The sequence below is a fragment of the Marmota monax genome, unplaced genomic scaffold (assembly GCF_021218885.2).
Source record: "Marmota monax isolate L192 unplaced genomic scaffold, Marmota_monax_Labrador192_F-V1.1 WCK01_AAM20220418_F8-fsc00222, whole genome shotgun sequence".
Classification (NCBI taxonomy): Eukaryota; Metazoa; Chordata; class Mammalia; order Rodentia; family Sciuridae; genus Marmota; species Marmota monax.
Genome location: NW_026694968.1, coordinates 77,444 through 365,801, shown reverse-complemented (window position 1 = coordinate 365,801; position 288,358 = coordinate 77,444). Strand labels below are relative to the sequence as shown.

The window sequence follows — 288,358 nt, the reverse complement described above, 5'->3', positions numbered from 1 at the left end:
AATCTTCCTGCCTTAGCCTCCCAAGTAGCTGGGATTACAGGCATGTGCCACTGTGCCCAGTTGATAGCAAATGTTTCTTAATATAAGATTTCTAGTACTACTTGAGCTTTTTCCTGACTATATACATGTATTTTAAAAATTGTTAAGGAGAATACTGTAAAGGGTCATTTTTTCCCCCTATTTGGACTAGTGCAAAAAAATTATCAAAATTACAGCTACTATATAAGAACACATTTTTTTTAAAAAAATTTTAAAATGACATATACCAAGGTGTTCACAATGATTATCTCTACGGGGTGGAATTATGATTTTTTTCCTTCTTATGTGGCTGTGGTTTGAATACAGGATATATATATATATATATATATATATATATATATATATATATATATATATATATGGTTTGGTTCTTAGTGTGCTGATGTTGGGAAGTATTGTGCACATTTAAAAGCTGAGGCCTGAGCCGGAGGTCCTTAGGTCATTGCAGGTAGTGCCCTTAGAAGGAATTGAGATTGTTTTTTGCAAGCAAGTTGTTATAAGAGTTAGCCAGACTCCTGAATTGCTTCCTGGCCTTCTGTATCAAGATGTGTGATATCTCTCCCACACATGTTCCCACCATGATGCCCTCCACCATAAGATCCTTATTAGAGCCAAACATAATTTGGCCCATGCATTTAGACCTTCAGAACTATGAGTCAAATAAATCTCTTTACTATAAACTTAGCCTGCCTCAGGTATTTTGTTATAGTCACTGAAAATGAGCTAATAGATATGTATGTTTTATTTCTTTATTTAGTATTAGGGTGCTTAACCACACCCTTAGCCCTTTTTATTTTGAGATAGGGTCTTGGGAAATTGCTTAGGACATTGCTAAATAGCTGAGGTTGGCCTCAAACTTGCAATCCTCCTGCCTTAGCCTCCCAAGTCATTGGGATTATAGGTGTGTGTCATCATGCCTGGCTTATTTAATTGTATTTTTAAGAAATTATATATAACAAAGTACATACATTCATTCTGTAAAGAGAAAATAATAAAATTAATAAAACTTTTAAAATAAAAGGAAAAGGAAGAGAAAAAATTAAACTACAGTGACTCTGATTTCAGAAATCAGGCCCTGACACTTTCAGGTCTTTTGTTTTTCTAGGTACATTTCTACCCTTTTATGACTTTGGATTCTTCAATTGTAAAGTGAGAATCCTGCTATCCCTTCTCCTTCTTATGGGAGGTTATTGCAGTAGTTGTGCAAACCTGTCCAGATGTGAAGCATTGCTATTAAATAGACTAGATGGGGTAAGAGGCATGAGAACGTGCAAAACAAGGAGGCTTGAAATTCACACACCCTTGATGGCATCACTACCCTTCCTCCCTAGAGACATTTACTCACCAGAGGGGCTCATCTGCCTGCCTCAGGGAATTTCCTCTAAACCTTTCTATGTGACCTGGCTAGAGGTTGAGGTTCAAGGACACTTCAGCATGCCTCTTCTTGTTTCTGTACTTTCAGGGGTGGCCTTGCTGAATCAGACCTTTCTCGCCTTGTGCTTACCAGAGTACACTGATTTGCCCCTACTCCCAACTGGCCCATTCCAGTGGGATGCTGCCACTTCGGGATTTTACACAGGGCCTTGCAGAGAGTCTTAAAGTTGTGCTCCTCCTGAATCATCTACAAGGATAAAAGATCTTAGTCCTGAGTTCAATCCCCTTTGAAAAGTCCAGGATTTGGGCCCAGAATTCTGGAGAGACTTAAAAGTCTGCAGGCGGGGAAGGGAGTGTATTTAAGAATTAATCAACTTTCATTCAAAGCTTTGAAAGTCAGGCAGCAGCCCTCTAGCCAAATTGTAAAACCTGAGCCACCATCCATGCTCTGACTTGATCTTCACCATCAAAGCCATTTGCCCTTCACTTGAGAAAAAGAAGTGCTCTAAAGTAAAACCTGAACTGCAGTTGTTTGAGGACCCAGTTTCTGGTCCCGTCTCTAACTCTGACCAGCCACGTGATCCAGACAAGCTGTTTTGCCTCTCTGAAACCTCAGTTTCCTTATCTATAAAATGAGACGATACCCACACTGGTTTCATGCTACAGTAACAATCCCCTCGTGGTGTCTGCCATCTTTGGTTCTTCTGATGTTTTCTATTTTCTCCTCACTCTGTCATTTATTCTTGTTTTTTTTTTTTTTTGGATCCCTTTCCTATCTTTGTAGCTCTTGGTCCTTTTTTCCTATCTCTCTGCACAGGATCAACACGCCCCTGAGCAAGATGAGAGTGAACTGCCTCTGTCTCTCCAGTACCCCATACACAACAGCTCTGTTCTTCCTGCTCTGGCACCTACCTTATCTAGTCACCTACCTTATCTGGTCACCCTCCAGGAGTATGCTTTCTAGAAATACAAACCACCGCTAGTGTGGTATCACATGCCTATAATCTCAGCAATTCAGGAGGCTGAGGCAGGAGGATTATAAGTTTGAAGCCCACCTTTGTGAGACTCTATCACAAAATGAAAAAATACAAAGGGCTACGGGTAGAGCTCAGTGGTACAGCACCCCTGGGTTCAATCCCAAATGAAGGAGGAGCAGGAGGAGGAGGAGGAGGAGGAGGAGGAGGAGGAGAACAAGCTACTGACACACATAGTTACAAGATACCCAGAAGCTGTCCCGAAGTCCTTGATAGAGGAACAGATTTTTTTGATAGTCTCAGGACTCCTTTGTGCTCAGAAAAGATTATTCAGAGCCACTTTGATTTTTAAAACTTAATCTTCAATTTGTTTAAGTAATAAACTTAAAACTTTAGGTCATCGTTAGGCTTTTGATTTCAATTTTGACATATTATCACTCTTTCTAAATATAGCAAATATTAACAATTACTTTTAAGTGGGCTTTTAATTAATATCTGATGTCATTTATAAATTAGGTTTATGAAACCCATTAAAATGTTTTAAATCATGTTTATATAGTTAACATTTTATTTCTCTTGTCGATTGTCTAAAAACTTCTCAGAGCTTTAACAAATTAAACTTTAAAATATGAAAACCTTAAATTTTCTCAAGTATTCCACCACTGATTACAATTTTAGAATGTTTTTTAATTTAAAATCAGAAAACCAACTCAATTTCTTAATTACATATTTTAAATTGGTGTCAAAAGGATGATCATTACTCTAATGGGCCAATTTCCCTTAAATATTACAAATACTTAAAACACCAAATGTGTACAAATTAACAAAAACATGAGTTTGATCCAATTAAACATTTCTACATTTATTTCTAAATCTTCATAGGATTAAAACATGCTACTCTCTATGAAAACAAGATGTCATTTTACACAGTCTTAGGTTACTGTCTCAGGCAATCCGGGGTTCCAGGTCAGCTGGGTTGGGTGTGTTAACACTGATCCCTGACTCCAGCCTAATGTCACGCTGAGGCCTGTTTCTGAAGTGCCTTGTCCCACAGCCCACCTACCCTGGATTCAGGTAACTCCTTAGCGGACTTCTCTCCTACTTCACCACTAAAGTATCTGTTGCTCTCTTCTATTATGAACATTCCCCCCCATTCATCCTATTAGCACCACAGCTCTGAGATATTCCAGTGCCACCATGTGGAACGCCTCACAGTTCTAACTTTGTTTTCACAGTATCATGTTCGTGCCCCTGGTGGGTAGAAGAAAGTAGGGGGAGAAGATGGAGTAGGTAAAAAGCATTTAAATTTCTGGGTGGCTTTTCCCACAGCACCCTTTTTTTTTTTCTATAAGGATCAAGATTCTAAGCAGAGAGAGTACCGTCACCCTCTTCCTCTTTCTCCATAGTAGGGTCATCAGTGTCCCATCTCATCTGCCTGACTTCAGAATTCTCCTGGTAGAGTCCTAAAGAGTCTACCAGGTCCTAGGCATCCCAAGGGTCAGTTCACTACCCCAAAGCCATGGCTTTGCTCATGCTGTCTCTCTCGTACACATCCCTATATAACTAGTCCCCTGAGGCTCGGAACGTGTGTTCAAAATCATTCCCATCAACTACTGTGAGGCCAGACCCTTCCAAGTTGTGATCTCTAAGCTGGTTATACTGATTGTGTCATATCCTTCAGGCTTTGAAAATGGAGCTATCTAACCTATTTCCTTTTTCATTTTCTTTTACAATGCTCTTTCTTGAACATCAAACTTTTCTTTTTTTTCCTTACCAAGGCAGACAAATTGAATGATGAATTTAGAAAAGACAATTTTGGGAGTGAGGCAAGTCATTTAACAAAATAGAAGGCAAATTTCCCTCTTCTGCCCTGAGGCAGTTGTAGCGCAATGAAAGATCAACAGATACTGCATCTTGGTCCCAAACTCTGTGAGCATCAGTTCCTCCACTGGTGACATCTTTGACATGGACCTGGGAGCAACTAAAAACATCATTTCTAAGATTAGATTTCAAAAGCACATGAAACCTCCAAAGTCTTTTCTTCAGTAGACTCCAGAATCTGACATGTTCCTAGTTTTCCTCCTGCCTCACTGCCTGGTCTGAGTCTCTGTGGGTTTCTTCCTTTCTGCAACTTTTAAACACTGGGCTCAATCTTGGACTTCTACTTTCCATCTCTACTTGCTCCCTAGGTGATCTTTCCAGTTGTGTGGCTTTTTATACCATCAATAGGCTGATGGTTTCCACACTCATAGTCCCAGACTGGAATTCTCTAAATTGCAGACTTCTACCTGCCTACTCATTATCTCAGTCTGGGTGCAAATAGGCCCCTCCAACAATACATCCCAAATCTGCAGTCTTTCCTAGTTCAGATAATGGCAAGTCTAACCTTCTGGGTGGATTGCATCCAAAATGATGGAGTTACTCATCTCTTTCCCATCTCCCATGCATCCATTCCACCAGGCAACCCTTTAAATTCTGGTTTTCAAGACATAGCCTGAATTCAATTGCTTTTACAATACCAAACACTGTTACCATCCTGGGGCAAGTTGACAATAAATCTCACCTGGATCCTGGCTACAGTTTGCCAAGTGGCGTTCCTCACTCTGCTTTCAACACAGCAGTCACAGTGACCTTATTAAAATGCAAATGAGTGCATGCTATTCCTCTCCTCAAAACCCTCTAATTTCTACCTGTCCCATTCAGAGAAACTACTGCTCTATATCACTTACTATAAAATAGGGACCATAACAGTACCTAATTCACAGGGGCACTGCAAGGATTAGAAGGGTGCATAGGTGTAAAGCACTCAGAATGAAAATTCACACAGGATTACTCCCTAGCAAACACCGCCCCTCACACTTCACATATATTAATTTATTATGTATTAACTCCTTAAGAGTTAACTCATAAGAATTCTAAAGAATACATTAATATTATACCCATTTGCACTTTGGACTCCCTCCAAAGTTTCTGCTTTTACTAACCTGCCTCATAGTAAGCCTTCTGTGACATGCTCTGGATGCAGGCTGGTACCCCCATCACATGGAAGGACCATTAATTTACTTAATCAGTTTCTTACTCTGTCCTCTGATCATTCCAAAGGCTCTAACTTAGCTAATAAATTCATTTATTCAACAGATATTATCCACCAAGAATGTACTAGGCTTTGGAGACATAGCAGTAAACCACCCAAACATGAACGCCAAGTCCTGTCCTCATGGAGCTTACATTCTTTCATAATTGTTCTTTATCATGGAAGGGTCACTAGAGGCCTGACTTGCCAGCTGACTAATTTTTTTCTCCCCTGGGGTAGTCAGGCTCAACTTCATTCATTAATTCGTTGTTGGCACATTTCTTGAACAAGGCACTTGATTAACTTCTGTGGGAAGCACAAAAACGATTCAGACGTGGACCTTGCTCTGAGGAGGTTGTACATTAACATGCGCCTCGGTATCTCTGGGCAGCAATACCTGTCAAACGTGTTTCAGGATCTGTCCTGTGCCCTTTACATGTGCATACCTCTCATTAATCATCTGAGCTCCCTCGAGGGGAAGAACATTCATGTGGTTTCCTTTTTCTCTTCCCATAAAGCCTAGAAGAATGCTTTGAACACAGTGGTTTCACAGCTTGTACTTTATTGGGTACCAAGGTCTAGAAATGTTCCTCAAGAAACTATTTGGCTGCCAGGCATGGTGGCTCACACCTGTCATTCTAGCTACTTAGGAGCATGAGGCAGGAAGATTTGGCCAGCCTGGGCAACTGTCTCAAAATAAAATTTAAAGAAAGGGACTCGGTACATAGCTCAGTGGTAGAGCATTTACCTAGCACATGCAAGGTCCTAGGGTCCTCAGTTCAATACTCAGTACAAACAAAAGAAACTGTTGGGCCAAAACTTTTGTTCTCTGCTCTTCTGCCCTTGTTGTCATAGTGAGTCCATCAGCAGATAGAAGGAGATAACTAAGACTATATGAATTACCTTTTATAATTATTAATATTTTAGTTGCCCTTTCCCCTAGTTAGTTTTAATCATTTAGCTACTAGGATGAAGGAACCCTGGTAATCTACTGAGTGCTCACTTTAAAACACAAAAAACATTTTTTTTTTATCTCTCTCTGTCTCACATACACACATTTAAATCCCTCCCATGATTTCCATCATTCTTAGGAAAAGCAACAAAACACTCAGCCAGGTCTCCAAGGAACAAGGCCCTGAGTTGCCTGGCTGTCTCTTCCTCTCCCACAGGGCATCGTGGGGCTCCATGTGTCATGTTGCTTTCTGCCTGTGCCTGCTGTGGCCTGCTGTGGCCTGCTGTGGTTTTCCAAACAAGTCTATTCCATTTTGCTGCAGGGCTTTTGCATTTGTGATTCCCTCTTTCTAGAAAGCTTCTTCTTCCTCCATCCTGCAGACTCCACACCATCATTGCTTCCTTAGACAGCCTCCTCTGTCCCTGGACCCCATTCTCCAGCCAGCATCATACCTTCTTATAGCATCACAACTTCTCCTGCATGCCCCTGTTAACTGTTTATTCACCCTAGGTGTCATTTTACTTACATAGGTGAAAACATTTTATTAACATATATCTTGCTCCACTATATGCTTCATGAATACAAGGGACCATTTCTGGGTTTTCTCGTCTTTGTATTATCCAGAGCTGAAAATGGTGTTTGAAACTTTAAAATAACCAATGCTCATTCATATATATATATATCTCCCCATAACACTTCTCATTCCCTGAAATCATCTTGCTTATTTATTTATTGTCTCTTCTCCAAAACTAGAATATAAGTTTCAGGAAGGCAGGAACTTTGGATTGTTGGCTATTATATTCTCAGCACACAGAACAGGGCTGGACACAGAGAAGGTGCTCATTCCATATTGAAGAATGAGCATTGGGGGGCTGCATATATTTATGTTCAGTTGTAGATATACACAATACCTTTCTTTCTTTCTTTCTTTCTTCCTTCCTTCCTTCCTTCCTTCCTTCCTTCCTTCCTTTCTTTCTGTGGTGCTGAGAATCAGACTCCGTGCCTCAAATGTGCCAGGCAAGTGCTCTACCACTGAGCTACAACTGCAGTCCCCCAATGCTCATTCTTCAACATGGAATGAGCACCTTCTCTGTGCCCAGCCCTGTTCTATGTGCTGAGAATATAATAGCAAGCAATCCAAAGTTCCTGCCTTCCTGAAACTTATATTCTAGTTTTGGAGAAGAGACAATAAACAAATAAGCAAGATGATTTCAGGGAATGAGAAGTGCTATGGAGAATGTTTTCTCCATCAGTGAGGATATAGGATGTGACCACGGGGACCAGGGTACAATGGAATCTTAGATAATGATGAGGGAAAGTCAGGCAGCACACAAGCAGAAGCCTAAGTGATCTGAAGGGAGCAGTGGATTTTAAGTTCAAAAACTGGGACAGTCCCAGGCAAACCAGGACAGTTGATGACCAAGCACAGACACTGTTATGCCTGGATGCTTTTTTTTTTTTTCCTGAAATTAATATAGTCTAGAACTTAACAACTAGCTTGAAATGAAGAGGAGTCTTCCCAGGAAGCCACACCCACTCAGTGTAAGAATGGTCCTGGCATCAGGATTCCCAGTCACACCCAGCCCCTCCTGCTCTTGGAGACCCATATTTGGATTTCCATTTGGATGAAATCCACCCACCAGGAAAAGCTCATTTCCTCCCTCCCTCTGGTTTATAATCCCAGCCTGGAAGCTTCCTTTACAATATCCTTTGGCAGACTCCTCTTCTGTGCTCACTCCTGGCTGACTGTGCTTCCAGTGAGTTCCACCCAATAATAAACTACCTGTAATTAATGATAGAGTGGCAGATCCCTGCCCAGTGGCATTCCTGCTCCTTTGGGCACACACTCAAGAAGCAGACCCTGCCTAAACGATTGGCAGCTGCTCCCTTGGCACAGGCACTCCTACTAATTCTTCCCCATTCTTATTGCTCTAATCTCTGTCTTCATTTAATGGATTTAGAAACAGCTCACTGGCTAACATTTTCTTTTTCATCTCCAGTCAAATCTCTAAGTCACTATTAAAAGTTTCTTTTTCTCTTATCCTCTTCTCCCCTTCTTTTCTTCCTCACCTTCTCCCCTTGCCTCTTCACCTGCTTCTATTGATCTGAGTGTGCAGGGTCCAGAGCGAAACCTACAAGACACCTGCTCCAGCTGTCTCCTAATCAACAACGTGAGCCATGTTGGTACTTACCTCACCAGACACTAGGAAGGTCAAAAGAATTAATATACATGAAGCCCTGAGAATAGTCACTATTCACAGTAGGTGGTCACATGAATTTACTGAATAAATGAAATGCTGACTTTTATCATCCTTGAGACAGGAGACCCTTTTGTACCATGCTCAGATAGTAAGTGCGGGCCACCCATGATTTTATTTGAAGAGGCAAATTGTTCTTTGGCCCAAATGCCTCCCTACCCAGCTTAAAATCCAGCATCTGTATTTAAAAGTACACTTGAGAAGAAAGATAAACATTGCAACAATTATCCTGTTTGTTTGTTTTTCCCTCAAAAGTGTCTATTGCATTAAATGCAAATAGAATACGAAGGTTCATTCCTGGATAGGGAGCAAAGAGTTCTGAGCTTGTTTAAGAGAAGGTCAAGGGGGCCACTGGGAGGAAGGGAGGCATCCTTAAGACACTGGGCTTTTGGTGCAGTGGAGAAAGCTGAGACAGAAGCGAGGACAAGTGGAAAGGGTGTGGAGAGGAAAGACGCAAAGATCAAATTCATTTAAGTCAATGGACCCACGTCCTTTCTTAAACCAACTAAGAAAGGATTTAAAATGTGACAGGACACAAATTCTTTAGCCTAGGGGAAATGTGAGGCATGAGACCTCAATCATCTAGGTTATTCTGATCTATCATGGCAGATTTCTGCAGACTTCCTGATGCCATAGATAATAACCCCAGTAAAAGCCTCTTCCTGCTCATCACAATTTTTACCTGGAAAGTCTAACAAAAGTGACTAATAACCAATCAATATTCAGCTCTATTCTTGTTGACCAATGAGATTGTAACTGCCAGCTTGCTGTCTCCTCCTCCTCTACCCGGCTTTCTCCTCTTTTTCTAAGTGTATAGAAACCCAGACCCCTTCAGATAACCATTTCGGAAGCCCTTATTCTGGGAAGTTAGATATTTGTGTTTTCTCCCCAGGTGGTCATCCTTATTTGGACTCAAATAAACTCTTTGTTCTCACATTTAGTGGGATTTAACTTGCATTTTATGTAGACATTAGCAACCACCAAGGGACTCTGAATTGACTTTCTTTGCTTCCCCGGAAACTCTTTGGAGAGTTAGCCCACTGTGTTTCCTATTCCAAGCTTCTAGGTCTTTGGTTGAGACTACAATTTAGTCAAGCTATTTCCTGCCTTTTTGTGAGAATTAGAATTTCATTTCTATAGGACAGGGACTGCTTTCCGCTTTCCTTTGCAGAAGGTCAGGCAGGCAGTGGATGAGGGCAAGGTTGCTTACTGGTAAGGGTCCTCAGGTTTTTATTTTGGCTCATTTAGTACTAGTGCTTTATGAACTGTAGTTGCTTTCTTGCTTGGTGACTCAGATCTAGCCTTGATTGTAACCAGTCCTCTCTAGTCTGTCCCCCATCAAAACCACATGAGAGCAGGACTTGTTCCTCCCAGCTCAAAAGGGTGCTCTAGATGACTAGAGCCTTAGTGAACTGTTAGACACTGCTCTGGGGTATGTAGCCGTTTCATAGGGACCACCACCAGAAGAATTTTTATTTTTATTTATTTATTTTAGTTACACATGGGCACAGTCCTTATTTTGTTTATTTATTTATTTTTTATGTGGTGCTGAGGATCAAACATGGTTCCTCACATGCTCAAGGCATGTGCTCTGCCACTGAGCCACAATCCCTGCCCCCAGAAGACCATTTTAGGGAACTTCCAACTCACCCAGGAGGTTCACATAAAGGTAGGTCCCGTAGCACCTGAGCACCCCACTTGCCATAAAGTAATTGGGTTTACAAGACATGCAAAAAAGCAAAAATAACACAAGGGTGATACTTGAGGCATTCACAAGCTTACTTGACCTGACACAACCATACACATACACACACACACACACACACACACACACACAATCCCCCTGCGTACTCCCCACTACCACCCTGCAGCTTGGTCACCTCTTGGACTTTAAGTTATGGGAAATCGCTCATCAAAACCAGAGCCTTCTTTTAAGAAGCAGTGTTGTTTTAAAACTCCAGCTGGTTTTATGTACAGTATTTCAGGCGCCTCCTTGCCAGTACCTAGGAAAAGGGTCTAATCCAACAACAATCTTAAATTCAAATGACCAAAATGAGGAGCTTTTGAAATTCTAAAATTGGCATATTTGTGTGTTCAATGGGAAAAACCCAGTTTAAAAACCAACAAAGGAAAGGGAGGTTTGTTTTTGATGATTCTTTAAAAGCTTCTAAATGCAGCTTAGAAAAAAAGAAGATCATTTCTATCAAAACAGTAAATCAAAAATTAACACAAATTGTCTGTCAACTAAAACTCCTCTAAAGCTGCTCTGTTGGCCTAAGAGAAAAAAAACTACTTAAAATCAAGCAAAAGCTGGGCGTGGTAGCTCTCACCTGTAATCCCAGCAGCTCAGAAGGCTAATGCTGGAGGATTGCAAGTTCAAAGCTAGCCTCAGCAACTTAGTGAAACCCTGTCTCAAAATTAAAGAATAAATAAATAAATAAAACTAAAAAAGGGATAAAAAGGGCTGGGGATGTGGCTCTGTGGTTAAGTGCCTCTGGGTTCAATGCCTGGTGACCAAAAAAAAAAGCTAGAAAACAAATGACCCAATCAATAAATGGGCAAAGGAACCAAACGGGCACTTCACAGAAGAAGAAATAAGAATGATCAAAAAATATATGAAAAAATGTTCAACATCTCAAGCAATTAAAACTACACTGAGACTTCATCTCACTCCAGATGGAGTGGCAATTATCAAGAATCAAGTAACAATAAATATTGGTGAAGATGTGGGAGAAAACGTTCATTCATACATTACTGGTGGGACTACAAATTGGTGCAATCAATCTGGAAAGCAGAATGGAGATTCCTCAGAAAACTTGGAATGGAACCGCCACTTGACCCAGCTATCCCACTCCTTGGTATATACCCAAAGGACTTAAAATCGGCATACTACAGCAATGCAGCCACATTAATGTTTATAGCAACTCAATTCACAATAGCTAAGCTATGGAACCAATCTAGGTGCCCTTCAACAGGTGAATGGAATATTACTCAGTTATAAAGAAGAACAAAATTATGGCATTTGCAGGTAAATAGATGGAGCTGAAGAATATTATGCTAAGTGAAATAAGCCAGTGCCCCCAAACCAAAGACTGAATGTTCTGATATGTGGATGCTAACCCATAATAAGGGAGGGTAGGGAGGTGAATAATGGATTAGACACTGGAAGGAAGGTATTAGTTCACTGGATTAGACAAAGGGGAAGAAAGAGAAGGGAGGTGAGATGGGAATAGGAGAGACAGTAGAATGAATTGGACATAACTTTCCTATCCCTATATGTGAATATACAACCAGTATAACTCCACATCATGTACAACCACAAGAACAGGATCCTAATTAGAATAAGTTATATTCAACATATGTATGATATGTCAAGATATACTTTACTTTCATCTAAAAAGAACAAATAAAGGAAAAAAAAGAAGTGAAATCCATTAAACTGAAAAAATTTTAAAAAAGAACCTAAAGCAAAGCTATATGGTCTGTGTCTGTATTTTTATGTATGTCTGTGTAAATATGTGTAAGCATGTTATTTATGAATATATGCTTACATCTATATATGCATTTGCATAGTGTCTACATGCTACCAAATTAACATAGAAATAAATGACTACTCATTAAACCAAATGAACCCATGTGCTTTTCAAATTTTGTGACTTGGAAAAATCTTAGGATCATATCATCCTAATTTAATTTTCACTAGATGTCTAGGTCATTTCTAAATAACTAAAAATGCTAAAACATCAAATATTAAACATAAGTTTAAAGTTTATATACTTTAGCACTTTGTTTTGTTTGATTAAAAAAAGAATACATTTGGCAACTTGGGAGTCTGAGGCAGGATGATCACAGATTTGAGGGCAGCCTCAGCAACTTAGCAAGAACGTGTTTCAAAATTTTTTAAATAAATAAAAAGGACTAGGGATGCAGTGATGTGGCTCAGCAACAGATCACCCCTGAGTTCGATTCCCAGTGAATAGATAGAATAGTCAGATAGTAAGACATAAGTCAGGTAGTTAGGGCAACGGGCCCCAAAAATGCTTCGAATAGATGAAAATTGCAGACTGCTGCATAGAAATGGATTGCTCTGTAAAAACATTCCAACCACCAAACCCTTTGACCCAGCAAGGCAGGAAAAGGGATGGCAGGATGGAACTTAGTGGAAACTACAGAGAATTTCAAACTCAGTGGCTAAAAGGGAACAACCCAGTGGGAATGTCACAGGTCCGACCAATAAATATTTCACCTTCTGGATGTCTAGTTATCATAAAAGGTAGGACCAATAGGTTTAACATTCTTTTGCTACATTATTGGCGTAAATATTGAGCAACTCCCCTACTCAGCCGCCATATAAGCCCCTACACTTGAATGGCAACCCTCTCTCAGGACCCCACTGACTCCACAAGAGTTCTGTTTCTTTTTCTCTTGCTTAAATAAATCTTACTTTTTCACACTCACCCTCCCGTCGTTGTCTGTGGATTTCATTCTTCGGGTTTTCAAGACAAGCCCCTGAAAATGAATTGCTGATTGCTGCCGAACATGAACACTAATGAGCGTGGCCTGTTACAGAGATAAAAAGAGTTGTAACACAAACAGGCACTGCCCCCATGATCACAACAGCAAATAATCCAGTTTCACCAGGGTGTGTGTGTGTTTATTTGGGTTGTTCCACATTTAAGGATTGTGTTGTGAAAAAGTATATATTTCTAGAAATTTTAAATTTGTATTGATAACAGGGTTCTGGTTCACAATTACTAAGGATTAATATATGGTAACTGAAACCAAACATAAGAAGGGAAACAACTCTACATGTGAGGCAAATGAGATGTGTTTTTATAAAGTTGTAAATATCAGGATGTAATTCTGGTAAAGAAAGCTAAAAATAGCAAGAGAACAGGTTGTTTCCTGCCCTGAGTTATCCCATTTTGAGTGCAAGTTTTAAGGTAGAATGATTTGGTCTCCTTTTTTGTGCAAGTATTTAATCACAAGATGCTGGACACACAGAACTTATCAAAAGGAACTACCATCAGGCTGGGGTTGTGGCTCAGAGGTAGAGTGCTCGCCTAGCATATATGAGGCACTGGGTTAGATCCTCAGCACCACATAAAAATAAAGATATTGTGTACACCTATAATTAAAAAATAAATAATAAAAAAGGAACCACCATCAAGTTCATGGCACAATTATAAAGCACAGAGTGACAAATAATTTATTTATGCTAATAAAAAATTACCACTTGTGAATTTTGTTTTCTTTTGGCATGGGGAATTGAATCCAGGGGCACTTAACCACTGAGACTCATCCCCAGCCCCCCCCTTTTTTTTAAAATAGGGTCTCACTAAGTTGCTTAGGGTCTCGCTAAGTTGCAGATGCTCGCTTTGAACTTGCAATCCTCCTGCCTCAGCCTCCCAATCTGCTGGGACTACAGGCACACGCCATCATGCCTGGTTACCTCTTGTGAACTTTTCAAATTAAATCAGGGGCACATAAACTTAGGAATTTATTAGACAAACCTGGCAAAATGAGCTTATCAGAAACATAAGACCAATACATGGTGGAATCATCTGACCCATAAAAGGAGGGACACATGAGACTATGGCATGGCAAAAAATGACCCTTCACTTTATCACAGACCACCTGGTATAGGCATCGTGGCTCTGAACAGGAGATTGTCACAGTGATGAACTTCCAATTGTCCCCCAAATTTAGATTAACATGATTTTTTCCTGCTGCTTTGCCCACTGCTATCTGAACACTTTCACCTTAACAGCTCAGTGTTTCGATTTGTTAACCCCTTTTCTGATCACCAGCAATGATTCTTTGCATTTGTATGGACTCTTTGCCCTTGTTTTTCATACTGCCTCTTTAAATTCTGTGACTGATATAACCCATGAGATACATATGGATACCCCCGAGTTAGGCATCTCTTCCTTTCCTACATAAAAAGTCAAAGCCTGTGAGGAAACAGCTTTTGTTCCTTATTCTCCCCCACCCCTCTTCCTGCCTTGTGGTACACTACAATGTTATGACCATGATAATAAAAAATGCATGCTAAGAATAACAGAGCAATAGATAGAGGGAATTCAGCTCTTGATATCATCCTTTATCACATCTGATGCTTATCAATGGGCAGTCTGCCTACAGATTTATGATTAAAAAAGGAGAAATATCTACTTGTCACAGTTGAATATGCAGTTGGTCCTCCATATCTTGGGTTCCACATTGGCAGATACAATCAACTACAGGTGGAAAATAGGGGGAAAATACATCTAGACTGAATATGTTGATTTTTTCCTCACCATTATTCCCTAAACAATACAGTAAAATTATTTACATGGAATTTACATTGTATTTAGTATCATAAGTAATCAGAGATGATTTAAAGTGTATAGAATGTGCTAAGGTTATGTGCAAACACAACATCATTTTATTTAAGGGAAAGAAATAAGTACATTATTTGATTGCCCTAAACTTTTCTAAGCCTTTCTGTAACCTAATACCACCATTTAAAGTGTTATGTTTGATTTGAGTGTTACAGATATTAATAATTAAGGTTGGACTGGAATAAAGAACTTGGCAATTTCCATGGTCATGACTTCCAAGTTAAATTCTGAATGCTCAGTGAATTAAAGCTGATGAAACTGACACAGCTTGTGAATTTGTTTACGTTCAATAAATTCCACCATTGTGGAAAGACACATGTCAAACACTGTAAATGGCATAGTTCATTCATGACGGAATAATTTTTATTTATTGGAAAGAACATCTTGTGTGGTCAAATGATAAGGAAAAAGGATGGGACAAAATTGAAGGTTTGGGCAAGTCGTAGAAGATCTGAGCAAGTAAGTGTATAAGGTTTGTGGAAGGTGAATCTCACAGAAGCGATTTTATGTGATCCAACTGGCTAAAAAGGGATTTATAGATTAAGTTTTTATATTAAAGATACACTAATGCAAAACAAAAATACAGTCCTCTGTATTAAAATAAGGTTCTTAGAGTACTGATATTTTTGCAGGGGAGGGGTTATTGGGGACTGAACCCAGGGGCACTGAACTATATCTCTAGTTTCTTTTTTGCTTTTTGTTTTAAGAGTGGGTCTTGTTGCTGAGGTTGACCTCAAACTTGCAATTCTCCTATCTCAGACTCCTGGAGTCACTGGGATTAAAGACATGTACCACCACTCCCAGCCTGATTTGATATTAATAGGAAATAGTAAAAGGTTTTGGTTTCTTTTTAGATAACTAGCCTAGGAAACAAAGAGTCTGTGTTTTACGCTTGTGTGTTGTGCTGTTTTTATGAGATCCTGATTACTTACGAAAAGTGAGTCTTCTCAATCTTAAAAGAGATAAGTTTTTGTTAAAACTGAATAACTTTCTGTATTCGCCTCTATGTTCTTATTGTCACTTTGATTAAATAAAGAATCAAGATCATGCTAGGAACAGTGGTACATACCTGTAATACCAACAACTTGGGAGGCTGAGGCAGGAGGACTGAAAATTCTAAACCAACCGTAGCAACTTAGTGAGGCCACAAGGATTTAGTGGGACCCTATTTCAAAATAAAACATAAAAAAGGCTGAGGATGCATCTCAATGGTTAAGTGACCCTGGGTTCAATTCCCAGCACACACACACACAAAAATCAAGATTACGCTGGATTTACTGTCTTTTGACATTTTTAATAAACTTCTCAAAATCAAATTCTGAAGTTTTCTTGTTTTGGTTTTTCTTGATACTGGGGGCCTCACGCATACTAACCAAGCACTCTTATAACTGAGCTACACCTCCAACCCTGAAATTCTTTTTGATCTAGAATTAACTTTGGGATTTTCAGAGGGCCTGTGGAAGTTCCAAAGACATATATTTGACTTGTACTACTTATACTTGCACTCTATCCCTGAGCTATATCCCCAGATCCTGAAATATAATATTTAATATGGCATCTTCAGGAGTAGGGACATTCTTGAAATCAGTATTTCCAATTGTTCACTTGATGATTATCATTGGCTGCTTTTGTCCAGGTTAAATTACTTATCTTTTGTGTATCCCAGTGTTTCAAAACTGTAGGAAAAACTAAAACTATAATGGCCCAATAACTGGACATGACTTAGCAACTTATAGAGGTGCCATGCACTCATGAGACCCTGTAATTTATGATTTGCCCTAGCCTCATAATTATAACCTTTTTTTTTCCATTCTGCTTGGACATGACTATGTAAGAATGAGCCTTCTTAGCAACCTGGGACCTTCTGTTCTTAACTCTTGAGAACCATCAGTCAATCACAATGTTTTCCATGGAAAGATTTTGATAAAAAGAGAGAAATGAGAAAGTATTTTAAATGTTACAAGAATGAAGTCACAAAATTCTTTAGCCTAGGAAAAACATAAGGCATGAGAATTCAGTCATCTACATTATTCTTGTTGTATGATTGTGACAAAGTGAGAAGGGACACTTAAGGCTTTCAGCCAGGGGGCAGTGTTTATAAAGTGATGGCAATGACCCAGTGGATTTGCATCCAAAGGCTGAGCGCCGAGCGCAGCCGGGCATTGCCTTACATATCCTCTGTTAGTTTTCACTTTACAATTAGCCCTTTTGTTCCCCCCGTACAATGACATACATTCTGATTGGCTATTCTATTTTATAGAGTTGAGACAGAGTTGCTCATATACACATAGGTACTGAGTATGCCACTTCACCTTCACTTTGTTCTGGAAAATCTGTAACCACATTCTCCCCTTTGATGCTTGGATCCTTTCAGGGTCAACAAGCATCATCCTGATTCAATGATTCATATATCCATAACATCATAGCATGTGTTGCCATTTTCCTTTCAACCATAGTCTCCACGAGACTAAAGACAGACCTTATAATCGGGAGTAGCAGGTAGGGTAGAAGTAGGCAGGCCCCCAGAATTAAAACCACAACTATTATGAGATTTTTGAATCCCCCAAAAAGTTGAAAACCATCTTCCCAATAATTCTCTGGGGTCCAACTTTTTCAGGTCTGAACCAGGATGTGGTCAATTTTTCTCATATTATCTGTGATTTCTTCTATGACCTTGCTTTCATCATTAATTTGTAAGCAACAGTTGCTCAGGTTAAATTTCCCATATACCCCACTTTCAGAAGCAAGCAAGTAGTCTAAGACTAAATGGTTTTGATAGATAGCACTGTGCATTTTAGTGCTTTGGCCAGTAAATTGAGGTCTCTTGCAGTTTCACTAGTTATAGTTTGAACAACAGCCTATAGCCTGATAATACAGTTTAACAAGTAGATGGGAGTATAGTACTCATAGGACTTGTTCTCTGCCCAGGTGGCAGGGACATAATGTGGGTTATCTGTTCAGTAGGTCATTCATCATCGTTCCAGTTACCAATTGCCAGGGCTCACAGTTCCCTTTGGACCCCTCAGTCTTCATTTATGAGGACTTCCAATTGTTCCTCTCTGGCTAATGGAAGGAGGGAAAAGGAGGGGTGAATTGTCCCCAGTACATAAGATCTGAACCAGAATTGGGGTAGTTTAGCATATGTGGCCCTTCCACATATCCACTATAGTCCACCTGGGGCTGGCCATTCGATTTCTGTGACTGCATTGTCCCAGGCCTGTTTGAGATTAGAGAAATTTGACAGGGATTGGGGATTTGGTTCTGTGTGATTTGGTGATCCCCACCACTGGTTTTCCTGGGTAGTTATATTATAGAATTTTGGCCCAGACATATTAAAGTACTGACTGAGATGTTAAAAGTTTTTTTTTCTCTTGAACAAGACAATGTTTTCCAATAATTGAGATTTTGAGAAACTAAACACCAGTAGTTGAATGGGGAGATGTTGTTTGACTATAGGGCTCATGAGGGTCTAGCTCTTTAGCCTGCCATGGCCATGATCTCCCATTTTAGTTTCTCCACACACATAGCAAGAAGGGGCATTCAGAGATTGAACTATAGTTTCTGCCAAGGTTAGGAATAGGTTTCTAGTTGTGGTAGAGAGGGGGAATTCGGTCTTCTTCTCTTTTTGAAAGGAGTGAAAAACTTGGTGGGAGGAAAACTCAAGGGGAGTTGTGACCCTTTTGATGTGTATTGGAGTCCAGGAGTCTGCCCATTCATATATGCCAATTTTGTGACCATTTTTCAATCTAGAATCTTCTGGGTTAAAGATAGTAAAATTAATGGGAGTACAGGCCCCTAACCTACAGCTGGATGCAGCAACACCCTTTTGGAGGAGTGCCCTTTTATCTTTCCCTTGCCAGGTGGCCCATGGTACACAGCTCCAGGAGGGGTAGTAACCATTGTGATTGGTGAATCTGGGTTGAGTTGAGGGTTGCTCACATGTATTTATCATTACGTCTGTATTCCCATTCTGGGGATAGCTCTCCACAAGTCTCTGTAAACCACTAGGACCATTACTTATCTACAGCTTCACACATGTCCACATGTCAAAGAGGACTGACATTGGCTGCTTGGGGTCAATCGTTTGGATTTGGGTAATTATTTGACCCATATTTTTGCCTCTGTGGGCCTCTAACCATTCCTCAGTTGGGGAGTACTATGGGTCAAAATGTGTATTTGTTCTCTTGCTGGCAGATAGAATAGGTAGTCTGTTTATAAACCCCTAAAATTGTTTCTTGACAAGATAAATGGGTATGATAAAGTAGGGTAACGGCAATGCCTTTGCCTGATTGGGTCACTGAAGGGATGGGTCACAGGATAAGAGACTTAAGTCGATAAAAAGAGAGCCAAATCAGACACATCCTATCAAAAGGAGGTAAAAGACTGCTAATAGAAGCTTTTAAACCCAGTGCCAGTTGGCCAGAGCAGTCTTAGCTAATCCTACTGCAAAACTTAAACCTAAGACCACGCAGCAGAGATAGGTAAGGGGTAGCAGTGCCAACGCATTACAGGAAAGAGGCCAATATTGGAAATAAGAACAGTCCATTTATCCCAGCAGATGCCCAATTCCTCAAGCTTCCCCTATGCGTAGATTAGCTGCCAGGGTGACTATAGCAGGGCTATTGTCCTTGGGAATATCTTAGGGTACAGCTTGTTTCAGATGGTCAGGGAATGCACTTCCAATCATGAGAAGCTGGTTTTTCTCTGTTGTGATGAATCCAGGGTACCACCTCAGCCACCTTCACTGCAGTAGGGCTGGATAAAATGACAGTGAACAGAACCCTCCAAAGAGGCTTTAGGGGTTGGATATTTCATTCTTTTACCCATAAAGCATCTCTTGGCTTAAAAGGGTGGACATCTGTGGTCAGACTCACAGGTTCCCTAACCCAGTGGTATATAGTGGTCAGAGTTGATCCAAGAGCTGCATCTGCTGCCTCAGAATAATGTTGCCCAATTCTTTTAGATCTCCTTGTTAACCCCTTATAATGGGAGGAGGATGTCCATAAAGAATAGCATAAGGGGAGAACTTTGTCTGTCTAGTAGGACCAGACCTAATTCTCAACAAAGCAATTGGCAACTCCTGGCTCCGGTGTAGATGGGTTTCCTGTCCCAGTTTGCTTAGTTGTCATTTTAGAGTTCAGTTCATTTGTTCCACCTTTCTGGAGGTCTGGGGAGGGTATGTGGTGTGTAATTTCCAGGTGATCTTCAATTCCTTTGCCATAAATTGCACCACCTTAGCCACAAACTCTGGCCCATCATTTGATCCTATGGTGACTGGAATTCCAAACCGAGGAATGATTTCCTTTGGGAGAAATCAGGCCACTTCGTGGTGTCTTCTCTGTGCCAGTAGGAAAGGCCTCTACCTAGCCTGAGAAAGTACACACAAAGACTAGCAAATATTTATAGCCCTGGACCCTGGAGGAGCTCAATGAAGTTCATAACTATATTTTCAAATGGGGCCCCACCAACACTTTGCACTTCAGGGGAGACCTTAGGTCCCTGACGCAGGTTATTTCAGGCACTTGTTTTACACTGTTTGCACACCACTCAGGCTATACTGGAGAGCCAAGGAATATAGAAATGTCTGCTCGATATGACCTCAAGAGCCATCTGGTCAATGTGGGTTTCGTGGTAGAACTGCTTGACAAAGGCTTGGAACCTCAGGAATTGCTATTCGATTGTCTTCAATTCTCCATCATTCACCTGGAAGGTGGCTTCTATTTTCAGTTTGAAACCAGGTATTCTCATGTTGTGAGTAATTAGGGTTCCATTGTTTCTACCTGTGGACTTAGGGGAAAGGGCAGCAGTCAGAGCCATTGGTTCTGTTGTCCCCTTTGAGGCTGAGAGTTTTGTCTCTCTATCTGCTTTATCGAGGCTGAGAGTTTTGTCTCTCTGTCTGCTTTATGGTTTCCCTGAGTGACAGTGGCATTCCCCCTTTGATGTCCCTGACAATGCATAACTTCCACCTTTTTTAGTAGATCATACAGCATCTAAAAGTTCAAGGATTTCTTTGCCATACTTTGTGTCTTTTCCTCCTGAGTTGATTAGGCCCTTTTCTTTAAACAAATCTTCATGTACATTGAGGATGGTGAAGGCATATTTAGAGTCTGTGTATATATTGGCCTGTATCTCTGCTGCCATCTGAAGGGCTTGGGTCAGTACAATAAATTCTGATTTTTGTGCTGAGGTTCCTTTTTGCAGAGGTTTCACCTCAATTGTGGAATCTAGGGTCACTGAAGAGTCCCCAGTGAGGTGTTCTCCTTCTTTCACAAAATTTTTATGGGTGAAATACTCAGGATAAGAATCCTTGAGAGACTGGTCTGTTAAGTCCAGTTGGCTGAAAAATACTTCATCTTTGACTTCTATGCAGTCATGATCTGGTTGACCTGGCCTGACAGGCAGTAGGGTGATGGGATTTAAGTTTCATACAATTTCCAGGTGGATGCATATTTTTTTTAAGAGAGAGAGAAAGAATTTTATTTATTTTTTAGTTTTCGGCAGACATAACATCTTTGTTTGTCTGTCCTCATGATAGGTGAAAACTGAGGTATTTGTCTTTTTCTTGACAAACTTGAGTCTTTTTCTTTGAAACCTTGTAGCCAACTTCCCACAGAAGGGTGAGAAGTTGCTGTGTTCCTTCCATATAATCCTCCTGTGTCTGCCTGGCCAGCAGTAGGTCATCCACATACTGGAGCACTATACAGCTATGCTGGTCTACAAGGAAAGCTTTTAAATCAGAGGCTAATGTGGTGCTGAAAATGGCTGGAGAATTTTTAGATCCTTGAGGCAGTCTAGTCCATGTCAGAAGGCCTTTGTCTCCAGTTTCAGAATTTTCCCACTGGAAGATTGGCTGACTTCTGAGGAGCCAGGCAGATACAGAAAAAGGCATCTTTGGATCCAGACATGTAAAGAAGGCAGCTTCAAGGGGGATGAGACCTAGGAGAGTATAGAGGTTAGGGACAACTGGGTGTAGAGTTACAGTGGCCTGGTTTTCTGCTTATAAGTCCTGAACCAGCCAATAATCATCTTTTCCTGGCTTCTGAATTGGCAGGAGAGGTGTGTCCCAGGACAACTGGCAGGGTCGGAGGATTCCATACATATGATGACCCTAAACACTTTGCTAAACTCTATTCTCTGCCGAAGTCTGGCTGGGCACAAATCACGAGCCACTCAAGCAGGAACAAACTTTATTTCCAAACTCCACCAGCACACTCCCCGGGAACTCTCCCAAACGCCACCCACGCGGCTCCTCCAGGAACACACCACACACCAACGGGAACTCCCACCACCGAAACTTCACCAACCAACGCAAACTCTTCAGGAATCCCTGCAAGAGCTCAACCGGAACTCAACGGGAACTCCGCGAGAACTCAAAAGTCATCATCTTAATGGCTCGCTGGCGTCACCTCTCAACCACTACTTCTGGCAAAAATGCCATGCGTCATCCCAACTCGGCTGTGGCCCTCAACAATTCTCATATTCTATCTAGTGACCCTTTGGTGGGCCAACCTACTCTCAATGACATTAGAAGGGTCTCCACATGCTTCTGGATCCCAATTTGTGCCTTGCAAGGAAAGAAATGTTATTTTTGGTGGACAGGCTCAGCCCCTGGCTTTTAGTTCTACCACCAGTTCAGGAGGATTGTCTTTAGCCCACACCCAAGGCACCTGAAAAGGAAGCTCAGTTCCCTGTGGTGGCCTTTCTAAGAGACTTTAGAGGTACCACCCTTCTCCTTGGGGGACGGTGAGAGTCAGAATTTCCACTTCTGGTTTTCCTAGGGTCAGAGCAGCTTGGCCATGAGAGTTGAAAGTTATCTGGGCCTGCAGTTTTCCCAATAGGTCCTGATCCATTAAAGGCACAGGAAGTCAGAAAGGTATAGGAATTTGTGAATAACTTCATGGCCACCTAATTGCATCCATCGAGGCCCTAAGAAGGGCAATGAGATTGGCTGCCTGTGGATCCCACAATAATGTCTTGTTTCTGTAAGAGGGAGCCCACGGGTTAAGTCACCACAGAATGTTCTACCCCAGTATTGATAGTGAAATGCATGGGTCAGTCTCCCAGGATCATTCAGACCATAGTCTCCTGAGGCCCTAACAAAATGGAGCCTGGTCTATCCTAGTCTTTCTCATAGTTTCCCATGGCAGCAATCCAACACAGATGGCTGTCACATTGGTTGGTACCATCCTTGAATCAATCAGCCTCTCCCCCTTCATCTAGAGACTGGGTGATAATCCTCTGAAATGTTGAAGGCACTTTTCTTCCAGTGACCTTCTTGATATGAATGAGCCTACTGATTTCTTCCTAATATCATCTCTTGGAAGGTGATCCTTCTTGTCACCTCCTTCTTTGGCCTTAGCATCAGCCTGACAGGATACTTCTCAGGGATTGCCCTGACTGTTCCACTAGGGCTGCAGCAAGCAGATCTACCTTCTATTTCATTTTCCAGTTCCACACCAGGCCTCTTGGTCTTGGTTGACGAATACTTTCATGGCAATTTCCAGTAGTCGGCTGGCATTCATTCCAGTGAAGCCCTCTAACTTCAGTAGCCTATACCCTATGTCTCCCAGTGCCTGACTCACAAAGGCTGAGTTAACCATTAGCTGATTCTAGGTCAAAGGAATGTAAAGACGAAATGCTTCACATAGCTTCTCATAGAATTGACTTGGGCTCACTTCAGGTCCCCAGCTTGCTCATGTTGATGGCCTTCTTCCTTCCTTCATGCTGCCTGCCTCTTGATAATGCTCAAGCCTCTGAAATCCCTATTCAATGTTAGGGTCCCATTGGGGTTCTTCTTCAGGGAATTGGTTCTGGGTGTAAGCCTGGGCATTCACAGTTCCTGCCAGGGAATGTTCCTCCAACCACTTTAACGTGGCCTGGGTAATTCAGTGGTATTCTTCAGTGTTAAACAGTCAGAAACAGCTGGTGGCAATCAGTCCAAGTGGACTTGTGGGTCTGAATGATGGATTGCATTCAGTCAATCATAGCCTGAGGTTTCTCAGAGAAGGAGGGGGTATGGTTTTTCCAGTTCAGGATGTCAGTGGCAGTAAAAGGCTGATAAATGAAAGTGTGTTGTCCCCTTGCACCCGATTGTCTTAATCATAGTAGATGGGCCCCAAGGTTTCTCTCAGTGGCATCTGTAGGGCACCTCAGCCTCTACTGGGAGGGGGGCTGCCAGTAGGGTCCTCTTGATGCTTCTTGACTAGAGTATGCAGGGTTAAGACTGGTGGACCCAGGGTGGCTACTGCCAAGGGCATTTCAGATGGCCTTCTGGGAGGAATGGCCTTAGGGATGTGATCAGCTGCAGCAGGTACAGGGAGTACAGGTGACAGCCAAGAATACAGTGGTGCGTAAGGTTGGGGGAGCTCCTCTGGCTCCCCAGAGAGAATGGGCTTCTTAGGGTCCAGTCAGCATTTTGAGGGAGCCATCACCTGGGCCATGATAATTGTATAGTTCTCTTCCAGACAAGTGGCCAAGGGAGGACCATGTCTTGCCAGCAGTCAGGATGAATTGGTCAGGATAATCTGGGTCTCTTATGATGATCCTAAACACTTTGCTAACTAGTTTTTTTTTTTTTTTTTTTTTTATCTAGTGACCCTTTGGTGGGCCAACCTACTCTCAATGAAGACCAACCTATTTCATAGAAGGTCCAGAGTTTTCCAGGAGTCAACTCCATAGTCTCTGGAATATCTCTCTCTTCTTTTTTAAAAAATTTTTATCATACACTCTAGGGGGGGGTAAGTTTATTCTGTTTGCCACCCATTTTCTCCCCCCAAAAGATGATAATAACACATACGAGAAGGGACAGGAGAATGGGGTGAGCATCCATCTCCAGTTGCTCTCCTTGTGGAGTTATTTCAGGCACCTCTTAGCCTTGGCGGAACAGTATAAATCCCAGCATTAGGGCCCCTCTGAGGAGGGCCACCCTAAGCAGTGTAAGGATTGCCATGGACCCATGGATCAGGACTTCACACTCACTGCAGCCCTTCCTCGGGTCAGAACTATCCCGTGTCCATCTTACTCACTCACACAACATCTCCAGCCCTCCACACAGTACTGTAGAGTTGCAGTTTTGTCTAGTGTAATTGAGACTACGCAGCAACTCTGGGAGTGATCAGGCTCCCTTTCTGCCACTTAGGGGCAGATCTACCTCTTGAACCTGGTCTCTACCTGTCTGACAGGTAGTGCTCCCCACTCTGGTTCCTGGAACCCACAGTGTTCCTTTGTGTTCCTAGGGTCCTTGCTCTGGCATGCCAGGAGAGCTTGTACCTATAGATCAGTTGGTCCACTAGCACCAGGAGAAGTCACTTCTACCCACATCCCAGGGATTGCACCCTGGTAACAAAGGAAGTGAAGTTACTGTCTCCAAATCCCAGACACAAGCCCCCAGGAAACTTTGAAGGATTCTCACACAGAGAGAAAGGATACCAAGGCTTTCAGCCAGAAAGCAGCATTTATTAGTGCCAGCACTGACCCAGTGGATTCATCTCCAAAGACTAATCCTCAAGCACAGCAAAGCATTGCCTTATATATCCTCTGTTAATTTCTCCTTTACATTTTAGCCCTTTTGTCTTCCCTATATGGTGACATACATTCTGATTGGGTATCCTGTACTATAGAGTTGCAACAGAGTTGCAATAGAGTTGTGACAGAGTTGCACATGTGCATATTATTACTGAGTGTTCCACTTCACCTTCCCTTTTGTTCCAGGAGATCTGTTACCACATTATCATCCAGCACAGCTGATTTCTGAAGATTCTCTGATTGGGGTAAAGATGATAATAATAATCCTAGCCAAATCTTTTTCCTGCTTATCACAATTCTTTCCTAACATGTATAAAACAGAAGGGACTGACAACCAATCAACAGCCTGAGCTATTATTATTGACCAATGCAATTGTAACACCTGGTTTGCTGTAACCTCCTTGTTGTTGTTTTCCTGTATGAAAACTCAGACCCCTCAGGTGCCATTTCAGGAGTGCTTATTCTGGATAACTAGAATTTGTGTCTTCCTCCCAGGCGGCCATCCTCATTTTGACTGAAATAAACTCTGTTCTTACACTCTATGTGCTTCAAAAGATCTTTTAGGTCGACACAACACACCTTTCATCCTAAACTTTCAAGAGACAGTTTTTCTCCTGGTCAGGAGAGCCTGGATTTTCCAGCTAGCATAAATTCAGAACAAATCTCAGGCCTACCATTTACTGATTGATCAAGCTAGTTGATCTTTCTGAACCATAGACCCCCCCTCTTCTGTAAAAATAAAACAAAAGCAAATTTAAAAACTCTTAAAGAGCAGTTGTGGGAATTAATGAGATAAAGCATACAACAATATGCCAGTTTAGTGTCTAATTCCTAGAAGAGGCTCAAATCATTTACCTTCTCAATACACACTAAATCCATAGTCTCTCATACATTTTTGTTTAGTTTTTACATGAAGTTGATTACAGTCAATTCAGTTTGACAAAAAGTATATGGAATGCCTGGCACTAAACTCTAGAATACACCAGGATCAGTCCTACTTCCTTCCTCCACCACAAAACTTGTGGCCTACAGGCTACAAAGGCCAATGGCATTTCATCTAGGAAAATGCAGAAGCTGTCAGAACACAGATAGCTCTCATATTATAAATTAATACATATACGAGATTTACATCATTTATGCTCAAGTGTCAAGAATTAAGTACATCCACAATAAAAATCTATATAGACATCACAATGGAGTTGATATCAATTCCTGTTGGTGATAGTATTCAAAGTTGGCCTTTAACTGAAACCTACCTAAGCAATAACATTAAAAATAGAGCTTATACAGTTATACATATGTAAATATGCAATAGTTTACAGCAGTTTCATGTATTGTTATATATATGTAAATATTTAACAATGTACAACAATAGAGAATACTTAATAAGGAGTAAAGGTACAAATATAAACTTAGAGAGTCTATTATATGGAAGAGACCAAAAGTTGCATTGGGAAAAGTTCACAAAATCAATGTCTTTCATGTAAAAATTTCAGTGGAAGTGCATGTTTACTGCTGGCAAACAGATTCTAAAGGGCCAGGATAGAGCACAATGCTGAACACACTGGGCTTTTCTTTAAAGGTGACATAAAACCATAAGCTTCTGGAAATCCCCCTTTGGTTCCCTTTGTCATTAGATTCCTTTAAGATCCTATCAATCTTATGGAGTAGTAGAGAGAAACCTTACTAACCTTATACCCTTGGAAAAGTTGTAGAATTACAAAATTTTAAGGATTAAAAGAAATTTGAAGATCACTAGAGCTAGGTGTGGTGGCACATACCTACGGACCCAGCTACCTAGGAGACTAAGAGAGGAGGCTTGCTAGAGACCAGAGTTCAGGCCAGCCAGGGCAACAAAATAAGACCCCAAATTCAAAACTTAATAAGTAAGTAAAGATCACTAGCACAACCTCTCATCAGATGTTTTAATTCCTCCCAAGGGATCAAAAAGCCTTGACTTAAATAATTCCAATGGCTATAAATCATTCATTCCACCTCAGAACACCTTTAGCAATGAGTAATTTAAATACACGATTATTTCAAAAACTGAATGCATCAAAATAACATGTTGCATGAGGATTTTCTTGACACTGCTACACTGCTGAGGGTGTAGTTGGAGTGGGAGAGCACATGATTAGCATGCACAAGGACCCAGCACCAAAATAAATAAAAAATAAATAATTTACTCTGCAATAGTCTTAATGTATGAATAGGTCATACTGAGTGATAAGAAAATCACTAAGACCTCTATAGATACATAAGTCAAAATATAATAATCACAGTTATATTAAAAAATCCAATCCAAGAATGTAGCTCAGCAGAATGGGATGGTTTGACACCCAGCACTAGAAAAAAAAAAAAGAAAAGAAAGAAAAAAACTCCAATCCAGTTCATTAAATAGGCAAAAAATGATCCCTCATTTTAATTCATTAAATAACAAGGGTCATCAAGATGATCATTTGCAATATTGGCAAAGGAACACTAAGACACACTTATAAACTCGTGGTAGAACTGTAGATTGCTGGAAATTTATATATTTCATTTTGGCAATCCTCATTTGTCAAAGAATAAGGTCAAGATAACCAAAGGCATTAAAACAAATAATCACAACTCAGTCTACTAATTCACCAAGCAATGGTATACACACCAATGGAGAAACTACCAGGTACTTCCCAGAAAAAGGAAAGGTCAGGGTTTTGACTCCCCCCCCCCCCCCCAAGTTCTAGAAAGGGGAATGCCTATTGGTTATTCTAATTAAGCATTGTAAACTAGCTCTCTGGATAGGCAGTTATTTTTAACAAGACCCATTGTCATGGATCAGGAAGAAGTCTTCAGATAGGTCCTGTGGGGTCCCTGAAAGTTCAGGGTCCTTTATCAGTTTCAGCTGGTTACAGCCAGTTGGGATGAAATGTCATCTTTAGTTTTAATATTTCCTGGGCAAATCTCCCTACAAGGGAATATTATTCCTTCCATCCTTCACTCATTCAGCAATGCACATTAAGAAGCAGCTCTATGCTGTATACCTCTGAACTCATGGAAATTGCACATAGCAATGTGATCTTGTCATGAAGATGTTTATGTCATTTGACTGAAAATCCCATGCTAAGAATATCATCATTTAAATATTTACATAAAGTACTGATGAGAGTATTGCTTAGCCAAAAACACAGAACCAACCTAAACTTCCTATAAGGGAACTGTTGAAAAAAAATTATAATACATTCATAAAATGACTACAAAAGGTTTAAAAACATGGGAAAATGTGTATGCTATAATATTAAGTAAATACCATAGCAAAACTGAGTACAGTCTCAATTATGTTAAAATGAACTTTAAAAATACCTGAAAAGAAATATACTTGAAATACTAATATTCTGGGTGTGAGAGTGTGTGATTATTAGGGGTTTTTCTTTTTGTGTGTTTTAGTTTATTCTTTTTTATAAGGGCATATATCTTATAGTTTAGAAAATAGTTTGGAAAGTCCCCATCTCAAAAAAAGGAAAGAAAGAAAGAAATGAAACAGAAATCAGAACAAAAACACCCCAAGTCAGCAAAACTAAAAAGTGCTCTACAAATGTCTTATGTCTATGTACACAGTCAAGATCCTGTAACCTAGGACTCCTAGGATTCTGTCTAAAGGCAGAATTTCCACACGACTTTAACTCATTTTTGTTTCTACTGACTCCATAGAAACTTCCTTCTCCATGGCTTCCCCAACATGTGCAAACAGGAGTGTCACAGACTTTTCTGAAGTAGACAATGTCTTGCACTCCTCCCCCCCGCCCCCCCCCCAGGATCCTAGACCTACGGAAAGAATCTCATCTCTCATTTCTTTGAGCCTCAGTAGTTAAGAAAATTCCATTTTTGTGTGGAGCCTCACAGCAACCCTGAGAAGTAGTAAAGTCCAGATAGTGTGAAGCTCCGAGGTGTCACCCGCCCTAAGTGGAGTCAATTGCCAAGCAGGCTGCCTCAGGACTGTCATGCAAGCCTGTAAGCCCATGGCACCCAAGGACTCACTTGGCGGTTTTAGGACTGGTCAGTTACTTACTGAACACTGGTTTTACTATAAATGCAGCTGTGTCCATGTAAATCTAGCAGAAAGTACAGAGCTACGCAGACCCTGGGACAATTTCACACCTATCAATTCAAACTCTCCCCCTCCCCCTTTATCTTACACTGGAGAAGGGGACAAGATAATTTCAGTATGAAAACTGATTAAGCTCAGTTCTTAAAAGTTATGGCACAACCATCTCTTCATCATTGTCAACAGATGAAATACCTAAATTTAAGCTCTGACTTCCTGTCACATAGATAGAAAGATGCCCGCCCTTTCCCCATCCCAGGGTTGTTTAGGGATCAACTGAGGTAAAAACAGCAGTGACACGAAATGGCTCTTCACTTTGGTGACAAGCTATAAAATGCAAACCCAGAGGCTGGGCCTCAGGCCATCATGGACTCCCCCGGGGGCCCAGGAGATGCTAAAGCTAGAGCCAGTGCGCCTAGCTATCCGTGGCTCTCCTGTTCCTCCCTCGTAGAAATGGCCTCGTGCCACGGCTTCGAATCAAAGATCACAGCCCCACTGCAAGCAGAAAGCTGTAAAGACATCAAAATGGCCAGTAGAGCAGCCGGCGGGCGATTGAGCAGCCAGGCCCGGGGTAAAGTCCCGCCTGGGCGCGCCGCGGCTGGGCCCGATGCCAGGCGCGCGGCGGGAGGCGCTCCCGGGCTGCACAGCCTGGCCTGGCCCGCCCGGCTCGCGGCTCACGTAGCCAGAGCGTGAGTCAGCGCGTTCCTCCGCAACCCGGGCCGGCCAGCTCCTCCGGTCGCGCCGCGCGGCTCCGCCCAGCCAGCGATCGGCAGAGCCGCCTCCGAGGGACCACCTCGCTTATCCCGCTGCGTGTGCCCCCCGCCCTGCGGAATCACAGCGCCCCAAGGTGTCCCCCTCGAAAGCCACCTGGGCATGAGGCTCGCCCTTCCCAGGCTCTGACCCAGTCAGCGCTGGCTGCCCTGGAGGGGCGGGAAGGTGAGCAGCAGGATGAGGCCCCATAGTGGTCCTTCCTCCGCTGACCTTCTCCTTGACCCCTGTGTGTTTTCCTTCTTTGAGCCGCACACTAGCTCGGCAAAAGTGACTGCTTGGAGGCCCAGCTGCAAGGGGTTAAAGGGAGTCTGTGGAGGCCAATAAATGAAAGTGGGGGTGGGGAGTGGGGGTGGGGAGTGGGGGTGGGTCCCTCATCAACCGCATCTCACGTGGTGTGGGGACTGGGGTTTGCATTTCCTCGAATCTGCACCTGTTTCGTTACAACCACCAACTTTATAAAAGGAAGTTGCCTACGTGCCTGACGGCTGAAAGACAGAATTAGAAGTACTTTACTGAATGTGTGAACATAGCAGAACCTTCTGTTAAGTTGTAGGCCTACGGAGTTGCAAGTCTGGGCCTCCTAACGGCAGAAAACATCCCAAGTCCTCCCTTGCCCTTTGGTGAAATATTTTTCCCCCAAATTAGGCCACATTATAAAACTTCCCTGGTCATGCAAATGTCACTCTGTAAAAGCCTGTGGGAAGGGTTGGAATGTTATGGGAGGGAGACAGGAGAAGGGGGCTTACAAAGGGCAGTAAACATATGAGGATGGGAAAGAGGGAAAGTTGATTAGAAAAGAAACAAAGCAGTGAGGAAAGTGATCCACGGAACAACAGAGATCTCTTAATGGAGGCCAGACACTGCGGGGCACTGGTGCAGCAAAAAGAGGAGCTCCCCATGATTCCTGCTGTTGGCACAGCTGAGTGGGAGACGTTTACTAAGTGGAGAGTTAAACATAAGGGAGACTTGGTATAATGGTCCAGCACCCAGACACAGGGGCCAGACTGTCTAGGTTCTGATTCTGGGTTTGCAGGTTACAGACTGGCCTTAGCCAAGTAATCACCCCCAACCCCCTTAATTTTCCTCCTTTGAAAAATGAGAATGATGAAAATAGTACTTTTTAGAACTTTTCTAAGGTAAACAGATTAATACAAGGAAAACACTTGGAACAATGCCCTGCTTTCAGCAGGCATTCAATGAACATTGTTGAAAGAATGAATGGGGAAACCCAGGAAAGGCCACCAAGCACAGTAGAACATTTTGTGTGTGCACAACGCTGGAAGGCACATCCATACAGATATGAATCAAGCTTTCCAGAGCTGTGCAGGGTGCTAGTCCTGAGTTCAAGTGTACCTATTTTAGCATTGTTCACACTAGCAAAAAACTGGAAATTGAAATGTATTTATTATTAAAATGGAGTACAATTGGGCTGGGGTTGTGGCTCAGTGGTAGATCGCTTGCCTAGCACAGGCAAGGCCCTGGGTTCGATCCTCAGCACCTTATAAAAATAAATAAGTAAAATAAAGGCATTGTGTTCAACCATAAATATTTTTTAAAAATGAGTACCATTAGAAATATTAAAAGTGGTAAACTGCACCTATGTGCATCAAAATGTTTAAATCTCAAAAATATATTGAATAAAAATAGCAAGTTGCAAAATGATAGATGCAGCATGATGCCGTTTAAAGAAAACAAAAGTTCCATATTTTTATACATATATATTACTTTTATTTTATTAATAATAATATTTATTATTATTTTTAATGCTGGAAAAATACACGCCAAACTTAAAGCTATCCCTGAATGGAAGGGCAGGAATTCCGATTTTATGATGGCCGGAGGGATTTGGCTTATTTTACATTGTAATGATTGTATCAAAGAACAATGTACTTTTAAATCAGGTAGTTTGGGTGCCTCTGGAACACCTAGGCTGGCCAGAGGTTTTGGGCCAGGGCCCAAAGTGTTCCCAGGGCCTGTACTTTGCAGCTTCTTTCAGTCCTTGGCCTCCCTAAAAGAAGGTATGCTGGTTGGGGCCTGCTGAGGAGACCACTGGTGTCAATAGAGCCCCTGAGACAGGGCACCATTCTACAAGCATGTCATGCACAACATTGAAAAGTGAGTTATTTTAACATCACACAGAAAATAGTGAAAAAGGGAATTTGAAACCATGTTCAACTGATAGCTATGAACTCACCCCATGCAGAGGACACTTCAATGGGTGTTGCCCTCTTTGGGAGCAGTTCAAGGTAGTGTGAAGATTCCAGGCTTTGTGGTCATTCAGACCTAGAGACTCAAGATGCCAGTGACTAAGATTTGAATTAAGTTACTCAATTTCTCGGAGTCTCCGTTTCCTTTCTTGTGAAAGGTGATAACAGTGGTCTAGGAGGACAAAATGGGACAATATATACAAGCATGCAGAGCAGTGGTCCCCCAGGAACCCCTGGGTAAAGGGCACTAGCCATGGTGAAGCAGGAAGAAGTGTCTTCTGATAAGAAATAGAGCCCATTTTAAAGAGGAGGGAGCCAGGCGCACGGGCACACACCTGTAATCCCAGAGACCCAGGAGCCTGAGGCAGGAGGATCACAAGTTCGAGGCCCCTTAGCAATTAAGCAAGGCCCTAAGCAATTTGGTGAGACCCTGTCTCAAAAATAAATAAATAAATAAAAAGGAGTGGAGATGTGGCTCCGTGGTTAAACACCCCTTGGTTCAATCTTGGGTATAGGAAGGAAGGAAGAAAAGGGAATTTTTTGTTGTTGTTTATTTTTAATCTTTTGGCTATCCTTTATCCTGATAAAGGGTTAAGTAGCTATGTAGACAAAGTATGAAAGCCTGGACCTCAGTTAGGACTGAACTTGATATTGACATTCTACAAGAGTTTCAGGCTTAGGAACGGTTGTTTAAAGAACACCCATCCCCTTTAGAGAATCATTTGTGTTTTTGTTTCTTAATGGCCAAAACTATCCACTGAAAGTCTCAATCTCTGAACAGGATGCTATTATAGTAACAAAAACCATTCTGACATCAGGGCCTTCTGAAAGAAGCAGATGGAACTTTTGATTAAGTGAAACACACTAAGGAGTCCTTCTTTCTCCCTGTTTGCTTTCTGTCTCTGGCACCCATAAACAAAAATGTCTAAAGGATTTCTAACTCAGTCGTGCTGAAAATCCAAGACTTAAACCTGATTCCCTGATTCCCAGCTGCTCCTTTAGAACGTGTTGCACGAGATGTTGTTCAGTCCAAGTAGCCCTAGGGAGGGGTAAGCACGCACTGCTGGATGGTGGGACGTGCAGAACATCAGGGGAACAGAACCAAGCAGAGTTAAGCATGTGCAGTGACTAATAAAGGACGGCCTGGGGTGTGGCTGTCATGAAAGAAATCACCACCCCATGGGCCTGGTACCTGAGAGAGGCTGGGAAAACAAGGTCTGACTCCCAGGGAGTGTTTATGGAGCCAGGGGGAATGTGTCTTCAGTTATCACATTCATGCTTGTCCAAGCTGCCGCCCTGTGTTTGTTCAGAAACACTGCTGCAGAGAGCCTAAGCAGTCCCCCAAAGAAGCCCCACATCTAGGAAACCCGCAGCCCCTCCTACAGCAAGACAGAATGTTCCTCCACCCTCTGCCCTGGCCTAAGGAGAAATGCCCAGATATTTCTCCAGGCACCCCAGCTAGCCCTCCTCACTGTCTTTCCAACAGGGTTTGGCGGGGTGTGTAGGGAGATTCCTAGCACAAGACACCATGATTGGCATGAGTAACTTTTCCCATATGTTTTAGGACAGCACTGGCCCCTTCACTAGATGTAATTTGTTGTGTTTTTCAAAGAAAAACATTATTGGTGGTGGTCTATTGCTTTTTACTGGTATAGAAGTAATGTATGTAAGTTGCAAAAAGAAACTTAAATAAAATAGAAATGTAATGAAGAAGAAAATATCCCCACCCCTGTACGAGTTTCAATAGTGTTCTTCCAAAATGCATATCCTCTCAGAACCAGTGGACAGAAATAGGGCTGTTACAGATATAATCAAGTTAAGATGAGGTCAGACTACAGTAGAATGGGCCCTAAATCCAACCTAAGATCCTTATAAGAAAAGGGAAATTTGAATGCAAACACACAGGCAGAACACCATGAGATGATGGAGACATGACTGGGATGCTGCAGTTGCAAATCAAGGATCACCAAGGATTGTTGCTAGCCACTAGAGGCTAGGAAGAGGCAAGGAAGGCTCCACCTCCACAGTGTTCAGGAGGAACATGGTGCTGCCAACATCTCGATTTCAGACTTGTAGCCTCCAGTATCCTGGGACAATAAATTTCTGTTTTTCTAAGCTACCTAGTTTGTGGCACTTTATTACAACAGCCTGGGGAGACGAATACAACCTCTAAATTCACTACCCAGAGTGAAACACTGTTAACATTTTAATGTATGTCCTTCAATTCTTTCTAGAGCCAAATGCTTCTTTTGAAATGGATGTTTAGCTCTCTTCCTCTGGGAAAACTTCAGCGTCTATTCTAATAGACCTCAGACACGGCTTATACAAATGACTAAGTAACTTGGAGAACACTGAGGAATGCCTTTCAATTCCTTCCACCATATCTGCAAACTCAGAGCCCAAGGTTCTAGAAAGACCCTGCTGTCTCCTCCAGGTGACTGTAAAAGTTGTGCTAGGGGAATTCTCCCAGGTGATCTGAGTGGTAGACACAGTCATCAGGTATGTGCCAATCACACCCCTCTGTCCCTGTGATTCAGCTCAGCCAGAGCCAGTCAGAATCTCAGCCAGGACAACCTCACCCATGGAACTTTTTTTGCCCTAACCCTTCTCTTGCTCCAAAGGAGAACACTTATGGCAGATTAGATTTCTTTACCTGGACAGATCGCATCTCAGCTATATAGGCATATACTAGCTATGTGCCCAGTCACTGGTGTTAGAAATCTTGCCTCTCCTTGCTCTGACCAGTCTACCCAAATCCAAGTAAATGACAAATTCTGAAAACCTTCCCTTTGTAACGTTTCACAAATCCATCCTCCTTTCATGGTCACTCTAATTAAGGCTCAGGTCAAGATCAACATCAACAGTGATAAATAATGTTAACAGTATGTACCTTTAATATTATATGATTCACATGGCAGTTTACCTCTGCCCCCAAACCATAACCCTAGTCTAATCACAAGGAAAACATCAGGCAGATCCAAGTTGAGGGATATTCTATAAAATACCCAACTAGTACTCATATCTGCCAAAGTCATCAAAAACAATAAAGTTTGAGAAACTGCCACAACAAAAAATATAATGACTGAATATAATATGGAGTCCTAGATGGATATTGGAATAGAAAAAGGGACATTAGATAAACAATAGGAAAATCTGAATAAAGTATGAACTTTAATAATATTGTTTTGTGGTTGTTTTGTTTTGTTTTGCAGTACTAGCAATTGAACTAACCTAGGGGCATGCTACCACTGAGCTACATCCCCAAACCATTTTGTTTGTTTTTTATTTTGAGACAGGGTCTGGCTAATTGCTGAGGCTAGCCTCAAACTTGCAATCCTCCTGCCTCAACCTCCTATAGGAATGTACCACCCTGCCCAGTTCAATATTGTTTTATTAGGTGTACCATACCATTGTAAGATGGTAATTGCAGGGAAATCTTCGTACTGTCTTTGTAATTTTTCTGTAAATCAAAAACTATGCTTAAAATCAAGTTTATTCTTAAAAACTGTTAAAGCAAGGAGGCGCTTGTGACTAAGGGTGAGAATAGAGGTATCTGGGTATGTCAGGGTGGTACATTTCTTCTTGGCCTAAAAAATTGAATACCATCAATTCCACTCACTCCTGTCTCTCTCAACCACCAGTAAGGTGTCCAGAATTCAAAGAACTAATAGCTCTTCCAAAAAGAGAGGAGGACAAACTACATTTTCTTCCTTTTATTGATTGTGTTTTAGAGATAGAAAGCCAAACCCATAATACATAGAGTAAATCACTACAGTAATTTCTTTTATTTGTGTGTGTGGTGTTTAGGATTGAACTCAGGGCCTCACACAGAGCAGGAAACTGCTCTACCACTGAGCTACATTACCAGTTCTAAAATTTTAATGTATTACCCAAGCACAATATTATAATCCTGAATTTCCCTACCATTTTACCTATCACTACCTTCTTGGTCTAAATCCCATGTTTTAATCTAGAGCAGTGATTCTCAACCTCTCCTGAGCATCAAAATCACCTGGCAGTTTTGGTAAACAAAAATCGCCGAGTTTATTCCCAGAGTTTGTGATACACTAGGTCTTGAGTAGGGGGCCAAAAAATTGTGTATCTAATTCTTAGGTGATCTGAGAATGACTGGTCTAGAATTCTTTTTTATGTCCCGCCCCCACCCCCACCCCAGTCCTTATCTCCATGCATTTCCACACTTGAAGTCTTATCTGAAATGTAAGCAATATTTATTGGGTTCATACTATGTACCAGACAGACTACAGCACTAAGCAAAAGAAATAAGGTTCTTATTCTCATGGAACTTACATTTTAGTAGTCAGAAAATAATAAATAAGAGAATTACAGATTATGGCAAGAGCTCTGGAGGAAATAAACAGGATGATTCATAACAAGTAATTCAGGTAGGAGGTATACGAACATTTTTTGGGTGCCTGGTCACCATACATTCTTCACATTTCCCATTTTTACAGTACCATGAATTTCTCAGCAGTGTTGGTTGGGTGGGATTGACCCTGACTTAGTCCATTCAGGCTGCTTTAATGAAGTACCTTCTTAGACTGGGTAATCTACGAACAAAAGAAACTTGTTGCTCAAGTCTGGAGACTAGAAAGTCCAAGATCAAGTCACAAATAGATTCAGTGCCTCATAAAGGCTTCATTGATGTCGCATCCTCATGTGTCGGAAGGGGTAAGGAAGGGCACTAATCCCATTTATGAGGATGTAGCTTTCATAACAATCATTTTCAAAGGCTTCTACTTCTTAGTACTATTACTTTGGGAATTAGGTTCCAGCATATGAATTTTGGGGGGACACCAACATTCAGACCACAGTAAAACCCATAGTTCCAAAGGTGAACTCTGACTGGCTTAAGTCCATTAGAACAGCACTCTTTCTGGCCCCGGTGGTGGGCTAGGTGTCGTGTGTCTTTAAAAAAAAGTTCAGATGGCTGGGCACAGTGTCACACACCTGTAATTCCAGCTACTGGGGAGGCTGAGGCAGAAGCATCTCAAATTCAAGGCCAGCCTAAGCAACTTAGTGAGACCCTGTCTCAAAATAAAACTCAGTATGGGCTGGGCTGTAGTTCAGTGGTAGAGCACCCCTGGGTTCATTCGCCAGTACTGCAAAAAATAAAAATAAATAAATAAAAGATTGGATGCTCTTCACCGGGTACATCCCCTAGCTGCTCTGAGTTTTGACAGATAAGTCTCCCGGCTGCCCATTTTTGACAGAGAATTGCTCCTACAGATAGGAGCGCCTCACCTGAAAGCTGACCTCAGCATGTGACTGACTAATGTGGATGCCAATGGCTATGCTGCCTCAAAGAAGGACAACTCCACCTAGTCACTCATGCTCCTGCTGTAGTTTGGATGTTGAGTGTCCCCACTGGGCCATGTGTTAAAGGCTTGGCCCTTGGGGTGGTGCTATTGGAAGGCAGGCGCTTAGTGGAAGGACTTTAGGACTTTAGGTCATCCTCTAAGGAAACTGTGGGATCCTGGCCCCTTCCCCTTTCTCTTTTGTTTACTCATCGTGAAGTAGTTGGTGGTGCTCCACCATGATGTGTTGCCTCCTCTAGGTACAAAAGAGCAGGTCTGATCAATCATGGACTCGACCCTTCAAAACTTTGAACCAAAATATATCTTTTCTTTTTTTGTTTGTCTATCTTTTTGTCTTGAGACAGGTCTATGTTGCCCAGACTGATTTTATGTTATGTTGCCCAAACTGATTTTAACTTGTGGACTCATGTGATCCTCCCACTTCAGTCTCTGGAGTAGCTAGAATTATAGGCATGCACCACCACACCCAGCTAACCCTTTCTTTTATAAGTTTATTATCTCAGGTATTTTGTTATAGTGATGGCAAGCCAACACACTTCCTTTATGGGTCAGAACAAGGCTAGAGTTGACATGAGAGTTTGTATCTGCTCAGTGTCTTAGTCCATTGAGGCTGCTACAACAAAATGCCACAAACTGTATGTCTGACAAACAGCAGAAATTTATTCCTCACAGTTAGCAGGCTAGGAAGTCCAAGATCATGGCACCAGCAGATTCAGTATCTAGTGGGCACCTACTTCCTGGTTCATAGTAACCTCACATAGTGGTGAGGAATATCTGTGGCAGGTGTCTCTGAAGAAGTGACATTTAAAGCATGAGAAAAGAGCCAACTATGCAATGAGGCTGAGAAGGGAAGGAGAGAAGACCATGAAGTGGGAAAGAGCTTAGTAAGCCGGAGCAGTAGAGGCCAGGTGGAAAGAACAGACAAGGTTGAGAAGGTGAGCAGAGAGTGTAGGTGTGGCTTCTGGAAGAAAGGTGAGTCAAAGCCAAGTCAGCAACCCTCATTAGAAGAAGAATTTTGTCTTAGCGTCGGAAGAAGGATGAATCTTTCTACATTTAGATAGTTTAGGTCAAATATTATGTTTAAACTGCCTCATATTTTGTGATTCCCCATTTTAATAAAGTCTTCAAGTGAGCAACTGCCCATTGCAGTTCTCATCAGGTCAGAGAACCTATAGATATATTATAATCTATTTAATTTAGAGTTTGTTACCAGTCTTTCACAAAACTAACAGTGCTGTAATGAATAACTTTGTACAGTTATTTGAGTAGACCTGTAATTTTACAAAACTTCTGAATCAGAGGGAATTCACGTTTCCATTTTGAATAAATGTTGCCAGGTTATTCCTGAAAGTATTTACTAACTATACTCTACTTGCAGCAAATCTCACTGAGTACTTTATTAATCAAAAATACATCTTCCAGTCAACAGGGAGGAAAAAAAGTGCTGTCATTATGAAGAGGATTTTTATTTGCCTATTGGCCATTTATATATCTTCTTTTATGAATTTCTAACATGTCTTTTTTCTAATCCTTCTATAGAGGGATTTTTCTTTTCATTTGTAAGAGTTCTTTGGATATTATGGATCTGAGCCTTTTATCCATCTTATGTGAGCTAAATATGATCCCATTGACCTTAGATTTTAAGGTATGTTTTAGATTTTTTAGGTACAAAAATCACCTATTTAGAAAGGCTTCTAAGTTTTGTTTCATGTCTGGAAAAGCCCATATACTGAAGATTAGAATGCTTCTTGCCTGTTATTAAATAATTTGCATTTTCCCTATCAATTTTAAATGAGAATTCTATCAAATATTATGTTTATATACTTGGATCTATTCCTATGCTCACAATTCCATTTTATTAATATATCTGTCTTTATACCAGTTGCAAATTGTTTTAATTATTACAACAAAAAATGCTTTTTTTATACTGTCTTTCCTTGGCTATTCTCATTGCCAAGTTTTTGGTTGTTTGGTTTTGGGGACAGGGTCTCACTAAGTTGCTGATGTTGGCCTGGAACTCGCACTGCTCCTGCCTCAGCTTCCCAATTCTCTGGAATCGTAGGCATGCACCACAGCATCCAGCTTCTCAAATTTTAATGGTTATTTATTTGTTTTATTACCCAAGTGGTCTTGAGTTTCTTTACAGCAGGAACTGTTGCATAAGCATTTTTATAGCCTTTACAACTTGGCTGAGGATTTATTTTTCTTAGTAGCTTTCCATTCTGCTTCTCCACCCCACAATGCCTTGCACAAAGTAATCACTCATTTATTACGTTTTAAGTGTTAAAGATGAAAAATCAAAAGGGTGAGTATGTAAGAGGCTGAAACAGACAGCCTTGCTGGTAGTAGTGGAGAGCAATCAGGATGGTAAGTGGCCCCAAGTGAGACATCATCTAGAATAGCACTTGTGTTGTTGGTGTCATTGTACCAGCCATGGCACTGGTCACGTGCTCTGGTCTTCAGAACTTGATAGCTGAGGAATGATGGGTTGGTCATCTAACTCTAATAGTGGTGTTAACAAAAGACCACCATTGCCTCCCCCATTTCCAGAATAATGGCTGTCACTCTAAAGTTCTCTGACTGATTTGGCATACACACACCTTATCATTCTGAAGAGCTGGTCTCCCTTTCAAACTAGCCACCAGAGTGTTGATGGATTGCCTGTGCTAGGAAGCTGTACCTTTGTTCCAGTGACTCTGCCATAGACCAACAAGTTTTATTGGCATTGCTCTCAGAGCCTGGGGAGATCCACATATAAGAGGATTTGGGGAGAAGCTGCCAGCTGAGGGTTAAATTAAAACTAACACAGACTCATGATTTCCCCCAAATCTGTGTTTAATTGTTAAAATTGTGCATTTCTAGTTTTACAGAGATTCTGATTCTGGAGGTGGGTTTGAGTGTGTGTCTAACAAATACCCTAGTAGTTATGAGTTTGGGAAACACTGACATAATTGATTGGATGAATCTAGGTAGAAATGGATTATCTGGAAGACTTAGGAAACTCAGGAGTCCAATTAAGTTAATTTGAGTATACCCTTAAAACTAGAATGTAACTAAAGAAAACAAACTTAATTGTTTATATTGAGAGCTATTTAAAAACAGAACAAACCAAAACAAAAAACTTCCCTCACAGTTCAAAGAGCATCTATCGGAAAACTAAAAGAACAACAAAATCAGAAAAAAAAAATGTCAGTTTTATTAAAATAAATGAATGAAAATAAAAGCTAACCAAGCAAGGTTTTCGCTCCCCTTTGATAAGAGAGTTTCAGAAAAGTTCTGGCCACAGCAATTGCTAGAATTAAGCATACAGCTGACCGGAATAGCAACTTTAAAATATAAAATTCATCTCAAGGTAGATTTCCAATATGGGTTACTTTTGAAAAAGCATATTAGCTATAAGTATTCATTTTAAGTATCTAAGTATTCAGTATTAGTTTTCAAGCTATATAGCTCTGAGTATCATGAAGTCTGTGACTCTGAGCAAGCTGCTGAACTCTCTGGGCCTCTGTCTGCTACGTGTAAACCCAGGAGATTACATTGCATTTGAATCCAGATAATCTGTCAGCTTTCCTGTAAATTGCAAATTCTTTGGTTATATAACTTAACTGTCCCCTAATGCACACATGGGAGTCCTGGATGCTTCTGCTGGCCTAGAATCTCATGGCCTCACCTCTTCCAGCCCTTCCCTAAAGTGAGCTAAAACCTTGTCACAAAGTGTACATAGAACATACACTGCTGCAGAACTTCAGGGCTCCTCCATAGGTCAATGCCTGGTCTCTGAAGGGTTTTCTGGTCTGCATTACAGTTCTATGCTTTGACTTCAAATTATTCCTTCCTTTCCAATGGGTAGTGTCCCTTAACCCCGTCTGTTGGACAAGCAGTATATCAGAAAGTCTCCAAGGTCAATGGTGAATGTGATTTTCTATCATCTTTCAAAGGTCTCTCTGTTCACCAATAATAACCATGCAAAGACATTTATCATTAAGAGCCTCTAAAACAATGTACTATAAAAATGTGTCAAAAAAGTTGAGAGAGAGAAAAGGAGATAGAGACCATGATAGAGTAATCTTTATTTATTCATGATATTTACCCAATATATCTAATGTACATAGAACTATAAAAAACAGGAATAAATGACTAAATATCTGTTATCAAATAATATAAGATTTTATAGAAAAGATATAAAACAATTCATGTAGAAATGTGTTCAACTCCAAAATAATAAAAGAAATACAAATTAAAACAATACTGATATAGTTTATTTTCCCTATCAAATTTTTAAGAGTTAAAAGCCTTGATAAAAGAGTACATTGGCAAGGCTGTGGGAAAATAGCCATCTTTTTTTTTTTTCCTGGAAGAGAAAAAAAAGGTTTAGGGAAATTTGGCAATATCTAAATATACACTTAATTTATCTTCTGGCTAGGAATCTCCCTTTTATGACTTTACCCTCAAACTATTCCTCTACCATTATGAAAAGACATATTGACAGTTATTCATACTAGCAATATTTATAATTGCAAGATTTTTGTAGCAACATTCTCATATGTAGGAGAGTAGTTGAATAAACTTTGACAGGCCCACTCAATGGAGTACTATACAGCTGTTAAAAAAGAATGAGGAAGATGTCTGTGGACTCATTTCCAGAACATAGAGTTAAAAAATAAAATGCGAAGAGTATAGATGGCATGCTACCTTTTGTGGAAGGAAATTAAGGTCAAAGAAGAAAATCTGCATGTGTCTGCTTATTTTTGCAAAAAGAAACACAGAGAAAATTAATAAGACACTAACTTCGATTATCCACAGGAGTTGGGTAAAAATAGGGCTTAATAGAGAAGGCAGTGAAAGAACTTGGAAGGTGCTTTTATGGTATCCTTTTGCTTTTGGAAGTATGTTACTGGTTCTATTTACTAAAAAAAAAATCATGATGTTAAACCAGTAAAGATGGAGGTAGATGAGAAACCTAAAATGGAATTTTAAAAAATGTATAAATGAGGGGCTGGGGATGTGGCTCAAGTGGTAGCGCGCTCGCCTGGCATGCGCGGGGTGCTAGGTTCGATCCTCAGAACCACATAAAAATAAAATAAAGATGTTGTGTCCACCGCAAACTAAAAACTAAATATTAAAAAAATCCTCCCTCTGTCTCTCTCTAAAAAATGAATAAATGAATAAGCTTCATCACATTTTCAAATGAGAAACATAAATGCACTGAGAAAAGAACCTAAATAATTTTTTTATATATATATTGTATTAAACCCAGGGGTGTTATACCAGTAAGTTACTTCCCAAGTCCTTTTTTTTAAAATTCTGAGACAGGATCTCCCTAAATTGCTGAAAGTCTTGCTAAGTTGCCCAGGCTGATCTCAAATTTGAGATCCTCCTGCCTTAGCATCCTGTATCACTGGGATGTTAGGCGTGCACCACCACATCAAGCCTAAATAACTATATAACACTTTGCCTACATAATCTTGATTTAAAGACATAAAATCATAAGCAAACATTAAACTCTATTATGGATCTTTTTAACAGTTATATGGATGAATAATTCTGAAATTATTATCTTGTTGTTGAGGGATTGAGCAAATAAGTATTTTATGGATGTTAGGAACCAGGTTTTTCACTGCTAGAGGAGGGATATGCAAAATGAAGGGGATAGGCTGTGGAGAATCATGTGTCGTTGGACTGGAATTGGGTATAAGACAAATTTTTGGATTTTAACATATGTAGACAGAGAAATCAATGTGTCTGTTTCTGGCTCTGTTTGCTGAAAGGGTCTAGAAGCTTTGATACTCCAATAGCAGTAAGAATATCTAGCACCCAAATCTTGGCTTCTAAATATAATTCCACACTAAGAGGAAACCCACAGTTTTCCTGGAGAAGTGACTGATTCTGGGACATAGAGAAAAGAAAAGATGAGTCTGGGCTATCTTGTATCAGAAAGGAAGCACGTGCTTTAAGAAATGATGGAGAAATATCAAAAGAATGCAAGAACCAAAACTGAAAGTGTTTCTATAGGTCGGATCTGAGACAATTTGAGCATGAAGAATAGTAAGTGTCGAGGCTGGGGATGTGGCTCAAGCGGTAGCGCGCTCCCCTGGCATGCGTGCAGCCCAGGTTCCACCCTCAGCACCACATACAAAGATGTTGTGTCCTTCCGAAAATGGACACTGCGTGGTAGTGCACGTCTGTAATCCCAGTAGCTCAGGAGGCTGAGGCAAGCGGATCAAGAGTTCAAGACCAGTCTCAGCAACTAAGTGAGGCCCTATGCAACTTAGTGGGACCCTGTCTCAAACTTTTTTAAAAGGTGGGGAGGTGCTGAGGATGTGGCCTTGTGGTTAAGCACCTCTGGGTTTAATCCCTGTTACCAGAGAGAGAGAGAGAGAGAGAGAGAGAGAGAGAGAGAGAATGGTAACTGAGGTAAAGGATAATAACTCACTGCATAAAAATAAGAATCTATGCTAAGGGTGTACCTCAGTGCTAGAGGATATTCTTAGCATACATAAGGCACTGGATTTAATTCCATGCACACACTCATACACACACACTCACACACACACACACACGAATCTATGTGTCTATACCCATAATTAACAACACAGGGAAGTGTTCCCTTATAATAGAATGCCAACTAGTAATGTAGAAAAAATTATGGTGTTAGGAAATCATTATTTCACAACCATCATAGTAATAATTGATTCAAGTAAGAATCATTAATGAGCAATAGAACTAGTGCTTAAAAGTTTAATGAGGAATGGCTTATTTACATAGTCTCAAAATATATTACTGCAAAGTATTTATTAATTACAAAGGGAAACTTCGTAAATTTGCAATAGAGAAATCTGGAAGACACCACCTTAGCCAACTAACCAGAGTTAACATCATCAATATGGGTCAAACTGGCATCTAGCATCTCCTGTTGGGATGTGCTAATAAGGACAGGGTGTCACTTGTGTAGAATTTCTGCCCAAAGTGAACCAATAGTGAAAAAACATCAGACATACCCAAAATAAGGGCTATTCTGGAAAATAAACAGTCTATACTCTTAGAAAAAAAATAATATCAATGACACAAAAGGCAGAGAAAGTTCAGGAATTGTTTGATTATGCAAATTAAGACACTACATGAATAAATGGCAGACAAAAGCTGTCTACTTAATTCTGTATTGGATTCTGGACCAGAGAAGTAAAACAGCCAAAAAAGATATAACTGGTAAAAATTGAATAAGGTCTGTAGATGAGATAATAGTATTGTGTCCATTTCAAAATTTCCTGATCTGATAAATACACTGTAGTGTGGAAGTTAATATCCTTGTTCTTAGGGACACACTGAAGTGTTTAGGGGTAAACAGGCACCATGTGTACAACACACTCAAATAATGATCATTCTTGATAAGAAAATGATAAAGCAACTTAGGCAAAATATTAAATTTACTTTTTAATTTACTATTTAATATTAAATTTAATACTTAATATTAAAATTTACACATCTCAATGAAGGGTATATATGGGGGCCTTTGAACTATTTTTACAGCATTTCTATAAGAGGATGGAAGGGAGGGAGGAAGGGAGGTCAGAAAGGACATCACCCAGGCATCTCCTTAGCTAACAGTTGAACCTGCTGGGTATCATTCTGAGGATAACCGACTGGGCAACAGGAAAACCTGGCACATGAGCACTGTGTCAGGCAAAAGGCTGACACAAAGAATAAAACTCTCCTACCCCAAGCCCTCAGTCTCTTAGGTCACCAGTTGCCCTCAAGGAAGGGAAGAGAACGTGTCAGATTTCCAACTTGTCATGACCCCAGACTGCTCATGACTTTGCTTTACTGCAAAAAGATAGGAAAAATATATTTTTTAAAAGACAATCCCAAGAGTTTTTGTGTATGTGGCCAATCTTGCTTTCCAACTAGAAATCTCAGAGGTCTTACATGTTCCACATCAGGTACGGATTGTATATTATAGATACTGTACTAGGCTTATCCTGGCTCTGCAACTTAATAGCTACTTAACTTTCTGAGCCTTAGTTTTTTCATCTGTTAAATAGACATAGTTATGCCTACTTATTGTAACTGTGAAAATATCAAATAAAATATATACATACAAATAATGATACATATACAACATCTAAATCAGGCTAAATATATATTCTTTCTTTTTCCCTCCCACAAATGACAAGCATGTGTTTTAAGATTGTGGCCAGTAGTTAAACATGAAAAATAAAGCTTAAAAAGTTCCAAATCAATCAACGATAGATTAATCAACTCCAATCAAGAGATAAACAAGGTGGACTCGGGCTGTAGCTCAGAGGTGGAGTGCTTGCCTAGCACATGTGAGGCACTGGGTTTGAACCTCAGTACCACATACAAATAAATAAATAAAATCAAGGTATTGTGTTTATCTATGACTAAAAATAAATTCAATTAAAAAATAAAAGAGAAAAATGAGGGATGCACACAAGTCTTTGGGTACGATCCCCAGCACTGCAAAAGGAAAAAGGGAAAGGTAAAGCAGTCAGTGCTGCATGCTCAAACAGGAAGAAAGAATTAAGTAATGGTCCAATTTGAAACCAGAAGTTCAGTTGTGAAAATAGCCCACTTGTAGGACACAAACAAGGCGTCCCTTGTTGTCACTGTTACTATTGAAAAGATGCTCAGCATCTTCAGTGCACAGGCCAGTCACCCAGCATCTAGATCTTGCAACAGTATCCCAGCTAAAACCCCTGACCAAAAGCAACCCCAACTTGCTTGAGACAACAAAAGCCATCTGCCAATGCTGGAATGTTTAGCATCACATAGACAATTAAGTGAACAGAATCATGCTCCTAATAGTTTGCCCATATGATTATAAATGATCTGTATACGTTTTATATTTTTTCAGAGTCTTCAAGAGATGTTAGGGAATTTTATAGCTTCGGCCTTTGCCTCTGATCAAAAATATACAACACTAATATCAGACTTAGATTTTAAGTTGAAAGAGAATGATAAAATATGTAAACAAAATTGGAGACCATACGATTAACTCAAGATGGATAAAATTAATCGATTTAATTAGATTTATTAGAATGGGAAGGTTTTAGTAGGTAGATTAGACATAAGTGTTTTTTTAAACTTATTTATTTATTCTAATTTGTTATACATGACAACAGAATGCAATTCATAGTACACATATAGACCACAATTTTTCATGTCTCTGGTTGTACATAATATAGAGTCATACCATTTGTGTCTTCATACATGTACTTAGGGTAATGATGTCCATCTCACTCTATCTTTCCATCAGAAGTATGTTTTTAAAAAATCAGATATCTTCCCCTTTAAAATCTGGTCTTAAATGTCCAAGGGAATTTAATGTAAATTTTACATAAATAGGAAATTTGGGTACAATCTTTTTTTCAAAAAGAATTTCCATCAAGTCAATCAAACTATATCATCAAATAATTGCCTGAATATATTACATTTATTTATAAAACAAGAATAGTAATTTATATACTTATTTAAGAAAAAATAGGTTTATTTTTAACCTTTCTAAATTAAGTCTCAATTTTAAAATTTTGAGGTTTAGGGGCTGGGGATGTGGCTCAAGTGGTAGAGCGCTCGCCTGGCATGCACGGGTCGCTGGGTTGGATCCTCAGCACCACATAAAAATAAAGATGTTGTACCCACCGAAAACTAAAAAATAAATATTAAAAATTCTCTCTCTCTCTCTTTAAAAAAAGAAATATATAAAAAAATTTAAAAAATAAAATTTTGAGGTTTAAATTGTATTTCGTGTCTACAAAAACATATTGAGCAGACACTAAAGAACTCACACCAACAATGCCAATAGTTAAGTTGATAACTGCTTAGGTTTCTCTTGTATTTTGTTTGTGTGACACTGGAGATGGAACTCAGGGCCTCACACATGGTTAGGTGAGTGTTCTACCACTTAGTCCCACCCTTAGTCCTTTTATTATATTTTGTTTCCTAGGAATTCTAGATATAGAAAACAAAATTTAATCAATTTTGAATTAAATGTTCTTAAGCTATTTTAACTATTGGGAGCTGTGAAAAGGAAATAGGAGCAAGAAATCTGTGAAAGAATAATGATGAGGAAGATAACTAAAAATATTTTGTACTTAGTATGTACCTAGTATTACTCTAATGCTTTACATATACTACTCATTTAAAACCCTTAAGAACCTGATGAAATTTTGCAAGTAGAAAAACAGCAAAGAAGAAAAAAAGGGGAAGGTTTATTTTTAGATTTATTGTTACCACAATCTAGGAAAAAATCAGATTTTTGTGCACTTTTTAAAATGAAGTAGTTCAGTCAAAATATAGTGCCCTGTGATATACTTATTTATTTACTTACACTTGCAACTAGTATTTATTCCATTCTTATTATATACCAGGCTACAAAGTGGCAAATAGCTTGTAGGAGACCAAGCATGGATGTAGCAACTCAATAGAAATGATAGTGCTTGTGTTAGGGTGGTGGCAATCAGATGCTAGGAAAAGGACAGATTCAAGAATTCTCTAGAAGTTAGAATTGATAATGACTTGGTAGTTGATTGGAAGCAGGATACTTTTTGCTGCTGTGACTAAAGGACCCGACCAGCACAATTATAGAGGAGGAAAGGTTTATTTAAGGGCTCATGATTTCAGAGGTCTCCATCCATAAACAGCAGGCTCCATTCCTCCAGTCTCCAGGTGAGGCTCAACATCATGGTGGAAGGGTGTGGCAGAGGGAAGCAATTCACATGATGATCAGGAAGCAGAGAGAGACCTCACTCTCCAGATACAAAATATAGACCCCAAAGCAACGTTCCCAGTGACCCACTTCCTCCAACCACACCTCACCTGCCCCAAGTTACCACTCAGTTAATCACATCAGGGATTAATCCACTGATTAGGTTAAGGCTATAACTCAATCATTTCTTCTCCAAACCTTCTTGCATCGTCTCACTGTGAGCTTTTGGAGGACACCTCACATTCAAACCATAACACAGGGAATAAGGGAAAAGGTGGCAGCTGAGGTCAGAGTTAAGGGGCTAAGAATTTATTTGGTAGATACAAAACCACGATAGTGAGAAAGGGGTAAAGGGGAAATCAGGCAAAGAAAGTCCTGGAAAAGTGCACTGTGTCATGTTCCCGCTCTGGCTCTTACTTTACAATAGGATGTGAACTAAAACAGTGGGTGGCTCATTAGGAAAATGTTGGTACAGCACACAAGAGCCTCAGAAAGGCTGAAAATAAACCACAAATAGACCCTAAGGTAATGCACAAGAGAGAGAAAGGAGGGGAACTTTATCTGCCGAGTAATCTCTTATCTTCCACATAGAGAGACAGAGAACCCTAAGGAAGGAGTGGCTAGAGTTGGAGAAGGTAAAGAAAGTTTAAGTTTTGAGAATCTCCACTCCACATTGAATGTAAATAAAATCTGGAGCTCAGGATCTGTCCCCTTTGCCTCAACCCAGGTCACCTCCCAATGCTACCCCAGATAGTCAGAGTTCCCTGGAATTGGACGATGCCACTATTGCATCTACATTGCTACTTGCCCCTCTGCCAATCTTGTCTCCTTCATCCCACTCCTGGGGTTGTTTCTAATAGCACTCCCAAATAAACTGCCTGCATTCAAATCTCCCACAGCCTCCCAGGAAACCTAAGGAAGTGGGAGTTCTAGGTAGACAATCCATCTAACAAAGTTGTCATTGGCAAGGAAGGAAGATTCCTGAAGAGGGTTACTGTTGACAGAGTTTTGTTTATTGAGAGGGGAAAAATGGTGATTCTTGGTGGAAAAAGAACTCTGGGGAAGAAATGAGCTCTAAATCATATGTAAAGGATTATCCATTTTAAGAGAAAAGAACTCTCCTATAATGAGAATATGAGAGAAGGAGAGGATGAGTGTGAATGTGGATAAATTTATTTTCACTGTCGGGAAGGTCAGATTATCCACTGAGATTAAGAAGAATTGGGGGCAGAAACTTGAAGAAGGTGTAGAACGTTAAAAGTAAGCTTTGAGGGCAATGACCGGGAGAGTCACCAGTGGAATGTATCATGATTGCTGAGTAGTGATGGAGGCCAGGTTGAGAATGAGGTCAACGGAAACTTATGATGGCAATCATCATAGCACTAAACACGGTGTTCTATTATTCACAGGTGTGTCTCAGCACTGTACCTGACAAAGTATCCACTAAATGCTGAATGAATGAATGTCCCCGATTAAAGGGTCACATCTTATCCACCACCATACTTACGTCAACTAAAAACCATATGACATCTGTCTTGAGGCTATCTCTCTCTCTGATATTTTGAGCCTGAAGAAATGCTGAGGGCTGGGCATGGCAGTGCACTCCTATAATACCAGCTACTAGGGAGGATTTCAAGTTGGAGCCAGTCTGGGCAACTTAGCAAAGTTCTGTCTCAAAATGAAAAAAGGGGGCTGGGAATAAAGCTCAGTGGTAGAGCATTAGCCTAGCATGTGTGAGGCCCTGATTCTATTCCCGGTTTTGGAAAAAAGGAAAGAAGAAACATTGAGAATGTTGAGGTGGAAAATATGCTTCCCCTGTTTCAGTACAAGTTTATCATATGTTATACATGCATGCTTTGGTAACGCATAGATGCATTAAGCAGTATTTCAAAGATCATTGGCTAGGCAGATCAGAGCTGGGGCTCTCAGGTCACCTAACTCCCATATCCCATGCTGTATACTGTGAGATATTCTATGTGAAATGGCCAAGAAGTTCCAGATGATTCAGCAGGCCTTTCTGCTTGCTTTTCTTCTTCCCTCTCTCCCTTCTACCTTCCTTCTCGGTGTCTTTCTTCCCTCAGCATGGTAGACCTCTTGGAATCTTTTCTGACCTCCCTACTAAGCTGTCCCCCAGCTTCATTATGTTCAGCCCTCATTTGCACATGCTCTTGACACCTGGTGTTCGGTGGCAGAAATGGCTGATAAAATTCCACGCTGATTAATTTCATGTTTAATCTAACTGATACTTCTGTAGCCTTTGCAAATAACCTTTTTGAACAAAAACTGCAATGGCTCATTCCAAACCCGATCAAAGAGGTATGCATGACTCACAGCCACTAAATAAACATTGATGCCTGATGGCAGTAATATGGCTATTTATATTCAGAGCCTGATTTAACCAGTGGCATTCCTGTAATAAGATAATAAGCATGAGCTGTTTACTAGAAAAAAAGGAGAGTCTGTGGTGCTGGTGTTCAATAAAATCTCTTAACAGGCAAATGAGTCTCTGAAATTGGTTGGCAAATACATCCAGAATGAGATGTGCTAATTAGCTGCTGTTACTGATTTTCTAAAATAAAGAGTTTAAACTTAGATTAGCCTTGAAATTCAGTACAATAAAAAACACTGGATGTATGATATTATGTCGAGAGTCTTATAGATTATGTTTAATATATGTCCAGCAATACAATTAAAAAAAGAACTCTGCACCTAAATCATTTAATTATTAAAGGAGACTGTCTAAGAAGAAGTTTTAAATGTGGAGAATTATAAGCATAGCTATAAGAATCCCAGGTTCACATTTTTTCTATTCAGAGTATTTTTAGGTGATCATCTTGGCCATACTTGCAAAGACATATGTTACTATCAGCACTTTTAATTTTTTAAGTAGTAAGAGGAAAGGAATATTAAGAATTAGCTCAGAAGCATTTGAGTGTCCTTTAAAAATAGAGTAAGCCATTCAGAACCAAGATCACAGAGGTTCTAGGTAAATATGCAGGTGACAGTTGTTCCAGATTCAGAAATCAATGATCAAGCCATCAAGATGGTAAAGCCCGCCCCAACACCTTCCAGCACCACTTTTCTGTTTTCTTTTTTCTCCCTGGTGTGAGAGTGGCAAGATCACTGCAGGAGTTTCCCTTCTTCTGCATCACCCTGTGTGGTGATGGCAGCTGCTAAGCACACCTCTCAAACTTCCTTTTCAACTGCTTCCTTTACCAAGGTGGAATGGATTGTCTCTGTCAAAACTTGCAACTTCAAAGAATGACATGATCTCAGGAAACATCTAAATTTTTTTTTTGAAAAGTCATGTTCTTCAATATGGCCATGTCAGAAGAGAATTCAAGTTGTGTCTCCATTGTGTTTTCCCCAAGAAAATTTGAATTCATCAACTTGTTTGAGTTTAAGCTAGTTGCAATGGTATTTGTTTTTCTAGAGCAATGGTTCTTATCAAGCCAGAAAGTGGACAGATGTCAGTGCTGTAGCCCTCAAAGGGCTAATGTTCCTAATACTAGCCATGAGTTAATTCATTCCTTTGGGTTCTATTTGTCTACAGTTAAGCAAACAAGGCTGTTATCTATATTAGCTAAGATATTCAGTCTTTATAAGAGTATTTAGCAACCAGAATTAATTGACTATGTATATCTTTATATTCATTTTATAGCCTCCCCCACCCCACTCTTTCCAGCTATTACCGGGACCTAGAATTGTGGGCAACACCCTCCCATAGGCTAGCAAATAATTGAAATTATAAACAGAATCCTGAGTCAGAAACACATGGCATTCCTACATTTTTCAATAGTATTAATTAAGGTTCTTTTGAAACCAACTCTAGCTAGCTTAGTACAAAAGGGAATTTACTTGGAAGGATAACAGTAATCTCACAAAATCTAAGGAAGAGTTGAACAGTCACACCTCAAAAGTGCAGCAACTATAGCATTTCCACAGACATGGAAACAAGGGTTTCTAGGCTTACTTTCTCTCCAATTTTTTTTAATATTTCCTTTTCTGTGCCATAGGGGATCAAACCCAGAGCCTCACACATGCTCTCCAGCTGTAGGTTTACTCTATTTTTGTAGCTCAGCTATTAACATTTCTTAGTTCTTGTGCTTTTCTGAGATTCCATGTTTTTAGACAAGTAAATCTGGTTTATCCAGCTTGGCTCAAACAAATGACCTGAAACCAATCAGAAGGGGTCAGGATCTCATGGTATAGATATGCCTTCTGTAGAAGTTTCCAAAAAGTGCAGGATGGTTGTCAGCTAGACAGCAAACTCAAGGATCCTCTGTACCAGGGCTCCAATCAATAAAACTGACCTGGGTCCAGGAGGAGATAAGCATCGAGCACCAGAATCTAATCAACGTACTGCTTACTTCATCAAAAGAGTCTTACTATTATACATTCTGGCTTCATAAAGAAATAAATTCCAGTTTTTGCTTAAATGGTTAGGTTGAACCATATGAAAACACCTTCTTTACAGGTTGAATGTCACAACCTCAAATGAACTAAAGAATGTGCTTAGTGTGTCTTACCTTCCCACCAACTAGGAGCACTTTGCTGACAAGCAACGTCCTATGGGACCCCAACTGAGTAGCAATCTCCTCTGTTTGGTTTTTGTCTAACTTCACTCATCCCAGAGTAATCAAGAACATGGGCGTTGAAGTCACTAGAATTTTGGTTCTTGCTACGGCTGAATAGCCTTGAGTGAAAAAACACTCCTTGCCTCATTTTCCTAATCTCAGTGGGAGATAACAGTACTACCATATTGGTCAGGACTTTTGATTACAGGCAGCAGGAATTCAAACTATTAAGTTAAACCACATGAAATTGTGACATTCAACCTGCAAAAATGGCAATTTCATGTGGTCCACCCTAATAGTTTAAGCAAAAAGAGGAATTTATTGTTTTATGAAGCCAGAAAGCATAATCGTGAAGGAGGCGCCATATACAACTGAGTCTAGGGCGCAAATGAATGACAAAAAGCCGTTCCTTTCCCAGCAAACAGAATTGGAGCATGTGGCATATGAGAACTCATCCTGCCCTCGTCATGCTCCTAACCCCTGACCCCATCACTTTCCAAAAGGACATGAAGTTTCATGATTGGCCAGGCTTGGGTCATGTGCTTGAGAATAGCTAGGGTACTATGATTAACAGATTGACAGCCTGTCAATTAAAACATGTTTGTCTCATTCAGTTATGTCCCTAGCACATAATAGATGCCCAATAAATATTGACTAAAGAGCTGGGGGCGGATATTGTACAACTTCCTCCAATAATTTATTTAGCTAATGTTTTTATACTACTAAAAAAGTGGGACAGACAAAAGCAAGAGAACTTCATGATAAATGCCTAGGTCATATGGGGTTTTTAAATATTAATTAAGAATGTGATGCACATGGGGGAGAGACTGGAATATAGTAGCACATTTACCAGCAATATGGATCAGGTCAGTTTGGGAGTTCATTTTTTTCCACATAGTGACTTGCATATAACAGGCACCCACTTTACTTGATTGACTGAATGAGTTAATAAATGAACTCATGAAAATATAATAAGCAATCTGGATCTCATTTCTTCCTTTGGAAAATGTTCTTCATCTTATTGCAGTTTTGATTTTGTCTCAACTTTGCTCATGAAGAACTAGACAAGAACCATATAATCAACAGAACAAGAGGAAACAGGCATTAAATTACAACTGGAGGCATTTTGGTTAAAGACCTACAGTAGGAAAACCTTCTAGAGTCTGGAAAACAAATCTTCACTAGTAAAACTTAAAGGAAACAGGTTGATTTTTATTACAATCCTTCCTGGTGTAAAAAAGTGGGCAGATGACTTTTAAGAGCCCTTGCCTGGTGATCTGGCAGCATCTGTACCTCACATTCCAATCTAAGGGAGGGGATGGGAACAAGAGATGCAGTATCAGAGTGTTTGATTTGCAAGTGGCCATAGAGTACATCTAGTTTAATCTCCTTGTTTTACTGAAAAGCAAACAAAGCCTGGAGAAATAAATGACTTGTCTGAGGGTCACAGAGCTGGCAAGAGGCAGAACAAAGCCAGATTGTGTGTGTGTGTGTGTGTGTGTGTGTGTGTGTGTTTTGATAGGGATTGAGTTCAGGGCTTCATATATGCTTGGCAAGTGCTCTACTACTGAGCTGCATCCCTAGCCCCAGATCTTTTAAATCCGCATCCAGTCTTCATCTACCACATCACACCATAAGCATTGGTGTCTCATAGTGTACCTGTGTGCCCCAACACCCTCATAAGATGGCCAGGAAAGGATGTGGGGAGATATAGGGAATGCCCTCTATGAGAAACTAGGAAAGACCCTTGTGTGATAAGGATCCAAGTTTGGGATCCCCTTTTGGTCATGGACCCCCACATATTGCTGACCAAATTTATTAGCTGCCACTCCTTCATAGAGTAAGATTATGATCTGAAGAAAGTCTAAAACATGTACAACGTCTAGAGAGAGCATTACATTTGTCAAACAACTTGAACAAATGATAAATTAGGTTATTTTATGGACACCTTGTTTCCTAAAATAAAATTCAAGACACATGAGTCTGACAAAGGATTTTTAAGCCTCTTCTGAATAAGAAAACAATTGGGAAAAAAAACCAGATATTTATTTTTGTGGTTTACAAGGAGAAGAGGCAGATTATTTATAATTAGGGTAAGTCCAGGACACGTTCTTAGAGGCTATGGACATCATATTTGTGTCAAACTGTTAGTTAAAAACCAATATTGATTCTGCTCTTCCTCACTGGGACAGCTCCTACATGGCTGGAAAGGGAAGTCTTACATATATCAGATGTAAATATAAGTCATTTCCAGAAAACTTGTTTTACAGAGAATGACTCCTCTGGTAGCCTTCTCCTCCCTCTTTCTACGTTATCCCAGTGGTCATCAGCTGGCTGGAGCTCCAGACAGCATACCTATACATGGAATGAAGTTCCATCCCAGAGACCATGGAAGGGTAAACTGCAAGTTGCCTGGGTCCCCCAAGGATCTCACAGAACCACCATATAATCTCCCACTGTCCACTTCTGTGCATCTTATTAGATAAGAGGAAAATCAAGCCCTGCCTTATTTAAAACAATTTTTGGGTCAGCCAAGCATAATTCCTGACTGATACAACTCAAAGCATGGTCTTCGCAAAGTAAGTTCTTTAGCCCCTTTATGCCTCAGTTTTTCTCCTTTTCAAATTAGGTAGAAATACTAACTAGCACTAAAGAACACATATTATAGTGATTTTAAGTTCTGTTTATTGAAGCCACAGAAATTTTGCAGAGGTAGTTCAAAGGACCAAGGGGATCCTTTATGTGGGTGTCTGAAATGCCACTGAAATTGAATCAAAATAGCTCCTCTTTTATTTAATTTTTATATTGAGTTTCCAAGTAAAGTTTGGTTTGGATGGGGCCAAAAAGGAGGAGGAGAAGAGTTTAAAGGTAGACATAATTTTGAAAATCACTGACACAGAAAACTATTTAGTCCTTCCTATGTGAGGACAGGTGGAGAACGCCATTGATCCTGAGATTATATTTTTCCAACATTGCCAATGGATCCAATGAGGCTAGCTAGTTCCCCTCAGGATCAATACCCCACACTTGCAGACCATCTTGAGGAAATTGTCTAGGGCCACCAAGCACTACAAAATGTCCTGACCCATACAGGAATAAAATCACTCACTTATATCTTTGACACTTGTGTCCTAAAGAATAACTAAAGAGCCTGAGAGCAGCATGATATGGCAGCTGCACTCTGAGGTGTTGAGACCAGAAAAGTATCTTGTCATTTGGTGGTTTTTGTCACATCCCATGGCTCTGACCTCTCTGCCCATCAGATCCAGTGTCTACCTAAGGTTTCCCCTCATGGAAAAAATTTACCATCTGAGATAAGAAAGGGGAAAATTCCTGGGTCTTTTGTGTTTTGTCATCTAATGAAGCAATCTCTTAGCAGAACATTTCACCTGGGCTCTGAAGGAGGGCAAGACCACAAAGACCTTAGGACCTTGGCAGTCACCCTTTGACTGAACCCCTTAACCATCTACAGGATACATCTTCAAATGCCAAGAAAATGACCCAAACAGGGCCCTTTGATATAGAAGGCTCCCTTGTGCACTATGCCACTTCACATAGAAACAGCTGAGGGCTAAAGGCTTGTGCCCAATGCAAGCCCCTAGAGCAATTCCAGATGACCCTGGCTCCAAATTCTTTCCCAACCAACTTAATCTCAAGTTTGACTTGCTAATCCAGTTGTACGTTGTCTTGCTCAAGTCCTTGTCTCTGTTCTCTGAGTGTGATGTCTGCCCTTCTCACTTTGCAGGGTCATGTCCCATTGCTGAGCCTGAGATCCCTCCTGAGCCTCTGTCTTTGACTCACTCTCACTCTTCTCACTATATCCACTCCCAGCTGCCAAAATCCAGACTCTGTTGGGCATGCTCAGACTCTGCCTGCCTTCCTTTTCATGCTTTCAAACATCTACCTGTAAATGCTCTTCATAACAACAGATCATTAAACTGGAATATATTTTATTTGCATCACATCTTTCTTTTTCTACTCTATTCTCCCACCCCAACTCTACCCCTGTATATATATTTTTATGAGTGGGTATCTGAATGATCATGAAAGAGATAAGAGGAAAGGTAACATTAAAATTTAGGAGATGGTATTTAAAGCATAATTGAAAAGAGAAAATGTAAGATCTCTGGTTCCTATTACATTCAGTGAGGCCGATAATGGCTCCCAGAACCTATTTACACATCCTTCTTTGCTCCCCTCAGGGTCACAGGGGTTAGAAGGCTTCAAACCATATTTTCCCAACTCCCTTCCTGCTAAGATTATAGATGTGACTAGGCTTCTGTCAAGAAAATACTCTTGGGTGCTATCTGGAATGCAAATTCTTTCTGGGACAGGGGTGACTGCTGAGCATGTCCCCACAAACAAGAGCTTTTGTCATGACTGAACTCCATGTTATATTGATGACCCATCTCAATGGTCATCAGTGATACTGGCACAAGTTTCCTGACCCATGAGTAGTGACAGAAGATTGAAGAAAGGAAGTCTTATTATAAGATTCAATCAGGGGAATGAAGCCACGTGCCCTTATCTGAAAGCTTATTTCTCACTGTTCACCTGCTTCCTTTGCCTCCCAAAATAGGACCTTATAACTGAGACACTATTCCTTGTAATGAACTTTGAAATTAGATAACATCAGAATGACCACTGTTCACAGAATGCAAGACTGGTTCAATGTTCAAAAATCAATCAAAGAGGCTGGGCACGGTGGCACACATCTATAATCCCAGAAACTTGGGAGCCTGAGGCAAGAGGATCCCAAGTTTGAAATTGCCAGCCTCAGCGATTAAACAAAACCCTAAGCAACTTAGTGACACCTTATCTCAAAATAAAAAATAAAAAAGGGCTGGGATGTGGCTCAGTGGTTAAGTACCCTCTGGGTTCAATCCCCAGTACTGGGAAAAAAAGAAGGAATAATATTCAAAATCATAACATTAAAAAAAATCAATGTAATCTACACTATTAATCAATTAAGGAGGGAAAAACACATGATCATATCAATTGATGCAGAAATGGCATTTATTTGATAAAAGGAAACACCCACTCATTAAAAAAAAAAAACTTTCAGAAAACTAGGATTAGGGAGAACTTCCTCAAAGTGATAAAGAACATCTACAAAAAAACCTACAACTAACATTATATTCAGTTGTAGAATACTGAGTGCTTTTCCCCAAAGACCAAGTTGAAGGGAAGAATACCTACAAGAATGTCTTCTCCTACCACCGTGATTCAACCATGATCTAGCCAGCTTGATAAAGCAAGAAAAGGAAATAAAAGATCAGAAAGGAAGAAAAATGAAAGGATTAAAACTGTCTCTGTTTGTGATGATGGTTTGCATAGAAAATCTCCAGGAATCTACTATGAGATTCCTCAAACTGATAAGTAAGTTCATCAGGGTCAGGATAGAAACTCAACATACAAAACCAATTGTGTTTCTACATTCTAGAAGTGAATATATGAAAATAATTATAAACACAATGCCATTCATAGTCACTCAAAAATAAAAAAGAACTGCATGCTGTAGATGAAAAATGAAATAGCAGTGGAGTGTCTGCTGTTCACAAATCTCTCAGCTGCTGGAGTCCCATTCTGATATAAGCCACCTCTCCACCTTGACACTAGTAAAGAGGTCAGGAAAGCTTGAGTAAGGTTGGAGGTATTAATTTCGGGCAGTTAATTACATTCTTTCAGCATCCATCTCCCTGAAGTTTTCACTGGGAAAATCCTTCAGGAGGACATCCCTATTAGCTATTCATTTTTCTTTTGCACTGACTAGAGAATGAAGTGACTGTTGGATGTGTCACACAACTCGTCGAAATTCACCTCTGGGTGAAGTGATCCTCAAATAATTACCAAATGTAGTTCAGATAACTGAATTAGTGAATTACATTGGCTCCTTTGAGATGAAAGACTCTTTAGGAATGTGAAATACTTTGGCTCTTTGTTATTAATAACCTGAACAATGAAAGAACCCAAAGTACTATTCAATATGCTCCAGGAAGGGGATGACTAAAATTAAAGAAAGCAATTGATTTTCATTTTCCATACTTTTCATTTTCTATCCTTTTCATTTCAATAGTCAGGACTGAATGTGACAAGTCATCAAATCCCCTCTGATGTTAATAAGGCATCAACTACAAAGCTCTAGAAGAGAAAAATTCAGCTGAAGTGTGGCAAGTAGGTGGTTCTCCCGCCCTCTCTGATTTATTATCATGTCTTCTTACTATCCCATTACAATACTCCACAAGTGAAAACCTCCTACCATGACCTGCTTCATTGTCTTTTGCCTTAGTCTAATTTTCCAAAATTAAGGGTCTCAACTACTCTTACCACCCTTCAGATAAACAACCACACCCATCAGTTGTTCCCAGCAGAGAAATGTAGGATGCCCTTAGGTTGGTTCTCTGCCACCAGTCATCCCTGAAGGATGTAAAGAAGACAGTAGCATAGAGGTGAACCCCTGCTAGACCGGCTGGACCTCAAAGCATAGGATTGGGAAGTGGTGGGGAGGGGCCAAGGGTAAATGAATCAAGTCCTTGGGATTGGTAGAAGGACACAGACATCAATGGGCATGCTAGATGCTGCTCGTGCTGGATATCGGTGTGCTACATTTACAGAATCAGATTCTCAGTTCCTCTGTTTGTTTTGCTTTTTGACATGGGCTCCACTATGTTGCCCAGGCTGGCCTTGAACTCAGGATCCTCCTGCCTCAGCCTTCAGAATAGCTGGGACTATAGGAGTATACCACCATGTCCAACTACTTTTTTATTTTTAAAGTGTTAAGAGCTTTCTACTTATTGTGTGCTCTTTTAAAATATTATTTTAAATGTAACTTATTTGGGTGGGATTGGAATAGGTAATACATTCACATATTTTCTAATTCAAAAGGTATGTACTTACATACAGTGAAGCATTCTTACCACCCACATCCTCCAGTCACCCAATTCCTCCTCTGGGGGAGTCACTGCTGCAGACTTCTACTTTTCTCTCCAGAAATATATAAGTGAATTTATATAAGATATCACCCATCATCTTTGATTTACACAAATAGTGATTCAGTATTATGTTCTGAACCTTGAATTTTTCATTTACTGTCTTTTGGAGATCAATGCACACCAGTGTTCAAAGAGCTCTTCAATCTTCCATGATGAATAATAAGTAATCCATTATTTGAACACAGCCCCATTTGTATAACCACTCTCCCTTTGATGATCACTTTCATTACTTCAAATATTTTGGTACTATAAACAATACTGTGAAGATTAACCTTATCCGTAAGTGATTTCCACATGTAGGAGTATTTCTGTAACTTAACAAAATTTTTATAAATATTATTATAGCTATAATATTATAAATATTTACCAAAAGTGAAATTGCTTCATCAAAGAGCATGTATACTTGTATGATATTGCCAAATTGCCAACCCATGTCACCTGATATGATATCCTGTGCCCATATTGTAATGGGTTGTTGTTCTTTCTTTCAGATTATGTAGCAATGAGTTATAAGTAGGTTTCCTAGTTTGCTATCAAATTTGACTTTGCCTATGGTCATTTTTGCATGCAGAAATTTTTTTAAAAAGTGGTTGGATTTCTTATCTTCTATTTTATGACCACTGTGATTTGTGTTGGATTTCAAAGGATTTTCTTCAGCCATAAGTTACAATAAAAATTTTCATGATTTCTTTTTATATTTTTATGGTTTCACATTTTTACATTTAAAAATCTCTGACCCACCCATCTGGAATCTACTGGGCAAGGTGTGAAGTACAGCTCCAACTCTATTGTTATGGCCAGCTACCCTGCTGTCCAAACATCATTAATAAAAAAAAAATGCAATTTTTATCCCACTGATTTAAATGAGTTATTTATCATGTGCTAAATCCCTATATAGTCATCCCTCCATATCCAACAGGGATTGGTTGCCAAACCCTTTCCCACCCGCTATGATCCCAAATTCCTTCTATGACATGGTGTAGTGTTTGTGTAAAACTACACAATCCTCCCATTTACTTTAATCATCTCTAGATTACTTATAATACCCAACAATGTAAATGTTATGTAAATAGCTGTTACACTGTATTGTTTAGGGAAAGATGACAAGAAAAAGAAGTCTGTACCTGTTGAATACAGACACACCCTTTTTTCCTGTTAAAGTATTTTCCATATGTATTTGGTGGAATCAGCAGATATGAAATACACAGATATGGAGGTTCACATTTCAATTTTCTACTCTATTTTACTTCACTATTTGAATGCCAAGGTACCCTGTTTTAATTTTAAAAAACTGAAACTAATCATACTTTAATTTTTAAAACTTCATATATTTCCCCAAAGTGACTACCTCAGAGATCCAGTAGAAACAAGTTTTCCTGTCTGTTCCTTATGACTTTATTTTATTTCATATAGCTTGTGACCAGATTTTTCTTAACCACCTGGGAAAAGAAATCTAGCCTCTACCATCTGAGTGGTATAGTTAAATAAATAAGCTTGAGCTTACTTATAAGGAAATGGCCATAGGTATACCATATTTTACTTTTCCAAATCCTAGCACATGAAGGATTCACAGGGGGCATGTTCTTTCATTTCTGACACTGCCACTTTAAAATCAAATTATATTTACTGGATGTTGTTGGTGAATAACTATAATCCAAACTACTCAGGAGCCTGAAGTAGGAGGATTGCAAGTTCAAGGCTAGCCTGGGCAACTTAGTAAGACCCTGTAGCAAAATAAAATTCAAAAGGACTGAGGATGTAGCTAAGTGGTAGAGTGCTTGCCTAGCATACTCAAGATCCTGGGTTTAATCCTCAGTATGCAATCAACCAATCAAACTCAAGTTATATTTAATAAACGTTTACTATGTGGCAAGATATTTTAGTTAGAATGCTTTTGGCCTCAAGTCACAGAACCCAGATTCAAGCAGACTTAAATAAAAAGAAAAAACATTGATGAGCAGTAGTGTAACTCTCCAGGGAAGAGGGCTGGGTAAGCAGATTCAGTGGCCAGCCATGCCATTATCACCAATTCAGCCTCTTACCATCTCTCTGCTCTGCCATCCTAGGCATTGGCTCCCTTTTGCCAGTGATTGATGGCAAGATGGCTTCAGTATTTCCAGGTGTGCTCCCCACACCTGACAACACTCTGAGGAAGAAGATAAAGCCTCTCTTTCTTAGGAACTAGGTAACATTTCTCAGATGTTTCTCATTTCTCATGGACAAAATTGGATGACATGTCCATACCTGAATCAATCACTGGCAAGAAAATGAGACTTCCCTTAGATCAGTCAGACTCAGCCCTGGGCTGGGTAAGGGTGCGCTGACCCAAAGGCACATGGCTGTTTGGAAGATAGTGGATACCCGCACAAATCTGGATTCTAGCAGCAATGCGGGTGGGTACTGCATGATGATAATAAGTCTACTCCATCCCTCTCTCTTATTCTCTCTCCTGGATGGTTTCGTTTCCTAGATATCCATCAACCCTCTGCCCCCTGAACCCCCATGTACTTTGAATTTGGAAGTATTTGTAGAAAACTCATTTATTCAAATTTTTGGCATTTTTGATAATGGGGGAAGGAAACCAAAGCCTCATGCTCTACTATGGAGCTACACCCCCAGCCCCTCAAAACATTTTTAATGCATGTTTAATTTTTAATTGACACATAGTAATTGTACAAATTTATGGGGTATAGTGTGATATTTCATTACATGTATACAATGTGCAATCATCAGATCAGAACAAATGGCATAACCATCACCTCAGACATTTATTATTTCTTTCTGTTGGAAATTTTTAGAACTTCCCTACTAGCTATTTTGAAATATTCAATATTCAGTTAATTGTTGTCAACTATAGTTATCCTCCTGTGCTATAGAACATCAGAAGTTATTCCTCCTATCTAACTGTACCCTGGTATATTTAACCATCTTTTCTTTATCCCTCCCTCCCCCCCTCCCCACTCTTCCCAAGCCTTTGTTTTACAATATACTTACATGAGATCAACTTTTTAGCTTCCATATATCAATGAGAACATGTGGTGTTTCTCTTTCTGTGCCTGGCTTATTTCACTTAACACAATATCCTCCAGTTCCGTTCACACATTTCAAATGACAGAATTTCACCTTTTTTTTTTAAATGGCTCAATAGTATCCTGCTGTATATATACAGAACACATTTTCTTTATCCATTCATCCATTGTTGAACATTTAGGTTGATTCTATACCTTGGATATTGTGAATAATGTTGCAATAAATATTCAAGCACAGATGTCTCTTCATATAATTTAATTTCATATATATATACATACATACATACATACATACACACACGCACAGAAGTGGGATTATTGGATCATACAGTGGCTGTATTTTTAGTTTTTGGTTTTGATTTGTTTGTGGTACAAGAGATTTAGCCAAGAGTTGCTCTATCACTGAGCTATACCCCCAGCCTTTAATTTTTACTTTGAGACAGAATGCCCAGCTTTCATTTCTAGTTTTCTGAGGAACCTCTGAAGTGTTTTCTATAATGGTTAACCAATTTACATTTCAACTAACAGTATTTTAGAGCTCTCCTTTCTTCACATCCTCACCAACATATGTTATTTTTGTTGTTTTAATAATAGCCATTCTATCTAGGGTGACATGGAATCTCATTGCAGTTTTGATTGACAACTCCCTGATGATTAGTGATGAATAAAATTTATTGATCTCATCATAGTATATGCCCAATCTATGTGAGGACTGAAAGAAGGGAAAGCAGGGATCCTAAACTCCATAATATACTGTGAGAGGCAGAAAATTAAGAAATTTAATACAGTGATAAGAGCTATGTGCTTTTAGTATAAGAGTGCTTTGAGATTCCAAAGAATTAGCAACTTCATGAGGCAGGGTAGAACAAACAAGAATATTCCAGCTGGGTTTTGAAAAATGAATAGATAAACAATAACAACAACAAAAAAAGACATCCCATGCACGAAAAATAGCTCATATAAAGAACTAAGAGGACATTAGCATGCATGCTCAGGTTACTTTGAGATATCTGCCTATTGCCGGGCACCATGGCACATTCCTATAATCCCACCCACTCAGGAGTCTGAGACAGGAGGATCCCAAGTTCAAAGCCAGCCTCAACTACTTAGCAAGGCCTTAAGTAAGTTAGCAAGACCCTGTGTCAAAATAAAAAATAAAATGAAAAGGGCTCTGGATGTGACTCAGTGGTTAAATGTGCTTGGGTTCAATTCCTGGTACCAAAAAAAAAAAATCTGCCTGTAAACTTAAGAGGTTAACATGGTGGGTGATGTGCTGTTTTACCCAGAGCATGAGGATGCCTGGGGGAAAGCTATACACCTGGCTAGGAATCTTGGTTCACACTATTGGAGAGACATCATCAGTGGTTACCATCCCTAAGAAATTCTAACAGCAATTAGAGCCATTTGTAGCATTTGAACACACACAGCAGATTACTAATCAAAATTTTAAGATTGAAGACTATATTTCACCTCACAATCAAGTTTTTTATATAATTCATACTTAGAATTGTCCTACCTCATTTAATCTTCAAGCCCAACTTACCAATGTTGATAATAGGGAGATCATTCCCAATAAAATCACCAGTGGCTTTAATAATCGTCAAATACAAAACAAAACCAATAACAACAACAAAAAAGACTCTCCTGCATTCTACCTTCCAACCACACTGAACTATTGCATTTTGCTAATTAATGCCTCTAGTGATTCCAGATACTCAAACTCATATGGTTTCTTTCTCCCATTAAATCAGAAATGTTTTAAATCCTAAGTAGTATTTTTTTTCTACAAGAACTTCATTGTTTTTGAAATATCAATTTCTTTCAATATGATTATGATAATAATAATAATATACAGCCTCACTCTCTCTCCCCCTCCTCCAAGTACCCTTTGCCTTGTTGGTTGTTTAAACATATACATGGTCTACTAGTTCAGTAATCTAGCAATGATCACATTCATAACTTGTTTGTAATGAGTGCAAAGGTATCCTACCAAAAGATATGCCTACCTCAAATCTCAAAATGTGAACTTAATGAGAATTATGGTCTTTGCAGATGTACTTAAGGCAAGAATTTCTAGATGAGTTCATTCAGGATTACAGTGGGCTCTAAATCCAATGACAATTGTCTTATAAGACATGAAAGAAAGAGAAGAGACACATGGAGAGAGGCTATGTTGAGATAGAGGTAGGAATTGATGCAATGCGTCTATAAGCCAAAGAATACCAAGGATTACTAGCAAAAACAAAGTTATGAGAAAGGCATGGAACAGTCCTCAGAAGCAATCAACTCTGCTGACACTTTAACTTGAACTTCTGGCCTCCAGAACTATCAGAGAATATATTTCTGTTTAGAATGCTGCTCCTTTCATGGGTTGTGGGACAGGATTTCCTAGCAAAGGTCACAGATGACAGGCCAAGCTTGGCCCCTGTTAAGGTATGAATATGAGGTATCCCCTAAAATCTCCTATTAATGCAGGAATATTCAGAGTTAAAATGATTAGGTTATAAGAGCTATAACCTAATCAGTTCATTCTAGTTTGAATGGACCAATGGGGTAGTACCTATAGGTAAGTGGGGCATGACTGGAGGAGGTGGGTCCCTGGGGACATGTCACGGAAGAGTTCATCTTCCCAGTGGTCTCTCTCTCTCTCTCTCCCCTTACTACCCCACCATCATCTGAGCAGTTTTCCTCTACTGGGCTCTTCCATGGAGTCATTCATCTATGGACCTCTGAAACTGTGATCCCCAAATAAATTTTTCCTCTCTAAATTGCCACCAGGTATTTTGGTCACAGTTACACAAAAGTTGACTAAAACAGCCACTCTGCTCCAGTGTGGTCATTTGTCTGTTCCCTCACTATACTGTCAACCCCCTGAAGGCAAAAATTCTATGGAGTTTTGTCTTTGTTATCATAGTCTTTCCAGTGAATGCAGTTCTGATGTATAAGAGCCAGTAGATATTCAAGATAAATTTGTTTAATAAAAAGCAATTAGGTAAGCTTTGTAGAATTGTGCCTATTCATGAGACCAAGGAGAAGGTAAATATTTATAGTGCTTACTCTATTCTTTCTTTACAAAATGGAATTTTTAAAGCTGGCTTCCTCCCCTTAGCTCATTCTTAAATACAGCAAAGAGACTATCAATGAATTTGATAAAATGGCACTCAAAGATGCACACAACCGCTCCTTGGTCCATGTTTCCTGTATCTACAGTAAAAGCTTCCCTGACTGACCTCATCTCTTTGATGTCCAAACCCCATAATCTTTTGGCCTTCACTTAGATCCTCCTTAACAGAGAGTTCAGGCAAAGATGTTTGTTTGGGTCATTTTTTGCCTCTAGTTATAGGTTTTCTTTTCTTCCTTTAAAAAGAAAAAGAAAAACAAGGCTCTTTTCCAACCCCAGAAGATTTTATTATGGCAAAAACAATCTGATGGGAAAATCCAATAGAAGCTTCTTTCAGGAGCCTGCTTAGCTTTCAGAAATTTTCCTTGCCTTTAGCTACTGCTGGTTTGTTGAAGCCCTTCCTGAGAGCTACCCTTCCCCAAATACACAGTGCTGTGCCAGGACCTGTTGGAGATCTGAAATGAAGAAAGATTGGAAGTGGACATACCTATGTCACCAAATGACTCACAAAGTGTGGGGGAACTGCTCGGCCATGCTCAGAGAGGACCCAGGAATCATCACGACCTCATCAGTGTGAGGTTTGTTAACTAAAGGATCATATCCCAAGAAACCCTACTGCCTCAGACAGGGAAAGATGATTATTATGGTGCTAGTCAGATGGATAGACATAGCCGTGGGCAGGAAAGGAAAAAAAACAGGACAAATCCTAAAACCATTCTCTTTCTTCTATGTCAGGCAGCCTCCCCCCATTTCCCACAAATTGCCATTAAAGCAGCCCCAAGGGGGAAAATACTGGGAGGGGAACAGGTAGAAAGGCCCTGTTCTATCCTGCATGGCATGAACATCATAAGACCTGTCAAGACAAACTAGAAGTGCAGAAACCTAAGTAAAATAACTCCTGTCTTCAAACTACAGCTTTTCCTAAATCCAAACATCAATCATCTCTTCTCTCTCTTGCAAGCACCAGAAAGAAGCACTGAGTAATTCCAAAAGGTTGTATAAATAGCAAATTCCCCCATGTAATAGCGAGGCATTACTGTAACCCACATTCATACTTACACCATAGACACAGGGCATATATACCTATGTTACCTGCACTTATTCAGAAAGATAAATAGCCCAATTGCCCAGCAACCTGTGCTTCAGCACAGTTCTATGCTGTCTGGATTTTCAGAGAGCCAAAGCCCCCACCAGTAATAGCAATATGCTTACTTCCTCCAGCATTTCCATTACCAGTTCACCAAGCAATAGCTAAGGGAGGTTGGGATCCTCTGTGTGGGAATGATGAATGATGGCCAGGGTCTCCATCATGGATTCAATAAATGTGAATGAATGGATAAATGTATGAAGGAATGGAGTATTCAAACTGAGCAATTTGACCATCATCAGGACCAAACCAACGCATTCTGTTCTGCATCCTTGGGCATTCATGGCAAAGGCCTCAGGTAGAGACAACTCCGATGGAACATGGGATCTCTTCTCACTGGGAAATTATCCTTCTATCCCAACCTGCCCCTTTCCCTGTGTTCTTCTCACTCTGGTGAAAGCTCCCAGCCAACCCATGAAGTCTCCCACCTACCCCTCCAGCTCTCTTTCAAGTCATTCATTCCCTCGCTCCATGGAACATCTGCAGGGCCCTGGAGGCACTGGGATACCAGACACAGCCTATGTGTCAGGCCCTGCTGGGGAGAGGGTAGGGACTGTATCCCATGCTCTGGTCCCTGGTTCATTGTACATAAGACCCTCTATTCAGAGAACCATGAACCTTCATTTCTTCTTTCTTAAACCTGACCCTAGCATAGGAGCAGGGGCTCAGTGACTGTCCTTTTATTTGCATTATAGGACTTTTAAAAAGCAGCAATAGTGGCAGTGGCAGCAACAGCAGCAGCAACAGCAACAACAACCTCTCTTGGTTTAGGCTAATATTTACATGTATTTGCATTTCCTTTGTACACACTGATGGGGGATGGGTGAGGAAGAGCGCTTTGCCAGGGAATGAAAATGCTTCCTGGACAATTGCCAATTTAAAATCAAGAAGCAACCTGTTCAGCTTAAATTCAGGTAATTTCTACCCATCCCAGTTCTTGCCCACCCCGCTACCCTCCATCTCATAACCCCTTCTCTGACCTGTGCCTCTATTCAAGTCAGGAGTGGACAAGCCCTACCCGTCTTGGTCTTAAATGCACTGGAAATTTTTTCTCCTCTACTTCTTGAGGTTTTGGTCATTTTCAGAGAACTCTGTGGGCACCCTCTGGTGGCTGACAGAAAATTTCACCTGCAAAAATCAGAGTTTTACAAAGACAGTTCTATTTTGCAGTCAGGTTCTTTGTTTGGATGTTGGAAATGGTAAGTTTATTTGCTATAGTTCTTAACACACCTTCATCACACGATGCATGAGATTAAGAATGGGACAGTGGCTTTGAAACCTTCTGAGGAAGAATGGCACCTTGTAGAAAGGGATGAGCTAAGAAACAGGGCATGACCCATGGGGTGCAGTTTTTCCAGGGCAGCCTGAGTAGACAGAATGAGGGCTGCCCTTCTGTGAGCTCTCAAAAGACTGGCCTCCAGAGAAAAACCAAAAAAATACCGTACATACCAGGAGCAGGCCAGGCTCCCTGGACAGTTGCTGTGGTGAATTCATATTAGGAGCCTTCCCCGACTCTGTGCAAAACAAATGATCTAAGTTAGTCTAAAGAAAAATCTAAGAGGTGGGGGGTTAATGAGGTCCAGGGTCTGAAGAGAGGGTAAAATTTGCAGGACTAATGCCTGACCTTCCCAGAATTCCTGCTCCTGCACTTGCCCAAGGAAGTAACCATTCCTGACAATCTAGTTGATCTCTGGAAAAGCACAGGGGCCAGTTGGAGAGAGGGAGAAAGAAAGGACGCAGAAGTGGCAAGAAGGAGAACTATCCACCTGAGGATAGAGATTCATCTTGTTGCTCTCTCCATGATGCCACCCTCCAGACCACCCATACCCCCCCACACACACACACACTCTTGTGTCCTTAATTAACAGCTCTGGCAATAATACCCCTACCTAATTTTCCTTAGCTCTTCACTCTCTTTCTAAGGATTTAATTAGTCTCAAGATACTCCCCAAAGTCAGTTAATGTTGCTTTTATTTTGTGACAAGAGGCACAAGGAGATCAAATACGAATCCGACTTCGCCCAGCCTGCAGTAGCCTCCCAGCCTGTGGTGCTCTGGAATCCCCACCAGCAGCTTCTGGGACTCTCCACTACATCCCACCCCTGCCTCTTGGAGCCAACCAAGTTCCAACAAGCAAACTGTAGCAAGCACTCTGAAAGGCAAGGTCTTAAGGAAGGTCACACTGGAAGCACAGGGGATGAGCCCTGTCACCCTGAGTTCCAGAAGCTGGAAAAACAAACAGGTTGCTCAGATTCCAGGCTCCACAGTCTTAGGCCTTAGCTGTATCATTTACTTGGAAACAAAGAGGCATTGTTACCAGGAGCAGCCTTTCTATTGAAATTATTTCTCCTGCGCATTCTTCCATGGCCAGGTCCCAAGGCAGAAGGGAAGCCCCATTTCCAGTGAACTATTAGTCCTATTCTACCCAAATGGCTCTAAGAGTGTCACCATGAAGACAATGTCCTTGGTGGGCAGCTCTGGAGCTGAGATATGACTAGGGCAGAGAGGAAGAAAAGAGTCTAGTGACCACACCTGTGGGAATAGACTACCCACAGAGCAACCCAGAGAGCAGTGCTGGGATTTGTTTGAATCTGAACTGGGCAGAACTCCTTCTCAGGGACGTGGGCTTCTTTCTGCCTCTACTCTGCTTCCAGCAGAATGAAAGTATCATTGCAGAGACATTACAAGCCACATACAGGGGGAGGTACAAGGTGTTATGCTAATCACAGCTAACAGAGTGCTCGCTAAGTACAGGCGCCACATAGATTAACAACTAAATAAAGGTGGTACTACTATGATCCCCATAAAAGAAGACACCAAGGCAGGTAAATGAAATAACTTGCTCCACATCATGGAAACAGCAAGTGCTGAAGTCAGGTTTCAAACCCTGGCTGTCTGGCTCTTCATCCTGCTGTTTCTCTAAATAAGCAGTATGAGCTCATCTATTCTTCACGAAAGCAGCACAGAGGATGTGCTATCATTATTCCCATTTCACTGATGAAAAAATTAAGACATAGAGAAAAGTAAACATAGCAAGAGGCAGGGCCCTAGAAAGGACAGTCTTTCTGTCCATCTTGGCAGTACTGTGGATTCAACTCAGCCCCACATGAGGGGTAAGTGCTCTACCACTGAGCTCCATCCTGGGTGCTCAAGAGCACTCTTTTTAATAAAGAGTGCTGGGAAAATTGGGTATCCACATATAAAAGAATGAAACTAGATCCCATCCTTCACCAGTTAAAAAATCAACTGGACAGTCTGGGTGTGCATCCCAGGGGTGATGCAACGGCTTAATATGTTCTCTCTATTCACAGCACCCAAGCAGGGTGGGGAGATGAAGAATGAATTAGAGACTTAAATGTAAGACCTGAAACAAAGAAACTACTAGAAGAAAACATAGGGTAAATGCTTCAGGATATTGAAATGGGTAAAGATTTTTTAGACAAGACCCTAACATCTCAGAAAGGGGGGAGGGAAAATAAAACTAGACAATTGGATTATATCAAACAAAAAAACTTCTGCACAGTAAAGGAAACAACTATCAGAGTGAAAAGACAACCTACAGAATGAGAGAAAAATGTAATTAAACTACTCATCTGACAAAGAGCTAATACCCAGGATTAAGGAGCTTAAAAACTCAACTTAAAATTACCCAAATAAAAAATGGGCAATAGACCTAAACAGGATATTTTTCAAAAGAAGACATACAAATGGCTGAGAGATATATGAAAAATTCTCAATATCACCAATTATCAGAGAAATGAAAATAAAAAAATAATAAGGTCATCTCATTTCAATAAGAATGTTGATTATCAAAAAGGCAAAAGATAACAAGTGCTAATGAGATTGTAGAGAAAAGGGAATTCTTGTACATTTTTGGTGGGAATGTAAATTAGTACAGCTATTATGGAAAATACTATGGATTTTCCCCAAAAAATAAAAAACAGAATTGCTGTATGATCCACAATCCCTCTTCTGGGTATATATCCAGAGGAAATGAAATCAGTACATCAAAGAGACATCTGCACTTGAATGTTTATGGCAGCATTATTCACAATAGCCAAGATATGGAATCAACCTAAATGTCCATCAGCTGATAAATGTACAAAGAAAATGTGGTGCCTATACACTATGAAATACTATTTAGGCATAAAAAAAGAATGAAATTCTGTCATTTTTGACAGCATGAATGGAAATGGAGATCATTATGTTAAATTAAATAAGCCAGGCACAGAAAGACAAATGCCACAAAATCCCACTCATATGTGGAATAAAAAAAAAAAAAAACTTGATCATGTAGAAGTTGAAAGTGATGGTTATCAGATGCTAGAGAGAGTAGAGGGGAGGGAAAAATGACTAAAGGTTAATCCACAAGTTTAAAGTTGCAGTTAGATAGAAGGAAGCTCTGGTGTGGCATTGTTCAGTAGGTTGACTATAGATGACAATTAAGCACTGTACATCTCAAAAAGTTGGAAGAAAAGATATTGAATGTTTCACCTTGAAGAAATGATAAATGTTTGAGGAGATAGGTTAACTTGATTTTAAAAGTGCGTATGTATTAAAACATCACATGGTACCCCATTAATATGTATAATTTTTTTGTTTATATATATCAACTTAAAATTCATTTAATTTAAAAAGAGCAGAGCCAGAATCATATCCAGGTAGATTTCTTGAATCCCAGCTCTAATCATCATACTCTACCACCTCTTTTTAAGCCAAGGAAGTTTTCCAAAGTTCTCACTTACGAGGTTTTGCCAATTCCTCCTGGACATTGGTAAGCACTACTCTGGTTTCACGGTTGGCCCCAGAGCTCAGGAAATGGCCTGCCTGCCCTCCAACTGGCAGATCTGAAGGGGCTGCTGTCTCTGGCACTGTGTCAGAGACCTCTTTCAGGTGTTGGTGGGCCCATTGCCACGAGCATCTGACTAACAATATAATACCAGTCTTGATTCTGCCCCAGTCATCTGGGTTTGTCAATTTGGAGTTTCTCTCCCCAGGAAAGTGTTTTTCTGTTCCTTCTCTGGGTTATTCCAATCTCCCTAAGAGCACAAATATTTGTTTTATGGGCCACAAAGCCAGAGCCAGTTCTTCTATTTTATATGAGGCTCTCCAGGGTTCCACTCAGACTAGCAGCCAAAGATATCAGGGATTGGGTGACCTAGTCACAGCAGCTGTTCCTGAGGGGTTGGCAGTCACAGGAGATGATCACATTCTATGTTTTATAGTTTACCTATTTGACTAAGAAATGACTCCCGCTAATTTTTCTCCATTCTGGTTTATTGATCATATACTGATAACTTTCCAAAATAGACTCTGGTCCTTGTATTTAAAAAAAAAAAAACAACTTTGAGGTCCTGACAATTGAGTTTAGGGCCTTATACATGCTAGGCAAGTGCTCTGCCTCTGAGCTATGCCCCCAGATGGCCTTCAACTTTTAAAAGTTGTGTTAATGTTGTACAGATGAGTTGAGTTTTATCAAATGGGATCAGCTCCTTGAGATCAGCTTCAAATTGCCTGGTGTGAAATCCAGTGAGTGGAAGCTTTTGGAAGTTGCCTGGCTTAAAGGAAGGTGGTAGAGTATGACCAGTAGAGCTGGGATTCAGGGTCTTGCTACCCGGATGCACATTCCACCTCTGCCTCTTGCTAGCTGTATAATCTGTTGCCAGTTGCCTTCTATTTGCTCTTCCACATCTCTTCTTCATGCTCAATGTGTCGTGTCCCAGGGGGCTGACTTACAAGGATGGCATCATTAGGTTCCTTTCCTTTGATTTTCAATAGATCCATCCACAGAAGGTCACCGGCAGGAAATAAGGAAGCAAGAGGAGAGAGAAATCAGGCTGCTTGTCCCCCTGGCTGTCTTCTTGCTAAGTTATCACATGTTATCTGTGTATCTCTACCAAGTCCACAATTTTGACATTCCAGTACCTATTAGAAGGGGATAAAAACCCTATGCAGCACTGACTAGCTTGAAACAATCGTTCGTTTTATTGATCAACCTACAATTTGGGCAGGATTTGCTTGGGCAATTCATCTCAGCTTCATGTGACAGCTGGAGATAGGGATGGAGAATCCTCACTTCCAAGATGGCTTAGACACACAGCTAGCAAGCCTATGCTGGCTGTCATCTGGGAGCTTAGTCATAATAGCAAAGCATTCAGTTCTCCAGGTAGATTTCTCCTGGGGGCAGCTCGGGCAAGGTAGCTGGATTCCAAGAACAAGCAGTCTGCCTAAAGAAAGGAAATGGAAGCTGCAGATCTCTTAAGGCCTGGGCTAGAAGCTATAGCATCATCACTTCTGCCAGATTCTGTTGGTTAAAGCAGTCACAGAGGCCCCTCTGATTCAAGGGGTGAGGACACAGACCTCACTCTTGATGAAAGGAGTATCAAAGAGATTCAGAGTATCTTTAACATACCACATTTTATAAATGTCCTCTCCTACATCTGCCCTCTCCATCCAACCTTGCTGCCTCAGACCTGGGGGGGAGTGCCTCCGTGTCAATATTTGTCTCAGGGTGCTATACTGGCCCTTGTTTGATTTCTCTAAATGTTGACCACATGTTTATAATAGTTTCTTCATTAAACGCCCCTCAAAATATCTAGACCTGGACATACCTGGGTATTTGCTGAGACCTTGGTAACATTCCCCTACCAAGTTCCTGCTTGCTCCCACAGAAATATTCCATGAGTCACCCCCTAGAGACCTCTCTCCCAACTCCCACCTGCCCTGAAATTTCCCACAATGCAATTATCCACTCAGCTTTCCCCATCACCTTCCTTCTGGCCCTTGGGACACTTCTGCTGCCATGTTTCCAGGGTACTCGAGACTTAACATTCATCTCCCTCAGAAAACAGTTATATTGTTATGAAGGAGTTTTCAAGAGTCAAAAATCTCAACTCAAAAAGCAATTCCCAAAGCAGGACTCCAAGTAGGCTAATAAAGGAGTATTTGGGGGTCATACTGGACTTTCAAATTGCTTCAAACCCATAGATCTTTTTGCTGTCAGCTTCCCCAAGAGTTTTGCCTTGACCTTGCACCCCATGTAGAACTGAAAGAAACATTTTCAATACTTTGGCTTGTCCCTAATCACCTTCCTGCCTTAAGTGGGGGAATTACACCTGAAAAATCCAAGGCCAGAGCCAAAGGGCATATTTACACCCTGGTGCCTCGTTTCATCTAAAGATGAATGCATTTCCAGCAAGTTTAAGGGAGCAAAGTTTGTATTGTGTGACACTGTAAAAGATAGCATTTTCTGGATTCTTATCTAGAACTCTGATAATTATAGTAGTTGTCAAATACTTAATCAACAGAGCCAGGAAAGGTAATAGTAAAAACTTGTTGTTTTTTAACTTCTAGCACTTCCAGAAAATATTTATTTGACCAGGTGTGGTGGTACACTCCTGCAATCCCTAGGAAGCTGAGGCAGGAGGATCATAAGTTCAAGGCCAGCCTCAGCAATTTAGCAAGGCCTTCGGCAACTTTGTGAGACCTTGTCTCAAAATTAAAAATAAAAAGAACTGGGAAGGTAGCTCAGTGGTAAAGTGTCTCTGGATTCAATCCCCAGTTCCAAAAGAAAAAAGAAAAAAAAGGAGGGAGAGAGAAAGAAATATTTATTTGAACATCTAATATATTCAGCAGGCTCTGTACAAGGCACAGTGGAAATGATGAGCAAAAATAGACATCAATAGACATAGACATCAATCAAAGAATCACAATACATGTGAAATTATAAAGTATGATATGAGTTACCTTATTCTTCTGGTTGTTATGATCATGTATAACTGAGGAAACTGTTATAATCAGGGAGATCAAGGATAGATGCCTGCTAAGTCCCACTGAAGTTCCTGCCCTTTATCTAGTTTATCCCTGCCCTAGGATAACCATGAAACAGTTGAAATGAAAGCATTAGTCTCTGTTGTCCATACCCTAAGCAGCTGAGTACTAGGAGCTCCCACCTGTAGCAGTCCTGTCGGCTCCCTATCCAACCTACCCACCCAATCAGGTATCAGGAGCTCTGGGACACCATCCCCAGTAGTGGGAGGGGACTGGCATAGGTCTCTTTAGATGGCTTTTTCTAAAGCAGCATGAGCCTTGTTTTCTGATGGCATGGTCAGGTCTTCTAAAACACTTCTCTGTTGCCATGTCAAGCTGCCCAAGGACTCCACCAAGCAGTCTCGAGCTGCTTCTCAAAGGGATACAGGAGCCCTGCCACATTGGGGCTGTTCCAGCCCTTTTTACCAGGATGTGCAAAGACAACGTTGCTGAAGATGTCAATGGAGCACCCAACTTGGCTATTCTTACATCTAGGTTTTTAAAGAGCTGGATATCACGACTTCTCAAAGTCCATGTACTACAGGTTCAATTGAAATTTCTCTGCCCATGTCTTTGGGCATGACCCTGATATTTACTTTTAGTTGTTTCTCCTAAATGCTGAATTTTGTTGTTGTTGTTATTGCTTTTGTTTTATTATTTTTTTTTATTTCTTACAATTAGTTACACATGACAGTAGAATGTTTTTTGACACATCATACATAAATGTAGTATAATTTCTCATTCTTCTGGTTATGCATGATGTAGAGTTACACAGGTCATATAATCATATATGCACATGGTAGAATGACTGGAACATTATTATCCTATCTTTCCTATCCCCATACCCACTCCCATCCCTTCACTCCCTTCTGATCCAAAGTACCTCCATTCTTCCCTGGCCTCCACCCTTATTGTGAATTAGCATCCACATATCTGAGAAAACATTTGGACTTTGATTCTTTGAGGTTGGTTTATTTCACTTAGCATGATATTCTCCAGTTCCATCCATTTACCAACAAATGCCATAATTTCATTCTTCTTTAAGACAGAGTAATATTCCATTATATGCCACAGTCCGGCTGCAGCAAAATAACCGGGGGGTGACGAACAACTTGTGTACATTGATACAGCAGGAGTAGGAGCCATTTATTGTAGGACAGGAGCAGTATTTATACATTCCACACAGCTTATCTTAATTAGCATAAACTAGATACATCAGTCAACCAATAAGAAATCTCCACACTTAATGGCTCGCTGGTGTTACTTCACAAACCACTCCCTCTGGCATTTTGCCAGGCACCATCCTGACTTGTTTACAGACTCTAACAATTATATATATAATATATTATATAATATATATATATATCACAATTTCTTTATCCATTCATCTATTGAAGGGCATCTAGGTTGGTTCCATAGTTTAGCTATTGTGAATTGAGCTGCTATGAAATTGATGTGGCTGCATCACTATAGTACATTTTAATTCCTTTGGGTATAAACTGAGGAGTGGGATAACTGGGTCAAATCATCTATTTCAAGTTTTCTGAGGAATCTCCATACTGCTTTTCATACTGGTTGCACCAATTTTCAGTCCTACCAGCAATGTATCTTTTCTCCCACATCCTTGCCAACATTAAATGCTGGTTTTGTTCCTTTCTAGCTATGTGCATTTGACTAACATCTTACAATAGCCTTAGTTTCTTCATCAGGAAAGAAAACAGCTTTCAATTTCTAAGAACAAATAAGGTAAAAAAGACAACAGCAACCCCCATATAGGACCAGGAATGATAAAGTTGCTCAACCTTAGCCTCTGTATTTTGTCAAATCTAGAGCCAACGATCCTTCAACTAAGTCTACACGCAGGCATCTGCTCAAAGACTAAAGCAAAGGTGCAGAGAATTTAACAACATGCTCTGTTTGCTGAAATAGGACATTCTTTCCTGGAGAGAAGGGCTACTCCCTGAACCATCTGGAGGCAGAGAAGTCAAATCCATAGAGCGGGGCCGAGTTGCCCCTCTACATGTGGTAAAGTTTGGAGCACTGGAGGTGATTTTCCAGATCTAAGTGACTTCTTCAATCCTGAGGAGGGAAGTGTGGCTATTAGAAAGGTTCCAAATAAAGAGCAGGGCTATTGTCCTAAAACACTGCTCTGAGCAGACTGGGGCCAGGGACTCCATCCCCAACCCCACTCCATGAGGCCAGAAGATGAAGCAAGAATGACAGGGACTCTGCACTCCTTTAGAAAGAGCAAGCCAGAGCAGTGATTCGCGGAGGGTTCTGACGTTCCCAGCCATGCCAACAAACACATGGATCTTGCCAAGAGCCCTCCAAGCTGAGTTCCCTGCACCTGACTTGGAAAGAGGTCTTCAGAGGAACACCACAGGGGGTTGCACACAGCAGCACAACCCTCCAGAGTGTCTGAATAAGTACATGTGGTTCCGCAGGCCCAGAGGACAAGGCTGTTTCTCCTTGTGTCACCTTGCTGGCAGGAGCGGCTTTGTCAGTAGGTGGACTTTTATCACATTAAAAAGCTTCTGCATTTGAAAAGAGTTAAACTGTAGGAGTCAGGGAAGGCTACCAAGTAGCATACACCTTTCACTGAGTTGTCACCCCAGGGCTGGAAGGGCTGGTATGCAGAGAGCCTTTCTCTGTACACGCTCTTCCAGAAGCAAGGGCTTCTCACAATATAGCAATAATGATCCCCATTTATTGAGAGCTGCCAATGTACCTGGACTCCACCGAGCATTTCACATACGTCATTTATTTTAATTCTCACAGCCATTTCATGAGGTAAGTGTCCGTTTTACAAACAAGGAAACTAAGGCACAGAGAGGACAAATGACCAGCCCTCAGTCATCATAGTTAATAAGTGGTAAAGCTGCAGTTCTTAATTTGTGCACAGAAGTAAAGAGCTGTGAGGCATTTTAGGATTAGAGTCCTTTCAGGAGAAGAGCTTTTAAGTTGCAGATCTGAGGAATACAAAGGGACTTGAAGGTGACTCAGTCATTCTCTCTGGGTCTCTCTATGTCCTCCTCACTGAGGGCTGGGCCCTGGATGAAGCAGCTCCTCTTCCCACTGAGTACTTGGAACAAGCTGTAATTCATCTCGGAATCAGGGTACTTCCCTTCTTACCCCATCTTCTTTCTATTTAAGGTCAAAGCCAGGGCTAGCTTACTGGATGTGTGAACTGTGAGTCACACCGGTCTCTTATTTAGAAGTATTTGATAAACTACTCTCTTGTCATCTTGAAACTCAAGTTTTTAAAAAAGTGGCCCTGCTTTTTATTTTGCAATGAGTTCCACTAATTATGTAATTCTGTAGGTGGTCCTAGACAGAGCTATAGGGTTAGGGCGGGAGGTGGTGGGGAGGCTCCCTGTAAACTACATTAGCATGGTTGTCTTGTGGCCTTTTCTCTTAAGTGGAGTGCCCTAGGTGATAGCACCGTACATCACAGAGCCCTGAGAGCAATGACAAGCCCCTTTCCAACAAATGTCAATCAGACAGTCCATTGAAATGGATCAGGATAGGTGTTCACTGATGAATGTGTTTTCTCAAAAATTGAACTGTACAGGAAGAAGTTCTAGTGTTCTACACACAGCAGGGTGACTGTAGCCTACAATAATTTATTATTTTTGGTAAAGAGCTAGAAGAAAGGAGTTCAAAGTTTCCCAACACAAAAAAATGACAAATATCTAAGGTGATAGAGATGCTAATTACCCTAATTTGATCATTACACCTTGTATACATGTATCAAATTATCACATTGCACCCCATAAATATGGACAATTATATGTCAGTTTTATAAAGTAAAGATATAATTAAATCCTTCCTCAAAAAAAAAATAATAGCAAATGGCTTTCCTCACCATAAGCTTATGGATAAACAGCCTTTCTCAATTTGATCTTAGACTTATTTCTGTCTTTGACAAATAAATAAATCAGTTTGACCCTTTAGGTTTATCTACAGTTATGCAAGAACAATAAAATTCAAACTACAACAAGATAAAAAATTAACTGCATAGTACCTGGTACCAGCTGCTAAAACAGGCCACTCTATCTATGATCAAGGTTTTGTTCCAGTTCATAGAAACCACAAAGAAAAGGTTGCCACTTTCTATATCATTGCTGAGCTCAGGAATTTTAAGTGCCCAATCTTGCTCAGATTCCCACAGAAGTATAGGGGATCATAAGAGAAAAGGAGCATTGTTTGCTGTCCAATTACAAGGAGCATGCAGGACCAGGATTGTACATCCTGGTGGTAAAAACACTGGTGTTTATTACAGCTTACACTGGAGGGCATGCTTTAGTTTGCGGTATTCAGGAGCCAGATGCATGAACAACAACAACAAAAAAAACCAAGCTTAACTGTTTTTCTCGGACCTTGATCATTGAAATAGCATTTGCTTTGGCCAAAAGACAAGAGGGAAAATGAAAGCAGGGATTCTATGTTTGTGCAGAATTAGAACCCTCCAAATCTTGATCTTGTATGTAGATAAGCCCAGATAGATATTAAGGACTAAATTAAATCAAAATTAAGAGTTTCTAGCTGGGCAGTGGTGGCACACGCCTATAATCCCAGCAGCTTGGGAGGCAAAGGCAGGAGGATCATGAGTTCTAAGCCAGCCTCAGCAACAGTGAGGCACTAAGCAACTAAATGAGACCCTGTCTCTAAATTCAAAATAGAGCTGGGGATGTGGCTCAGTGGTGGAGTGCCCCTGAGTTCAACCAGTATTGCCCCCACCCATCTACCACCCCCCCCCAAAATTAAGAGTTTCCAAAATTTCTTTTAAAAAAAGATGTGCAGCCATGTGCAGTGGTGCACTCCTGTAATCCCAGCTACTCAGGAGGCTGAGGCAGGAAGATTGTAAGTTCGAGGTCAGCCTCGGCAATTTAGCAAGATCCTGTCTCAAAATAAAAACTAAAAAAGGGCTGGGGCGTATATATATTATTTACACATATGAAAGACATGTAAGAATGCTTTACCTCTTTAATTCAAAGACTAGAGATTTCCCCCTCAGGGTTTGGTGCTATAATAGCTAACACCAATGATGTCTATTCCAAGGCATCCTCATTCATTCATTCGCTCATTCATTCATTCATTCATAAATTCACAAGGTCAAGTCAAAATATATGGGTACTCCAAACAGGCTAATAGTTTAGAATATCTTCCACTGATATTCTTTTCCTATTTCTTCAAATTTATTTAGTGAGTGTAAATGATATTAATAAAACATGAATACCTCTTTGTTTCTAACTCACATGTCAACTATCCTCTCATCCTCTTCCATGACTATTTTCAAAGCAAAATTTCACCTGCCTAAGAGAATTGGTGAGCAGTGTCATTTACTGGGATGTTTGCAATGGTGAAAGGCATTTACACTGACGAGCAGACAGTGTTTTGTTTAAAACTCCCTATTAGACTTGCCTCTCCTAGCAAATGGCTTTCTTTCACCTTGCAGCTTCCAAACATTCCCTGTTTCTTGATCTCCTTTTCACTTCCCACTCCCTACAGCATTCCTGCAGTTTCTACCCACCTCTGAAGTTTTTCCACCCACATCAGATGAGTACTTAGTATTTTCTTTAATTATATATAAGGGTCCTATTACTAAAGATGAAGACTTTGCTTCTGCACATGTGCATTACCCTAACATATATAAGAATGTTCACAGCATTATATCTCATAAATGCATAAAACTGAACAGAAACCAACTGTCCATAGACAGGATAAATTATGGTGCAATTCACTGTATGGAGTATTATACAATAGTAAAAATGAGTAACTTCAGCTACAGGCAATAATGTGGGTGAATCAGAGGTAGCATGATGCTGAATGGCAAAACCAAGTCTTGGCTGGGGGTGTGGCTCAGTGGTAGAGCACATGATTCGCATAAGCAAGAGCTTGGGTTCAAACCCCAGCAATGAGAAGCAAGACTCAGAAGACCATATACAGCTTGATACTCTATCAACAAAGATCAAAACAACCAAATCCCAAAAATATATTTTGAAGGCATAGCTACAGATATGGGAAAACTTTTTTACAAAGTAAAGGAGTGAGAGGAATGAAAAAAAACAAACTTCGTGTTAATTTTTACAGGATGGGGAAGACATAGAGGTAGAGCAAAGGGGAAGAACACCTGGGTAGATTTATGTTATTGTTAGTATTTTGGTTCTTGGGTTTTGAGAGGGTTGAAAGGTGCTTATTTTGTAATAAATACATCAAATCAAAGAGGTCCATTTATGATCCAGTGATAAATCAGGAAGGATAATTATTCCAATTCTTGGCAGTTGGAGAATATTTTTTAAAAGACTATTTTTTGTGTTTGTTAAACAAAATATATTATAACTATCAGAATTCGCTCTTTTTAACATGTAGAGGAAGGTTAGAGAAAACAACCTTTATTTTCTATGAAATGCTCAAATTCTGCATACATCAAAGGCACCAAATGGAAGTACAACTACTGACATTTTGCCAGTGATGTAAGGAATCCTCTGTAAGAATTCTAAATTAACTGGTACCATATTTCTAATTTTAGATTAGTCTTATAGGCAACTACCAGAATGTCCCTCCGCTTAACCAGACTATTTGAACATTCACACACTCCTTCTTTCTTTTATTCATTCATTTGATAGACACAGATCACCATCTGTGTTCCTGGACTTGCATTAGACTTGAGGGCTACAAAGCTAATTTAAAAAGAACCTCTGTCCTCAGCAGTTCATGGTAGGGTTGAGAAGCATATACACACAAACAATTTGGTAAACTTGTGAGTTATGGATGAAGAGTTATGAGAGCCCCAAAGATGGAAGGAAAGGAGAGAGGAGGGAAACTTTGGTTGAATGCCATCCAAGACTAAGATCTGCCAGGAGCTCAACACATGTTGATCCAGGTCTAATCTTCACAATAATCCTCTGAAGGAGATACCATTACCTCTATTTTCTTGCTAGGAAAACTGATGTTTAAATACAAAGTGGCCATCACTGAAGAGTTGGGGGCATTTCATCTAAGTCCTAACAGGAGATGAGATTCTTAAGTGCAGAGATGGAGGGTGGGCATTCCAGGAAGATGAAACAGGTACAAAGGTACAGAGCCACACAAGAGTTTGTTAAATCAAAGGAAAAACATAGAAGGCAGCTCTGGAAATCCAAAGCTATATAACCAAGGACGCCTCATCTCAACATACCCTTGCTTCCTGGAACTCAAGGGCTTTGGCAGAGATGAATTACCCAGACCACATACATGTGCAAAATACCATTATAAACTCCAGAGAGACATAAAGCATCTCTGGGGAGAGAAAAAAAATGTGTTTTAAAATAAACCTGCATCTCTGTCCCCACCTTTTTATTATTATCTTTCTTTCATTCATCTTCTTATCTTCAGAGTTTCCCACATATTAGCAAAATCAGTGAGTCCCATAGGTGTGACTAGAGAGCAGAAGAAAGGCAGCAAGCTCTCCCAGGACCTTGTCATGAGCAAAGATTGGGACACGTGCAAGTGCGCGCGCGCACGCGCGCACACACACACACACACACACACACACCAGGAGGGAGGGGCCTGAGGAGCCAGTACCTGCCCCACCTGTCCTGCATATCCATCCTTCCACCCCCAGCCCCTCCCACACAGACACACTCACACAAGCGTCAGGACAACTTGTCTCCCCAAACAGGCAAGTTCCCCAGAAAAGCCCAACTCTGACAGTTATTTAGTGTAACGCCAGAGGAACATTTCTCACCCTGTAGTTGCCCATACCTCTTTCATCAGAGACTCAAGGCTCTAGGGTTCACTTTGAAACTGATTCTATAAACTAGAAGGAGGATCCTCTGACACCGCCTTTATCTAGGTTCCCTTCAGTAGAAGGGGCCTCCTGGGATAGAAGACTAGGAGTTCTGGAAACAGAAGATGGAGAGTAAGAACACTTATGGGGCTCTTTGGGCATCTGGTAGCAAAGCCCCCCACTTCCTGTAGGAAGTGGGTACAGAGAGGAGAGTGATGCATAAGAAGTAATTGGAAAACCCCCTGCCAACAGACACGTGGCAAGTGAACACCAGAAGATGTTACAGTCAGCTACTACCCTCTCCTTTTGCCCCTTCCAGAACTCTCCTGACCTCATGGGATGTGCAGCATGTGGGTTTCTTGCTGTGATTTACTCCTGTATCATCTCTTCTCCTACCCACGGATAAGCTAATCCTTGAGAAACTTTGATTGTGAAGCAACTATGATGATTTTTTTTAACCACAAACAGCCTTAAAAGGAAGGCACATTATAAGAACATTTAAATATCCTCAGAATGAGACCCACAAAACATTCCCTGGCATCATTTATGTGGAACAGATGTTACCCCTAGACTTCAAACTATTCTAGATTTTAATATTTTTTTAGTTGTAGATGGACACAATACCTTTATTTTATTTATTTTTTTGTGGTGCTGAGGGTCAAACCCAGTGCCTCACATGTGCAAGGCAAGTGCTTTACCACTGAGCTGCCACAGTCCGGCTGGGCAAAATAACCGGGAGGTGACAAGCAACTTGAAGGTTGAAGCGGGAACTGCTTTATTGCGGAGCAGCAGAGGTATATATACCTAACTGATTACACACAGCTTGACTCAATTAGCATCATCCAGATACAGCAATCAGTCAATAAGGAATCCCTACCATCTTAATGGCCCGGTGGTGTTGCCCCACAAACCACTCCTCCTGGAAAACTGCCAGGCGCCATCTTGACTTGATCGCAGCCCCCAACACTGAGCCACAACCCCAGCCCCCAAACTATTTTAATATGCCTTTCAAGTCAACTTTCCTGTTTGCTTAGGCCCTATTGAACCACCCTCATGTGTCATTAATGATAGCCCTCAATAGTACCCTCTCCTCCTACCTTCACATTCTAGTTGAAAGTACAGGGAATAGAGCAAATCAACAACAGCAATCCACAAAATAAAGGGTATAAATATCTGAAGAGTGCTGATAATAGAAAGAACTAGAAGAGTGGAGAGAATTAAAGAGAACTTTAACCAGAGGCAAAGAAAATAGGAGTGACATCAGAGGTAGAAGTGAGTAGCAAGGATTGTGAGGCAAAAACCAGTTTACTTTCAGGGAAAAGTAAATCCCTCAGTCCAAACGACTCTGCCCATACAAACCAATAATAACCTGGCACAAAGCAAATACATAGGCCAATGGAACAGTAGAGGGGACCCAGAAATAAGCCCACACATCTACAGCAAACTCACTTTCAACAAAGATACCAAGAACACACAGTGGGGAAAAGACAGTGTCTTTAATAAATGGTGCTGGGAAAACTGGAGAATTTGTATGCAGAGGAATTAAACTAGACCCCTATCACTCACCAGTTACAAAAAAAAAAATCAACTCAAAATAGATTAAAAACTTAAATGTAACACTTAAAACTATGAAAATACTAGAAGAAAACAGAGGAAATGCTTCAGACATCCATCTGGGCAAGAATTTTTGGATAGGATCTCAGAAGCACAGGCAACAAAAACAAAAATAAACAAATGGGATTACATCAAACTAAAAAGCTTCTGCACAGCAAAAGATATAATCAACACAGTGGAAAGATAACCTACGGAACAGGAGAAAATATTTGCAAACTATGCATCTGACAAGGGGTTAATATCCAAAATATATAAGGAATTCAAATGTCTTGATAGCAAAAACTATGTAATCCAATTTAAAAATGGGCAAAAGATTTGAACAGACATTTCTCAAAAAAGATACAAATGGCCAACAGATGTATCCAAAGATGCTCAACATCACAAATCAAGGAAATACAAGTCAAAACAACAAGCTATCATTTCATTCCAGTTGGAATGGCTATTTTCAAAAAGACAAAAAATAACAAATATTGGCAAGGCTGTGGAGAAAGGGGAACTTATACACTATTAGTCGAACTGTAAATTAGTAAAGTCATTGTGAAAAACAATATGGTGTTTCCTCAAAAAACACCAAAAATAGAACTAGCATATGACCTAGCAATCCCACTACTGGGCATATATCTAAAGGAAATGAAATCATATATCAAAGATGTATGCTGATCTCTATTGTAGCACTTTTTCACAATAGCCATGATTTGGAATCAACCTCAATTTTTGGCAGTGAATGAGTGGATAAGGAAAATTTGTCATAGATACACAGTAAAATACTATTCAGGCACAGACAAAAAGAGAGAATCTTATTATTTGAAGCAACATGGATGGACCTAGAGAACATTATGTTAAGTGAAATAAGCCAGACAGAGAAAGACAGTACTGTGAGGGCTCACTCATATGTGGAGTTTTAAAAAGTTAAGAAGTTGACCACATAGAAGTACAGAATAAAAGAATAGTTGTTAGAGACTAGGGTAGGGAGGAAGGTAGGTACAGAGAGGAAAGCCAACAGGTACAAAGTTCCAAGTAGATGGGAGGAGTGTTCTAATTGTACACTAGGATGAGTATATTATCAACAGTGTATTATATATTCCAAAATAGCTCAAAGAGAAGTCTTTGAATGCTCTCACCAAAAAGAAATGTACACGATGATAGATAAACTAATTACCCTGATTTGTTCAATATCTAATTCAGGATACATGTATCAAATCATCTCATTGTACCCCATAAATTTGTATAATTATTATGTGTCAATTTAAAAATTTACTACAACAGAAACAACTAATATGCTCACTCAAATGGAGTAGTTCAAGGTAGTAGTATGCTGGTAAATGCTCAATAACTGGCTCGGGTTTGGGGCCTCTGCCAGTTTTTAATGGTGTAAATACTTCCTCTGTGGCCAATTTTAAGTTAGCAACATGATATCACTAAACAGAGTCGGGAAGAGATGCAAAAAACTGACTCTCCCGAGCAGGTGTGTATTAGCTCAAGCACACCACTGGGATAAGATCACATGTCTCCCAGAATATTACCTAGGATTAGCCCAGTTTCATTGGCCCCCAAACAGTACTTTTAAAGGTGGAGATGGGCTGATGCAGGAAACCAATCTTCTACATCAACACCTATGTGCTGCTTCCCTGAGGAACTTGGTCCTTTTTTTTTTTTTCCTTCCTCTCCATGCTGGGGATTGAGCCCAGGTCTCACATGCTATGTAAGCACTCTGCCACTGAGTTACATCCCAGCCTTTTTGAGTATTACAATTCTCTAAATTCTCTAAATACTGTTTGCCATTCTCTGGCCCATCTCTAGTCTTAGCATTCCTTTCTATAAAGGGAAAGGCAGTTTACAAGCCTCTGCTCTGCTTTGCGGGCTAAAGAGAAAGTGTGTTGCTAGGTCTATCTGTTGGCACCATTGTTGAGCCCCCACTACCCCCTGATCAACTTCTCTTTGCTCCTACCTTGGAAGCACAGGTGGTCATATACTGACCATACTCATTCACCACGCTGAAATGGTGATGGTAAGCCTCTGGCCTGGTAGCCTCTACCAATTAACTCCTTGAAGTAAAAATACCCCCAAGACCCTCTGAATTCAAACAAATCTTTTGTGCTGTAGAGAAATTGGAAAAGAGCAGAAAAGCAACAATTAGCGTTCCTGGGCAGACCTCTTGTAGAAGTTCGGCTTTCCCTGGCAGCCCTTCAAATATGAACCCACTTCTCCTTCTGTAGCTATTCCGTGAGAAGACCACTGCTGTATACCCAGCCATGGCAACACTGCAGGAACTTCAGGGATCACCAGAGCAGTAGAGAGGTGGGCATGACTGGGTGGGGTTGAAAGAGATCCTGTGGGGAGGGAGGGAAGGAGGGAGGTAGTGCCTGTTCTTTTTTCTTTCCCCTTATAAGCGTCTTAGGGGCAGAGCAGCCTCAAGCCTAAAGGAACAAAAGCAAACATTTTCCATGTCTGCTTTGGCCCCTCTCCCTCTCTTTCAGTTGTAGCTATCTAAGTTTTCTAACAAAACAAGATAAGCCAGGAGGAAAAAATTGAAAGAACAAAAAGTACACACTGAAAAATTAATGTAAATATATATGCTTTTCTTCATCCAAATCTTACTCTCAATTATTTTTTAAGGTCTTGGTTATGGTATAATTGGAATGAAACATTCTAAGACACAGTCAATAAGTCTGAACTGTACAACCATTCTCTTTCTCTTGGTCTACCTTTTGCTTTCCAAATGAATTGTGCTAAATTCATCATGAGAGCTTTTTATCGTATCGCACTCCCCTTTGCTAAATACCTGGCTGATTTCATTGTTTTCTCAGACCATGAACCAAAATGCCTAATTGATGGAGGAATGTGTGTTCTTTTTGAGCGCACATCATCCCTCAGGAGGGATTTTTGAATGTGTGCTACTATTTCAAAGTCCCCGGCTATTGATCCTAATATTGCACAATTTTCCAATAAAAGGATCTTAATCACACAGGCATAAATTAGCAGACATACTTAAGTGAAGATGCAGATTGCTTCTTTGACTAGAAACGCCTGCAGGCAATCACATACCATGTTCACAGGGAAAGAGGTTTCCACTGGGAAAGCTTATCATTCCTTAAATATTTATGTTTGTTTTTCTCAATTATAAAATTACCACAGCCTTCTCAAAAATTCCACCAAATATATCTATTGTCTGGAGGGATATTCTTTTCTTTTACTGTGACTTTTGAGCTAGTACATGACTTTAAAAACTCACTTTGAAAAATCTCAGGAGAGATGTGTAAGTGCACCAATTTCTTTAACATTTCTCTTTTTCATAGCTGTACACTCTTACTTTTCAAGACCCTAATATTGAGGATACCTTGCATGTGACATTCATAATCCTTTCCCCTCTGGTATTTGCAGTAAAATCTTTAGATTTTAGAATCAGGTGAATTTATCCAAAATGACCTTTATAATTCCCTTTTGCCATCAGCAAAATGGGGAGAAACAATATGCTGCTTCTCCCCAACAACAAAAGAGTGACTTGCTTAGCTCCCCTGGGGAAGGCAGCATCTACACAACACAGGATACATGCTGGTTGAGATAAGAGAAAAAGTCCACTTTTCCAGGATATTTACCATCTAGGTACACAAGATGGACCAACATCTGGACCAAAAGCCCACAGACAACTCCATTTGCTTCCATTCCAGGATAAGATCTCCATCTTCCTTCTTATAAGTGTTAAATTCTTTCAAAAATTTTTTGTGTGTGTCTGAGATAACCCTATAGATTTTATTCTTTCTTCAATTAACACAGTATATTATATTGATTTTTAAATGTTAAAAACAACAATACATTCCTGGGATAAATCTCTATTGATCACAGTGTTTACTCCATTTTATATGTTGTTGAATTCAGTTCACTAATAAATTTTTTAAGTTGTGTAATTTTATTGAAAAAAAGAAAGATCTCCATCTTCCTTCTTTTATTCCCCAAAGTGCTCAGCACAATTTTATGTCCAAAAAAATGTGATTAACTGACTAGATGAAGGAGGAGCTTGATTCGTGTTACCACTGTCAACTATTATTTACAGTACCTACAATATTTTGTCTCCCAAAAATTAAAATGTGAAGATTGAGAATTCTTATTTTGAATTATAAAATATCCAAAGAACCGAATGAAAAGCATTTTAACTCATTCTGTTGCTATATCTCAATGTTATTCCATTCAGCAACTTTTTAGAATACAAAGTAAAAAAGACTAGAGTCTTGGGGATGTCCCCTAAAGCCCAGTATATTATCTCATTCCATCTTTTACTTTTTGGAATTCCTTTGGCATTTTTATGTTTGACATCTGTCAAAACATTTTTTTTTCCCCCAGAGAGGAAGGTATGAATTCTATGCTGAATTCCATGGTCAGAATGTCTCAGCTGGATAGAGACCAACCAGAGTGATTATTAGTGAGTACCACAGCATCTCTCTACCTGGTTTCTCTGAAATCTTTACTTTGTCATTTTATCCTCACAGCAACTATCGGTTTAATCCCTGGTTTAGAAAAAAATACAAATGTATTCTCTTACAGTTCTGGAGGTCAGAAGTCCAAAATGGGTCTGGCTGGGTTAAAAGTCAGGATTTAGCAGGGCTGTGTTGCTTCTGGAGACTCTGTGGGGAGCACCTGTTTCCCTGCCTGGGCAAACTCAAGATGCTACCATGTTCCTTGGCTCATTCCAAGCAGCAATCACTCCACTCTGACTAAAGTCCTTTAAGATTACATTGAGCTCACCTAGACACCATCACATGTGGTTCCAGTTGGCACAGTTTCAACAAATTAGAGCCCCATCACAGGATAGTCTCCTTGGATAGTTAAAACTTGTTTCAAATGATCTTCTACTAAAAATTACGTAATTATTCCTTAAAAAGCTTTTTTTTTTTCCCCAGCCAAGCATGGAGTACACACCTATAATCTCAGCTACTCAGGAGGCAGAGGCAGAGGATAGCAACTTGGAGATCAACCTGGACAAATTAAGAAGACTCTGTCCCAAAATAAAAAATAAAAGGACTGGGATGTAGCTCAATGTTAGAGTGCTTGCCTAGTACATGTGAGACTATGAGTTCAACCCCCAGTACTGCACCCCCAAAAAATAAAAATAAAAAGTCATTTTAATCAACTAAATGGATGACTAGATTTAGAGGAAGAACAGAGCTGATTAGTTTATCTAACAAGTGGGTTCTTATCTCTGGCATTTCACATCTCAGTGATATCCAAAAGACTGGTGGTCAAGGACAAGTTCTTGGTGAGCACCAAAAACTGTGATCATGGTGTCAGATTTCATATACTGCTGCTTTCAGTGGAAAAATTATACCTGATCATTTTGAAAATTCATAAAACATTAAATGCCCTTGGTTCTTCACAGCCAAAAACATCATATTAATATAAATTTGATTGTCTTAAATAATTCTATAATTAATACTGAATCTTTTCAATATTAAAAGATACTTACCCACTAAAGAAATCATCTGTCATCTCAAACTATTTTCAAGCCTCTTCTCTAAGAATTCTGGAGACATTTCCTCAGCAAAGTAAAGTTTCTGAACTACCGGAGTGCTCATTGGCCAGAACACCAATTGCATTTTTGCCCATCACTCTAATGGGACACTCTGAACCCTATTAAGAGTTACTACATCACGGCCTCAAAATGGAGTGATCTCACTACTGAAACCAGAGATTGAAGTGACATACCCCTCAACTTCTCAGGAAGTCTACAACCTCTCGTCTGGTATCATTTCTCCCAGGCTTTTCTTTGGTTCCTATGATTTTTTTTTAAGTCTTATCTGTTCTACCAACCCTTGACTGGATGAAATCCTGTCTTCTTTCTTTAGGCATCCAGGGCTACAAACTGTACAAGTGTTAAATTAATACCTGATCAAATTTCTCATGGCTTTGTCCAAATCTAGCCATAGATCTGGGATCTATGTCTATGGCAAATCTCAGGCTTTTTCAAGGTTCCCTATCCTTAAGATTCCCTGCTGGATGGAACAGGGCCAGCCAATGACAATAATAAAGATGGTGATCATAGTAATGATAGAAATAGTAGAAGCAACCATAACAGCTATTACCAGATATAGAAATTAGAGCCCAAAATAAGTAGCAATAATTCTCAATTTCACACACAACAACTGCGCTGGGACCAATGTTTATAATCAACCAGTCATGGTCCACCTAAACTTCAGTAAATATATCCTTTGTGCAATGTGGATTTTTAAACATTGACATTCCTGCCCCCCTTTTATATTTTTTGTGCTTTCAGCTAACTGTGAACATTTCAAGGTATGACCCAGTACAGCACACCACCAATGGCTTACTTTGGGTACCTACCTTCTTTGTCTGTACAACATTAATTTGAATAGTTTATTACATTATAACTTTATTGTTTGTTTTTAAGAAGCAGAAAATGAAAAACAAAGTGCAGGTGCCAGCCATGCAAAACACAGATTTTATAAACTAATTCTAATTGAGATTATAAGCTTATTCTAATTAGAATCAAGACAGAAATCATTATAGGTGTCAAAAAATCTCATATAACATTCATAAACAAAGATGCCTGAGCAATAGGGAAAACTGATTTTTAAACCTCACTCTAGACAGAGGACCAAACTTGTCGAGGCTGCTTGTTCAGACCTAATAGGCCATAGTCAATCAAGTTCAAGGCAACTATATTCTCTATCCCACCCATCTGCAAATTTTCTAAAGGGCTCCAGTCCTAAGAGGTAAGAGCACAGGTCTCTAGGAAAACCAGGTTATGGAAATAACCACACATGTCCCATGATTTTCTCTGAGTCAAAATTTTCTGGATTTCTCCCTTCAGAATCTATTGACTGGGGAATATCCTCACCTCTCCTTGGTGTTCTGCAGACACATGTTTTTTTTTAAATCTTTGGAAGCACAGCACCTGATAAATAAACCATAACACAATAAATTAAATTTGTATCACTGCACATATCTCTTAGTATGAAGTGAGCTCCTGGTCTTATTCTTTCAAGGTTTATATTTCAAGGCAAAATTTCAGCATAATTTAGAAAGTTTCTTTTACTATGGAATCAATTTGCCATCTTTGAAATATGGTACAAATAACTCCCATACACTATTTTAAGTGGGTGAATAATTTATCTTTTGATGAAAAGTATAAGTTCTCTTTAGAAGGAATCATTTATTTCTTAATATCCCCAAGGCAAAACCTCCTAAGATAAAGCTAGGACTCTTCCTCTCTCTGGCTTATTTGACACTATATTTATAAAATAATTCTCTAAATCAAATGATCTTCAACATGTGATTTTGGAAGTTTGTGCCTTTTAACTCCTAAAGGAGAGAACTATTTCAAAATGCTTCTTCATTCCTTCAGTCATTCATTCACTAGACATTAAGTGCACAGGACTTTCAGAGCACTGTGCTAGATATTAGTACAAAAAAGATGGAGATGGAATTATCTCTGTACATCAGTAGATCAGAAGCTTATAATTCTCAAACGAAGCACTGAATGTAAAGAGTAACAAAAAGGAGTCAGTATGGTTGCTAGATCTGGTTGTACACAGGGGTCACTCAAGAAACTGATTCAAGTTTTTTGAGCCCCACCCATTAGGCCCACATCTACTGAGTTAGAAAAGACTAGAACCTGGGAATTTGTATCTTTACAAATAGTAAATACAAATTTGTATTTTACCAATAGGTAATACTGAGATTCATCCAGGGATGAGAATCATTGAGGCTTAAATAATATTCTAGTGGCTAGAAATCCCACATAGCCCCAACCACCAAAAACATGTTTTTTCTTCATGATCATGGTCTAGATCTGGACCACTGAGGTCCTTTTTTTCACAAAATCAGAAAGCTAGCCTTCAAAGAAATGCTCTGACTTGCCCAAAGAGAATCTCCAGGAAAAGATCCTATGAAGTAAAGGTTTCTAGCTGCTCTGATGCCATTAGGAAGTCAAAAACCAATTTCAGCAGTAAACAAGACAATTCACATAGACTCACAGCTCACCAGAGCTAGGTAGTATCTTAGAGATCACAGTTTAAAAACTCCAATGGTTACAGGTCTTGGATGGTAACATAAATGACTCAAGTAGGCTGAAAGGGCCATGGATAACGGGAAACGTATGCTTCAGTAAAGAGGGTAACTGCTACTCCACTTTAGCTGGTCTTTCTCTTGAAACAACGTGGGCCCAATATGCCAGGTCTTCTAAATTTTCAAGAAAAGCCAGAAATTTGGATTTGAAAAATGATTCATGCAAATGAAACATACTATTGAAACATATTTGACCTATGGGTCACCAATGTGTAATTCCTGATCCAGTCCAAAACCTTCTTTGACAAGAGAGAAAATAACCTTGTCCTCGTCTGATTCTTTGTTTTCTTTTCAGCTTGGCCTGCTACAACGAAGAAGGAGATTTATTAAGTTTTGCTTTTATTCTGGGTTTGAATTTGTTAATGTTATTTATGGGTCCATGGGTTCAAATGCAAATTTGTTAAAGCTACATGCAGTAGACACTGTGCTGCACTGCCCAGGCCCACATCACCCCAGTTCGTAAGCTCAGCTCTAAGCACTCTCCTGGAATTGACTCCAGCTGCCTTGCTCAGTGGTGGGTGCCTCACTCCTGGGTGGGTCCCCCATCCTGCCTTGGGTCATCCATTTCCCAGTGACTGGAGGATGCTGCAGTATAAAAGCCCAGCCCCAGGGCTTCAATTCAAGACAACTTCACAGGACCTTCCCAGCTTCAGAGCTCCTCCTGGAGTTCCCTAAAGTCTTACATCACAGCCCAGCTTCTCACTATGCCCCATCCTACTTCCCCTGCAGGTATGGATCCCAAGGGTATGCCCCACTACACTTCCTGCAGGTGTGTTCTTCCTGGGGAACCTGATCTGCAACATGGTGCCCATCAGGCTCTTACTGAAAATAACCTCATCCATTGAAGTCTAGATGCCCAAAGTCAGATCAGAGAATATTTTTTTGCTTCACAAAAATTTCTTGTTTTCTATTTTAAAAATTATTTCACTGGCTTTTAAAAAATGACACCATAGTAAATGTTTCCTATTTCATGTCCCTTGGCACCCGCCATTTCAGCCACATGGTGGTGGGCAGTTTGAGGAAATTCAATTCATCTGGCACTGACAAAGCCCCACTTCAAGTGAGAACCAAGTTTGTTTTGACCTTTAAACTTAGGGCCTTTTTGGATGCTACAAGGGCCTACTGGAAAGGTAGGGGTGTTCATGCTAATGAGGACTTCGAACTAGAGGAGTAATGTTCCAGTCCCCTGTCCTGTGGGCCTACTGCCATGTCAAGGAGCTCCCTCATCTGCTCCTGAACACTTACAAGTGCTCTGACATTGGCTTTTCTCCTCCCTGTCTACATCTATCTCTTCTCCCCCCTACCTTCTTTTCCTGGGATCACATCCTAAGTCAACTACACCAAGTCCTTGTCTAAGAGGCTCTGCTTCAAGTGGGACCCACCCTAAAAAAGACACGTCTACAATTTTTAAAACTTCAAATAACATAGAAAAGTACCAACAATAAGAGTCGTTTTTGAAACTACCCTCCAGATTTCTATGTATTAATGCCACTTATAGGTGACAGAATAAATCAGATCAACATATAGTCTTTAGAGGAAACCTGCAGGTCTCTTTGAACTCTGGTTTGAGTACATTCAAAATTCAAATGAACTTCTACAATTGTTTCATTCATTCATCCATTCATATAACAAATGTTTGTTTGGGGGCTCCTGTGTACAAGGCACAGAGCCAAATACTGCAAGTGTTATAAAGACATGCCCCAATGCCCTTAGGATGTTTATATTCATTTTTAGATTCCATTTTTCAGGCGCATATTAATTGAACAAATTAAGGCACACCTGTTTTTGAAACTACACTTGGACTTCTTGAAATCTAGTGCCATAGGTTTTAATTAGAGTTTGCACCCAGGTGGCACGTACAGATAAATGGATTCCTGGGTTCAAATCATGACTCACTGAGCAGAAGTGGGACCTTGAGCCTCATTTTTCCTGTCTCTAAGCTGAGAGTAATAATAATTATTGTAAGTAGTTGCTGTGAGGATAAAATGACAATCAAAGTAAAGAATTTGGCATTGTGCCTGACACAGAGTAAGCACTCGATATATTTTTGCTATAACAGTGATGATCATTTTCATCTAACATTAACCTCAGGCACACTCTGTATGTAGCATGAATCCAGGTACCATGAGATTTGGGCAGAACAAATTGGAACTAAAAATACAGACACCATCAGATGTGGTTCCAGTTGGCACAGTTTCAACAACTTAGAGTCCCGTCACAGTAACTGAGGACCTAAAGCACTTGGAAAGCATCATGTTCACCTGGTCACTCCCTACAACCAGAGAGAAATTGGGCTTACCCTTCCATATGAAGCCATAGCTAGTTTAAGCACAGGTGGGGATTTGGCCACAAGTGAAGTGAGCTCAGACTGCCAAAGTCTCCTAAGCAACGTGTCCTAGTCCTATAGGGAAAACAATCCAGAAGGATGTAGAAGGGGTGTAAATACCAGATTTGCTAGGCTGTCTTAGCAAATATTCTGCTGACATAGGGAGTCACCTTGTGTCTCAACTCTTCAAGAATATTAGGCCAGGCAATTGCACCCCCATATACACTGTCCTTTCAATATGAGTAACATGTGCAGGAGCTGCTGTGCCTAGCGTGACCTCATTCTTCCCAGGTGCTCAATAAGCATTCATTGATTGCTGAGTGCTTGCAGAACTCCCTCAATATTATCCTAGCAGGAAAAGAGTATAAAAAGTATAGAGAATGTTCTAGGCAGTGCATTGCTTTTGAAAACTAAATTTCCAAAGGCTTTCTCTGCTTATGCTTTCCAAAGTGCTTTTAAGAGAAAGCAAAACAAGCTCAACATCAAGCCAGCCTCCTGATGTGATGGTCGTGTGTCTGGATGGGAGGAAAGGAAGGATGGATACAATAGTAGAATGTCTGCCACCCCATGCACAAACAATTGAAAAACCAAAATACATGAATAAATAAACTCAACTGGAAAAAATTCTAAGGTGGTGACATGAACAGGTGGGAAATGAGATTGGTCTAGAACTGAGGATAGAGAGCCACTGCCTGAAGATATATTTTGTTTGAACTGTTCATTTGTAAAATAATAACAAAAAATAGTGTATTAGAATTAAAGTAGAATCATCAGTTCCAAATTCTACAGGGTAACAAGTGGCTTCAGCTTATTCATATGCAGCAGCTTATTTACTTTCTAATTCACCATAGGCTCAAAAGCTTTTGATTTTTCAACCTCACACTAAAGTTGTGTATCAGCTGTCATTTATCACCATGTTTCTACTATTGTTTTTCTTACAGATAAAATTAGGAAAATTAAATATTTTTTGACTTACGTCTCTATCAAAACTGGAAAAATGAAAAATAGATCGAAACATGTTTCAAAACAATGTTTCTACCAACAGCCCATCTTACTCATTTACAGTACATCCTGAACTTTGTAGGCATTTTAATTTGCTTCCTATATTAGTTTCCTACAAATTACTAAAAAAAAAAAATTAATGGCTTAAAAGCAATATAAATAGGCTGAGGCAGGAGGATCATGAGTTTAAAGCCAGCCTCAGCCACTTAGCAAGGCCCTAAGCAATTCAGCAAGACCCTGTCTCTAAATAAAATATAAAAAATAATTGGGAATGTGGCTCAGTGGTAAAAGGCCCCTGGGTTTAATCCTTGGTTTAGAAAAAAAATACAAATTTATTTTCTTACAGTTCTGGAGGTCAGAAGTCCAAAATGTGTCTTGCTGGGTTAAAAGTCAGAATTCAGCAGGGCTGTGTTGTTTCTAGAGGCTCTGGGGGGAGCTCCTGTTCCCTTGCCTGGTCAAACTCAAGAGGCTACCATGTTCCTTGGCTCATTTCAAGCAGCAATCATACCACTCTGACTAAAGTTCTTTAAGATTACATTGAGCTCACCTAGATAATCCATATTATCTACCATCTCAAGATACTTCATTTAACTACATCTACAAAATCCCTTTACCATGTAAAGTAGCATATTCCCAGCTTCAAGGATTGGGATGGGGACATCTTGGAATGGGATCATATTCTACCTACTACACACCCCTGTCATGGAGGCCTGGAATTAATAAAAACACTGTTTTTGAAGGAATTTCTAAAGAGGAAAAGGGCCAAAGAAGAACCAAATATTTCAAGGTTTTTAAAAACAATCCAGTTCAAATTCAACTTGCTCAAGCTTTTTAAACCTAAAATGAGAAAAATAAGGAAAAGGAATACTGGAATGGTCATAAATGAGCCCGGAGAAATTCCATTTTATGAGTTTTGGTGACAATGAGAATAGCTTCCCATTGTAGAGGATACGTAGGCTAGATACTGGCTTTCCCATCTTTCCTTGCAACTAGGGCCTTCACCTGGGATGTGGCTGTAACAATCAGAAAGAGCCACATGGACTTGGAACTGCTGGTAGGGAAAGCAAGAGACAGGGAGTCTGCTATGTGTGGAGCAAAGGAATTAGATGTTTCTCATCAAAACCACTAGTGGAATTAGAATGCTTTTCCCACCTCTTAGCTCCCTTTCTGCTTAACTCCATTACAGAAGTTTCCTGTTGTTTAAAGTAAAATCCTTGGCTAATGCAGAGAGTATTTGATTACCAAGGTGGTATAGAAGTTAAAGTGTCTAGGACCAACTAACCCTGGGTTCCAGTCCTGTTTCTACCACTTTATAGCAGTGTACCTTTGGCCAAGTTACTTAATCTTACAAAATTTCAGTGTAATAGTAATAATATTGACCCTAACGAATAGGAATGTGAGCATTAAACAAGATGGCACAAGCAAAGGACTTACCCCAGTGCTTAGGACCTGGTGATAGTTCCGTAAGTAGTAGTTACTATACATTTTTAAATCTTAGAGTTAAGACATTGGCAGAGAATGCTAATTGTTCCTTAAGACTCATTGATTTTTTCTTTGGTAATAGAATCCCCTATTTTCAGCTAGGCACATGGATACATGAAATAAAGCCTCTCCCAGCCTCCTGCTAAGCTAGTTGTCCCTGTGTCCCTAGGTTCTGGGCAATGGAGGAGAAATAGAAGTAAATCCCAGGAAGTGTACTCAAAGGGAGGAGGCATGTTCTAAATTGTCCCTTTCTTCTAACTGGAATAATGCAAATGTGATGGATGAAGCTTGGGCAGTTTTATTAAACCATGTGATGGGAGTCACATGATGTGACTACAATGTGGATAAGATGGGAGAAGTCTCTGAGAACCATGGAACATTCTCATAGACCCTGAACTGATTACCTTCAGGACTCTTTTACTTCGGAGTGAAATAAACTTTCATATTGCTTATGCCTGCATTATTTCAAGTTTCCATCCCTCACAGCTAAATCTAATCCTATCTCACAGATGAGAGCTTCTGGTTTACCATTTGATACAGCAATTCCTTCTACAACATCAATGACGTCCCTAATACAAAGTCATTCAAATTTAGTTTAAATACTTGTGGTTATGAAGTCTTCACTACCTCACTGGAAGCCTAGTCTTATTTTTTAAAGTTATTTTTTATTTAGTTAATATGTGAATCCATTATTCTAGGAAATATGGGAAAAGTACAGAATAAGGCATTTTCAAGTATGGAATTCCTCACCATCTCCATTCATTCCCATGAATTTCCCCAGAACTAACCACAGTCAACAGTCCACTGTGTGTCTTTCTAGGTCCCTCTCAATGCAATTACATGCATACAAATGGTATAGGGGTAATAGATATAGAGAAGGAGGGGTGAGGATATAACTCAGTTGGTAGATGCTCACCTCGCATGCACAAAGCCCTGGGTTTAATCCCCAGCACAGGAAAGGAAGGAAGGAAGGGAGGAAGGGAGGGAGGGAGGGAGAGAGAGAGAAAAAACAGATGAAAGAGAATCCAAAGCACTCAGTAACTGATTAGGTAATTGAAGACAGAGAAATCAAAAAGGAAATCCAGGAATCAAGCCTGGCAAAGTTGGATACAGTGCCATGGGCAGACACAGGAGGCACAGCAGGAAGAAATGAGAAAGAATAAGTGTAGTTCCAGACAGGTTTATCTCTTAAAGTTGGCTGAAGCTCTAGGCAGACATCAGAAAGACTGAAACTGTTGACCTGGAGCTTGAAGGTGAGGAATGCAGCCTCATGCAAATGAAGCCAATAGCTAAATCATGAGTGAGAATATAAAAGCAGTGAAGAGGGAAGAAGAGAAAAGGGTCTAGAGGTAGAGCTTTGAGGGGACATCTGCCTTTGGATGGAAAAAGGGAAAAAGCAACCAGAACAGAAAGAAGATAAGTAAGTAGGAAAGTAAGGGGAGATTTCCTTAAAAGTGACGTTTTGAATTTAGAATAATAAATTAGAAGTTTAAATAAGAAGCAATAGTTTCAAGTGCAGGAAGCAACTCAGTAGTGTGTAGGTGAATAAGGATGAGATCATTGATAAAATTTGCAAACAGCTGTTTCCCCAAGCAGCGAGGATGGACATACGATTGTACAGATTTGAGGAGCAGGTAGGTAGGTGGGGGTGGGGGCAGTGAAGCAGCAAGCACGTCCACCCTATTAGTCAGGAGTAGTGCTGCAATTCCGGGGGGGGGGGCGGGAACTCACGTTTCAGTGGCTTAGCACAATAAAGTCTTATTCTTGTTCATGTAAAGTCTGACACAGGTCAAGAAGCCCTCCTCCATGTGTCTTCTGGGGCAGATGGCAGAGGAAGTAGATAACAAGGGATACACTGGTTTTTTATTGCCTTATTTTAGAAGCCATACAAGTCACTTCTGCTCATAGTTCATCTGCTAAAATGATTTTGCCATTCCCTCTAAAATCTGGAACAAGACAGGGATGCCCTCTATCACCACTTCTATTCAATATAGTTCTCGAAACACTGGCCAGAGCAATTAGACAAAAGAAATTAAAGGCATAAAAATAGGAAAAGAAGAACTTAAATTATCACTATTTGCAGATGATATGATCCTATACCTAGAAGACCCAAAAAGGTCTACAAAGAAACTACTAGAGCTAATAAATGAATTCAGCAAAGTGGCAGGATATAAAATCAACACGCATAAATCAAAGGCATTTCTGTATGTCAGCGACAAAACTTCTGAAACGGAAATGAGGAAAAACACCCCATTCACAATATCCTCAAAAAAAATAAAATACTTGGGAATCAACCTAACAAAAGAGGTGAAAGATTTATACAATGAAAACTACAGAACCCTAAAGAGAGAAATAGAAGAAGACCTTAGAAGATGGAAAAATATACCCTGTTCATGGATAGGCAGAACTAACATCATCAAAATGGCGATATTACCAAAAGTTCTCTATAGGTTTAATGCAATGCCAATCAAAATCCCAACGGCATTTCTTGTAGAAATAGAGAAAGCAATCAGGAAATTCATATGGAAAAATAAAAGACCCAGAATAGCAAAAGCAACTCTAAGCAGGAAGGGTGAATCAGGCGGTATAGCGATACCAGATTTCAAACTATATTACAGAGCAATAGTAACAAAAACAGCATGGTACTGGTACCAAAACAGGCGGGTGGACCAATGGTACAGAATAGAGGACACAGAGACTAATCCACAAAGTTACAACTATCTTATATTTGATAAAGGGGCTAAAAGCATGCAATGGAGGAAGGATAGCATCTTCAACAAATGGTGCTGGGAAAACTGGAAATCCATATGCAACAAAATGAAACTGAATCCCCTCCTCTCACCATGCACAAAAGTTAACTCAAAATGGATCAAGGAGCTTGATATCAAATCAGAGACTCTGCATCAGATAGAAGAAAAAGTTGGCTCCGATCTACATATTGTGGGGTTGGGCTCCAAATTCCTTAATAGGACACCCATAGCACAAGAGTTAATAACAAGAATCAACAAATGGGACTTACTTAAACTAAAAAGTTTTTTCTCAGCAAGAGAAACAATAAGAGAGATAAATAGGGAGCCTACATCATGGGAACAAATTTTTACTCCTCACACTTCAGATAGAGCCCTAATATCCAGAGTATACAAAGAACTCAAAAAATTAAACAATAAGATAACAAATAACCCAATCAACAAATGGGCCAAGGACCTGAACAGACACTTCTCAGAGGAGAACATACAATCAATCAACAAGTACATGAAAAAATGCTCACCATCTCTAGCAGTCAGAGAAATGCAAATCAAAACCACCCTAAGATACCATCTCACTCCAGTAAGATTGGCAGCCATTATGAAGTCAAACAACAACAAGTGCTGGAGAGGATGTGGGGAAAAGGGTACTCTTGTACATTGCTGGTGGGACTGCAAACTGGTGCGGCCAATTTGGAAAGCAGTATGGAGATTCCTGGGAAAGCTGGGAATGGAACCACCATTTGACCCAGCTATTGCCCTTCTCGGACTATTCCCTGAAGACCTTAAAAGAGCGTACTACAGGGATACTGCCACATCGATGTTCATAGCAGCACAATTCACAAATAGCTAGACTGTGGAACCAACCCAGATGCCCTTCAATAGATGAATGGATAAAAAAAAATGTGGCATTTATACACAATGGAGTATTACGCAGCACTAAAAATGACAAAATCATGGAATTTGCAGGGAAATGGATGGCACTAGAGCAGATTATGCTAAGTGAAGCTAGCCAATCCCTAAAAAACAAATTACAAATGTCTTCTTTGATATAATGAGAGCAACTAAGAACAGAGCAGGGAGGAAGAGCAGGAGGAAAAGATTAACATTAAACAGAGACATGAGGCGGGAGGGAAAGGGAGAGAAAAGGGAAATTGCATGGAAATGGAAGGAGACCCTCATTGTTATACAAAATTACATATAAGAGGTTGTGAGGGGAATGGGGAAAAAAAACAAGGAGAGAAATGAATTACAACAGATGGGGTAGAGAAAGAAGATGGGAGGGGAGGGGAGGGGGGATAGTAGAGGATAGGAAAGGTAGCAGAATACAACAGTCACGAATATGGCATCATGTAAAAATGTGGATGTGTAACCGATATGATTCTGCAATCTGTATTTGGGGTAAAAATGGGAGTTCATAACCCACTTGAATCTAATGTATGAAATATGATATGTCAAGAGCTTTGTAATGTTTTGAACAACCAATAAAAAATATATCATTTAATCAAAAAAATGATTTTGCCATAGTTTGGATTGTAAGTATCCTCCAAAGGCCTATGTGCTAAAGGCTTGGTCCCCACCTTGGTGCTGCTAGGAGGTAGTAGAACTTTAGGAGGTGGGGCCTTCTGTGAGATTCTAGATCACTGGGAGTGTGCCCTTGGAGAAGGGGATAAGAAGGACCCCTATCCCTTCTTCCTCTTTTTTCCTGCCCCAGCCATGAGGTAAGCAGTTTTCCTCTACCACGTGCTCCCTGCCATGATGTGCTGCTCGCTACCACAGGCCCAAAAACAATAAGGCAACCAGCCATGGACTGAAACTGCCAAAACTGTGAGCCAAAATAAATCTTTTCTATTTAAATTAGCTATCTCAGCTATTTGTTATGGTAATGAAAAGTTGACTAGCAGAGTTCCAGAGTCTCAATCTAGCCACACAACACACAGAACATCAGTGAGCCTGGTCTGCCAGCTAGAGACACTTTGTTCAAGTAGTCAGGAGTGGTAGTAGAGTGGGAAAGGTAGCAGAGAGGAAGGGAGCTTTGGTTTAAATAGGATGCAGAGACATGAGCATGCTTGGGCAAAAAATAAGACAAAAGCCAAGAGAATTCTAACTATTAAGACCCAAAGAAATCCTGAGTCTATATCTGGGTATAATCATCAACCATCTCAGCTTTACATCATCTGCCCTTGGGAAGCCTCCTTCCCCTGACTACCCCTACACCTTTGATAGAAATGTTGCCTACAGTCCTTTTTCACACCCTTTCAGGTACACAATTCAGCACCAGAAACCTGCTAGTCCAACAAAGATTATTTGAATAGATTCAAGACCTTCCTGCAAAGCAAGACAACTAAGCCTGATACAGTTTACAGGAAGCATTAAAATGCGTGATGTCAGTTAATTTTTAGCATACTGTTACAAGATTGGCAATAACACGTGAAACTATTATCTCTGTTGTCATCATCATCATCATCCTTACTTTATAGGTAAGGAAACTAAATTTCAGAGAAAGCAAATGACTTACCCAAGGTCATCTGCTGAGACCTGAATTTGGGTTCCCTGGTGCCTATTCAGGATCTCTCTTCAATGCCATGAGATGCCATCTGCTTTTTTTCCCCCTATACTTTTGAGAGAAGATTTTAAAATGGTTGATAATCTCTGCAGACAGAGTGGGCAACAAGTTTGTCAGGCATTTGAAGATTTCAGTAAATTTATTTTTTTATAATACTTTGTATAAATATTTTAAAAAATTGTTTCAGCAATTTTTATCCAGATTTGAACTCAGCAAAGTTTATATTTTCAGTCCCAAGCCTGTTTGGGACTAGACTTAAACTGGCATAAGAAATGAATGTCATCACAGCCCAACCCCCTTCCACATATGTTCTGCTACAGAGATCAGAGGTTTTGCCAGTGACCCAAGGTCAAACTGATTGGGCATGATGAGCTGATGGTATGTGCTGTGCCTGGGTCAGTTCTTTCTCTGTAATTGTGACATTTGCTTTTCATTATGAGTCTCAGATATGCTACAATATCAAGGAAAGGGTAAGATCACCATTTGCTGACTTCTAATAAACTCCTGGTACTTTGGATACACTGTCCCACTGAAACCTCACAGAAGCCCTACAAGTTGTAATTATTTGAAATTCACAGAGGCTAGAGAATTGGGGCAAATTACTTAAGCTACACATAGCATGTCTGGGATTCAAAGCTAAGCCCTTCTGTCTCCAAGACCTAAGAACTTTCAACTACTCCACCAAACCTCCTAGCTGAAAGACATGTTGGGGAAATTGGAAACAAATCAACAATAATCTTAGAGCATTACACAGTCACCTTTCTAATAGTCTTTTTTTTTTTCAGGAAAGCAAATAAGGATGAGTAGTTGGATGGATAGATGTTGAGATAATGTTTGGATCACCCTATACATGGATTAGATCTCTGAAGTTATGTTTTCCTGTGCTTTAAGAGCTACTGATCCATGCCAGGCTAAGCCTAGACAGGGTCATGGGAAACAGCAGCCAGGAAGTGACAGCAAATGCTAGAGGGCAATGCCAGAGGCACCAAGAGCAGAGAAGACCTGTCACTTTTCCTGCCAACATCATCAGTCTATTAAGACATTGCTTTCAAGTTTTTATTTTCCTGCAGTTATTTAAGCTTTCTAAATATTCGCATTGGGAGCTAATGGGAAAACTTTGAATATGTAGTTTTACAACAACAACAAAAAAAAACAATAAATTTGCTTTTTCGTTTTCTTTCTAGAGCTTGCTCCATGCTGCAAATGTAAAGACAGTTGGCCACTGAGGATCAAGTGACTTCTTCCCCCTGTTTCTTGTAGGAAAGAGGTGACAGCCTCATGTGGTAGAGGCCCTCAGCTCTGCCACCTTCTTGGCCACCAGAACTCACTTCCAACTTTACCTCATAGTCCCGATGCCTGGAACAACCTCTGAGTCCACATTTGCATGTCAGGCTGTGTGTACGTGAGTGCCTGCTCATGCTTTGATGAAAACTCAAAGCACCTACTATTTTCAGCCCGAGCAGCTGCCAGATCCTTCCAGCCAAGTTGGTGGAGGCGGCTCTCCACACCCAAGCTGCCTGGTGTGAAACATGAAGAAAGCATCTAAGAAGGTTAAAACCTTCAAGCTTTCTGGAAATACAAGTTTCAGGCACTCCACTGCAGTGATATGCCTACATAAACAGATATTTTTCCTTACTACCATAGCCCACTAGAAGGAGATGAAATGGTAGGTTGTGTTTTCCACAGGCTTCTTTGCAATTCCAATGGAATAGGAGGGACAGGAGTTAGAATCTCCCAGTCCCAAGCTCCCCAAACACATCCAGGATGCAAAGGGGAGTAATCAGCAAGCAGTCTCAAGGGTCCAGCCTCAGCAACACCTGCCTCCTGGAGCCCAAACAGGGGAGCCATTCTATTACCTCCCAACCCTGATTTTAAGATATGGCTCAAGGCATTAAAGCACTTCATATCCCTTTGCTCTAAAATAACCCTAAAAGAAAGTGAAGATCATCAGGTTTAAAGAGATCTCCCCCACCCAGAAACAAGCATGGATTCAACTGTAAGACACAGGCCAACAGAGTCCCCTGGATGATTCCTGAATAGGTTGACTAACCCCAAATTCTGGACCTGCATTTTGCTTAATTCACCTACATCTGGAAGGTTATGTACTTCCCATTGAAGGCTGTGAAACATAATAAGGAGATAGCTCAAGTCAAGCCATGAGGGACCTGGAGAAACAAAGCCAAGTTCACCTGAAAACCAAAGATGAGTTTGTGCTGCTCCCAGGGGTGCTCTCCCTCCCAGTGGAAACCTGGGATCAGTTTGACAAAACAGAAACCCAGTCTGGATGGGAGGGATGTAAGTTGCTGCCAAGAAAAGGGAAGGGCAGTTGTGGGTGGGAATGGGAGGCAGAAGAACATTTGTTTCTATCTCCCATAAAGAGAAAGCTGGCCTCTTTGTGCCTTGCCCATGCCCAGCACATTGTGCTGACCCAGCCCAGCCACTACAATTGCTCAGAGGCCTTTTGGGGGCTTTAGATCTTTGCTTTGCTCCACTGAAGAAAGTCGTCAGACCTTCAGTAACAGCAGCAGGACAGGGCTGACTCAGAGTGTGGGTCTCCTGACTTCCAGCCCAGCGGTCATTCCCACAGGAAAGTAGATGACCCACCCTGTCTCTTTAGCCCTAAAGAGCTGTGTATACAGAAATATCCCCAAGACCTCTGCAATTGCACTCGGTATTCTATCACTTCTTTGAGTTAACCGAGATTCTGCCTCCAAGGACACACGGTGAGGTGAAGGCCTGCACTCTGACCTGCTCTCCTTTTCCCCTTGAGGAGTGAAGTCCAGAGGAGAGAGCAGGGTGCCTTCTCTCTTGGCAGCGAAGGCTGAAGCAAAAGGCCTGACGTGACTGAGTCAAAGGTCACACAGCAGTAGGCACTAGAGGTGAAACAAGACAGACAACCACCGCATCACCAAGCTCAGAGCAAGCCTCATCCCTCACCCCATCACCTTGGGGACAGCAAACATGTACCTGCACTCCTTGCCTTCCTTCCCTGATGCCCTGAGCATCCCAGCCAAATCTCCTTTCTCTCTCCTTTTCATGCACTGTATCAAAATGGACCATCCCAACTCTGCAAGGGGCCAGCTGGCTGGGCTGCCACAGTGGGTAGATTCTAAGGGCTAAGGGGTCAGATGTTTTAGCTTCTCGACTCAGGTAACATTATGAGACCTCAAAGTTTTAGCCCAAATAAATGTCACCAGTGTGCTGAGAAGCTTGGGGCAGGTAGGACAGAAGGTTGGCATGTCTTGGGAAGGCATGCACTGTCCCCACAGGAGCAGGAACTGATGCTCACAGCTTCACAGGGGGGCTCTGTCCACAGGCCCAGACCCCCTCTGGGTGTTTCTGACCGGCAGCAAACTCCCTGGCCCCTAAGTGTGGCAGGTCACTGGAAGCCTCTCGAAATGCTGAGCAGAATCTGCTGTGCGACACGTTCGCCCTGGCTGTCTGGCTGCTTTGCATGCCTATGGGGCAAGCAGGCTATTTTTGTGTGGATTTCATAACCCCCTTTGTAGCTGCTGTGGCTGCTGATTGCACATGTGTTTCCAGCTCTGCTTCTGTGCTGCGGATGTTTACAGAGATGGCGCGCTGTCAGAGAATGTAGAGAAAGCGGGATTGAGAGATTAGGAACACAATTTCCATGTCTAGACACGGTTTGCACAGCCGGCATCTGCTCCAATCAGGGTCCCTAGGATTCAGCAACTTGCGCCCATCTCCCTCTGAACCATTCACTCCACTCCTGAGAACCTGACTATGGAATCTCCAAATCAGTGGCAAGGGGTGAGGGAACCCCTTGACATCCTTCCTGAGACTCAACTCAGGGTGGATTTTTGAGTGTTGTAGTAGGAAAACAATCAAAGTGTCAGAGAAGTCTGTGACCATCTGTGTACATTTTTTCTTTTTGTAATCCTAAACCTCAGGCCCAATTCCAGCCCTATCCAGACTGCCTCTTACTGTCCTGGTTGGCCAGATCATCTTTATCACTGTGTTGGTTGCTTATTTATTGGTCTCTGTCTGCTTTCTTCTCTTTTGCTTACTTATATCCTCAGTCCTGTCAGCCTGGTGACAAGCCTGCTTGCCTATTTTTTTGTTTTGTTTTGTTTTAATTCATGCCTTTGCTCTTCATTCCCACCTTTGCCCCTGTGCTCAGGCTCTGTCAGAAAGCACTGTTACTTGGTTACATTCAGCTTTACCTTTTGAGTCCCACTGTGTGTGAACAATACCCACCATCAATGTTCCTTTTGAACCTCTGCTTCCCGTTTGTTATGTGCCCCTTTTGTCAGCTCTTCTCCCCAGCCTCCATCATCTTCTGTCTTATGATCACCTATCAGAGGCTGCCACGGAGTGAGATCTGTACCTGACTTACCCTTGTTTCCATCACAACCCTCTTAGATGGTGTTTTCAAGAAAAATAATACCTGCCAATGGTTGAGCGGGCACTGGACTAAGACTGTACATGCATTTTTCATTTTTCACTTTATCCCCATCACAGTCTGCTGAGGGAGATGTTGCTATTTTCTTAACTTTATGTATAAAGGACCGGGGGCTCAAAGAGGTAAAGAAACATAGCCAGCTGACCAATAGCAGAAACAAGCTTCAAATTTAGGTCTGCTAGACCCTGAAGCCTGCATGCTTATCTATGACTCCTGCCCTCCAGTGAACTGAAAGAACTAGGGATGCCCAAGTGATTATTCAAGGTCCTGAGGTTTCTGATCATTTTACTTCTGTATTTGCTTTTGACTCTTTTCTAACTCAAGGTAAGCAGAACCCTGAAGAGAGTTCTAGGATCTAAACTGAGACCAACCTCATTCTCTTTAACCCCCATCCCCGTCTCTTGTCAGTTCATGGTCCTGTGGCCTCTCACCAAGATGACAGCGATCTTGTGCTTTGACAGGGAAATGTGATCCCAGTCCTTTGGAAGCCACCACTGGGGTGAAGGGAGGGGTGATGTGAAAAGGCATGAAGGGCAACTCAGGGACAACCACTGCTGTCTCTCTCCAGTCCAAGCATTGGCCCATGTGTGAATGGGCAGTGACCCAGAATCAGTCTTCCTCTCTGGTTTCTCAAGGTCAATTCCATTCAGCAAAAATTCCCTCAGGTCCTTCCAGATGGCCATGCCAATGCTGGAAATTTCAGGGGATACTCAAGACACTGGAAAGAGCTATAAAAGATGGTGGGATAAGTGCCCAGAATGTCTCTCTCCCCCTGCTTAGAAAAAATCCTAAATTCTTATTTACCCTTCCCTTCTCCTCCTAAAGAGGAAGGATTTTTACTTTCTAGAAAAGAGGCTAACTGACTCACACAATAAAAGGAAGTAAAGAGGGAGAAGGGAAGAGAAAGGAGAGTGTGGATTGGTATGTAAGATGACCCAGAGTGGCTTACAGAGGCCAAAGACTGGAGATATGGTACAAGCAAAATACATATGTGACTTGTGAATTGGATCTTGTTAATTATTCCTTTTTTTTTTTGGTATCAGTGATTGAACCCAAGGGTGCCTAACCACTGAGCCACATCCACAGCCCCTTTTTAAAAAAAGTTTTATGTTGAGACAGGATCTTGCTAGGTTGCTGAGGGGTTCACTCATTTGCTGAGGGTGGCTTTGAACTTGTGATTCTCCTGTCTTAGCCTCCCAACCTGTTAATATTCTAAGAATATTCTTTCTTAAAAAATATATTCAGCTGCATCTCTATAGAACGGTGCTGCTTTAGATATGATTTTTTGTAAAACTGCCATATGCCCCTACTCCTCAAAAAAAAAAAAAAAGGAAATAAATGTTTTAAACTCCTTGCTTTCTTTAATAAAGGAAGATAGTCATTTTGATGTCATGGTGCCCCAAGGCCACTCTCTTGGTTTTTTAACTCCTGCTTCTTTCCTTTCCTGCTCCCCACATAGACTAGAAATGGAGAAGATAGTTCCTTGTGGGCAGGGAAGGTTTCTGATCCACTGCAGTGGGGATTAATTACTGTATAATAAATGGTCATTGAATTAAGAATTGAAATGCAAAAAAATTCATGTCATGAGTAGATGATCAGAAGATTGTGTCATGTAATAAAAGAAAGGTACCAAACTATATCATATAATTTCAATTTTTAAGAAAGGAAATTTGTAGGGGCTAGGGCATGCAGCTTAGTGATAGAGCATGTGCTTAGCGTGCACAAGGCCCTGGGTTGAATCCCCCGCACCCAAAATAATAATAAAAAATGCAAGTTAAAAAAAAGTTATATTTTTAAAAACCAAATGTAACCATGGAATTCTGAGTGTTAAAAAAAATCTAGCCAATGTATTATTCAAATTTTTTAATAAACATGTGATTTGCCCTAGAAACCATTTTTTAAAAAGGCAATAAAATTAGGTTCTGATAAGATAGGTCTTTTCAGGAGAGAGGAATAGTCTAAACATAGCCCTGAAATCCTGAGGATTCACCAAGAAGAAAGACATTGAAGAACCATTCCCCATATTCGCCATGGCAGTCTTTGAGGCAACTACAGAATATTCTGTGCTGGTGGGCGAGTTGGTTCACAAAAGAGATCAGATACGCTGTTGCTTCAGTAAAGGAAACACCATGTGTGGTAAGTGACATAGACCTACAAAGTTTTCCAAACCTGAAGAAATATTCCTCTTCAGAACAACCCCAGCAATCTTTTGTACTTTTCTTGACATTTATCACTCTCCATTTTACATTGCATCAACTCAGGAAAGACAAGATAACTGGAATTGAAATCAAAAGATATAAATTCAGAATCTGGACCCACCACTTACAAGCTCAAAGCCATCAAGTAACTCATTTATTATTTTCGAATCTCACTTTACCTGCCATTCAAAGAATTTTGCACTCTAAGGATAATGAAAGGGAAAGGAAGAAGAAGAAAAAAAAGGACTAAGAAAAGGCACAAAGAGCCAATCAGCCCCTTATAAAGGTTTGATATTGCTTCTTTTTTAATTTTTTAAATTTATTTTTTAAAATTTTATTTTTTATTTACTTATTTGGGGTACTGGGGATTAAACCCAGGGGCACTTAACCACTAGGCCACATCCCCAGTCCTTTTGATATTTTATTTAGAGACAGGGTCTTGCTAAGTTGCTTAGGGCCTCACTATGTTGCTGAGGCTGGATTTGAACTTGGGATGCTCCTGCCTTAGCCTCCCAAGTTACTGGGATTATACATATGTATACCATCCCTGGTTCTGCTTCTGTTTTTAAGCATTATTTTACTCTGCATTTCTAGATACCCATCTTTGTGGGTATTCAGCATCCAACCACCTCTTCTAACAGCCCACTGATCTTCTTTTTAGAAACTATTCCATTATACTTTAAGAGTGACTGGCCCTTCCACTGTGGACTACCTCTTCAAACTGAAGGTATGGCCAATCAGAATCTTTCTCCCAGGCCTTGAATCTAGCATGAGTGACCCAACATCATGGAGGTAGTTGAACGTCTTATTCATCCTGACCCAACAGCATGAGAAGCAGTTTCTGGGGCCACCCTCTCCTGAGCTCCCTTGGTTCCCATCTGCTTCCGTAACTTGAGCATTCCCACTTTGTAAGTTCTACTCTGATTGTTTGTCATTTCTTGCATGGTAGATAAAGTAAAATTTGAAAAGGATAACCAATTTGTCCTAAGTCCCTGAATGAGTCAGTGGTACAGCCAGGCCCTGAACATATATCCTTTGATTTAAATATCCTTTCAATACATTCTTCCTTTCTGCTTAAGACAATCAGAATTGATTTCTGTGGTTTGCAACCTAGAACTCTGGTTAATTCACAGAATAGAAACAGAAGCATGAGAATCCACACAGTTCTATTAAAAAGAACAGGTACATGACTTCCTCACAAGAAGCAAGGCTTTCTTGGAACTACATTCAAAAAGTAATTTCTTGAGGGGGAATTCCTACCTAGGTTGACATTAAGAAGCATGCTAGATTGTGTTCCTTTGATGGCCAGATACTCTTTGAGAACCAGAAACTTGCTGGGGGCTTTTTTGTTGTTTTTGTTTTTGTTTGGGGGGCTTTGTGTTTTGGTTGGTGGTGTTTTGTTTTGCAGTGCTTGGAATCAAACTCAGGGCCTCATGCTTGCTAGGCAAGCACTCTTCCACTGAGCTACACTCCCAGCTCCAAATGTGGTATTTTATACTTGTTTAACTACCTTCTTCACAACAATACCCAATATATTTTTGCTGAATGAAAGAAGAAATGAATGAAGTCATTTTATAGAAACTTTTCTGAGCTGACATTTTGCATTAGTGTTTTGCCACCTTTGTCTAGAAGAGACAAAGGACCTTCATAGCAATACCTAAGACCCTTTTCTTAACAACATCCACATCCACCTGCAAGCTTTAGCAGGCCCTACATGATAACCCACACAAGGAACATTTTCTGTTTCCTGATTCTTCATTCTTCCCCTTTACCAACAAACCCACAACCTTACAGAAATTATCCTCTGTGCTTCTGTCTCTTTCATAAAGCCAAGTGTGGCAGTTGACCTGAGTGAGCAGAAGTCCAGGATCTGATCCCTGATGACTACACAGACAGCATCCAAGAGGTTCAGAGCAAGAAGAACCAGTGGGCGGGATCAGGCACAGCAGGTCTGGACCTCAGCTACCTCTGCCCAGGAGCTATTTCCCTGAATGTTTGACTGACTTAATTGCTAGATGGAACATGATTTTGAATGTTACACAAATAACTTCACATGATTAGAACAGTCAATCAGCCTTAATATACAAAAAGTCTGAAAACCACTGTTCAGCGGTAGGGAGGGAGATGGATGAACAAGTAATCTTTCTGCTAAGACCTTGCCTTTCTCCAATGCCACTGCTTAAGGAAACTTTCTCCTTCTATAGTGTCACGCAAAAGATTCCCACTTTCTTAAACTTTTCTTCAAACTCTTGAGATTGTGAATCTAAAAAACTTGGATCAATAATTCAATAGTATCTTCCACAGGAGTATTTTTTCCTAGAGAGCTGGGCAGTGACAATGAACTAGTAGCTTCTTTTTATACTAGATAGGTCATTCCCTAGAGTCCCTGGCAAGCATTAGATTCCTGACCTAAATTACATCTCCTCAGAGATCAGGAAAGGGCAGAATGTCAAAATAGCACTCTGGAAATGAAAGGTCTTGCCACCTCACTCCTACCCCTCATTTCCTAGACAATTCAGGTGCAAATGAGGAGAGTAACTTGCTCAAGTACAAACTAGCAATAAGGAACAGGCCTGGTGTCCTAACAGGGCTGGAACCTAACACAACATTGTTTAGCTTTGCATGGGACAGTGCAAAGAAAAAGCAACTTCTACTTGCGGCAGAAGCTGATCTCTATAATTTCATCAAAATGTCTCCATCACCCTGATGTAAAGCATCTTGGTCACTGCTGCGCACATCAAGAAGCAACCAATGCAGCTTAGCAGATACTGCACTTCACTGTCTCCCTATTATGCAGAAATGTAAAAATATGTTCCAACAGCATCAGGAAAGCAAAGTACTCTTCTCAGCTCATTAGCATTTCTATGGATGGCTAGGCAGCTTCCTTTTCCTGCTTCAACACAGCAAGAGATTCATTGTGCTGAGTCTTGCTCACCACATTGAAGCAGATCTCCAGGAAAACAGACCAACTAATGTGAGAGGGACATAGCAGGCAGTGCCAGGGGCCACCAGCAGCCTCAGTGAAGCCTCAGATACTCACCTTTTTGCTTTTCCCATGAAGCATTTATTTTAACCGAAATTTACATATTTGGCTTTGGTCCAAGGACAAGCTTTTTTCTTTTCTTTTCTTTTTTTTTTTTTTGAAAGACCCTAAGCCCAGCCTATTTTAAGCATATCATAATGAAAACTAGAGATACTTTTTGTCTAGCGTATCTCAATTTCCTAGGGAGAAAAGGATGCAAAGTTACCATTTAGACTCCAAGAGCTATTACTTTTACACATCTAGGCATCTCCCTCAGTGATATTTTCTAAAAAGCAAAGCTTTGAAAGAGCGCAGGACAGGGGGACTTAACTGAACAAATGACAATTATATAAATGTTGAGTTATGTGAGCTCTCAGATGTCTGGGAAGTTGGGTAAACGTGTACCAAGGCTCAACATCTTGTCACTTTTCCTGTTCCAGCCAGAAGATGACAGATATCTCTGGACAGTATTTATGTGGTTGCTCCCATTTCTTCTCACAAAGGAATCACAATGAAAAGGCAAAATGGTATTTTAAGCACAGTGTCTGACAGGGGTAGGAGAGATGGGAGGGGAGCAGAGAGAGGGTGAGAAGGAGGAAGAAACAGAATAGTACATCTAAGTGCAGAGCCAGGAAGTACTTGTCATCGTGTCCTCTTTCCCACACACATCCCCATATTAACCACTCAGCAGGCTGGCACAAAAGAAAACCAGAGTGTGGTATCCAGAGAGAATTCTGACCATACGTACTTCACATCTGAATTTCTTTCTTTAAGAGATTTATCAGGCTGCTGTCATCTTCAAAGAACGTCAGTATTATTGTCACAATCCTAAAATCAATTGGCAACAGGCATTTGAAGCTCTCCAAGGGATGAGAAGTGCATGATTTGCTTATCCCTCCCTGTTGACCAAGTTTTGATTTTCTAAAATACTGTCCTACCTTGAAGGTGGATTTCAGAAAGTATCCCAGTCCTTTTCGATTCTGATCCTCTCCCTGATATATCTACATATAGAAATATTTTTTTAAAAATACATATGCACACACATAAAACATATTCAAATAGCAACCTAAGCAAAAGAGGCTGAGATTATGCGGCAGGGACAGCCTGTTTGTCATCCCCTCCCCTTTGTTCATGACATAATGAAAGTTACATGAGACTCACTAAAGCCATTTCCCAAATAATGCTGGTGACATTTCAATTCAAAGATTCCAAAATCATTTTGAGGTATACCTCACAGAACCAATGCTCTGTACTTTGGCATCTCATACTGAATACTTCCAAAAATAGCCATTAAAACAATATAGGTAGCCCTTACAGTTTTATTTCCTCACTTCTCAATCTCTCTGGAAGTGGGTATGATTATGCCCAATTAAAAGGTCATGAAACTCAAACTGGGAGAGATTAAATGATTTAGCTAAATCCTACAAGCAATATAAGGCAGAGCAGAACTTGAGTCCAGGCCTTCTGCCCCTTTCTACCCCATCATAGCTCCCTCTCAAATATCTAAAAGAAGGACTGGGGATATAGTTCAGTAGGTTGAATACTTGCCTTGCATGCACAAGACCCTGGGTTCTAATCCCCACCACAAAATAAATAAATAAATAAAAAGAATACTTAAACGTAGTAAATGTTCAAGTGCAACAAAGACTATATTTCCCCACAGGATCACCATCTGCATCACAGGGACCAAGCCCTGAGGAGCCTGAGAGAACTGCACAGCAACTATCCCATCTAAAGAGGTAGTTGCTACACAGTTCCAGCTTAAAGTGCTTATAAAATGAGTGTTCATTATTGCCAGGGATCCCAATTTCAAGAGCAGCTAGCAATCTTGAGTGTGGGTACACGGGTGTATGAGAGAATTACCTCATTTTTTAAATGGGCGACTTATGCACACATTTTGAGTCACTCTGAGGACCAAGAATACGTTTTTTTAGGATAAATCTGGCCCCTAAGCTACCAAGCTGAGAGGACAGCAGATATCATGCAGGTGAATTACTCTCCCTGGCTTGGCCCAGTTTTTCCCTAACAGAGAACCCCACCTCCACTTTGGGTATACTACAGATTGACTTCCCTGTCTGAAGTGGTCCAGTTCCTATACTCTCCTCCCAACTCATTATCCTTCCACCTTCTAGGGAGAAGCAGCTAGAGAGGAAAGAACTCTAATCCTGTGGCCGAGGGAACAAGACCCGCCACTTCATGTAACTGATAGAACTTCAGTTTCCTTGACTAGAAATCTTATGATTTAAACATTAAATAGGGCAAGGTGTTTTGTAAGCTGTATGGTGCCATACAAAGGGGAGGCGCTATTCTTTCTGGCCACAGAAATTCTATCTGTATCAAGATTCAGGTAGGCCCCTCAGAAAATTCTCTCCTGTTCTCCTGAACTGTTTCATTGCAACCTCTATGCCATTCTCTAGACTTTTACCCACAGCCTGCCTGCATCATCTAATATGCTATTAACTCTCCTGGTTTTCAACTCTTCACCCAAAGGTCTTTTATTTCTCCAGTTGAATTATGAGCTCTGGAAAACAGAGATTGTATACTACATTTCCCAGTGTCCACCTTGGCACCTGTTCATTGTGATCCTCACCATAAATGTGCTGTCTAAATTAAATATTCCGGTTAACTCTTCAAATGGTTTGCATTTACCTTTTACTCCTTTCCAGTCTCCAAGAAAGAATTAACTTCACTGAAATGTAGAGCATGAGGTGTGACTTATAGGGAAACTGAAGCAAGCGTGCTGTGTGCAAACAAAAGGCCTCTGACTGATGGGGGAAGTGACCTCAAAACACTTAGCAAAAATACAATGAAGACAGGGATGAGATGGGAATTCCAAATCCAAACAAGAACAGAAAGGGAGGGCCTGTGTTGCTTCCCAGTCCTCCCACTGTTTCTTCCCACCATTTCTTCACATAAAGCAAGGGACAAAAGATACAACCACACCAAACACAACCCCAGAAAACAAAGTCAGGAATTCAGCTAGAGGCAGATTCTGGATGGCGGGAGGAGTGAGGGTGGGTTCCAAAGCACCTGGGATCCTGCTCCTTTGGTATCCCCTGCTTGCTGCCCTGACCTGCCCTGGTATTCTGGGCGGCTGACAATTCTCTTAACCCCATTTCCAGGATTCCCAGGACCAGGGTCTTTTGGTGTACAGATGAGAAAGCCCTGGTGCACTGATACGGGGATGTGGGAAAGGAAAGGTCTGCCCTGCACACACCCATGGTTACCATGACACCCAGGACCAGAGCCAGGCAGAAGCATCTTCACACGAGTGCTATGACTAAGACTTCAGGTTACTTACCAGACAGAATTGGCTCTACTCCCTGTTTTAACTTTATGATCTGGATAATTACTAGGTCTCATGAAGTTCTTTGCTGGCAGCTGCCAGCAGTTCTTCCTTGTTGGCTGGAGTCTTGGACTTTCCCAGCTGAATTTTAGTTTCACCGACTGTTAAAACTGAAACTGATGAAAATGAGTCCTGCAGTAGCTCAGTGGTTCTTTCCCAACCTCAGTTTTTAGAGGTCAAGCAAACATTTGCCACACTGTGTGCACCTCTTCTCCTACTTCCCTCTTTGGAAAGATTTTGGTTTCTTCTCATTCATATCTCTCACCATGCATCTACAATGGAAGATTTTATTCTAGGAATCTACAACAGAAGATTTGATATTTTACTTGTCTGTGATCTAATAGTGATAAGAAAACTTTGTAAGGCTCCCCTATTAGCATACAAATAAATTTTTAAAAAACACAAGAAAGACTAAATGGCTCATTCAAGTTTACATTAACTTGAATTCCAGAACTAAATAATATCTTCCAAATCCCAAGCCATTGCTCTTCCCCTACATCACACTGGACTCTTGAAAAGAACTATCATATCCAGGGAGGGAGTGAAGGGGAGTGGGCATGGGGATAGGAAAGATGGTGGAATGAGACAGACATCATTACCCTAGGTACATGTATGATTGCACGAATGGTGTGACCCTACTCTGAGTACAACCAGAGAAGTGAAAAATTGTGCTCCATTTGTACACAATGAATTGAAGAGCATTCTGCTGTTATATATAACTGATTAGAACAAATAAATAAAAAACAATTTTTTTAAACTTAAAAAGTACTATCTTTTACCACTTTTATCCCAGATCAACTCAGGGCAAACAATCCCAAATGAAGTACTAGAAAGAAAGTGAACAGGGAATAGACCAAAGACCCTGATCTGATCATCACATCCTATGTACATGCATTGAGATGTCACGCTGCACTGTATAAATATGTCCAATTACTATGTATCAATTAAAAACAAAGATATTTATAATTTTAATTTTTACTTTTCTAGTTCATATTTCCTATTTTCATTGGATTTTATGTTAGTCATCAATTAGTCATCAAGAAGATATCCCACACTAAAAATAGATTTTGAAGGCCTTTTCTCCTCTAGTTTCCTACTATCACCATGACTTCCCTCAGATTATCCTTCTTTTATGGATGGCTTTAAAACCTAGCTCTTGTGAAGGGAATTACACATGTGGAAAGGGGAAGCCTAGAATAAGCCCTACAAATCTGGAATATAATCAGGGGTATAATGTGAATTTGTGAGATATACATATATACATATATATCACAAATAAATATATATCTCCACACATGTATACACATATTTACATTTGCACTCATAAAAATGTACATGTATATGTGTGTGTGTGTATATATGTGTGTGTGTGTATGTGTGTGTATATATATATATATATATATATATATATATATATATATATATATCATATAATAAACACATATGCCCTCAGATGCATATATTTCTTGCCTAGTTCTGTCTGCTGACAAAGCAATAAAACTCAGGGAACAACAAGTACCTCTGCTGTCCACAGCTGGGATTCTAAATACCATTCTCCATTAAGAGGAACAATTACTCCTTGGAGAAACGGCTACTTCCAGAGCTGAGGCAAGAAAAGTACACAATGAGTTTGAAATGTCTTATTGTATCCAAAAGAAAGCTGAAATAATGATGTAGACATGTCAAAAAAAAAAAAAAAAAAACCACCAGACTCAGTTAGGAGGGGCTTGCACTGGCCAAATCTAGGATATTTTGACTATCAAATTAAATAATGATAGTAATAAATTATAACTCACTGACTAAAAGAAGAACCCATGAAACCATACAGAAATATATGAATGAAAAACAAATAATGATAGAATAGATGGAAAATCTTCCTTAGAGTAGAATGCCTACTAATAAATGAAGAAGTATTGGTAGAGTTAGAAAATCACCATTTTGTATCCATCATGATAACAATAATACTTGATTCAGGCTGGAATCAATAACAAATACTACAACTAGTAGGTAAAAGTTTGATGAGAGAATGATATATACTTAACCTCAAAATATCTCTCTACCAATTTCTTAATCAATTTCAAAGGGAAATAATAACTTTAAGTGAAGATATCTGGAGGACATCAACTTAAACCACATGCCTTCTGACATATGCACTAAGAATATAATACCACTGAATATTTCTGCTAAATATAAATAATCTGACTCTAATCATTCAGTAACATTAACCTACCTCAAATTGAAGGACTTTCAGCAAAATAATTGGATAAATCCTTCCACATAGGCCAACAACATTGAAGATTTTTTAAAAGGCTAAATAACTTCCAGATTGAGAGAGATTTAAAAGGCATGCCAGCTAAAAGCAATGTAAGGTCCCAGTTTAAAATCTGTGTGGGGGTAGGGAGATGATTATGAAAAACTTTATTGAGAAAATTGACAAAATTTTAACATGGACTGATGTTTAGAAAACAATAATATATGAATCTTAAATGTATTAATTTTGATAATTCTGTGATTATTTAAAAGAATAACTTTATTGTTAGGAAGATTACACTGAAGTTTCGGTGATAAAGATCTACAATATCTTACTCAACAAATCTGGAACATTTTGAGCCTCAATATAAATAATGGCAGTAATGCACGCAAACCCATGATAAGAATCTGTAAATCCATAGAAATATAAATATATCATACATGCATAAAGGGAGAGTGAATGTTCTTTCATACAATATGGTTCTGAGAATGTGTTTGATTGAAAGCACATATGCAAATGGCAAAGAAGTGATGGGGAATGATAACAAGTGGGTAATTTCAGTAAAGGAGAGTTTGAATGAAGTCCACCAACAGCAGGCACTCAGATAAAAAGGTAGGTAGTCTGAAGGTAAGGAGAAGCTAGGTGGGCTTCATCTTCATATCACTTTACTTCTTTCTCACGGAGGAAGATAATGGAGAGTTCCTTTCTGGGTTCCACAGTCCAGTCATCCTGTAACATATTTCTTTCCAGGTTGTTCCATGTCCCTCTTCAGTAAATCGAAGGAGAGTCAACCTGTTATAGAGCTTGCTGTCTTCATTCTGAGAGTTATCATAGCCAGAATGGCGTCTATTTCAACTGTTTAAAAAACGTGATCAACTGTGTCTCCTCTGGTCAGTTGCATTAGGCAATGCAGGTCTACACAGGAAATCAGAAAAACTTGTTTCAATCCAGATCACAGGCCAATGTCATCCCTGGAATGCCTCTCAGTGTACAGGATGATGGCAAAGGCAGGTCATCTCAGATCTATTGTCTGGCTTCTTCAAGGGGAAGGCTGTGTTGCAGAATGGATGGGGTCTGGAAGGACAAATTGGTCAAACTTCAGAACTTGGCTATACTGACAATGAGCCTTTCTGTTCCATATTGCCTCTTAGGTCCTCTTGCAGGATTTCATTAAGGATCATTGTATCATCTCTCACACTCACTTTCAGAAATTGATTTCCCTGTTGATTCTTGACTAGAGGATGAGACCCTCAGGCCACCCAAACCCTCAGTAGCCATATACCACACTTCTTAAAGGTGTTTTTTGACTGTATGTATAAATGACTCACCACTGAGCCCCACCTTGGTACCAAGGACCTGACCCAGAAAATGTAAAGTGTCTCATAATTCCAGGAATTGGTGCTCCACCTTGGACTAGATGAGCTTGACTTTCTAGATGCAGGAAAAGCCAGGTCACCTGGGGAAACAGCTTTACTCTGTGATATGCTCTAAGTCTTCGGTTGCTTTTCTTTGAACATGATAAGATCTAAGACTAAGAATCTTTTCCTAGATGCAAAGTAGCATGGAAAAGGCAAGAAATTGAATGCTTTGGCTTTGAAGAATGGCTTCTAATGCCTGCTTACAGGAAACCTTAATTTTAAATCACTTGGCTCTCCATATAAGTGGTTTAAAGTTGGAGAACTGTCATATGAGAAAAGAGGAACAAGATATATACACACATACATACATATGAAAAACATCATTCCACATAATACATGCTAATTACTCAAAATAATCACTCCACATAATATTAATTATAAAGGAGAAAATTACTTCATATTGGAGACATCTAAAAAAAATCAACTTGAATCATGTCCCTCCTGTCCTGATACACTGAGAATAATACAGTAATACTTTTGTAATACTCGAAGGTAAGGTTGAGTGAGATCCTCCTTCCCCTTAACTCTGCATTGCCGTTGAGTTCCATTACTCACATGGCCAGAACCCCTTCTTTCCAGTCATCATTAACCCCCGAGGAAGCAGTACATGATTTGTCTTGACATTTTTCCACGTTGACCCTGCCTTCCTTCAAAATCTCCATTTTTTTTTTTTTGCTTCCTTTATGGTTTTTGGTGATGTTGCTTAAATCTCAAATTATTCTGTATATTCTATGGCAGAGTTCCTTATTTCTAAGACCTTGGGTACCCAGGATTTTTAGTGAGCATAATGAGACTCATCCAGATACAATTTAGGAATGAATGGTTTAAATTCCTGTTGGGATATAAACTTTCTTTAGAGAGTCTACTAAAGTTCTTAATGAAAAGAATCTGGTGATACTGGATGGTGGCTCATGGGGAAAATTTAAGAAAATTTTTACTATATGTCTTCTCCAAAGTTAGAATTAAATACTATATTAAAGTTATTTCTGGCCTACTTATTATTATGCTTGGAGTTAAAATTTTGGTCCAGTTAGAAAGAGTCAACTTTCCCTAAGTTTTAAGTCTAAACTTATCCACCCTGAAGTCAGTCCGCACTTCTGTATGTAGGGAAAGAATTGAGTTAAAGAGCTTTCAAGTTCTACTGATGGTCTGCTACCATCCTGTGACCTTCTAAAACTTTGCTTCAATGCCTGGAGGAAGAAACTTCTTAGCTTCCCTCTTTTCAATTAGTTACTAATAACTTAAAACGAGTCTCATCCACATCGGCTTCCAACATACATAGGGCTTTCCCTTCTTTTTTTAATATTTATTTTTTAGTTGTAGTTGAACACAATACCTTTATTTTATTTATTTATTTATTTTTTACGAGGTGCTGAGGATCGAACCCAGGGCCTTGCACGTGTTAGGCAAGTGCTGTACCACTGAGCCACAACCCCAACCCGGGGCTTTCTCTTCTTATTCCTATTACATATAATTGTGAGACAGGTAGACCAAAGCAAAATGAAATAAATGAATCTATAAAACTTACATCAAGAAATTCAGAATTATCTTGGAGTTTTCAAACTGAAGCCTTTTTATCAACTTATGATTGGGCTGGAGATATAATTCAGTGATAGAGCACTTGTCTAACATGTAGAAGGCCCAGGGTTTGATTCCCCAGAACCTCAAAAGACAAAGAAAACCCCCCAAAACTTATTACATTAAAAATACTTTATGATTAATTCATATGATAATAGCTGAGTTTGACCATTAAATGTAGAAATGAGTATAAATTCTAGGACATCGCTATCAGAGATAGGACTTATTAGTCTTAGAAGTGCAGGTGCTGGTTAACTGCCAGGAAGCTTGCCTTCCCAGTTTTATATAGATTCCAGGTTTTTTTCTTAAAGTCTAGGTAGTGCTCTGCTGAGTCTAGGAATGTTCTTTTGTATTGAACAGGGGATTTGTAAAAAGTAACTCTAACCTTGTAAATTACCTATGGAGACTTCCTGATCTCAGAACTATTAAAGGACTACTTGGAAGGGTGTGTTCAGGTTCCTGTTGGTATATATCTTTATTAATTCTACAACTATTTAACCACTCACCTAAAATCACACTGTGAATTCCATTATAGTTCTTGAAAGGGCATCTTTACTATTTCCAAATCAGCATTATCAAGAGTAGATCCCAAAGCAGTCACCTTACTGTAGGGTATCCTCCAAGTTCTGCAGTATACATGTCACAAGATCAAGGAGGAGAACGTTTTCTTGGACATCTTTGGTAAGATCCTGGAAAGTCATATAGGGAGTAACCACTGGAAGTGCTCGCTCCTTTTTGTGTCAGGACTACCCCAATTATGACTCCCAAGAAACCGAGAGAATCAAAAAGTATTCCCCCAGGTTCTAATCTCACCTGGTACAGCTACTGAAGCTTCATATTAGACGGCTGAAGCTAAATGTTATGCTTCTGTGATAGCATAACATGATAGGATTCTGCCTGAAGAATCCAACTATAGAGAACCACAGGTTTTTACTAAAGAAAAAGACCCTAGAGATGGCAGCATGCCTGTTTCCATCCTGATAAATTGAAGGCTTTGGCCTAGCAAGCCAATATGTTATGCAGGAATAAGGTTCCTTTGGGAAGTTATTCCTCTACTGATCATGGACAGATTCTATTAACTTGTAAAGAAATCCCTTTAGAGTTACAAAAGATTGTGTATGTTTTCTTCTTTTAGATTTTTTAATCTATATTTCAGTAGACAGGAATTGATCATAGAGATCATAAAATCAATCCACTATTGACCTCATTATTGATGATTATTTAGAACCTGCTCCTTAATCCACTGTGGAAGTTAAGATCTATAACTGATCAGATGGAAATTGCATGAAAGTTGTCAGTGTTGTTTTTGCTTTGTATATTGGTGCCACTGTTGGCTGGGCTGGCTATGTGCCTTGTCATGAAATGCAGAAGGAAAAAACACTTTCACATTCAAATAATATCATCTCATCCTTTGGAATACCATGGCCAACTATAAAATTCCTGCCACAAAGAACGGCTATGCACAGGCCAACTATTCGAAAGCAAAGTCATCCTTCTGGGCAGGCGTCTCACTAACATTGTCATTTACTAGTTGAATGGCTCACTTGTAAGATGGGGATGAAAACAGGATCTGCCTCATGTGATTGTTCTTAGGGTTAAATAAGTCATATGTGAAGTCCTTGAGTGCAATGCAACACACAGAAAACTCAGATGTGTTATTTGTTATTTGACTGGAATACAGGGTAATCAATTAATTTATAAGTTAATTGATTTAGGTATGTAGACACTGTATAATAATGAAATCATAACCAAGGTGATAGTTAATCAGCATTTGATTTTAATTTTACCCAAGATAAAATTAATGCAGTCATTGGGCATTGACTACTCTTGAGAGCACTGCTACACACCCAAAACTTCCCAAGGAGAAACTCTTCTTGGCCCATGTGGAGTCAAGGTGGTCTTTTATTTATGCTTCTTTAGTAAAATGCTCCAAAAATATGGAAGAGTACATGGCTATGTCACAGGTCCTACTCATGGAGTATTACCTCAGACTCACTGTCCTTAAAATTTACCAAAAGCTCAACTGTAAAAAGCATTACTGATGAAAGTTATTCATGCTTAAAATGATGATGATGATTGATGATAATCATCATAAAAGAATTTTGTTGGGTTGTTGTCCTTTTCATTAAACAATATTCTCTAAAAAGGAAATCTAAGGGGAAATTTTCTTTCTGGTCTCAGTATCAGAATTGAAGATTAAGGTTAATATTTATTGAATGCTACCAAGAATCCATCACTTTTCAAACTATTTCCTTTGTGTTGATTTATTTAATTTGTGAAATATTTGATGAAGAGATACATAATTATCTTTAATTTACAGGTGAGAAAACTGAAACATGCAGAGATTAAGCAACTGTACAATTTATATAACTAGTAAATTATAGACAAGGGATTGAAAATCAGGTAACCCAGCTCCAAGAATAGTCTCTAAACCACCACCATTATACTACCTCATTAAAAAAAAAAAAAAAAACCTTGTTCTATTTACTAACAGTTAGCTTGATTTTGTCTCTGTGATGTCTGTGAATCATGAAATTGATTTAAATTCATTACTAGAAAGCTCAGAGCCAAATTCCTAGCCAGGTAAGAGATTTTATGGCATACATTTTGTATTTCAACTTCAATCCTAAGGTTTATCTTTTCTTTCATATTTACATTTTTCCTTTGTTCCATTATAAAAGTAACCCTGGGTTGGGAGCAGGGTGAATAGGCCAAACACAGGATTTTTAGGACTGCGGAATACTGTCCCACCAAGGACCATACATACCAAAATGGTAGATACGTATCTTTACAAATATATCTAAACCCATAGAATGTACAACAGCAGGAATGAACCTGAATGTAAACCATAGATTTTAATTGATTATGATATGTTGGTGTAGTTTTACTGACTATAACAAATATAATCTGGCGGGTAATGTTGATGATGTGGAGACTATGTACATATAGGGGTAGAGGTATAAATCTCTGTAATTTTCTTTCAATTTTGTTGTGAACCTAAAACTGCTCTAAAAAAACTTATAATGTTGCCTGCCTGATATCAAAGTCTGTCAAGAACAGTAAGCAAAACAACATTACAAGCCAATATTACTTATGAACAAAACTACAATTTTTTTTTTTAATTAGCAAATTGATTTAAGCAGTATATAAAAAATCATGAGTCTGGATTTCTCATGAATGCAAAGATGTTTTAACATTAGAAAATACACGAATAATGTAATTCATCATATTAAAATAAGAAATATCATATAATCATCTGAATCCTAGGCAGGGAAACTATAATAAAGCACTCATTTATGATTTAAAAAAATTAACAAACTCAGAAAAGATGGAAATGTTCTTAACCTAATAAAATATTTTTAAAAATAAACTTGCCCCAAACAACATGTTAATGGAGAATCGATGAAACATTTCATTTAAGATCAGGAACAAGACAAGTTTTTACATAGTTGTCCTTTCTATTCAACACTGTATTGTGCCTGGCCAAAAGAAAAAGGAAAAACAAAGAATAAATAAAACTATCCTTACTGTACTTGCCAATGATATGACTGTACATGCAGAAAACAAAAAACTCTATGGGTATATTATTAAAATTAAAAAGAAATAACATGCAAAAATCAATTTCATCCTGATGTCAACAAAAGCAAATAAGAATAAAAATTTTAAAGATATCTCAATAACACTATTCAAAAGATCTTTATGAACGAAATTATAAATCTTATAAAAGACATTTTTAAAAATGTAAATAAAAGTAGAAATATATTTATGGATTGGAAAATTCAATCATGTAAAGATGTTGTCAGTTTTTCCCAAATTGAGGCCATCTCAATAAAATCCCAACTGTTTATTCACAGAACCTGAAAGCAAATTCTAAAATTTATATGGAAATATGAAAGACCAAAAGGAAACAAAATCCTATTGATGAAAATCAAAGCCAGATAACTTTGTTCTACCAGATACTAAGACTCTCTATAAAGTTATAGATATTGGGACAGTATAGTATCTGTAGGAAGCGACAAGGAGTTTTGTTTAAACACACACACACACACACACACACACAAATACACGTAAGGCTAAGGCAGCTCCAGTGTCCTGGATTCCTACATAAATAAACTACACCCCAACTCAAGTGTAAAGGGTAAAACAAAACTTAAGCTTAAACAATCAGAAACTACCAACTATCTTCTTACTAAGTACTTTCTGCTGCAATGATCCAAATAAGCCTACAGCTCCACATTAACCAAATATTTTCTTTGCCTTTCTTCCATGTTCACCTTATAAAAGGCCTTCCTCTCCACTCCCTTTTGTCAGAGCCAAGGAACAAACTATATGTAGTCGAGAGCTGCCAATTCATGAATCCCTGTCTGCTCAAATGAAAGCTTTAAAATTTTAATGTGCCTAAGTCTATTTTTTAACAGATCAAAGGAATGAAATAATAATTCTAAAAATTGTCCCACAGACATATGGATATTTGATGTCTGACATAGTTGGCCCCATAAATCAGTCAAGAAAGAAAATGGACTTTTCCTAAATAGTGCTGGGACAATTATCCATACAGAAAAAATGTAAAATTGGACTCCTACCACACACCAACATCAACTCCAAGATGAAAGACCCAAAAGCAAATGGCAGATATATAAAAGTTTTAAGAGAAAATTAAGGCAAATAACTTAATTATCCATGAACAGGGAAGTAGTTTGTAAATAAAACCAAATGCACAAACCATAAAGTAAAAAATGTATAAAATTGATTGCATTAAAATTAAGAAATTCTGTTTATAAGAAGATCCCATAATAAAGACAAAAGACAAATATCAAAATTGGAGAAAAATACTGGAAACTCATATAAGTGACAAAGGGATCAAAATCAGGACATATCAATAACTTGCATGACTCAATTAAAAAACAAAAAAAGCAAATAACTTAGAAAAGAGCCTTTAATAGGCACTTTCTCCAAAGAGAAAACCTGAACTACCCAAAGGTTGTTTAGCTTCATTAGGAATCAAGGAAATCCAAACCAAACCATAATCAGTTATAATTTTATAGCCCCAAGATTGACAAAAAAAAATGTAAAATCTTTAAAAATAAATTTTAAGTAATGTGCTGATGTAGAACAAAGGACTCCTCACCTACTCCAGGTGAGAGCTAAACTGGAACAGTCACTTTGGAAAATTACCTAGGTTGGAAAAGTGGTAAAGTCAAACACCACAAATCAATCTTAAGTATATACCATAGATAATCTTTTGAACATATTATATTATTATATAGGTACAATAATACTAACTAACCACACTGCTCATAATAGCGAAAACTGAAAATGACCTAAATATCTATCAATACTAGACTAGATAAATACATTGTGGAATATTCAAATATTAGAATGCAACAGAACAGAGAAAATAAATGAAATTGAGTTATATATACCAGTATTTTTTAAATCTCAATAGCATAACATTGAGACCAAGAAGTCAATCACAGAATTTTTAAATAGGCAGGGAAATTATATATTATTTAGGAATATACTTAGAAGTGGTAAAATTATTTTAAAAAGCAATGGAATGATTATTACACAACAATAATATTAATATTATTGCATATTTAAGAGAGAGTGTATAGGAAGGGTGCAATTGTAGAGGGGCTTAAAGGCATTTCTAAGACATCAGTTTTCTTTATCTTAACACAAACGTTTACTTCATTATTGTTCTTATTAATAGTACATATACACTTTTATACTCTTCTGTTAATTAAGTTCACAATTTTTTAAAAGCAGAAAAAATGTTAAAAGAATAAGAACAACAAAAGGTAAACCTTTCAGGATACTTTAATTCTTATTTTGGGGGTAAATTTCTAGGGATATCATTGCTAAGTCAAAACACATGAATCTTTTAAAGGGTCAGCATTCATACACTCCTAAGCAGTATTATCTTAGGTTTTATTTTATTATGTCTGCATTTATGTAAACTGCCTTTACTCTTTTTTTCTGAATTAACATGAAGCCTAAATAAACCCCTAACAAGGCAAGGAAGTGTGGTACAAGCCGTGGGGAACAGAGCTTTGTAACCTGTGGTATTTCTCTCTAGTGAGAATTTGGGTGGGATTCCCATGCAGGAGACCTACCAGTGTGGTAGAACTGTTAACCCAGAATCACAGAGCTGGAGCTTTCTCCACGAACCAAAGGAAGGGATCAGGAACTCTTCTCACTTTTAGCCTGTGAATACCCTTCCGGGCTTTCCTGCCAGTCCATTGCAGAAGGCCTCCTCAGGCCAGCTAATCTCAGCTTCCTATCCACTGGAACTCGCTACAGCTTTTTCCTGTGTATGCGTGAGATTCACTACTGGCTCATCTGGATGGAAATACAGTGACTTCAAAAATCACAGATAGCTATCAGCAAAGAGCCGACAGTTCCTAACATAAACATCCGAAGAGATACTTCCTTTATTCAGATGTTTTGCAGCATATGGAAATAAATATTGTTGACTGGACATGGGGAGAAAATAAATCTTTCCCTACTACAAAGACTACAGGAAAAGCAAGAAACTGGGCAGTGCCTTTGTCCTCAGGCTCCTGTCGTCCCAGGAACAGCCCTGCCCTAGGGCTCACCTCAGTCACAGCCCTACAGATACTCACCCTGGCTCTCCTCCACGCCCCCAGCTCTAGCAGAGTCCTTCCCACTGCACAGGCAAACACTTGTCACCATGCACTTATATTTCTTTCCCCATTTGGCTGTGTCTTGTGCATCTTTTATCTTGGCACCAAATATGGTGACTGGTGCTAATCCTGGTCTTCACTGCTAAAGAAACCTCTCTCAAAAGATTAGTGGCATCCTACTCTTTTTACTCGAAGGAAAACAAGGGGCCAGATTAGCAAGAGATATGTACAAAGCCACCGAGAGGGTAGTAGTCTTTGTGAGTCTTCTGAATCCCATTCCTATTACTGCCAGGTAAGGAAGTTTCAGGAACAGCTATATTGTGTCCCAGTGCTTGGACTCAAGTCTGTACCTCTGTCTTGACAGAAACAAAATGAGCTAATTAAATACTTGCCACTAGCTTATTTTGGAAACTTCATGGAGTGTGTGAGAGCCCGAGTGAATTTCAGGCCACTATTGATTATTTCAAATGAGGAGGAAGTCATCCAAGCATGGGAAGAAGGTGAGGAAGCTAAACCCATGGCCAAGGGTTATTAATATTGTAATGCTTTTGCTTATTGGCGCAGAAAAGCAACTCTCGGCTATATAGGGACTAAAGCTTTAAGGCTATAATGGAGGAGAGTAAATAGAATCCTTCAAGGTTGAAGAAGAGTCCAACCAAATACTCTACCTAATTGCTTTGGAATAACGAAGATCACCCTGCTTACTGTGGGAGAAAGAAAATCAATAGATTGTATTTAGAGGAAATTCAAGGCACAATCGGGTCATTCTCTCTGTGGCTAGTAGAGAGTGATACCTCTGTACAGATCCCCCAAGGGGCAGCAATTAAGTGAAAAACAGTCCATGGTGCCTACAATAACCCAACAGCTTTAAATATAAAATAGTTTCAAATTTATAGGCTTCCAGTGGATCTGAAAGAGAACTATCCATTCGTAAGGTGAGTGAAGCTTTGCTCACAGTAAGAAGTGATTTAATCCACTGGTAAAATTGATGAGGTTTTAGATAATAGCATTAGTCTTGATCCCAGAGATCTCTGGGATCTAAATTAAATCTCTCGCATAAAGACTTTTTAGGCTTCAATCCAGAGTTTTGCATGTCCACTTTCTGAACTTTCCTATCCAAAATTAACTGACATTGCCCACCATGTGGTAAGATCACTTCAGAGAACATAGAATGTTTTGAAGAAACAGATGTCATCCATCCATAGTTGACACAGGACTGGCCCAGACCAAAGAGGCTCAGACATGCCTAGCCTCAAGGTGTTAGCCATTCCAACACATCACCTCTCTGTATTCCCCTTTGAGTGGCCATATTTAGGAAATAACTGATGCTTGCGAGAGCCCCAAGCTGGAATTCAGGTGGGCATTTAAATAATATTATGCGTTCAAAGTAAGTTATGTATACAGTTTTTTTTCCAATATAGTATCAAACTAAATAATACTAAAAATATTTTAAAACTAAGGAGACCTTTTTTTTTCAATATGAATTTTCAGGGTTAGAGTACTTCATTCTCTGTAAGCAAAACAGATTTTACCCCTTTTTCACAATTTTCATACTCTGGGAAAACAGTGTAATTTGATTTGTGGATTATTCTAAAATATGTCATTACAGCTCATCTTTCCTCTTTGACCCCTGGACCTCGTCAGTTGGTCATCAACCCTTGAAGATCCTGCTCTATAATCTGTTGGCTCCTTTCCCTCCTCATGTCCCCCATCTGCCAGCCACTACTGGGCTCTGTCTCTGGTGTACTTTCTCTCCTCAGGCCTCACACCACCACACTGCCGCCACACTCCTGTGTGTCACATCTTTTACATTTCTTCATTGCCCAGGGAGTCCAAACAACATCTTCATGGCCCTTTATAAGACTCCCAGCCTACCCTCCAGCCTCACCTATGCCCTCTAACATCCTACAGTCTGGTCCCCATCAGTCCCCACTTCTTAAATAGGCTAAGTACATCACACCCTCACCTTTTAAAATATAATACTCTACCTAAAATAACCCTTCTTTGCTCCTTTACCAGGAAAATTCTACTCATTCAACAATACCCAGTTCCTCACTACTTTCTGAAGAATCTGCCTCACTCCTCAGGCAGAATTGTCTACCCTTTTCTGCACTTCTATTGCCTTCTGGAATAGTACACTACCAGTTTCTGGGTACACTACCAGTCCCTTGCAGGCCGGAACCTTGCTGGGCTTATCTGTGCAGCCTCTGTGCTTCTCTCATGCCCACTACAGAAGTTATAATACATCTTTGTAGAAAAAAATCAATTCTATTGGATTTCTAGAAAAATGATACTGTCCCTAAGAGTAGCCATTGAGAATCTCAGCTATATCAAATACTTTACCAGGGGTAAAGGCTCAGTAAGGCACAGTGTGACATCCACACTCCGCTTATTTTACCAAAGCATTTATTTTATCACCCGGTTTGATGTGCCATGCTGATATTGCTGTGATGACAACATTTCCTCTTTTTGTTGTCACATGTTGTTTTAATCAGGGATGCTTCTTTGACTCTCTATCAGAGAAAGGTATTCTTAAAAACACCTGCTCTAGGGACTGGGGTTGTAGCTCAGCGGTAGAGTGCTCACCTAGCATGTGCAAGGTCCTGGATTCGACCCTCAGCACCACATAAAAATAAATAAACAAAATAAATGTATTTTAAAAATAAAAATATATAAAAACACCTTCTCTAAACTTTGAGGCTACTTTCATGTAAGGAACTAGAATGCTACCTCCATTTTCTTTGGTTTTAGCTTTCATCATAATAAGTAGAACTGTGGCCGGGCACAGTGGCACACACCCATAATCCAAGTGACTTGGGAGCCTGAGGCAGGAAAATCCCAAGTTCAAAGTCAGCCTCAGCAACTTAGAAAGGCCCTAAGCCAATTAGTGAGAACCTGTCTCAAAAAACTTAAAAAAGGAGGCTGGGAATGTTGGCACCCAGCAGCAACATTCTTGATTCTTACATACATTCACATGGGGTGGAAGTTAAAAGAAATTATATATGCATACTAAATATAATAGATCACATAGGACAAAATTCTAGAGAAAAAAAGCTAAAAGGGGAACTTCTTCCTCCTCTCCTTCTTGATGGGTGCTATAAGACAATTACCATGGTTTAGACAGGGAATCCAGATCCTTTGACAGAGCACTGCCCAGAGACGGACCAAAGCCATACTTTTGGCCTTTGTCGTATCATATGTAGCTGTGTCAATTGGCCCAAAAGATTTTATAAAAACAGAAAAGTACATTTGTGATCTTCACTGTATCAATAGGGCTATCTATTCTGAGTAGAGTGTTTAGTTAATGATAAACATATGATTTCCTTAAGATCTGTTAAGCAAGTCTCTTTTTAACATAGTTATAATAGATCCAACAAATTCATTCTTGGTGAGATATAATTATTCAGCTTTATCATCTTTGTACCAATTAAACTTTATTTATACTATAAATAAGTATTATGACTATAGATACAAGTTCATCTCCATCACAACTCTATGTTTTATGATTGGAGTAAGAATCAATACACCTCTGGAAGATGCATTTAGGAATTGATCTCTCTCTCCTCTTCCCTTGCCCCCTATATTGCATAACACAGTAGCTATCAATCACATGTGATATGAATTGTTGAAATATGACCAGCACCATGTGAGCTGTGCTATAAAATATTCATTAGACTTTAAAGATAATATAAAATATGTACATAAAAATCCCTGTATGTTATGCTGATTACATATTGAAATGATATTTTGAATATATAGGATTAGATTAAAAGTATTAAAAATAATTTCATCTGTTAATTTTTATTTTTTAATGTTGCTACTAGAAAATTAACAATTATATGTATAACTCACATTGTATTTCTAAGGACAGCCTTGGTCTATGGAATATGTTTATTTCCTACTTAATAAAAAGCTACTGGAGTGTTAAAAGTGCCTTTTGTTTTAACTCCTAAAATCGAGGTTTTGCCTTTTTTTTCTGTAGTTGTAGATGGACAGCATGCCTTTATTTTATTTGTTTATTTTTATGTGGTGCTGAGGATCAAACCCAGTGCCTCACACTTGCTACGCAAGCGCTCTAACCCTGAGCTACAGCTCCAGCCCTTGCCTTTTAAAGAATTTTAAATTCAGAATTCAAATATGATTTATCAAAAAGGGAACAAAAAAAGGAACCAAAAAAATGTGCTATTGCAAGTACAACTGGTCTTGTGGATTACGAATTTCAGGAAAGACATCACATTCACTAGCAAGTTATACTTAGAAATGCTTGAAGGGACTCCTAACTCACCGGGAACAGGTTAATGAAGCATGGATAGAAGGATCAGTAACTGAAAAGTCAATTCCTGACTTCACCAGGTCTAAAACCCTAGAACAATGATGCTCTTCTTAAGATATCCTTCGATGCTCTCTCCATCCAGATTCCTTTGTTACTTTTACTGACTGCAACTTGAAAACTCAAAAGCAGAGTGTTCATCAGACTCAAGTAAAAACCTCTAGGCTCTCAAAATTAAAAGTCATATCTTTAGACTTCCTTTTATAAATAACATGAATTACAGTAATGCCCCCCTACACACTTATCTGCAGGGGATATGTTCCAAGGTGGCACCTGAAACCACAGATAATACTGATGCCTGCATATACTACATTCTTTCCCCTACATGCATAACTATAATAAATTTTAATTTATAAATTAGGCACAGAAAAAACAACAATAACCAATAATAAAACAGAACAATTGTGATATATTTAAAACTTAGGACTTGCTTATTCTGGAATTTTCTATTTAATATTTTTGGACTGCAATTGAGCACAGGTAACTGAAACTACATTTCTGTGAATAAAAGGGAGCCACTGTTTCCATCCTCTATTTTCATTATCAAAACAAATCTTTTTCATGTGTCTATCATGTAAAGAATATTGTTGGAAATCAAGAATACAAATAAATGAGACACAGTCCCTGTCCTGAATAGACAGAGCAAACTTCTCCCTCTCTTCCTAATCCCTCTTCCTTCCCTTTACTCTTTTAATCTTTATTCCTTCCACATCAGGAAAAGAATATTTTTGCTGTGAACTCTCTGGCTTCCTAGAATGGATCAGGAGATTCATTAACCAACTTAAACAGATAAATCCCTACAGGTGCTGACGCTGGAACTGCTCTGTGGGAGCTTCCCCTGTGAGAGGCAGCTCCATCCCAAATTGCCTACCATCTGGAGTGTCAGCCATTGCCACACTGGGTGTGGGGATCACATGTGATCTCCATCAATATTCTCTGTCCACACCATCTGATTACATATGGCAGGCTTCTCCTGACCAGAAGTGACACAGGATTCTCTCTGAACAGTTCAACTGTCCTTGCCAGGGAAACTTCTCCCTCATGAAATACATTTTATTTATACAATGTGATCTATATTTTGAGTCAGATCATTCCACCCACATGCTGTAAATTTCAGGGAAATACAACTAGCCAGTTATAAATGGTATAAAATCAATAGAGGAAAAACTTAATTGCACTTGTACAGATTTTGAGGGATTATTTTTCCACCCCACAGGGGTAGGTGATCAAGGAGAAAGATTATTCTTTAGTCTTTTTCCCTTTTGAAAGCCACATTCTAATATTTGGCATACTTTCCTATTTCTTCTCCTTGGCTAGACCCAGCTTGTTAGTTCTTTGGCTCACATTCCTCCTTGACTTCCATTTACTCCACGTTCTTTTCTCTGTGTTAATGGTTAACAGAGCATGTACTGTAAATTAGCATTTATAAAAATCAATTACACTGCTCCATAAGACAGAGCGGAAACTTAGATTGTCTTCACCAGATCATTTGTATTTATCTGTTAATTATAAACCTTAATTGTCTCTTTTTATCATATTAATTTGCACAAATTGTACAACTTCAGAGTTTAGCAGTTTTGAAGCCCTTGAAATACAATTATTCTCTTAACATTCTTTTCAGAAACATGGTATTCATTAATGATTAGGTTGGTAAAAATTAGCAGCTCTGGTAATTGGCCTTGGCTTCTCCTTGGTTTTTTTTTTTTTTTTTTCCTTCTTTCTCCACTAAAGTTCTGGTTCTCACAATTTTACATGTCTGATAACCTCTTCCTGTGCCTGAGCCCTGTTTTAACTGAACTTCATAGCTCATAAGACTTTACAGATTTGGGGCTCAAAGTAGAATACACTTCTATGCCAGTGAACTGATTCCAAAATAGGTGTGACCCTTTTCCCTTCTCTGCAGCAGAACTTTGACTTCTATTCATGAGGCAAGGCTATTTGCCTTAACTCTGGACATAAGACAACTCACATATGAAAGGAGATAAAAAGCTTTCTAAGTCCAGACCCATCTGTAAAACAGTTGCAGACTCTTACATGAAGAGGGGGCTTTCTGAGCTCTTGTCAGCCACCTTTCAATTGTGATTCCACTTCCACACAGTGTGACAGCCACTTGGAGTCATATGTCTCATGCATGTCTCCAAAATACAAGATTTGTTCTTTCAAGAGGATTCACAAATCTGGGTTGCTGAGTATATAATCCACATGAAAGGACAATGTATCAAAACAATCCCAGAACCAGGCAGCTTCCAGTTTCCAGGAAAGTTCTGGCATTCTGGCACTTTTCAGAGGCCTTTCATCCAACCCTGCTGTCACTGACAGACAATCTGCATGCTCCATCCCCAAAGGCTGAAGAACTCAGGAGCAATGAGAAAGAAGACAACCCCATCTCCTGCTGCCCCACATGAGATAGGGTTCTATCCTGTCCCAATGGAAAACCCACCTGTGTTCTCCCAAATAGTGGGATTCATGAAATGTGAGATGGTCATCAAATATTATAGGAGCAAATGTCTGGCATGGCTAGAATTCTTTCAATCATCTGATTGGGTACTTGGAAATGCTTAGCTTGCTATAATTCTACCCCTTCAGAAGCAACAGTTCTGACGTTAGACCAGATTTTCTCATATATTATCTGAGAGGAGACCCTAACCAGGCACCAGTTTGCAAGTCAAGACCAAAAGTTTGTGATCTGTGGCTTTTCAGGGATTCTATTCTATTGGTTGTTTGCAGGGCGTTGCAGGGGAGTGATGTGGGAAAGCTGATCAGCCAGAGGGGGCAGAGAAGACCAATTCCTTTGTTGTTTTGAAACAGGGTCTCGCTATGTTGAACAGGCTGGCCCCAAACCTTTGGACTCAAAGGAACCTCCTATCTCAACCTCACAATTACCAAGGACTACAGGCACACGCCCAGCTTAAGAACAGCTCTTTTATATAAAAGAATAGGATTATTGCTTTATCAAAAGGGAAAGCCGTCCTTGTGTTTTCCATCTATAGTCACTCTCTGATACTGTTCAGATCAGGTTACTTTTAAGAAAAGGTGCATGTGTTACAAAGCACTTGCCAGCCAGACCTGTGAATGCTCACCCTCCAGCCTGGTTTCCTCCAGGGACTCATACCAGCTCATGTCACAGAAATGTGGTCAGATTACCTCCTGACAGCCTCTCCCCATCCCAGTTTCCATCCACTGGGGCATTTCCATCTCTCGTGCCAGGGCCTGGTCACATAGACTGAATCTCATGACAAAGAGGGAAGCTATTCCTGGGGATTGACAAATGTCGGTTGAAAATAAGCATTTGTTTATCCATGTGGCTCTGCACTGTCACTTCTGTGAATTATAAGACAGGGTTGCTGCCATTGCCTGGCCAGAAGAGTAAGAACTCACCTCCCTGGTTGGCACTTTGGGGTAAAAGTGGGAGTTGGAAGAGAAGCTCTCTGTAGCAAAGAAATCTTCTGTGAAGAAATCTCTGCAGGAAAGGCAATGGGTACTCTTGGCCCTCTTGTACCAACTGTGATAACGTCTTTGATTTTTATTTCTCTACCTCAAGTCCAGTGTGAATCAACAGTAGTGTCCCAGCCCAGATTCACCCTTGTGAGCTGCTGATGTTCACGTCCTTCTCATTCATTCTCCTCCATAGGTACCACCACACCCCACTCTGTAGCTCAAGTACCACCTCCTTAAGCCTTGGCAAAGCACACTACCTAATATGACTCAGCTGTTTGGTCATTTGACAAAGGGAGTCTAAGGACAGGCAGCTATTGCTGTGCATGGGGGTTAATGGAAATCCAGCTATTGGTTATCACTGAGTTCCAGAACAGGTGAAAAGAGAAGGGCTATGCCAGCTTGTTTCATAAAGTCAAGACCAGGCTATGAGCCACCATTTTAGATTGGTAGAAGGAACAAAAGAAGAAATCTGAATTCAGCTTCAGGCCGGTCTTCTACTAACACAGAGAGCAACTTTATAAGAATTAGAAAAGGGCAATCCTTCCCCAAGTTTACTTGCATCTGTCAAAATTTTGTTATAACACAAATACTGCATGTTCTCACTCATATGTAGAGTCTAGAAAAGTTCATCTCATAAGAGTAAAGAGTAGAACAGAGGTCACCATAGTCTGGGAAGCGTAGGGGATGGTGGAATAGAAAAAGGATACATAATAGGTACCGAAGTACAGATAGGAGGAATAAGTTGTTGTGTTCCACAGCACAGTAGGGTGACTATAGTGAATAACATTTTAATGTATATTTCAAAATAGCCAGAGGAAAGAATTTTAAAAGCTCCCAACACCAAGAAATGATAAATATTTAAGGTGGTGGAAATGTTAACTATGCTGATTTGATCACTACACATTGTATGTATGTATCAAAATATCACAGTGTGCTCAGTAAATATGTATAATATTACATAATAAAATAAAACCAAATTCTACCCCCTTAGACATGGACCCTGATACAGGGCACAACTTGTACAATGTCATACAGTAGCCCCAATGAACAGAACAAGAAGCGATGACAATAGAAGTTAATAAGCTCTTTGGTGGGTACTGAGCTGAAAGTTTCATGTCTATTACCTCATCTAATCCTCACATCAACCTGAGTACTATTATTATCCTATTTACATTGTGCAAATTAAGACACTGGAATTAAGCAGTCTGTCCAGACCAGAAGCTATGAGGTAAAAGAGCCAAGATTTGAATGCAGGTGAATCCCAGCTCTTGATCACTATGATTTATGGAAGTGGGAAGACAGCACCCTGCGTAGCTTTGGATGGTTATTGAAATAAATGTCACTGTCTTCAGGTAGAGTGTTTTGAAACAGGGGCTTGAGAAAGGGATTTGAGTGCTTGTGATCTTTTGAGGGAAAGCTCTTCAAGAGAAACCTATAAGCCAGAAAGGGAAGCAGGCTAGCAAGTTGAGCGAGGACAAGGTCTCCGGTAACATACAGCATGGCCTGATCCACAAGGCTCAAGAGTGTGAATCACGCAACAGAATTGTCCTACCTTGAGGCAAAAGGACCAGCCTTTTTGCTATGGTTTGAATATGAAATGTCTCCCAAAGTCTCATGTGTTGAAGGCTTGGTCTCCAAAGCAGCAACGCCAGAGATGGGGCTTTGGAGAAGTGATTGGATCATGAGGGCACTAGCCTCATCATCACCCACTGATGGGTTCATAGCTGAATGTGGCTCAGTTGGAGGAAGTAGGTCACTGAGGGTGTGCCTTTGATGGATACGTCTTGTCCCTGTCCCTTTCTCTCTCCCTCTCTCTCTCTGTTTCCTCTCTACCATGATGCTCTGCCTCACCACAAGCCCTTATCAATGGAGCCAGCTGATCATGGTCTGAAACCTTCAGAATTTTGAGCCAAAAGAAATCTTTCCTCCTTTAAGTTGTTTTTCTCAGGTATTTTGTCATAGCAATGAAAATCTGACTAACATGCTCTTACACCCCCATAAATCATTCAGTCATAGGGGTTGAGTGGTAGAATCTTTCATGTATCTCCCAGAGAGGTGACTCCCAAGAAGGTGATGGATGTAAGCTGCAGCACTTATGGTAGCTGGAGAATGGGTGCACCTGCAGGTAAAGGGGATCCATGTGGGGCACCAATAGCATCTACTGTAGAAATCCAGTAATTCTTGGCAGATGGTCAGCAAATGAGGCCTCTGTGATTATTTTAGATGCAATTCCATTTGATTTAGAAGTGGAATTTCATATCTATCATATAACACTGAAGTTAATAGACCAACCACTGCCAAACTTATGGTACAAACAAATTTATATCACTCCCCCAAGACAGAAATGCAATACACTGGTCAGATACCATCATTCTGCTATTCAAAAACCTACTAGGCTCCCTTTTCTCCTCCAAACAATCAAGAAGGCAATTTGTTGCTGCAATTGATGTTTCTTTTTACTTGTTCTAATTAGCTATACATGACAGAAGAATGCAGTTCAACTCATTGTATAAACAGAGTGCAACTTCTCATTTCTTTGACTGTACATGTCGTTGAGTCACACCATTCGTGCAATTAAACATGTACATAGGGTAATAATGTCCATCTCATTCCACCATCTTCCCTATCCCCATACCCTCTCCCTTCCCTCAATCCCCTCTGCCCAATTCAAACTTCCTCCATTCTTCCCTTGCCCCACCACACCCCATTATGGATCAGTATCCACACATCAGAGAAAACATTTGGCCTTTGGTGTTGGGAGATTGGCTTACTTTGCTTAGCACCATATTCTCCATCCATTTACCTGCAAATGCCATAATTTCATTCTTCTTTAAAGCTGAGTAATATTCCATTGTGTATATACATATTACAGTTTCTTTATCCATCCAGAAGACAATTTCTAAGGTCAACATGAACAATCTTTAAATCACTATTCCAGCCTCATTTTCCACAACAGCCCTTCAGACACCCTGTACTGCAATACCCATTTGGAGAACTCTTCCCAATCACCCATGAACTCTCTCATTCCCATGTTTTCAGTCAGGTTGCTATCTGAACTTGGAATGCCCTCTTTCATCCTCCTCTGACTATTGAAATCTTAGTGAAGGCTCTTCCGTTGCTAACTCACTGAAGTTAGCTTAAGTGATGTGGGATTTACATAAGGAATCGGGATCTCTCAGGAAGAACAGAAAAGCCTTCATAAAAAAAAAATGCAAACAGAAACCTAAGAGTCAGCCCTCTTCCCAAACTGGGTTCGGGAAGCATAAATGTTTGAAGGAGGTTTCTCAGTTAAGACTGACCCATTATTGTACCCTTCACACAGGAATGAGTCCCTAATAGCCATGCACAGGTTCCATCATCCTGTTCCCACTCCAAGGCTAGGGATACTAGACCAAGAAGAGATAGATCCCTAATGGATCTGAGAAAATTAGAATGTAAAAGACAGAAAGTTAGGTCCTGGTTCAATCTGATCTATTGTCTTGACCAAGGGAGATATGAGCCTGGAAATTATGGGATGGCCATCTAGCATAGAAGATTAGTCTATAAACAGAAAAAGGTAAAGCCAGGATGTGGTGGAAAAACACTCAAATGTCCAGACAGTGTTTCAGTTTCTAATTCCAGTCCCTTTTCATAAAGGTAGCTGAATTCCTAGCCCTAGGTTCTATGGTAGTCATATAGTCTGAATCATCATGATAACGGCTTCTCTTCATTTAACAAGCTCAGATTAAGTTCAGGAACTTGCAACCAGTGATTCCTCAACAATACATCCATCTCTGTTTGTGTCTGTCTGTATTTCTCTACCTTTATTTCCATCCTTTCTTCCCCCTCTTCTTCATCTCTCTCTCCCACCCACACTCCCCCATCCCAGCTTTGCTTTATTTATCTGCTCTCAAAATCCAAACATGGCTACGCAAGACTCTTTAATGTCATCCCAGAAACAAAGCCACTATTTATCTGCCTAACTTCCTTGAGTCTCAATTTTAGATTCCCAGGAAAATTTAATGAATAGTATTTGTGTCATCTCCTCTAAGACCTCTGGTTCTATAAAATCTGACTAAAAGAATCCAGAACCATAAGCTAACATGGGTACAGAGCCCACAACCACTGTGGGGAGGCATGAACTAAATCCTAAACATCCTAAATATCATTATGCACAGTAAGGACTGTCACAATCTCCCACTCAGATTTTACTGCTATTCCCCTTATATTCTCACCACACATTACTGGTTTCTTTAATGGCCCTATCTTTTTCCATTGTATTAAAGCTTATTTAGTTATATGTCTCTACATCAAAGCCTTCTTGATAGGCATGAAAAATATTAACTTTATTGAATCTTAGTGTACATAAATGGGGGGTAATATTTTCAGTTTAGTTTTTGATGGATGGTTCAAGAGAACATATCTCAAAATTATTTTTCTTCTGTATTTCCAATCATCCTGTCCTTTCTGATCCACAGTACTTCATATATGGATTAACACAGTGAGTTATCTTTATTTGTCTAAATAGCTATAGCCCCACCTGGATAAGCTGAGGTCAGAAGCCATAGCTTTTTTATATTTCTATTCTAACCTAGTACATGCCTCCTGTACAGAAAGTGTGTAAAGATGTTGTTTGTTAAATTGAATTGAATTCAAACCCCATGTGAAATTTAGGCTAAGATCATCTCACCTGATGACCCTTATTTACCTGGTCTTCTGAGTTCTCTTTGAGTTTGAATGTGGCAAAGATTTCCTTGGAAGCCAAAATCTTGGCAAGACCATAACCTTCCTTCTCTGAAAGAACTGGCTTTGTTTAATTACAGTAGAAGAGCATGATAAATAATTTTTCCCATAAGAAACATGTTTCCTCTTTTTGACAATTTTGACAGCCTATTGTTTAAATCTGAAAAAAAAGGAGTCCAGAAATAATTTACAGAGGAAACTTGGCTCAGGTGTCTTCCCCAGATGCTATTGGTATCTTGAGACCATCCAGAGAGGTAATTTACACACACATACACATACACAACAGAATTTAAGTGGGCTTTGTGTTTCTACAGGGTGTCCAAATACTAGCGTTTGCCATCTGGTCTGCTCAGATGGCTGTTTCTGGTGTCTGCCCCAGTGTTTGAGTTTGCTTTATTTATTCTTCAGGCATTTACAGAACTTGAGCACTACGCTAGGCACAAAGGATGCAAAGATGGTAAAGTGCACTCTCTATTCTCAAAAAGTAAGCCGTAGACCATGAAAAAATTAATTGCACAGTGATGCAGTAAAATAAAACTATCATGTGCAAAAGTGAATCTGACAATAAGATGTAAAACAGGGGCAAGAGAAGGAAGAGTTCACATTGGAGACACCTCTTAGAATTACACATGAGAGTAAAATGATTGGAGAGCAAAGAGGTAACCTAAAAAAGCACCAACAGTAAAACATAAATCAAGAGGAATCTATGGGGGAGAATGGGGACAAACAGTCAGAAAGGGAACAAGAGAATTAAAAGACTAAAGCCATGAAATGCAAAGGACAAAGAAAGAACACATAAATTCAACAGTATTGAACAGTCACCTGAAATGAGTTCATACAATAACTTCAGTGTTTGGCATTTTAGGAGTCCTATTGATCTTTATTATTGTTATTTTAAAAACTTTTTATTTGAAAATACTTTGAAACTCATAAAAAGTTACAATTATAGGAACAGTACCTAGAATACCAATATAGCCTTAGCCCCAATTATCTATTGTTAATGTTTCACCCCATTTGCTTTATCATTTATCATCACTCTCTTTCTTTCTCTCTGTCTGAAACCATCATCAATTTTACTAAAATTTACTAACATTGATGCAATTGTTTTGTAATCCACTGATCATATTCAAATTTTGCTAAGTGTCCCCAATAATGTTCTTTACTGAATTATTTCTTTCATTAAAGAATTTGGTTTAGGATTAGATATTTATGTGTTATGGGTTTTTTCCCCACAACAACAAAAATATTAATTGGCATAGCATTGTCTATATTTACCTACTGAGATTTAAATACATGGTCTTTCTTGAGCATCGGCATAGAATTTTACCGAAAGTATCTAAAATATTGTTTCAAAGTGTTATCCAACAGCATCTGCATCACTTAGAAATTTGGAATCCCAGACCAACCCAGAAGATTCATGTGCACATTGAAGTTTAGGAAGCAGCCACATCCTTCCTAAAAAAGTGGCAGTTTGGGATGAATGATCAGATTGGTGGCTTACAAAGAACTGGTTTAACAAGGTTTTGAATTTAAAAATTATTTGACAGTTCTACATAATGAAGAACAACATAATACAGAACATTCTTATCTATAACCTTGATTTAAACATTGTGAATCATATGTAAGATATTATCACTTCCATTTTACTAACAACAAAACAGGACTTTAAAGAGGTTAAATGCCTTGTCAATAACCACAGGGGTAATAGGTGGCTGCACCCAGTCTTGAACCCTTAGATTTACTTGGAGGTAGGAGGGTGCTGTTCACTGGAAAGGACAAGAATGGTTCTTTCAGGGTCTGAATAAAATATCAGTTAGGATAAGTCAGTTTCTTTGTTTTACTTCTAGGATTCTCAAGTAGCCCTTTGAGGACTGATCTATCTGGCTTCCTTCTAAGTTCTAATTCTGAGATAGAGTATAGAGTACTCTGAAAAAAGGAGAAATGACAAGGAAAAAAAAGATGAAATTTCATAAATTAATAAACTGACATTCTTGTTCATAAATTTTTTCTGAGATGGTAGAATGAACAGATTTTTCTCCCAGAATGACTTTCTGAGTTTCTGAATCATCAAAGCTCAGAGTCTGCCATGACCCATTGGGCTTTCCAGTGAGACTGGAAGGGTTGGGGAGAGAGTACAGTGAGAGTGGGAAGGGCTGGGAGTCAACAAGACTATAGTGCTGGCTTTCTCAAGATGACTGATTCTTTGTACCACAATATCTAAAGAAGTTGGGTCTGATCTGCTAGTAACATTACCCAAGAGATTTAATCTGGAGGATGAAATGTATCAGCAGATGCTCCTGGATTCATACAATCATTTCTTCTATCAGTCATGTGGACCTATCACAGTTCTGTGGAAATCTGGTTTTAAAAAGTACTTGGCCAATGGTGGTATCTTGTCCTTGGGAAAGGAGTTGATATAGGTTAGGTAGGGTTCTAAACAAATGGGTTTAGGGGAGGGGACAGCTCCTAATGGGAAGTAGAGTAAATTAAGAAATCAAGAAAAATAGCCAGCAATATGTCATATAATTTAAAGGCATGGACTTGAGGGCCAGGTAGACTTGGTTTCAAATCCCAGCACTTCTATTTACTGTGTGGTCTTGGCAAGTCACTTAACTTCTCTAAGCTTCATACATAAGACAAGGTCAATGGTAATATTTACCTCACAAGGTTGTTGCAAATATTAAGTGCCAAAAATGATATAAAACCCTTAATATAGTATTTTAACTCAGAGGACCATACTAAACTAGAAGGTATCATCATCATCATCATCAACTATTCTGGGTGTTCCTAATGCAATTGAGTGTAAAGGCTTTGGGTGAAGTCTGAGTGCCAGCATTATTTACCAGGCAGACCAGAACTGAGCAGGAAAGCAAAACACTTCAACTGCTAGTGGAAATGGCACTTTGGAAATATCACCAGGCCTGCTCTGGGCTGAACCAGCTGGTGGAAGGCCTTACTGCACCTGCCAGGGCCTGAAGGGCTAGACACCAACAGGCTTCTAGACAGAAATTTATTCCTGAGGCTCAGTTCTGGCTGCTAGCCAGTCAGCTCTTTTCTCTTCTTAACAATGATAAAAGCTTTGATTTTAAAAATGCCTTTAAACTGTTGACTAAAATTATTTATATCATTCCAGTCAGTATTATATCATTCCAGCCTTGTCTTTCCCAATCCTTATTGTACCTTACTTCTCCCCCATTCTGAAAAAAGACTGAAGAATTTGTTGAAAATGTCTTGTAATTTATTCTATGATGGAATGATTTCCCTGGAATATAAACAAAAAGAAAAAACCTTTAGGTGCTATTCAGTCAAGCTGGTGGGAGAGAAGATAGAAATATTCCCCCTGGCTTTTGGGCAAACTCCAAAAACCGATGATCACTCAAGATTTCTGCTGATGAGATTAATACCCAAAATATTCTGGTGGGCTTTGTCATACCTTTGGAGATGAGAAAAATTACTTTCAGGGCTTCCCAAGAGAGGCCCATGGTGACCTAGGACTGCTAGTTTAGACAAACCAGGGCCACCTGCTAGGGCTAAGCAAATGAAACCTTCATATTATATTATTTCATCTAGCCAGTCAGGGCTGAATTTCTACAGACTCTCCTTTGTCCTCCAAGACCCAGGACTACTGACCACAGAACTACAAATAATTCATAGTAGGGAAACTATGAACTCTCCTTTTTTAAAAAATCTTCACTCTGTAGTGTACAGACCAACTGTCTCTGCAGAATTATTCTGCCCTTCTTCTTAATCTGGGGTCAAAGTTTAGCCTTAGGCACCAGCTTTCCAGTCCCTTCCTTCTTACCTTAGGGACTTTTTGGTGAAATACAAGAACTCAGAGGTCAAAACTATTAACATTGTCAAGGATGCTTTTTCCAGAGGGAGAGCTGGGACTGCAGCTGCTGAACCAGTTCAGCAAAGGCTGGCAAAAGAGTCTGGTGTTACTTGACCTCTGTTCCCCCAGCTCAGAACGTGAACAGGTTTTATTTAATTAAGCATAAATGTTACAAAAACGTTTGCCAAAGTTGAAAATTTAAAAAAATAAAATAAAACAAACGATGACTGGCAGAGAGGTGAGTGAAAAATGGCAGCCAAGCAGGTCAGAAAGCCTTCCCGTTCAGGATAGGGAAAGACCGCAGCCCACCCCCACCCCCACCCCCAAGGAGCCTTTTTCTTAAAAGAACTGCTAGAAATGTTAGCCTTTTCCAATCATGCCAATTGAGACTGCTTCCTACTTCGCCTTTCCTATGATTGTCATAAAAACACCCAAACACATCAATTTAGGCCACTTCAGAGTGATTTCTTCCATCAGTCTCAAGTCTGTTTTAGAGTTGAGTTGTCTTCCTCTAGGGAGATGACTTCTTGCTGAATAGAGTAAGCACAGTAACAGGCCAGTTTCAGGCCTGGCACCTCCCAGATCGTGGGAAATCCTGGAGATATGGGCACTCAGGCTTTTTGAAATTTGATTCCCCTAAAATCAAAAAGAAGGCAAAGGACCTCTCTTGAGTCCCAGCTCCCCAGGGCCAATGATTTGTAACTGTTAGTAGGGTTAAGCTCTTCCTGATGGAGTCTTTTGTCCTCTCAAATGGCAAATGGGTTATGAGGGCAGGAAACCCAAGGTCAGCCTCCAGTTGGCGTAAGCCTAGGAACTGACGCACTCAGCTGGGCGGCCAGGGTATATATTTCATTTATACTTGACCTGTTCTTCCTCACTCCTGTGGATTTTCCTTATTTTCTTTCACCTCTACAACTCCAAAGGGACAGAGCTGAAGGTTCCAATAGCCCGGCACACACACACACACACACACACAAAAAAAAAAAAAAACAGAAAACTCAGATGACCACAGACCTTTGGCATCCCTCCAGTTGCTGTAGCTTGAGGTAATCACAGCCAGAATCAGGGCGTGAGGGTTACTTGCAAAATATCAATCTGTCAACAGGCACAAAGAACTGCCTGTTAGCAGCAAAGGGACACATGCAGAGACCATGTTAACAAGAAATTCTAAGTTCTCAAAGTAAATCCTTACATATGCCAGATAATGATCTTTAAAATTAAAATTAAAATAAATAATCCAGCAGCATATACCACCAAGATCTTGAAAATAATGATAGCACCTAGTTTTCTAGATTTAATTTTTATCAAAAAATTTTGTGCTAAGTGCCTACTATATGCAAAGATTATAATGGGCAGTAACCATTCCATCAGCCCCCAAACCTGTGCATAATCAGTTCCAAAGGTTGAAGTAGAGTATTTAATCCAATAGATAAGCATATCAAAGGTGGCTATTAGTATTGTAGAATTTCAGAGTTTATAGAAAACTTCAGAAAAGACCAGAGTCAAAAGAGAGCAAATGAATCATTCAAGGTCATGTGTATTATTCCAAAGTCAGACCTAGAAGACAAAGTAGAACTCTTTCCCTTGTACTTCATCTCTTTAGGTTAGCAGAGTCTTTCCAAGCTAAGAATCTCAAGGAGAGAAATAGATATTATAGCAGCCGGGTGGTAGAGATGGCAGTGGGAATGTCCTAACTGAAGCTTGCTAGAAGAGCAAATTGCCTGTAACTACTGCTCAAGTTACCAGAGAACAATCTGGAGGAAAAACCAACATTAAAAGGGACTTTCTGACTCTAAAATAAGGAACAAGGTAAAGAACAGAGTAACTATTCACTATGATAGCTAGTCTCCCCCAAAGAAGTAATCCACTCCCTTATGTAGTTCCCCTCCCACAAATCAAGTGTAATAGAAATAATGTTACATGACTTCCAAGATCATGAGAAGCTTTGCATCTTTCACCATCCAATGCTCACTCTTGTAAGGCATCTTCTCAAATCCTGGCTACCATGGTTTGAAAAGCCCATGTTCTCACATGGAGAGGCCATATGCAGGCACTTTGGTGGGACAACCCCAGCTGAGGCCTCAAAAAACCATCAACTGCGAGCCATGTGAGTGAGTCTCCTAGGTGGCCAGCCATTTCAAGCCTTAAGACCACCACAGCCCTCCCTAGCGTCTCCCACCACAACTGCAGGAGAAATCCCAAGTGAGGGCTCTCCAGTTATGCCCAGCCTACTCAAAGAACCATGAGAGACAATAATTGTGTTTTAAACAGCTGACAGGCAGGTAGTTTGTTACACTACAATGGTTAACTGGAGTAATTCCTCCAATAGACTGGGACAGACAGGGACATCCTGAGGGTCACCAGTAAGGCACCATTTGAAACTAAGGACTTCCATGAAATTAAATGTAAACAAATAAATAGCTCAGCCTGAAAGGGAGAGGTTTGGAATTTCCATGGAGTAAATGCTGGCAAACTGTGAGGTTTACATGAGCAAATGACCAAACATATCAGACATCAAGGACACTGAGGGGAAATAGAAACTGTTCAGAGTTAAACTTAATGAATGCCCAAGGGCATTCATTATGCATATCACCCCAGCAATAAATACTCCAGAAGTAAATCAAATGGAGGACGGTGCAGAGGAGCAAAGAAATGCAAAGAGTAATCAAGGGGAAGAAAGAGGCATATGCTCTGCTTGGTACAAAACCATCTGGAACACACCAGAGGAGGGAGAGTCAGCATGGGATACACGGAATATCAAGCTTCGGAGACTGCACGAGATTGCCCAAGTCATTCTGAGGAATAACTGGCAAAATTAAGCAGGATAATGAGAAATACATCAAATGTACATGGAAATAGAGGTCAGGGCAGGAGACAAGAGGTTTGCGAGGGACAAGGAAGGGCTATTATGAACAATAGCAGCAACATGAGCTAATGGAGCAATTATCACACAATAATCAGGCTCCAGTGCTAAATGTTAACAGACACCGGCCAGGTTGGGTCTTGGAGTAATTCAGCCAGTTACAAGATCTTTGCAGAAATCATCAAGATCTCTCTGGGTCCCAAAGTTCACAAACGGCACAGCTGAAGACCCGTTTAGAAAGAAGCTTTGGATGTTCTTTCCTTCAAAGATTGCAGAGATTAGGGAAGCAAGTGTTTGAGTCAGACTCACTTGTTCTGGGAGTAGAAATTGATAGAAATCAAACCTGGCTGAGAATGGGGGTTCTAATGACCTCGGGGAGTAAGAATCTCACTGTAGAGCAGCGACACTGCCTTGGAGGCAATTTCAGGTCAACGTGTCCCAGCACTATAACAATGGCATCAGGCCACTGCATTCTGATTATATCTCTTTATTTAAGTCTGCAAGGCCCCAAACATAATAGTGTAAAACAGGTGGCACCTATTAATCATATATTAAAATAAAATATCCTTAAGAGAGAGCTCCTACTATATACCAGAAATTGAGCAGGATGTTTTACATGTATTAATACAAAAAAACCAAGAGACAATTATTATTACCATCCTGGGTTTTTTGTTGTTATTATTTGTTTTTTCTTTGTTTGCCATTCTTGGGACCAAACCCAGACCAACCACTGAGCTCTCCACCTTGGTTTTATAGGTAAAGAAACTCGGGCTTAGAGAAGTTACCTTACTGGCTTATGATGAAAGAGCCAGTAATAATAACAAAAATAATAGTAAATAGTGTATTGAGCTAGACACTATTCCAAATGCTTTCACATATGTTAATTTCATTCCCATGCCACCACTGAAATAGGCATTATTGCTAACCCATTTGGGAACACTAAGCAAATAGTGGGACTAGGTGGTTTTTACCTTAAACCACCTCATTACAATGTCACATGCTCTGTAAATCATGGAGGATGTCCAGGTCTGGCTGACTTGAAAGGCCCCTAGTTTTTTCTTTGCAACTTACTTCTCTCCAACCTCTTTGATAGGTTCCCAATATATAGATAACCCAAAATTAAACCTCCGTAACATGATTAATTCCAAAAAAAATCATCCTCAACACCATCCAGGGCTTTGCAATTCAATGTATAGATTAATGGCGCAGGGAAATGAAGCTTGTCACCCACTTAAGCCTCTACACTGCACCCAGTGTCCTTGTTACTGATCCTTGCTAAAAGGGAACACAAGGTTGACAAGGGCAACTGTTAGAACTTGGAGTTGCTGCTGAGAATTTTACCTCTGAAACTCAAAAGTAGAAGAGCTCATTGAATTTAAGTGTGATGGGAGCTCACTGACAAAGTCTATATCCTAATACAAGATATTTGTTCAAGATTAGAAGGGCAGGTAATATTTTTTATTGCAAAACAAGAAAGTAAAGGGCTGAGGAGAGAGGGACAAGCTGAAAATATAGACACAAATGATCAGCTGCTAAAGAGAACAGAGAGACTTCCTTCCAAACACAAACTTAAACTTAACTGCTCAGTTCTCACTCAGGACAAGTCAGAAAGGACAAGGACAGAGCTGTCATAAGTGATGTACTTCTCCTGCCCTTGGGCTCTTTCCTTGTCTCTCAATGTGCACATTGTGCAGAAGCTAATAGCCTTCACATCTTTATTAAGAATTCCTTTTTCCTTGAGTTAATTTTCAGGCAACAAGGGCCACACAATTTGGGGTTGTTGCTGGGGTTTTTGTTTTTACAACAGAAACAACTTTGCTCCTGAGTTACTGGAAGCAAACACCAAAATACCTAAGTAAATGTCAAAGCCCATGAAGACCAGGGACCCTGTGTTTTATGTAACCTTCTCCATTATGTTGTCACCATGTCAACAACCAGGTCCAGGGGAGACTGGAGAATTCTCAGCTGAGAACCTAAACAGGCATCATTTAGTTCTTCTCTGTGTGCATTTCCTCCACAGACCTGGAACACATTTCCCATGCAGTTCTCACTTGCTACCTACCACAGAGTTTGCTTTCAATACATACACAGAAGGCTCAGCACAGAAACAAACACAATTTTGGTGCTCTTCAAACATCATTTAAGAGTCAGAACAAGTTTTTGTAGAATTCAGAGAGAAAAGTATCTCTGAAAACCAACCAGAAGGGACTAAGACCTGAAGAGTTAACACAACTAATGTAGGCTTCATAGTCACAGAGGGCACAGCAAAGAGGTTCTTTTGTTCCTTATGGAGGAACACAGGGAATAACACTGATTTACATACCATATATACACACCCCACACATGCACATACATTCACATCACTCTCAAACTGTTCCCTCCCTCCCACCTGTATGATATGAGAGCCTCTAAGCTGAAGGCTGAGTTACCCAAAGCTAACCACAAGTGAGTACTTTAGCAGGAGTCCTATGCCCACTCACCAGTGATATTAGAATAACTGGCTATTGAGCACCCATGTGGCATATGGCATAAGGCCTAGTTTGTCTAAACCTTTGTATAAGTCATCCATTGCAGTACAACATTACCCCCAAACTTATCCACATGAAAAACTAGCAATTATTATTTCACAAAATTTGGAGAGACAGAAATTCAGGGACATCTGAGCATTTCTGGCTCAGGGTCTCTCATGGGGCTGCAGTCATTGAAGGTTTGAGTAGAGCTGAAAATTTCAGTCTTTTTTTTTTCCTATCCAGAATTGCCATCTTCTTGGGATAATTGACAGTGAGAATAACCACTCCCTTCAAGGGAAATCCCACTTGCACTCATCCACATATCATGGAGTGAAATATTGTCTTGTGTCTCCAATGAGACTATCATATCAGAAACTAATGGTTCCAGGGTTATTTAGTCTGGAACAGCACTATGTGTAGGCCATCATCAGGACAGCCAGGACGACTGACAGCAAGCCAGGTTCAAGTCTTTTTGAAAGTCTCTTCATAAGTCTGATAAGAAGTTTAGACATGTGTATCTTCCCGGTCATTTTGTAATCTCTGGTTGTAATATCTGTGTGCAACTGTTTAAGATTGTGCACACAAGAAGCAATAATCAAAGGCAGGGGTCAACAAACTTTTCTCTGTGAAGGCCAGATGATAACTATTTTAGGCTCTGAGGGCAATATAGTCTCTAACAACCACTTACTGTTGTAGTGGGAAGGCAACTATGGACAAATAAATGAGCATGACTGTGTTCCAATAAAACTTTACTTATAAAACAGGCAGTAGACCAGATTTGTACATAGAACAGTTTGCCAACCCCTGATATAAGGCATCAGCAGTTCAAATCTACATAAAATTATCTCATGAAGAAATAAAAGTATCCGGAAATCTTCATTTTGCTAAAAATATACATATAACTTACATTAATAATACTTAATTATCTACTTTCAGGAAAATCCTGAGTTTACAGTTTTTGTCTCCCAAACAATGGGAAGGTGCTCAAGAGTTTTTTCTAGAACAAACATCCCAAAGTTAAGTTCAAGTTTTGACTTATCTTAGGAGACAGAAACTACTTTAAATTTTAAGTGACAGCTTCTGAAACACAGAAGAATAAAGTTCAGAAGAAAGCTAGATTTTCAGTTTCTACCATGATACCCTATTCCATCCACAGCTCACCACTAGACAGAAATGTACACCTCAGAGTAAAGTCCAACACCAACCTTCACCAACATCAGATTCTATTACATAGGTTATAAAATGGAGAAGAGGTTTCAGTGCCCAAGAAGGTTAGAGAGAGACACACTTGTCATTTCCAATTTCCAGACATTTAGCCATCCAGAACCACCTTCTTCCACTTCATATACTACAAACACATCTATTATTTGATTTCCAAACCAAGCAGATTCCACCTATCCCCTAGTGTTGGGGACCATACCCAGAGCCTCATGCACACTAGGCAAGTGCTCTACCACTGAGCCATTCCCCCAGCCCCTGAACAGATTTCTAAATGGCTTATTTTACTACATACTTTGACTCAAAAGGCACAGATGCTCCTCACTACCTCCCTGGAGAAAACAGTAACTCATCCTCTGCCACCAATGCTGCTCCAGCAGGAGGATTAAGTCCAGGAAATTTTAATCTCCTCTAAAATAATGCCCATTGATTGTACATAGTAAACACTTACTGTCCTGATCCACTCTCATGTGTACTTACTGAAATTTATTTACTCTCTCCCATCATCAATCACAGATGCCCTGCTTGGAAGGCACCCGGGCAGCCTCAGCAAGCTTGCGGTTCAAAAGCTTGGATAAGCCCTGGCTTTACACTCAGGGCCAGGACTTCAGCAGCTGTGTTCTCCCAGGTGTGGTGCAGGTGCTAAATACCTGGAAACATGTAGACAAGATACCAACTAGCAAACAATGGGAACTGGCTCTGGCTAACCACTGAGGAGATGAGTGAGTGAGCAGTTGTTAATTTTGTATTTAAATCACTGAACTATGTAAAAGAAAAATATTATTAAATTTATTAATTTTCTGTATTGTTATAAGAATAAGGAAAATAACAGCTTGCTGCCTCAATCCATTCCCTCATATATACCCTTTGATAAGGGCTGTGACTGCCACTATTTTACCATAAGGCAGATGTAAGTGAGATGAGAGAAGTCATAAACATCAACAACAAAAGGGCCTGAGGCATTTAACACTAAAATATCTGTGTGTGAATCTATGTTTCTTTAGATTTCAAGAACATTGATTTCAAACTCTTTCCTGTCTGTCCTGACCTGCAGCCTTTCTTTTTGATGACTCTATTTTCATTTTCATTAAAGGCATCCAAAAACAGTGTCTTCATGATTCCCTGTACAGGATCAGGTTGAATAAGATTTCTCACACTGTATCTTCCCATTTTGTGATCCCGGTAAGATAGAATGGAGGAATTCACAAGTTGAATAGTGTGGCAACTCAAGACAGGAACACATCTCCTGCTCCTCTTTTTTCTGAACACATTTTATTTAAGTACAGTCAACAATAAGCAAAGACTTGACCCTAGCAGACTCTATGACCCTAGAGTTCCCAACTTTTAGTGTACATCAAAATCACCTGGAGGGCTTACTAAAACTCAGATTGATAGTTCCTACTCCCAAAGTCTCCAATTCAGTTGATCTCAAGCAGGGTCTGATGTGCTGCATTTCTAACCAGTTCCATAGTGATGTTGACTCTGCTGGTCTAAGGACCACACTGAGAACTACCTGCCCTAGCTGTAGGGCATTTTGTGGACTGATAAGATCACCTGGGAACTCCATAGAAGCAAATAATCCTGTGAAAACAACCAGGCACATCTGCCTCCACCTTAGGCAAAAGCAGGACTCACCTGCAACTAGATTCAGGATTCGAAACCTGGGAGAAGTTGAGTCAGTAGATGATGAAGTTTCAACAAAGACCTTGAGAGGAAATGAGGCTTGTAATCACAGCCTGAGGCTGAAAGTAGATGACCTGTGTTTCAATTCCTGCCCCATCCCTGTACTGTGATCATGGACAAGTCCTTTCATAGCTTCAAAGTACAGTTTCTTATCTGGTGTTGGTTATCTTAACTATTACCCTAGAGAGTTATTATAAGCTGTGAATGAGGTAATCTCTATAAACCTGTAAAGCACAATGTTTGGAGGATTTCAAATAGGTTGATTATAAATGTTCAGTAAATTCCTAACCTGGGAATAAGGTCAGGACCTGGGCTTTATTGAAAGTCAGAGAGACAGGATCAAAGCTTGGCCTGAAGCTAGGTGATCAGTCTACAGGGGGAAAATGAAGATGAGATACAAATCACACATTGGGCAGGGGTGAAATAAAGGTTTGTGGCAAACTTTCTGCCCAACCCAGAACAGGTATCATGAAGTGCTATGGACATGTATTGTGTGGTGAACATTTAGGAGGCTGGGCATTAGAACAGAAAGAGGGTCTGAAGTTCAGGTGAGGTTCTCAGTGATTGGGGGTATAAGACAAGGATTTATTTATGCTGCTAACATCAGAGGGTGTATTAGTCAGCTTCCCATCACTGTGATAAAATATCTGAGGTAAACAACTTAAAAGGAGAAAAGGTTTATTTTGGCTCATGGTTTCCGAGGTTTTAGTCCATGTGATTGGCCCAGTTGCTTTTGGGCCTATGATAACACAGAACACCATGGCAATGGGTATATGGTAAAGGAGGCTGCTCACCTCATAGCAGCCAGGAAGCAAAGCAAGAGCTTACTTTTATAACAAAGTCACTCCCTCTAAACATATTTAACTATGAATACATAAATGGATTAATCCATTCATGAGGTCAGGGCCCTCATGATCTAATGAACTCAAAGGTCCACCTCTGAGCACTGCTGCATTGGAAACAAGCTTTCAACACCTGAGCTCTTGGAGGACATTTAATCAAAATCATAGGAGAGGGTGATGATGCCAACTGTTCAGCTGTTATGGTTTAGATATTAGGTATCCCCCAAAAGCTCCTGTGTGAGACAGTGCAAAAAGGTTTAGAGGAGAAATGATTGGGTTATGAGAGCCTTTACCTAATCAGTGAATTAATCCCCTGATGGGATTAACTGAGAGGTAACTGAAGGCAAGTAGGGTGTGGCTGGAGGGGGGTCATTGCTGATGTGCCTTTGGGGTATATATTTTGTTATTGGGTAAACGGAGCCTCTCTTTGTTTTCTGATCATTCTGTGAGCCACTTCCCTTCATCACACCCTTCTGCCATGATGTTTTAGCTCACCTTGAGAGATGGAGCCTGTAGTCTATGGACTGAGATTTCTGTAACCATAAACCCCCAAATAAACTTTTCCTCCTCTACAATTGTTCTGGTCAGGTCTTTTAGTCAGAGCAGTGATAAAGCTGTCTAAAACACCAGCTTTGGGAGCTGCTGATATAGGATCAGGCCCCAATGTTAGAAAAAAAACTAAGCATACAGGTAAAATTTAAGAAATCCAGTTGTAAAGGTCAAAGAAATGAAGCATAGAGGGTCAAGAGATCAGGATGCCTACAGGCCCCCACCTTCTTCTACCTGTAAACAACACTCTACCTAGTGAGAAATGTGTAATAGACCAGGAAACCTGAATTCACCTACCCTAAAGATCAGAGTTGAAGTCTGCTTTCTGGTACCCCTTGTATTAGTATGTTTTCTATTACTGTAACAAACTACCTGAAGTTGTATAATCTGTAAAGAAAGGAGTGTTTATTTATCTCACAGTTTTAGAGCCTGAAAGTCCAAATAACATTGTGACTGCTCTGGTGCAGGTCCCCTGACCGCATCACATCATATCAGATGACATCATAGTGGAAGCAAGTACAAGAGGGACAGAGATCACATGGTGAGAGGAAGTTGGAAAATGAGACCAGGGACAAACTAGGGTCCCACAAGAACTACTGGTTAATCCCCTCCAAGGGCATGCCTCATGACCCAAGGACCTCCTACTTGACTCCACCTTTTAAAGATCCCTTAACCTACCTCTTAACCTCACCACACTGAGAATGAAGCTTCCCATCCATGAACCCTTGGGCAACACACTTATGCCATATCCAAACCATAGTGCCCCTCTTCCTGCTCAGACTACTCAGCCCGTAGCTTCCACTGCCCAGATCTCTAGGGCTCACCTTAGCTGATTGCCCTGCAATTGACTCTACACAAGTCTAGGCTGAAAATCTGTTCCTTTTTAGCTGGAATCACAGTCCCCTGACTCTTGTTCTGTCCTGTCCCTTGCTTCCCACAATAAGATAAAACAATACTGCATCTTACGCCCTAAACTTCTTGATGTGACAGGCACCCATTGATAATTAATCCAATTTTACAAACCTTTTCTCTAATAAGCAATGCCGTAATGACACTCATAAAAAATGATTTTTCTACTTTTATAGTTTTCATGTTGCCCAAATAAGAATAGTTTCACTTGTTTGCCAATTCTGATTGCTTAGCAATGACTGCCTGGGGTGCATGCATATTTTTAATTATTTAATTAATTTTCTTTTTATGGTTTCCTTTATTATTTTTTAATCAGATAGACATGCATGTTTAAAGTTAATAGTCAAATCATTCTACAAGGTTTATTACAAAAAGATAGTAGTTCCTTATCTCCCTCAGCCCCGTTTCCCCCTTTCATGAGGTAATTACTTTCATGCCTTTTCACTAATACATGAAATTGGTCTCTAGGTCTCGAAATGACATTTTTGTGTTGTTCTATTAGTTGGTAGTATTTTGGTTTTGGTTTGGTTCCCCTCCTCTTTCTTCTCTCTTCCAATTTTAGGCACTATTTATTGACTTATTCCTATAAAACTTAATATTTTATTTCTTTTCATTTATGTACCCCACTGTACCAATGTGCCTTTCCTTATCTTTTCATCTTTTCAACATAATTATAATTTTATAATTTTAGATAGACCAATATTTGAAATTTATAATACTATTACTATGTAAATGCTATTCACAGATGAGCCAAATAATAATCATAACAATTTTTCCTTTTCTTTACAACTATTTTTCTGTGATAATTGCCTTGCATTCACTTTTTAGATTTTCTATGTATTTATCACTTACTTAATACCAATCTTTAGAAAGTTGTCTAAATCTCTCAAGATACTTAATACATAGGGATATCCCAGTAATTTCATCTTCCTAAGAATATATCTTGGAGCTTTATGATCTGCTCCCATGTCTCACTATCTGGTACATTCACTGTCTTCTTGGTGTATCCCATCACTAGTTCTTCTGAGAATTCCTTTTACTCTCTATTTCCTGTGTCTTGTAGCTTTATCTTTCTTGGTTTAAACCCTTATGTTTATGGAGCACAGAGAAAAGGAAGTCTAGGGTGGAAAGCCCCAATCTAGAACCGGTTGCTTCCTAAGAAGAGGTATGCGGAAGGAAATGGTTTTGAGCATGTGTGTGTCTAATGATGCTTTTATTCTCCCCTCACATCCAAAGGATACTTTGGGTATCAAATTCAAGGTTGATAATCACTTTCCCCTTAGAACTTGAGAGAACCTATTGTTCAATTGGTTCTAGGTCCTAGTTTTGCTTGTGAGAAGGCCAGAGCCATTCTGATCCTGTTGCTTTCTGTGGTCTACTTTTCTCTTTCTAAAAGCTTATCTGAGGTTCTTTGTCCTCAATATTCCAGATTCTCATAATGAGATGCCCTTGTTGTGGGTCTATTTTTGTTCATTCTGAGGGTACTCAGTAAACTCTTTCAGGATGGAAATTTATGTCTTTCCTTGGAATATTTTCTTGACTCATTAGGCTGATGATTTTCTTCTTTCTGTTTTCTCTATTCTCTTTTTCAGGAAATTTTATCAGTCAGATAAAATTAACATCTAATCCACTATTTTCCATCACCTTTTTTTGTTTTCTTTTCTTTTCTTTTTTATACAGGGATTGAACTCAGGGGCATTCAACCACTGAGACACAGACCCAACCTGATTTTGTATTTTATTTACAGAGTCTCACTGAGTTGCTTAGCACCTTGCTTTTGCTGAGGCTGGCTTTGAACTGGTGATCCTCCTGCCTCAGCCTCCAGAGCCACTGAGATTACAGGCATGCACCACCATACCCAGCCACATTTCACTTTTGCTTTATTTCAGGGAGATTTATTCAATCTGATCTTCAATATTTCTATTGAGTTTCACTTAATCTATTACATTTTTAAACTCTAAGAATCTATTTTTGTCCTTTTTAAATAGCATTCAGTTCTTGTTTCATGGTTGCAATATCTTCCCTTATTTCCTTGAGAATATTTAATAATAGGCTTTAATTTTTAAGATGTTTAGTTTCTGCTTCCTCTAAGTCGCTTTGTTTCTGATTCTCCTTTTCTCTCTCTCTCTCTCTCCCTCCCTCCCTCCCTCTCTCTCTCCCATTAAAGGCTTTCCTCAAATGTCTTGTAATCTTCAGTTATCTACTCATATTTGAGTGAGGACTAAAAAGCTGGTTTTAATATAGAATCACTCTCAAACATGATAGCATGTGCATCCCAAAAAATGATAAGAATTTGTTTCTATGTCTCATTGTTTTCAGTCATACTTACCAAAAAGGGAACCGAGGGAATAAATATCTAGAACTTACACTTCTCTTGCCCTTCTGTGTGTGGGAGATGTCTCTTATTGTCAAAGCTAGTGAAATACAGAGGACAAGGAAGCCAGTGATAGAGAAGGGTGGAGGGTCTACCTGAAATGGAATACACCTAGCATGAAAACTACCTTCTGTCTATATTTGCAGGGAAAAGCTAGCTGTCTTTTCCTGGTCTTCGAGTAATTGCTTTTAGTCCATTTACTAAACAAAAGAGAGAGGGAGCACAATTAAAATTTAAGCTTCCAGGGCCTGGGGGTGTAGCTCAGTAGAAGAGTACTTGCCTAGCAAATGCAAGGTCCTGGGAAGGGAGGAAGAAAGGAAGGAAGGAAGGAAGGGAGGAAGGGAGGGAGGGAGGGAGGAAATTAGTTCAAATTTGTCTCAGTAAATTTAGTGTGCTTTACATATATGTAGATTTAATTTTTTAAAAAAACATCAATTTTTTTGTCATAATTTCTTCAAAATTTAGTTTGAAGTTCTGGGTTGTTCACTTATAAGAACGCATGAATATAAATATATGAAAAACCCATTTTGTTTTCCAGAATTTTCCAAGCATGGATCTTATCTGTTTCTTGTTTTCCAGCTCTGCCAGTCAACCTCATACAGAGGTTCTGTATGGAGAGAAACATGAATAATCAGCAAAGGAAAACCCTCACACATCATTGTCGTCGTCATCATCGTCATCATCATCAATCTTGGAATGAAGACGCCACATAAATTCGAGGTTTTCTCTTGGAAGACAAATTCAGCAAGGTAAATTTCAAAGTCAAGAATCTATTTTCTATTAATTCCCCAATGTTCCTAATGAAAACATGTCTAATCTCCAGTTATGACAGAAACTTGGCACAAGGTCAGAAGCGCCAGAACCACTCCAGTGGTTCTAAAATGTCTCCATCTTCACAGTGGGCCTGGCAGAGCCCTCTAGGGGCCGTCACTGAGGTGCCAGTGAGCCTTGATTGCAAATCACCACTGCCTTCTGTTTTGGATGAGCACATAAGATTAGTGATGGGGCCTTTCCCCTTGAGGTCTCGGTTAGAAGCCCTGCATCACTGCATCAGAGTTAAAGTGGCTCCTTATGGAGATGGTGAGAAATGAGTAGGCGCGCTCGCCACCATTTCCTAATTGAAAGCTGCCTGATAAAAACCACCTCAATACATCTGGCATGAACAAATCAGGGCAAACTCCTGTGGTGGGGAGACAGGAGGCTGAAGAGAAACCAAAATGCATAGACGCTGGGAGAGAGTTTGGTCCAATTATGACAAAACAGAAAACAGCCTGAAAATGCTACTTTTAAATTGCCAGCTCTAATCAGAGGATCTCAAAGTATAAGAAAGTCTCCTTCACATTATATTGGTGATCTGGGACCACATGAATATTAATATCTTCCCTTCATGGATGAGAACCTTTTGCATGGAAGTGTGATTCTTACACAAGTTTTTAATACTGAAGTTTTTCACCTGCCCATTATGACCCAGAATTCCCAATACCCAAAGACTTTCAATTAGCACTATTTTCTACTAACAGGTACTCACAGGAATGGGTTGATGGCAACAACAGATGATAATTCCAGGCAGAATCACTCTGCATGCCTTTACATTGCTTGATTCTAAGTCATCACTTATATCACCACTATCAGAGTCCCAAAGACACTGGGAATGTGAACAAAACTGAGAAGCAAATGAAGAACAGAGTGTGGCCAATATCAGTCTGTCTGTCTAATAATGGCAAGACACTGGGACACCAAGAAGATCAAACTAAATAAAACATGGCATCACATATAGTTACAGGCCAACAAAACCCAATGAGCTTAAGTATATATAAAAAAAAAATCTATGCCTTTCCTGAAAGTTCATCCCCTGGAAAATAGAGGAAGGATATGATTAAGGGGATCTTATGGGCTCCATAGGGAACTATAGTAGTATATGACATTTATTTACCCTGGCTTTTGTTAGGGGAAATGAAAATGTTTGCAAATCTTTTGCAAATCCAAGAAATGCATTGTATACGTCCAGTGGCATATTCTGTCTTAATTGAGGAGAACAGAGGAAAGGGCCAATTGAAGAGAAGAGTGCCAATCAGGTCATAGTGAAGTTTTACCTGGTATTGTCCCTTATTTCCTACATTTGGGATTTAAATATTCCCAGAACTGTTAGAAAGTATCTATTAACAGTTTCGTTAAACTATATGCAAAAAAGCAGATTGAGAAACTGTCTATATTATGATTGCATTTTATGCAACATTATAAATGCTAATACAGACATTGATACCCAGAGAGATAACTGGAAGAATATTATAAAAGTAGGCACAATAGTTCTCTCTGGTTGTAGGTGTTGAAAGAATTTCATAATTTTCAGCATTGTTTCATTACTAAAGATGTATTATCTTCATAAACAGAAAATTTGAAAATTATTTTTAGACTAATCAAAAACTAATAATATTCAGAAATTGTTACAAAAAGAGAGAAAATAAACATTTTTTTAAATGCGTCCCTTATACTTGGGACCAACCTTGTGAATTATATTTTTTTTCTTTTTTTTATTTCACAAAGAAGAAACAAAAGCTCAGAGAGTTCAATTAACTTCAACAAGACTTTCATCACTATTGCCAACCTTTCAGGAAAACAAAAATCCTGTAGTCAGACTACTCTTTCCCTCAGCTTGAGAAAGAATCCCAAGGAAAAGGAAGTCTAAGGTGAAAAGTCCCAGCCTAGGAAATGTCTCCCAAAATCCCCTCAACCCACCCTCAGACTAATGGCAGAGCCAGACACTGGGGGTCAATCATGGAGAATGTTGCCCACCTACCAGAGGTATGACCAGAACTAATGAGAACAAGATGCTTTGTGATCTTTGAACAGCAGGATTAGCTGTGAGGAGTCATGAGTCATGTGTCCCTCATGACACATGTTCTGAGGAACAGACACAGTGAATACATATAGCAATAATTTGAGTTTGAGCTGAGGGTCATCCCACACCAAAGCACAGTGCTGGAAATCAGGATAACCACTAGAAATAACTGTGCTTCTCTGGGCCTCTATTTCCTCAACTATAAAGCAAAAGAGTTTGCCTAGAAAAATCTCTGAAGTCCTTTCCAGTTTTAGGAATCCATAATCCATGATCTAATTCCAACCATTGCTTCTCTTGGACTCATTAACTGATTGCCCCAGCAAGTTTGACTGGTCCACCAGACATTGCTTCAGGGCCTAAAATTACGTGTGCTAATGCAGAGATATAAAATCACTTTTGTAATCTGCGTAGGATTTTGCTACCTACTTAGCTTTGTTTCATAACCCACAATTATCTTTGAAAAACAGACAAGTCTATTTACTCTCTCATCTAGGTTCCAGATGGGGCTGACCCCTCCCTCCCCCTTTCATAATAGAAAATCCCAAAATCTCAGGTGGGAGTCAGGATAACTCAGGAGATTTGGCAGTATGAGCTTGGAATCTTTCCCACTGGGTCCCAAATGCTTTATTTCCTAAGAGCTGCTTTTGTAAGGCAGGCAAGAAAGGCTGAGTTAATAGTTAGAATTTATAAAGGGTTTTTGCAAATTAAACAGAATTCTGTATCTGAAAGGCTACCAATGGAGTGGTTCTGTTCTCCTATATTATTTGCTTACCAGTGAAAATTCAAAATGCCAATAAAAGCTCCTTGGTGCAGCAGGTAGGCACTTTCTTATCAAAATGGGCCAGAAGAGTGAATGGAACCACACAGGAAATCATATATCCACCCCTTAATAATATTAACTGTGAAAATTTCAGAGACAATAATAGTGTGAACAATTATAAACATGGACTGCAGATGGCTAAATCACAATAGTTAAACTCAATTGCTATTTGGAAAGAATAAGCCAGAAATGAATTTAAATATGAGGTTCAGAGGTCAGCTTCTAAAATTTTATTCTATGCAATCCATGTCCTGCTTTCCAGGGTAGGTGGCAAAAAAACAGCAAATCTTTTGGATAGGAGGTGCCCACTCTGATTTGGAAATTCTGCATAAAAAACATCAAGCCACCATCCAGCCTCTTTGAGCATCTCCTTTTGTTCACCACAGAAGCACCAAGAACTAGAGATGCACTAATTCCTCTGCAGGGCACCTCAGGGCCCAGAGAAATCCCCCGTCTGTGATCTCTGAAGAGTCATTTGCAGTGTTCATTCCAGGAAATCAATTTCATAGACTTTAAGATTTCCTATTTAAAACACAGCTTTTGAAACTCTATTCAGATATATTTGTGTACTTCTATTGAATCATTTGTCTAACAACCATGCATTGTTTGAAAATTCATATTTTAATTTGATCAAAAATGCATGTGTGTTGTTTTTTTTTTTTTTTTAGTTTGTTTTTCATTTCCATCAATCTTGAAGAGTCTAATTACCTTCCCCATCTTAGTATGTTCCGTCTCTTCAAGAGGTTAAATGAGTGACTCATATTTTTGGCTGACTTTTTCCTGCATATCAGGTCTTCTCAGAGTGAGTAATTTATCATTCCACACAGATGCTACATGCTGCTCATCTATCCCAGCTTAAACACTGTTCATCCTGCTCCCCTGATAGGAAAAAATCACTTAAATTCTGTCTTCCCATTCATTTCCTAGGCCAAGAGAATGAGCAGGTTTGAATAATTTGGGGGCACCAGCTCTAAGATTAGCTCTTATTGTCTCTACTTGCAAACAAAACTCTACTTCACCACTAAGCACCAGAAGTTCCTCATTCCACTTAAAATTTACTTTTTGGAACCACAGATGCTTTTGAACTTGATTCTAAATCCCAACATATTGCAAGGAACTGAACATTCCCATGTTGAAGTGGAGAAAGTAGAAGCTGAACAACTATTTACAACTACATATTTACCACAAACAGTTTCTCTCTTCCTTAGTGTGGCCTATACCACTTATCTTCCCCTTCAACCAACTAATTCTCGATTCTCTAATCCTCAGATTATTATTTGTTCCAGGAAACCTCCCCTGACCCAGCACTCCCCACCTTGGTTGTCTGTTATTTCTCTGCAAAGTCTATCATTCTGCCATCCTTACATTTAATTTCACTGCTTTATGTTCTGTTTACAGGTCTGTTTCCTAAATGAAGACAGAAACCATGTCTTTGTCATTTTCTGTTGTCTATGATTGGTCCAGTCTGGCTGATAGAAGGTGCTCAGAGTAAAATGAATGGGCACTAATGTTCAGCTGCTCTCTGAGCGACTTAAGAAAATAAGAAAAATTTTAGACTTGAAAGTGAAAAAAATGTATGGAATTAATGATATCTAAACACTCAAGGTAAACAAAAATTAAAAAGTATTTCACGTGGTTGCATGCTCTCCTGTGCACTGGGGTACTTATTTCACTCTGCCTTGTATAAAGATTGGATATTTGTGTAACCTAGATGGCTTTACCACTTTGACTACCACCACAAGTTTCTCCATCACCAATTTTACCCCCTCCACAACCTCTTTCACCCTTCTTTCAATTTCTCCAACACTTCCAGTATACTGTCCACCTCCACCAATGTCGCTGCCTCCTCCCTCATCTCTACTTCCTTTACCACTTCTATCCCTCATCTACTGCAATTACAAGAATTTCTCCTCTTCAAGAATAATCTTCCTCAAATATAATTGGGGGATATATTTGATTCCATAGTCCTTTCTACTTCTCTATTATTTCTTGCTTTCACTCCTGTTCTTATCACATTTGTTCTGTTTACACCCTACATCCCACAGGGATGCTTATATGGATCCTCTCCCGACCCCGCTATAAACCTAGCATAGAGCCTCCTACTCTCCTCATGTTTAAAAATAAATTTTTCTTGCATATTTCCTTGGCAGTTGTGGAAGTTTGGGACTGAGGTCAGAGAAGCTTCAAATAATAATAAAGTGTGTCCTCCCTGTCATCCAGCAGCAAGCACCTCTCTGTTCCACCATCATCAAACCTGTTGATACAATGGTTCTCAAATCATCCCTGGAAAGGGTCCCATCTGGTGGCCATGGAATAGAAATGTAAGCACGTTCTCCTCTTCTAGGCCTCCATATGATGTGCCAGGAAATATAGGACAAGCTCTTTCACCCACTGAAAATGACGTTAGCCGAGCTAAAACAATCTAGAAACAAGGCACAGCATAAATTGGGCATGCTGCCTGCTCCTAAGATAAAACTGGAATGTGAACTGCAGGTCTAAAAGGTCCATTCATCCCCAGATGATTGCCTTCCTTCTGTCATAGACACATGAGTATCACAGCAGGAAAAAAAAAAAAATCAGCCTTCGGTTGAATGTGTTTGGGATGATGGAGAACAACATAGTAAAAATTCAAGGTGTAATGAGACATAAACATACAATACAAAAGGAATTTACCATAAAAATCCAACTCAGCAGGCCCTCTGTCTCCGTTATGGAGACTTTGATGGAAAGGCATGGGGATTTTCAGGTGTTAAAGTGGCCACCAGAGGGAGGTAAGTTTGAAGGATGTACCAGACCTCAGATCTATGTAACCTCCCCGGAACAGACTTACACGGATCAGACAAGAAAATTCATAAATGTCACTGGAACTGCTAGTTCCAATGCCCCCAAATTGGTTCCTTCTTGTTACTGCAGTTCTGAATCTTAGCTTTTAAAAAAGATGAAGGGGGAAAAAAAAGGCATGGGTGTTTCAAACAAATATGAAAGCTTTAGGCACTAAATTTCCATATCCAAACTTAAGAACATTTATAATAATAAGCCATTTTTGGCCTTGTTCCTACATTTTGCCCTTTCATAGGACGAGATAAAGAATGAATGTAGAAAAGAAGAATTTTCTAATGTCGGAGTGGTTATCAACATATTCTAAATGGAAAGCTGAACGTTACAACTCTGCTATAGATGTGATCAAGGTCGATATAGGGGAAATTATGGTTCCTAAATTTTTGATACCAAGGAAATTCCAGGTATTCTTGATAAAAATCTCACCTGGTGACAACAACAACAACAAAAAAACCAATTTGTTTGTGTTAAGGTCTTAGTTCAAATGAAACCCTTTCTGAAAGGATGCCCCAGAACAACCACTCAAAATCACACACAGTCACCACCAACTATCATTCTCTAACTTCTTGCCCAGCTTTAGTTTGGGGATTATTTTTCTTATTTATTTTATTTTCCTTATCCATTTGTCTTACCTGCTTTCTTTTTCCATCTTTTTACCAGCCAACATAATACGTATTTGTTTATTGATGCATTGTCTCCTCCCACTGGAATATAAATACTGTGAGAACTTTGACCTCTTTGACATCTGTTTTTGTTCACTCATAGCTAGATCCCTGGTGCCTAGGACAGTGCTTGGCACAAAAATACTTGCTTAATAATCAATTAGTTAACACATATTTTAGAGAGAGAAAAATCTCTAGGCTAATTAAAGGAATAATTATGTCTGTAAATAAGCAACTATTAAGAGAAGTATAAAATTATCAGTGGAAATGGAAATATGTTTCTGCACATTTCCTGGGCTTCAGAGTTCAACCCAAATGAAGTCATGATCAGTGACTCCCATGTTTGTTTCATTCTGTTATGTTTCCAAATTGATAAAAATAAATCCTATTCTTTAGAGTCTCCTAGCCTGCTCTCCATCTTAGCTCCTTTCTTTTCTTAAAGGAAAATAAAAAAGACGGACCAAAAAAAAAAAAAAAAAAAAAAAACAGGTTGAGAAACATCAACACTAAAGTATCAGGGGAAATTTTGGCCTAATACAAGGGTCCTTACCTCTATATCCTCCCCCTTTTTTAAATTAGAAATTCATCTCCCAGATAATCAAGATGAGGCAAGGAGAGAATGGGGGGGGGGGGAATATATACTTAACAAAGGATCCCACCTTGAATTTATTAGCTTTGAAATGACCTCAATATGTAGGTCAGGAATAGAAATAATCCTTATGAGGATGGATAATTATAAGTAAAGATAATTAGATGGGAAATTATTTGTGTTAATACTTATATACATATGTGTGTGTATGTTTTTGTATGAGTGTGTGTGTGTGTGTGTGTGTAGTAAGAATATATGGTTACCTCTGTACACTTGCTCAAATATTATGTGCAGAGAAGGTACTGGCTAAGAATGTTCTGACCCTGAAGCCTGAGTGGGAGGTTTGGGTGTAGAAGTGCTTTATGTGTGATACTGAATGTATCAAAGTACAAGAAATCTAGGGAATATGGCCCCCAAAAGTAAATAATAGCCAATATTTATCAAATACTTTTTCTACATGACTTTAAAGAGTTAATTCTTTCAATTCACAACAACAAAATCTATGAGGTACTATTATCAACCCATTTTATAGATGAGAAAACTAAGGCTTAGAGAGGTTAAGTCCCTTATCCAAGATGACAGAACAAGCGGGAAGTGAAGTTGGTATTTGAACATGCATGGTCTTACTCCAGAACACATGTGCTTAGTCCCCCCCACATCTCCACACTCTGAGGAGAAGCTTTACCCATGATGGGTAGATGCACTAACTGCTGGGATCTGTCTCCACAGGCTGGGGCACATTCTAGCTATACCCAAGGGGTAGAGAAAAATCTTCATCAAAAAGGCAACCCCAGAAAGACCAGGCATTGACAATGTCCTCCATCCATCCAGATCGACAGAATGTGCTTCCTGTCCTGTGTTTCTTACCCCACTCCACACTGTCAGTTTCATGGTTGGCCTCCCCTCTGCTCTCTCCACCCTTTAGTTCAGCTGGATTTAAGGTAGAAAGAAAAGTAGGGAGATGGGGTAAGAAATAGAATTAGCAATAAGCCTTTCAAAGAGCCATAAACTACATTTCTTTTTATCTTTGAATCATCCTTGATTAACCTGAGGTTAAAAAATAAGTCGAAGAGTTGTCATTGGGATTTTAAAATTCTTTCAACACACATACACACACATTCTTTCAAAAATATATATCTATAAAATAATATGGTTTGACAAAGAACACAGTACCTGAAACTTTTATGATTTTCTTCATGTTTTCCCATTTCCATATGATAAAAAAAAAGGGAAGCATATTCCCACACTTAGTGATATATTCAGACAAGAGGGTCTTAGAAAAAATTCTAGAACTTCCTATGTTACAGCTTTATAAAGCATAGTTTTTTAAATTCATGTTCATAGAGCCATTGTCCTCAAACTATGCCCAGAGTAAGAGCAAGTGCTAGGCTTTCACCTGATTCCTTCCGACCCTTCACTTATCTAAACAAAAACAGCAACAAAAAATAGTTAGGAATCAAAATGATATGAAATTGTATCACTGAGGGCGTGGAGGGCATCCATGTCTTCCCTGAGGAATGAAGGATTTATTACCTCTTTATTACCTGAGAACACTATGGGCATTGCATTAGCCAAAGTCACCTTGCCCAAGCTGATGCACCCTTTCCAGAACAGGCCCCATGCAATGACTACTAGTTGTTGAGTAGAAAATCCCAGCTCTCTCACCCCAATCCGAGACAAGTCTACAGGGTTATCCCAGCTTGGAAACTTCTGTAACACATCTGTTCTATTGAGGTTCCCCACAGTCAGTTTCTTCCTCTGACTGATCCTCCTTTCTTCCCTTCTTTCTCTTTCTTTCTACAAGGGTTGACCCTAAGAGCATTTTTTGATTCTAGTCTCACATATTTCAGACTCTGTCTCAGAGTTGGTTTCCCAGAAACTTAGCCCACTACACTATTATGCCAAAAATTGTAACTACCCTACATTTCCCAGTGGAAAATGTTTGAAATCAGTAAGTGACCCACACTTACCATGGTCATATCAGCTGGGAGACAAATAGAGATGACATCAGTGGCTCTCTACAAATGTTAAAATACCTGCAATCCAGTACTGTCCTTTAACCTGGGATCTTTGGAATAAGCTACACATATGTAGCAATTATTACCTTCCTCTTGACTCCTTAAGGTTCTATGTGGTTTCTCTTGTGAACATCATGGTGCACAGGAGGTAGTTCTGAAGATCACACTCCCAAGTAAGGATGTAGTAGTTCCAGTTGCTGTACATTTCCAACCATCTGGCAAAATTAGGAGAAACAACTTTCAGTTAAGGAATTGCCTTGCATCCTCTAATTTTTTCACATTTCCCCCAAATTTCCAATTAACTATAGAGGTTATATCTATATAGGAGATGAGGCTGATTCTACTTTTTTCCCTCTTCCTCTTCCTCCTCCTCCTCTTCCTCTTCTCCTTTTGTTTCAATTGTTATTACAGCTTCTCATCCTCTAACCCAGAAAATAAATTTACCAGAGACTAGACAAAAAGATATATTAAATAATACAGTCTTAATACAGCAAGTGGGGAGAGTTCTTGACTTTGTTTTTATATATAAAAACTTGTGGAAATCTTTAGATAAAATTTTTAGTTTTCCAACATTCAGGTCATTTAGTTAGTTAGCTATCTAGCTTTCCCTTTACTATTAATTTGTAGTTACAGCACACTATAGTCAAAAAATAGAGTCTTACAAAGTTGATCCTTTGAAATTTGTTAAGCTTCCTATTTGACTTATACTTGCTTGAAAATCACATATTTTAGATGTTTGTTCTGTAGCTTTTCTATTTGTTTTATCAGCTTCCAAGAGGTTTTTTGTTTCTGTTTTTGTTTTAAGTTTTAACCATCATTGTTTTACCTACATTCATTCTTAGGTCAATCAGTTGTTGCCTTTTATATTTTCAGGTCTTACTGTTAAAAGCATATATGTTCCTGATTTACTATGTTATATCTTCAACATATAATGTCCCTTGTTGTCCCTTATTATGTTATTCACCTTAAATTCTATTTGATTGGTACTGAGAGTACTTACCTATGATCTCTTTACTTCTTATATGCCTGGTATATTTTTTCCATTCTTTTATTGTCAATCCTTTTGTAGCCTTGTTTTTAGATCCTTATATTATTTATATCTCAGTTCTAAAAACAGGTCTTTTGATTGGTGACACTAAGCCATGTATCTGGATTATAAATACTATTCCATTAACATGTGCTATCTTACATGGTGCCATGTCCCATGCTTTCCTTTTATTTATTTATTTCCTTTCCTTGGTTTCCTCTAAATAGTTTACATTCTGTTGGTTTCAATGTCATAATCCTATAGGTATTGTTGTGGTGGCTGCTCCAACTTCTTAACCAGTACTTATACCCATTTTTCCTAACACTATCTAACACTAGTAAGTGTCTCTGTCTTCCCCTGAATAAGAACCTGTGCCTTCTCCTCTTCTTCTGATCTCTCCACACACCAATTCCAAAATGTCTAATGAATTTCATGTTTACACATGACTTATAAAATTTTTCTTGTTCCTTTCTACTATATACATCTCAAGGTTGTCATTTCTACAAAGTCTGGCCTTAAGTGAAGCAACTCTAACATATCTAGTTATTACCTCGTCATTTCTCTCCTTCCTGGAATTATGCCTATGATAAATGCACATTTTCCATGGTCAAATCCAACTTTAGCCCAGCTACCCTGTACCCCTGAGCCCTCCAAGGGAAGTGTATACAAAAGAATGCAAAGTAATAATTTCTGAATACTTTGAGTTCCTTCTTCTTAAGCAACTCAGACCTAATTAGGCAAAGCCAAAGTAGATTGTTTGTTCTTTCTATTACCTCTGCCTAACTTGGTCCTTCATCTTACCACAGAGGGGGAAGAAAGGTCCAAAAAGGGACATGCCAGCCATCCCAGGACATAGATTGCAGAGATAATCAGACACCAATAAGTGTATAAAGCAGGCATGGCCTGGAAGGCAGCAGCCCTTGGCCCTGAGAGATGACCCCAAAGAGGGTCAACTTGCAATTCCACATACCTGGAAAAGTAGAAAGACAAAGTGGGACCAAGCCCACCCTGGTATACTCCAGGCACATGACCTGACCAGGCATAGCTTCCTATCTCAAAGGTTGAAGTATTTAAAGGTATAGCTCAAAAACTGTGTATCAGCCACCAACTATTAATGGAAAGACACTGTTCCTGTCCCCAGAGGGATCACAGACAATTGGAGAAAATAGATGTATAGAAGATCATGAGATGTATAGCATAATGAAAAATTTTGCAAAACTCACCAATTCCCAAGAACAGTCCCTGGGACTTACCATCCCAGGAGGGCAAGAGCTATTGGGCAGGCAAGAAAGGAAAAGTACTTTCTTTTCTGGACTGATTCCCTAGCATGCAAAGCATTCCAAAGGCCTCCCTTCCTGCCCCCAAATTGTCTCTTTCACTTTTTACTAATGCTCAAAATTTCTTTCAGTGCAGACAAAGCCTGTCTTTCTGCAATTAGAGAAAACAAGCTTAAAATAGAAGTGCTGTGGGATGGTTAGCAGAGGGGAAATTAGGGCGAACCCATGTGTGAATGACTAACATCACATCATCGCCAGTTTTGATAGGGGACAGAGTTTAGTCATTCATAAGGCTTAAGATCCTGGAGGCCCCAAGAATCCCCACTAAAAGAAAACTGGAACACCAAAGAATGTGCAGACATGTGTCACGATGCTGTTTGGTGCGTGCTTCTGTTGATTTCTATGTTTGGAAAAAAACAATAGAACCGGAAAAGATATTGCCCATCACCTCTCCTCAAGTCACCCCAGAAGGGACCCTACCTTGGAATCTCAATCCATAGCATCTGGGATTGTAAATTCATATTCTGAATCCCACGAATCATAAATACCTCTCACCTAGCTCTTCATTCCCAACCTCTGCCAGAATGTTTCACGTTCCAATTCCTTCCTTAGTCGACTAATTTGTTCATGTTAACTGATTCGTAGAATGGCCCTTAAAATTCCTGCAAGGTGTCTCCAAGGACAATGACCATCTCTTGTGTCTTCCCATGCCTGCAATTATCTGATAATTCCTCCATCACATTAACTTTGTCTACAACCACTATTTTGGCTCCCCTCATTTGTCCCTTTCTACAAACAATTAGATCTCCACGTGGATAGACAGTTGGGCTAGAGGGTCCTTTGGGCAGGAGGGGTGAATATGATGCCTTTTACACGCCTTCAGAGCTCCAGCCTGGTTTAATAATCCCCAAGCACCACTTTGTGTGCCGCAAGGTATAAATATATGCTAATAGGAGGTCTGGCTCCTTGTCACAACACATTGCAGGCTGCATTCGTGCAAGATAAAATAAAAAGATTAGATGCAATCTTGAAGTCAATCAGAAAGCAAGAGGAAACCAAAAAAACGGAGCTCAGATTGTCAACAAGGAGAAGCAGAAAAATGACTTGAATCGAATTGCAGTTTATCTCGTTAAGCGTTAAAGGAAACCAATTTCTCTCAGAAATTGGAAGGCAATTTAAACATTTCTACAGTTTTACTAAAGTTTGAAAATTTCCAGTGAAAGAATAAGGTTTTCTTTATTTCTGCATATCTGACATTTTCCCTGTACTTTCAGGAACTAGAAGGGCCTAGATAAGAGGGTATTTAAAGAAAGGAGAGCACAGTTATCAGGAAGTAAGAGAAGAATCTATTAAAGAAATACTTGATTTCTTCAGCCCTTTCAGATTTCATGCCAAAAGACTTAAGGAAGCTAAAACTGTGCAGGAAAAGGCCAACTACAAAATCTGGTCTGGCGTTGGTTAAATCACTAGGCCGGATTCATTGACAAACAGAAAAGTCACATTCAACTTATGAAGGTCAAATACATTATACCAGTCTCAAAGCCCAGATACATTCTATTGAAGTGGATGATGTCACAAGCCAAAGGCACTGTTCACAATGAATTTAAAGTCTTATTTGATAAGCTCACTTCCCCATTCCTAGCAACATGAACATTTTGACAGTGACCTCTGTTTCACATTTTGGTTCTTACAGCTCCCTTCCATGCTGAAAAGTATAATTCTCCCTAACCATTGTATTCAATAGAAATCACTTAACCAGGTATGGTGGCACACTCCTGTAATCCAAGAGACTAGCGAGACCATGTCTCAAAATAAAAATAAAAAGGACTGGGGGTATAAGCCAGAGGTAAATTGCCCCTGGGCTCAATCCCCAGTAACAAAAAAAACAAAACAAAACAAAAAAACCTCACTAATTAAACCTCTATCTTCAGAGTTAAGACCAAACCTTTCCAACCCTATGGTCCATCTGGCAGTGATTTGCCAAACACAAGAAGACTTCTCCTCCCATGACATCCTGGGCAATGAGGTCTCAATGTTGCCAGAAATATCAGGGTTTAAATGACACATATTCATTCATGCAGTCTGTTAGTGGAAGAGGATCAACCAGAGTGACTAAAAGGGGCTCTCATACTTTATTCAGTTTACATTTATATTGTTCATCATCTTTTACACTGGAAAAAGTCAAGCATTCTTCTGTGATTTTAGAAAAAGTACTTTAAGGTATTTTGAGATACACAACCTAAAACTTTAGATTCATGCCTCTGAAAAACCACCAACTCCAATCCCTTAGGTGAACTTCATGGGCACTGATATGTATATGGTATGAAATGGACAAAGCTCAGAATGTAATATGCTAGACTAGTAGCTTTTGTCTTTCCTCATTGTTGTCACCACTCACTCATTCAGCTTGTGAACAGTTACTGAGCACTTACCACCTCACAGACTAACAAAGAAGTAAGATGTAAAGCTAAAATTTTCCTTGCGGAAGAGAAACAACAGTAAACAGCAGCTAGGATGGCCATTTGTTTTCCATTATTATGAGACAAAATCTCAGACAAGATTCATCAGAGAGAATATTCAGAAATAAAAAAGTATCTTTCCTGGTCTCTCTCACTTCTACTGACAACTTTTCCTTTTCAATAACTTGTTATGTGCCAGGAGCAAACAATATGAAATCCATTCCTAATGAGCAATAATTATAGCTTTAAGAAGCTGTACAATCAGTGTTCAGTGATTTCATTATTAGATAGCACCATAAATTATGCTAATGCTGATAACAGTTCTGGATGAGAGAGGTCCAGATCCGGGAGATTGCACTGAAATTATTTACATCCTCTATTTCTGAAACAATAGACCTGGCAATTTGAAAATCAGATGATCCGATTTATTCTGGCAGGACACACATGTTGCGTCAACCATAAAATTAAATAGGCTCCTATTTTTTCTTTTTAAAGTTTTTCTTCTATTACCTTGCATCTTACAAATCTCCTCTGAGATATTTCTAATTATTGTAATCTTGTTTCTAAAATTACCCAGTGATAGTAGCTGATGATGTCATATAATGAGGTTGGCTTCCGCCCACCCATGTCTTTATAAAAGCTAAACTTAAAAACGCAATGCCTAAAAAGTCACAATTGCCTGTCAGGATGCAGAAAGCGGGCAGCAAGCTATGATGCTAGGGAATTATTGCCTCTTTGTTTTAAATCCCAAGCTTTTAAGTGTTAGCTATGAACACAGTATCCCCAGATGGATGTTGAGAGCTGGCCTAAGTCTCCCAACTCTATCCTCCTACATCCTCCTATATTTGACCTTTCCCTTGAAATTTTTACACTTCAGTTAATAGCAACAAAATCTGCCTTTTTTTTTTTTTTTTTGAGTTCTAATTACACGCCTGACCCTGTGCAAAGGGGTTTGTATAGATGATGTCATTCAAATCTCATAAAAACCCTATGCAATGACTCTATGATTGTTATTCTGTAGATGACGAATAAAAGACCCAGCAGGAAAGGAAAAAAGAAAAAGAAAAAGAAAAAGAAAAGGCTGGGGCAGAAGGGAGGCAAAAGCTAATTTGCCGGAGAATACACAGTTGGTAAGTAGAAAGCCAGGATTCAAACCCAGGGAAACCTGAGACTGTTGCCCTTGGCAGAAATTGTGTGGAATCCAACACAAATCTGACTCTAAATACAGTTTTTCCTGAAGCCTCCTAAATGGCAGCAAAGGGGGAAGTTGTAGCATATAACATCTAGAAACACATCTTCAGAGTTCTCATTAAGGTTTTCCAAAGATGTGGAACAAATGAAGCACTTCACACTGCAAAGGATACCAATTGGTGCAACCACTTTGGAAAACTATTTGGCAGTTCCAACTAAAGCTAAATATACACATATATCTTATGACCCAGCAAGTGCATTTCTAGATATATACCAAACAAAAATGATGCATGCAGTCATGCTCACAGCAACATGGTTCAAAATTGTCCCCAAGATAGAAACAACCCAAATGGCCATTAATGTGGACAATGGGCATGTCTGTGGACAAATTAATTGGGACATATTTACCCAATGGAATACTCTACAAGAATAAAAATAATAGATTAATGACACATCCAAAAACATGTATAGATCTGACAGACATAATGCCAAGTGAAAGAATTTAGCAACACATACTACATGATTCCACAGCTATATAGTTTAAAAACATATCAAACTACTCTATCTATGAGGCTAGAATCATAATAATGATTACCCTTGGGGTATGAGGGAATACTCAGGGATAATGAAAATCTTCTATATCTTGATGTGGGTAGTAGTTACACCAGTGCATTCAAACGTAAAAATGCATTGAGCTGTGTTATGATTTGAATGTGAGGTGTCCCCCAAGGGCTCATGTGTGAGACAATGCAAGGTTTAGAGGTGAAATGATTAGGTTATGAGAGCCTTAACCTAATCAGTGAATTAATCCCCTGTATTAACTGGGTGATAACTATAGGTAGGTGAGGTGGGTCCCTGGGGGCATGCTTTGGGGTATATATTTGTCCTTTGTTTTTTAAAATCTTTCTCTTTTTTAAAAAAATGTTCTTTTTAGATATACATGACAGTATAGTATATTTTGACATATTATACATACATGGAGTATATTTTGTCATATTTTGTGTGTTTCTCTCTCTCTCTCTCTCTCTCTCTCTCCCTCTCCCTCTCCCTCTCCCTCTCTCTCTCCCCCTCTCTCTCCCTCTCTCCCTCTCTCCCTCTCTCTCTCCCCTTCCTGCTGCTTTCTTCCACCATGATGTTCTGCCTCACCTCAAGCCCCAGGGAATGGAGACTGAGACCTCTGAAACTGTGAGCCCCAAAATAAACTCTTTCTCCTTAAAATTGTTCTTGTCAGGCCTTTAGTCACAACATCAAAATAGTTGGCTAAAACAGCTTACCCCTAACATTTGTGTACTTTATATGAGTTATATCTCAATTTTTTAAATATTTTTTTAGTTGTAGTTGGATACAATATCTTTATTTTGTTTATTTATTTTTATGTGGTGCTGAGGATCGAACCCAGGGCCTTGCACATGCTAGGTAAGCACACTACCACTAAGCTACAACCCCAGCCCCTATATCTCAATTTTTAAAAATAAATGAACATCTTATTGGATCTCTTTGTCCTCCCAAATCCCAGTCACCATTACATTGGTTCCCCCAAATTCTTTTCTATTTCATCAAACTTCAGCTCCCCCTCTCCTTTCTCCCTCCACATACTCTCTACATTTAGTCTTTTCTATCCCACTGGTGCCTTTATGTCCTTTCCTAAATAAGTCAGTTTAGCTCCCTCAGGCACCTTCTTTTTCTCCTCTCTACCTCATTAGTATAATCAGCAAAATGAACATCCCAGCAGTCAAATAGACCAAACAACTCTCTTTAGAAGAACATTAGTGCATTTACACAGAGGGATCATAGCTATTTGTTTTGTTTTTAAATTATTTTTTAGTTAAAAGGACACAATACCTTTACTTTATTCATTTCTACGTGGTGCTGAGGATCGAACCCAGGGCCTCACACATGCTAGGCAAGCGCTCTACGGCTGAGCCACAACTCCAGCCCCCATAGTTATTTGTTTCTATACCCTCTAAGAGAGGATGAGCTTCCTGAGGGTGGGGGCTACATATCCCAGATGACTGGTAAATGCCGAGTTGTATTCAATGAGCGCTTATTCTACACTTAAAGTTATGAAGCCTCCGTGTTCTCTAAGTTCTCATCACCCATTCCAGAGATGCCTGTAATGGACTATTGATTAAGGTAATAAACAAGGTTACTTGGAGATGAGATTAAAAAAAAATCCTAGCTTTTAGAAGCATTTGCCTGGAAATTACAAGAAAAATGCAAGATGGCTTTAGTTATCTCAGGTCATGTTTATTACTTTTTTTCTTGAACTTATTGTCTTCTACCAAACAGGCATAACCAGGCAATTCCATGGTCAAGAGGGAATAGAACAATAATTCCTTTGGAATATATATGGGGGAAAAGATAAGATGCTTAAACAAACTATTAAATTGTCTAACCCCTGAAAATGTAAAAACAAGCCAGGAAAACCATACTGGCATCCATTTTCTTGGTTTTGAACTCAGCAGAGCCTAGAAAGGTAATCAGTTCTAAGCTTGGGTAGGGGCTTAGATGTGAGCACCTCATAGGAAAAGCCTTATCTTTTGAATATGGAATACACCAGCTATCAATCACCAAAGAACCTCAAAGTTAAAAATCAGGAGGGCAAGGGAACAAAACAAAGATGAAAGGACGAGTTCAGCCTATTACTTATCAAGGAAGGGTGGCTTGGAAGTCCATTTTAAAAGTCTGTGCCAGACCAGACTGGAGAAAAAATCTTTTGTTCAAAGACCTCACCCGTATAGAAATGAATGAAATAAAAAGTTTGAGGTTCATGTAAGGGTCCTCAGCTATTACACCACAGGTGTCAAAAGCCTATTTGAAGTATAATCCATTTTTCCATGTATTGATATATTATGGTGTTTATACAACATTCTCTCTCTCTCTCTCTCTCTCTCTCTCACACACACACACACACACACACACACACACACACACACACATTTCCATGTTTAGAAAGAGAATGTACCATTCCTTCCTTCCCAGTCCTCCCGGATAGCCACCTCAGTTGGATGACTTTTGTATAAATACAGAAGTTAGCTGCTAAGAAAGGCACCTTCACTTCTTAGAAAAGTATTCCTGTGTTTATCTTCTGGTAGGCCTGTGCTTGCTAGACATAAACCATTCCTCATCAGCAACAAGTAGAGGTTTATTTTTGTCATTCATAAAATAAACCAGGTCCCGGCCAAAGGAAATGACTCTTGGAGGCAGCCCCGTCATAGAAGTGCTGTAGAAGTTACAAATGGCTCTGTGGCCCAGGCCATAAACAGTCTTTAAAAAGGCTGGTGCTGAGCTGTTGATATTAAAAATCACCTCATTAATTATGTTTGTAAACAATGCAGCTGTCTGTGCTTGCAAGCTGGCTTCCTCAGCATAATAATATTTGTAACAATAATAACCATCATTTCAAGCATAGCAATAAATAGTCGATCCAAGAACCTCAAGTGAAATCACATCTGGGAGCTGCCACCTGGTCATTCAAAATACTTCCTCAGAAGGTAGGAAGGTTGTTGCTTGTTTTCTACTCACAAGGCACTTTATCAGCATCGAGTACTCTACTAGAATATTCTCCATCTCATTATTTGAAAAGGACAGGTCAATAGCTAGGATGAGAAGAGTAACAAATCCAAGAGGAAAGCTAAGAGATAAAAGAAGTGGAGGAGTTGACCAGAAAATGGTGTCATGTGTCAGAGGGCATCATGGGAAAAAGACCAATCCTCTTGTGAAGGATGAGTGAGGTTAGGATGGCACCTCAGGATATAGGTTAACCAGCCATACCTTCTTGGTACTTGTTCAGTTATACTTTCATCCTACAAAAATACATCAAATACCTACTATGTGCCAGGTGTGCACAGAGGTGCTGGAGAAAATTCACAGGCAGATATCCATTTTAGATGCCTGTTGGTGATGTCATTGAGACATACCTGAAGGGTTACATAATTTATAATCTAAGTGACTTGGTATTTATTTTCTTTTAAGTCCTATCTTCATAGAATATACTTCTCAAGTCAGCCCAGCTGTTAATAACTCTTAATATTGATAAAAGCAAGAAGAAAATATGTTTTTGTGTAACACAGGTAAGCTAGAATTACTAGACCTCTTTCCACATGAGAGGACAACACCTTCATACCTCATTTCTGCCTCCTCCACATGTAAATTTTAATTCTAAACTTCACCGGAGAGAGATAAATGTGGTATCCAATTCCAAAGCATTACCCATTTTCTCTGTCTCTGTCCCTCTCTTTCCTCTCTCACTCTGTGTATATATTAATTTTATAGATCTTTTTATTGTCTGAACTACACTGGTTGCGTGAGAAGCAGAACAATAGGCCAAGAAGTTCCATTTCACACATGCCATCCTTATAATTCAAATAGGACAATAAAAAGAGAGAGAGAAAGAGAGAGATCTATAAACTGGTGATAAATCAGTGTCCTAAACCAAATTAACCATCGAAATAGATTATCATAAAAATAACGCCATGAAAAATATTCTTCACCTTCCTGGTTCAGCTGCCTATAATGGAGAGAGGGAGGGAGGCTGTGTGTGTGTGTGTGTGTGTGTGTGTGTGTGTGTACGTGCCACACACATATCTGCAGGCCTGCTTACACAGGCCAGGCATGTGCACGCATGTGCACACACACATTCTCATAAAGAGACATAGGCTACTTGCTCCTCCAATAGCAGGAGAGGGCAAAGAAACCACAGGACAGATCATTAGCATTTCCCAGTTCCTAATGCTCAGCTTTCACTCAGTATGATAAATAATAATAACCATGTGCCAAGCATTATGTTGGAAACTGAATATACAAAATGAGCTAAAGTGGACATAATCTTTGTCCTTATAAAACTTCGAGTCAGAGCAGAACAGGTAGACATGAATCAAATAACTGCACAGAAAGATTTTGTAACTATAAATCCTGATAGATACCACTAAGAAAAGGCATTTATCTGCTATAAGAGCAATGAACAAGGAACCCAACCTAATCTGAGGTCAGAAACACACTGGTCTTTGAGTCAAAGAACCAGTAGAGGGTAGAGAGATAAAAGTGACCCACAAGTGAGCAACATCCCACATCAATAGGAAAAAAAAAAAATAACATAATTCTTTTGCTGGAGAAGGTTGAGAAAGGATAGATGAGGAAATGTGATTGGGACCACAGACAACGAGAAGAAGGGGAACGTTCCAGACAGAAAGAACCAAAGATGAGTTGGGCAGGAGAGATGGTACATCCGAGATTGGGAAGAAAGTCACAAAAGGAAAAGAGCAAGGGGAGAGTCATGCCAGATGAGACAGAATCCAGGTCAAGCAGAATATGAATATGGGACACGATGATGGTAGGAGACATTAGCTTTTCCTCTTTCAAAAATTCACTTTGTTTCCATGCAGAGAACTAGTTGACTTGAGGGAAGGAAGATGTTAGGAAGACATTATCAGTTCTCTTACCAGACCTCCACAGAAATCCAGGCAAGAGATTGGCCCAGGAATCTAACACTAATTAGCTGTGTGACCTTGGATAATTTGCTTCACCCCTTTAAGCCTCAAATTCCCCACCTGTAAAATGGCAATAATAATGGTTTTAGTGGGGATTAAATGAGATCATGCCTGTAGAGCACCCGGCCCACTGTAAGCCTTCAATAAATGTTAGCTATTGGTGGTGCTAGAGATGGAGAGAAATAGACAGATTAGAGAGATATAAATAGTCCACCAGCAAGAAACAGCCCTACCTAATTCATCACTGGGACAAGTAAGACACATTTTCTTTGATAGGAGACAGGTCAGAGAGAAATAAATGGGGAAAAGCAATTGGTGCCAATCTGAGAAGTTTCCCAAATTTGAAGCAATTCTTGTTCCTTATTATAAGCACTACCAGTAATATTTAAGCTGTGAAAGGTATCTGAGACTATTTAGAAAAGTAATTACTAAAAATGTTCAAGTAATATCTCCAATAAGCTTCACCCAGCAGTAACAAAAATGTTACAGAAAAGTAAATAATTTTCCCAAGGTCATGGGGTTATTAATGGCTGAAGCCAGGCATGGAACCTGGGTTGAACTCCAAGTTGATACCTACTCCAGAAGGGGGCCCAGTCTCCTGAGTCCAAACACAATCCCTTCCTTCTAGAAGCTTCCAGACCAGTCAGAAAAACAAACGGCAACTCCCAAGAAATAAGGTACAATTGAAGTCCAATTCTGTAGTTTACATTGAATATTACAGTGACACTATAAATTGTCTCCATGTTTGGTAAACAGCATCAAACTAATTTTATAGCACTATAAAATAGTTCTTGCCCTTGAACCTAATAGCATCCCTTTGAGGGCATTATCAAAAACCATACAGGGAGTTAAATAAACAAAAGCAGTATTATTTGTCAATTGCCAAAGGCAATTGTTATTTACTTTTAAAGCAAGTTGGATGATAGGCTATTTGCATATCTGAAACTTCTAAGGCAGTAAGAAAAAAAAATTATCCTCTGTATTAACCACAGACTCAAGGTCTGAGAGCCTTCCTTAATTAAATCAAACTGCTTTGCCACAGCTTTAGGTAAAACCTACTTGTGGGAAGCTTAAAGTAATTGATCCTGAAATTAAGCACTCTTTCCAAATCTGGGCATAGGACTTTTGGTGTTCCTCCAACAAAAAAACTCACAGAAACCAGAACTGGTTTCCCCCAGCTGATCCTTAAGGGCATCCCCTTTAAACTTGCCAGCCTCCTCCAATAGGAGATAAAATCATGCAGGGGTATGGATTAGCTATCATGTCATTATAGCAGCCACAGCCGTCTGTTACAGGTAAATTGCTAGGCAATGTAATAACAATGCAGTTTATTTACTGTGCAGGGTGCTTATCTACAGAAATGTTCCCGACAAACAAAGAAAGGCACAGCTAAACACCTTCTCTCTAGAATTACAGACTGAAGCTATGCCAGCATCTTCAGAGAATAAAAATGCTAAATAATCCCTGTATAAACAGAGTCCCTAAAAACACAAAGCATTTCCTAACAGAGGAAGCAGAAAAAGGCAACCAGTGTCTGAATGTCTACAAGGTCTTTCTCAGGTTCCCATCCCTATCAACTAAATCACATCCCAAGAAGAGGAGGACCCAAAGAATGATCAGGCTAAATCCAGACTCAGAGTTTGCATTATTATTAAATGAGGAGGAAGAAGAGGGAATCTGCTGATCATCTACCCCTCACCTTTCAACATCATTTCTTTTAATTCTTGAAGTGACCCTATAAGGTAAGTCCTACTGTTACCCTCATTCAACAAAAAGGTTCACAGGAAAGAACCTTTGCTCTAAACTCTTTTGACTGGAAGTTCAAAATCAGGTCTTCCTCAGTCCAAAACCAGAGCTATCAACCTGTACACTAGACTGTTCTCAAGAACTTGACCGCCTTGACTGGGTTTGGACTGAGCATACAGGACTCCTGTCCTCCTTTCCCTGTCATTGGTGCCCTGACGCCCATGTGCATCCCGGGGGCTCACGCTTTGTGCTCTGCACTGAAGGCCAGGAATATAAAGGGCACTGTTTTACTGAAAACCTAGTAGATGCCTCTAACACGCAGCTTCCCATGAATAGAATAAATGAATTACTGAATGAAGGAATGAAGAAATCCAATTAAGGAGTCCAGGATGCCGCCTGAAGAGACACGACTGGAATGTGATTGTTCTAAAAGAAAGCTATAACTTAATCAATAAGATTAACATATCTGAAGAAAGAATGTGTCCAAAGAAGGAAGGCAGTCTGCCCAGAGTTCAGAAAAATGGAGCACTATTGAATTTGGCAGTGTTTATCCAATTGTGCCCAAGGGAGAGAGGGAGTGTATTTGGTGATCAATAGCAAGATGTTCCAAGATTGTTTAGTTCATGTCAGTAGTCTTGGTAAGCCTACTGTGTGCTGTGGTGTGTAACAGGCACTGTGCTAAACACACACACACACACACACACACACCACAGAGTTCCTACAGTGAGGAAACTGCAATGATAGTGGCAATAAAACAGCATATAGACAGTTCTTAAATGCTCAGCTTCAAAAGAGGTATGTGAAGGGTATTCACAGAGTATAGACAAAAGAGACTTAGTCCAAGTTGAGGAAGCCTTCATTAAATGACCTTTGAAGCTGTGTTTCAACAAATGAACAGGTGTTGTATAAGCCATTAAACACACACACACACAAATGGTAGGCAGGAGAACCAGAAGTTGTTTACATCACAACAGGATGGAGATAAAAGTTTTAGTCAAGGAACAGAAGATGACGTATGCTAAGTACCTGACATTTGTCCTCAGGGATGCAAGGACCCACTGAAAAATGTTAGTTGAAGAGTATTAAGATCAACTTGCATTTTTAGAAAGACCTTTCTGGCAAGAATATAAACAATGGTTGTTGGGCTGGGGATGTGGCTCAAGCGGTAGCATACTTGCCTGGTATGCGTGCGGCCCGGGTTCGATCCTCAGCACCACATACAAACAAAGATGTTGTGTCCGCGGAAAACTAAAAAAAATAAATATTTAAATTCTCTCTCTCTCTCTCTCTCTCTCTCTCTCTCTCTCTCTCTCTCTAAAAAAAAAAAAAAAAAAAAAAAAAAAACAATGGATGTAAATGGGGAAAGGCCAAGGAGGCCTAGATAGCAGTTACGCAGTTACTGTCAAAGTCCCTGATGAAGGTATGTCCTAGGTCAATGGTCACCAGGATAATGAAGAAGAGCGAAAACTCAATGTTCAGAAATGATGCTACTGACTAGCTGGATGGGAAGAAGGAAGGTAGAAATCAAGGATCATTCTGAGATTCTGACTTGGATGTGACGTTAATGGTTGAGTAGATGGAAAGGATGGAGGAAAGATGAAGAATCTAACATGATTCTAAGCTGCTGGCTTGAGTGACCAAGTTGACAGTGAAACTATGACCTGAGATAGGAAATATCTGTTGAGGAGCAGCACATTGGATTTGGAAAATGAAGAAAATGAGTCTGGTTTTGAACATGTTGGGGTGCCCCTTGGACACACAAGGGAAGCAGTCTAGAGGGCAATTGGATATATAACTCTGAAACTCACAAGGGTCATGAGGGATAAAGATAAATATTTGAACATCATAAGCAAATAGTTGGGAGTTGAAACCATGGGAATAAAAGAGATAACCAAGGATGAATAGAAAGGTAGATGAGTGGATGGAAATAAGCTAAATGAGATTATACCACTTTAGCTAGCTTTAATTTTTTAAAAGTTGTAAAACCAATTTCACTTACCAAAAGGAAAAGAATCTGAAGATAGTGAAGGAAAATAAACTTTAGATAAATGTAGGGGGGTTGCCATAAAAGGTATTATTTCATAGAAGAGCACTCTAAGTTAAAAACATTTAATAAAAACATAAAGTGGTTAGTCATTTTTAAAAATCATCTTCCTGCTGAAACAGATGAGGAAATCAGTGCTCTCACACCTTCACCCATAGCCCCTGGTAGATATTATAACATTCATTTTCTACCTAGTTACCATAACTTCTACTTTGGCCTAGACTCAGTTCTTATATTTAAATGGATTAAAAGCTTATAGTCCTGTACTATGACTATTCCATTCCTGAGTCCTCTGTTTTGATTACCTCTTTCATGGATGACTCTTGTCAATGAGTAACTTTATTTTCCCAAGAAGTCTTTGTATATTCTATAATTCCTCAGTTTGTTACATAAGAACGTTTACCAGTTGTCTTCACATTTAACCAACATTTGGCTGGTTATGATATTCCTGAGTCACTCTGTTCCTCAGAAATGTGTAGACATTACTTCATTGAGTGAAAGCCAAAGCATAGCCAGATTTTTTCCTCTCAATAAGTGACTTGCAAAACCCATGTCTTCAACAAAATGGTGGAAGAAAGAAGACTCCATCTGTCAACAGGCTTGGTTCCTTTGTGTTTTGAGGTAGACAGATTTCTCTGGCAATAATGAAAGGCAATGTATAAAAGCTACAAGACTCATTAAATCTTCTCATCCTTCAAGGCTCTGCCCAATGTCCCTCACCATCCTATAAACCTTTCTGCTCCTTCCTTTCTAGGTAGAATTACTTTGTGTAATAAGTACATATAAGTTGTAGGTATGCTTGTTTTCTCACTAAATTATAAAGAGATTGAGAGGGGAACCATGTTTTCTTCGTTGTAACTCTACTTCTTATCACACTGCTAAAACTTAGTACAGGCTTAATTTAAATACTTACTAAATAATCTATCTATTCTCACTTTTCCCCTTGCATATTTAAGGGGCTCTTTAGAGCAGGTGTTCTCAAACTTCTGCATGAATAAGAATCATCTGGAAAACTAGCTAAACCATAGATGGTTAAGCCCTATCCACAGAGTTTATGATTTAGGAGATCTGGGGTGAGCTCAGGAATTTGTGTTTCTAACAAGTTCCAGGATGATGCTGATGTTCTTTATCCAGGCATTATGCTTTGAGAACCATTGGCTTAGAGCACCATTAGAAATAGATGGAACAAATCCCAGAGGCTCAGGAGACTGAAGCAGGAGGATCACCAGTTCAAAGCCAGCCTCAGCAAAAGTGAGGTACTAAGCAACTCAGTGAAACCCTATCTATAAATAAGACACAAAATAGGGTTGGAGATGTGACTCAGTGGTCAAGTATCTGTGAGTTCAATCTCTGGTACCACCACCCCCCACAAAAAAAGAAGTAGATGGAACAAATCTTTGAAACTAAGCATAAATGAAGTTTGGATAATGACTATGTGTACATCCAAAATCATCAAAATCTAGTGGACCATGTTATCCTTATATCATAAAACTAACCTAAGACCAAAAACGCACACAAGAAAAGATGTTTTATGATGTTTCTCATTAGTTTTTCTTTCTTGATTCATTTTATCACTCATGAATAAGTACCTTTAATCACTGTTACTATGATTCTGTAAGTATTATACTTTCTTAACAATTCTCATTAATTCAATGGTCAGGTGGGAGTATAAGCCCATAGGAAATTCATGTACTTTAAATCAAATTCTCTTTCAAAATAAAATAATAATGATCACTTAAAAATTCATCTCTCTCTCTTATTCTGTTTTCTCCGGCTTTTTATTCCCCTCCTGCCTTCTTATCTCCCATTGCACATAACACAATGGCGATTCTCACTGTATCAAGACTTTGCAAGCCACCACACATCCTTGCCATTTAGTCACTGGAGAGGATGGTCTGTGGCTCCCAGACTTCTAGCAACCTCTAAGTGGTGATTTTTGTACTCCTTTCCTTAAAGGGTTTAACTTCTCTGAGCACTAAATCTTCCCTGGGGTTTCTGCACTCTAACAGGTTTTGCAGTACACTAAAGTTGCATTGCAGTGCCACCTAGGGTCTGCTTCTGGTAAAGAAAGACCCAGAGCCAATCAATTCAGAACACTCACCACAGCTGGCTAAAGGGAGGTACAGCCTTTCTAGATTCAAATGGACTCTGTCTCTGTAAGAATATGTTCAGTATAAGGCCAAGGAGGCCTCCCATCCGGTATTCCATCTGGACCTATGTCATCTTAAACCATCATTTAAAGTGACGTCATTGGCTTGATTTTTTTGCTTCAACTTAGAATTTTAACTTTGAAGGGTTGTATCTAAAACAACTCCATAGCAAGAGACCTTCAGTGGTGAAGACGTAGAAGGAGAACATGAAAGCTCCCAGTTCTGCTTCTCATGGTTGAGACTGAATTTTGTTGAGATCTGTGGGTTAAGACAAAGCTTAGCCTGGTTAAGAAGCCAAATTGTAATAGAAAACTTGTGCACTCTGCATCCGGCAAGCAGCAGGCCACTTTAGAAGCCAAGGGTCCATTAGCTCTCATTTAATGTTTCTTCTCAGGCAGATAAGTATAGGCATCAAACACTCCGACCCTTTTATGACACATAAATCATAGGTCAGTGCCTTCCATGGAGATTCTTGTTTGCTAAGTAAGATAGTTACACCAGGAGAAAGAAACAACATTTCAACACACTTAGAGACCCAAGGGGATGAGCTCATTGCACAGGGCAGAGCCAGGAATTTGTCCCTGCAATTTAATGATTAAAACCTTTATCCTGCTTGAGAACTGGAGTATTGTGAACCTCCCACAGGCAGCAGATTGCACATAGAGCTGCCCTTGATCCCAGCCTGCCATTACCTTCTTTTTCTGAGGTTGTCTTCCACAGACCATGCTAAAGGGGGGGCAGGATATGAAACCCCATCTCTTGGCCAACCACTGATTAGACTGAGTTGGACCTTTTTCCACACTGAATCTGCAGAATCTCTCTATTGAGAGAGATCCATTTATACCAACAGGCTGAGAGACAGAGGCCTGGGAGCTGAACCATGTTAATCATGGGGTCCTAAGTAAAGGTCCATGAACATGGGCTGCATTCCTAGGCCTACTGGTGCTGCTTTCTGTGGATTCCATGATCCCTATGCCCAAAACCACCTGGAATGGATTAGGCTCTTTAGTACTCAAATTGCTATCTAAGAAACCATAAATATTAGACAGAACACACATCTAACCCAAGTTGGAATTTCCACCACTACTTCACTCTGTTGGGGCAATATCTCCACATTCTGCACTCAGTCCACCAATACTCCTATCCTCTAGCCAAAGGCAGGTGTTGGCTACTCCTTCAGGGAAGGGGTGAGGTCATGGGAAAGCAGTGGGGACCAGAGTGTGGTCCACAAAATGCTACCCACCCACAATCTGTTATTGGCCTGCAACAAGAAAAGCACAGAAACTGATGAGTAAGTGTTTGGGAACTATTACAATAATTTTTCAGGACAATTTAATATCTATCAAATCTAACTTTAAAACTCAGAGCTTGTATTCCCTATGTCTTTTCTTTCTCCATTTCTAGTATTTTACTTTTATTGTATTTTACAAAAATACAACAAAAAATTATCAGTGCATAAAAGGTTGGAAATTTAAGAATATATTCCCCTCCCCACTTTGGTCCAGGCCCCTTGGCCATTCAACAAACACAAAATCACTTGAAGAAGACAGGGATGTAGCTATCCTTTCTCTCCAAGGAAAAGAGATGACTCAAGCAGAAGCAAAGCCTATGGTTTCCATCTGACTCTGAAAAAGACCCATCCTTATTATACCAGAAGTAGGGTTTTGGACTTAGGTTCAATTGCTCCAAATGTTCCAGTGTAGAAAAGTCTATAAGACCCACAACACCCTGATTGAGTTTAGATCAAGTATTCCAAGCAAATGGCCCAAGTAGGCTTCTAATACCTCTAGTCAGGGCTTCTTTGTACCATTTCCCAAAAAATCCTCCCCCCCCCCACACACACACACTTCATTCCTCCCTGGATCTTGTCAACTTCTCTGGGCAGCATCACCTTCTCCTGCAGCCAGCAGCAAGAGCACAGGTGTGGAGGTTGCATGGCTGACACATTTCTTCATACAGACTTTGACTAGGATCTGCTTCATCCTCTCCAAAAGAGAAGGCCACTTGAGATGGGGGGTTAGCCTTCAGGCTATACCCAAGCCTTTTGGCTCTAAATTTTCTCTGTGTACATCCAGAAAATGAAACATTGACACAGAAATATTTTTTTAAAGAAAAATCTGTGTCTCTTTAACACATAAAAATAAAAAAGTATAAGAAGAAGAGGAGAAAGGAATAAATGGAAAGTGATAGAAAAAGAGGTTGGAAGGGAAAAGAAAGATTAAAAAAAAAGGGCTGTAAATTCCATGAGGGCAGAGACCAGGTCTGTGTCCCAGTGCCTAGGGCAGTGCTGGGCACATAATAACTCTCAACAAATGTGTTGAATGAATAACAAAAAGAAGAAAAGTTGACATGGGAGCAAAGAGGGAAAAGCCAGAAAGCAGGTGACTACCCTGCAGATTCCTCCTGGCCTCCTGACAAGGACTGGCTGCTGACCTCCAGCCCTGGAAGTGAGAGTTCAGCCACAGGGGGCAGGTGCAGCTGGGCAGGGTGATGGCTGTAGCACACGCACGGCTTCTTTGAAGCAAGAATCCCTGCAGGTCCCCTGCTCTTTCTTTTTCTCACCTTAAATACATTGTTTTAATGCAGGGATGAGTCAATGATTTCATTTGAAACAATTCCCAAACAGGATGTGGCGTCTCAAACAGCTCCTGGGTCCTTGGCAATCATCATGTGCAGGTGTTTCGTGGAAGTGCATGGTGGCACGTACCGTGCTGAGACTCGGTGAGCCTGGAGCAGAGGCCTGGAGAGCAGCCCAGGGAACAGGGGGCTTGTGGCACCAAGCCCTGTAGCATCCCCTGTGTTCCAGGAATTGGACTTCTTCCCAAAAGCCTCTCCCTGGCCTCTTGCTAACCTCACTTCCAGCCCCAGTGTTTAGTATAATAGAAATTCAGTTGTCACTCTTGTTATTTCTATAATTCATCAGATTTATTAACTTTTTAAAAATGTATAGCTCCCAAAAAAGAAAATTAACCTGTGGCAAACTATATGGAAGAAAGGAAGAATGAGAGCTATCTATAACAACATAAAAACCCAGGATGAACTTTTACTCACATGGGCCAAAACAAACATAAACACTGATAGAACTGAATAAAAGTTTTGTCAATAAAAATCAGTGCATGTGCATGCGCACGCGTGCACACACACACACACACACTTTAAATCTAAGTTATTAAGGGTAAAATGAAAACAAGAGGCATGAGCATAAAGTAATACCTCCAATGTATAAACTTTATACGTAGCCCTGGACAGAGTTAAACAGAGTTATATGATCTAAGAGATATGAAAACGTATGTCTAAAGGGAAATTTATAGCAACATTATTCAAAATAGCTAAAAAGTAGAAAAAATTCAGGTCCATCAATTAATCAATGGATAAAGTATCCATATATTGTAATATTATTCAGCCTCTCCCAGCCTCTTCCTCATTCCTCATAAGGAGGAATGAAGTACTGATACATTCTACAATATGGATGAAATAGAAAACACGTTAAATGAAAGAAGCCAGACAACACAATGGATCCCAGTATTCCTTTTCTTCCTCTTCCCCCGCCCCCTTCCTTTTACTTTTTAATGTTCCAAACAGGCAAATCCATAAAGATGGAAATCAGATTAGTGATTACACAGGATGAGGAAAGGAATAGCAGGACTGGGGAGGAGGGAGAGCCAAGGGGTTTGGGATTTCTTTAGGGTAATAAAAAGATTCTAAAATTGACTATAGTAATGAATTATCAACTTTATAAATATATTAAGAGCTAGTAATCATATATTTTAAATGGGGTGAATTATATGGCATATGTCCATGTAAAGACAGCAATTAAAAAAAAAAAGCAGGGGTACCCAAGCAGAAATAAGAAGGGTAGGGTGTGGCCAATGGATTTTTGACCCCTTCAGGCAAGCAAAGGGTTAGGAGTGCATGCTAATGAAGTTCTGCAATGCCCAGAGTGATTTCTTCATATTCCTTTCTTATGGGGGCAGGAGGATACTAGGGGGCCAAACAGTACAGAGCCTTGCACATAATAGCCAAGCCTTCTACCATTGAGTCACACCCTTTTGAGGCTCCTGCTCCACAGCTTCACAGAAAGCCATAGGAAGGAGTCCCTGCCCCTTCCCCCTGTGCTTCCATAATATAAATGACTGATAAGTAAAGTATTACCTTCTAGAGAGAGATATTTATATTTTCACATTACAACCACAGAAACTTAGAATATTTGAGCTTTAGGAACAAACTCTCCTACTGCATTTTTGTGGGCTCTGTGGAGACTTTCAGAGCTATAAAGCCAGATCCAAGAAGGCAAGAGGCTCAGGGCATGTTATAGATTTTAGAAATTTTTTTCTTCATTTGATTTGAACCATTTAAATAAAATGCTAAATAAATACAATTATGGCTAAACCCTTGGCCATCCAGGAAGAAGGAATTATCCCAACCACTCAGCCCTGAAGTTTTGGGAGAACTGAATTTGTGTTTTTCCAAACTATAATGTACGGTGAGCCCCACATTCCCCTTTGGTGAGTTTCACAAAGCCATTCTAAAACTTCCAACACACAGTTCAGCTGCCTCTCTCCACCTCTGGTCGTTACCCCAGACTCTTCTCAAGGCTCTTCCTGATGTGAAGTGCCCTACCATAATCTATAATCCTGTTCAAGGTATAGCCAGCTGATGCAGAGCAATGAATGGCCAGGGTCAAACATGGCTCCCAACACATGAGTCTCTAGGAAAGCCTTCTGAACCTGGCCCTGAATGAGACTGGTCTCTTCTCTGATTGGTAACAAATTGTTTTCATAAATAGGCCAGGAAAGAGGCCAGAGGAAAAACACACATAAGTTTGTCCACCAGTCACATGTTCTCACACACACAGGAAATTAAGAACACAGCGGAATCCCTGGACCTCCAGCCAAACAGCTGAACTATTATGAGGCTAAATACACACACACAAGCATGCACACACAACATACACAACACACACACACATACACATACACACACACAAAAGAAACTAAAAACATACTACCTGGTAAACTATCAGGTTTTCTTGCCCTTTGCTAAGGCCCAGAGTGATCACCTTGACCAAGGTAGCATAAAAAGCCCCAGAGGATCAGTATCTGGGAAGTCTATAATTTCTATTTGCATTTTTTATTTGAATTCTATCTCAGAGCCCAGTTGCTGTGGAGACCTTTCTCACAGCCTGCCTTACCAAAAGCTAGAATTGGTTCCTAGCAAAGGTTGTTACAAATGACCTCCATTTGGTAACTGCTTCAAGAAATTGATCAGTTAGTTGGGCATGATGGCACATGACTATAATCCCAGTAGCTTGGGAGGCTGAGGCAGGTGGATTGTGAGTTCAAAGTCAGCCTCAACATCTTAGCGAGGCCCTAAGTAACTCAGCAAGACCCTGTCTCTAAATAATATATAAAAAATGGGCTAGGGATGTGGTTCAGTGATTAAGTGCCTCTAGGCTCAATCCCAGGAACCAAAAAAAAGGCAATTATCAAGAATATAAGCAATAATAAATGTTGTTGAGGATATGGGGGAAAAGGCACACTCATAAATTGCTGGTGGAACTGCAAATTGGTTTAACAGTTATGGAAAGCAGTATGGAGATTCCTCAGAAAACTTGGACTGGAAATACCATTTGACCCAGCTATCCCACTCCTCAGTTAATACAGAAAGGACTTAAAACCAGCATACTATCATGACACAGCCACATGAATGTTTATAGCAGCTCAACTCACAATAGCTAAACTATGGAACCAACCTAGGTGTCCTTCAACAGATGAATGGATAAAGAAAATGTGGTATACATACAATGGAGTATTACTCAGCTTAAAGAAGAATAAAATTATGGCATTTACTGATAAATGGATGGAGCTGGAAAATATTATGCTAAGCGAAATAAGCCAATCCCAAAGAACCAAAAGCCAAATGTTTTCTCTGATATGTGAATGCTAATTCACAATAAGGGGGTGGGGCTAGGGAAGAATACAGCTCTTTTGGACTAGGCAGAATGGAGTGAAGGAAGTGAAGGGGGTAGGGAGGTGAGACATTATTACTCTATGTACATATATGACTACACAACCGATGTGATTCTACATCACATACAACCATAAGAATGAGAAGTTATACTCCATTTATGTATGATGTGTCAGAATGCATTCTACTGTGATCTATAACTAAAAAGAACAAATAAAAAATAAATTGATGAGTTAGCTAATTAAGTGAATAAATTAATGGTTTCAGAAGTAAAATAACTTTGAAATCAAGAATATTATAATTCAGTCTTCTCCATTTTTATAATTTATCCATCATTTATTGAGGACCTTTTTAATATAGTTTTAACATTATAGAGCTTGAAAGGGACCATAGGTACTATTCATTTTTATTAACTTTAAACTCTTACCTATAGCAATATCCCAGAAGCCCATAAGGCCATGCAAGGGAACAGGTTGAGGCCAAGGGTAAAGATATCTAAGATCCCCATTACCATTCTGGTTAGTATATTAGAACAAGGCTAGCTGCTAAAACAAATAAACCTCCAGATTTCATACTTGAATGGCTTAGCAACTCAAAATTTTATTTTTACTTATATAACTGTTTCAGTGAGGATGTTCTGGCCTGCAAGTGGCACTTTGCCACCAGAAGTTAGGCTCTTTCTATCTTGTGGCTCCTTATCCCCAAGACCCCAGCCAGGAAACAGGCACATGAGAATAGAGAGCATACCTGCTTCTTACCCACTTTGGCCTGCATGTTGGTCAAGATCTTAGCATGAAAATGAAGCCCAGGACAGATAATCTGATAGAGGCAATTTAATACGGGCAATTGCAAGAACAGAAAAGCCTAAGAGAGGATATGAGGCAATCTAGAGATTAGCATCAGCAGGAAGCTACTCCCACTCCTGTTTTATGCTTCATTTACTCCTTTGAACCACAGAGAGGGTTAATGGACAACTCAGACCATGGGAAAAGGGGATTGTTCATTAAGAGCTGAGACCACAGAGATGTCACCTGAAGCCACAAGATCTGGCCTAAAATGACCTTTTCTCCCTTTCTCCCTTCCTCTCTTTCTCTAATATCCTGCCAGTGCCTCCACTGGCCCAATCTAGCCAGAGAAAGACAAGGAAGTCTAGGAAACTGCAGTTGGCAGGAACCAATTCCCTACAGAGGGGGCAGAGCAGGAAGTAGATCTGGGGTCAAAGCAGCGAATGACAGAAAAAAATCCAAAAATAACGCACATCGTTTTTGCTCAAAAGCAAAGGAGTGCTAAGAAGCAAGGAGTGCTGAGAAATGTTCTTGGCAGGGCAACTACTTGTCAATAACATAATGGAAGGAGGAACACAAACAAAAAATGGAAGGCTAGCCATCTCTGCCAGTTAGTGTGACTAGACTTTGACTCTTAGACCTAGAGAACCAGGAGTAGAGGAAAAAGAGAAGTTGACAGCAGCTGCTTGGTGCTCCTGAGAAGAAAGGGCTTCTTGCAGGTATTAGAACATCCAGAGAGTCCTGGTTTCTTCTGTTGGTATCAGAGGAACTTTGAGATGAACTGGGCAGGGATGGGGATAGGAGCACAAAAGAATTAGTAAACAAGCCATATTTGGCTGCCACCCTCATGGACTCATGACTCTATTAGGAGTTGCACATGAGCCCTGTGTAGAAAAGGAGCAGAGCCCTAGGATGAAGAGTAACAGATCAGTTTGCTCTCAACACTCTCTCAGCTGCCCTGCTTCTACTTCAACTCCAAACATTTATTTTTAGGTCCAGTTTCCTCTGCCATCATTTTAGAGGTATGCTTACATTCTTAGTTCCTATATTTACATTCCAATGAATACAGATGACTTCCCACTCTTTAATCTCCCAACACAACAATGCATTCACATAAACTGTATTTCTCCTGCACTCCTGAACCTCCAAGTAAGTAGGCTTGAGGCCCCCCTCCACATCATCCAGAGCAGTTCCACTTGTACTTGTTTTAAACATGTAGCTAATTTGAATTAAAAGTTTCACAAGCCACGTATTCATTCCTCCTTTTACATGTGAGAAAAGAGAAGTCCAGTGAATCAAGGAGATTTGCCTGAGATCATATAACTAGTATGATCTTACAACTAGCATGATCAAGGAGATCAAGGCCTGTTCAGGAGACAGGCCTAGAATGTAGGGTCCCAACTCCACTTGCTACAATTCTTCTCAGGAACTCTTAACAAGAAAAACTTCTCAAACATACATTCCTTATGGAAAGTGCCAAGAAATTCTCTGCCCCTGGAGATTACAAAGGTGTCTGTTTCCTTGTTAATTACGACTCCTTTTATTGCAAGTGACTGTAATCCATTGAGATAGCTTAGACCAAAAAGAGAGGCTCAGGGAGCCCGGGGCAGGAATACAGCCAAGTCCCAGGTATGTGTTTGAGCTAAGAATTCAAACAACTTTAGAAATCTCTCTCCACATCCTCTTTTGGCGTTTCTGCACATCGACTCATCTTCTACTTTCTGCAGACAATATTTTTCTACTTTGCTGCTTTACTATTCACATAGCAGAAGACAGGATACTACCAGTCCCCAGGTTTATCTCCTAGGCACCTGGATCCACTCACACGCTTTTTTTTTTTTTCAGGGGTGTGTCAATTTTAATGGGGTATCATTTATATATGATAATGTAGTATTTAAGTATCTAATTCATGAGTTTTCATAAATGTATACGTCACACAGTGATAATATTTAAAATATAGAAAATTTCCATCATCCCCAAAGTTCCTCTGAGCTGTTATCAATTAATCCCATCTACCAGCATTTAGCCCTGGAATCACTGATGTTTTTCTATTCCTAGCTATTTAGCTTTTCTAGAATCTCATACAAGTGAAGCCATACCATCTGTAGTATGACTTTTTCACCCAAGATAATGTTTTGGAGAGCCCATTGCTGTTCTGGATATTGGTAGTTAGTTCTTTTGTGTCACACATTAATATGACATTGTGAAAACATACCACAATTTGTTTATCCATTGTTGATGGACATTTGGATTGTTTCCAATTTGGGGCTATTATGAATCAAGCTACCATGAACATTCATGTACAGGTCTTTATGTGAACATATATCAATGTTTTCATTTCTCCTGAGTAAATACTTAGAAATGGGATTAGTGGGTCACATTTTAAGTGTATGTTTAATTTTATAAGAAACTCAAACTGCTTTCCAAAGTAGCCATACCAGCCCATGTTTCTCCAGTAGTGCATCAACATTCCAACAGCTTCACATCCTGTCAAACACTTGGTCTTTTTAATTTTAGCCATTCTCATAGATAACACCATGGGATCCCACTGTGGCTTTAATTTGTATTTTCTTAATAAATAGTGGTGTTTAGCATTGACTCATGTTTTTATTTGCCATTCATAGTTCTTCTTTGGTGAAGGGTTTAACTCTTTTGTCAACTTTTGGAGGGTTGTTTGTCTTCTTATTAAAAAAAATTTTATTAAGAATTTTCTACATATTCTAGATTTGAGTCCTTTATCAAATATGTGTTTTGCAAACAGTGTCTCTGAGACAGTGGCTTGTCTTTTGCTTTTCTTGTTAGCATATCTCAAAAAGCAGCTTTTCATGTTTATGAAATCCAATTTATCAAATTTTTTTCTACTATGGCCCCTACTTAGTACATCCTGTCAAATAAATCTTTGCCAAAGCCAAGGACACAAAGATTCTCTAATGCTTTCTTCTAGAAGTTTTATAGCTTTCCATGATCCACTTTGAGTTCATTTTTATCTATGGTGTTTATCTCACTATCATTCACACTCTTTCTCTCTCTCCCCCAAACCTAATTCTCTGAGGTAGGATGCTGACCAGTGAGCTTGTAAGTTAATCTATATGGCCAGAGCCGGAGAAAAGTCTTGACCCCAATTTGATCACATGCCAGCTCTGGTCCAATCAACATATCCAGAGCTTCACAGCCCTGTGCAAAATATGGCTGCCAACAGGCCCATGTAGTCAGGGAGACGGCAAAATCAGTAACCAGAGAATGGAGATTTACTGTAGGTCAGAAAGAGAACCTAACATGTGTCCATTTACTCTACAATCTGTCTCTGCCCATTTTAAGCAATTAACTTGGAATATTATAAGACTTCCTATCATTAAATAACCAGATTTTTATCAATTTTCAAACATTATTTTCCATACTGCCCAACAAAGTCCTAGTCCTCCTTCCATGCCTAATCTACTGAACACCACTGCCATTGTGAAGCTTTTTGGGACCCCTAAGACAGCACTACTGCGGGACTTAATACTTATTTGTTTCTCCAATAAACTGTTAGCTCCTATGGGCAACAACCTTAATTTTTTTTCCCCTGGGCAAGGGTGAAAAGTCAGAGTGAGATTGATATTGGAGATAAACTTATCTCAAAGGCAAGTTTACCTCGTGGGACACAATATTTTGGGGTAGTTTTTGAATATCAGACTTATCCTATACTATTCATCAAATATTGTTTAGATAACGAGAGAGGGACAACTTTGAAGACTCTCAAGTGAAGAAATTACCTTGCAGTTTTGGGGGGTTTTGTTTGTTTGTTTGTTTGTCTCTTTGTACCAGGGATTAAAACCAATAGCGCTTAACCACTAAGCCACATCCCCACCCCTTTTCACTTTTTTATTTTGAACACAGTCTCACTAAGTTGCAGGACCTCACTAAGTTGCTGAGGCTGGCTTTGAACTTGTGATCCTCCTGTCTCAGCTTCCTGAGTCACTGGGATTACAAGCATGTGCCACCACACCCAGCCCTTACAAATTTTTTTACAAGAAAAATTCTTAACTGGAGATTGATGGCTGATTCACACTCAATGAGGGAAAAAAATAAAGGTAGAGAATCCAATATCAATCTTACTCTGACTTTTCACCCTTGCCCAGGGGAAACATAATTCAAATGCCTCTCTGCAGTCATGATTTACAGTGTTGAACTGAGTCCCTCTTGCTAAGGAGGAGTTAGCATCATCACTAAGAAGTCCTGATATCAGTGGAATCCAATAATTTCACACCATGCTTATTAACCACACAATTGTTACTTTGTTAGACCAGATGTTAAGAGAATAGCAAATATTAAAAGGAGGGTCTGTGGTAATAAACTATGATAAATGAAACATTTTGAAAATTTTATAAAGAAAAGTATGTCCTTCAAGTAGAGGTTTCTAGATAGGATTTAAGGTAGAAATTGCCAAGGAGCAAAATAGGAGCTAATTGGATCAGAATAATAAGTTTAAATAAAAAATGCTATTAAGAAAATTTATCTGTGGCTGGGTTTGTAGCTCAGTGGTAGAGCACTTGCCTAGCATATGTGAGGCACTTGGTCCAATTCTCAGCACCACATATAAATAAATAAAATAAAGGTCCATCAATAACTAAAAAAAGAAAAGAAAACTTATCTGAATTCTGATGGTACTAAATATGGACAAAAATTTACAATTGCCACACATTCTTTGATTTAAAAATCTAACATTTTAGATGTTTAGTACAGATCCTCTAAATAAAAGAATACATAGGCAAAGGGAAGCAATTTCCAAAATAAAGCCTTTAAATAAATCTTAAGTAATGGTGAAAAGTGTAGATATCCTACTTCCACTTCAAGTGCCAAAGGAGGATCTATGAAGGATTCAGAAAGACTCCAGAGCATGTAGAAAGATCAGTGGCACAGCCTTTTCAGGGCTCCCATCATTCCGTAGTCCCTATGCCCCCAACCTTGCTTCCCACTGAGCCCGCCCCAGTGTGCTGCATATTTGGAAGATCCTGCTGAAGGCTTCCATGCACATGCAACATAAAAATGGGGAAACAAAATGGCTTCTGGATCTTTCCATTAAAGGAAAATGACTCCAAATTTAGAGACTAGATTAACAACTCATCGGAGAAAAGGCAGAGGAAAAAGAAGGAAGGAAGGAAGGAAGGAAGGAAGGAAGGAAGGAAGGAAATAAAAGAAGAGAAGAGAGAGAGAGAAAAAATAGGAGCGAGAGGGAGAGAGAGAGCAAGAAAGCACTGGGGATTGAATTCAGAGGCAATTTACCACTGAGCTACATCCCCAGCCCCAGTTGTTGAGGCTGGCCTCAAACTTGTGATTCTCCTGCCTCAGCTTCCCAAATCATTTAGTAGTGTGTACTTCAATATGCAATAAGGGCTTCACTTTTTTACCCACTTATGCCTGGGTTATGTACAGAACTTGTATTTGATTTATATTTCCTATGATTTTTCTATCAGTTTAGGGAGTAGTAAAGAGAAATAAGTTCTAAGTTAATAGGGCTCATATAACAAAATCCAGCAAACAGAAAATTTTATATACTTATTACTGCTATATGCTTTTTCCTGCACAAACTTAGTCCCCATTTTTATAAACTGAATTTCAGAGAGAAAAAAATATAGAATCCTATTTAAGTAATTGCTATTTTAGAAGTCCCTAAAGTTTATTAAAATTTCATATTTATATATTTTGTCCACTCTTACTAACTGGTAGGAATATTTACTGTTCAAATTTTATAATGTAGATAATTTCTTTACAATAGTGATTCTCACACTGACTCTGGGAGCTCTGGGAGATTCCTAGAACTCAGACCCACTGAACAGTCAGAAAATGTGATACTGCTACCTCTGAGATCTCTGGACAGGTAATTGGCACTTCTGTTTCCAAATAGAAATAGCCACCTGAATAGCTACTGAAAGTTCTTCTTTTTCCAATTATCAAAAACCTCCTGTCTTACACCAAAAAGTGCTATGGATAAGTGAAGTTGCTTAAATATGATGGGCCAACAAGCTCTTTTGTTTATTCAAATTTTATATCTGTCCTATAAAACCCAACCGCAAGCAACCTAACCAAAAGTTAATTTGGTTAGGAGATACAGTAATTGTACTTGACTTTGTCAAAATGAAAGAATTGAGTTGATATAAAAATTTGATTGAAAAATATTGATACTGGTTACCAATATGTATTTTTTCAAATATTACTAATTTTGAAGCTGTCCTTCTTGGGTAATTTTGAAGCTATCCATCTTGAGAATTATTGAAGTTTTTTTCCTATTTTAAAAAATTCAAGCTTTTTTGTTTGTTTGTTTTTGTTTTGCAATGCTGAGAATTGAACCCAGGGCCTCAGGCATGCTAGGCAAGGGTTCTACTGCTGAGCTACATCCTCACCCTCCAGTTCATTTTCAGATAATCATTTCTTCTCTGTTCCGTTTATGACAGTGGAAATTTAGAACCACTTAAGTGTCTCATGATAGAGAATGAGTCCCACACTTGAGCTGCTAAGAAAATCCATGACCACCAACCTTAGGTAGCAACTTACTTTGTTTTCACCCCAATCCTACCTCTTCTACTCTCCCTCTCAACAGATAACTTTATTTCCTTTTCTTTCAGAGCAATTAGAAAACATCAGGCCTGAAGCTTCATAGACCTCCTAGATCATCTAAACCTTGCCCACATCCTTCTGTCTCAGCAATGAAAAGATGTTGCTTTTACCTAGGACTGTTCCTCCTGTGCTCTGCAGCTTGTGTTTTGTGCTCAAAAGTACCTGCCTCCCCAACCCTGTCTCTCTCTCTCTCTCTCTCTCTCTCTCTCTCTCTCTCTCTCTCTCTCTCATCTCTCCTCTCTCCTCTCTCCTCTCTCCTCTCTCTATCCCTATACCATCTAGCCCTTCTCTACTCAATCAGCACATAAAGTTAGTCACAAGTCTCTTCATCCTAAAAGACATTAGGGACTTTCAACTTGACCTTCCCCTCCAACTCTACTCCTTCCTGCTCTTTATAGCCAAATTTCTATTTGGAGTCATCAGCAATTCCTTCTTCTATGTCCTCTATTCCCATTTTCTCCTTAACTGGTTCCAATCTGGTTTTAGCTAAGATTGTCAAGGCCAATCGCTGTGACACTTGTCAAGTTCAATGGAGATCTTTTCATACTTACCTTACTTGGCCTCTTTGTAGCATTGGTTGCCAACTTCTTATCAAAACTCCATTTCCTTAGCTGCCATGACAACTCTCCTTTCTGACTTTTCTCTTCCTTCTACAGTTACTCCTGAGTCTCCTCTGATGGCTCTTCACTACCTACTCACCCTTTTGAAGATCACTGTTTCCCAACCCCTCTTCTTCAGACTTCTGCTCTTCTTCCTCTATACAGTCCCTGACCCACCATAGCCCATCTTTATCCTAATGAACTTTAAAAGAATATAATAGTTGAAGATGTGGACACTGACTTTGAATTCCTTGTTTCATCACTCATTACCTGTTTTTCCTCCAACAAGCAACTATCAAGAGTCTCAGCTTCCTTGTCTGCAAAATGGAAGTAACAATACCCGTGTCGTGAAGTTAATGTGAGAACCAAGTGTAATAATGAATATGAAAAATTAGCATAGTGCTTTGGAATGCACTAATAACTAGCTCACTAAATGTTATCTATTATTATCATGCACTGAGCACCAAAATATCCGGAAGGCTCAAAAAGTATAGCTCATTGTCAGTAATAATATAACTTCAACCAGAAGATGGTGCAAAGCATCTCTTTCCCTTTTATGTCCCCTTCAGTTCATACACAGTCATCCTTGGATGGGAACATAGGACGCTCTTTGCTAGCTCTCCAATCATCTTCCCTTTTCTACCCTTCTGTCCTCTGTCAGGGTTCCAGTTCCACCATACCAGCATGTCCCCATGTGGTCTGGATCATATCTATCTCTCTTCTTGGTGAGCACCCACAGCCCTTCACAAGAGCAAGTCTGGGTTTCCAGAGTCTTCCATGTGGGACCCACAAACCCATCTCTAGCTAAGAATGACTGCATCTCACAGCATAACTTGAAGTGTTTTCCATATTATAAGATTCTGTACATCTGGAGTAAGAATTTGCAGGGACAAAGAATGTGAAGGGGCAGAGAGGCTTATTCTGCCATCACATTATTATTTATTACTGGTCCATCAGAGTTAATAAATATTATATATGCAGTAAACTGCATTTAGACCAAACATCTCCCTGTTCTTTAAACTAGAATACACAATAGCCAAATTTGTAACTGTTTAAATGTCTTATTATACCTTAAACTCAATATACCTAATATTAAATTATCTTTTCTCCCCAAACAATTCTTCTATTATATTTACCACTTACCTAGATGTACCAGCCAGTAACCTACGTACCTTTCCAGCCTCCTCCTTATTTCTTATCCCCTCATCCACTTCAATCTGTTCTTCATGAACAGATTGTTGTCCCCACAATCATCATAACTCAGAGTCTTGCCCTACACCAGTTTATTTCTGAATTAGATGACCCACCTCTGGTCACTAGAGCAATCTATATTTATCTCTGTGCTGGTTCTATCAGGCTGTGGAAGAACTGTGGGCCTCAAACACAAGAACTTCATGTTCTCTGTGTCTAGGAGAAGGCCTAAAATCTAGGAAGTGTGCACTAAATAGCTGGTAAAAAAGTAGGGAGGGAGGGAAGGAAAGAGGGGTGGATACAAGAGAGGAAGGGAAGAGAAAGAGAAATAGAGGCCAATTATTAATCTTACAATCTTTTTCTTTTTAAAAGGCAGAAGAGATGATTTATTGTAACATATTACACTGGGTACAGTAGAGAAATGAAGTAGTCCAGAATGCCAAAGTTCCTAGGCAAAAGTACCAACAGGAGTTGTTATGAGCAAAGTGGGTCTTCTCTCAAAGTTGGTCTTGACAATGAGATGGTGATATAAGTTCTAAATCCACCAAGATAAAATCTGGACAGTAGCAGGCAGTGCAACAACCTGTACCAATGTCCCCAGCCTCTGGCATTCCTTATTTCTACTCCTTTGGCCTCCATCACGCACAAATTAGTTTACGTGGGCCTCTGCCTCATCTTTCTTCTTGTGCGCTTCAGCCTGCACACTTGCTTCTTCCTCCACTTGACTATCAAGGTGCAAAAGTTTCCAAGAAGATGGCACTAAGACAGAGACAACAATCTTTTTCTTTCAAGAACTATTTATGAGCTTATATTGGGGGGCCAAATACTCAAACCACACATGTTCTCCCTCTTCTGTCAGGTTCAAGTTACTCTGAGGGTTAGGGCTTCAGAGCATTGTGAAATCACATAAATAGTTGTTTTACAAATGACAGAGAGAAAGGAGAAATTGCCTCTTAATGTTTCTCCCTTTACCTTAAATATTCCCTACTCCATTTTCTCCTGCAAAGACGCATGTTCAATTCCTTCAGGTTTTATTGGACCTTCTTCTAAGCTTCTGATCCTGGATGTTTGCTTCCTCTATGGCTTGTTATTCTCCACAGGGAAAAGCCAATATGGAGAACCAATGGCAGGAAAGGTAACCAAAGACAGTAGAACAGACACCACACACAATGTTTAACACGGAGTAGCGTCCCAGCAATGATAATTCGGTCTCTCCAATTCTTCATTGCCCACTACATCTTCCTGCCTTTGATATTAAGATTATTCTGCATTGAGATGCTTGAAATTTCTTCTTAACTAGCCCAGTAAATTTTCACCCTTTTCTGGTAGTAGGACTGCAAATTGGTGGAGCCAATATGGAAAGCAGTATGGAGATTTCTTAGAAAACTGGGAATGGAACCACCATTTGGCCCAGCTATCCCTCTCCTCAGCCTATACCCAAAGGACTTAAAATCAGCATACTACAGGGACACAGCCACATCAATGTTTATAGAAGCACAAGTCACAATGGCTAAACTGTGGAGCCAACCTAGATGCCCTTCAGTAGATGAATGGATAAAGAAAAAATGTGGCATATATACACAATGGAATATTACTCAGCAATAAAAGAGAATAAAATCATGGCATTTGCAGGTAAATGGATGGCATTGGATAAGACGATGCTAAGTGAAGTTAGCCAATCCCAAAAAACAAATGCCAAATGTTTTCTCTGATATAAGATGACTGACTCATAGTGGGGTAGGGAGTGGGAGTATGTGAGGAATAGACAAACTCTAGACAAGGCAGAGGAGTAGGAAGGGAAGGGAGGGGGCAGGGAGTTAGCAATGATGGTGCAATGTGATGGACATCATTATCCAAAGTACATGTATGAAGACATGAATTGGTGTGAACATACTTTATATACAATCAGAAATATAAAAATTTTGCTCTATATGTGCAATAAGAATTGTAATGCATTCTGCTGTCATTTATTTTTAAAAAATCAATTTAAAAAAAAAAGAAAAAAAAATCACCTTTTTCAAACTTTTTTTTTTCAAAAAAGGGGGCCTTGGTCTTTTTATTTTGAACATTTTAATAACATTTGAAAAAAATCAGAATTTTTCTTTTTATTAAAAAAAATGCATACCATGTTCATCCAGTGAGGTAGGTAAAATGCCAGTGCTCACTTGTCAGGAGGGAGATGGGAGATGGGTTAGAGACAAAGTTGGTGAATATTGTGATGCTTTCAGCAAGAAACTTATACCATGGTGATGTGCTTTTTAAAGTTAAATTTATGATAGTAAAGAGACTTGTCTTGTATAACAGCCACGTGCCTAAGGAAAAAAACGTTTGTTTCTTTATACGCCAGTATATGCAATATTACCATGTCAAGGCACACATTTTTCTGAAATATTTCCTCTGAGTTCCCATGGATTCTCTTTCACTCCTTGTGACTACAAAATGGTAATCAGGTTTGAAGCCATTCTAATCCTTCCTCTCTCTCTCTCTCTCTTTCTCTCTCACACACACACACACACACACACACACATACACATACACACACAGTGCTTATATTTTTCATAGAAATTGAGATGTTTTCCCTATCAAAGGATCATTACCTTGCCTAACCAAAAGCAGGACGAGCGTACCAAACCCCAGCACTCCTGTGAAGTCACTTCCTCAGGGATTCCAGTCACTTCATGGCTGCTAATCAGCCTCTTCTCAATCTTCACCTGAGTCAACAAAGCATTAGTTGTTGTTGACAACCAACTCCTTCTTGAAATTCCCTTGATCCACTGAGAGAATCAGTCCTACTCCTACCCAGAACAGAAACCAAGAGAATGAGCCAGCCACTGGGTGTGGAGGTTCCTCCAAATTGCCCTTGTGGGAATAGAGAGGTATATCTTTTAGTCCAGACTGCATTCTTAAGGCCTGTGCCAGAAAGTGGGTCATTATACAGTCCCTCTGGAAAGGAGACTCAGGCCGAGAGAGGAGGATTCAGATCTTCTACCTCAGGAGTGAAAAAAAAAGGCAGGGATTCAAGCGGAATTCCAGTTACTACCCGAGCAAAGGAGTCAGGAACACAAAGTGGAAATAAAAACTATATGAATTTTTTAAGATTCTCTAAATCTTACGGGTTTATTAACTTTGTTATTGCCATTATATTAAGCAACAGTGATTAGGAGTAAAATGTACTTTAAAAATAAACAAACAATAAATACAAAGACAGGGTTGCTTATCTTCAGGGACCGAGAGGAATTCAAAGCAGCTAGGAACACCACCTCTCTCTGGAGCACATAACTTCCAGGGACTGGGAATTGGCAGTTCCAGCACCTGGGAAGAGAGGAAGCAGGACTGTGCCTACAGATCTGGTACAAGGAACTTGCAAATGGCAAGCCTGTCTGGTCTGGCAAGGAGGTGTGGGGATGCTCCGTCTTCTCTGCTGTTTCCTTTTCTTTCACCCTCCCTTTAAATGTTTAAAACTCTTCAGCCCTGCCCTCTCCCCTGAATCAAGACCCCCATTCCCAATGATCTACTCTACACCTCCAGTTTAGCACACACCAGATGAATTCATCACCTTTCACCCCATATCTGCCCCTTCTCCAGTATTCTTATTGTTTAATAACAATGTGCAGATTTTTTTTGCTCTTTGTAGATACACATGACAGTACAGTGTATTTTGACATACTGTACATACTTAGAGTATAACTTATTCTAAGTAGAATCCCATTCTTGTGGTTGTACATGATGTGGAATTTCATTGATCATGTATTCATATGTGAACATGGGAAAGTTATTTCAGATTCATTCTACTGTCTTTCCTATTCCCATGTCCCCTTCCCTTCTCTTCATTCTCCTTTGTCTAATCCAATGAACTTCTTCCCTCCCCCACTTATAGTGTGTTATCAGACTGAACATTTGGCCTTTGGTTTTGGAGGGTTGGCTTATTAGCATGATGGTCTCCAGATCCACCCATTTACCAGCAAAATTCATTCTTTTTCATAACTGAGTAATATTTCATTGTGTATATATACCATATTTTCTTTATCCAATCATGTGTTAAAGGGCACCTTGGTTGGTCCATAGCTTGACTATTGTGAACTGAGCTGCTATAAACATTGATGTCCTTCTCCAGTATTCTTGATCTCAGTTGAAGGCATTGCTGATCTCCCAATCAGCAACTAGATATACAACTCCATCTCAAACTATCCTCACTACTCCATCAGGGACCATCAGTTAGAGTCTATGTGTCCCACTCTTTCACTTATGACAGCCCCTGTCTTATCTGGAACCCTGTCTTCTATTGCAATCGCCCCCGGCCTACTCTCCTCATCTCCTACAGGTACAGTTTCTACAATTAATCCTCATGACTCAGTTGAATTTATTTCCAAACTGAACTTCATGTAGCTCTTGAGATCATATTTCCATACATGGTTAAAAAAATAAAACTTAAGCTTGTCAACTTTAATGCCATCATCTATGGTTTAAAGTTCTTCCTAATCTCCAACTCCTATTCCCGGAGATTGCTTCCCAAAATAAACCTCACACATTCAAGCCTTTTTCTTAGGCTCTACACTGTGGGGGAACTCAAGCTAGGATGCTCAGAGTATACATTCTATAGTCTGAAAAGCTTCAAAGCTACACTTCCCTACCCCTAACATACTACAAGCAGCCTAAGTTCTACCAATCATAACATAAGAACTTTAAGGGCCTAAGTGAGCCATGGAGATTTGGGAGGTGAGGCAAGGAGACATTATGGCTGCCAAGACTTTGTTCTTCTCTCGCAGATGTGGCTGAGGTTCTAGTCTCATTCTCCAGCTCACAGGTGCCAAGCACAGGACAGGAGCTATAAGGAGTTTCACAAGACCCATTAACTGATAGAGTGGTTAGACCTGCTCAGGGCTACAGTGCCCCTGGCTGGATACCTTCCAGCCTTGCTTCTCTGGTCTTCCTGGAAATTCCAGAAGCTACTGATACCCTGTCACAAATTCCTTTCTATTAAAATTAGCCTTTGTGGTTCTGTTTTCTGAGATTAAGAATCCTCACTCAACACAGTTATTTAAAGTCTTATTCAATAATAGAGATTTATTTTTAGGGTTTTTTTTTAAATAAAAGGTAGAAACCATCACTTTATACTTATTGTTGAGCAAAAATATCTTAGATCTTGAAAGAAATTTTTATACTAGGTTTTGTTTTTAGCCCCTATATTCCTATTTGTGGTGTTTCATTTAGCTAGCATTTAATAAATGCATTGCTCAATCACAACAGCAAGAGTTTGATCAACTTCATGTATGAAAGAGCCTATTAATAATGTAATGATAGCTGTCTACCACTGTGTATTACAAACATGTTCTCAGTATCTGATATCTAAGTAACCACAATTTTCCTGAAGTTCAAATTACACAAATTGTTGACAGATTCAGTATTTTCACTCAAGTCTTTCTGACCTGGCACCCATGCTCTCTTCCCCATATCACATTCCTCCCTGACCAAAGACCTCACCAGACTGCGGCATTTGGTGGCCCGTACGGGGATCCGCAGTCTGGCTGGGAACAAATGCCGCAGTCTGGCTGGGCACACAATCACGAGCCACCACACAGCTTGTAGATTCAAACAGCAACTCTTTATTCCCGAACTCACACCAGCCGTCTACAATCACGTTCTGGGGAAATCCACCTTCTCTGCCCAAATCCACATCCACTGGGCTTCTGTCTCCCAAAAAATACCGTCTGAATCCCGTGAGAACTCAAGGGGAACTCAGGCAGCAGGATACGCCCTATTCCCAGCAGGAATAAGCTTAAACCTTAAACCTGGAACCTAAACTGGGAACGCCCTAAACCCGATTATCTTAAACCGGGAACACCCTAATCCGCCTTGGTCCTTGAGCAAGGTCACCTACATTCAATGTCACTGCAAAATGTCAGCAACATGGGGTACGCTGGCAAGGAAATTGTCATACCCACTTGGCTAATGGCTCCCAGCATCTCCCCCCTTCTGATTAATTAAACAACAAGCAATGTGGCTTAAGGACCGTGCCTGGTAGGTTGTCCAATTCAACATATGGTTCTTACCCATCATCGGAAAACTGACCTTTAGGCATCAGCCTCCTGTCTTAGGTTGATACCACTGCAATTGAATCATACCCGTCACTGACTACTGGTCCAGCATACAGCCATACTTGTGGATAGGTCTATGCACCAGTGGGGGGGTGAGGTTCTTTGCCTCACCTCTGTTGGCCCCCAAATTTGGCCTTGGTGCCAGTGGGGGAGTGAGGTTAATGTGGCTTAAGGACCGTGCCTGGTAGGTTGTCCAATTCAACATATGGTTCTTACCCGTCATCGGAAAACTGACCTTTAGGCGTCAGCCTCCTGTCTTAGGTTGATACCACTGCAATTGGATCATACCCGTCACTGACTACCGGTCCAGCATACAGCCATTGGCCCCCAAATTTTAGACCATCACTAGCAGAAGGGAGGAGGATACAGAAATGCCACAACACCAAGACAATTGACGGCTCCTTGGGAAAAATTGCATCACTGGTGACACCATCAGCAAAGATATGTCAGCACTACCACAATTAACATGGGGTGCGCTGGCAAGGAAATAAAAATTGCATCACTGGTTAATCACTGTCGCAGATGTAAGAATGGCCAAGCTGGAGCTCTGGATATCAGCTGTTATGGATTTGAGTCAAATCATCTTCTTTTCGATCTGTAGAAATTGTTTTAGTTAATCTCTCTGGAATCCAAATCGGCTGCTGTTCTCCCTGTGGAAACACACAAACAAAACCCCGACTCCAGACAATCACTGGGTCAGGACCTTTCCATTGTCCTGTTAGAATATCTTTCCAAAGTACCTTAGGCTTATGTACATTTTTTGGATACATATGTCTTTCCGCAGCACTAAGTCCTGATGAATCCAAATTTTAAAAGTTTAGAGTAAAAAGCGTTATTTTAAGTTTATCTTTGGGGGATATATACCCCCTTCCAATTCCCTCTTTTTGCTTTAATAAGTATGTTTTAATAGTTTGATGAGCTCTTTCAACTATGCCTTGACCCTGTGGATTTTATGGGATTCCTGTTATATGAGTAATACCAAATGATGAGCAAAATTGTTTAAAAGAGGTAGAGGTATAGCCAGGACCATTATCAGTTTTTAACTGTTTAGGAACGCCCACAGTGGCAAAATTTTGTAAGCAATGAGCTATAACATCTTTAGTTTTTTCTCCGGCATGAAGAGAGCCCATCAAAAATCCGGAAGAAGTATCGATTGTAACATGTAAATATTTTAATTTTCCAAATTCTGGCAAGTGTGTGACGTCCATCTGCCAAATATGGTTAGGTATCAGTCCTCTAGGATTGACTCCAAGATTAACTTGTGGTAAAAATGTCACACAATTTTGACATTGTTTTATTATATGTCTGGCTTGTTCCTTAGTTATTTTAAAACGCTTTTGTAAAGTATTAGCATTAACATGAAACCTTTTATGAAAATTTGTAGCTTCTTCAAATGTAGAGAAAATATGTATGTCATGTGTAGTTTTATCTGCTAAATCATTGCCTAAACTAAGGGCTCCAGGCAATCCTGTATGTGCCCTAATATGTCCTATAAAGGATCTTTTCTGTCCCAGATTAGACTTTGTATAGTGGAAAACAAAGAGAAAACAGTAGAAGAAGGGGAAATCCTACCAGCATCTTCAAGAGATACTATAGCATTAACTACATACTGACTATCAGAAAATAGATTAAATACAGAATCTTTAAACATCAAAAAACCTTGTAAAACTGCATTAAGCTCTACCTTTTGAGCTGATTGTTTGGGTACTAAAAATGTAAAAGTTTGATCAGGGGTAACTACTGCTGCTGTACCATTATTTGACCCATCAGTGAATATATTTGGAGCATTCATGATGGGTGTTTTTCTTGTCATTTTAGGAAAAACTACAGGATGCAATGACCAAAAAGACAACAAAGGATTAGATGGTAAATGATTATCAAATGTAACATTAGATTTACACATGATTATTGCCCAAGTATTTAACTCATTAGCTAACTCATCAATTTGATCCATTTTAAAATGCCTTCATGATGGAGGAAAGAAGCTTAGTTAATCTTAAAGGCATTGCTTAAAAAAAATGAGAAGATAATAGGATTCAAGTAAGGTATTTCAGGTAGAAAATGCAACAAGCTAAGACAACTATTAGATACAGACATACTTATTAAAGCAAAAAGAGGGAATTGGAAAGGGGTATATATCCCCCATAGATAAACTTAAAATAACCCTTTTTACTCTAAACTTTTTAAATTTGGATTCATCAGGACTTAGTGCTGCGGAAAGACATATGTATCCAAAAAATGTACATAAGCACAAGGTACTTTGGAAAGATATTCTAACAGGACAATGGAAAGGTCCTGACCCAGTGATTGTCTGGAGTCGGGGTTTTGTTTGTGTGTTTCCACAGGGAGAATAGCAGCCGATTTGGATTCCAGAGAGATTAACTAAAACAATTTCTACAGATCGAAAAGAAGATGATTTGACTCAAATCCATAACAGCTGATATCCAGAGCTCCAGCTTGGCCATTCTTACATCTGCGACAGTGATTAACCAGTGATGCAATTTTTATTTCCTTGCCAGCGCACCCCATGTTAGTTGTGGTAGTGCTGGCATATCTTTGCTGATGGTGTCACCAGTGATGCAATTTTTCCCAAGGAGCCGTCAACTGGCTTGGTGTTGTGGCATTTCTGTATCCTCCTCCCTTCTGCTAGTGATGGTCTAAAATTTGGGGGCCAATGGCTGTATGCTGGACCGGTAGTCAGTGACGGGTATGATCCAATTGCAGTGGTATCAACCTAAGACAGGAGGCTGACGCCTAAAGGTCAGTTTTCCGATGACGGGTAAGAACCATATGTTGAATTGGACAACCTACCAGGCACGGTCCTTAAGCCACATTGCTTGTTGTTTAATTAATCAGAAGGGGGGAGATGCTGGGAGCCATTAGCCAAGTGGGTATGACAATTTCCTTGCCAGCGTACCCCATGTTGCTGACATTTTGCAGTGACATTGAATGTAGGTGACCTTGCTCAAGGACCAAGGCGGATTAGGGTGTTCCCGGTTTAAGATAATTGGGTTTAGGGCGTTCCAGTTTAGGGTGTTCCAGGTTTAAGCTTATTCCTGCTGGGAATAGGGCGTATCCTGCTGCCTGAGTTCCCCTTGAGTTCTCACGGGATTCAGACAGTATATTTTGGAGATAGAAGCCCAGTGGAGGTGGATTTGGGCAGAGAAGGTGGATTTCCCCAGAACGTGATTGTAGACGGCTGGTGTGAGTTCGGGAATAAAGAGTTGCTGTTTGAATCTACAAGCTGTGTGGTGGCTCGTGATTGTGTGCCCAGCCAGACTGCGGCAGGGAAGTGCCTGATTCAGGGTGGGTGTGTGTGTGTGTGTGTGTGTATAGACTTAGCATATATATGATATATAAATGGACTTAGTATGTGTATGTGTATGTGTGTGTCTGTGTGTGTGTGTGTGTGTGTCTGTCTATCCTCTGAGATAGACCTGTGAGCTGCTTAGTTGAAAGAAATCGTCAAGATATTTTCCTTGACTCAGAGTCACTATATCAGTATTCAGTTCTGCTGTGTATAACAAAATAATCCAAAATAAGTATAATCAAATTAGTTTATTTCTCTTATACTTTCAAAAATATGTAACGATTGGTTAATCCAGAACTGAAATGGGGTGATATCCTCTCAGGAACCCAGGAACCTCTTATCTTGCTATTCACTGTGGGCAGTTTCCATTTCCAAAATCACCTTATAGCCCAGAATGGCCGCTGGCATTTAGCTATCATACCTAAACTACTGCCAACCAGAAGTGGGAAAGGAAGAACAGAAGCACATACTTCCCCAAATCCCAGGGGAAGTAAGGACATCTTCACATTGTACTCAATACTTCTCTTAACATCCACTAGTCAGAATTTAGTTGTCCACCATAGCTGGAAGGAAAGTTGGGAAATAGTCTCTAAATGGGAATCTAGATGCCAAAACAAAGCCAGGGTTCCTATTATGGTGGAATAAGGGGAGGGCTGGCATCAAGGGGTAACTGCCAACTCTGGAACCAGAGTCTTTGATATAAATAATCCATTTTAGGCTGGGGATGTGGCTCAGTGGTAGAAGATTTCCCTGGGTTTGATCCCCAGCATCAACAAAAAAAAAATGGTCCATTTTTGTTTCTTAAGTAATTTTTGCACTTGTTCCATGGAGGGAACAAGAAATGCCAATTTATTTTCTGGGAGGGGGAAGGTCAAATCTTAGAGAAATGGGAATAATAGATTTCTATCTTATTTTGTCAGAATATAAAAATATAGCAGCTTCCTTGTCACCAACTAAGATTTCCCAAACACCTACCCATTATAACTTCATCTTTTCAGGAAATCCTTTTTTAAATGACTCTACAGTTACCTCTCTACAGGAATTAGACTCTGCAAGGAATCTTCAGTGCAGGAGACAAACAAATTGGTCAAAATCGAGGACAGAAGCTGAACACAGAGCCGAGGTAATGAACATCTCTACAGGTCTCAGAGCTATCAGTCCTTCTCCATGTAACAATTTACCTTGGCCTCTTCCTTCCCTCTCTTTCCATTCTTTGTACAGCCCAGCCAGCTCACTCATTTATTCACCCAACAAACATTACATGTTCAGGGACATCCTTAGGGAAGCTCACCATCTACCGAAAGGTACAAACCCTTGAACTAATAATTGTGAAATCATGTAGTAAGCATTATATAGAAGGGGGAAATGTTCTATGAGAAGATAAAAGACTTCTAGATGCTCTAAAAGAGGTGGCATTTCAGGTGATTTTTTTATTCTCTTTGAATCCCCAATTCCTAGTACAGTGCCAGAAACAGAGTACATATTTTTTGATTTAAAAACTTAATTACCCTTTGACACTTGGTTCTCAGAATCCTCATGATGAGCTTAAAACTGTTGTGCTGTTCTACAGACACAGGTAACAAGAAACAACAGCTTTTTCCAGTTATGTCCATGCAGGTGAACAGCCAATAATCTCTCCACAGTCCAGGAAAAAAATGTTTCTTTTTCCATTCTATTTAAATATTCTGTAAAATCATCTATTACTGTGATCAACCTTAAAGTAAGAATATCCTTATAAAAAATACTTCTCTCCAGCTGGGCGCAGTGGCGCACATCTGTAATCCCAGCAGCTCAAGAGGCTGAGGCAGGAGGACCGCAAGTTCAAAGCCAGCTTCAGCAAAAGCAAGGCACTAAACAATTCAGTGAGATCCTGTCTCTAAATAAAATATAAAATAGGGCTGGGGATGTGGCTCAGTGGCCAAGTGGCCCTGAGTCAATCCCCCGTACCCCACTCCCCAAAAAGTACTTCTCTCCTACTGGAAATCAAATTCAGTTCTGATTTTAAAACCTACTAAAATACAAAAATAAGAAACATGTGAGTTTCTTTTCCTTGTTTAAAATAACAATTTGATTAAACATATCACTTGAAAATGAATAAATTTTCCAGAAAGCATTTTTTCCATTTTCCAGAATTAGAGAGATGGAGGTCTACTTTTAATATTAATTCATTTTAGCCCATTGTGTTTGTCCTAAGCTGGTTAATAGTAAGTTAGAAAAGGTAGAGGTTCAACAGAGGGAATTGATTAAAGAAATTATTAGTTCAATGTAGTATATATAACATACATGAAAGTGATAAAAAATATAAACTGATTATTGTAAATTGAATTTTCTACTCTTGAACAAAAATGTTTTATTTCATGTAAATAAGACAGACTTAGTTGGCTGAAGATAAATCAGAAGGTTTTTTCAAATCTCAGAACATTTTCTCTTCTTTTACTATTTAAGAATTTTTTAATTGAATATAAAACAATGTATAATCATTTCTATAATTTATGAGGGGATAACCCATAGTTGCACATACCAGAAATAAACAGTTAACAACAACTTAATATATATCATTTTTCCATGAATATACTTGGGTTTTATCAAAATGGAGTAATATTAAATATTCTGTTTTATCACACTCCCAAAATTATGAAACACCCCACTATGCTACCATGGTAACATAATTAATATACTAGATTTGTCCTCAGAAACACTTTTAGGAAGGGCTGGAGTTCAGTACGGATTCTAGATACAGAAGAAGATGCTGATGAGCTCCTGCACTCAGAAGGATTAAGGATTCCTTTGAACATTTGAATCCTGAGACTAGTTCTGCATCAGACATGCTAAATGCAATGACTAAACCCTTCTGAGTCTCCATTTTCTTGCCTGTGACATGAGGATAATTATGGTTATATCTCACAAATATTCTAACAAATGAGATCAATTTTTTAATAACCTTTGAGTTTTGAAAAACTCATAGTATCTTATACTCTCTTCACCTGGTCATCATTGATATTCTTATTATATTACCTGATTTGGAATTTTAAACTCTTTTTAGGATCCCTTCATTTATAAGCCCTATGACACTTTAATCACTCCTTGATTCTGTTGTTGTTTCTATTTTAAGAATTTGTCACTTTTAATTTACTTGAATGAAAAGTCTTACTCGTTTTTCATGGATTTTGTTTTTATTTTTTTTTTAATTTATTGGTAAATTAATTCCCATGTGGACAGGATGCCACTGAGTGAGAGGCAAGGATTGGGTTTTACATTGTTCTGGTATTTCCAGCACCATTTCTCCGCTGCCCCCTCAGGCCCACACCATAGTGATTTTTGCAATGCCTATTGCTGTGGTGGACTCTCAGTATGTGGAGGATACTGTTGTCCCACAAAAGCCTCCTTTTGTGGAGAAATAAGAGGGCAGGCCGCTGAGGCTCTTGAGGGAAGTTGTCCAGATGGGACTTGCCAGCGCTGGAAAATGAATGAGGCTTCCAGGAATCCCTTGCTGAAGGTTACCTGAGGCCATCTCCATCAGTAACCTTGGCAGAACTATAACACTAGGATTGAGCAAAGGTCAAAAAATTAACACTAACCCACCCTATCCTCAGCCTCCACCTCTGCCTCAAGAATGTCCAATTCTCAGATCCCATGCTCAGAGGAGCCTCATATTTAAAGCATGGCCATTCCTTTGTGCACCTAAGCTTCATTCTTCATCAAATACCAGGAAATCTATTTGTGGGCTCAACCAGGATAATCCTCTGAGATACAGGTGCTAGTCTCCAAGGACACCCAGAACTTTTATATAAAACTAAATAAGACTTTTTTCTCCTCTAATTCTTTTTCTTCTAATTTTGCACATATCTGAAATAAAATAATAATTTTAATTCTTCAAAATCTTCCCTTTTTCCTTTACCATGAATTTCTTCTTCACAAAATGAACTCATCACCTTCACTAAGCAAAAAGCACATGAATAATGTTCAGCCTCACTAGGAAATTCAGTCAGGGATGGAGGTGGCGGGGGTCTTTCATAGATACCTCAGCATTTCTGTCCCTTAGGACAGTCTGTCTTGGCCCTCTGCCCCTTCCTCTTCACTCACAACCATTCAGGACCAGCAGAGATGGAGCTCTGAAAAATAACAGGAGAGAAAACAGGTGTCTTCCGGAGGGCCTGGTGCTTCCCAGATGGGAGAAGCGATTAAAGGGACAGGAAGTGTGACCGCTCCTCAGCAAAGCCAGGGACAGATTGAGAAATGTGCTGTTCTTATGAAGGTGCCAAGGTCATTATTAAATGGATGGAAACTATTGTTCATAAAAGGCACTTGTACAAACGTGAAACTCTCTTTATGGCCTTGTTTAAATTATCCCAAACAAAGGATGAACAATGAAGATTTGGACTGCTTCCCCACCACAGCTTCAACCACGCACACAAACACCCTGGTAAATCTCCCAGGTCTCCTTCTGGGTGTTCTTCCCTCCCCCACTCTTCCCTCAGTGTACCCCCAAATCCAGGACCCCATTTCAAAATGTCCAAAATCTAAAATGCATCCCTACCTTAGAAATTAGCCCCTAATTCTTCACCCTGAAGCTTTAGAAACCATGACAAAAACAAAGTTGATGAATATATTTTCCTCTAGGTTTCTGTGAGAATCAACCCATTTTAAAATATTTTCTAATCATCTCCCTGCCCTCTCCTTTTCCAAAGTAGATTCTTTAGTGCTTTGATCTTTTCACCCCAGGTTGGCAGGAAAGCTGCCTGATTCCCTGGCAGGCTGGATTAGGCCCAGGGCTGGAAGCTACACAAGGTCTTGCCTGTGTAATTCCTGGCCTGGTCTGGATTACTCATGTTCCCTCTTAAATAGGTTGCATGTCACAGAACGTGGTCCCAGGACTTGAGAATGCCAGTGACTCCCAGCTCCTATATCTGGTTCAGATGGAAGGTTTCCTGGTACAGAAAACAGAAAGGGAAGTTGAAGCAGGAAGACCACAAGTTCAAAAACAGCCTCAGCAATTTACTAAAGGCGTAAGCAACTTAGCAAGACCCTGTCTCAAACTAAAAAAATAAAATAAAATGGAAAGCAAACATTTCTCTGGAAGCACACACTCATGTTAGGAAGATGCTGCCCCTTTGAAGGACGGTGGAGGGACTACTGAAGAATTTTCATTTTTCTATAGGATTGTTTTTTGTTTTTTAAATTGCCTGTAATGTACAGAAAAGTTTGCAAATGTCATACACATGTATATATTTATGCCTACATATGCATACACTAAGCATCAGTATAAAGCTTGTTTTAAAAAGGGGAAAATGGTCTGGGGGTATGGGTCAGTGGTTAAGAATCCCTGGGTTCAATTCCTGGTACAAAAAAAAAAAAATTCACAATTTGATGTATCATCTGGTATTTATAGTCTCCACATACTGGAAAGATTTAAGTGTGCTCCTACTTATAGGATGGAGTTGTACTAGTTCAGAGGTTCCCAAACCTAACTACCTATCAGAACTCCCTGGGTTGGTTTGTTTAAAAAAAAAAAAAATCAATTCCTAGATCCTCAGAATGACTAAATCAGAATTTCCAAGAATGAGGTAAGTCCAGAATTTTTCAAAGCCTGGGGTGGTTTGGAAGTCAGGCTTGGAAATGGCTGCAACAGATGATTTCCTACATACCTTTTGCACCCTTCTCCAACCCTAGAGACCTGTATGAATTATTGAGTTTCCATGGACTGTTTGGCCCACCCACATGCCCCCAGACCCACCCGCTAAAGTGCAATTCCTTGGGAATAAATAAGAGAAAGAAAATACAAATACAAATTCATTCCCAATATAAGTAAAGACATTGCAGTCCAGCCTCCTCTTCTGCCTAAGACAACTCTTCCTCTAGCTCACAGTGCACAGTATGGAACAGAGAGGGAGAAAGGCAGTTAGTTTCACAACTGATGCTTAAAGAGGGCTCTATCCCATTGACCTATGCCACAGATGTGCTGCCCCTTCCCCATGAAACACTGCCTAATAGGTGCCCATATAGCTCTTGAGCTTAACTCCTGATAGGTCTATAAGAAAGAGCATTGTCCTCTTACCCCACCTCCTTTTCCATGAAGAGGAAGATCTGCATGCTCAATCCACAGACACACATACTGTGATCAACACAGGGGCTGACCTCCTTCCTCAAGAGAACAAACTTCCCAAGTGAAACTGCCTGTCACCTTAAGCCAAGTGCACATGGTTCTACTGCCACAGCAGCCTCACCTCAAACAAATTCAGCACCATTTGGGATGCAAGAGGGAGGCTCGCTTTATGCTTTAGCAAGATTCATACAGTTTATGACCAAAGGAAGAACAGCAATTACATCATTTTCGAATTGAACTGGACCTTTTCTTCTATTCTTCGGCTCAAGTTTATTTCTCAGGCCTTCCTCCAAAAAAGATCACCCAAAAAAAAATGCCCTAAATAGGAAAAGGTACTAGAATAGAAGATATCGATTTCCTCTTTCTTCATGAGCCTTCCCTGACTCAACATATACCTACTTAGACACTTAAGGTAAATGTTCAAAAAATGTGAGTTGAAAAAAATTTTTTTATGCCTCATCCCTTAAAGAAGAAACAGGATATCACAATGAAAAAGAAAATTACATTGTCCAATTTGAGCAATATAAATCAATATCCATTTTACAAAGCTGAATTTAACATTTAACCAAAGAAAATTATAATAACAGTAATTTCCTGACCTTGGATGGTTCTATTGTTTTGTTCTGTGATGGCAACTTGAAAACAAATTATTTTATAGGCACCTGGCTCATTATGCATTACAAATTAAATCTTCATTTATCTATATGCTCCAAACAGTACCTATCCATCGCCATCACTTAAAAACACATTGCCCTTCTTTCTAGCCTTGTTAATTTCCAGATGCTAATTAAATTTAAACTCATAAAAATATCTGTTTAGCATGCATGACAATATCATCCCTCAATATCCATTACCCACTGTACATTCCAGCATGTTTACCCACTGTTTTCGGTTTGCATTCTCATCTGTACGCCTCGGTTTCAAGGGACAGAGCGGGGATTTAACCTGAAATTCAATCTCTCTCACATTTTGATTCTACCCAAGTTGTCTCCTCTGCTTGATGCCTTTGTAAGCAACTTTCTTTCAAATTATCACTGAGAAGAATGACTTCCAGGTAATAGCACTTAAATATGGAACAGCCAAATGATAAAGGAATACAGGGGAAGAGCTATATTTCAGCCTCTTTTGACCAGACCATTACACAAAAAGAGAAGACTTTCGATCTCTAGAGATCCACAGTCACTTATTTATTGCCATAAGAAGGCTGACAGACAGTTTGAAAGCCAAGCTGATAATGAATGGCATTGCTCACAACCAGCACCTAACATAAAACATGTCACCATCCCTAAGGGGCATCCCAAAGGCCTGGGAGAGGATTCAAAGGATCACCCAGCAGGATAATGATTTTCACATTCTATGTGCTCACTAACACAAGTCCTCACCAGTGAGAAAATAGCAGAAAAAAAGAGAGAAGAATCCTGAGTAGAGATGGCCTGTATTGGGCGTGGCCCTCTGCCTCTGCAAAGATGGCTCAAATCTGGCCTGCCTTTCTCAGCTGGAAACATGTTCCTGCCTCAAGAATTTACACCATGGCTTCAGATCCATGTGTCCCAGGTAAGGAAGTTCATGTTCCCATGCCTGCCTTAACAGAGAAAGGCAGTGCATTAGCACAGGTACACCATGAGACTCTGAATCAGTGTATAAGCAAATAAAAACAGGCTGTGGTGCCCTTCACTTCCTTTAAACCCTTCACTTCCTTTAAACAATGAAAATCTGCAAAGGGAAGAACTACAATAAAGGAAAACCCAAGATAAGCACTCTGAATCACAGTTCTACCATGACAAGAGGCACCCCTCCAGCCTTTATTACAAGATGCAACAAATTTTTCTGAGCCAAATAGCAAATATTTCAAGGTTGTGGGCCACATAAAATCTTTGCCACATGTTCTTTTTCTTCTTCTGTTTTTTTGTTTTTGCTTTTGCAACATTTTAAAAACTATAAAACCATTCCTAGCTGACAGGCCATCACAAAACAGGCCATGAACCAGAATTGGCCTATGAGCCATAGTTTAACAATCCCATTTTATTATAAAATATGAAGTACAAATGATTCAAATGCCTCAAGCTCATGGAATACAGAGATGCCTTTTAAAGAAAAAAGAATCCTCATTGTTCTCTAAGAATACATTCCCAAATCCGGTGCCACAAATCCCAAACTAAGAACTTTATTAAAATTGACTCTATGACTCTAAGGAATCCCCCCTATCACTGATGCAGATGAATGTACAACATAAACTAGACATTCTTAGTCATAAGGCAGCAGTTAGAGAATCTAAAACTGCTTATACTAATGTTTTGAGATTGCCTTTGAAATGAAAATGAACCTTCAGAAATATAGCTATGCTCTCCCAGCAGGTTGATGTCAGAGCCATATATTGAACACGTAAGTTTTGGAGGGGAGAGGGAAGCCACGTTGCAAATAATGGCAAAACTTAGGTTAACGTGACTGTGAACTTGGGGGAAAAAAATGCAGCAAAGCACTAAATGAAAATACCAACCACCTATGTGTTTTCTGCATCTTTCCTGATCTTGCCTCCACCTACCCACTTCACATTTCTAACCTGTTTGAGTTGGCAGTTGTTCCCTGGATGCATGGCTGGTAGTAGTTGGCCTATGGAGGTCAAAGGATCAGTATACTAAATCCTTAGTCTCTAAGTTAAAAAAAAAAACTTGATCCAGGTAAAAGACTATCAGTGATTGGATGCCAATTAATTCTAGTTAAGGCAAGTCTTTCTACTTTCTGCACCACACCTTCATTTCAGGCTGGAAAACAAAAAAAAATCTCTTCAAATTAAGAGAAGGAAGTTTATAAAGGGAGAAGAGGGGACTTAGAAAGTTACACAGGAGCATCAGAGAGAATCAGGGAAAATTAAGAACTCTAACTTAAAGTTTTGGGATCCTAAGATTGTTGATTTAGGATCCTAAGATGTTGATTGTTGATTTGTGCTCTGATTTCTGTCTAGAATCTTAAAAGGCAGCTATGTCATAGATGTGTCCTGCCCTAAGTGCATGGGGTAGAGGTTAAGTGGAAGCAATAGAAATAAAACTAAGGATGATACCCATGTTGAAATTTGCCAAGACTTTAAAACAACCACTATGAATATGTTCAAGTATTTAAAGATAAGATGGAAATAATGACTGAGTCACTGGGTGATCTCAACAGATAAATTGAAACTGTGGAATAAAAGAAAAATGACATTCTAGAACTCAAAAATACAATATTTGAAATGAAAAATTCACTAGGCAAGTTTTTCAACATATTGGTAACTGCAAAAGAAAGGATCAATGAACTTCAAGATGGGCCAATACAATCTAGAAATTAAAGCACACAAGAAAAAATAGCTTCAATGACCCATGAGAGTTCTTGTTAGAGTCAGAGAGAGACAGAGAGAATGGAGAATGGGATAATATAATTAATAATTTCTATAGAAAGTGAAAATATAATGACATAAAAATTTTCAACTTTGATTTTTTAAAATTATCAATTCACAGATATCTAGAAAGAGAGAATTGAAACTGGGAGCAATGACTGCTGGGAGCCTCAAATGGCTGCCAGGAACTTCTGGGGACCACTCACTGATCATGTCTTTTCAGTTCTGATCTCTTGCTCTGAAGGGTAGCAATTTCCTAGGAACCACATTACTATGAGGCATTTATGGTATGTGAGGGGAAGCTTGTGGCCCTCAATGCCTTGGAAAAGTATGGAAGACAATCCTCTGGCAATAAACTTCACTTACTCCCTCTGCTTCTTTGTCTGTTTCCCCCTTTCCTCCCCATCCTCTCTGCACTCCTCCTCCTCCTTACCTGCTCATGTACTCTCTCTCTCCCCCCCTCCCTTTTGGGTATAGTCTTAACTAGTTTCAGCTTAAATCCCTTCTCAGATGAAGACTTGAAGAACTTTAAAAGCTAAGCTACTTAGATGGGTAAATACCTATAAATTCCCCCACTGAGTTCCCCAAGAACACTGATTCTTTGACTGAAACAAGGATCTCCCTTCCTCATGCTCTGAACTAGCTATTCCCAAACTATAAATGTTCAATTACTTCCCAGACAGCAAATGTGCATTTTGCTTTCCCCCTGCTATATATTTTCTGTGGTTTGCATTATCATTTGCTAAATACACTCAGACACCCTATATTACCTCTGGCCACAACTCTAGGACCTTTATGTGACTTCTCGCCCTCTAGGAGAAGCACAGATAAATCACCACTCAGCCATTTAACATACAAAGAGAAGATTCCAATTTTCCAAATAGGGCCATTTGTTTAATTTATTTGGCTGCTAGGGAGTTGTAGAAATTATGCTAATTTAGACTGGGAAAGAATACCACCAAGCCCTTCAGGTTTTATCTTACCTCTGATAGGACAGTTCAAATATTCTTACTAGTTTCTCCTCCGAAAATGCATGAGTCTTTTGTTCCTTTGACTAGTGAGTTTAGGAGTGTTTACATGATATTAATTATTCTGTATATTTTATACATAAATGATAAGTATGCATCTATTCATTTTTTTATTAAAAAGCAAGGTAAATTCCATGCACTCCCTTCCCCCTAGTCCCTGAGATATAAAACGCCGTAGCCTTTATGTCAACTGGAAAAGTTACCACTTTGCAGAAGCAAGTCAGAGTAGGAGATTCTTCACAGGTGGTTAAATTTATCGTATATCCAAGAGACAGATCGTTGCACTAGGAAATTGGAAACCTGAGTTCTAATCCCAGGTTTACCCAGAGATAAGGCCATCATTAGTCAATAAATTTCTCAAAGACAGGGAGTGTATCCTATCTATTGTTTTCCTTTAATTAATTTTTAATAAATAAATTATATATGATCTACTTACCAAAGTATATAATGCTATAAATAGAAATGAAATCCCCTTGAGAATTCCTCAGTCCTTCCCCTTCTTAATACCAAGAGATAACCACTACTATAATCCAACATACCGCTTAACCAGGCTGCTTATCTACACCTTAGAAAGTATATTTTATTGATTTTTATGGGTTCTTTTTCCACATAAATGGTCATAGATTACACATAAATCTACAACTTGCTTTTTTTACTTTATATATTTGAGATTGATCCATGTCAATGTGAATAGCACTTTTTTCACAGATTTCTGTATATTTCACCTATAAATATATCCCTTTGTTTCTATCCATTCCCTGATAGGATTTAGACTATTTTCAATTATCCTTGATACAAACAAGGCTGCAGTCACCCACTCTGTGTTCTTCTGTGCAGATTTGCACGTTTCTCTGGAGCAGATGCCTAAATGGAAATGCTGGATCAGAGGATGTGGTCATTTTCCATCTTAAAAGGTGATATCAAATGGCTCCATGCCAAAGCCAGGAATCATTTTCCCATTTTCATCAGAAGCACAGAAAAGTAATCCTCTTCCCACAACTCAAGAGAACTAAATACTAATAAACTTTTCAAATTTGCCACCCTAGCACATAAAAATAAAGTAGTATCTTATGGTGCCATCAGTTTGTACTATCTCACTAGCTACTATAGGTAAACATCTTATCAAATGTTCTTTAGCCTTTTATGTTTCCCTCTTCATTAAATTTCATATTTATTTATATAATTCACCCGTTTGTCTGTTGGCTTATATGTTCATATGTTATTGACATGTAGAGTTCTTTTTATATTCTAGTTACTAATCCTCTATTTTACATGTTGCTTTTGTTCACTTTTTCGAACACCAACACCTCACAGTAACATGGTTCCTTTATAAACTGGGAAATGTAGTAATTACTTGTTGACTAATAAATGATGTGGCCTCAAAGCCATATATTGAACAATCACTCTGTTATTCACAACATGATAGTGACATTTCCATCACTTAGCTATAAAAACCAGGCAAGTGGGTATATTAAATATGAGCCACTAAGTGATACTCCGTACTCATTTCTGAATCTTCAATTCTTAGGGCAGAGCCAGAGTGGTTTACCTCACAAGAAAAGCAAATTAAAGTCAAATGAATTCTCCAAGCCACTTGATTCAATGTAAGGAATCCAAATCAGATCATTTCCACTGAAGATCAGGGAAAGGACTGAAGGGCAAGGACCGCTCTTCTGCCTTGTCCATCTCTTCCTCCCTTCCCTTCTCCAACTCCCATCTCCCTGTTTCGGTGCAACTTTGTTTTGTTGTTGTTGTTATTGTTGTTTGTTTTCTTTCTTTACTGTTTTTCTATTTTAATAAGCTGTCAATTCCTGTGTTTTTCTGGATTGTCAAGATTTCTCTTGAAAGACTTGCAGCAGAAATGCCACCCACATTAACATACATATAAATATGCTTCTTTTCATCTGTTTTCTTGTTCCATCAGAGGCTCTGTAGAGCTATTTAGTTCAATTATTTCTGGCACTTTGCCCATCAAAATGTGAAATTCTTCAAAAGGATAAAAATGACAGTGAATCTACTTCCTCCTGAGCAATTGAGGTTTTTGTTTAAATCTGGTTGTCTTGGAAACAAGCGCGTTTCATTGAATGTATACTCACTATAATGGTTAAAACATCAATGAAAGGTACAACTCCCCTGCAATCCATTCCCTGTCTTACCTAAGTATAGGTTGGTCAGCTGCTGGAGTGGAAAGAATTTATGACTCAAGACATCTGGATTCCAACTTCCCTCTGATCCTATCCACGTGATTCTAGACATGTATCCCTTCTTGAACCTCTATTTCCTTAGAACAAATGGAAATAATAACACGACCTCTTCCATGCATCTTGGATTTTCCAGGAAGATCAAAATAATGGATGTGAAAGAGCATGTTGGAAACTAAAAAGCTAAACAGAAGTAATCACATACTTGAATAACTATTTTCTTCTTGATAAACATGAGTCATGAAGTTTTAGCTCAGATATGTGTAAATAAATTCTCTGAGTATTATGTTTTCCCAGTGGTAAAACAGACCAGTCTTAAAGACCTAAGCACCTGCCAGCTGAAAATTATCCCCTCACCAATGTTGGTCCATGATAGTAAATGAAAAGTAACTTCATGCACACACGAGGCAGAGGTATGTTCCAGTTATTATCAACTGTGTATTATATTAATAGCCTAATATTACTTCTGTTTCAATTACCTCTGACTACCAAACAAACCACCCCAAAACTTAATGGCTTCAAACAATACTCTTCTTTTATTCATGATTTTCTAAATCAGAAATTCAGGAATATCTTGCCTGGGGAACTTCATCTTTCCTACACGTGATGTTGGCTGAGGAAGCTCGGTCTGAAAGATTCACTTCCAAGAAGGCTTCTTCACGTCTTTCTGCTCAATACAGTTCAGCCACCCCAGAATTAAAAGTAGAAAGTCAGATTTCATTATCAGATGTTGGTGCTTCCCAAGAGCCAAAGGAGCACTACAGATCACATACAGTCTCCTAGGAAACTACAGTCTAGATCACTCATATCTGGAACCAAAGTAGTACATATTCCTCTCTATACCTAAGCACATTTCTAAGAGTACCTTGAACCAGGAACTGATCTGTACTGTAAAAAACAAATGTGGTATATATAACAGAGGTTATATAACCAATCCAAGATCATATATGTTAAATGTGTGTGAATTTAACATATATGATCTTGGATTGGTTATATAACCTCTGTAGATCTCAGTTTACTCATCTAGACAGTAGGGAATTTAGACCTCTATTAATTTACCGGTCCACAATTGTTGAGGTTATCAAATTAAATAATGTATACAACATGTTTCTTAAGTTGCAAATCCATAATATTAATGCCAATTATTATATCAGAGAAGCAACAGAAACAGATTCTGGTTTTGCCTCTTCATGCATTATGACTCTTAAACATTCTGTACCTCCACTTCATCTTCCAAAAAAGTTTATTTCAATATGCAAGATTGTAAGCACATAACAAAGTCAGCATTTAAATGCAAAAATGCCAAACTACCTAACAAGAGAAAATGAATGCACATAGTAGCCACCATGGGAAAGAGGTGTGGTGATCTCCTTTTTCTATTGTCGTTTTTTCATTTAAAATGTTAAACCAATATGGGATAGCTGATGGAGTAAGGTACATTTTCCATAGAAGAGTACATGTAATATAGAGAGACTAAGAAAGGACTCTGGAACTGGACTTAGAGATTTACATCTTGATTCCAACTTTGATTAGCTGTGTTATCTAGTACAGAATACCTAACTTCTGGCCTTTGTTTCCTCATTTTAAAAAATGAAGATAATTATGATCTCAAAATGTTGTTGTAAGGATTAAATGACTCAGTGCACTAATAACATATAAAAACATGATATTCATTCATAAATGTTTGCCATTATTCCTCATCTCAGTCTTTTTATATCATATATATATATATATGTGTGTGTGTGTGTGTGTGTGTGTGTGTGTGTGTGTGTATATGTATATGTTATGGTCACCATACAAAAGCAGGAGGGATCCCCACCCAAGGTTTGGTTTGAATGTCTAAACTGATGATAGCATGCGCATACACACACACACACACACATCATGAGGGTATGAAGAGGCTTAATGTTATATAATTGAAGTCTGTAAGGAACGCAGGGCAGGACTCAAGTGGATCCAAAATTACTTAAGAGAACAAGGACAGTGACTGATCGGGGTTTTCACCATGATAGGGCTGGTGTTCTTGCATGGGGCAGGAGCTTATGTGGTTTGAATCTTCCACCAAGGAGTGGGGCACTTTCTTATCTAAAGCCCTGTGGCACAGGGGAAGAAGAATAAGGCTTAAATGTTGTCAAGAAGTTAAATATTGAAAATACAGTCAGGCTCCTCAATATAACATCATACAAGTCCTACACATTACTTGTTAAGTTTATAGCTAAGCCTAAGGGAAAGATTTGTAAGTAGACACTTTTGAATAGACATTTATGCTATCTGCAAATAATGAGAATTTTATATTTTCCCTTTTTAACAACTATACCTCCAATTTCTTTTTCTTGTCTTAATGCATTGACTAGAACATACAATACTAGTAAAATAACAATGGTGACTATGGACATTTCTACCTTGTTCATGGATTTATGGGGAATTTACACTAAGAATGATCTTAGCTATGGGCTTAAGATTGATTTGGGGCTATCATATTAAGAAAACTCCATCTATTCCCTTAGTATCAAAAACAACTATTAGTTTACATAAAATGCCTTTATGATATCTATCATGATAAACTCATGTTTTTCCACCTGAACTATTAGTTAGGTGGAAATATAGTATTTTCTATAAATTAACATGATATTTCTTAATCAATTGAATATTCTTAGACATAGAATATAGCTCTGTTTTATTTATCAGGAATAAAATTAAGGAGAATTTTTTTTGCATTGTATTTCAGATGGTGGAGTGCTAATGGGACAAGGACCAAGTATTTTAGACCTTTGTATAATCTATTATAATCTTTGTATAACCTATTAAAGTTTTTGATTTTTCACTTCTAGTTATTCCAGGAGTCACTTGAAAAATATTTATGCAGATTTTTATAGCCTGAATAAAAGGCTTCTAAAATCATTACTCCTTCTCATTCCACAAATATTTTAAAAGCTACAAGTAATCAGCATTATCTTTTTGTTTAATATAGAAGAGTCACTCCAGCCAAGTGGCCTATAGAGCTGATAACCATTTCCTAAATATCTGCTGAAGTCCACAGTACAGGGTAGGTTTTTAATCAGAAAGAATTTGTTGAAAATTGTCCTAAAATGGGGGCTGTTCTCCAGACACACTCTTTATATTCCCACAGCCTCTCCCCTTTCCTCCCCATAGCCTTGGATTCCTCTAGGGTTTCCTGAACTCCTCTATAATGTGAAGAGACTGAGAAGGCAGCCTTTCTCTAGGAATAAAAGTTTTGGACAGGAGGCCTGCCCCACACTCCGCGCCTATGCAGGGAGGCAAGCACCCCATGCTTGCTCGAGGTGCACACTCTGGGCTTCCTTATTCATCAAGGTGTGGCTTCACAGCCCAACATCAGAGTACATATAGGCTTGAGGCTACTGCCACCACGAAACTTGGATTGCACCGCTTCTATCAAGGGATGACAATGACAATAAGGAATCTCTTCAATGAAATAAGACACCACCAAGGTCCCTGTGGGCCTGGCCACACCAGAGGTATCTCTACTAGGGGTGCTAACAGTTATCCTGTTGTTGAGGTAACAGGGAGTCTTGCATGGGGTTGCCTCCCTTGTTTCTCCTACTAACAGCCAACTTCTTATGATTACCCTCTCACTAGTCATATAATCTAATACCTCCATATTCTCATATATTACCTCATAAACATCTCAGCCAACCCCCCAGTCCTCCCTTCTACCATTAGAAACTGTAAACCATTACAGAAACCTATTGACTATATGGTAGAAGATAACAGAACTCATTATTTCTGATTACAGCAACAAAACTATAAATGTAAAAATAGAAGCTAACTGATCTATGGCTGCATGTTGGGTACATTGAGTGCTATAATATTGAGCTCCCCCTTAAAGGTAAGGTATTGGTAACCTGTAGGGACACTATAAGACAATAGGGCAGAAGCTGTCATATCTTGGACCTACACTGCAAAAGAGGAAGACACACAGACATCATGAAAAAACAAGGGAGGAAAGTGTCCCAAACAAACCAAAATACTACAACAATAGAATCCATAGACAGCACAGTAGATGAAATGCCAGAGAAGGAGTTCAGAATATATATAACTAAAATGATCTGGGAATTAAAGAATGACTAAACAAGCAGATACAGGCAAAAATTGATTACTCCAACCAAGAAATAAGAGAACAAATGCAGGTTGCAAGAGATTACTTCAAGAAAGAGAGAGAGATTCTGAAAACAAACAATTCAAAGTCCTTGAAATGAAAGAAACAATAAGCCAAATTTAAAAACTCAATAGCATCACCAACAGACTAGATCACTTGGAAGACAGGACCTCAGACAATGAGGACAAAATATACAATCTTGAAAATAAAGTTGACCTCATGGTGAAGATGGTAAGAAACCATGAACAGAATATCCAAGAATTATGGGATGCCATCAAAAGACCAAATTTAAGATTTATTGGGACAGAGGAAGGCTCAGAGAGTCAAACCAAAGGAATGTGCAATCTCTTCAATGAAATAATATCAGAAAATTTCCCAAGCATGAAGAATGAATTGGAAAATCCAATACAAGAGGCCTATTAGACAAGAAATGTACAAAATTAGAACAGATCTACACCAAGACACATTATAATGAAAATGCCTAGCACACAGAATAAGGATAGCATTTTAAAGGCCATAAGAGAGAAAAATCCGATTACATATAAGGGAAGACAAATTCATATCTCAGCAGATTTTTCAACCAAGACCCTCAAAGCCAGGAGACCCTGGAACAACATATACCAACCTCTAAAATATAATTGATGCCAACCAAGAATCTTATATCCAAACTATGTAATGTTTTGAACAACCAACAATAAAAAAATTAAAAAAAGAAAAAAAAAAGAATCTTATATCCAGCAAAATTAAGCTTCAGATTTGATGACGAAATAAAAACCTTTCATGATAAACAAAAACTGAAAGAATTTACAGGAAGAAAGCCTGCACTACAGAACATTCTTGGTAAAATATTCCACAAGGAGGAAATGAAAAATAACAATGAAAATCTGCAAAGGGAAGAACTACAATAAAGGAAAAGCCAATCAAAGGAGGATTCAAGTCAAGTTAAATACCAAAAATAAACAAAAATGACCAGAAATACAAATCATGTCTCAATAATAACCCTGAATGTTAATGGTCTAAACTCACCAATCAAAAGACATAGACTGGTAGATTGGATTTTTAAAAAAGACCCTACAATATGCTGCCTTCAAGAGACTCATCTCATAGGAAAAGATGTCCACAGACTAAAGGTTGGGTTGAATACACCATTCACATGGTCTGCATAAACAAGCAGGGGTTTCTATCCTCATATCAAATAAAGTAAACTTCAAGCCAAAGTTAATCAAAAGGGATAAAGATGGACATTTAATACTACATAAGGGAACCATACATCAACAAGACTTAACAGTTATAAATATATATGCCCCAAACAGTGGAGCATCTACATTCATTAATCAAACTCTTCTCAAGTTCAAGAATCAAATAGACCACAACAAAATATTTCTGGGTGACTTTAACACACATCTTTCACCACTGGATAGATCTTCCAAATAAAAGCTAAACAAAGAAGCTATAGAACTCAATAATACAATCAATAACTTAGACTTAACTGACATATATAGAATATTTCAACCTTCAATGAGCAAATACACTTTCTTCTCAGCAATACATGGATCCTTCTCTAAAATAGACCATATGTTATGCTGCAAAGCAACTTAGTAAATACAAAAAAGCAGAGATTCTACCCTGTATTCTATCAGACCACAATGGAATAAAATTAGAAATCAATGATAAAATAAAAAATAAAAGCTACTCCAACAGCTGGAGACTAAATAATATGCTATTGAATGAACAATGGGTTGCAAAAGATACCAAGGAGGAGATTAAAAAATTCTTAGAGGTAAATGAAAACACTGATACAACATATTGAAATCTATGGGACACCATGAAGGCAGTTCTAAGAGAAAAGTTCATTGCATGGAGTTCAATCCTTCAAAAAAGAAAAAGTCAACAAATAACTAACTAACGTTACATCTCAAAGCCCTAGAAAAAGAAGAACAAATCAACCCCAAAAGCAGTAGAAGACATGAAATAATTAAAATAAGAGCTGAAATCAATGAAATTGAAACAAAAGAAACAATTGAAAAAAATTGATAAAACAAAAAGTTGGTTCTTTGAAAAAATATATAAAACTGATAAACCATTAGCCATGCTAACAAAGAGAAGGAGAGAGAAAACTCAAATTACTAACCTCCATGATAAAAAAGGAAATATCACAATGGACACGATAGAAATACAGAAGATAATTAGAAATTATTTTGAAAATTTGTACTCCAAAAAAATAGAAAATATCGAAGACATCGACAAACTTCTAGAGGCATATGATATGCCCAAACTAAATCAGGATGATATACACAATTTAAACAGATCAATTTCAAGCAAAGAAATAGAGAACTCCATCAGAAGCCTACCAATCAAGAAAAGCCCAGGACTGCATGGATACACAGCTGAGTTCTATAAGATATTTAAAGAAGAACCAACACCAATACTCCTCAAACTATTTCATGAAATAGAAAAAAAGGTAACACAAACATTCTATGAGACCAATATCACCCTGATTCCAAAACCAGATAAAGATACATCAAAGAAAGAAAATGTTGGATCAAAATGTCTAATGAATATAGATGCAAAAATTCTCAATAATATTCTGGCAAGTCAAATACAAAAACATATCAAAAAGATAGTGCACCGGGCTGAGGATGTGGCTCAAGTGGTAGCGCGCTCGCCTGGCATGCATACGGCCCGGGTTCAATCCTCAGCACCACATACAAATAAAGATGTTGTATCTGCCGAAAACTAAAAAATAAATATTAAAAAATAAATTCTCTCTCTCTCTCTAAAAAAAAAAAAAAAGATAGTGCACCATGATCAAGTAGGAGTCATTCCCAGGATGCAAGGTTGGTTCAACATACAGAAATCAATAAATGTAATTCATCACATCAATAGACTCAAAGATAAAAATCATATGATCATCTCAATAGATACAGAGAAAGCATTTGACAAATATAGGACCCCTTCATATTCAAAACACCACAAAAATGAGTGATAGTAGGAACATATTTCAACATCGTAAAAGCTATATGTCTAAACCCAAGACCAACATAATTCTAAATGGAGAAAAATTAAAAGCATTCCCTCTGAAAACTGGAACAACACAACGATGCCCTCTTTCACCACTTCTACTTAACATAGTTCTTGAAACTCTAGCCAGTGCAATTAGACAGATGAAAGAAATTAATGGGATATGGATAGGGAAAAAAAACTCAAATTATTACTATTTGCCAACAATATGATTCTATACCTAGAAGACCCAAAAAATTTCACCAGAAGTCTTCTAGAACTAATAAATGAATTCAGAAAAGTAGCAGGATATAAAATCAACACCCATAAATCAAAGGCATTTCTGTACATCAGTGACAAATCCTCAGAAAGAAAAAGGAAAACCACCCCATTTATAATACCCTAAAAAAATAAAATATTTAGGAATCAACAAAAGAGGTGAAAGACCTCTACGATGAAAACTACAGAATGCTAAAGAAAGAAATTAAAGAAGACCTTAGAAGATGAAAAGATCTACCTTGTCTTTGGATAGGCAGAATTAATATTGTCAAAATGACCATACTACCACAAAAGCACTGTACAGATTCAATGCAATCCCAATCAAAATCCCAATGACATTCCTCATAGAAATAGAAAAGGCAATCATGAAATTCATCTTGGAAAATAAGAGACCCAGAATAGCCAGAGCAATCCTAAGCAAGAAGAGTGAAGCTGGTGGCATTACTATTCCAGACTGTAAATTACACTACAGGGCAATCATAAAAAAAACAGTGCTAAGAGCCAAGTATATGATGCATGGCATTTTTGGTTGAAAGGTGACGCCAGCTAGCCATTGAGATGATATGATTATGTTAAGATTTGCATTCATATGGATATTGGACTCCTGCTGTTCACCTGGGCCTGCTACGGGACTCCTGGAGAGTTCCCATTGGTTGGGGAAGTACAGTAGGAGGGAGTTCCGGGGGAGGAACTCTCTCTGGCGGTTCCGGCAGGAGGCCGCGTGGGTGGATCGGAAATCTTCCCGGGCGCGTACTGGACATTGGCGGCAGTTTCAAAAAATAAAGTTTGTTCCTGCTTGAGTGGCTCGTGATTTTGTGCCCAGCCAGACTGCGGCAAAACAGCATGGTATTGGGACCAAAATAGACCTGTAGACCAATGGTACAGAATAGAGGACCCAGAGACAAACCCACAAAATTACAGTTATATTAGACAAAAGTGCCAAAATCATATGTTGGAGAAAAAAGATAGCCTCTTCAACAAATGGTGCTGGGAAAACTGGAAATCCTCATGGAACAAAATGAAATTAAACCTCTCTCTCTCACCATGCACAAAACTCAAAGTGAATCAAGGACCTAGGAATTAAACAAGAGACCTTACACCTAAAGGAAGAAAAAGATTTGGGTCTCCAAATCTCCATCATGTTGGATTAGACCCCAACTTCCTTAATAAGACTCCTGTAGCACAAGAATTAAAACCAAGAATCAATAAATGGGATGGGTTCAAACTAAAAAGTTTATTCTCAGCATATGAAACAATCAGTGAGGTGAATAGAGAGCCTAGAGAATGGGAGCAAATCTTAACCACAAGCACATCAGATATAGCACTAATCTCTAGGTTATACAAAGCACTCAAAAACCTTAACACCAAAAAATAATAATAATAATAATAACCCAATCAATGAATGGGCCAAGGAACTGGACACTTCTCAGAAGAGGATATACAATTAATCAACAAATATATGAAAAAATTTTCAATGTCTCTAGCAATTTGAGAAACACAAATCAAAACTACTCTAAGATTTCATCTCACTCCAATCAGAATGGCAGCTATCAAGAATACAAACAACAATAATTATTGGCAAGGATGTGGGGGAAAAGGCACACTCATACATTGCTGGTGGGACTGCAAATTGGTGCAGCCAATCTGGAAAGCATTGTGGAGATTCCTTGGAAAACTTGGAATGGAACCACCATTTGACCCAGCTAACCCACTCCTCAGTTTATACCCAAATGACTTAATAACAGCATACTTCGGGGACACAGCCACATCACAATAGCTAAATTGTGGAACTAACCCAGATGCCCTTCAGTAGATGAATGGATAAAGAAACTTTGGTGTATATATACACAATGGAATATTACTCAGCATTAAAAGAGAATAAAATATCATGGCATTTGCAGGTAAGCGGATGGAGTTGGAGAATATAATACTAAGTGAAGTAAGCCAATCCCAAAAAACCAAAGGCTGAATGCTTTCTTTGATATGAAGATGCTAACTTATAATGGTGATGGGGGTGGGGGGAGCATGGGAGGAATGGAGGAACTTTAGATAGGGCAAAGAAAAAGAGCCAATATGGGGTGATTTGGGTACAGAAAAATCAGACTTCTACTTTTTAATCCACATGGACAGAATAGGGTCAAAACCTCAAAACTTGCCTCCAGCAATGAGTTATAGCTAACCACCAGAAATTCTTAGGAGCAAATGTTTTCTTTCAGTGGGAGTTAAAATTGGAATGAAATCACATTCAAACAGAATTATCAACTCCTGTGAGCACAACATGGAAAGAACAGTGATGTCCTTGACCCCAGGATGGCCTCAATCTCAGGCTCTATATGGTACCCCCCACAGTCCAGGTTCGTGTTTTATCAGCCTCAAGTCCAGCAGAAACTTAAGCAAGTTTTGCTTTCAATAGTCCAAGGAAAACCTGGACTCACTGAGAAGCAGAATAACTATAGTATTCCAAGCAATGTTTCTGGAGCAAGACATCAGGACACAAATGTCAGCTCCAACACTTCTATCTATATAACCTTGAGAAAGTTACTGAATAAGATTGGCATTTTACCACTCATTAAAATCTTGTTGTATTAACTATTCTTTATTTGTCCTTCCAAGTCCATTCTCCACCATTCACCACCCTGGTCTATGCCAGTAGAGGCTGATTTATACAGCTTACATCAATGGACACCCTTCCCCTTTGGCTTCTAGTTAGGTTCAATCAGTAGAAGGCACTGGCAAGAAACTAGAGCATAAGAAGAATGTGAAGTCAGTATATTTACTTTCCCTGTAGGGCCATGAATCAGCAGTATTGAATTCCTCTACTTGAGCCCACAACCCCTCTTGGGGAGCTCCCATTAACAGCCATGGGTGTCATGGAATTCTCTCTTAATCAATGAAGGTCTCATCAGTTCCTGGCAGCCATTCCCAGTTCAAGGTTAGGTATAGTAACAGCTGTCTACTGTTGCTACCTCTGGCAGTGCTTTACCATCCCTTATTGATTTCCTTAAACCAGCCAACACCTTTTTCGATAAGCTCTTTATTAAACTTCCCTCAATTTCCCCATCCATGACATCTGATTCTGTCCAATACACTGGTTCTCCATTTCTTATTACCTAGGAGTATTGGACATTCCCATCCCCTTGAAGCTAAAGGCCAACAGAATATGAACAAAAATGATGGCTCACATGTTTAGATGGAAGCATTCAAGAGCTATTCTTAACATGCTTCTGCATGTTCTCTCTTTCATTACTTGGCAATCATGTTTATATGCAAATGCCATAATACTGAAGCAGCCTAAAATGGTAATCATGTGCCACATGGAAGACTGATACCCCAGAGAGTCACTTTGCATGGTGAAACAAACAATTATTGTTAAGTCATGGTGAGCTAGATCTGGTAGTGGTTGTTGCTCCAATATAACCTAGCATATCCGGAAAAACACACATAATCTCTGTGCTTTATTTGCCTCATCTATAAAATAGGTATCTATATAATAGGATTCTGTGAAGTGTTGGAGAAGACAAACTTTTCCCCTATCTTTGTGGATTTAATGGTTGGGAATTAAAACGATAAGAGACAGATTAGTAAGAGGAAAGACAGATATTTATTGGCATAATATATATGATTTCACATAAAATTGTGGCTCAAAGAAGCAGTTAGAAATGGGGGGTTATATGCCAGCTAACAAGAGGAGGGGGTTGGAATTTCAAGGGATAGTAAGTGGTGGGAAGTACTGAGAAATATATGAGGGAATTAATGGAAAGTAAGGTTTATTTTAGCAAGATCTGTTTATACAATTTCCCATGCCCTGCTAAATTTTATCTCCAATGACCAAAGTTACTTTTCCCACCTAGAACAAGAAGCCACCCAGAAGTAGGGAATCATAAAAGTTGACTTCTTTTGGAAGGTTCTGATTTTACACAACCAAAAGGAGTGCAGAGAAAGTCTCTTCCTGCATCTGTTGATTCTCGGATGCCTTCAACTCAAAATAAGCCTTCTGCCACCATAGCATTTTCTAGACCCCTTCCAAAGTTTAGTTGAATTAGTAATGCTTAGAACACAGCATAGCCCATAATAGGAACTCAATTGATGTAAGAGTGTTTTGGGTTTTTTTTCTTTTACTTCTTATCATGGAAAATTTAGACATATATTCAGAAATAGGAAGGATGGTATAATTAACTTCCAAGTACTTATCATCCTACTTCCACAATTATCAACTTGTGGTGAATAGTTTTTTATTCTACATACTCCCCTGTAATTATTTTGAAGCAAATCTATGACATATCTTTTTATCTGTGAATTTTAAAAGATTCTTTTTAAAAACAACTACAATGCTGCCATCAAACCTAAAAAATTAACTATAATCTCTTAATATCATTTAACATCCAATGTTCAACCTTTCACAACTGTCTCATAAAAATTTCCCCAAGTTTGTTTGAACCAAGATCCTACTAAGTCACTGAACTCACTTTTTTTTTAAGTTGGTTTCATGTAGAAATTTAATTGATGGATTCATTTAATCGATTAACATTAGAATTTTGTGTTAATAAAATTTACCATATCAACAGATTTCAAAAGAAAAGTTTCACTTTCTCAATCAACAAAGAAACTCTTCAATGACCATGTATACTATAAATATATTTTGCTTAGCACATTTTTCGAAGTAAATGTTCTCACCTTGAATGTCAAAGATTAGTTTTAATTGTCGACTTAAGCAGTCTGATGGTTGTCTAGGAAATGATAGAGCATACCTAGAGTTGTATCTGTGAGTGTTTCCCAGTATATAGGCCTATAGATCAGTGGAGTGGGGAAAACCCTTCTGAATATGGGCAGCAGCATCTAAAAGGCTGGAGGCCTGAATGGAACAACAAGGCAGAAGAAAAGGGGGAAACAACTCAATCTATCTCCAACCCCTAGGATTTTCCTTCTGGAGGGGGACATGTTTCAGCTGTTACTGGCCTTGGACACCAGACACGGAGTTGTTTGGCCTTGGACTCTGGCACTTGTACCAGTGGCCCTCCATAGGCTCTTGGGGCTTCTTACTTACAGTAGAGGCTGCATTATTAGCCTACTGAAGTCACTTTTATTCTGTCAGCTCACCTTCAGCTTTTTTTGCCTGTGATGTGTTTCTTGAGGAAGCCATTTTGTCCTGTGGCATTTCTCAGTCAGGATTTTGCTGATTGTATCCTCATGATATCATTTAACATGCACTTTTCTCTTCTTATTTCCTGAAACTTCACAGCTAGATCTAGGTTCAATCAGATTCATGTTTGATTTTTTTAAATCAAGAACACTTTGCAGGTACTATTATGTGTGGTTGACTCGTTTTAGCAGCCCGTGATGATCACTGCCAACATTCATTAATCTATTAGAGATTTTAAAAGGTAATATTCCAATTCTACTATTGTTTATTCATATGTTAGTTGGAGTAACTGTATAAAGTGAAACTTCCGGGCTGGGGATATAGTTCAGTTGGTAGAGTGCTTGCATCACATGCACAAAGCCCTGGGTTCAATCCCAAGCATAGAGAGAGAGTGGGGGGGAGGGAGGGAGGGACTTCCCTGAGGGTACAGCACATAAAGGAAGAGTAAATGTCTCATTCTTTCCCTTTATCTGCCTGATTTCAAATAATGAGTTTGTTCCTCCGTGTTCTTTAAAAACTGTTATTCAGGAGGTTTTTTTAAAATAATACTTCATGTTCATGGATTTAAAGATACTTTTGGTGTTTAAATGCATTGCAATTACTATCCTTATTGATACTCAGTTTGTCCTATCTTTGGCCAATGAGAGGGTCTTCAAATCAGTTCATAAGGTTCTTTTATTGACATATGTCTAATAATTTTTGGCTGCATCCTTCATGTTTATAGTATGATAAGATATTCCAGGCTCATTTTGTATATCTTCTCCCCAAACTTGGAATCTGCCATTCCCCAAGAAGTTTTCTAGGTCCTTTTAGAGAGAAATAGAATTTAGAGACCACAAAATGGCCTGAAGAGATGAGCAGTACCATTTCTAGACTGATAATTATTTCTTTTGTCTTTTCTATGGACGGAATTGGTAAGTATAAAAAAAATGACAAAATGCGGGGCTAGGGGTGTAGCTCAATGGTACACCATTGGCCTAGCATGCACAAGGTACTGACATGGCTCCTAGTTGCCTAGCAGAGCAGTGGAGAGGCAGAGTGGCAGCCCAGGTGGGTTGGAGCACAGGGAATAGCATGGTCTGCAGTCCATGGAACCCATCATGCAGGTGTGGTGGTCCTGAACTACTGTGAGCCAAGGCCTGCTGACCTGTTACCCTTTGGTGGCCAGGCCTGGGCATGGGACAGTCACCTGCTGCAGAAGTCCACTCCACTGCAGTTCTGCAGCCTGGAACCTGTGAGTGTAAACCATCCAATGACCTTGACCTCCCACTTCCCAACTTGCCAAAAGAAAATGGAAGTAGGTCAGTCTGAATGGAAGTCTGGACTTGAGAGTGAGCAGTGGTACATTTCCAAACTCTAATTAGTATAAATTTGGACAGGTAGCATTAATACTTCCTCTAAACCCTAATTAGCATAAGTTTGGACCAAAAGCAGTATCCCACTAGGCTAACACACTCCAACAGATATCCGGTCCCCTGTTGCACTGCAACAGTTCTATTTCTATTTAATAAAGCCTACTCTTACACTTACTCATCCTGGTCTGTAGAGTTCATTCTTTAAATTCTCAAGACAAGAACCCAGAAAGAAGAAGAAATTGACACTGAGCTGCTGAGGTCTGCTGCTACACTGGAGGGCACAGTCCACTATGAAGAGCTACATCTAAACTTCTTGATGCAGAGGCCTGCAACCTCAGCAGACCCCACCCGCCAGCAGAAACAGAATGGATCCAGTGTCATCTCAAAACTTCAATTTCAGTACTGGGTTCAATTCCCAGTACCAAGTGGGGAAAAATGACCCGTGAGGTTTTTGACCTGGGAAACCCTTTCATACTATTCTCTAATCACAATTGCCTCTGGAATGGTATCCTCAAAGATACTGCAGAAAAAAAGTGCATCATGCATTTCAAATGGGATCACTGCTTCTAATAAGGGACCATGGGATTTTTATTTTAATATACTAGAATATATTCTTTTGTCTCCTTTTTCTAATTCTAAATACTCAATTTCTCCCTGAAACCAACATAATTATCCATTTGCCCCACAACTGTATTAGGATTAAAAAAAAATCACTGGAAATTAAAAGGTGGAGAACCTTCCCAAGAGAAAGGAAAAGATCTGGGCAGATGAAACAGTACTTGGCCAATACAGGGCTATGACCCTGTCTGCTGGGGAACCACCAATGCAGGAGTCCTCAAATTGCAGAGGTGAGGCCTAGACCTTAGTCCCTAGCTAGAAATGAATGGAAAATACTCCATGCTAGATTTGCATAGATTTATGTAAACAAAACCCCAGAGGCACCAACAAGAAGGTGCCTGGGTCTGACTTCTGTGTTGTCTCTCTGGCATAGCTTCAGAAGATGGCAGTGAAGCGAACAAGCCCAATTGTGACTAGTGCCTGTCAAAGTCACAGTGGCATATAAGCACAACAGACAAGGAATCCACATTCAAGACCAGCCTGCTTTGGTTTGTTTTTGTTGTTGTTTTTCTGCAGGAACTTGGAGCCCTACCTAAGGGCCTTTCCTAGGATGACTGGTCAAAAAATAATGGCCTTTGCTTGGTTAAAAAGCAAATTCTTAGAACACTGAAAGAAAAAACAATGGTCTTTGTTTAAACTGTTAACCAATAAGATAGATAAGGGAGTTAGGAAAGAGAGATAAGCAATGAAACACTGCCTGCAGGTGTACAGTGACCAGGTACATGGCCAGGTACACTAGAAATGTGCCTCAATTGCAGCCAAGTTGCTCAGGGTACTTGACTGCAGTTAGATTTCTCCTGCATCCTTACAATTCCAAGCTCACCACAGCAACTCCAGCACCAGGGAACACGTTTGCATAGTGCCTGTTAAACAATATGTTTACCTTTGCTCTTCCTTCAAACCAGACCCTGATCCAAAATGTCTGCTCCTCCAGACACAGCTGATGAGTTGATTCCAATAAACTCCAAAAGCCAGAATGATAGAAAAACAACATTTAAAATTAAATGTTCCAAAATCCTTAGCCTGGGTGTTATGAGGGTCAGCGATGGAGTGAGGTGAGAGACTCAGGTTTCCAGCAGTGTGAGACATGCGTTTATACCACACAAAGAATCCAGCTTTTCACACTTTACCTCTGCTTTCCTCCCAATTCCAGGGGAACTCTACCAAACGTTTATTGCTAGAGAGCTCAACTTTTTCATAAAGCACAATACCTACTGTTTTCGTTAGAATTATTTCAGCTGGAAATAGCAAAAAACCCAGGTATCAAGACATAAGGGCAAAGTCTGAGGCAAAGTGACTCCAGCAGTAGTTCATTAGTGGCTCAGGGTTTGTCTGAGCTCCACCTCTTAGTTCTTCTCATGGCTTTTTCCTTGTGGTCAGAAGAAATAGTACCAGGCCAGAGGCAATGGCTCACTCCTATAATCCCAGCAGCTCAGGAGGCTGAGACAGGAGGACTGAGAGTTCAAAGCCAGCCTCAGCAATTTAGCAAGACCCTAAGTAACTCAGTAAGACCCTGTCTCTAAATAAAAAAACACAAAAAAGGGCTGGGGATATGGCTCAGTGATTAAGCACCCTTGAGTTCAATATCCAGTACCAAAAAAAAAAAAACAGTACCAAACACCAAATCTTCACACAGTAACATCCAAAGCAGGAAAAAAAAAATCTGCTAATTATTACCTTTCCTAAAATTAAAAAAAGAGAACACTCTTGAAGTCCCCAGTATTTCTTTACATCTCATTGGCCAGTTGATATGCACTCCTAAACCACTCACTAGCAAATGGAATGATTACTAAGACTGGCAATAACTAATCATCATTTACTCTCCGAAATTAGGGAGATCCCCACCATCACTGAGATGACCCACCTCATCCCTTAGTAAAATGGGGTTCTGTGACAGGGAAGTGGTAAAGTGGCTGATGGTGAGCAATTATCAGGGTTTCCACATCCACATCACCACCCTCATCCACAGAGGTCCCACTTGCTTGTCTTGATTTCACTGGATTTTGTGTACTGTTGATGGCTGAGATATGAGTTCTCAGAAAGAATAGAAAAGCTGTCTGATCCATTTCTCATAACTGTCTTAGTCCATTTAGGCTGTTATAACACAATATGATAAGCTAGATGGTCTATAAACAACAGAAATTTTTTTCTCACAATTCTGGGGATTGTGAAGTCCAAGATCAAGGTGCTCACAATGACTTTCTCATTGTGCCTGTCCATGGCAGAAGTGCCAATGAGCTCCTGGGAGTCTCTTTTATAAAATTATTAATCCCAATGAAGGCTCCACCCTCAAGGCCTAATCACTTCCCCAAAACCCCACCTCTAAATACTGTTACACTGGGGATTAGGCCTCAACATGAATTCTGGAGAGACATTAACATTGAGTTGATAGCATTCCATCATTAGCCCCCCAAAGTTCATGCCCTTCTCACATATAAAACATATCTATTTCATCCCGGAAACCCCAGAAGTCTATACTCATTTCTAGCATCAACGTAAAAGTCTAAAGTCTCATCTAAATATCATCTAAATCAGATATGGATGAGACTCAAGGTGTAATTTATCCCAAGACAAATTCCTCTCCAACTGTGAACCTGTGAAAACAAGTTACAGGCTTCTCAAACACAATCGTGAGACAGGCATGATACAGACATTCTCATTCCAGAAGAGAGAAATAGGCAAGAAGAAAGGGGTGAAAGGTTCCAAGTAACTCCAAAGCTACTCAGGCAAACCGCATTAAACCTTAAGGCACAGAAAGTTTTCTCTTTGACTCAGTGTTCTGTCTTCCAGGCCATGGGGTGGGAGTCAACCCCAGGGTTCAATGGGAAAGCCCTGCAGTGACTTTCTGCCTGGACTCCACAGCTCTTTCAGGCTGGGGACCTGTGTCCGTGGTGCTCTCAGATGGGCTTATCCTTTGAATTCTACATGGAGGCAGCCATGTTCACATGGCTCTGCAGGCCACAGCCCATGCCACAGTGCTCTGAGGGGAGCCCACCTGTGAGCACTGGGTAGGGGCACCCTGGCCCACTGAACCAGAGACAGAGACCCACCATTTGAAACCACTCTGTTGCCCAGGCCCTGGCATTCTGGGCCCATGACAGGAATGGCAGCCCCAGTGATTTCCAAAGTTCCTTCAGGGTCATTTTTCCACTGTTTTGAACACCATCTCTTCACTTTTGTCAAGATGACTGACTAATCTCCTTTTCAAAAATCATTTGCTCATATACAGAAGCTATAACCAAATAAGAAAAAGGGGAGGGCGATCCAATAAAAATAGAAAAGAGATCAGTGAAGCAGTGGAAGGAGATTGAGGGAAAGGGAGGAGAGTGGGAAAAGGGAGGAACTGCAGAATGAAATTGACCAAATTATGCCACATACCTAGATGAATATACCACAGTGAATTCCACCTTTATATGGAATTGTGCTTTATATCTATAAAATATAAACTTTAAAAAAGCAATAAATAAATAGAAGGAGAGCAGAGGAAGGGGAACAGGGAGAGGGAAGACAGGAAGTAAAGAGGAAGAGTACTAGGGACTACTATGGAGCAAATTATGTACCATGCACGTATGATTATGTCAAAATGAACCTCACTATTATGTATAACTATGATGCACTAATAAATATATTTTTTTAAAAAAAGAAAGTCATTTGGTCACACCCTAAATGCCTTCTCATTCTTTTCAGTATGTATAGACTGCTCCATAACTTTAAATGCTGGTTTCTTTTTGCTGAAAAATTCTATCTTTAGGTCATTTCTCTCTTCTTGAGGTTGACTCTAAGTAGTCAGGAGGAGCTGGTCTGATCCTTCAACATTTTTCTTAGAAAATTCCTCAGGCAAATATCCAATTTCATCACTTGCAAGTTGTACCTTACACAAAACACTAGAATGCACACAACTCAGCCAAGTTCTTTGCCACTTTTTAACAAGAATGACCTTTCCTCCAGTGCCCAATAACATGTTCCTTATTTCTGTCTGAGACCTCCACAGAATGGCCTTTGCCATCTATATTGCTACCAACATTCTGTTCGTCATTACTCAGGCATTCCCTAAGATTGAGGTTTACACTCCAGCTCTATTTTCTTCTGAACCTTCACCAGAATTGCCCTTAACATCCATATTTCTAGCATGTTCCTCAAAACCCCTCTTCCTCTATTCAATACCCAGTTCCCAAACTGTTTTCACATTTTCAGATATTTCTTACTGCAGCATTCCCCTTCTTAGTACCAATTTCTGTTTTTGCCCATCAGGTTGCTATTACAGAATACTATAGACTAACTGGCTTATAAACAACAGAAATTTATTTCTTATAGTAGTAGAGCCTGGAAAGTCTCAGATCAAGGTGCTCAGAGATCCATTATCTGGTGAGGGCACTCTTCCTGGTTTGGAGACAGCCCTTTTCTCCTTGTATCTTCACATGGTACCAGTGCCTGGGGAGCCCTCTGAAATCTCTTTAAGAGAACACTAATCCAATTCATGAGAACTCTACCTTCATCATCTAATCACCTCTCAAAAACCCCATCTCCAACTACTGTCACACTGGGTATTAGATTTCAGCATATGAATTTTAGGGGCCTTTTTTAGGGGGACACAAACATTCAGTCTACAGGAACAATTGGTGGTGATGAATCAACTATAATGATGCAAAAGGAGACTAAACAAAAGGATCCAGAAAATAAATGTATACAAAGATAAATTCATCTAAGAAGTTCAGTAAAGCCAAACACACACACACACACACACACACACAAGTTGCCAAGAGACTCTAATTCCAAAAAAGGACTGAAATTCTCACATAAATCTATACAAACTCTATGCCTACAGGACAGACTTGGCAGAAAAACTTCTCAAGGTCTCGATACTTAAGTTAGGTATGGTCTGTACCTTTTAACCAAGATAGAAAAAGAAAACATAAGGGAAATCAAGAGTAATATGAAACTATTTCATCTGTATTATAATTATATTCAATTAATTTCAATAAGCAATAAGCATCCACTAACCCTTCAATACCCCAAGCAATATGTTCTGAGTAGTGGAGGAGCATCAAGAGTGAATAAGACAAGGTTTCTGCCATCAAGGAACTTATGATGAATAAATCACAGACTTGTAGAAAAATTTGCTTTAGGCAAATTGATTTCCTCAATTGACTTTTGGTGAATTTAATTTGGCTAAACGACTTTGGGGAATTGAACTTCAGCAAATTGATCTGCTGCCCATGTGAGCTACTAACTTTAGGAGATCATAATGGTGTAAAGGAATACAAATAAGCTCCTTTTGGAGCTGAGAAGTAGGAGAAAATCATGTCTATGGGGGCATTCAAATGGGCCTTGAGGAATGAGTAGGAGTTTATCATGAGATGAAGGTAATCACATGGCACAGAAATGAAATGCCAGGCCTGTTTTGTAATATCAAAGTCCACAGCTCAAGCAGGTGGAGGCCCTATTCATGCCCTCAAATTAACCAAAAAAGAAAAAATTCTAGTTCCTATTCTCATTTCAAAAAAGATGGTTCTAGATGATCAGAAAAAGCACAAGAATAAAGGCTGCCAAATTAAAGCCACCATCTTTTTTTCAGTGTGTCTATCAGACCTTCTGTTTGCTGCCATCCTGATCCTATCTGCCCCCACCCCCATCAAAGTCTGGAGAACACAGCTGGCATCTCCCAGGCACAAGAGAGTGTTTCTCAGAACATCAGTCCCTGTCCAGGCCAATACAAAGGCAATGAAAGGAGGCCTTATTCCCTCATTTCCCCAATTTGCAGAAAGCCCTTCAGTATCCAAGTCTGGAATTCCTCTTCCCAATTTCTTGTTTTAGTCATAAAACAACTCTCTTAAAGATAATATGCCTTTTTAAAAAAGAAACAATCCACCCTTAAACTTATTCAAATCAAGTTAGCTATGAGTTTGCCCTCTCTGGCCTTTTATCAGAGGAGAGTATAAGGCCACTGAATTCCCTATTCAGATGGCTAAGTTTTCTGAACATCCGGGCAGTTTATCATGTCACTCAAGTGGATCATTTTTTTCTAAATAATTTTTTTTCTCTTTCTGTTTCTCTCTGCATTGGAGCCTCCACCCATGAAATTGAAAGATTTCTAGTAGAAATTCCTTTGTTGCATCAGCTTTGGAAATATGGATTACAGTATTCTGTGAAAAACATTTATTACCCTGAACTGTGACTCAGGCGTTGTTGCATTTCTGGGGTTATAGATTTTCTTTCAGCTAAACTAAGGCTCTAAGTCACAGTGACAGTTGTAATGTGTGTAATACCACAGTACCAGATTCTATTACACACATATTTTTGCTAGAGGTTTTACGATGTTAAAAATATTTCTTCTTTTTTCCAATACCTTTCTGTACCTGTTGTGTAAATATATTAGAACCTATAACACCAAAGTCAATTTCCAGATGAAATGTGCACAACAACAGTAGTTTGTCCTTTAAAGAAAAAAAAAAAGGAAGGGGATGCTGCATACAAGCTAATGATATTCAAGCACAATATTGAATTGTAATAAAAGATGAATGAGAGAAAGTGTGTGTCATTGTGAGGGATGGAGAAGGTTGCAAAAAGCTGAGGCCAGGAAAGGATTTATCATGGACGTTGCTGCAGGCATTGTGTTGAAAAATCTGCAGACTTATTTGCAAGTGTATTTTATGGGGAAACAGAGCAGTCTACAGAGGAAAGAATTTCTAAAGATTATCTTTTATACAAGATTAAGATAAAACTTAAGAAACATGTGAGAGAAATCTCAACAGATTCTCAAGGGGGTGGAACTTCAAATTCATCAGTGGGTCCTGTTGGTTCCATAAGTACAGGGAGAGGTCTTTGTTAAAGTGCTAGTGGTACAATAATTTTTCAAGGTAGGTAAGAAAAGGCACACAAGAGAAAAACGAAGTGGACTTAATTAGCACACTCACTTGCAAAGCCTTAATCCATTAGAGTCATGCCAACAAATCCTTCCACTTTTCTTTAGAATCCGAATTTTATTTAACACTCAAAACAGTTCTCCTGGGTCTTTAAACATATTGCTATCTTTCCCCTAAAAGAATCCAGTGTGACTAATACTTTTATGGGGAAAAAAAAATCTGATTGCAGTTGACTAAATCTTCTGAGACAGAGAATGAAAAGATAACGAGAAGGGAGATATTTTAAATTCCTCCCTTTGACTGTTTTAGCTTCTTACAATTTTCAATCTTTTCCTCATTCAGTAATAAAAGCAAAATTAACTGAGTTTCACCTTATCTTCCCTTCCATAGCTTCTACATTCATAAGGAAGTGGTCAACGATAAAACAATCTAAAGCAGACAGAATGAGAAGAACAAGGAGGCAGATCAAGTCAGACATCCAGCTCCAAATTCCTCAGAGTTTGGTGATGCTCACCTCAGAGTTTGTTCTCAGAGATAGAAAGTATAATTGTGACTTGTGTCCGGTTTCAGTTTATTCAGTAATTACTAAAGAAAACCCTAACAACATATGGAACTGGAGTGGTTTTTTAGTGGTGTTTTGCTTTTATTTTGTTTGTAAGGGAATCTTATTTCACTGTCATGTTTCAAAAGTAAACCTAGCTGTCTCTATGGCACATGACTGTAATCTCAGTGGCTTGGGAGGCTGAGGCAGGAGGATGGCAAGTTCAGAGCCAGCCTCAGCAAAAGCGAGGCACTAAGCAACTCAGTGAGACCCTGTCTCTAAAAAAAATACAAAATAAGGCTGGGGATGTGGCTCAGTGATTGAGTGCCCCTGAGTTCAATCCCTGGTAACCCCTCCCCCCAAAAAAAGTAAACTAGAACACAGTAAACAGAAAAACATTAAAATTCCTATCTGTAATGAATATCTAGTATTTGTTTATAGAGTATTATTTACCATAACTAATAATTCTAATAATTATTTACCATAACTTAAGTATATAAATGGTACCATAAAAATATTTATATCCTTGGGCTGCAGTTGTAACTCAGTGGTAGAGCGCCCACATAGCAAATGTAGGCCCTGGGTTCGATCCTCAGCACCACATAAAAATAAGTAAATAAAATAAAGGATGTATCCATCTATGATTAAAAAAATATATTTTAAAAAAGTTTACATCCTTCAATTTAGTAATTCTACTTGTATGAATTTCTTCAAAGAAAATGATCCAAAAGGAAAAAAAAAAAAAAAACTTGCACGCTTGAATATTTTATTTGAAAGACTCTTTCCTATACAAAGGGAGAAAATGTTTTTTAGTTACTTACCAAATAGCTGGATTGTCTTCTGATCCCCTTGATAATTTGTTTAGGTGGCAGTGGCCCAATCTCAGAGGTAAATCATGGCAATTATCAGTCCAAGAATGTCCATAAGACCTAGTTTTGGACAGGGAGGTATAAGGGAAAGCCTACTTCAAAAGGATTCCCAGATGTATAAATACTAAATCAAAGAGTATAAGTATTTTTACAGCTCTTAATAATTGGCAAAGTTTTCCTTCCCTCCCCCATCCCAAACCCCCACCTTCACACCCTCCAAAAAAAAAGCATATTTTAAGCTAGGGGCAATGTCAGGCACCTGAAGTCCCAGCTACTCAGGAGGCTGAAACAGGAGGATGGGAGGTTGGCTTGAGACCAGGCATTCAAGGACAGCCTGGGTAACACAGAAAGACCCTGTCTCTGGGGGTGGGGGTGGGGGGGACTTTTAAGCATATTTTTATAACATACCTTTTCTATCTATCTGTCTTCCCACTTAGGATTAAGCTATATGGAGGCCATTTGGCCATTTGGAGTTTCAGCAGCCATCTCAGAACTACTCTGGAACATCCTAATGAGTCACCATGAAATCAACTCTGATCAACCCTTGGAACCACATACTTTACTTCCAGTTAGAATGTCTTTGTGCTTCTAACTGAAGTACTTCTAACTGAAGTACTTCTAACTGAAGTACATGAATGTAATAAGATATTATGTTTCAAAATGAGGTTTATAAAATTAATTTACGATGGAAAAGCTTATGATAAAACATTAAGTAGGGGCTGGAGCTGTGACTCAGTGGTAGAGCGCTTGCCTCATAAGCATGAGGCACTGGGTTTAATCCTAAGCACCACATAAAAATAAATAATATAAAGATATTGTGTCCATCTATAACTAAAAAAAAATTTTAAAAACATTAAGTATGGACTCCAGTTGTGGCTCAGTGGTAGAGTGCTAACTTGGCATGTGCAAGAACCTGGGTTCTATCCTCAGCACCACATAAAAATAAATAAATAAAATAAAGGTATTGTGTCCAACTACAGCTAAAAAATAAATATTTTTTAAAAATTAAGTAAAAGAATAGCAGGTTAAGCTCTGAACTTAAACACAATATCAGCCTCACATGAACAAATCCACAGGGAAAAAAGCAATATAGAAATGAAATAAACAAGATAAAACATTAAGAATATTTACCTCTAGATGATTGGACCATAAGCCCATGCTTCTTTGTGTTTTCCTGTATTTTCCCAGTTTTATATAATGAGTTGCTTTTATTATTAGAAGAAAAATAACAAAAAAGACTTGTGAGTTCAGAGAACAAAATTGAGAAACTCTATACTAACTCAAAAATAATACCTAGTGTGAATAAGAGCAAATATTCTTTTTAGCCTAGGGCAGTAGATTTTGATCACCTCCAAAGCCCTCACTTATTTTTGTAGCCAGAGGGGGGATACTGTTGAATTAAGAGCAACCTCTGATAACTGGATTATCTATTCTTACCAATAAGAGAACAACCACAACTTTTTCTTTTAAAAAATAAAACTGATTTTTACAAAAGTAACCCCTGCTCATTGTTTTAAAAAAAAAAATCAAGCAAAGAAGAATATTTTGTCAAAGCAAAAGTTCCCTACCACACCAATCCTGGGAAGTAACCATTGCAAGTGTGCATCTTCCCAAATATTCTGCTAGAGTATATACAAACTTTTCTAAACAAACATGAGCCCTTCCTATGTAAACTAGCACAAAAGTTGACCTTTTTTCCTTCCTTGACATTATATTGTAGACATTTTTCTATGTCTACATGTAAGATTACTTCATTCTTTATAATGGCAGTATGATGCTCTATATAAAATGGGTGAACTACAATTTATTTAATGGACATTACATTGTTTAAAATTTTTCTCTATTACAGGGTTTGAAGGGGCTATCAATAACACCTTCCATTTTCCTATTGGATTTCATATTGAAAGACAATGACACAGGACAGGGACATAGAGAAATTAGAATGAACAGAATGAATTCAGACTTTCCTCTGGAAACATAAACCAAGCAACCTATTCCTTGAGCTTCTCTAACACTATGTTCTAGTGAAATTATTTATCTAGCTGGACAGAATTACAATAATAAAACAGCAATATATAACTGGGAGCCAAGAAGTCAAATTTGACACCTAGCTATTCCAATTGATAATCTGGGTTAACTGAAACAATCCACCCATTCTCTCTAAACTCCAGTGGCTTCTTCTATCAAATGGCAGTGCAAGGAGATGAACCAGCTCAGTTCAGTTTTCAGGATTTTTTTTTATTAGAAGAACCTCATATAAGCACAAAATGTAAAAAGTAAAAAGAATAATTGTCTGAAACCAGAATGGAAGATTCCAAGATCCCATATGACCTAGAGCTGGTCCTCTGCAGTGTCCCCTCTCTCCACCCCAAGTATTCAAATGGAACTCTTAAGATCTTACTTGGCCCAGCTTAAAAACCACTGAGCTTAGGGCTAGGGTTGTGACTCTGTGGTAGAGCACTTGCCTAGCATGTGGAAGGCACTAGGTTCAATTCTCAGCACTGCATGTAAATAAATGAATACAATAAAGGTCCATCAACCACTAAAAATATATTTTAAAAAAACCACTGAGCTTAGAAGAAGCTTAGAAGCCCCAGCCCTAACTTAATGTTAATCATAAAAAAGTACTTTTTTTAATCATAAAAAAGTACTTCCCTGTATGGATCTAAACCATCAGAATTTAAATAAATGGCAATTCTGACTTACTCTAATACATAAACAAGTGCTTCTATATTTCCCAAGTCTGTTTAACTCAAGTGTGCTTCTAAAAATTGAAGATAAGTTATTAAAAACTCATATAAATAGCATTTCTAACATCTATAACTAGAGGATCCTAAGTTAGAATGGATCTAGGACTTCTAGAAGCCTTAAATCATACATATTGGGGAAAATGTCTAATGTTAATTTTTATAAGATTACCTTGTTGGAACCATAAGATCAAGCCTTGCCCTGGATGTAAAGGTGGGATTGCCTCATGATGGATTTGGTCACTTACATCATTGGCTTGAGGAGACATCAACCCGAAAGTAGAAAATAAGGACTTTGGGAAGTAGCTTTAAATGAGGTTAGGAAAAAATATCTCCAGGATTGACTCATAATTTGTCAATCTCAGGGCAAAACGAAAATGTAGGGTCTTTGTTCAACAATTAAGAATTTCAATTTGCGGGGCTAGGGATATAGCTCAGTTGGTAGAATGCTTGCCTAGCATTCATAAGGCACTGGGTTCAATCCCCAGCACCACCAGGGAAAAAAGAAAAAAAAAAAGAATGAATTTCAATTTGGCTAAAAGAGATCATCAAGTAAGTGTGGGGATTCTAAGAATGAGACTTTGGGCACCCACCCAGGTGGCTCAGCTGCCTGTGACGCTGAGTATTCAACATTTAACATTGTGCCCCTAATGGTGAATTTGTCCTAGACTGAAAAAATGGTGATGCCTGAGGAATACTTAGTGTGAGCATGAAAAAGGAGAATTTAAGTTGACTCTGGCCTCAGAAGTGCTTGGGAGCAAAACAATGAACTGTAAGAAACCTGAGTTCTGGTCTATGGAGTAGACAGGTAAATCAGTCACCGCCCTCTCAGTATCCAGGAGCCTTCAGTGAATCTTCAGTATGACAGATTGAACCCAGAGGTGCTTTGCCACTGAGCCATATCCCCAGAACTTTTTATTTTTTATTTTGAGACAGTATCTCACCAAGTTGCTGAGGCTGGTCTTGAACTTGCAATCCTCCTGCCTCAGCTTCTCAATAACTGGTTTTACAGTTATGCACCACCACACCCAGCCAGTGAATCTTCCTAAAATGGACTCTGCCCAGGCTGTAGACTTTTGGAAAAGATCCTCACAAAATAACAAAAAGTAAGAGCCCAACCTCCTCTCCAGGGACCTCAGGGTGAATTACCAGCAGGGGACAGCTGTACCTAACATGAAAGGGTAACCATGAGCAAAGAACCATGAAACAATGTGTTAAGGGTAGGAGAGATCTGTATCAAGTGCTATGCAAACACTCATGCCAGCCCGGTGCTCCTCTCCACCTGGAGATTGGTCAGGGTAACAGCAGTAAGAAAGTAACAACTGGACAATCCTGGAAAGAAAGGGCTGATGGTCATGGGAAGCATCACGAGAGGAGAAACAAGTAAATTGTCAAACATGTTCTTCTGTGACCTTGGCTTGTAGCTTCTTTGAAACTGTCCTCCAAAAAGTTCTCCATCCTTACTCTGATATGGGATTTTCTTCATTATGATTTGGGGGAAACTACCCATTGACTGATAGTGAATTAGTGAAACAGAGATTTGGGAGTTCTTTGTTAAAGATTTTTCAGCTTCTGTGTTAGGTAACCATTAGAATCAATGAATGACATACACAAGGCTGTTAGGGTAAATGATTTCACCTTGGTCCTAGAACAATTTCAATGGCACTGTTTTGCTGAATTCCAGATTCCACCAAAGACTGTAGGCAACTGAAATGCATCAAGCCTTCACAGCATAGCAATGTCTATATTACTAATGTCAGCTATAACCTTGACTTTTGTACCCAAGTCTGTCTCAGTAGTCTCTGGATTTATCCACACAAACCTAAACAAAAACATATTTGTTTGGGTCACTCCTAAAGAATACTCACTTGTAAGAAAGAAAGAAAAAAAAAAGATGGACAATACAAGCTTGAAAAACACCTTGTGGGGGAACATGGAAAAGGAGAGTTACATCATTCATCTCACAAACAATACAAAACTTTCTTTTCTCAAGGTCTTTTTTTCTGCTTTGGCCAGCTCTAGGAATTTCCCTTTCTCCCTTCCCATACTGAGCCCCGTTTCCAGGTACCTCTCATCACTTGCTACACCCTGAGCTCTCAATACTTTCCTCTTCTGTTATGCCAGGAAATTCTATTCTGCTCCATCTCTTATTCCAAATTAATATGTCCATACTCTTAACAAGATTCATGTTTCTAAGACCTTAGATTGATGACTTTTGGGGGCTGGGAAGTCCTCCCTCTTTACCACAAAGGATGTTTATTCCCCAAGAGGAATTCTAGTGAATCCAAGTATTTGCTTACAAAAGAAGAGGTTGTTGTTCTTTATGGAGTACTGATCTTCACATACTCCCTTGGGTTTATACAAAGTGTTCCTAACCTTTTTTTTTTTTTTTGTCCCAGGAATTGAACCCAGGGGCACTTAACCACTGAGCCATATCCCCAGTCCTTTTTATATTTTATTTTGAGACAGGGTCTCACTAAGTTGCTGAGGGCCTTACTAACATGCTAAGTCTGGCTTTGAACTCACAATCTTCCTGCCTCAGCCTCCCAAGCCACCAGGATTACAGGTATGCTGTTCGTCCATTTTTTGTCATTGTTGTTGTTTTTTTGTTTTGGGGTTTTTTTGGGGGGAGGAGGGGGGTATTTGGCTCAGAATGCCCTTTAAGAGCATAAATGGTCCCTAAAATATTTCTTTCAACTAATTGCTCTTGCCTAAATATCACCAGTGTCATCCAGTGCCTACTGGATAAAGGCCAGAACTTAGGCCCTCTACCATTTGATCCAGCCTGAGATCACTCTCCCAGAGGACCCTCTGCTTCTGCTCAGGTGAGTGAACATCACTCCTCCACCTCCCTATCCTGACCCTCTGCCTGAAATGCTTCCTCACCACCTCTGCCTAAAAGTCTCACCCATTTGCTAGAGTTCCATGTGTTTTTCCTTGTTTTGTTTTGTCTCTTTTCCACACTTATTTGTCTGCAATAAATGTGTATTATTTATGTTGCTTTTAACGTTATTTTTAATTTTTAAAGAAACATTTAGCCCATCTTTCAAAACACTATTTAAATTTTCCTTCCACCAGAATTCTCCCAGATGGAAAATGTTAATAATAGCAGCTAACATTTATTACACACTTACCAAGAGCCCACCACTGTGCTAAATGTTTATATATAAAAATATTATCTCATTTACTCTTCAAAGCCACCCTATGAGATGTTCTAAACCCACAAATTAGAAAACTAAAAGTCTGAGAGAGTGTTATGTCACTTACACAGTTCTCACTGTTGGCAATCATCAGAGGTAAGGTGTGACCACAGCTCATTGACCCCTAGAGCTGCTCTTATCAACCACTTTCCTTAAGATGGTCCTTAAGGCATTAGCCATGGGCTGCCTTTTATTGTAGATAATTATTTGTCTATTTCTTCTCCTACACTCTAACTTCCTTGAATGTGTTTTGAGGTCTTTCAGAATGTCTAGCATAGATGTCTATACATAATGATAAGTGTACTGAATTTTCCAGATGAAAAAACTAAGGCCCAATTTGACGGGAAAAGGATGGAACTGGAGAATATTATGCTAAGTGAAATAAGCCAATCCCAAAAAAACAAAAGCCAGATGTTTTCTCTGATATTCGGATGCTAATTCACAATAAGGGAGAAGCAGCTACGGAAGAATAGAGGCACTCTGGATTAGACAAAGGGGAGTGAAGGGAAGAGAGGGGGCATGGAGTTAGGAATAATAATAGAATGAATCGGACATTATTACCCTATGTGCATATATGATTACATGACTGGCTTAAGGTGTAACTCTACATCATGTACAACCAGAAGAATGAGAAGTTATACTCCATTTGCATATGATGTGTCAAATGCATTCTACTGTCATGTATAACTAATTAGAACAAATTTTTAAAATAATGTAAAAAAAGAAAAAGAAAAGGCCCAGAGAGAAGCAACTTGCCTGAGTTCCCATAGCCATTCTGGGACAAAAACCACCAAGTCCTGAGTTAGCCCTGGTATCTTTTCGTCACACACATTGTCAGTGCTTGATGTATATTTATTGAATGAATTTATTTCGTGGGCCTTCTTTATCTGATCCCCTCAAGCCACACAGTTTAGTCATAATTGGAAGTCACAATGAATATTAATAATAATTGGGAATCTAAATTACAATTTGATAACTCACTTTCCCAAGTAGATTGAGTTGGTGAGATAAAAGTTAATGCATAATATGATAGAGTTCTCTGCCAATTTTTATTTGATGAATGTGAAATAATTTTAAAGAACTGAAAAAATAGTGGAAATATTAGTAGTGGTAAGAGATGTTACATGAAAGGTTGGCTTAATTAAATTGAGAACCATATTTTTCATTAGAACACACATGTGTAAATTTAATCATCAAAGAACACTGAAATTCAAAGTACTTTTTATGTATGTATATATTTAATGATTAAGATTATTGGAAAGTTACTTTCTTAAGTGATGCACATCCAGAAAAAAAATATCTAATGCAATAATTCTGTTTACCACAGAAACTATGGTTTAATCTCCTACATCAGAGCAGCTGAAAACACTGAATCTATGCTGTGAGCCCTCTTCCAAACCTCAGGCATAGGTTTGACAATCAAACCTATATAGAGATCAAATTTCTATATGATTCTACCTGAATCATAGAAAGACCCCTTAGGTGCAATTTTTGTGTTGAATAAAGAGAATTATTTCACCTTTAAAAATATCATGCAACAGGCTAGGTTTGTGGCTCAGAGATAGAATGCTCACCTAGCATGCATGAGGCACTGGGTTTGATCCTCAGCACCATGTGAAAATAAAATAACCATATTAAAAAATATCATACAAATAGTATATGTTTGTTATTTTGAAAAATTAGGAAAACAAAATCATCTCAATCCCATTATCAAGTGATAATCAATATAAACATGTTTATCTTCTTAAAGAATGGGATTACACTTTACACATTGTTTTAGAAGCTGCTTTTTTTTTTACTAGAGAGAGAGAGAGAAAGAGAGAGAGAGAATTGTTTTAATATTTATTTTTTAGTTTTTGGCAGACACAACATCTTTATTTGTATGTGTTGCTGAGGATCGAACCCAGCACCACATGCATGCCAGGCGAGCGTGTTACTGCTTGAGCCACATCCCCAGTCCCAAGAAGCTGCTTTTTTAACTTAACATATTGTTAATATTTTTATAACAGTTAAATTTACACATACATTACTGTTTAATGTCCACATAGCATACCATTATAATATCTGCATAAAAATTTGAAGTAGGGTGTAGACACATGACCATAAGACAGGAGTGTAAGATGGCTTGTGTGGAAGCTTTGGGCTGAGGTCTTGGGATAAGACATTGTAGCATATGTTCTCATTGCTTAATTTCTCTGGGCTCATTCTTCTTTTCTCCTGCAGCTACTGTGGACAATTCTTCTATATAGTACCTCAGTAGGACTCCATTAAGATTGACCCCCAATTGCCTATAGCTTTGGGTGATACCCCTGAACACTTGGTAGAATTTTTAAGTACAATGTGATTCCAATAACTAATCTCTCTCCCACATGGAGAACAGTTGGTACCACAAATATCACTCTCTCCACCAAGTCACCTATAAATTCATCGAGCATCCATCTTGAGTAGCACAGGGTTCCCATTTCTCTCTGTTCTCTCTCTCTTCTCCTACTTGGTCCCCTCAAACTTTCCCCAGGGTCCCAGCTCCAACTTGATGAAGACTGAGGTTGTGAGCAGAGTTCTAGACCCTATCTAGATAGGGCAAGGAACATCAGGTCTTAAGGAAGCTTGAAATCTTTAGAGTTGTTCAGAGTAAATATCCACAAGCAAACAAACTTCCTCTTGCTAATATTGACCACACTCACGAGCACCACATCTCATATATTTCAGATCCAATCCTTGCCTTATCCATTTACTCAGTCTTCTGCTATTTATATTTCTCTTTAAGTTAACTCATTTTCTTAAAACTTAAAGAAATGAGACTACATCATAATCAACAATATCCATAAAAATCATATTTTTATGCTGGTTATATTTTTCTCATGATTATTCAAACAAACACCTCATTATTAAAATAAGAAAGGTTTATCCATGTACCAACTGAAATCATCCCAGTGGTACACACATGCCACAATTTGGAAAATATCATATTTTATAAATAAAGAACACAGACAAAATTTCAAGTAAGGCTCTGTTGTTTACTAAAATCTGCAGGGAAGAGGAAGAAAGCACACACACTCAGCATGTCTCAACTCCCTGCCCTTCTTAGAAGCTTAAAATAAACAAATATTCTTTACACATTTTTATGTGGAACAAATATGAAGAACTAGCTTAGTGACTTGAGCAAGCTATATAAGAGGTCTTTTCCAAGAACTGTTTTTCTTTCAGTCAAGGGTGTCTTGGATTCGGTGAGCCTGTGGAGAGAAGTCTCTCATTACCAACAGGAAGTGGGTACTTCTAGCAGGGCTGGCAAGTAGAATCTTCCACAACTCATAACTTGATTTGGTCACAGCATTGTTATTCAAGAAAATCTCTATAGTCTCCCTTCTTCTGTCTTACCAAAGACCTTATTCCTTTTGGAAAAAGGGGAGGAGGAGGGACAAGGAAAAAAAGGAAGGGATGAGAAAACCCCATCTTGCCACATCTGAACTGAATGTCTCAGCCAGTCTCCATGCCTTGTGCTTCTTGGTTTAGGGAATAGAAAATGCTACCAGCATGCAGCCTCCTGGCCATGATGTGGTGCGAGACAGAATTCAGACAAAACCCAGTGGAAGTCCTTGGAGGAGGACCCACTTCCTCAATGATGACTGGCATGACACAGAAAGCAAGTGTAGGTAGGAATGACCTCCTGGGATGTACCACCAAACTAGTAAAGCAACATGCTGCCTGCCACCTGATGCCTCCACCTACAATGTCCAGATCTGCCACCTCTCTCTCAGGTCTCACAATCATGTGTCTTAAACTTCAAAAGAACTGGCTAGACAAAAAAACAAAGTGAATTTTTTACATATTAAGCATGTAAAATCATCTCAAATTTTTGTGGGTTTTAAGGTTATTATAAATGTAGTTGGTGCTAAATATAGAAATTTTTTATTTTAGATTTTCCGAATCTGAAAACATAAAGAATAAAAAAAAAACCCAAAGTAATTGTCATTGTTACCATTTTAATAGGCTTGTCTCCAGTTTCTGTACATTTTCAGACCCTTAAAAGCATATCATGTTTTTAATTTTTATAAAAATTTTTGTATAAATATTTCATGTTTCTTATTATGAAAGTATGATATATTCATTTAAGTGAACATAGAAAAAAGAACATTCATGATCCCACCACCCTGGGGCAACAATCATTAATATTTAATATAGGTTTTTATCCTGACTCATTTACTTAAGTTTCTACACAAGCATTAAAATTTTGACAAACAGCCAGGCACAGTGGCACACACCTGTAATCCCAGGGTCACAGGAGGCTAAGGAGGAGGATCGCAAGTTCAAAGCCAGCCTCAGCGAAAGTGAGGTACTAAGCAACTCAGTGATACTCTGTCTCTAAATAAAATACAAAATTGGGCTGGGGATGTGGCTCAGTGACCCTGAGTTCAATCCCTGGTACCCGACTGCCAAAATTTTTTGTTTGTAAAAATAAACATCATTTGGTTGGGAGAGGGGAATTATAATTAACTTATTTTTTGTTAAACTTATTGAGGCATAATTTATATTTATAGTATAACAGTATAATTTTAAATTTATATATAAATTGTATATGCTATAAAATTTATATTACAATTTATAGTAAAATTTTATTTGTAGTAAAATTCACCACTTTTGGTGTGCAGTATGATGAGCTTTGACAAATACATAAAGTTGAATAACCATGACCCAAATGAAACATGTTTCACCAGTATTTTCATCATCCCAAACATTTCCCTCATGCTCCTTTTGTCTATTGATAAACATTACTTTTAAGAACTACAAAATATTCTGTTTCGATGACTAGATAAAGGAAATGTGGTACAAATACGCAATGGAGTTGTATTCATCCATAAAGAAAAAACGATGTCATTTGCAGGAAAATGGGTATATCTGGAGGTATTGTGCTAAGTGAAATGAGCCAGACTCAGACAAGTATCAAATGATTTTCTCTTATATGTGAAAGCTATAAGAGAAAATAAATGAGAGGAAAAGAAAAAAAGAAAAGAAAAGTCAAGTCATGAAAACAGGAAGAGCAATATTAAGGTAGAGGAAAAGGATCAGGAGGGAGGGAGGGAGGGGAAGGGTAAGGGAAGGTATTAGAGAGTACAGCTGACCACTTTCTGTTATTGTATGTGAATACACCACAATGAAACCCACATAATTCACATATGCCAATTAAACAGTTTTTAAGTCAGATAGGGCTTAGTGGTTAAAACAAGAGCAAGGGTTATTTGTTATGATTCTCTCCTGTGATCTGGTAATTAACATTGCATATTGCAAAAAATAAATGATTCTACCCTTCAGAGATCAGAAAAAGAACCACACTTTCTTCATCATGATGTAGATAAGCACTATCTTGTAAACTGTAATAAAACCAAATATTTTAAAATACAGTTTTATACCCTCTGGTTTAGTTCTATTAGAAATTCCATAATGTATGACTGATGATTTGTGAAAATATAACCTAAAAGAGAAAAATATTGAGAATATAATAAATAATGGCACTAAAAATACTGTTTTGTGTCTATAACATAATTCACTGTTGTTCCTAGTATTTAATTATGTACAAGGATATAATTATCATTCCTGTGAATAAATCTTTATTAACATTTTCTTTTTAAAGATTTATTTTTAATATTTTTAGTTGTCAATGGACCTTTATTTTATGTATTCATATGTAATGCTGAGAATTGAACCCAATGTCTCACACATGCTAGACAAGCACTCTACCACTGAGCCACAACCTCAGCCCCCCAACATTTTCAATGACTGCTCTAAGACACATCCCAGAAGTTGGATTACTGGGTCAAAGGGGGTTTTTGGTTGGTTGTGCTTTGAATTAATGTAAAGCTCTTAATACACTTTCCTATCTGTTTTCCAGAAAGTTTTTACCATTTTATACTTGTGCCACCAGCATATGAAAAAACTGCTTTATGACATGCCTTGCCAGTTAAGAATGTCCTCATTCTATAATCTTTTCAAATATGATATGTGAAGAATAGCATTGTATGCATTAAATTTGGTAGCTTTTATCAGTGAAGTTGAGTGTGTTTAAAAATTTGTTAGCCATTTATATATATTTTATGAATACCTATGTCCTTGACTGTGATCTTAAAAAATTAAGATTTTTTTTAATAATAACTAAAGTTAATTATTGACTCCTAAGAGCCTTATCTACATTGAGGTTATTAACCCTGTGTCTTCATACTTATTTCCAACATTTTCTTCAGAAGATAAATTATATGTCTTCAAATTTTAATTATATTTTAAACATGAAAGATCAAGTCCATTGGTCCCTTCATTTGAGATCAAGAAATTAAATCTATTTCCTACATCCACAATATAATACTGTAATGACCAAGAAGTTATAGGATGGACCTTTTCGATTGCATTTAATTTTATTTTCAAAATGACTTGTCAAATGTTTCTCTATGGGTGGCTTAATTTTTATATCTCCAGAATCATTTGAGGTGAATTAATAAATCAGATCAAAATTTTTATCAGAGTTTGTCTCAGTTAAAGTTTTTTAAAGAGAATTTTCTTTAAGAAAATGAAAAGACAAGACATAAATTAGAAAAAACTCCTTTCAAAAACACATATTGATAAAGGACTTGTAACCAAAATATACAAAGAACTCCCAATATTCAACAATAAGAAATTCATCAAGTCAATTAAAAAGTATGTAAAGATCTGGAGACACCTCACCAAAGAAAACATACAAATGGCAAATAAACATATGAAAAAATGATCAAAATTTTATATAATTAGAGTATTACAATTTAAAACAACAAGTAGGAAGTACTACAAGCCTACTAGAGTGGCTAACACCCAATGTCAACAAGAATGTGGAGCAACAGTCGCTCTCATTTATTGATGGTGGAGAAACAAATTGAGATGGCCACTTCCTAACTGTTTGGAAGTTTTATACAAAGCAAATATTGTCTTACCAAATTGAGTTGAAAACTTATACTACGAAAACCTATACACAGATGTTTATATCAGCTTTATTCACAATTGTCAAAAATTGGAAGCTACCAAAATGTCCTTAGTAGACGAATGCATAAACAAACTGTGGTATATCCATTCAGTGGAATATTATTTGGCAATAAAAAAGAAATGAGCTATCAAGCCATGAAAAGATATTGAGGAACCTTAAATATATATTGTTAAGTGAAAGAAACTAACCTGATATAATTCCAACCATATGACAATCTGGAAAATACAAAACTAAAGAGATCAAGACAAAACTAAAAGATAAGTGGTTGCCAGAGGTTGGAGAAAGGAGCAAAGAGGTCAACATGTACATTATAGGGAATTCTTAAGGGAGTGAAAGTATTCTGGGTAATACTATCATGCTGGACACCTGATATTATGTTTTTGACAAATCCCATAGAATGCACTACACAAAGAGAAAAGCCTGAGGTAAAGTATGGACGTTGGTTAATAATGATGTATCAATATTGGTTCACCAATTGCAATTAATATGCCACACTAAGATGTTAATAAGTGGGAAAACCACTGTGGGAGCAGGTAAAATTATTTGAAAACTGTCAGTACTTTCTGTTCAATTGTTCTGTAAGTCTAAAACTGCTGTAAGAAATAAAATATACTGGTTTCAGAAAGAATTTATGTATATGTAAATCATACATACATTTTGTGGGAGAGGTTAACCTCTCCCACAAAAAGAATCTCTTTGAAAGAACTTCTTTCCACCTGAAATAGTCTTCTATAAGGGGTAAAAACTTACTAACAGCAGGATAAATGAAAAACAGAAGACACAGCTAGTTTTGACACCACAGGTTACTTACTGGTGATGAGTCCTGCTCCCTCACATGTTGAAATATAGCATTAGAGAAGCACATTGAGGCAAGCATACAAAGCAGGGTTTATTTTAAAAGGGGTAGCATAGACTTCTCCCAGGAGGGAGAAGGGGAGCCATAGCTGGTATCCTGGTTTCCCAAGAAGCGAGGGTGTTTTTCCTTTGTATATGTCCAGGGCTACCTTTGTTCTCCTGCTCTCTTTCCCTCTTCTCTCTCCTTCCTATGTACCTGACTAGGCCCAGGAGATGCTCAGTGGGATGGCCAAAAGGTGAGAAACGGATGGGGGAAGGGCCGGATGAAGCAGCCCAGGACACATTAATTAACAATTTAATAACTCCCTGTAGGGAGGGCCAATTCCTGGGACAGATTACCTTAGCTACAGGTTGGAGCAGGGGCAGGTTCTTGATAAGGGTGGAGGAAGGGCTCTTAAAGATTTAGCATTACAGTCCCTCAGCGGGCAGTCTTCAACTTTCCGGACTCACTCAAATTGGCCTCCTTGATCCAACCCCACTCGATTTACCTATCTATACTGACTGCCTGTCTAAATCTAGCTTCAGTTTGAGTACTGGCATAAGAAAGGGGCTCTAAAGCCAGCCTGATCTAAATTTGAATTGTTTCTTCACTTGTGTTAACTTGGCGAATTATTAAAGCTTCCTTAGTTTCAATTTCCTCATGTATAAAGGAGGAAAATAAAAATTATCTGAGAGAAATATCTTGAATATAATAAAATAGTAGATAATGTAATTATATATAACATATAATATATTTATATATAACATATCAATATTATCTGTGATATAATAACATATAAATGACTTAGAATATACTCTTGCACAAAGTAAGCAATTGATCAATGGTAGTTTTACAATAATAATTGTTAATATAAATATTTTTATTTATATATGACAGCAGAATGCATTACAATTCTTATTACATATATAGAGCACAATTTTTCATATCTCTGGTTGTATACATAGTATATTCACACCAATTCATGTCTTCATACCCATACTTTAGATAGTAATGATCATCACATTCCACCATCATTAATTACCCCATTCCCCCTCCCTTCCCCTCTAATCCTTCTGCCCTATCTAGAGTTCATCTATTCCTCCCATGTTCCCGCTCCCTATCACACTATGAATCAGCCTCCTTTATCAAAGAAAACATTGGCCTTTGGTTTTTTAGGATTGGCTAACTTCACTTAGCATTATATTCTCTAACTCCATCCATTTACTTGCAAATGCCATGATTTTATACTTTTATTGCTGAGTAATATTCCATTGTGTATATATGCCACATTTTTTTTTATCCATTCATCTATTGAAGGGCATCTAGGTTGATTCCATAGTTTAGCTATTGTGAATTGTGCTGCTATAAAATTGATGTGGCTGTGTACCTGCAGTATGCTGTTTTTAAGTCCTTTGGGGATAGACTGAGGAGAGGGATAGCTGGGTCAAATGGTGGTTCCATTCTTCCCAATTTTCCAAGAAATCTCCATACTGCTTTCCATATTGGCTGTACCAAGTTAATAACTGTCCCACCAGCAGTGTATGAGTGTACCTTTTTCCCCACATCCTCACCAACACTTATTGTTGTTTGTATACATAATAGCTGCCATTCTAACTGGAGTGAGATGAAATCTTAGAGTGGTTTTGATTTGCATTTCTCTAACTGCTGGTGAGGATGAACATTTTTTCATGTATTTGTTGATTGATTGTACATCATCTTCTGAAAAGTCTCTCTTCAGGTCCTTGGCCCATTTATTGATTGGGTCATTTGGGGTTTTGTTGTTGTTGTTTTTTGTTTTTTGTTTTGTTTTGTTTTGGAGTTTAGCTTTCTGAGTTTTTTATATACCATAGTGATTAGTACTCTATCTGATGTGTGAGGGGTAAAGATTTGTTCCCAAGATGTAGGCTCTCTATTCACTTCACAGATTGTTTCTTTTGCTGAGAAGAAGCTTTTTTAGTTTGAGTCCATCCCATTTATTGATTCTTGATTTTAATTCTTGTGCCACAGGAGTCTTATTAAGGAAGTTGGGGCCTAATCCCCAACTGAGGATTAGGGCCTACTTTTTCTTCTATTAGACACAGGGTCTCTAGTTGTATTCCTAAATCCTTGATCCATTTTGAGTTGAGTTTTGTGCATGGTGAGAGATAGGGGTTTAATTTCATTGTGTTGCACATGGATTTCCAGTTTTCCTAGCACCATTTGTTGAAGACACTATCTTTTCTACAATGCATGTTCTTGGCACCTTGTCTAATATAAGATAACTGTAATTTTGTGGGTTAGTCTCTGTGTCCTCTATTCTGTACCCTTGGTCTACCAGTCTGTTTTGGTGCCAATACCATGCTGTTTTTGCTACTATTGCTCTGTAGTATAGTTTAAGGTCTGGTATAGTGATGCCCCTGCTTCACTTGTCCTGCTAAGGATTGCTTTAGCTGTTCTGGGTCTTTTATTTTTCCAGATGAATTTCATGATTGCTTTTTCTATTTCTATGAGGAATGTCATTGGAATTTTGATCAGAATTGCATTAAATCTCTATAGTGCTTTTGGAAGTATGGTCATTTTGATAATATTAATTCTGCCTATCCAAGAGCAAGATAGATCTTTCCATCTTCTAAGGTCTTCTTTGATTTCTTTCTTTAGGGTTCTGTAATTTTCATTAGATAGATCTTTCACCTCTTTCGTTAAGTTGATTCCCAAGTATTGGGAATGTGTTGGTTTTCCTCATTTCCCTTTCTGAGGATTTGTCACTGATATACAGATATGCCTTTGATTTACGGGTGTTGATTTATATCCTGCTACTTTGCTGAATTCATTTACTAGTTCTAGGGAGTTTTCTGGTGGAACCTTTAGGGTCTTCCAGGTATAGAATCATATCATCAGCAAATAGTGCCAATTTGAGTTCTTCTTTTCCTATGTGTATCCCTTTAATTTCTTTCATCTAATTGCTCTGGCCAGTGTTTCAAGAACTATGTTAAACAGAAGTGGTGAAAGAGGGCATCCCTGTCTTGTTCCAGTTTTTAGAAGGAATGACTTCAATTTTTCTCCATTTAGAATGATGTTGGCCCAGTGCTTAGCATCAATAGCCTTTATGATGTTGAGATATATTCCTGTTATCCCAAGTTTTTCTAGTGTTTTAAACATAAAGAGGTGCTGTATTTTGTAAATGCTTTTTTAAAAGCAAAATATTCAATATCCTTAAAGCGCAGTGGAATGTGATGGACATCATTATCCAAAGTACATGTATGAAGACTCAAATTGGGTGTCAACATACTTTATATATAAACAGAGATATGAAAAATTGTGGTATATGTGTGTAATAAGAATTGTAATAAAAAAAAAGTACATGTATAAAGGCATGAATTGGCATGAACATACTCTATATACTAAGATATGAAAAATTGTACTCTAGATGTAATAAGAATTGTAATGCATTCCTCTGTCATGTATTTAAAAAATAAAATCAAATAAATAAAACTAAAATAAGAAAGAAAGAAAAGAAATAATCAGACCAACCCAGATTTGACTTCCTCCAAGATTTTTTGCTCCTTCATACCACTTGAGAAACAAGTTGAGACATAGATAAGAAACATTCATTTATTCATTCATTCAATAGTTATTGGATGCCTACTATGTGCCAGGCTGTAGACACTGAAGAAATGAATGAACAAAAGAAAGTTCAAGTGTGAATAGTGATTATATAATAGTGGAGGGAAAAGCTAATGAACAATTGGATATATGATTAACTCTCAGATAAGGGTAAGTGAAAAGAAAGAAAAAAAAACAAGGAGAAGAGAGACTGTGTTATTTTTATTTAAGCAGAGTCCTAAAGAAAATGAGGGAAGCTGCCATGCACATATGTGAGAAGAGCATTCTAAACCAAGGAAACCGCAAAGGCAAAGGCCCGGGTAGAATGAGCCCATTGTGGCAAAGGAGGAGTGGCTGAAGTAGAGTGAAGGGAAGGGAAGTTAAAGGAGGTAAATGATCAGGAAACATCTGAGACCAAATCATATAGGAGGGTAAGGACTTCACTTTTCAAGAGTGACAGGAAGCCATAGGTGATTGTTGAAAAGAAGCACATTGTGATAGACTTGTATTTTAACAGGATCATTCCAGAAGCTGTTTAGCAAATAGTCTATATGAAGATATGGTAGGATACTTCTAAAATGGTTTCAAACAAATCCTGCCTCCTTTTACACACTTGCATAATCTCCTCCCCTTGAATGCGGCTGAATCTGTAGGTGTGACTTGCTTCTGCCAAATGGAAGAGTACAAAAAGTAACGATATGTCACTTCCAAGATTAGGTTACAAAAGACCGTGACTTTCTTATTGCTCACCCTCTCTCACTGGCTACCTTTCTGAATCCCTTCATGCTGAAGGCAGCCAACTGCCCATGGAGAGGCCCACATGACAGGGACTGCCATCACCAGCCACCTAGCCAGTGAGGACCTGAGGTCTTCCAGTAGCCATATGAGCAAACATGGAAGCAGAGCCTCCCCAGTCAAATTTTAAGATGTTTATAGACAGCTAACCCCGTGATTACAGCCTTGTGAGAGACCCTGAGTCAGAGGACCCTTCTAAGTCACACCTCAATCCCTGGCCCTCAAAACTGGGGACAGAATAAAATATTTGTTGTTGAAAGCCTTTAAGTTGTGGGATAATTTGTCATGTGGGAATAATAGGCAATCAATATGGTGGACAAATTGAAAGCAGGAAAGGCAGGTTTGTACAACATAGAAGTGGTCCACCCAAGCCTAATGATAAGGGCAGTCTGGACTAGAATATAGCAGTGACAGTGGTGAGAAGTGGTTGAATCAAATTCCACTTTTGCAAAATGCCTGACACTTAGTAGAAACTGAACACATGTCCATACCATTTCTGTTGCTTGGTAAGAATCTAAGCAAAAACTAGAATTTTCAGAGGAGCCTGAATTGAATGACCCTACCTGAGAAAAGCCATGAGACAGTAAAACAGGCTACATGGCAGACTCCAGGTGACTCGAAAATATCTATGAACTATTATGGATTACATTGTGTCCCCAAAAAAATGATATAATGAAAGTCTAACCTCCAGTACTCTATAATGTGACCTATTGGAAAATAGTGTCCTTTCAAATGTAATTAGTTAAGATGTGGTCATTCTGGAATAGAAAGGACTTCTAATTGAATAAAGCTGGTGTCCTTATAAAAGACAAACACCTGAAGACAGATGACACAGTGAGAATGCCCATGGGAAGATGGAAGAAGAAATTGGAATTAGGCTGACACAAGCCAAGAGGTACCAAAGACCTATGGCCACCAGCAGATGCTATGAGGAAGCAAGGAAATATTCTCTCCTACAGGCCTGCGAGGGAGAATGGCCCTGACAACACCTTGATTTTGGACTTCTGGCCTCCTAAACTGAGAGAATAAATTTCTATTGCTTGAAGTTACTCGATTTGTGGTACTTTGTTAAAGCAGCCCTCTGAAACGAATACAATACCTATCAATGTTCTCCCTTATCTGCCCACTGCCTCCCAGGAAAGGAGTCTGAAAGATACTGGAGTCAACCATCAAATTCCATCTTAAGCAGCAACACAGCCCCATATTTATAAAGATGGTTAGGAAACACACAGTGGCATTGACAACGGCGATTTACTTTTCCTTTGTTGTTTGTGATACACAAAAGGAAAGTGTGTCCTGAAGATACCAGAAATCTTTCCAATTGATGCTAATGGGCGACCAGCCTCTGCTTCACTCTGTGGGAAATGAGGCCACTAAAAGGGAGTTATCAGTAAGGGATTTATGTTTTAGTAGCGTGTTTAATTATGATACAACCACTACTGTCTCTTGCACAGGAATTTAGCATACCAGATTTACAGCTCTTAGCACAATTTTTGCCTTTGTTGTCTCCAAGAGCCTTGTTTCTGATGTTTTATTAGACTATGAACCTCTGTTCAATTGTGTCACACTGCCCCCTACTGCTTTGGTCCATAATCTCATCCTGGCTGCTACTATTTGGAGTTGGTTTTTCAGAACGTGTTTTTTGCCAGAATCTTTAAGCTGGCCCACTCTCACGCCCCACCGAACACAGAACATTGGAACAGTGGGGTTGTGCAGGGGGGATTATCTTTTTCTTTTAATAAAAACCACTGAAGAACCACAAATATATATATATTCGCTTGTTTCAAAACACATCATCTCACTGGTTGCAGCTTGCAAGGGAAATTAAGTTTCCAGGAGCGGATGAGATTCTTTTCTTTCCTATTTCTTGAGGGCGGAAAACATCTTCAAGAGATATCCTCTCTTTTCATGATATGACAACAGGGGGAAAAAAAATTTTTTTAAGAAGCTGATGAAATTTTAACTAATCCAACCAGCCAGAGGAAAGCAGTATTACAAAAGGGGCCTCAAAAAAGACTGGGATTTCTTTTCCGCTTCAAAGGTGTCGCAGTGCAGGGCGTGCAAAAGCCGCCTGCGGAGGGGGTCTTTGCACCCTAGCTGGCCCAGGCTGGGTGCTGGAATGGGCAGCCCAGGTGCTCTAGGCTGTCCGTAGCTCCTTTCCCCTCCCAGCTGCACTCCAAACGTGGATGGGGACAGCCCCCAGCCATGAGTTAAAGCAGCAGACAGTCAGGAAAAACATGTAGGGATGTATTAGCAAGAAGGAAACAAAAAAAAAAAAACAGAGGAAACTTGGAAATTAGCTATTTGGCCTTAAAAACACAAAGTGATTCTCAAGGTATTCCGGGGGGACGCTTCTCAAGCAAAAAATAACGGCCCAGAACAAATTTCCCAAGTCTGTGATGCTGGTTTTAAAACATTTTTTTAACAAATAAACAACAGCAATCAAAAAGAAAACAAAACATGCCACTTCTGTTGCCACCAACCTGTATTGCTCCCCTGTGGGTCTTCCCATGAATGACTACTACTAACCATCTGAATTGTGTTCCTGTGTGACCCCATGTGTATTTGTGTAACCATAGATTTGCTGCATTTTGGCATACACAACAGGACTGTAACTAGCTCTCAGGAGGATATGGTTTCCTGTAACCCCTGTCTGGCTGGGGGCTTTATTCATATCCCTGGTTTCCATGAACTCACACCTTTATTCTTTGTCTAAGTGCTTTGTGCCCTACCCTGTCTGAGCTGGCAACCTGAGGGGTGAGGTGGGGGGATTCTTATCTCTACCCTGCACTAATCATTCCTGGCCTGAGCTTGGGACAGTGCTCCTTCCCAGGGATGGACAGGAGGGCAGAGATGGGGGTGGGGGGACAGGCACCATCAATAGAGAACATTTACCCTTATTGCATTGTGCCAGACAGATTCAAAATTTATTCCATAAAAGATTTTTATGTTGCATGGTCCAAGAGAATAGCCCAGCTGCTATCTTTGGCTCTCCTCCATTTCTCACTCCCATTCATAAAATCTTTAGAGAAGGCCATGTGCTGCTTTCTCACAGAGTGGATTGAGCTGTGCTCCAACCCAGAATGAAGTTGGATTTAATTGCAGGTGGCTAGAAAGGACTTGACCATTCTTTCTAACTATTCTATCTACTCTTAACTCTCCCTACCTAACCAGCTTCCACCATGAATCAATGAATTATATGCTGAGCCTCTCTAAAGATGCAAAACCATGCCAGAAGCTAGGGAATCAAAAAGCTTACTAAACCTCTGGCATTCATGGACTTAACACATATACCAGTCCTGGAGACTCATGACCTATAGCAATTTGGTTTTTGCTAAGATCCAAATTTTAATATCAAATACTATGACAGTAATGTTTAGGAGACAGTTATTTAGTAAATGAGCCTGGTCAGCCATTCCAAAAATCATAATGTTATTATTTTCTTAATTTTCCATAAGCCAGGTTGTCTGCTAATTACTTTTTCTATATTATCTCATTTTATCATGATTATAACAACTTTATCCCCATTTTATAGAGGAGAAAACTGAAATTCAGAGATTAAGAAATTTGCTCAAGGGGCTGGGGTTGTAGCTCAGTGGTAGAGTGCTTGCCTAGCATGCTTAAGGCATTGGGTTTGATCCTCAGCACCACAAAAAAATAAAATAAAATAAAGGTATTGTGTCCATCTATAACTAAAAAAATTTCAAAAAAGAAAAAAATTGCTCAAGATCATATAACTAGTCCATGTGATTGAGCAAGATCACAAAGCTAGTGTGATTAAGAAAATCACAAAGCTAGTTAATGTGACTTAAACAAGACCACAGAGCCAATTACTGTGATTAAGCAATCAGAGCTAACTGGGGCTAACTGAGCAGGAACTGGACCCCAGGTCAATCTTTCTCTCAAACTCAAGCAGTTAACAATCTGAATTCTACCTCCTATGTTGCCTTCTCCTTACTTTGAGTACACAACAATGTCCTGAAGCTATCAGAATTTTGTTAACATGTGGGAAATAGCCATAAGCACCCAAGATAACATTTGCCGGACATTGAAAAGGCTATTTTGTTTGTGATGTGAGAATACACAAAGATTACATTCGACTCTGGGTAGAAATGTAAGTCTGAAAAAGACAAAGAGCCTTTAAAAAAAAACTTTTATGAATTTGAGAATTTGGAAAAATCTGGGGAGTCAACAGTTTTATATACACAGAGAGAACCAAAAGTGTGTGGGTGTAGGTGTGGGGGGGTGTATATATATCAATATATATATATATATATATATATATATATATATATATCACTATATATGTATATGAATATCAATGTCAATATAGATACGACATACTTCCTTATCTCAAGAATCTCATGTCATTAACTCACTGTGATGAAGAGGAATTAGAAGATAAAATATGCTGTGGGTCTTGTCCACTGAAGGTATCCAGAAATAAAAGTGCACTGAAGTAGTCAGAGAACGTGACTGAAGAAGTTAAGCTCAGGCTAGAGCCTTAGACGATGAACACAGATAGGTAGAAGAAAGGAGTGTTTTCAGACAGGGGAAACAGACAAGATTCAGAGATATAAATGAGCATAACAGACATAGGAAATTTTATCCTAGACGAGCACATGGTAGACACTCACAAACTACATGTTGGTGAAAAAAATAAAAAGGAAGGAAAATGGAAGTGAGGGAGGAGTAGAGGAAGAGAAAGAGAGAGAGAGAGAGAGAGAAGAAAGACTACATTGGGAGTTGAGATGTTTACAGAAAAGGAGGTGTGTGTTGGGAGTGAAAGGGAATAAGGTTGGTAAGACTGAGAGGAACAAAGGAAGGGCCTTGACCAAAGTCAGTACAAGGAGTCTTGGAGTAATAGGCAAGATGGAGGCAGCTGGGCATTTATGGGCTCTTGAACATTGGAGAAGCATGTAGAAAACCATGAAATATGAATCAGCACTTCAACAGTGTAAAAGCTAGACAGGAGAAGACACCACAGGCTGGAGGTCAGGAAAGTTCTTAGGAAGCCATATGGCAGTCTGGATGTGAGAAAAGGATGAGAGTTGGACTTGAGGAAAACCTGTTGAATCAAAGAACCTACTGAAATGGCAAAATCCACACAGCATTGGTAATAGTTGGGACAGGAGAGAAAGTAAGAGGGTCAAATTTTCTTTCAGGGGAACCTGAAAGAGCAGTGGTTGCATGCTTAGACATGAGATTAATGTGATTAAAGATGAAGTGGAGGAGATATTAAGCTCAGTATGTGACATACAATTTTAGAAAGCTCATATATAGATCTGAATCTAGAGGTAACCTTCTTCATGGTACGGAATCCAAGGATTTGTTCATAGTTTCATACACTTGTGTCTGTTTGTGGTGTCAACATATATGGTTTAGCCACTAAACAATTTTAATTGAATTACAGAATTTCAGAATTGAAAGAAATGTAAAACTCCCAACACTTATATGATACACAGTATAAATGTTCAGGACAATTATACAATGCCCAGCAGTTATTCGTCAACCTGTATCTAGTTAAATAACTTACAGTGAAAATAGTTCACTCCTCTTTCTGTGGTTGGACAGTTCTGTTTATTAGAAAGATTTTCCTAATACTGACATCTTTTGACAGAATGAAACACTTAAACCTTAATGGAAAAGAACCTAAATTCACTCATCCTACAAAGGAGATGAGGAAGATACTACAACTCTTCCAACAATCCATTCTTCCCTTCTTCAGGAAAGACAAACAACAAAAATTTTAATGGGACACATGAGCCACCCAGAATAATGATTCCCTTTCCCCAATTCCTTCCCAGTTAGTCAATCATGTGACTTAGTTCTCGCCCAAAAGAATGGAAGCAGAAACACTGTGAAGAATTTCATGGTCCATAGGGTCCATGCCTTTAAAGGAAAGGAGCTTTCCTTTTTTTTTTTTTTTTTTTTGGACTACAGATTGAACCCAGAGGGGCTTAACCCACTGAGCCACATTCCCAGCCCTTTTTTTAATATTTTATTTAGAGACAGGTCCTCACTTGCTGAGGCTGGCTTTGAACTCACGATCCTCCTGCTTCAGGCTCCAGAGCTACTGGAATTACAGGCATGCACCACTGCACATGGCTTTTTTTTTTCCCCTTCTGGAATGTGGAGGGAATGCTGATAGCTGGAATGGTTATCTTGAATAAAATAGAAACTGCATGTTGAGAATAGCAGAGCAACAACACAGAAAGAATCTGAGCCTCTGACAATTGTATAAATAATGTGCAGGCATGCTCAGCCCTAGACTCTCACGAGAGAGAAAAATTAGTCCCCATTTTGTTTAAATTGTTTTATTTGGGTTTCTATTTTTGCAGCCAAATTATATGCTACCAACTATTGGGGCATCTAATCTTTGGTTTTGTCATTTACTAACCAGTCACTTTACTTCTTTGAGCCTCAGTTTCTTCATCTGTAAAATTTAGCCTATTCCATAGAATTGCAGGTAAAATTAAATGCACTTAGCACAGTGAATACTCCAATAAATATGTAGTTATGATTACTATTACTGCTCTTTAGTAATACAAAATTTAGCTATAACAAAAATAAATCCAATCAACTAGAAATGTTTTTTTTAAAAAAAGAAAGAAAGAAAGATGGGCTGGGGTTGTAGCTCATTGGCAGAGCGCTTGCCTCACACATGTGAAGTACTGGGTTTGATCCTCAGCACCACATAAAAATAAGCAAGCAAAATAATAAAGATAAAAGAAGAAAGAAAACTTCTTAAAACACTTTAGCATAGTATTTGAGGATTAATTTGTTAATCTGAACAAGTCTGACATAGAATAAGTATCTTCATTTTATAGTCAAGAGGTCCAGAAAGGTATAGAAACCATCTCAGAGTAATATAAGTAAATGGCAACACTTGAATTAATTTTAGATTCTTTACCTCTTTGAGAGTCAATCATTTGAGGAGCAAGCAATAGTACTGAAGTATGTGTGATGTGTGTGTGGGGTGTGTGTGTGTGTGTGTGTGTGTGAGAGAGAGAGAGAGAGAGAGAGAGAGAGAGAGAGAGTGAGTGAGTCTGAGAGAGAGAGGAGAGAGAGAGAAGAGAGACTGTTCAGCAGTCTCCTCATCTTTCCAACCTCAAACCTCCTATTTCTAAAGTACCCAAATGTCAAAGAGCTGGCCCTATATAAAGAATCTATTCTATCACTACTCCTCAAGGTGTCTTTCTGGCATTTTGCAAGGTCCTCAATAATTGAGAAGACACTAGTGCTTCCCTAGTAAGAAAATACCTAGGCACACAGAACTGAGGCCACCCTAAATCACTGTCCTAACATCCTTTCCCAAATTTCCCCACCTTCTCAAAGTTTTCCCTTTTCCCTTTCTTCACACAGCTAACAGCTTATCAGAGAGAACTATCTTGAGAATGCTTCTGAGGTCTCTTTTTACAAAAAGTTACTTTTATTTAGGCTATAAAAAGCATTAAGAGACCAGGCATGGTATTGCACACCTGTAATCCCAGAGGCAGGAGGATCATGAGTTCAAAGCCAGCCTCAGCAAAAGTGAGGTGCTAAGCAACTCAGTGAGACCCTGTCTCTAAATAAAATACAAAAAAGGGGGTGCTGGAAATGTAGTCAGTGCTTGAGTGCCCCTGAATTTAATCCCCTGTACCCAAATAATAAGTAAAAAGCACTAAGAGGCACAAAACACTAAAGATTTGTGGGCTGATGAATGGTTAAAGAGACAAAAAGAAGAAAGGGAACTTTTTTGATTCAATAAAAAAAAAACTCCTTAAGATCAAGCATATCATCTGGCAAAATCAAGAAGATGTTCTGTTATATCAAGAGAAATATTAAAAAGAACAGTTGACCTGTTAAAAGATGGATCTAGGTTTCAAAGGAAAATGTTGGCTTTGTTTTAATAAAACTAAAGCATTCTCAATGCAAAACATTCATATTTTAAAAATATAAACCTCCCTCCCTTTTGACTGCACAGCTTGACTTCCTAGAAGTAACCTTCATATTTTCTTGCCTAGCCTGCTATAAACCGTCCTGCATGTGTAAGAATACATTATATGTTTATACATATATCTATACATATACCCATAAAATTATATCTCTTTTCTTCTTGCATTATTTCTAAAACTATCGATGAAGTATTTATTTTTAAAATCCTAATTTTTAAAGCAAAACTCTCTACTAACAAGAAGTAAAAGCCACACACAACAATCTCAGGTCTTCACAAGTCAGCAGAAGTCCAGGTACTCTGTGAAACAGAAATAATCAAATGCCTACAAATATTTAATTTTCTATTCCAGGAATGTGAAACAGGTGTAATTAAAATAACACTTTTTTAATTAAGTGACCTCTCTTGACCAACCATCTGTGAATAATTCAGATTTGCCCCTTATTATTACTGTAAAATTAAAACGAGGCCACATAAACAGGAAGATCCTCTTTAACTATCTTTAAGCACCAGCAATATATATTTTCCACCAGTTAAAATCCTTAATGATACAAAAAAATCTGTCAAGCATAACTCCCCCAATTCATTTGCCTGAAACCATCAATATTTTATCATGCACTTGCAGTTGGCTTTAATTTAACAGTCCAGGTTACTAATCAAACAAAACACCCAAGTCATTAAAAGTTAGCGTGCCATTTAGAAAGTGCATTTCACGTTTATTAAAATATCTTTCATGCAGCCATTAGAAACCTAAAGTTTTAATTACAATCAGATATTTAGTTCTACTCCAGTTATGCATTTGGCACTCACTTGCAACTGCCCTGATTAATCTTCCAGACCAAGTTCATCCATTACCTCCTGAAATTATTTTCCTCTCAACTTCTGCAGAATTCATCTATCTACCCCACCCGCCACAAATAAGTAAAATGCATTTTAAAGGTGTGCAAAATGACTGCCCAAAAGATAACCCATTTAAAAGATTGCATTTCAAATGTAATTTACCCTTCATAAAATACCTAAGAGGCATCATTCAGAAAGACAAATTGAAATTGAAAATTAGCTCTTCATATCTTTATTGTCAATTTTCAATATTTATTTTTTCTTTCTAATGATGGGGAAAGTTCAATGAGAATTTCCTTATAATTTTCTAACTGGGTAATTCAACTAAATGTCCCTTTTGTTTAGCTTCCCAGTCTTTCCTACTTCTGTTCCTGCCCCGACTTCCCTAAACATTCCGTGAATGGTATACCAACAGGTAAAATGAAATTGCTTGTCAAATCTGACTCCTGAATTACAGCCTTTAAACCCTCTGTTTTAGTCACCCATTTTTTTCATCACTGTGACCAAAGACCTAACAGGAACAATTAGAGGAGGAAAAGATTATTTTGCCTCACAGTTTCAGAGGTCTCAGTCCACAGTCAACTCCATTGCTCTGGGCCCAAGGCAAGGCAGAACAACATGGCAGAAGAGCTAGGCAGAGAAAAGCAGCTTAGGACATGGCAACAGGAAGCATCGAGTTCCACAAAGGCATGTCCCCAGTGACCTACCTCCTTCAATCACGCCCTGTTTACAGTTACCACCCAGTTAATCCATATCAGTGGATTAAGCCATTGACTAGGTTATAGCTCTCATAATCTAATCATTTCACCCATGTTGTTGCATTGACTCATGCATGAGCTTTTGGGAACACCACATAGCCCAACCATAACATCCTCCACCAGACATACCTACTGTGCACTAAAATACATTTTAGATGGGGTTTAGTTCTAACAGTGGGTATGGGATCACTTTTATTTTAAAACCCCTTAATGATATGTGCTATGGCACATACCCATAATCCCAGAAACTTGGGAGTTTAAGACAGGAGGATCACAAGTTTAAGGCCAGCCTCAGCAACTTAGGGAAAACCTCTGTCAAAATAAAAAATTAAGAGGGACTGGGGTTGTAGCTCAGTGGTAGAGTGCTTACTTAGCACATGTGAGGCACTGGGTTCAGTCCTCAGCACCAAATAGAAATAAATAAATCAAATAAATTTATTTTAAAAAATAAAAAATAAAGAAAGGTCTGGGGATATAGCTCAATGGTAAAGCTACCCTGAGTTCAATCCCCAGCACCAAAAAAAAAGAAAAAAATTTTTTTTGATCAAGATTCAGTCAGGTAGTGGCATCAACTGCCATCAGCAAGGATGCTGTCTAGTATTCAGCTCTAGGATGGGCTGGTTGGAGAATCCAAGATGTTCTCCCTCATGTGTCTATCAACTTGATGGGGATGGCTAGGAGTCTTGGCTCACCTGGGACTGTCTCATATTGAGAATCTAACATAGTGGTCTAGGGTATTTGGAGTTTTTAATTCAGTGAATCAATACCCTTAGAGAAAACTTTCCAAGGAAATAAAAATTGCCACTCTCTATGGCCTAGGCTCAGAAAGCAACATATTGTCACCTCTACCATACTCCATTAGTCAAGCAATCATACAACTCAGATTTAAGAAGCAGGGAAATAGATTTTAGCTGTCCATGGGAGAAGTATCACAATTTTTTTAACCATCTTTAATCTACCACAAATTCTGTGAACTGTATTTGCTTATTCTTATCTTACAAATGAGTAAATCAAAGATTAATGAGGCCGTGCACAGTGATGCACACCTGTAAACCCAGCAGCTCAGGAGGCTGAGGCAAGAGGATCTCAAGTTCAAACCCAGCCTCAGCAACTTACCGAGACCCTGCCTCAGAATAAAAAATAAAACAGACTGGAGGTTAAGCACTCCTAGGTTCAATCCACAGTACCAAAAATTAAAATGTTTTTTAAAAATTAGTGATAAGTAATTTTTCCAGTCATAGAGTTAGTTAGGGTAGAGACAGATTTCTAAGTTAATAATTCATTTACGTGGGAAAGTAAGTAAATTAGCTGACTACTCCCAGAAAGTGGTATTTAAAATGGCATCATTTTCTGGAGAAATAAGGTAGATGCCCATGTGGCCCTGTTTTCTATTAGCTTAAGATACAAATTTTCTCCTTTCCTTTCATCCCTGCTCTCAGGTAAATTTCTGCAAGTTGTACTTCATGAATGTTTACAAAAGAACAAATGATTACATACTACAAAGGTCTTATAAGGCAATGTCCTGTTCCATTTATGAAAGTGCATCTGACAAATTTAGCCTGACAGCACGATCTCTCAAAGCTGGAGAAAATAATGAAGGAAACTGAACCAACATGGGTGAACATTTGGTGAAGATGAAGTGACAGGAACCTTGGGGAACAAAGAGACTTTGTCATCCTGGAGTGATGGCCATCAGGGAAAGAAAAGCTGGCTTAGGAGGAGCCAAGCACTGTCTCTACAGGGCAGAAAGAGAACACAGCAAAGGGTCTTCAATCTGTGATTCTGTAGGGGAGGACTGTGCAGGAAGGATAGGGCTTTCACTGGGAAGCAAAAAAGCAAGCAAGGATCAATGTGGATACCCAGACAGTATCATTAGAGCAGGAACAAGAAATAATGTAGGTCTGTCTCTGCAGAGATTATAGCTCAATCTGTCAACAGATCATAGAGGAAGCAGTATTACTATTTTGGTTCTTTCTTTCTTTAAAGAGAATGGGCATTTGAAGAGAAAGAATAGTATGAATATTTAAAAAACTGAAGTCAAGGTGTGGAGGGGGGAGATGATGATGAGCAAAGCTCCTCGCTATCACATGCGGATTCATCCCTTCCTAAGAGTCCAATATAATTTAAAAGGTTCTCACCATGTGTGCAAATACAGGTGTGTGTGCACATACATGCACATGTGCCAGTCAGCTCCCAGAGTAGAAGGCTCAAGAGTCCATACATACGTAGTGTCAGGAAGTTGGAAGTCCAAATGAAGCAGGAGGAGGAGGAATGGAAAGTGACTGTTAACTGGTACAGAATTTCTTTATGCGTAATAGAAATATTCTGAAATGTGTGATGACGGTTTCACAATTTTGTGAAGGAACCAAAAACCCTTGAACTGTGTACTTTAAAAGGAAAGATTTTTATGGTATCTGAACTGTATTTTGACTTTTTAAAAGAATAATGTTATCCCATGTTATCTGTCTTCTAGGTATCAGTTTTGTTTTCTACCTATATTGGGGGGAAAAAATAGTGACCACGGCACATATCTCCCAGTTAAAGAACAAAACCCAATTCCATTAGGAAAATTCTTATTCCTTGTGACTGATGACAAAACATATAAACAACAAAGTTTTGTTCTTTAGTTTTAGGGGAAATAAAGGGATATAACCTAATATATCTAACACATTTAATCAGAAAAGCAAATGTTGGTTTGTATCACTTTGAAAAAGAAATTATAAAAATGGATGGAATCACATTCACCAATGTTACATTAAATCACCCATCACAAGAAAGCTGGAGGGATAGTAAATTAGCTAACTAGTGAGTCCAGTCCCTCCCTCAGTGACTCTCTAGGAACCAAATGCATGTGCAACTGATGAAAGAGATGTGACAACAAGCAAGAATGAAAAAGATTCAGTGACTTTAGTGGCCACAGGCTTCATAAAAAAGCAGCAGAGCAAAGGTGCTCCTCGGCCATTAGTTTATCTGAGCTCTGGGACCTAGTGTCCAGTGTGGGCGTGGGAGTTGAGAGGTAATGGTCCCACTCTAGTTTTTGTGGATCAGAATGATAGCTAAAGGACCACATGCCATTTTGGGTGCACCGTCTAAGATCACAGGCATACTGGACTGTGACAAAAATCTTTAAGGTCTGACATCATGACACAACCAGAACTATCATTATAAGGATAAATACTATTTAGTTTGGAAAAATGAAAATGAGAGAGAAATATGATAATTCTCCTTAAAAAAATGATCAAAAGGATTCCACTTCTTTTTAGACTCCAAAGAGAAGAGAGTGTTCTTCATGAGTCTTATTGGTAAGACTTTGTAAAAGAAAAACTTAAGGTTCCCAAACATTTAAGGAATGGATTGAATAACCACAGATAAAACAGGTGATGAACCAGAAGTCATAATCAGTTGAAAAATAGGTGTGAGGGAGTGAGAAAGAGGGCATTGATTTTAAAGTGGAAAAGAACTTGTAAGTCAGGCACGAGGAAAAAGGGATAAGACAATTAAAAGAGATGCATGCTGGGTAAATTTTCAAAGCATTGACCCAGAAATATATTATTAAAATGTCCCCAAGTGATTCTTAGCCTGGCAACTGTTTACCACCCAGCATTGTGGAAACTACTCTTCTGGAGAGCTCCTTTGATCAAGCCACTTCTGTCCTTAAAAGCCCTCAGGCATTCCCTACTATTGGCAAAAATAAAATTCAAAATTTTTAACTTGGCCCCAGATCTACATTTTTTTGGAGGTGGTGGGCGGGTAAGGGGTACTGGGGATTGAACCCAAGGTGCTTTACCACTGAGATAAGTCCCCACTCCTTTTTCATTTTTATTTTGAGACAGAGTCTTACCACACCACTGAGGGCCTCACTAAGTTGCTGAGGCTGTCCTCAAACTTGTAATCCTCATGCCTCAGCCTCCCCAGTCACTGGGATCATAGGCATGTGCCACCACAACTGGCTCCAGAATTACTTTTAAAAATCGATCTCCTGTTCCTTCCCATCACTGGTCCTGTTTCCTGGCCAAACTCACAAATCTAACTCTCACCACGACTACACTTTCCTGTATGTGTCTGTTTATCCCATTTCCTCCACCTGGAACACTTCTTTGTAGCCACCAAATCTGTTATCCATTTTTCCCACTTTGAGGCAAACGATCAAGAGTCGATTCAAAAGTTATTCCATCATCCACATCCTCTTCTGTACTCTTGATGACTTAGTTACTTCAATTTAGGTCTCAGTTTCTTCATCTCAAAATTAGCCTAATAAACCAGGAGTGATGGGGCACACCTGTAATCCCAGTGGCTCGGGAGGCTGAGGCAGGTGGATTGAGACTTCAAAGCCAGCCCCATCAACTTATTGAGGCCCTAAGCAAGACCCTGTCTCTAAATAAAATTTAAAAAGGGTTGGGGATGAGGCTAGGTAGTTAAGAGTCCCTGGGTTTAATCCCTGGTACCAAAAATATAAATAAAAGCCTAGCATAATAATAGTACCAGTGTCATAGAATTAGGCAAGAATTAAGAAATTTGCAAATGTGAATCACCTAAAACAGTGCCAAGACTCTATAAGTTGTAAGTGTTCTTGTAATTATTTTGATATTATTAGTATGATCTCTTTACAAGAAGAAGTTAGAAGGACAAGCCACAGTTCACACTACTACAGATGGTCCCTAAGCAGTAATTGATACCACCCATTCTAGTTTCCTTCCTACTTATTCTAGATTTTTCTGCCTTTGGTTAGCTGGTCCAGGTAGGTGACCTAGACCTTTATCTCTGGGAGGTCTGAGCTCCTGGCTGCTGTGCTTCTGGCAGGCGGCAGCAGCTATAATTCCTTATTCACATGATGGTACCAAGGGATATCTCAATGGATCTCTTGAGCTCTAAACATATTATTCCCTATGCACATTTTGGAGAAGCAACTCTCCTCATAATTATCAGAGGCAATTACTCCCTCCAGTGTACCTCCTCTCTTAGTCTGCTAATCTAAAGGAGTAAAGTACAAGGTATAAACACAGTTTTCCATTTAATGGAACTCTAATAATCCTGATGTACCCCCTTTTGGGATCTAGAACCTCCAGAATCTAAAACTACAGTACAAAAAGCATAAATTCCCCAAACTGGGATTGACAGTAAACAGTTCTATTACTCCTTCTTCCACCCTCTATACCTTGAAAGACAGTGTTTCAAACTTGCAAACTATCATCTTCAAGATGACACTTCAGCCACAGCTTCCAGAAGTTATTCCAAGGCTTTTCAGCCAATCAGCATACTATTCAATACATGGTAAAACTGGTGATTCCATGACCACTTGTTATACCTTCTTAATATAAGTAGGTATATGTGGGTCTGGGTAATATGTGGGATCCTATGTTGGTGAATCACTCTGTAAGACCTGGCTCAAGAACTGAAGACAGGGAAGGCAAATCCATACCCAGAATACACTTTGGTTGTTTTTTTTTTTTTTAATTTTTGTAATTGTAGATGGACACAATATCTTTGTTTTACTTATTTATCATTATGTGGCGCTGAGGATTGAACCCAGGGCCTCAAACATACAAGGCAAGTGCTCTACAGCTGAGCCACAACTCCAGTCCCAGAATATACTTTGATTCAATCTAGTTAAGACAAATTATTGCCCAGTAGAAGAGAACTTTGATATAATCAACTTGTGATTGCTTGCTTGGTCTCCTCTAGGTATTTGCCATATTGAGAGCTCAAATTCATCTCAGCTCTTGACAGATCAAATATTCAATAATGATGATAACTTGACCAATCTTGGTGAAAGCAAACCCAACATATGTATCACCTCTATCTCTACTATTATGGCTACCCTATTTATAGGTCCCTTGTGCAAACACCAGGTGACTGAGGGCAAAAGTTGACCAACATCTCTTGGATGACTGCTCCTGACAACCTGGTTGATCACATTTCCTCCACCATGGATATTCTTTAGTGGGCACTGATGTGCAATCAAGGAGGCTGACACTTTCTGCCTACTCCCATGAGCATATCTTCGCCTTTTCTCAAAGCCAGGAGGGAATTTTGGGTGAGTACACCTGGCCATCTATTCTCAGCAAAGAGAAAAGTTGTCCCAGGTAAAGATACATCTGCATTAGTAGACTTTGGAGAATGGTTTGGTTACCAGTCAGGGGCCTGAAAAGTGAGGGTGTCCCATTGGCCATTCTAGGTAAAAAGCAAATTGCTTCTGTTAGTCTATACAAATCTGTATGGAGAGAAATGCATTAGCTATATTAAAAGCTGCATGCCAAATGCCAGGGGCTATATTGATTTGTTCCAGGAAAGATTTTGTATCCAATACAAAAGATGCAGTCCTAGTTACCAATCTGATTAAGATTACAATATTCTTAGTCATTCTCTAAGATCTATCCAAACCCTGCACAGGTAAAACTGGTGGGTTAGATGGATATGTGATAGGGATTATCAACTCTGCATCTTTTAAGTCTTTGATAGAAGCAATAGCATCTATAATTCACCCATAGATGCAGTGTTGCTTCTGGTTTACTATCTTGGTAAAGAAGGGAAATTCTAAAAGCTCTACCTAGCCCTTTCTATCATAATAGTTTTTATGCCAGGATTCTAGAGCCAATGCAGAGATTCTAACAGTACCAAATATGATTATTTCAACACTGAATTTAGGAACTTGGAAAATAACAATGGGCAGGGACAATCAGACCATTGTGAGTAGGAATTGATTTATTTTCATTTATCACTTGATGAACATAAGCTCCCATTGACTACTAGAATTTTTTTCACCCAGGAATTAGTGTCAGTTCAGAATCAGTCTAGTAACATCTAAAAGCATAGGTATGGCCCTTTCCTCAGTGCACAGTCACTCTAGTAAATGACACAGATGCCATTGGGGAAGACTCGGGGGAGGATTTCCATATAGTACAGTAGGCCCTCCCCTATCCAAGAATACATCTGCAGAATCCCCAACTGTGGATCAAAACTATTTGATGCAAAAACTATCTGTGCTGAACATATACAGACTTTTCCCTCTATTTTTATTTCCTAAACAATACAGTAGAACAACTCTTTATATAGCATTTACACTGTATTAGATATTACATGTAATCCAAAGATTTGAGGATGTGCATAAAGTTATATACCAATACCACAAAATTTTATATAAAGGACTTGAGCATCTATGGATTTTAGTAGCCATGTGGATCCTGAAATCAATTCCCCATGGGTAATGAAGGAGAACTAAACATACTTGTACCAACACTGAAAGGGCTTTCCCAAGGGGCTCCAGCTGCCCTTCAATATAGGAACTGTGAGTTTTTGAAATGGCTTAGGTCTGAAAAATGAGTGAATGACCATGACTCTTTATTGTACCAACTTAAATAAAGTTCTTGGCCACCTGATCTTGATGGGGGTGGAGAAGTCTTGATGATTTTGGTGTTTGTTTTTCTGCTAGACAGATGCTGCAATCCTTTTCATAGATGTTCATATCCTGTCATTCCTAATGACTTTATAGTCAATTGGCGACTGGCAAAGAAAGCTGCAAGCCACACTATTCTGACTACCAGTGCATTCTCTTGCCTTCTATAGTGAAATTTGCTGAGATACTGGCAAACTAGAGCTGGTCCACAGGAAGTAGCTGCTGGAGAATCACAGAAGCTTTCAGAGAGTGAACACCAGTAGTCCTTTCTCAGCCCACCATTAGCAGCCCCACCATCAGAGGAAAAAGAAAAATCACATGAAAACCAGGAAGAGAAGTTCATTTATTCCCCTCAGTGCAGTAACCCTCCAGTACCAGCCTAATCTTGCATGATATGGCAAAGGAGAAATTATTTCATAATCTAGCTCCAAAATCACAAAACAGAGTCGGGGAAAGAAGAGTAGGAGAGATTTGGAGCTGAGAAACAATAAGTTGACCACAGGCACATATGCTCACTTCTGTAAGACTTCTGATCCCTTGCTTGACACTATGCCAAAGAAGCTCTGGCTTTTTTATGTCCTTCAATGTGAGTCACTGTTTTCTCCAATGTTTTTGGAGCCATCCACCAGTATATTCAGACTGACTCCAGGACCCCTTGCCAGAAGATCAAATCCTTAGTCACGGGAGAGTATATTCATATTAACACACTCCTTACCTAACTCTATAGTCTACAGTCCCAGCCCACCCCTCTCAAGATCCATTCCCAAGCTAATACGCCAGTTTATATTATCCAGGTCCTGAAGCTCAGCTTCTATCTCCGTCACTAGGGCCAGCACTTCCACAGTCAGGAGGTGATAATATTTGACCCAAATTATTAATCTAATGGCCAGGAAGGGAGAGGAGAGCAGATCTTGTAGACAGCAAATAAAGGATCTACTTCAATTATAGCCTCTGCATAGTCTTCAGCCAAAAGATAGGAAGAGTCTTGCTAACCTCTAGCAAGAGGAAATGGCCCATTTTCATAGGTCCAGGGGGGAATCTGGGAATTGAGGGGTTTTGTTTTTTGGATTTTGGGTTTTTGTTTGTTTGTTTGTTTTTGAGACAGTCTCACTATGTTGCCCAGCCTGGCCTTAAACTTGTGATTCTCCTGCCTCAGCCTCCCGAATAGCTGGGTTTACAGGCACGTACCACCATTCCCAGCAGGTTTAATGATTTCTACCCAACTGGCCTCATCCCAACTCTCACACCTTCCCTATCATGACCCTTGACTTTGCCCTAAAAGAAGCTTCTAATTTAGTGTTCTCTGAAGTTCTGCCACTTTCAGGCTTAGTCCCTGAGCTCCATCTTCCGCATGCTCTCTGCCTTCTGTCTGCTGCAGTAGAGGCCTTCAGACTCTCACATGTGCTTTACTGTGGTACTGAGATTATCATTTTCTCCTTTTCAATACATCAGCAAGCAACAAAAATCGACCAACTAATTCCTTTGAATTACTAGCTCCCACAAATATCTCAAATACTAAAGATAGCATATGAACCTGACATCCCCAGCCATCTATATCCCCATCCCAATTCATCATAGCTCAAAGTCTCAATATTGGCAAGATCACCCTATGCTTGTAACACTCCACTGGCCACAGCAGTGGTCCTGTTGCCATTTGGCTAGTGAGTTATCCAACTTCAGAATCCCATCCTTAGAATCTGCTGTATGGAACCAGCTATCCTAGGGAAGGATCATGTGTACATGATTTATTAAGACCCCCAGGAAAAAATGGTAAGATTATGGGGAGGGGCTGGGGATGTGGCTCAAGTGGTAGCGTGCTCACCTAGCATGCGTGAGGCCCTGGGTTTGATTCTCATAAAAATTTAAAAAAATAAAAAGATATTGTGCCCACCTAAAACTAAATAAATAAATATTTTTTAAAAAATATTATGTGGAAAGCAAGACATGGATGAACCCACTGTGTTAGCCTACATAACAATTTAACAAAACTTAGTATCTAAAAGCTACACACATTCATTATCTCAAGTCTCTGTGGTCCAGAGTCCAAGTACAACCTAACTGGGTCCTTTGGTTCATGGTCTATCATGAGGTTGCAATCAAGGTGTTGGTTCAGGATCTACAGTTTCATCTGAGAGCTCAACCTGGGAAGGACCTACTTCCACATTCACTCAATGGTTGATGAAAGCTTTTAGTTCCGAAAAGGTTGTTGGCCAAAGGCTGCCTTCAGTTCCTGGCCAGGAAGTTTGCTTTATCAAAGGAGCGAGCTGATAACAGAGGTAGCTAAGACAGAGATCACAATCTTGTGTAACCTAATCAAGGAAGTGCTGTCTCTCAGCCTTGCCATATTCTATTGGTAAAAAGCAAATCACTCTGTCTATTCCCTTCTCTTCAAGGAGAAGGGATCTCACAAGGTTGTGAATACCAGGAGGAAGGGATCACTTGGATCCATCATAGAAGCTGCCCACCACAAGTTCAATCCCAGACAAAGTCCCATGGAAAATAACTTCAGTGTGACCCTATAGAGGAACTCTCAAGGAACTCTGGAGTAAGTTAGGGCTACAGCTTTATACTTCATACCCATGTGTCATTGGTTAAGGGTCCAACCAATGGGGCTCAAATTTCCAACTTCTTCCAGCTCTTTATGAATACATGTAAGGTAGGTTTCCATAGGCTGACGACAGTCCTCCCCAAAGAGAGCTATGGGTCCTGGCTGTTGGAAAGCACATTGAATCTAGTTAAAAAGGACCCAAGAGGCTCTGGAGAAAGCATCATCGTTGTATTTTACAGTGAGTGAAAGAAGGAGAATGGCAGTTTCCATGGAGATGTCAACAGAAAATAATTATTAAGCATCTTTTATTTTGTGTGACAATTCTAGTCAGAGGTCTTTGACTTCAAGCAAGAGAACCCACTTGTTGATACTTTTGAAGAACTGTTGAAAAACTGCTAACAGGACCTAAAACAGGCATTATGCCCAGGAGGCCTAATCCCTCAACGAGGAACAGCAGAAGCATAGGAAACCTAGGAAGTCGCTCTTTCCATCTCTGTTGCTCTCTGGAGTCGAGAGCCTTTCATTTTCTCCATTTTCTAAATCCCTGCTTTGCTTTTCTCTCTGAGAACATATTTTTCTCTACCCTCTGATCATATATACATGACACCAATCCTGCTCTTAAATTCACCTTTAGCCCCTTGATGATCTTTCAGATCATATTGACACACACAGTTGGCTCAGTTTCTCCAAATTTCTACAGCTACATAGAAGAAAATATTTTGCAACATTAATCACAGTTAATGTTAATGTTCTATAAGTTATAGAATTGTAAATAGTTTTGTTTTGCTTTGTTTAAACTATTCTGAGAGGGGTTTTCCCCATTTTTTCTATAATGAGCATGCATTACATTTATAATCAGCAAGGGAGAGAAAAAAACAGCTGGACTGTATTTTCTCCACCTCATCCCAGTCCTCTATCACCAAAACCCTCATTCTTTATTTCTCTACTCACCCCTTCCTGGTAAATGATCTCTTGAAAGACATGGAATTGTAAGCATTATGCTGCTAAGTTAGGTGATAAAGGGACAGTCATTATGAGTAATGGGAAGTTTTACTTGTACTATATTGTTGGCTCTGAAGAATATGAAAAATATGTCATATTCTATTTCTCTAGGATATATATATATATATATATATATATATATATATATATAACATATATCTCTCATGTGGTCATATAAATAAGTCATGGGACCCAGTATTAATGGTTCTATAGGACAAGAGGGAGAGAAAAGATCAATCCAAGATGGACTTACAAGATGTATTGTTAGGTGATTCTGGGGAGAAAGTGAAGTTTGGCGCCCTCCTGTGGACTTGGTATGTAATCGTGAATACCCAGTAATCGGAGCTAGTCTTCCACACCATTATCAGGTACCAGATAGTACAGGTAAAAATAAGAAATAGCAAACAAAACCAAATAATACTCTGAGAAATAACATGACAAGTAACAAATAAAAAATAAGAGTTAAAAAATAAGAGTCAAGGAACGGGGCACAGTAGCACATGCCTCTAATCCCAATGACTAGAGAAGCTGAGGCAGGAGGATCACAAATTTGAGGCCAGTCTCAGCAACTTAGAAAAAAACTTCAGCAACTTAGCAAGACCCTTTCTCAAAATAAGAAAAAGAACTACAGATGTAGCTCAGTGTTAAAGCACTCCTGGGTTTAATAATAATAATAACAATAATAATAATAATAATAATAATAATAAAAGAAATAATAAAGGAATAATTTCAAGGGAGAAATCTCTGAGTTTTTCTTCATCTGTGGTCATTTTCCTTCCTCTAGTCTTGCCCTAACATAAGTATTTTGGAAACCAGGAAAAAAAAATGCTAGTAACTTATAAAGATCTCTAATATTATTTTTAAAAAAATACAACAGGGCACTTTTGAAAATACCATTAATCCTATTAAGTCATATCTAGTCCTAGCCTGTGCCACTGGGCTGCAAGATCATCCTGGCCTACATCGGGCCAAGTTTCAAAGAAACAGAAGAGAATGCTCCCTTGTCTTCTGGTAGGATAGCAAAGAATTCAATGGGGACATGCTGCAATCCTGCCTAATTTGTTTCTAACATTAATTTTAAATTTTTGACAATTTCCTTCATTATATTGTATGCCCTTGGTTCCAGAAATTTTTCCTTGTGACTAATGTACATCTCTCATGTGGTCATATAAATAAGTCCGTTTCTTCTTGTTCTTTTCTTCCCTGTGGTAGAGAACAATAGCTACTTACCATCTTCCGTAGAAACCATTCATTATTAAAGTCCACCACAACACTGCCTGTCTATTTTTTAAATACCTAGTAATCCACATACATTCACAAGCAAACATATGACTTCTTTTTTAATTCACTGCTTATTTTTCTTGTTCTCCTAATCCCTAGAACTAAATAAAATATGCAAACTTTTTGCATGACTTCTAAGTATTACATTCATCTTGTTATGAATGAAAGAAACACAAAATGTAAAGGGATTTCATACATGGGCTCAAATATATGGCTATGATAATATATGCAATTGGGGCTGGGGATATAGCTCATTGGTAGAGTGCTTGCCTCACATGAACAAAGCCCTGGGTTCAATCTCCAGCACCACAAAAAAATATATATATATATTATTTTTTAATGCAAGACAGGGGTTTGTTTACATTTATTTTTTAAAAAGTCATTGATATTTAGTAAAATGGCTCCATCTAGTGTCCTGGACTAGTAACAACATCTGCAAGAGAAGGATAGAAAGAAAACTGTAAATCAATACCAGTACAAAATGACAACTCTAGAAACTAGCAGAGCCAGGCAATTTAATAACAATAGGTCGATTGACTCTGGGAATCATAACTCTTACTCTATTGACTGGGTCATTGGAGCAGCTTAACAAATAATGTAGCCTCTTTCCAGAGAGCACCGGCCCTATTCTGAAAGTACCAGGTCCTGCTAAATGTTAAGAAAAATGAGAGAGAAACAAGGTAGGCATCTACTTCATGCACTGTCTAAGCATTCTGCATTCATTGTTTCGCTTACAAATCACATCAACATTATGAGGCAAGTATTATCCCCATCTTACAGGTGAGAAACTGAGACCCAGAAAGGGTAGGATTGTAGCCTAAGCTTACACAATAGAGCCAGGCCCAACTCTGAAATCCATTCTTTCCCTTGTACTGTTACAGGGATGAGGCCTTCTGGGAAACTGAAACAATGCAATGACTCCACCCTCTACCCTGCAACCCCAATTCTTGCAATCAAGTCAGAAAGATTTCAGGATGTCACTTAGAGTAACAGGCATGAGTTTATTAAAAGGGACAGGAAAGGAGACACTCTTAAGGGAGAGTGTGAGTCATCTCAAAGAGGAGAGGGAGAGTGTGCCTCTTCTGCATGCCAGTTTTATTGGGGATCCCAGAAAATTCTGCCCAGATCCATCTCTTGACTTTTAGCTGACAACAGAATAACACCAGATTTTCAAATCCCCACTGCCATGACAATTCTAGGTCACTTTGGCCCATGCTGACAGGTTCAAACTGAATTCTTAACCATAAATTCTTACAGATTTTTATGGTTAGGAGGAATCATCCTTATCTCCCTGAGTTCCAGGCTCTGGTCTATTAAAAGCATTACCAAAGTCTTCCACTTCAGGGTTACTTGGGTTCCTCTTACCGTCATTATTTTAGAACTGCATTTCTCCTGCAGATAACAGATAGTTTGCTGAAGAATGTGACATAGCCTGTCCACTTAAACAGGCAGGGCTGCAGGTAAACTGCTTCTTGGAAAAGAAAGCTTGTGGGGGTCAGCACAGTGGGCTCACTTTATAGAATTATTCCCTTCACCTCATGTTCCCACCACTCACTTCTTTCTGTCTCCTATCAGTACTACCTCCAAGGAGATGCACAGAAATCTTATCAGTCTCTTCTCTTATCCATCATTCTCTGTAGGCAGGACCAGAGAGATACTCCTAACACCACAGCCTAAGGCCCTACCACCACAGAGAGTTCATGCTGTGATGTAAAACTGTTCAAAGATGCCAAAATGGAATTTGGAAATCCTAGGCCATAAAGGGACTAACTAGGTAACAAAATAATTTCCTGCAGCTCAGTGTGAACACTATTTTTTGTCTACCTTTAGGTCAGAGGCTCCTTCCTTGGTACCTATGGCTATACTGATATGTTACAGTAGTACTAAATATATAGCCACCGACTGAATTAAAAAGCACTGTGAAAATTCCTTATTCAGACGAGATCGGGCCAATCCCTAAAAAACAAATGCCAAATGTCTTCTTTGATATAAGGAGAGTAACTAAGAACAGAGTAGGGTTGAAGAGCATGAGAAGAAGATTAACATTAAACAGGGATGAGAGGTAGGAGGGAAAGGGAGAGAGAAAGGAAATTGCATGGAAATGGAAGGAGACCCTCAGAGTTATACAAAAGTACATACAAGAGGAAGTGAGGGGAAGGAGAAAAATAATACAAGGGGGACAAATGAATGACAGTAGAGGGGGCAGAGAGAGAAGAGGGGAGGGGAGGGGAGGGGAGGGGGGTAGTAGAGGATAGGAAAGGCAGCAGAACACAACAGACACTAGTATGGCAATATGTAAATCAATGGATGTGTAACTGATGTGATTCTGCAATCTGTATATGGGGTAAAAATGGGAGCTCATAACCCACTTGAATCAAAGGGTGAAATATGATATATCAAGAACTATGTAATGTTTTGAATAACCAACAATAAAAAATTTTTAAAAAAAAAGAAAATTCCTTATTCACACCTGCATTTCTTCTGTCATGATAAAGTTCCTGGCATTGACACAGGTGAATCCAAAGAGGGAAGCCTGCGTTCCAGGAATAGAACTCAATGTTTTAAAAAGAAAGAAAGAAAAGAAAACTAGAGAAAAAGCTGCGAGTGATAAAGTCATTTTCAGATTCAAGCTAACTACTGTCACTTGGCTAATGGAGTTTCTCCCCAGGTTAACTAACAAGTATTTGTCTTAAGAAAGGCATTGAGTAGAGAGAATGGCTTTAAAAAAAATGCTTTTTTAAAAAAGTAAGACCATGGGGCTGGGGCTCAGTGTTAGAGCGCTCGCCTCACACGTGTGGCACCCTGGGTTCGATCCTCAGCCCCACATAAAAATAACTAAGTGATATTGTGTGCAACTACAACTAAAAAATAAACATTTAGAAAAAAAAGTAAGACTATATATAAAGAAGTATTCATAAGACATTATATTTTCATACATAAAATTACTTTTAACTCAGTCATTAGGACTAAATGAATCCATGAATCAAACAGAAATAATTAAAACATCAATGATATTACAAAAAAAATAATAATGATGATGGGCTTCTACTATAAAAAGGATGAAAAATGGGCTGGGGTTGTGGCTCAGCGGTAAAGCACTCGCCTAGCAAATATGAGGCACCAGGTTCAATCCTCAGCACCACATATAAATAAAATATATTTTTTAAAAAAGGATGAAAAAACATGGGAAATAGAATTTAAAAGAATGGAAAAAATACAGTGAGTTTAAATCCTATGGGTAATTTTTGTTGTTGATTTCTTGATTTCTTGTATATTCTAAAGTAAACATCATTTGAAGTATGATTGCATCCAGGAAAAATTTGAGACTTCCATTCTAACTGAGAAAATAAACCAAAAGACATTAAAGAGAATTTTATATTTCTTCTAACACCCACAAATATACACACACTCAATTTTGATGATTTATAGGCAACTGTAGGATATTTTCAAAGAAAGGAAAAATCTTAGCCTGTTCCATGTTCCAGTGTACATTAAAGAAATAAACCGGTCTTCTCCAAGGAAGTTAATTAAATTGAGTATGTTATGGCTTCCCAATAAGTCAATAACATCTCTAAATAGAATCCAAGCCACTTTAGCTTCGAGGTTTGTCCTAGAATGTAAATACATACAGCAAAAAGTCATGATGATTCTGTGGGCTTTACTCTGGTGTTGTAGGGGGTGAGGAGAGACAGGTTCTAGAATTAACAGTCATGCCTTTCTTCTGGGAAGATGAACTCAGTGGTTCTCACAGCAAACCAGAAGGTTTGAGAGGATCCAGAGCAGTCACCATTATGCTTATCCATTCATTGCCTCTTGAGGGGTCTCTATAGAAACCACAGATTTTCAAGGTTCTTACCAGTGCTGAGAGTCACACTCCACGTCTTGGAATACAAGCTTGCCAACTAGGCCTAACTGGAGTGGGAACCACCAATGGGGAGGGACAAAGGGATGTCATATGCAAAAACACAGGGGTATGAGAACATTTTGGGAGGGGGATAAAAGTAAATCATTCAAGAGTTACACAAAGGGTATGTTCGTGGGGAGAGATGAAGTTGAAAGGGTAGATGAGTTACAGATTATGAGAAGGTTTCTGTGAATGCTGAGGAGCTTTGTGCCTCGGATTACACC

At 39.2% G+C, this 288,358-nt stretch overlaps 1 long non-coding RNA gene across 1 annotated transcript; it reads right to left on the bottom strand.

Moving 5' to 3' along the window:
* Positions 1-118,498: 118,498 nt before the first annotated feature.
* On the bottom strand, positions 118,499-254,466 carry LOC124081273 (uncharacterized). Its single transcript, XR_006848002.2, has 5 exons — positions 245,442-254,466; positions 244,263-244,370; positions 212,827-212,917; positions 166,965-167,093; positions 118,499-119,273 (listed from the first exon to the last, which is right to left on the bottom strand). It is a non-coding gene; the product is annotated as an uncharacterized LOC124081273 (long non-coding RNA).
* Between the last annotated feature and the right edge of the window lie 33,892 nt (positions 254,467-288,358).